At 45.4% G+C, this 282909-nt stretch overlaps 8 protein-coding genes across 26 annotated transcripts; 5 read left to right on the top strand and 3 right to left on the bottom strand.

The window, feature by feature from the left end:
• Positions 1 to 8618: 8618 nt before the first annotated feature.
• LOC102108514 (galactosylgalactosylxylosylprotein 3-beta-glucuronosyltransferase 1-like) lies at positions 8619 to 36865 on the top strand. 6 transcript variants are annotated; one of them, XM_005523901.3, is made up of 6 exons: positions 8619 to 8806; positions 27395 to 27539; positions 27857 to 28395; positions 29597 to 29893; positions 30377 to 30484; positions 33511 to 36865. In XM_005523901.3, exons 2-5 carry the CDS (start codon positions 27428 to 27430, stop codon positions 30461 to 30463), a joined length of 1035 nt encoding a protein of 344 aa, XP_005523958.1. In that variant the 5' UTR covers positions 8619 to 8806; positions 27395 to 27427; the 3' UTR covers positions 30464 to 30484; positions 33511 to 36865. The 6 variants fall into 6 exon arrangements, with proteins under 6 accessions (XP_005523958.1, XP_087907538.1, XP_087907537.1 ...); XM_088051412.1 differs by having other exon boundaries at positions 27391 to 27539; XM_088051411.1 differs by lacking the exon at positions 8619 to 8806 and adding an exon at positions 23862 to 24189 and having other exon boundaries at positions 27860 to 28395.
• A 2673-nt stretch (positions 36866 to 39538) lies between these two features.
• On the top strand, positions 39539 to 55162 carry LOC102108330 (beta-1,4-galactosyltransferase 3-like). 4 transcript variants are annotated; one of them, XM_014253299.2, is made up of 8 exons: positions 39539 to 39708; positions 41107 to 41286; positions 48048 to 48283; positions 49925 to 50115; positions 50728 to 50850; positions 53537 to 53641; positions 54571 to 54734; positions 54831 to 55162. In XM_014253299.2, the coding sequence occupies exons 1-7, from the start codon at positions 39561 to 39563 to the stop codon at positions 54710 to 54712; spliced, it is 1125 nt and encodes a 374-aa protein (XP_014108774.2). In that variant the 5' UTR covers positions 39539 to 39560; the 3' UTR covers positions 54713 to 54734; positions 54831 to 55162. The 4 variants fall into 4 exon arrangements, with proteins under 4 accessions (XP_014108774.2, XP_087908240.1, XP_005523957.1 ...); XM_088052114.1 differs by having other exon boundaries at positions 54571 to 55162; XM_014253300.2 differs by lacking the exon at positions 39539 to 39708 and adding an exon at positions 40734 to 40872 and having other exon boundaries at positions 54571 to 55162.
• Positions 55163 to 56156: 994 nt separating this feature from the next.
• On the bottom strand, positions 56157 to 84007 carry B4GALT4 (beta-1,4-galactosyltransferase 4). 5 transcript variants are annotated; one of them, XM_088052112.1, is made up of 9 exons: positions 83793 to 84007; positions 83503 to 83568; positions 82692 to 82736; positions 69882 to 70362; positions 68080 to 68312; positions 64562 to 64749; positions 59689 to 59811; positions 57217 to 57321; positions 56157 to 56789 (listed from the first exon to the last, which is right to left on the bottom strand). In XM_088052112.1, exons 4-9 carry the CDS (start codon positions 70147 to 70149, stop codon positions 56648 to 56650), a joined length of 1059 nt encoding a protein of 352 aa, XP_087908238.1. In that variant the 5' UTR covers positions 70150 to 70362; positions 82692 to 82736; positions 83503 to 83568; positions 83793 to 84007; the 3' UTR covers positions 56157 to 56647. The 5 variants fall into 5 exon arrangements, with proteins under 5 accessions (XP_087908238.1, XP_087908236.1, XP_087908235.1 ...); XM_088052110.1 differs by lacking the exon at positions 83503 to 83568; XM_088052109.1 differs by lacking the exons at positions 82692 to 82736; positions 83503 to 83568.
• A 10323-nt stretch (positions 84008 to 94330) lies between these two features.
• Positions 94331 to 113029, top strand: TMEM39A (transmembrane protein 39A). 2 transcript variants are annotated; one of them, XM_005523897.3, is made up of 9 exons: positions 94331 to 94597; positions 104725 to 104918; positions 106376 to 106598; positions 107970 to 108053; positions 109444 to 109586; positions 110048 to 110390; positions 111204 to 111391; positions 111843 to 111963; positions 112500 to 113029. In XM_005523897.3, exons 2-9 carry the CDS (start codon positions 104806 to 104808, stop codon positions 112731 to 112733), a joined length of 1449 nt encoding a protein of 482 aa, XP_005523954.1. In that variant the 5' UTR covers positions 94331 to 94597; positions 104725 to 104805; the 3' UTR covers positions 112734 to 113029. The 2 variants fall into 2 exon arrangements, with proteins under 2 accessions (XP_005523954.1, XP_087907589.1); XM_088051463.1 differs by lacking the exon at positions 94331 to 94597 and adding an exon at positions 94952 to 95038.
• Positions 113030 to 113151: 122 nt separating this feature from the next.
• On the bottom strand, positions 113152 to 128934 carry LOC102107958 (uncharacterized). The gene is made up of 20 exons (XM_014253424.2): positions 128782 to 128934; positions 128643 to 128699; positions 127125 to 127162; positions 125721 to 125861; positions 124692 to 124754; positions 123406 to 123526; positions 122920 to 123012; positions 121759 to 121919; positions 120620 to 120705; positions 120331 to 120414; positions 119447 to 119509; positions 119233 to 119310; positions 119054 to 119142; positions 118329 to 118365; positions 116995 to 117143; positions 116710 to 116772; positions 116321 to 116396; positions 115875 to 115959; positions 115625 to 115712; positions 113152 to 115118 (listed from the first exon to the last, which is right to left on the bottom strand). The coding sequence occupies exons 1-20, from the start codon at positions 128932 to 128934 to the stop codon at positions 115008 to 115010; spliced, it is 1836 nt and encodes a 611-aa protein (XP_014108899.2). The 3' UTR covers positions 113152 to 115007.
• Positions 128935 to 129006: 72 nt separating this feature from the next.
• Positions 129007 to 167782, top strand: CHD1L (chromodomain helicase DNA binding protein 1 like). 4 transcript variants are annotated; one of them, XM_088067563.1, is made up of 24 exons: positions 129007 to 129151; positions 130768 to 130880; positions 131645 to 131751; positions 133027 to 133141; positions 133490 to 133521; positions 135580 to 135661; positions 136905 to 137067; positions 137425 to 137580; positions 138666 to 138758; positions 139227 to 139323; positions 140560 to 140633; positions 141728 to 141838; positions 143422 to 143536; positions 143950 to 144103; positions 145201 to 145366; positions 146684 to 146829; positions 147192 to 147355; positions 147957 to 148165; positions 149210 to 149308; positions 151128 to 151198; positions 151455 to 151569; positions 151807 to 151915; positions 152630 to 152743; positions 167658 to 167782. In XM_088067563.1, the coding sequence occupies exons 1-23, from the start codon at positions 129055 to 129057 to the stop codon at positions 152706 to 152708; spliced, it is 2667 nt and encodes an 888-aa protein (XP_087923689.1). In that variant the 5' UTR covers positions 129007 to 129054; the 3' UTR covers positions 152709 to 152743; positions 167658 to 167782. The 4 variants fall into 4 exon arrangements, with proteins under 4 accessions (XP_087923689.1, XP_087923678.1, XP_005523953.2 ...); XM_088067552.1 differs by lacking the exons at positions 152630 to 152743; positions 167658 to 167782 and adding an exon at positions 154390 to 155122; XM_005523896.3 differs by lacking the exon at positions 167658 to 167782 and having other exon boundaries at positions 152630 to 155122.
• A 27-nt stretch (positions 167783 to 167809) lies between these two features.
• Positions 167810 to 205652, top strand: VANGL1 (VANGL planar cell polarity protein 1). 3 transcript variants are annotated; one of them, XM_014253392.2, is made up of 7 exons: positions 167810 to 167949; positions 169677 to 169803; positions 173012 to 173619; positions 192858 to 192991; positions 196265 to 196397; positions 198411 to 198645; positions 199861 to 205652. In XM_014253392.2, exons 1-7 carry the CDS (start codon positions 167867 to 167869, stop codon positions 200119 to 200121), a joined length of 1581 nt encoding a protein of 526 aa, XP_014108867.1. In that variant the 5' UTR covers positions 167810 to 167866; the 3' UTR covers positions 200122 to 205652. The 3 variants fall into 3 exon arrangements, with proteins under 3 accessions (XP_014108867.1, XP_087923714.1, XP_087923717.1); XM_088067588.1 differs by lacking the exon at positions 167810 to 167949 and adding an exon at positions 172583 to 172734 and having other exon boundaries at positions 169682 to 169803; XM_088067591.1 differs by lacking the exons at positions 167810 to 167949; positions 169677 to 169803 and adding exons at positions 170058 to 170130; positions 172583 to 172734.
• Positions 205653 to 214754: 9102 nt separating this feature from the next.
• CASQ2 (calsequestrin 2) lies at positions 214755 to 248957 on the bottom strand. The gene is made up of 11 exons (XM_005523893.3): positions 248595 to 248957; positions 234572 to 234656; positions 233029 to 233129; positions 230737 to 230848; positions 230026 to 230099; positions 229443 to 229573; positions 223425 to 223470; positions 220650 to 220704; positions 219860 to 219960; positions 219404 to 219478; positions 214755 to 215628 (listed from the first exon to the last, which is right to left on the bottom strand). Exons 1-11 carry the CDS (start codon positions 248826 to 248828, stop codon positions 215419 to 215421), a joined length of 1224 nt encoding a protein of 407 aa, XP_005523950.1. The 5' UTR covers positions 248829 to 248957; the 3' UTR covers positions 214755 to 215418.
• Between the last annotated feature and the right edge of the window lie 33952 nt (positions 248958 to 282909).

Genomic DNA, 282909 nt, shown 5'->3' with positions numbered 1-282909 from the left:
AACTGTTAGCATATGTGTGGGGAGCCCGGGAAGGGCAGCCCAAGGGGCTGCATGGCAGGATCAGCTAAGTGCTACTGGGTACCACTAGCAAGGGCAGTTTAGGGGAAGAGATGAGATGCCCGTGTTCAGCAGAGAGGACTGCTCGACTTGCATTATCATTTGAGCTTGCACACACACGAAGAAATGAGCTTAGAGCTTCAGTACCTCAGGGAACTGACCAGCATAACTATAGTTAGATAATTATACCATTAAATCTATGCTAATACTACTAAGGCTGATCATGAATTTTTTAACAAACTAGTGTTTCATTGGAAAATACCAAGTGATTTTATCAAAGATGAAACTTTTTTCAAGGACAAGGACGCTTCAAATTAAAAAAAGAAAAAAAAATAAAAAGGAGAAGACAATAAGAGTCAGAACACACAACACACACTTATTACAGTCAAATGTTTTCAGGACATTTCTCTCTAAGCAGGATTTCCAAGTAAATGTCCATCCATGAATCAGAGAGTCAAGGGACTTCAAACTGTGGATCGTCCACCCACAGCAGATACTGATCAGTAGGCTTCTAAGGAGCTCTTCCTGATCTTGCTGATTTATCTTCACTGACAAAAACCTCAAAATAATCTGATTTTTATTCTGGTACAGATCAGAAAACAATTTTTGCATCCTAAAGTCTGGTAAGGCAGGAAAAACTAGTTCACACTCTGCTCTCAGTATAATTCACCCTCAGGGAGCTGCTGTTCTAGAATAAAAGCATTTTCTTACTTTGGAGTAATTACTCTTATTCCAGAACAGATTATGCACATGAGGGAGTTAAAATAACATAGCTAGAGCAATAACTGCTATTCTATTGCCACACGACTCAACTTCCCAGAATATTCAAGTCTTAGAGGATACAAAAGTACATATGTAGTCTTTTTCTCATTGAGAGTATTAGCTCTTCTTAGGACAATGTTTCATACAGATGCCCTATTGACAAAATCAGTCTTGTCTGACAAAATTAGACCTTCAAAGACAGGTGACCCATGACTTACTCAAGGAGACATCATTGACTTTATTCCTTGTGTAACACAGGTACAAACAGACATGCATGCACACATACATGGAGCGTGTGCACATTTGTGTTCATTTCATATCCCTGACCTGATCCTTTGCTGCCTCTGAGATGGAAAGCAAAGGAATAGCAAGGAGGCCTTTCATCACAAATGAGACTGAAATAAAGAGTGGGGTACAAGGTGCATGTGGTGTCAGCACATTACATTACATCCACCCATCACTTTTCTCCCAATAGTTCTCACTGGAAGTAGCTCTGAAGACATCACAATAATGACTATTGGCAGGATTTGTGTGGGCGAGGTGCTGAGAGCCGAGCAAGCCCAAAGTCTGAATTAACGTTTGAATCTCCCACGCAGAATGTCCTCTGTGGTGCTGAGATGAGGTCAACAGATGGAGGAGGATGGAGAGGAAGGGACTTCCATATCGGTGCTCATGAGCTTGTCCCATTTCTTTGCTCAGAGTCTTTCCACCTGTTTCAGGCTGGGTGGTACTGCCTCTTGTTCTTAAAGACAACCCATCAGCAGGAGTCTAACCCATTGTCCAGAGGTCTGAAAGCTTTCTGAACCCTCTTATGTCACTGCCATGCCACACTGGTCTAGCACACTTTGCAATACTCTATCTCAGGACTGAAATAGAGTTTCATGTTGCAAAAATGATTAACTGGCCGAGCATTACAAGCACTCAGAACTGACAGCTTAGAGGTTGAGATGCCTTTAACAAAGAGCCCAGCACAGTGGCTTTTCCATTTGCTGGTGTAACACAATACAGCAATCACCAAGAGTCCCTAGTTCTTCTGCAGACACATTTGCAGCCTCTTGTCCTGTTCATGTCCTGGTTTTGCCCATGGATACAGACTTATTCATTGCTGATTGACACAGAAACAGCCTGTCTTGGCATTTGGCTCAGGCTTGGGCTTTTTTTTCTGTTCCACTCAGCACAGCTGTAATCACCTTGGCCTGAACAGTGCTCAAGAGATTTCCAGAAAGCAAAGAATGTTAAATGCACTGAATCTGTAATGTCCAAGCTATCTCCCAAGCAGAAACCTAAGCAGGATTACACTGGAGTAGCAGAGGCTCTTCTTGTTGAGGGAGAGTTTGCAGGCTTGGAGGAAAAGATACTGCAAAGAAAACTGGACACCATGTACTTCTCTGCCTTGAAAAATTCTGCTTTCTCATCAACAGATTCAGCCCTCCTAAGAGGGAAGGTTCTGCTCAGACTTGGCTACCCAGCCTCAGAAGGCTGGCATCAGTAGCTGATGTAGTCAGAGAGCCCCATACGCACTAGAAGGCCAGATGAACAAACATCTAAGTGTTCACCAGCAAAGACCAGCATGCATCTTTCTGTGATCCATAATCTACAGCAGGAGGCAGATTCTGTTCTAGCAGATGATGATCAAAAGCTTCTGTCACATTTATGAGATGACTTTGCACACTTGTGTTGGAGGAGGCATGTGGCTGACTTGGAAAATCCATAGGGATTTGTGGCTGCCTCTCATTTAAAGATCAAAAATCGCAACTAGAGCTGTTAACCAGATCGGAACATCAGCACATTAAGAGAAATTTCCTATCTGACCTCCACATGTAGGTCTTTCATATAGGACTTCACAGCTGTGACTACATGGAACTGCTGGCATGCTCAGACTTGCATTCAAGCACTAACCCAGCAAGTGGGGGACAACAAGTGCAGAAAATCCCTCCCCAGCCACTAGATGTTGCATGGATATAGCACTGTATGTTGCAGAGGGCAGTACCACCCTCACATTTGCCTCCTTCCATGGCTGGATGGATGCATGGACCCTGCCTCCCTGTGTCCAGTGCCAGGAGGGAAGGCCAGCCTCGGGGGCACATGCAACAGCAATTGTGTGTCCCCAGGACAAGCCCATACTGTGTGAGGCAGGTCCCAGCCTGGGCAGGCGGTGCTATTTGACCCTTGCGCGGACCATTCATTATTCCCCTCGTACAAAAGAAAGTCTTGTTCAATTCGATGTCGATGAAAGATGTGAGCAGAGAGAAGCTTGGAAACAGAAGCCACTTTCTCATATAGCCGAGGAGCTGGGTGACAACTGCCCTCTGTTCTCCACCCCCAGCCTCCCTCAGCCTCCCAGAAGGAACAGACAAAGGATGTGTCACAATCGGCTTTTGGAAAAAGGATTTGACGTCCCCGTCAGTAGAGCGGTTATGGAAAGCAGGGCCGTTCTCTTCCTTCTGGATGCAAGATTAATACTGGCTGTTAGGAATGGCAGTGCAGGGAGATTTGCTGTGGTCAGGGTATGTTGAGTGGCAACGTCTCCTTGTCGAGGTCGGGGTCTCCATGACAGTGCTTTCAAAACTACGCAAGCATCGATTCACTGTAATGGGATGGAGGATCCACCCATGCTTTCAACAGATACCTCACTTAAGATTTAGTTTCTTACAAAAGCAGTTACTTACCTTTAAGGTAAGCCTTATGGAGTTTAATGGAGACGAGACTGACAGGATGGCATAGAAATAATTCTTAAAGTTGACAGTTTAACAGAGAGCATCTTCCTTTTCTAAGCCATTCTATAGAGATCAACCCTCAGGATAAAGCTCTCTGCTTGATACTAAAGAATGGGTCATAAATCGATCAAAAGGTAAATCATGTTTTCCCTTTGCAAAACTTTTCCAGAGGGGAAGAATGCTGAAGTGCCATCTTTGGGGTACACAAGGAACCCCTGTCCAAACAGCTCAATGGTCGAGGGTTTCTTTAAACTTCTCCATTAGAACAACACTCCTTCTCACCTCCCTGCTCCCATCCTGTTCTCTCCCTATCACTTAGGAACATTCTCTCCTGCAGAGATAAGACCAAAGCCTGAGACTTTCTTTAGCTCTGTGTTTCTTTAGCTGGTGGGCAGGAGGATCTGAGGAAAGGCAGTCACTCAGACTCTCTCCAGCATTTCACGGACAGACCCCACACCTAGGGTTCAAGGTACAGGCAGAAGCAGACAATTTCTCCCCACACACAGAAGGAGTGTGAAGGCTCTGGCCTGCATACAGAAACCCTTACACATGCTGTGGGACTGGAAGCTGATTCCTGGGGTTGCAAGCTGTAAGCCCCTCTGCAGTAACACTGCCACAGCAGGTGGCCAAGGAAGGAGGAGAGAGTACTGGAAGCACCAAGCCAAAACCCTGTCAGGGCTGCGAGCAGAGCCCTCACAGCGGCTCCTTGCTGCACCTTTGGAGTGGTGCTGCCGAGAGAGCTGCCTCCCAGTTGCAGAATAGCAGATGTGTTTACCACACATCAATCTGTCTCTGTCTGGGTCCTTACCCGGCCCCCATCATCATCCTATTCAAGAGTCTGCAAAGTATTTAAAAATAGCATTAACACTAACAATCTCTCTTTCTTTCCTCCCAAGCTTGTAGCAGAAATAGCTTGATTAGTGTACAGCTCTGGTGCTTCAAGGGGGAGAGAAATGAAACTGCAGAGCTTTGCAGAGTGGCTTTTCAGCCTTCTTCAGGCAGCAACTGCTGGCTGCTTCGCTGAAGCACAGGTTCTTCAAAGGATGGCAGATTTTAGATCAAGGACTGCTTGTTCTGCCACACATATTCTCAGGCAGATTTACAATGAGGAGAGAGAGATAGAAGCTGCTGCAGCTTTGGACCTTGGAAGAGATGCACCTGACACCCCTCCTCACCCTCTGCCATTATTCTTTAACCACATCCAGAAGGTTGGGAAGGAAAGGAGCTGGGAAGGGGGTCTGTCCTGGGGCAGAGGTGTGAATTAGGCAGAAGACAGCTCAGCAAGCTCTCTGAAAATGCCATCAGGCTGTATGTAGCCTGACCAGGGAGGGGCTTGGCAGGCAAGACCTCTGGTGTCTCATTGCGTCCCTCAGATATGGATTTCAGGGGTGACTTTGAGGGAATAACTTGTCTTCTCCAGGGCTTATCCTCCCTCTCAGCAGAAAGGATGCCACCTTCCCAATCTACAGGGAAGGTTTTACTCATTTTAGGATTTGTGTGCAGTGTTTTGAGATTTGTGTTTACAGAGACGATGTGTGATGCCATCACCTAGCAATGCTTCACAGGCCACGTCAGGTGCGGGCATGACTCTTGACTGACCTTTTCAGTAGGTTTCCCTCCCAAATCCGCATCCCCTGTGTGCCTTTCTCCAGGGCTGCTGCCAGCTCTTCCTCACCTTTTGTTTGTGAAATACACCATGCCAGCTGGGAACCGGCAATGGCTCTCTTTGCTTCTCCCCTGCCTTGAGGGCACTGAAGAGGCAAGTTCCCAGCACAGCTGCGAACAGACGGTCACAACATCACAGCACCACACATATCCCCACAGCAGAGGACACCAGCAAAGTCCCTACTGCCCTGTAGCCAAACCCCGTGCCAAAAGGAAGGGTGGGAAGTGTGAACAGCTTTCTCCCCCAATCCTATAAGGTGCCTCAGACACACACTGTACCATGCATTGCTTCTAACAGCTGCAACAGGAGGGGTGAGTCAGGAGAGTGGGGAGCAGCTGCAGCCACTCAGCCCAGATGGAGTAAGACCTCGGGAGGCTCACAACACTGCAGCACAGCTTCTTTCTCTGCAGCAAGCGTCAGTGAACATTTTCCACAGTGTTTCCTCTCCTGTGACTTACTGCTGCAAGATTCAGGCATGTGGTCTGTGGGCCTGCCTCAAGGCTGACACAGCATCAGGCCCCTTAGGGCATGGCATTGAAAAAGCAAGAAAAGCAAATTGCAGGAATAAATTGGACACAGATTGCAACTGTAAGCTACCCTCTCCAACAGTATCTCTCCCAGGATCTCGAAGCACTTATCACTTGGGAAGGAGCTTTGCTTAGTGGCAACCTCAAGATGGAGGTTTCATGGAGTTTCACATTATGCTGTACTTTCAGTGGAGGAAGTGTGGGCAGAGATAGGGGCAGATGGCCTAGGAAAGTATAGCATGCCAGGGAAGAGCTGCCACCCAGAACACTGCAGTATGGATTGCTGCAAATGTCTGTGCTGGACAGAGCTGTGGTGGCAGTGGAAGGAGGAAAGTCTTACCAGGGCAGCAACTCCACTGCCATATGGCTAGAAACACAGACTGCCCCAGCCACTGACTTCAGGAGGGATAAAGAAGGCTGTAGCGCGCTGGATACTCCCTTCCAATAAATCTACTGTGGATGTTCTATCCAAGAAAAATGTTTCTGCACAGACCCACTTGCCCCAGAATTGAGTTTCACTGCAGAAGTGTGCAGCTTTTGCCAGCAGCCAGCTCTGACTGTGGCATGAGGGGAAGCATCTTCCTGCACTGCCAACTCTCAACACTCCCAGTCCAACCATAGGACAGACTGACTAAACTATGGCTCTGAATGTAGCAGTGAAACAGCCATGTCAAAGGCTGCAGACATAAAAAAGGAGAGCCTGGAGCACGGGTAAGTAAGGCCTAAGTGGTTTGGGCTTCCAGAGTTTCCAGCAGCCTTGGATCTGATCTCTTCCTCATGCTTTTCCACTCCAGAGAGGACCGCTGAAGTCAAAGTCCTTAACCAACCTCTCTTAGAGAGGTCCCAGGGTTAGGGTGTTCACCCAGGGATTGCCTGCAGCTCACTAACCTCTCAAGATGCCTGCGGTTAATAATCACTCAATTAACTCCTCCCCAAGTTCTTTCCCCACCCACAGGAGGATAAAGTCTCTGCCTTAGCCCAGGGAATTCTGAAAGATTCAATGCCCTGTAGGCGTAGGCAATCAATTTCTTTGGTGCAGATTTTCCTAAAATCAAGGTGCTGCAGAGCTGGAACAACCCAGCTACCTCATCCTTGGAGCAGAGTAATGTTTCTGACAGTAGAGCAAGAGGCATTCAGACTTCTGCTGAGCCATCTGTGGGGAAGCATCTCACCATTTTCTGACACCCACATGCTGGCTTTCATCCACAAGCACTCAGAACCCTTCTGGGCTGACCGTGCAACCTGGGGACCTCATGCCTCCAACACTGAGGATGGATGGATGGATGGATGGATGGATGGATGGATGGATGGATGCCTTCCTACCATTAAGGGCAGTCTAGGATGCCAGGGCAGAGTAAGAGCAGCCCTCAATACACTTGGTGAAGAGCAGCACTTCATGCCCTGCTCTAGCTGGGGGAGAGGTGCAGAAGGACACAGCAATAAGCACAGTAGTGGTGAGCATGGCCATAGTCCTTTCTGGGCACTGAACACAACTGCTCAGAATGTCCCCTTGGCAAAGGGAGAAACAAGTGAGTAAAGGCACTGGCACTAGCCTGCTGCTTTGCCTGTGTTGTGTTCGCCTGTGTTCCACTTTGTAAATGTCATTTGGGCTGTAAAATGTCACTTGATGTCTTTCTCTCCAAGGTGTTTTCAGAAATGCCTGCTCCAGAAAGAAACGTGGCCAAGACTTGCCAGCTATCCTGAGAAGACACACTTCTCTTGTTCTCTAAGAGCACTTGCCAGCCAAGGATCTCAAAATATTTTGCCCTGCTTACTGCATCCTGTGGCAGGAGCTTTACCTGAAGCCAAACGTGATCAACAAGTCCCCCCCGAGCCTGTGCTACCTTCTGTGCCTCATGGTTTGCTGAGAGCTGTTTCGCTGAAACCTCTTCAGGAGAAACTCCTGGAATATGGCAGTCACAACCCTCAGAAGGATCAGGGAGGGATAGATGTGTGCTGTGCAGCCCAACGCAAGGAGAAGTCTCCTACAGCAGGGCTGAGGTGTGACAGCCCTCACTTCTGCCCTCTGTGCATCCAGCCCCAGCTGGGAGGCTGAAAGAAAAGCTGCTTCTCACACCCTCCTTCAAGCAGCATGGAGATTTTATTATGGCCGAGAGACAGCTCATAAGGGATGCAGGAAGGGGAAAACTGAAGCGGGCTGGTCTCCTGCTCCCACTTAACCTGCTCCGAAGCAGAGGCAGACAGACAAAGCGTTGGCTGTGGCTGTTCGTGTGGCCAGAGCAAGGAATGGCCCAGCGGCTGCTGCAGTGGTAAGTGGTTGCACCAACATCACCATCATCCCTCCTCAGGGAAACTGAGGCACGCAGTGGCGACACGCGCATCAAGCAGCATCTGGGGGACCAAATCGCAGAAGCACTGCGGCCGCTGGCTTCGGGCTGTGACTCCTAGGTTGCCTTACAGACAGCCAACACGCACGGGCGGTAGCCATGGCAGGTGGCTCTTTCTTGAAGCAGCTGGAGCGGGAAATCACCCCAGCACCGGTCCGCGGCAAAGAGAGCTCCTCGGGACGGGCAAAATAAAATCCCGCCCCTCGCCTTCGGCGGGAAGAGCAGCGGCCGGCCCGGGGCAGGGAACCCTCCTCCCCCTTCGAGGGTGCCCGGCCCCGCTGCGGGCGGCGGGGGCAGCGCTGCGGCCGTGCCCGGCCCCGCTCGCCTTTCGCCCTTTTCCCGGCTCGGGTGGCCTCCTCGCCGCTCCTTCCCCCCTCGCTGGCTCCGCGCTCGCCCCTTCCCCGCTTAAGGTGGCCCCGCGGGATGCGCGGCGCGCAGGAGCCGCTGCGGGCGGCCCTCGGCGCTCCCCCCACCCCCGGCACGGGGTGGCCTTAAATCGGCTCCGCGCCGCGCGTAGCCGCATCGCCGGCGCCGTCTGAAGGCGGGCGCCGCCATCCGCCGGCAGCGCCGACGGGCCGGTCCCGGAGCCGGTGCCGGTGCTGTTCCCAGGGCGCAGGGAGGACACGCCTCCGCCCGGCGGCGGGCGATGCCCCCCCGGCAGCCCCCGGCGCGGTGCCGCCCCGCTCCCGGCTCCCCGGCGTCTCTGCCGTGACCGGCCCATCTCGCCAGGTAAGCCGGAGACCCCGCGTTCGGGCACCGGGGCTTTGGGGGTGGGAGCAGCGCCGGGGATACAGCGGTGACCTTGCGGTCGCTTGGCGCTGGAGGAGTGCTCTGCCCCGCGACCGACAGCTGTATCCCCGAACTTCGTCCTTGCTCAGAGCCCGAACCGGTTCCGCGCTTGACGGGGAGCCCCTGTCCTTGCATCTCCCCACACCTTGGTCCGGACACCTTCCAGGGGAGCCGCATCCCACTCCCAGGCTGGAATTTTCCAGCTGTGGGGAGATGCTCCCGTTCCTGGTGCCGGGAATCTCGTCACCGGGATCTCCGAGCGAGGGTACCCAAACGCGGGTCCCGGGCACGCCGCTGCTCGCGGCGAGGTTTTATTGCGCCTCTTGGTGACAAACACCGGAGAAGCCAAACTACAGAAGGGCGACAAGGGGGTTTGTGCAGGCACAGGTAGCATCACAGCTGGGAACCGACCCCAAGTGGGCGTCCCAGTGAGGGGTTCTGGAGAGGTGGACTGGGAGAGGGCAAGAGTTGGAGGTCTGGGGAAGGATTCTGCCCGTTTCTACTCCTGCCTCGCACACGGGTGTCTACCGAGGGATGCACTTGCTGGTTTTCTGGAGCAGTTTGGGGTGGATCTTGCTAGGTGAGTTGAAAAATACTTTTTTTCGGCCTCCCACTCCAGCCACTCACCCATCCAGCCTCGGGCCAGGGGAGAAGAGGGGGAAGCTCAGCAGCTAGTGCATGACAGAGAAATCCCTCAAGGTGCTGCAGATTTGGAGAGAAGCAGCCAGCTCCTCAGTAACTCCTCAGGGAAACTTGCCAAGGGGCAATTTCTGTGCAACTGGAGAGAAGGGTCGTTGGAATCAGCAGGGCAGCACCAGGCATCACCATAGCAGAACAATAATGACAAGCTATAAATACCTGTCTGATAACTTAAAGTCCACAGAGCTCAGCAAGTGAGTGGGGGAGAGTGAGCGATGCAGCCCCTGCAGGTGCTTTCAACTCAATTTTTGGACCCAGAGGAGGTTTCCTTGTGCAAAGCACATATGCAAAGAGTGTAGCACGGTACAGCAGCTTCACACATGAGTCTGATCACCCACTTCTGCTTGGGCTTAAATCTCATCAGGTGCAAAAAAGGGAAAACGGGTGGGGAGGTTCACTCCTTGTACCTTGGACAACCAGCAGAAGTGCAAGGCATTGACCTTACTAGCCTCAGGCAGGACTAGGAACAGGGGCCATATAGCACTTCCACAAGCTAGGAGACAGGTGCACAGAGACAGCAGGATAGGAACCTCGCAGAAGGGAGGCCATCATTGTTGCAAAATGTGATTCCTCAATAGCAGATTATCGGGACCTCAGTCTCAGGCAATAGAGAGGGTTACAGGGCAGGAGGAAGCCACTGGCAGAGCTGTGTGTGACAGCCTGTGTCGCATATGTTTGCAGCTGTGCACGCTGCCAATCCTCTTTTCTCCGTGCCCTGGAGCAGGATGTGGGGGCTCCATCACCTTTGGTTGGCGCCTGCTCCACGGTTTCCTGGAATCTATCTGTTGGCAGGCACACCAGGGATACAGACCGTGCGTGAGCCGTGGTAGCTGAGCGCACGCTGTGCCTGCCCGGTGTGAGACTCCGTGTCTGTGATTCCTGCCCTCCCTCCCCCTGTCCCTCCCAGGAGTGACTTTGGTGTTGCTTTCAGGGAACTTCAGTCTGCATTGAATTAAAGCTCTGCAGAGCAGTTAATGTGCAGAGGTAGATGTGCAGCTAACACGTCCTATCGGGTGTTTCAGGAATCTGGTGAGACCAAGTTAAAGCTCTTCTTTGGCATTTTCAGTGTAGTAACAATAATAGCAGTAATAATAATGATAATAGTAATAGTAATAATAATTGTAATAATAATAATAGCGAAATCATCTAGGCAACCTTGCAATCCCAAAGCAATTCAACCAGCTGACACAGAGCACAGCTGAGATGCAGTCACCTTTACAACAAAGGGCCTCAGCCTGGCTTGCAAGACACTATTACAACCACGGGATAGAAAGCAAAGCAGTTGGGCTGAGGACACTTGCTCCCACGACAAGGGTTTTAACAAAGGAAGCTCCAGCACCTTTGGGCTTTGTTACAGTGTCATCTGGGAAGACTGTTGCCTAGGGAGCTGTAGAGAGCTATACAGCAGCTAAATGTACTCAAAAGAGAAAACACTTCCACTATGTACAGCCCTTAAATTCATATTCTTCCCGTGGTTTGGGAATATTTTGGTGCCTAGTGCCTGTGTTCTCTAATGACATCTTCCCTGCACTGTGTCTGAGGTTGTACTGGACAGCTCAAGGCTGTGTCTCCTGTGTACCCAGCATTCTTTCTTCTAGCCTATGAAGCACTGGTAAAGGTGCTTTTTGGCAGGGAACTTTCCTCTGCTTCAGCAGCAGGCCAGGAGATGTCCTTAGTGTCCGAGATCAAAGTCGTACCTAGCAGGCAGCTTGCTGGCAGCAGCCTGGATTGGATTGACTCCAGCTGTACCCCTGGATGTCTTTCCTCACCTCTTCACCACGGTAATCACCTGCCAGTGACAGTGCTCTACACATCTCTGTGTTTCTCAGTGCCTTCATAACTCCAGCCTCAGCTGCCTCTCTCTCCCAGCACGCTGGTGCTGCAGGCAGTCACCTTCTGCTTTTCTCCAATGCCTCAGGAGGCAATGTCCCTGTTCTGATCATAAAAAGCCACCCCACAACTCCATCCACCTCCTGGAACTACTTCCAAGGCCTCTTCTTCCTCTCCTTAGCACTTTAGATGGTCTTTCCTGTTCACAATGCTTGGGAGCAATAAGGACGTGTGCTGCAAGCTTTCATATGCATGCCTACAAGGGATGAGATATTTGATAGGCTTCAAAGATGCCCTTTACTGAGCATGCAGAATTGCTCTGAGAAAGCTCTGCAATTATTCTGCAGGATGTACACAGGAAAGATGATACCTGTCCCCTTCCTCCTTGTATCTAATTGTTCCTAATAAAAGAAGAAGCCTAAAAAGGACGTAATAAGCCAGACTGGAATCTGGGTCCCACACACCTCCAGGGCCCTGGAGGAGTCTAAAATCACTCTGCCCTTTTTGTTCCTGGCCTTTCTGCCTAATAATATTAAGCATTACGCTTTACTGCACCGCTTCCCATCCCGAGATCTCCAAGTACCCCGCATGTGTGATTAAGAGCACTCCCTGCCCACATACAGAGCTGTTTGTCAGGATGACTACCCCCTCTTTACAAGGGAGACACGGCAGCTCATCGCGTCACAGCTGAGACAGCCCCAGATCATCTGTCTCACAGGCGAGAGGCCCCTGTGTCTCTGGGAAGCACTTGCTGGGAAGCAGCTCAGCCTAACAGGACTGCGATTTAAAACCTACCAGTACCACAAAAGGCTAATAGATACAGGGCATGGATGAGACTGTGGCTGTCAGCACCCTTGTCTCGAGTGCACACACAACTGCCTAAGGCCAGTTCTTCAAAAGGGACTCTGGTCAGACCCCACTGACTTCTCCAGGCTGGGGTATGTCTCCAAACCGCACCTCAACCCGTGGTCAACACACTTATAAAAACTTGGTCCTTTAATTTTTCATGATGTTTTAGGCTCATAATTAAAAGCTTGAAGTCTCTTTAGCTTGCTGTCATGTGACATTAGTGCTCCTGAAGGCCTTTCCTTAAAACTCAAATTTATCTACTTTGCCAATGTTCACAGAATCACAGAATCAATGGGTTGGAAGAGACCTTCAAGAACATTGAGTCCAACCCAGCCCTAACAACTCAACTAGACTATGGCACCAAGTGCCAAATCCAATCTCTTTTTTTAAACACATCCAGAGATGCTGACTCCACCAGCTCAAGTGTTCAATCAACTGCCTTGTTGGCTTCCTCCACCACACAGTATGGGGGGCTGTCTGACATCTTTCTGCCTGAGATGAAAACATTGCTCTCTGCAAAGTCCTGAGATTTATAAAACATGATCTAAGTTTCCTCATGAGATGCAGCTTCTTAGCCCTGAGACACAGAACTGGGATCCACAGCTCCAGCACAGGCACCTTGAGATTTTGTTTGCTGTTCATCCCTACTCTGATCAGGTAATCCCACTAATGCCTGGTGCACATAAATGACATTCCTTAAACTGGGGTTAGTCAGCTCAGGAAGACACATGAGGAGGGACACTGGGGTGAAAAACGAAGCAATCAACAACAAGGAAGAGGGAGAATGAAGACCTCTACAGGTCTTTTCTCAGTAGAGGAACTGGACTGCATTCTGGAAAACACGAAAGGTAGCAATTTGATGATAAAAATAAGTATTTTCTCATGCTGTGCATTGTGACATAAGGAACTCTGTGCTACAAGATGCTGCTGGTGCTGAGTATTGGATTCAGGAAGAGGAGAAATTGTGATGGATAGTAGGTTGTTCATCACTGGACAGGGCAGTCCACTCAAAATAGGTCTAAATCTTCAGGGCTGAATCTCTCACATCCTCTAGGACAGGAGTTTTTTTATACCTTCCAAAACCCACAGTGCTGATCAATGTAAGACAAAGGACAAAAGGACACAAACATTCAAGTGAAGATCACTGGGGCATATTTTAATTTTCAGGCAGAAGCAAAAAAAAAGTGTTTTCCAGCCTGTGTGCTGACACTTAGCTCTTGTAGGTTTGGGTTTTGTCAGCTAGAGTGGGTTCAGGTTAACTTCTGCTGAGATTTGAGCTGGTCCAGTGGTGCTTACACTGCCACTTCCCCTGCCCGTGTTGTGGATTTTAGCAGACTGCCAGTGACCTGGCAACTCTATGTGGTGCTGGTCTATGAATAATGCTGCATTGCAAAAGGAAATGGTTTTCTTTGGATGTTACCCCTTGTCAATGAGAGCAAGGGCATTTATTCCCAGTACAGCCAACCTCTAGCCAAGCAAAGTGCTGGGATTACTTGGAGCCGAACAAGGTTAGCAGTCGGGCAGTCTCAGCTCTGGATGAAAGATTTTAGAGCAGCAGTGTTGTCTTGTTCTGTAAGTTCACGGTGGGTCTGTGTGTGGGAGTACAGGGCACATGGGAACTGTGATTTGCTAAGCAAAGCAGGATTGCTCCTCGGCAATCCTTGTGTGGGAGAACTTGGAGGAAAAGCCAAGGGCCAGGCAGGCAGCAGTAACTTGCAGACCCTGTGTCCCCTGAGGTGACTCTCCCCTGGGGCATTGCAGGGCAGCCTGGCTTCTAAAGGCACTGTCCTTAAGGGCAGGGTTTTAGCAAGGTCCTCTGCTCCCAAGAAAAATCCCACAGTGCCTCTTGATAGAAACAGCACAGTTGATCCTTGCCTGGCAGGAGTAGAGGTTGCTGGCTCCTCTCCCCCTTCATGTCCCAGTTGTTAAAGTAGGTTAACATTCATCTTGCCCTGACCCTCCCTCATTCTGAAAGTTAAAAACAGCTGTAAAGGGGTATTTCTGCTATGACTGGCAGATTTATTTATTTTTATGGTTATGTCCATAGCTATGGATTAGGCAACAGTGCTAGGTCTCATGAAAGCCCTGACAGGGACCACAGCAATGGGACTGACATTCATTGGGGTAATACTGCACAACATACCACTTCAGACACCAGTGCTGCATGAGCCTGGGTGGCAGCGAGGGATCTTGTCCTCTCTGTTGTGCTGGGAAGCATTCCCTTCCTCACTGGTCCAGCCATTGGGTTCATTGTATCTCCCCTCCACTTTCTCCAGCACAAGTGCCAGGGTGATCTTAACTTTCTCCCTGCTGATACCTCATCCCCTGGATCCTTCTCTCCCAAGGCCCTTCCCCCAGCCCAGATTCACACAAAGGTGAAAAGGAAGGAGGAGACGATGACTTTCCTATATCTGCCAGCTTCTTTCTCCACCTCTGACGTGAATGAGGCCCTTCATGGTTTTCTCTTGAGCAAACACAGATGCTTTTGTTTTATGGGCTTGTGGGACGGGATGGAATTAATAAATCAGAGCGCCAGTGCTGTGCCGCCACATTCCTGCAATTTTAAGGCAAGATCACACACAAAAAAAAGGGCAGAAACAAAATAGGCAATCCCTTCAGAGAGCACTCAGATGACTTGACTGTGCCTCCTGTTTGCTGTCCCACTTGGTCTCTTGCTCCCTCACCCTTGTTCATTCCTCCTCCTCGCTCCTCCGACTTTCACATTCCCATTAACCTCATTTCTTCTGTTCCCTTTCCTCAGGAATCACTTTCAGTCATACCTTAGTTTCTCACCTACACCTATTTTTCTTCCCTTATCTTCCTTTCATTTATGTTTCTCTTACCCTTGTGTCTCACTAAAGTGTGACCAAGGTTTGTGCATCCAGGTGTGAAGTTCAATGTCCTGCATGCAGGAGGAATCAAGCCAAAGAATCAGGAGTGTCTCAGCTTTTTCACTGTGAACTGAAATGTCTGCTCTTACACCTGCTTCTTCAACCCCATTTCTGTTTTTCCTCCTAAGAATGTTACTGCCTGAGAGATGCAGTGAATGACTGGGAATAAAACACAAAGTCTTACTGTTCTCCTCTCAGACATGGTATTTAACAGTGTTCCTTTGAGCAAAATTAGATCCTGTCCCAGAGCTGGCAGACTCTTTCCTCCTTGAAGGATAACCAGAAATGCTTTGCCTAAAATTAATTCTTTTGAGCCAAATGACAAGTTTTAACATCTGTGCTTGGCTACCACCACCAGGTGGTAAAGAGCTAGGAGAAGATCTTTTTTTTCTCCCCTGCAATTAGCTAACTGTATGTGGGGCTTCAGGAGGACAAAGTGAACCGTGTGGTTAGTACAAACTACCAGCAAGGAGCTGAGACAGTTTTATTCACTGCACTGGTTGTTTTTTCTCTAATGAGCTTAGGCACTTGAAAGTCATTTCCCCAGAGTGCTTGTTGTGCTTATCTTACCTGTGGGGGAACTGAGGCACTGAAGCAGGTGAAATTATTTGCCCAGATCCACACACTGACGCATAGTTGAAGCCAGAAAAAGAACCAAGAAATCTTGTTTCACAGTTGACTGCTTTATCCTCTGGCCTCAGAGGAGGCCAGCAAAGACCTTTATCTTGTTTAGATGAGTGGATAGTCATTCCAAGAGGACGCTGGGGCAAGGATATCTTTCTGTACTAATACGTGTCTTAATGAGTCTTGTTGCTAAGCGGCTTCGATGATAGATCATGCATCTTCTTCACTAAGCATTGAAATAATTTTTTAATCATTAAAGCTAATACAGAATCCTTAGAAACATCCAAATCTCACAGCAGGCGCTGAAATTAGCAAGCAAACAGAAACCAAATCCTGATTTATCCCAGTGCACCTCTACAAAGCCCACAAGCAGTGTCTGCTGAAGTCAAACACGAGCCCAGCTGAGCTGTATCTCAGGGCTGGGCTGGGCAGTCAGAGGCAGGCTGGCAAATCCTGCTGCTCCACGGTCCGCGGCAAGTTTTTTTCCTCCCTCAGACATGCGTGCCAGCTCCTCGTCTCCATGGAGCAATAGGAAAGGAGGTAGGAGTGTTAACCACTGACCCCAGATAGCTGAGGCATCCCCTGGCAGATCTTTAGGAAGGAGAAATTATTTGCATTTTGTCAAGTGTTATTAAGTGGCAGATCTCAGCCTGGTCAACATTGTTCCCCCAGCCTGTTTTTGTTTTCTTTTTGCCCTTGGAACTACCTCCTCCATCCTACTCCCACCAACCTCTTACATTTTCTGTTTTGTGAACAATTAGTTATTTCAGGTGTTCTTTCCAGTCCAGTCCCCTGCTCTGCCTTAACTCACATGTCTGCACTCCAGCATGGGATACCAGCACCCCTTGATCTGTAGCAGCCCACAGGCTTCTCCATAACTCCTCCAGTAATCCTGGTGTGTTTCCCATTCTGGTTAGCAACTCTCATACTGTTTCCTATTTTCCCCAAACCTACAGTGCTCAGCAGCATGTCATCCAATTATAACAGGAGGGTTTTTTAACAGCCAAAGTGAGGTTTTTAACTTCTTTGTTAGAATAGGGCTCTTGGACCATTAAAGAAAACAGAATAAATCTCTTATTACTCGATATGCATCAGCAGTTCCATTACAAAGGAAGTCACAGGACACTGATAAGCATTTTGCTAAAATCATCACTGCTGACCTCTGTGCTGACTTTTAGGGGTGAATATAGTTTACCCCAAAGGATTCTTTGGGAAAGGATAATTTAAAATTGTTCTTACCACCTCAAAGGGCCTCTCTTGTCACCCTCTTGAGAATAAATCCAAGACTGTTCCAGTATCATGACCAGTCTCCCCACTTGTGCTCCTAATCATGTCAGCCCACTAGACAAACTCTGTACACTTCTTCCCACCTAGCAGGCTCTTCTGGAGGTGCTGCAGAGGATGCATGCGGTTCTTTTGTCAACACCAGCTCCTGTTCAGTGGTAGATAAGCTGCCATCTCAGCAAGTTTTATTCATAGTCCATCAAGCCATGCCAAGCCAAGCCACACTTGGACTGTAGCTCTCTTGAAGTCAAACCAAGTCCTGGAACTGCTAAACACTGGTGCAAAATACTCACTAAGCAAGATTTCTCCTCTTGTATACTCCGTTCTGCATTGTACTTACCAGTCTGATAAAATCTGATACCAAGTATTTCTTTCCTAACCCAAACATGGGTCCTAAACTGAACACCAGAACAAACACAAATGGCCTAGAAATTAGTTTTAGCAGCAGAAGCAAAAATCCAGTTTCTTCCTTCTTCCTTCACAAGCAGTTTTTGGATATTTAGAAACTGCTGCTGACCCTTCAAGGGTATTTTTTGCAGAGCTGGTAATGGATGGAGGTATGAATGTGTGAAGCTAGAAATACCTAACCTTGCTTGTTGACCTCCACAAATGTCCTCATAACCAGAGAGAACTTTTCTTCCCCAAGCACAAGGAGGGAGCCAGATTCATCCACAGAATCAGGAGAGATTCACATCCATCTCTCAGATTTACAGCAGCAGACCATTTCTGGTTTTAACAATAAACCACTCTTTGTCTGCCCTGATCTTCCAGGCCACCTTGGTCTGCCTTTGAAGCTCCAAGGTCTCTCAGACTGCAGAGAAGAGTTAAAAAAAAGCCTAGTTCATCTTTCCTCTCCAGCCAGAAGTATCTATTCATCAGTTATTTTGTCCAAGGCCAACTGGCAGCCCATGAATGTGGAAGGTAGGAAGGACAGCACACCCTGAGTGCAAGGTGTAAGAGCTGGGGAGACACATCTCCCAGGGTTATTGTGGTTGTATTTCTGCAAAGACGATATTCCAGTCTCAGGAAACAGATCGAGCAGGCAATCTTGCCAGCCCTGGGGGTAATATCAACCCCCTTTTGCATCCAGGCCTAGAGCAGCCTGAAGAACACAATTTCACAGAGAAGCCCAGGAGTACGGTAGAGCACAGGCTGACCTCCCTCCCTGGGGAAGGTTTATAAACTCTCCATGGAAAGATACTTTCAGACCAGGCTGCTTTCATGTGCAATTAAGGAGCATGGCAGAGAGCAATCCCTTTACAAGCAAGCCCTATGGCAAGGCCCATGCACTCTAAGAGAGAGAGCGCAGTTTGTTTCTCATGCTGTGAGCTCATTTGCCCTCAATTCCCTCACAGCCTTCCCTGCCTTCCCAACAGACTCTTCCATTTTAACTGTGCAAGGCACTGAAAAACAGAAACCAAAACCCACATATTTTTTTTTCTGGTAGGCTTGGATTGTTGTTAGAAGGGGCATTTGACTTCTGCTACTCCTCAGCTCCATCTGTTCACCCAAATGCATCTACTGCTTACTTTTTCTACAAAATAAAGCTTACTCTGATCATGATGCAGGGATATATACTAGCAGCTGCTGCCAGTGCTCAAGTTAGATATTGCTCCCCTGGCATTCCCGGAAGGTGGGAATTGCATATGGGTTTCTTGTTATCAAACACCTTGGTACATAATTTGAATGTGGCCTGCCTGTAGTCCAGAGTCAACAGCTTCCCTGTTAGCAGGACAGTCCTAGCAGGACACTGACCATCAGCTTCCTGCCCTTTTTTCTTTTGCTCTCTTCTTCCCTTTTTATTTCACATGCAGAAGGCAGAAAAAATAAACAGTCTGCTGACTCTAATTTTCATTCTAGTGTTTCTTTTAATCAAGCCCAAGCTATACAGATGATCTGTGGCATTTAAGGTACAAATCAAGCAGTGGACCATAACGTATATCAGTTGCAATAAGACAATTCTCTAGGTGCCAATTTATCCATTCTACGTTTGTTTCTAAAAGTGTCCGCGTGACACTTGGATGCTGCACAGCAAGTGGCAAATATAATGAGTGCTGATGATTTATTTGGAGGAAGAAATCAGAATTAGCATTTAGGACCATCTCAGCCAGTTATAAAGCGAGCGTATTTCACACAGCTCAGAGAGCTGCAACAGCAGAAATGTCCATCAAAGATACCGAAGTGATGTTTCTCCTCTCTAATCTCACACAACTAACACCTGCATGATGTGGCATCAGTGCTGTCCTGTGTCCTCTCCGTCTTAATCTACATGGAATGGCCACCCACAAGAGTATTCCACACAAAGTTTCTGTTTGCACGATGCTTTTATTGATCACATAACTCAGCCAGCATTCCAAAATAAAAACTCAGGGGAATTCTTGCGTTTACACTGCACTCATTCCCTACCCATCATTCTTTCCATCCAATAACAGATCAGGGCTCTGATTCTTCAGGGGGCAAGCACACAAATGTAACCATTAAAATGCCAGTATTTCCACAGATTTTGGGAAGACAGTAGACATATTTAGCTACACTGGTGTTTTAAATGGCATAACTGCTGCCCCACTCATTTGCACTGTGATTTCAGCCGCAGGTGTTTCTCCTTTGCTTTCTTTTGCCTTCCCTAGGAGTAATGGGGAAGTCCAGCAAGGAACAGCATTTCAACATCTCCTTTGAAAGCAGGAGGAAAACAAGCTGTCTAAATCAATCAAGAGTGTGCATTAGTGATAGCACGTTCCTCTGGAGGTCTGCATTTGATGTCATATTGACACATAGCTGAGATCAAAGCCTGTCTCTGTATCCCAGCTGCTACCAGAGGAACAGCATTGGCCTTTGGGCCCCATATCTTTACAAGGAGCTCGTGATAAATGTGATTTTTTTCTTCCCCCCATAACAAGCACCTGTGAAATGTAATTATCCATCAAATAATGCTTAATGCCTTTTCCTCTGAAGAAGTAATTCCTCTCCATCTTTGAAAATGTTCTGGAAGGAAATACTATGGGTTTTTCCTGTCTCCTTGTAAAAAAGCTGTAAAATGACAGCTCCCACTCCTGCTGAACAGGCATCAGCTGTTAACTCAGTAGGGAAAGCTCTGAATGAGATATAGAGAAACTTTGGAACAATCCACTATTGTTTTTGCTTCCTTAGAAGCAAAATTTTGCCTCCTTAGGAAAAAAAAAATGCTGCTTTTTTTTTGTTGTTGTTGGCTAATGCAGATATTGGGCTGATTCATGCTGATACGTTTGGAATTATTATTCTGTAATAGTCATCAGCATCTAAAAAGGACCTCATTTCTGCCAGAGCTCTGCAGCAGGGAAGACAAGCTGACATCTGAATAAGCCCCTGAGTTTCCTTTCAAGAGAGGATAACTCCAAGCTTAGAGGTATTTCAGGAGAGAGCTAGCTTTCTCAGGAGACATCTGGTACCCCCTGCTTCTCTTCAGGCCTCAGCTGCTAATCTTTCTCTAGGTATTTCTGGCACCCCTGGATTATGGCTCTGCAGTACAGGGAAACTGTGATGGGACAGAGGGCTGTGTCCCTCTGAGTCATGGCCCACCCTTGCTCAGGGGGCAGGAATGCAGTGACAAGTTGTATGGATCAATCGTGAAGGACATTTGGGTCTGGGCTGATTAAAAATAGCCTGGCTTAGACCTCCTTTTTCAGGCTCCGGAAGGCTCCCTGCAAGGACGGGCTTTGCAGCCAAGTTCAAGGTCTAGTCTGTATTCAAACTGGGTTATCTCCATTCCTGCTGATAGCCCAGATAGTGCCTGGATACCCTTGATCTACCTGGGGATAGCAGGCTGAGCCACGTGCTGTCTCTAAAGTACTGGATCCCGTGGGACCTAGCCAGCGGATTTAATTAGCCCCGTCAAAGTGTCTTTTTTGTTTTCTGTTGGTTTTTTGTTTGTTTTTTTTTTACTTGGAAGAAATCCCTGTATAAAGCATCACCCTTCTCCAGTCTTTTCTCACACACACAAGCCACATGTCTAGGACAAGGATGCTCTTTGGATAGGTCCTGTATCAAGCAGTTTATGGACCAAACTTTAAGGAATGCTCAACTTGGCTTCATGTGGGCAGTGGAGGGATGGGGTTGCACATGGTGTATTCCCAGGGGACAAGCCTGGTTTGTGGGCTGAAGTAACTGTGCTCCCATATGGTGAAGGCATCAGAGCTGGGAGGAGAGGATAAAGCCTTTCTTTGCATCTGAGGAAAAGGTGCAGGGTCTTGGGGAGGGCAGCTGTTTCATTGGGAGTGACTCACTTCCTGGGGAAGTTGTCCCCACAGGAGCCTGCGCACCAAGGGACAGAGTATTGATGGGGCTGAGCCTTGAAACTACACAGCTGCTGGTAGTTCTGCTCTTCCTGCTGTGGGGAAGGACCTGGCCATCCTTCCCTGTATTGTTTTATTATTTGTAGTTCCTTGGGTTTTGTCTCTCCAGGGGACTCGTTTAATTTTCCTTTGCCTTCTCTCCCCATGAGCAGTAGGGGAGCTCTCACCTCATTCAGATTGCAGGTGTCACTTGCCTGCAGCCCTTCAGGTCTGCGGCACAGGGACAATTAAAACTCCCAGCAGAAGAGCACTCTTCCACCTTGGGTGTAACTGCAGTCTCCTACTATTGTCTGTGCTCCTGGGAGGTCAAGATCCCAGCTGTGGGATCAGAGCCTTTCTCTTCCCTGTTCATCCCCTCCCCTATGAAGATGAGCTGAAAGAATCGAGGCTGTTCAGCTTGGAGAAGAGAATGCTCTGGTGAGACCTCAGAGCACCTTCCAATACCTCAAAAGGGCTACAAGAGAGCTGGAGAGGGACTCTTTACAATGGCATGTAGTGAAAGGATGAGGGGAAATGGGTTCAAACTGGAAGAGGGTAGGCATAGGTTAAATGTTAGAAAGACATTCTTCACTTTGAGGGTGGAGAGCTGCTGGCCCAGGTTGCCCAGCACCATTGTTGTGGATAGCCCATACCTGGATGTGTTCAAGGCCAGGCTGGATGGGACTTTGAGGAATTTGGTCTAGTGGAAGATGTCCCTGCCCACAGCAGAGGGGTTGGAACTAGATGATCTTTAAAGTCCCTTCCAATCCAAAACAGTCCATGATTGTATGATTAACGTCTCCCTTCCTAGAAAAAACTGCTTTTTTTTTCCCCCTTTGCTTTTCAGTCACCCAGTTCCAGCAGAGATTAGAGGAGAAATTAAATTGCTACTTTCTGAGCAGAAAACCAAATCTGCCTATTCCCTTCTTTTTCCCATCCCCATAAGACATACAGCTGGATGTGAACCCTCAGGCACTGTCCTTTAAATCTAGCCTACCCTTTCTGTCCTACAACAATGCCATTCCTGAAGACCTGTCTGGGGGCCAGAGGACTCTCACAACTAAGAAATGGCCTGTTTTGACTGTGTTTGCACAGTAATTACCCATGCTTATCCCAGAGCAATAACCCATTCCACCCACTTCTGTGGTTCCTTGAATCCATCCTCCCACTTTATCGTGCACATCTCAAACAGGCAGGCAGCTGCCTGGTGAGGGGAAGCGCTGCAGCATCTCGGCCTGTCTGAATTTTTAGCACTATCGTAGTTTTGGCTGAAGGCTCTGATGGGCCCAAGGGAACAAGGGGAGAGGGGACAGTGGCTTCCTGTGCATTTCAGCAAGGCAGAGACTGAGCCGTTGCTGCTCACCACAAATACCGGCGCTGCCATGAATTATGCATTCCTTGTTTAAAGAGAGGTCGTTCTCATCAATAATTGAAAGCTCCCTGCTCTGCCTTCAGCATCACATCTCCCACACCGGGAGTTAGGGAACTCATGAAATCTGCATGGACTTCCTCAAGGTGGCTAGGGGCTAGGGGAGAGAGGCAGCAAAATGCAGGGAAAACAAACCAAAAACCCTACTGACAGCTTTGGTGTGTGAAATTAAGAGTCATCTGCAGCTACCTGCAGGTTTATTCCAGCCCTGCTCCACGCACCCCTGTCTCCTCCCCTTTCCACACCTGTCTCCTCCCAGGATACACAGAACGGTAGAGCCATGCGAACGTGGCTCAAACCAAGATTAGGGAGCAGTTTCTTGAAACTTTTGGCTCCGTTACCTGAGATTAGTTTGTTTTGGGTGCTTGCCTAGAAAATAGTTACACTGGATGGTGGGATGTTCCCAACGGATAGTTTGAACTGTGAAATTTGTCCCTCTGGGAAGGTAAGGATCTTTAGAACCTGTGTCTCTGACCAAAACCATACAGTCCAGGGGCTGGAGTTAGTCCAGCATTCACAGTCTTGTAAGCCTGGCTCAGAGAGGCCAGCTGCCCTGAACCAGAGACTGGAAAATCACCTTTCTTGCAGAGCAAACTTTTTGAAAGATGTGGTTCTTATTCTGGATCAGGCAGGCAAAGGGCAGAACCAAAATCTCAGAGGAGAACTACTCTACTACTACTAAAAAACTACTAAAGCCCATGTGATCCTAACCATTTATGAGTTATCAAAAAGGATGTAAATTGAGCAGCTTCTCAACAGGGCTGTAGGAAAACTAGAGGAACTGGAACGTGTCAGCTTTATAGTCCCAAGTTAGCTGCATCTCTCCTTAACTTTCACCTTTCTCCCATTCACCCAGCATATCCTTTCAAAAACTGCAGCTCAGGGTGAAAGTCAGTGCCTAGGTCATTTTACAGCCTGGAATCCTTATCCCTCTCTCAACATCTGAGTGGTCCCACCTGTAACAAATTGTACCCTGTTGGTAATTAGTCAACAACAGATTAAGGGATTGGTCACGTGCTATGGTCTGAGCCTCAGGCAGATCTTGCTTCTCTGCAGCATCATTCTGGGGAATCCAGCTCTTCCCCGTGTGCTTCTCTCATTGTCTTCTCCTGAATCCTTTCAGAATAATGCCCCCTGTGTCAGCACAGGAGCTTAAATATAGACTGAACAGTGTTGCATCCCAGGAGCTGAGAAGTCTGACAAAGCAGTGTGAAGCCAGAGTAGTACGCAAAACTTTTTCTCACTATCATACTCAGCTTTGTGCTCTGTGTGTTTGTTTATTTTTTAATGGAGAACAGAAGATTGATGGATGAAATTAAGAAGAGGGATGTGTAATTGGAAAACAGCGCAAGAAGGCTACAGGCAGCATATTGAAGGCATCCATCAAGCATTCAGCTAATGTTGTTAAGGGTATGTAACACAAACAAGGGCTGCAGGAGACACTAGGGAAAAAAAAAAGAAAAGGAAAGAGAACAAGGAATAGGCAGGACAGGAGAAATAGCAAGTGAGGAGAAGAGCCAGCAAGAGAGTACAATCAATAATATTTGTATTGCAATCACATCCAAAGGCTCCCGTTGGGATCAGTGCTGGACTGTACAAGCACATTAAGAGATGGTCCCTGCCCTCTACAGCTTAAACCCAGGAATTACCAGATGAATGCAGGAGATGGGTTTAGATGATCACAAAATTTTCTTCTGATCTTGAATCTCATTTAATAGGATCTACTCTGAGAGGGGTTAAAGGCAGAAGGAAGGTAGCTGGTTGTGCCAAGAATACACACTGTAATGTTTGCCAGCAGGCATGCAATTAATCCAAGCCACTTAGGAGACTTTGGTTTTAATTATAAAAAGTAGGTAAAAATATGTGCAGTAAACCTCTGTAAGCCCCACTGGGGCCATCAGCAGGCTACCCAGAGGCATTGATATGTGACTGGATTTTGATGCTGTGTTTTCAAAAGGATGGACTGGTGCTTTAATGGACCACTTTGTGGGAAATATTCCGTGAGGGCTGGACATTAAGAGAATGCAATGGGCCTTTGAATTGTGTGGGTAAGGACAGAAGACAAAGGCTAAAATTATTAGTAAGCCAAGGGATTCCTGTAGTCCTGGAAACAGGGAAGAAAAGGGACTCTGAAGGCCTGAGAAAAGACAGGTGAAAGATATAAAGCAACAGAGAAGAGCACGTATGATGGATGCAGGGGGAGACAGTGAGGGAGACAAGGTAACATTTTAAAGACAAAGTATTTATTTTGATAATAGAGATTTGTTGAAATGGGGTTGAAGTCAGCTCCTCTGTGAGATTCACAAGTTACGTGGGGCTTTATGCAGGGTTTAACTTCTTCAGCCTTGCTTGCTTTGGAAAAGCAATAGAGGGAAGGTGCATGCAGAAATAAATGAGCACGGAGCACCAGGGGAGTTGCACACACAGCATCTCCACTTGTTTGTAGAATTTGGGAAGCATGAACAGGGCTGACTGGAAGAGGGAGGAGAAAGAACTAGAAAGGTAATTAGTTAAAAATTCTTCTAACTGTGATCTACTCTCCTCTATGTTCTATTGGTAAAATGGCTGCCATGGGTGCCTCCTCCTTTCTTTCCCTCCAGAAGCAACCTGAGTTTGCAGCAGTAGCAGGTCTGCTGCATAGAAACTGTGTCTGTATAATTAAGGCCTTTTATTAAAGGGAAGAAGCTCTGGCTGCCTGACTCTGGTGCAGGGACATTTATAATTGCAAGCATACCAGAGGAAGCAAGGCGCTGTGATGACCCAGACCTAGGGCCTGGGTGGGCCTAGGTATCTGCAGTTGTTAATTGCAATCCTTGGATTTATTTTGTGGCTCTGTCTGTTCTCACAGCCAGAAATGATGGGAAGCTTTACTCTGCGCTGCTACACTGGTAAGAGAAAAGATTTCCTGTGGGGAAAGCAGTCCGTGGTGTGGGTAACACCGTCCTGCCCTGTGTCTGACCTGGATCTGTAGCTTACCAAATACCTATGCCTTTGGCACTAAAGCTTGAAGGACACTCTTGTGCCTGCCCCAGACCCAGTCATCAAAAAGCAATGAAGTTAAGCAGAGCCAGCATGTTTGCTGCACAAGGCTTCTGCTCACATCACCAAAACACTCCTGTGTACCCCTGGCCACACAGCTTCCTTGGTCCACTTCTTCATCCGTTTTTTGTAGCTTGAAAGTAGTGAAATGGGCACAATGGTGTTTCCTGAGTGAGGAGGTAAGAAACATTAGATATTAACACCATTAATGGCTGGCTTGGGGAGCAATCAGTGGGAATATGTTTCCCTAAGAGACTGCTCCAGCATTAGTACCATTGGTGACTGACAAGGAATGAGCTTGTATTGCAGTAATTTCCTTAATAGGGCTTATGAACATGCACTTGCCCATCAGAGGACCTGCTGAGACATGCTAGTTTTCTGTTAGATGTGGCTGATACAGGATTGACAGTTATTGGTGGTAGGGCACTGATGAGCCCCACTATTGCATAATCCTTGTTTTTTTCAGGACACCAAGGTAAAATGTCAGAGAAACAAAGACAGATTCTACGAGGCCCCAGAGAATGACTTTAGAATAGCATCTCCTAATATCTTTCAGGAGTACCCTGTGGCTGCTGTCAGTGCAGAGCCCTTTTGGACCAGTTGTCATACTTCTTACACAACTCCCTAAGGCTGAACCCTCTGGACAGATGAGGAGCTGCTGGACCCAAATCCTGGGCAGAATTAGAACAAAATGTGCCTGTGTCCCTTTGAGGACTTTGGCTTTAGCTGACTGGCCCTCAGTACACTTAAAAATCCCTAGCAGAGCAGGAATTTAGAGCCAACCAATTTGAACCTCCTTTCAATCTTTTGTATCAGCATGATGCCATCACTCTCTTTCCTTAAAATGCCTTCAACCTGGAAGTGTGGGAGAACCTGGTAGGGCCTGATGGGTACTCCAAAGTCTGTGATTTCAGCTAAATGCTGCAATAGCCAAACACTACAAACCAGAAATAGAAAGGCATCTGGGATAATTAAACATTCAACAGGCATCACCAGCACTGTGGAATGACCAAGGCAGGGATTTCATGGAACACTTAGTAGGTGATAGCGTGCATGCCTGATTGCCTCAATGCATCCGCCTAAGGAGGATGAATTAACATTACAGAAGTGTTAAGAGGTGCTGGCTATCTAGAGGATGCCTGACATCTGACTATTTTGTCCAGTTGCATATTCAGGCACACAAATCTTGCACACAGTTCTAAAAAGTTGTATGAAAGAAGCAAATTAAACAGTTACCACAAAGCTCAGGAATAAACACAAGTCTGAAAGAGGGGGCAAGTAGCAGTCCTCTCTGTCTTCAGAACCAGCAACATGAACAACTCTAACTCAAGGACAGCAGTTTCATCATGGGATAATGGGAGGGTCTTTAGAGCAACAGAAATAGCTAAAAGCTTCTATTCAGTAGCACCAGAGTTGGCCAAGTTGGATAATAGTTTGGACCTGAAACGTTAATGGGGCACCTTGTAAACTTAGGCAACACTTTGCTGGATCAGGTCCAAACATTTGTCATGCCTTCCTGCATTTTTGGTGACTGGTATTTTTGAGGCTTTAGTCCTTTTTCTTTTCTGAAAGGTAGAGAGATGCCTGGGCATTGGAAGCTCCCTGCAGCATGCTGAGGAGACGTAACCTTCTTACCACGCTCCTGATTGCCTTGCCATGGGCTCTTCTCCTAACCTTGTGGCACCAGTACCCAACCACCCACTACCTCAGCCTGCTGAGAAGTAAGTGCAAAAGTTCTGTTCTTAGTATGCTGGTAGCTGTGATGACTTCTGCTGCAAACCCTCAGCAGAGATGCTCTCTCATGGGAAAGTTTAAACAAAGACAGACTTACCTGAAGGCCCCCTCGGGGTTTGCCAACAGCAGGAACATAAACTGTTCATAAGAGTGTGTTAAACACACACATTAGGCTGGCTTTGGAGAGAGGATGTAGCACTAACTCCAGTTAGATGTGTGCCTCCCTGGACAGAAGGCAACCTGTTAGTTATCAGTCTTCTGACATCTTCTTTCTTTTACTCTTTCTTCCTTTGTTTTGTCCCAGAAGAGACAGACGAGAACGTGACCTCTAAAGCTCTCCTTAATGGTACATCTGCCCTGAGAGAAGAAGGCTTCCCATCATGCACTCGGAAGCAGCAAAGCATAGGGGCAACGCCTAAAATCATCCAGAATTATGTGTACTCCAGGCCTCCACCATGGTCAGACACCCTGCCAACCATCTTTGTTATCACCCCTACTTACACCCGGCCAGTGCAAAAGGCTGAGCTGACCCGTCTGGCCAACACCTTCCTCCACGTACAGAACCTGCACTGGGTGGTGGTGGAGGACTCTCCACGGAGGACCAACCTTGTATCCAACCTGCTGGAGAAGGCTGGGCTCAACTTCACCCACCTCAATGTAGAGACACCCAAGAGCCTGAAGCTGGGTCTGTCCTGGATCCCATCCCACACCCCAAGGGGGACACTACAGAGGAACCTGGGGCTGCACTGGCTGAGGGACAGCTTCAGTAACACTGCACCACCAGAAGGCGTAGTCTATTTTGCTGATGATGATAACACCTACAGCCTGGAGCTCTTTGAGGAGGTAAGAGATATAAAATTACATGGGACAGAAAAGCAGGATAGAGCTGTAGAGACTCTTAAGCCCAGTTGCACTTGCGAAGACCTTGCCCACTCTTCATGCAGTGGCAGCTGGGTAGAGGGCAGATGCAAGCTGAAAGGGCAAAGAACACATTTGCCATGCTATAGGCTGCAGATGTGAACAGCCACTCACACACCATTGCACCAGCTAGAGTTCCTCTTGCCAGGGACCATAGGATGTGTACCTCAGAATTCATACCTCTCCTCAGGGAGAGCTGACCTAATTTAAATAAGCATCAAAGACAAACTTCTGGCAAGGCATAAATCTGCCTGCTGTAGAGGTGATAGAAAAGTTATCTGACTCTCTATTCACCTTTACTCCTTGGCTGCCCTTCAGTTCTCCAAGTTCCAGCCACCACAACAGGGCTGTGCCTCTGGGATCACTGAAGCTTGCCCGGACTTTTGCTGGAGACCTGGCTTTTGTGAGATGCCAAGCCTATTGTAAACTTGCAAAAAATCCAGTAAACTCTCTTGTCACCAATTTAAGCCAAACGGTACTAAGCCACTTGAAGAGCAGAATTATGCAACCAAACATATTTCTAGTTTTCAGAGTTGCTAGGTCTCTGTTAAGCTCATCCTTTCTTACTTCCTTCCAGGTCCTTTCTGACAATTTCAATAAACCCTCACACTTCTAGGCAGTAGCCATGGATGGGAAAACAAGGCAGGAGGTGGGGGGAGAAATTGGAATAGATGCGGACAAAGATGAATCAGTCAGGGAGATTACTTGCATGAGTATGAAGCTGGAATGGAGCTGATAATACAGAGGTAGAGGCCTGGTAAAAGCAGTATTTGGCATTTACAAAAATGATAAAATTCTACCATAACAAAAAGGTAAAAGTTCAAACAGGGTGAGAAAAACCAGAGGTTTTCATTCTTCTGAGGGACTGCATGTGGGCACAGAAAAGCAGTGAGTTTGTTGCTCAGAGAATAACGTGCTAAGAATTTGCCTCATGGCTGTGGAAGCTGTAGCTCTTCAAGCAGCAGCACAGGTGAACTAGAGCTTGTGTTGCTGAGAGCACTGTGACTGCGTAGGAGGTCAATGGGGGAGGACAGGTGCCAATGAAAGCAGAGGATGGTGCACTAATGGGTTGGGACAAACATGGCGGGGTTGAATTCTCACAGCACTGTCTCCTTCTGGCACACAGATGCGCTACACAAGGCGAGTCTCAGTCTGGCCAGTGGCTTTTGTCGGGGGGCTGCGATATGAATCCCCAAAAGTGAGCCCAGCAGGGAAGGTGGTGGGCTGGAAAACCGTCTTTGACCCTAATCGTCCCTTTGCTATTGACATGGCTGGGTTTGCTATCAGCATCAAGTTGATTTTGGAGAAGCCTCACGCCAGTTTCAAGCTGGAGGGAGTTAAGGGAGGCTACCAGGAAACCAGTCTGCTGAAGGATTTAGTGACTATGGATGGGCTGGAGCCCAAAGCAGCTAACTGCACAAAGGTGAGTAGTACAAGAAATCTCAAAGATACAATCTCCTTGCTTAGTCCTGGCTGCTTTTACAGCCTCCTGCCATACTCTTCCACCTTCCAGTGTGCCTGCCTTGTGCTGGCACATGTCAGTGCCAGATGACGCTGGGACAGACAGATGGACAAAGCCTGCTAAATTCTTCACAGATGTGAAGCTCAAAGAGACCTGAGGAGCAGTGCTAGGCATTCTGTGTTAATAAAGAATCTCAGATGTACAGATTGGTTCTACAAAATCCAGGAGGATTGGCAGAGGGTTGACTCTGGAATTTTGCTCTAGAGCGATCCCTCCTTGTCACTGTTTCATATGCTGGTGAAGTGTCCCAGGATCAACCCCTTTGAATCACATGCTTCAAACATCTGTGAGCCTCACTTTCCTGAGGATTCCACCCCATGGGTGCAGTACTCTCATAGTTTCCATGCTATTCATTACACCTGAACTCTTTGTGCTTCCCTCTAGGTGTTGGTCTGGCACACAAGAACTGAGAGGCCCACTCTAGTTAATGAAGGCAAGCGTGGGTTTACAGACCCCAGAGTAGAGGTGTAAGCAGAGAGCCAGCTCCAGGGTGTGAGTATCTTTGTCTTTATTGTTTTCAGCTAGGCAAATAATCTGTACCTGTTTCCTTATTTCTGCTATTATTTCCTCAAAAATTGCTTATGTGACTGCTCCAGTAATTCACCATGCCACCCTTTGGACAAAAAGTTGATTCTCATCTTTATCCACATATGTTCTTTATTTCTTGCTCATTCAAGCTTCCTTGCAGACCATATGGGAGTTTTGCCTGACAGAGAGAAAAGTGACAGCAGAATCCCCAGTTTCACTCAGTATTAATGACAAGCCAAATTTCTTGCCCCTGGACTCTTTCATCCAGCTCCAAACTCCCTCTGGTGTGGGAGTTGTCCTACAGCATGGAACAAGATCACACTCCTGCAGGCAACCTTTTGCCTCAGCAGCCCTGCCACCTGTGCAATGCTTCATGCATCCCCCTTCAGCTTTTATCCTGCATAAACAGCTGTGGTGTGGGTGCAGCAGGGAAAGGCTGATGGAATGCTTAGAGCACCTCAGAACAAGAACCAGCAAAGCACAACCTACGCAGACTCAGTTTGAGGTGCTTGGTACCAATGCTACCAGAGCTAGGAGTACATCTGCTGGTGAGGAGAGATAGTGGATGCATTAGGAAGTGCCTTTGCAGCTCACAGAACCAGGTTCAGCAGCAGAATGGGGGATTATGGCAACCACCACGGGTGACAGCAGGAATGTATCAGAGATCATTGATATGTTCTTACAAAGAGAATAATGATGAAGTGTCCAGATGCCATGCCCTCTGATCTCAATGGCAGATTCCTGCCCCAAAAATCCCAAAAGAATGAAAGCATCCCAATTTCGAAGTACCCAGCTCTTTCTGAAATGACTCATATCAGTGTCAGGACACAGGATGCTGAATGATTTAGTCCTACTTTGGAAGATATTCCAGGAGTGCTTTTAGTTTTGACCCTAATATACACCTCAGCTCAGCTCTACCAGTGGAAATAAAACTGATAGCTTTTATACAGGCAGTCATGAGTATTTCAACTCCTGCACTGATCTCCTGTGTACATCACTAGTAGCTGCACTCAGCATTGCCACAGCACCTCCTCATCTCTGAGTGACAGCCACACAAAATAATGCAAACCAATCCCAGTGCCTGCACACCCAGCAGCAGATGGAAGAGTCTGGAGACAGTTATCTAAACACAGACACCTGGTGCCACCATAGGGACCCTGGGGTAGTCTACTTGTCCCTCCTATAGGGCACAAACCCTGTACCATTTCTGACAGCTTTTTATTAATATTATAGATATCCTGGAAACCCACTAATTCTGCAAGATACCTGTGCTTAGGCGGTAGCTCCTCTTTTCACCAGTGCTTTTGTGAGATCCACTAGCAGCAACAGGCTCATTTTGCACACTCACCCATGCTGAGTCTGCAGTTGCCTAAAGCTATGATTGCCCAAATTCAGCTCATAAGGACTCACAGTCCAGTTAACTGCTCTGGAGGAATCACTTACTTTGTACAGGATGAGCAGGCCTATAAAAACTCAGACAGATTAAACCCTCCTTGCCTACTTGCAGAAGGAGGGGTTGACTGCTCCATTGGAGATGCACAGCGAAGACATGATGTTTTCACAAATGTGCCATTTATGGATGGGCACTTTTGTCCTCACATCTCTCCCTGGCCAAACAGCCATCCTCCATAAGAAATGGCACCAGCTGTGGAGAATCATGAGAATGGCTCCCTATGAGTCATTTGTTGTGGGAAAGGAAAGCAACCAGTCTAAAAGATCAAGACACTGCCACTGATTCACCAGCAGGACTTGCACCTTTATCAAAGCCATCCTCTCCAATGGTTTCAAGCAGATTGTTGGCTGGATCAGTCCGGCAGATTTTTAAGGATCTTTGCACTTGCATTAGCAGTCATTTTGACCACAATCCTTTCTGTACCACTGTCTGTCACGTGGGGCAGCTGCTCTGACACATCAGGTTGGCAGGTGGCATCTACTCTAGGAGACACATGCAAGGTAAATTGCTTGACAATCAAGGGCAATCAAGAAAAATTGTTAGATTGCATCTCTTAAAAGTTTAAATTGAGATCTTTGCTGAAGGCTACAGAGTATTGGAGGTTCTTACCTTGAAGGCTGCTGAGCTTCAAAACCTTGGTAGACATGATCTAGATAAGCCAGAGTTGAGAAAAAAAAAGAGGCAAAATTGCTCCCCTGAGGCTCTTCTGTTCTTAAACACAATAGGAAGAATGTTTCTATCTTTCCCTCCTGCCAATTAGTCCTCCTTGAGGATCAGATCAAACCAGTTAAGTCCAAGACCTCCCAGAGCCCTCCTTCCCTTTAAATCCTGCAGATGTGAGTCAGGCAGACATTGCTTGGTGTGGGATTTGGTACTCTCCTAATCTCTAATTGGACCACTTGCATGGCTGCTTGCTACAGAGCAGCCAAAAGCTATCACAGCATACATCCCTGCCAAGTGTCGTGAAACACCCTTGAAACACAGGCTTTGGCATCTGAGAACAGGAAATGGAGATTAATTTCACCTCATATTTTTTTTTGTTAAAGTCCTGAAAATTATCACAGAAGACTGGTGTTATAAAAACTACCTATTCTTATTGCTAATTTTTACTTACAGGCATCCAAAAGAGAAGAGTGTACTTAGGTTAGCATAGGACTCCTGCTGTTGTGAAATTTGGAAATAGAGAAGGTTCATCTGCATTCACAGCTTCCAGACAGACTGAATAGAGATCCTCAGATCTCATCCTCCTACTCTTCCTTTAAAAAAAATTATCAAAGAAATTAATGACTTTAAGTGCAGACAAAACAAATCTGTCAAAAACTTTCTCTAATTCATAAATAAAATCTCCCAGCTGAGACTCTAGTGCAGATAGAGCAAGCAGCTCTTCAGCCATATCCCAGCCCAAAGCCATGCACAGTGTGGTTGAGGAACCTGTTCACTGATGCCTGCAGGTGTTTTCCTAACCCAGGGGGATAACCCTGTTACACTGGATGTTGTATTTACACCTTCTTACCTCACCTTGTGTTTGTTTTGACAGAGGCAGAGGGCTGTGATTGTTCCCGAAGTTCATCAGCAACCATAGCAACTGTGCACCCTGCCCGTCCTGCCCAGAGCTCTGCTCCACTGCTGGAGGATGATAAACACCCCCAAATGTCACCACTCCAAACAGCTCCCATTGCCCAATGAGGTGGTAATAAGGAGGGACAGAGCTGAGGTGGTGCCCTGAGATTCTCCCCACCTAGGAGAGAAGTGCTTCCCTTCCCTGCTGGGCCCTGTACTTTTAACCGTTTATTAAAACTTACTAGATGTGATCTTTATTCTCTGCTGTGCCAGCACAGAGGTTGAAATCCAGGAGGGGTGCAGGTGCCTCCAAAGGTCTCTCCTGGCATATTGCAAAACCTGAGCTTCAGTACAGCCACTGCAAACTGCACTAGTTCAAGGACAGGAGTTGTCACTAAAGCACAAACATGGACTTGCTGGCCTGAGGCTGGTGTGCTCTCAAAACAGCTTTAAAGCAAAGGTGGCATGAGAATCTCTTCCTCTGAGGGTTGCACTCCGATATATACACAGCCTTCAGTGCTGGAGAGGAAGCTGTGCTGACAAACCTCATCTGGGATTTGGGAGTTCAGAAGGGATCTGGTGCCTGTCCCTCAGCTCAGATCTTGAACTGTCCTCGCTTAAGGTTGTTTTGGAAAATGCCATCTCAGATCTCCAGGCGCAGATCCCTCTGGATGAAGCTCCTCTCCTGCTCCAGGAGACGTGGCAGGTATTGTACCTCAGAGGTCATGCCTCTGTGTCTTGCTGCAGAGAGCAGAAACCAGGGGCAAAGATGGGTGGACCTGAACATGTTCAAGGCCTGAAAGCCTGCTGCAGCACCATCAGGTGCTTCAGGAGCCTCAAAGCATGTGCATGGACTTGTTTCCTAGACCTCCAGAGAGGAAGACAACTCTCTGAGAGGGAGGTGGGTGAGAAGTGCTCTGAGAAGAGGAACCCTCAGCCTGCACCCATCTGCTGTGAGACATCAAGGAATGTGGAGACATCATCGGGTAACCTATCTTGAGCACATACATGACAACTGAAATAACAAATGTGGCAAGGTTTTCCAGCTGAACTTTGAAAGGAGTGTGTGGTGCTGTGAAGAGAGAGGAGTCAGTGTCATGTGGAAGGGTTTCCCTTTCCCTCAATAAAACAGGAAGACAGCCAGGTGGGAGGCAGCCTACAAAACAGGAGGTGCAAATGAGGACCGAAGGAAGGATGCACTGGATTAAAAGCACAAGTGTTGGTACCATATGTGTGTGTGGGGAGTGGTGTCGCTGTGACTTTTCCAGGAAGATTCCTTGAATGACCCAGAAACCCCTCTGAGCAGATCTTTAAAACCTGCTTCACTCAGGCCATGAAAAACAAGGCTTAAGGCATTCCAAATACATCAAGGATTTCACAGCTGGGAAAAAGTTATAAGCAACTGAGTCAACCCTTGCCCAAGAAATTCAGGGCTAGCAGGAAACTTATTTATTTGTTGATTTATTTATACTAGAATTCTTTTCTGCCTATTCCTTGTTTAGTTTTGATTTTTAGCTTAGGTCACATGACATATTCATGAAGAAAGAATATTTTCCCTCTTGCCTCAGAACAGTAGAGCTCAGTGTTCACCAATGAATGTCATATGTTCTGTGCTCCCTGGGGTTTCTTTACAATGGTATCTTAAACTGGCAAAATAATCAGAAACACAGCAAGGGGGGCAGTACAGCAAAAGAAATTACAGTTCTTTTATGCAACAAACGTGGGTGGCACTAAGTTTCTGGCTCCCAAGCAATCACAATGAGGTAAAAACATGAGCAAAGGACTGCCTCACTCAGTAGACAGTCCCTTGGGATCTCAGGAAGCCTCCATGAAGGAGGCTCTCTGAAGGGTATCTGAGAGAGGGAGTTGGTCCATATTCCCTCAATGGAGAAGGAGCAGCCACACATCCTGCTATAGGATGGGGCCAAAGTGTGGGAGAAGCAAAGGGGATGGGATACCTCCTTTCAGAGAGAGAGAGACAGGAGAAATCAAAGAATAGGCAACAACTAGAGAAATGGAGACTGCATTTAGCGAGGATAAGGCCAGGGTCTGTCTGGATGAACACACCAGCAGTACAAGGCCACCCTACCAGCTGTCTCAGCATGAAGAAAATACTGAATAGGCTGAGAAAGCAATGTATTCTCTGGGCTGTACACAGGTCCTTACAGAACTTACAGGCACCAGACAGCACAAAGGAAGTCCAGCATCCACAGAATGCTTTTCACTCTGCATTTGTCAGAGCTTTTTGTCCTGCCCTCTGCAGAAGGTAGCAGGGCTTGCACTCCAGTGGGCTTTGCCAGCCCATCCTGCCACCAGGCAGGTGGGGTCAGTGCTTCTACCCAGCATGAATCCAAGATTAAGCCCCCTTCTTTATGGTTTCAATGAATGAGCAAGAGCGAGGGAATAAAGAAGTTGATCTATGATCCTCCACTTTCTCCTCTGAGATGGGCAAGGTTTCTGCCTGTATGAACAGGAGAGATGTGGTGATTAATTCTCTGGCCTTTAATCTCACACAGGTCCTACATAAGGTTTAGGCACTGACAGTGAGTGTTTGTAGCAAGGATCTATTCCTGTTGCAACAGTTCCTACCACACACGTTTTTAGAGAGTGATTCTCTCTACATCCTTAAAAGAAAGCAAAATTACTCTTTCTGTATGTACTACTCTGTTAGTTCAGTCTTGGTCAGAGTCGGCTCTCAAGACCAACCTATTGTACCATCTCCATTCTTGCCGCAGCCTGGCCCTGTGGAGCAGACCCTCTGTGAATCAAGAAGTTCTGTCAGTCATTACACTGTGCAGAACCAAGACCTTGTATGGACAGCATGAATGTACACAGCTGATATTCCAGGCTAGCAGACAGATTAACCTGTTCAGTACAAGTACTCTTTTCCCTGTAGAGCAGCAGCCTGAGGACAGCAAGGACTGCTGCTGGCCGAGGCGTATCAGCTAAGAGTGGGCGAGTAACAGGCACCACAGGTTAAGATGGTTGTTCACCAGCAGAGCAGCGTGGGAGAGCCCAGGACAGAAGCAGCTGTCAGGGTTACAGGCTTCAGGGAAAGTGTGTGCAGTAAGGAGGGAAGCCACAGATCAAGCCTGAAGTGTCTAAACAAGAGAAGGCATCCCAGTGCCCAGTTTTTACTAGCATATTAGTACCTGATACTCATGTTCTCTGAGATTCATCCAACTCACCAACCAATGAATATTACTAACCTTTCCTGTTGCAGAAAATACTATTGATGAACAAAAGAGAATGTTGAGAAAGTACTTTTTAATGGTTATTTATTTATATTGAATGGTACTAGAGCATTATTAAATATGATGTGAATAGTATGATATTGCACTGTCTTGTCTGCAGCCTAAGTGTTTGCTCCTTTTCCAGGAAAACACAGAAGAATCTATAATGGGAAAAGTATCTATTTTAGGTGTTCTCATTTCAAGGCTACTCATTGCACTCTTCCTCTGACCTAAATGTTACAAGAGAAAATCAAGCAAAAACATTTCAGGTCCCTGAGACCGGTGCCTGCATTATGGAGATACAGGAAATAGGAGACAGGAGAATATTGCCTAAAGTCCATAGTCTCATGGCATCTCTAGCAGTCATTTTGGGCATGGTGACCATCTCTACTGAGATTGCTCTGTAAAGGTGCTGACCGTGACTCAGTAGTGAGTGGTGGTCAAAACATAGGGCAGGCAGCCAGTTCTCCATCCCAGGGGAAGGGTGTCACAAGCTGTATTAGTGAAATGTTTGTTTGTCAGGAGTCCACTGCTGGCTATTCCATAAGCCTGGGAGAAGCTTGGATATCCAGGTCCTGTTTCTAAAGTGCTCACTAATTTACTCCATCACTGGTCAAGGTACATGACATCAGCTATCCGGGTTTTCTAGCAGCAGAGCATCCACCTCTCAGAGACATGGAAGAATTTAAAACTCTTCTGAGGAAGTCTTTCTAAAAATTTAGCATACTAGAGAACAAGCCAAATTCTTACCTCTGTAATAAAAAAAACACATTTACAAAGGTGTTGCTAGAACAATGTGAAGTTTACAAGTCAAGCTCCTGCAAAAGGCTGAGAAAGAACCACTGTGGCCAAAGTACTTGAAACTTCCACCTCACTAGAAAACACAGTACCATGGTTCAAAACCACCTCACTCCCCAGAAATGAGGGACAGCTCTGCTTGGCTGAAACCATCCACTTGTAGAAGGACTAATGCTACCTTCCTCTCTCCTTAATGGAAACCCTGGGGACTGAGAGGGCACTAGATAATGCACATTGACCAGAACTGTATGAGCACCCAGCCTGGTATCAATCACTCTGTTACAGCAGCTGTTCCTCTCCTCCTCAGGCCCTGCATTTTCAAGGCAAAGCTTCCCAAAGTCACTTTGCTGCGCTTTCAACAGGGATCTAGTGCAGCCCCCAGGAGACAGGGTATGGAGGAGAAAAGAAGAGAAAAAGACCAAGCAAGAATGAATCTTACTAAACAGAGTGAGGCACTCCTCTCAGTCTCTCATCATGTTCAGGCCTGATTGGAGGTGAAACCACACTTGGAGGGAGGAAAAGCCCCCTCCCTTGGCACAATCCAGAGGCTCTTAGACAAACTTAATTTCAAGCTCTATTGAAGATGGTTTTAGGTTTGGTTTGGGGTTTGTTTTGTATTTTGGGTTTGGTTTTGGTTGGGTTTTTTTGTATGTATTCAATTTAATTTCCCAGGGAGTGTGAAAATGAGAAAGTCAGACCTTTGACTGTGAAGCCAGCCCGGTGCCTGGTTCTTAGAGATCCAGTCTCACATTGTTTTCCTACATCACTGCCCTCAATAAATCTCTGAGCAAAGGTTGCTAAAATGCCTGCCACCTCCCTTCCATGCTTCAGTGGAGACAGTTACATTATTTTTTTTGCATTTAAGCAATCCAATTCCTTTTTAATTCAAAACACACCCTAGTTTCCACAGCTCTGTTTAAAACAGGAGCACTGTGACCTTGAAAAGGGTCAGACCTGCTGGCACCATGTAGTTCTGACCTGTACTTTGCTCTTCGGTCCCGGCTTGCATGCTTTCTGGTGAGGAAAAGGCTCATGGTTGGGTTTATGATCCACTCATTTCAGTGCTGATGGTTGAAGGGGAAGGAGAGGAACTGCAGTTGGTTTGGAAGGCTCCTGAGGGAGACACTCCTAGAGATTCAGCTCTCTGAGCCCGCACAGAAACACGTGCTGGCTGGCTTCTCTGCAAACAGCTGATCTGCCTAGCTGTATTTAGTTTTCCAGTCTGGAGAAAAAAATATACACACAGGTGAAAATACAGATTGGGGTAGGCTGTTTCCATCTGACCTTGGGCTTCTTCTGCCCAAGAACTGGCACAGGGTGGCAGTTTTTACAACTAAGCCCTTACTGCAAGGAAGATAGCAGAGCCACTGATGTGGGGCAGCTCTAATGGGTCCAGCTGCTCCCTCCTCCAAGACAGAGGGAGGCAGACATGCTTTGTCCAAATTCTTCCTACACTGAGATTTCCTACTGTGACCCAAGGAGGAACTGCAAGAGAAACATATAGCACTACTGGCCCTGAAACAATTGCCATCTGCAGCCCCAGGTCATACCATGAAAATCTTGATTCCTTTCTTTGTTTCACAGCTGATGCAGAGATTAATTCTTTCCTGTCCTTGTCATTGTACTTGCCGGAGCTATCAGCAGACAGCAAGGGTTGCTTTGTTTCATGGAGGGGAAGGCAAGTAGGGTGGGTTTGCTGTGATTGTAGAGGGAATAGCACAAGGAGAATGCAAACACTAGAGACTCATTGTGGTGTATAAAAAAGGCAACCTTTGTGGCAGCAGCATTGTGTGGATTTCAGTAAAGCAAGACTTTGCCGGGGGCAGGGGGGGGGGGGGGGGAAGAAATGTTCTCTACATTTTTTATTTAAAAACCCAATTAAGATAAAATTAAATGTGAAATGATGACAATTTGCACCCAGGCCTTAAGCAATCCACTTTAATTGAATAATGGGTTGTTCTTCACAGGAGAATGACTGAGATCAAGTTTCCCAGCGATGTATCCCATACATCTCAGTCCAACTCTGAAGCAAGAGTACTCCCAACTCCTCATAAAAGTAATGTCACTCTCTCCCCCCATCTTCTTCCCATGCCATCCCATTTGGAAGGCAAACAGCAGCACATGCTTCACAAGTCACAGAACAGGTAAGACTGGAAGGGACCACTGGTAATCATCTGGTCCAACTCTCCCTCTCAAGCAGGGTCCCCTAGAGCACATTCCTCAGGACTGTGTCCAGACAGCATTTGAATATCTCCAGGGAAAGAGACTTGCAGTCTGTCTGGGCAGTTTGTCCAGTGCTCAGTGCTGTGCCTGGTCTGGGCCAGGACACGTGGGCTGGCTGCCCAGCCAGTGGCTATGCCTTGGAGCAGGATGCTGAGCTCAGGGAGCCTGCTCCCCCCACACAGGTACAGATTTCCTTTTCATTCTCTCCCCAGTGCAAACGTGGCCAACACCAACTCTTCTTTGAAGCTGTGTAGGAATTTAATATCTGTAAAACGTATTTTCCTCTCCTGCATTTAAGCAAAAGTGGGCACATGAGAGCAAGCAGATGACTGACAGCACAATCTAAGCTCCATCTCTTTACAAAATCAGCCAGAGAAGAGAGGGGCATAAAAGCTGAATTTTTTTGGGACTGCATGGCTGTGGCAGGAGGCCGCTCACAGTGGCCAGGCTGCTGTAGTCCCTTTAGGCGCTGGCTGAGGTGTATCCATTCCACAGAATCACCTAATCAATCAGTTTGGAAAAGACCTCTGAGATTATCGAGACCAACCTATGACTGACCACCACCATGGCAACTAGCCCATGGCACTAGAGCGCCATGTCCAGTCTTTCCTTATACACCTTCAGGGACGGACACTCCACCCTGGGCAATCCATTGCAATGTCTAAATTTTCATTCATCCCTCCCTGACCAGGTTAATAAACAATTTAAAGTGAACACAGCAGTCGGATGTTGACCGAGGAGACGACACGGGGTCGTCGCAGCAGCCACCCCATCCTCCTCCCCCCTCGCCCACAGAGGCGACCGCTGAGGGAGAGGGCGAGAGGACTACATCTCCCAGCATGCCGCGCGGCAGCACGGCCCGGCCTGTGCCCGCCCTGCCCCGCCCTGCATGCTGGGAGCTGTAGTCTCGCCGGAAGGCGGGCGGGGGAGGGCGGGTGCTGCGCCTGTGCCACAGCGAGCCCGTGCCGCTGCCCCGGGGCTCTGAGCGGGGGGGCCTTGGACAGCTCGTTCTCTTCTCCAGCCCGCCTGGCACTGCTCGCACCGGGAAGGGGAGGTCTGGCTTTCGGCGTCCTGATGAAGCCCAGGTAGGGGAGCACGCTGCCGCCTCAGAAAGTTGGAGGAGAAGGAGAAGGAGGGGGAGGAGGAGGAGGAGAAGAAGGAGAAGGTCTGCACAGCGATGTAGCCCAGAACGTGGAACGGCAGCCCGTGGCACGCAGTTCAGTTCCTCACCGCCCTGATCCTGGAGCATGGGCTAAAAACTATGTTCCGCTCCCGTGTGGAAAATCATTGTTTCCTCCTGTTTGTGTTTGTCTTCCAAGCAATATTTATCCTGATCCTTTACCGAGGTGGACCTTCGAATGTGTTTCGCGGGTTTTTAGAGTCGCCTCAGGTGGTGGATTACTCGAAGCCCCATGATGTGTACACAAACCTCAGCTTGTTCACCCGGGCTCCCAGTGAGGACACCATGCCGTACTGCTCAGCGCAGTCCCCAGTCCTGGGTAGGTATGAACCCTCAAACACCATGGGAAGGTGGTTTGAAAGAACCTCTTTGGTATGTCATAACCCTGAACGTGTCATAAATGTAAGTTGTATCTTCTTCAAACTTTGAAACAGGTGTGCTGATGTACTTACACTGACAGAATTTTATTGTGTTAGCAACTCGTGTTGTTTTTATTGCTTATGTGAGGAAAAGTGCTTTAATGACCTACAAATTTCCAATATTAAGAGTTGCAATATCATTACATAGATGTCAAGACTGTAGAGCAAGAGGGAAAACAGTGCATGGTTATAATATCAAGTTAGTAATGTTTTTTTTTGTTTCTTGGAAGTCCTTTGTAAAATGACCCAACAATTCAGAAGCAGCATAATATTGACCTTTGACCATAACTCCTGGGTTCTTTGTCTTAGCCTTATATCAAGGCTGTAGTTCAATATAAATTGATTAAGTTGACTTGAAATAAGCTTAAGTAGGATGTATGAGAATGTAGTTTGGCACCTTGCTCTTCATAGTGATCTTTTAGTTTATGATTGTTGCACATCCTTTGGGCATAGAAACTTCTCTGTTAGACTTAAAAGTCTGGTCACAGGTTGATTTGTATTCACAGCAGTACCAAACCAGAGCTGATCTTTGAAGCATCTGTTGCATTACTAAAACAATTGAGAAATATTAAGTCAGTATGAAGTCAAACCTATAAAGCAGGTGTGTTGCCAATAAAGTGGTAATGCTGCTCAGGCAGTAGCGAATCCCTTTGACTCAGCCAGCCATGAATGGATTAAGTTCCATCAGCATGCACTTACAGCTGGATTGGGGCCACCAGCTTCTTAGAATACTGTGTAGTAAGTTGCTCTTGTCAGGTTTTTCCATACTGCACAGGTTCCTGCATGTCTAAATGTTGTATGCACCTAGCCTTGGACTGCTGTTCTAGGAAAGCTGATCACTGCCCACAAGGAGCAAATGGTTAACCTTGGTTCACGTGGAAGTTCTGTGGGAAGCCAGTGCTCTTGTGTCAAGTTGCTTATAGGCTGGAGAACTCTGCTAGGACCCTTTGGATGAGCCTGTTCAGACTGCAACTTTGTAATGATGCTTGTTCTTTGAGATGCTTTCTTCCTTTCCCTGTTGCTTGCAATTAAATTAAATACACACAGTATGTATGATGAAATTGTAAGATAGCTTTGGGTGTGTGTTTCAGCATTTCCCTCAGAAATGCCTCTACTAAATCCTGAAATCCTGATAGCACAGAGCCTTTTTGCACAGGTGCCAGGTGTCATGGCCTCAGTGCACTGCAGCCCATTCAGTTCCAGGAAGCTACAATTCCTTGTTTCAGGCTGAATTGTTTTATTTGAAAAAGCACAGCAGAAACGTGACTGCACCTAATTTGTCTCCACTACTGATGAAAATCCTCTGTCCTAAGGAGTTAAATGAGATGGCTTTAGTGTCAAAAAGAACCTAACAATTCCACAGCTTATCTGCAAACCATCAGATAAGTAAAAGTAGTGATGTATATGGAGAAGGCAGATGCAGAGTAAAATTATGCTAATCTGTGCTCCTAGAGCTGGGAAATCTTTTTAAGGACTCTTCTGCCCATCACTGAGTGCTGAGGAGATCGTCCTGCAGGCGGTCTTAGGAGCTAAAATGGAAACATAGTGTTAGTCATAGACAGAAACAAACGGTAAGCTGGCTGGGAGAAAAAAAAGCGGACCATGAGGCTGAGTAATTGTGTAAGCTTTGCTATATGAAAATACTGAGTTGAGCGTATGAACCATTGTTGAGGTGAAACACAAGTAATTTGGAGCACTGATAAAAATTCAGCTTAAGAAAAATAAGGTCTCTGCTACAAATTAGCTTTTACACAGTGATATATCCCTGTAAATATAGGGTGTAAATTATTACTTCTATCACTGCCTGCCAACCTCTTCTGGGTGTTTTGCTTTTTTCTTAACTGAGAAGTGTGCTATTTTGTGAGGGAGGTGTCCTTTGTTTTGTATGTGATGGGCACATATGAATTGAGATATAAATACTTTATAAATGTTTTGAATAGTTGTTATCATCATCTCTCATGAGACTGATGTTTCTTGGAAGCATTATATTGGAGAGAACAATGCCTTTTAATATTAATTTCGTAAACTCTATTAAATGAGATTTCAAATTAGTTCTTGAGGACTCGGCCTCCAGTTCAGAGCTGATAATAAGTCACTCTGCCCACTCTAAAGTGTGTTAAAGTGCCTGGAAGGATGCCAAATGGCTTAAATGGTTTCTGCATCAGGGCTTTTATGAAGTGCAGCATTTCTTCCGTTTATATATGTAGTAGATCATTTTGATAACTATTTGAATGTAAATCAGCTTGTAGCTTATCTGTCTATTTCCTGTCTCCTGAATCTGCAGCAACTTGGTTCTTCCAGGGCTGTGAAGTAAGAATTTAACTATAATTGCTAATCATCTCTGCCTAAGAGGAGCTAGATTCCTGCTGACTAGAGGTACTTTTTAAACACCTAGTGGTGTCCACTGAATGTTTTGTGACCAATAACTTGAAAAGTATTGCAGGTATTCAGTGTCTTCACTAATATTGTGAATAAATTACTCGAGTTCCCTCAAAGGTTAAAGTTTCTACACAAATTACCCATTGCCTGTTTCTTCTTCCTCTGTTTTTAGAAAAAGTGAAGTGCTTATATACCAGGTTTACACTTCATTAAACATAAAAGCTAAGTAGCTTTTAAATTCAAAATCTGTCTCACATTGCATGCATGAGGAAGAAGTTTTGTGCTAGAAGACTTGGCTTTATTTTATTAATTCTGGTTTGGTTTAAAGTGGTACCTTCCTTCATGCATGGTATTTGCTGAACAAGTTGGTATGGCCCTCAAGGACTTCAATAGCTGAAAGTTCAGTCTGTAACTCTGCTGTTTATAATTTGCTCATGCTATGGAAGGATTTTTTTCCCAGCCCTTCTTATAGCAGTTACTGCCTTTCACTCCCATCTGTCATAACCTTTTCATGAGCAGGACCATCTGTTGTATTAAGTAGCTCCTGCTACATTTTTTAATGCTGCCAGAGTTTCTTCTCTTGGATTGAAAGAGAAATAAAAAGGTGGCAGTGCTAAATGCTGAGATTTATTTTCAGATGCCATTGAGGCAGCCTTGTATTATATCATTAGAAACTGATGCTTAAATGAAAGCTGTTAGTTTGATTTTTTTATTTTTTTCCCAAGCACTGGTAGAATTGCACAAATCTGACTCTGGCAATGTTGTGTGGTGCTGCAGCGTCGAGTGCAGCATTCACCCATGCTACTGTTCCTGTTTGTTCATCTCATGTAAGTTCTGATTATTCTGGTTGGCTTTGGTAATTACAGCTGCAAACTCTAAATCTATAGCAAGGAGTTCAGAAGCCCTGGAGTTACTTTCATAAGGTGAGATAGATATGGTCGAAGTCAATAAATCCCCTGATAGGCAAATATGTTGCCTATAAAGTGAAGCAAGCAGGGAGTGTGCTGTCATTGGCACCAGCTGACAACACAGACAGGGAATTGTGAGACCTAACGCTATACACTGAAGTTTCATATCCATTCAACACCCTCTGTGTGATGGTACAGGCACAGAAAAGTCTTAGGAACCAGCCCATGGAAAAACTGCTTGGATAATTCAGGCTGTTGATTCTGTACCTTGCCTCAACAGGGATCCTGTGCTTCCTATTGTGTGTAAGATGGGTTTTTCCTGCTTTTCCAAGGTTGTGCTTTGGCGGTTTTATTTATCCCTGTTTGGTCCAGCCTGCAACTGCTCTGTTCACATTTGGGATTTAATTGGATTAGATTGCATTAGCCTTTTGTTAGTTGGACGGCAGGGAGACATGAGAGCCAGAAGGTAGCTTGTAGCCACGGAGCATAGGGCAGCCAGAGATTTTGGGGATATAAGTCACACTGATATTTTTTTTTCCTTCCCTTGGCATATTCTAGATCAAGTTTCTTAGCTGATTTGTTTGAGGTATGAGGCCAGGCAGCATGGGAGAACATGATACTTTGAAAAACCTGGAAAGTGCAAATGTCACACTACTGAATGATGTGCTTGGGTGTGGAAGGAGATAGCAGGAGTGAAGCTGTTCATATTATCTTACTCATACCCTTACATTTAAATTAAGATCTTATTTTTTCTGGAATTTAAGGGTTATTTCTACAGAATCTTACTCTGCAATACAGAGTCCCAATTGTTTTATAGAAAACAAAACCCTGCCTTTTTGGGAGAATAAAAGGGATTAATTCCCTTTCTTATATTTTTCTTAGTGCAATGATCTATAGTTGAAATCCCTGAATGTAATACTTCTTTAGCAAGCTCAAGTTGTCATCAAATCAGTGGTTAATGGTGCTTTAGTTGAAAGATCTGATAACCAGCAAGTCCGTAAATCTAAACAGCAACATAAACTACAAGTTGATAACACTGTTGGACTGATACGTGGGGGTCTTAAAGGTAGAAAAGGAGCCTGTGTGCACAGAAGTAGGAAATAACATCATGAAATCTTCACTGTGAATGTGACCTAGATTCATAGCCCACAGAATGATTTTCTGAAGAGCCACCCTTCTGTTTCAGGTACAAATATATGGCAATGTACTCTGCTTTCCTGCTGCGAGTAATGCAGTGAAAATCAAATTCTCTTGTATTTTAAATAGTTGGAGAAGGACTGAAAAGTGGTATTTAAGAGTCAGCTATTGCAAAATCTTGCTGACAAGCAAAAGTCAGGCCTTCTTTTTAAAAACAAACTTACAAACAAAAACCAATGAACAAAACCCATGCTGTGGGATTCAGACCAGACGTTTTTGACAGCATGAGAAATGGGATCAGTGGCTCTTCAGACTGACCTTCAGGAAATGCCATTTGTGTGTTCCTTGAGGAAGGAAAGGAGACATCAAATATGGGTTTGCTCTTCAGAAATGTGAAGCATACCAACTTCCTCACAGGAGCAAAATGTTCCCCGTTCAGAATGGACACTTTGAATTTTATGGCAAATTTAGCCTTGATCTAAAAAACCTGCACCCAACCCAAAACCAACCAACTGAACCTCAAAAAACCCAAACACCCAAAACCATTGAAGGGTTATTGCTTCCTTCTGTGTCAGTAAAACAGGATGTGGGTGTGGGCAGGCTCAATTTTTTTTCTGTTTGTTTTTGTTAGAATTGTAGCAGAGATTTGAACATAGGATGGACTGGAAGAAGCATATCCTGGACTCATGTGCTTATTTAGTCTTAAAACACACCTGTACCTTCTCCTGCTCAAATTACAGTTTCTAAACACCAGGTCTAAATATTTTCTCTCTCTCAGGCTTCATTATCTGATGGTTTTCGAGAGAATAATTTATTTCAGTGGTTTAAGAGGGAGTCTAACTTACAAGATACTGAAATCTGATTTAGGACAACCATAGCTTTAGTTATCAGCTTGGAAAGAAAAGAAAATCTTGTTTATAGCTATTTAAAAAGAAACAAAACCAAAAACCAACAACAACAACAAACTTGCCTTACAGACTTCTGGTGCAAAAAACCATTTTGCCTTTGGTAGCATGGCCTGCAAAGAACTTTTGAATAGAACTGTCCTTTAAAATTGCCAGTTTCTAATTATGACTTGGGTGAAAGTTTTTCCCTAGCTCATTTAAGCACTGGATGTTAATCTTGTTTTGCATCTGTGTTTTAAAAGTTCACAGTTGTAGGAAACCATTAAGACACGCTATGATTTGTGTATAAATACAAGTCTTTTTGCTAGTTCTGGAAACTTTTCTCACTGCCCAGGAGGACAGGCATTTAGATAATTGTAGAATCTGTTTATTCATATTGTAACAATGAGATTTGTGTTAAAATGGGTATTGACACTTTATATGAATTCTTTTTCACTTATTACTGTCAGTATTTTTCCATCTGAAAATGGAAGAATTCATGTAAAAATGTGTATATTTTTTAACTAGGCAAAAACTCTTGAACATATCCAGTATATTTTGTATTTAAAAATGAAGTGCTGAGTAGAGGAACAATCATATATAGTTTCTTCTGCTCTCCTGTGCCTGTTTCAGAAAATATAACATCTTTCTTCTTTCTCAGTTCTGTCATCTGCTTCTCCCAACATTTTAAAGTACTGCCTGCTTATCACAGTGTATAAAATGAAATAATATAGCAAATTCAGCCATTGTGGCATGTGATTATAACATCAAATTGAACTTGAAATGCTTTTAAAGGTGGAGCTGCCATTTCCAAAAGCATTTGTATTCATCCAGGCTTTAAACTGTTTTGGCCCTGACCTGCTGAATATCCACTTGCACATCTCTGTCCTTGAATCTCTTCTGAAAGAGGCTTAGAGAAATTTTCCAGATAGGTAGCAAAAGCAGATGTGTCTGTTCATCTTGAATAATTTTCAATGCTATTTCTTTCAGCGAATACATTTATTCAAGGATCTCATCTAAGCAACACAAGACTGCAGTAGGCAGCCAGTCCCAGGGAGAAGCAGCTGTGCAGCAGCCCAGTGAGACTTGCTGGCCGTGCCAGGGCTCAGGATGCCTGGCAGGCAGATTGTCCTCCTGGTGCTGAGCTGGGAGCCACTCGCTGTGCAGCAGGGAGAGGTGGCCAGCAGGCAGCAGTGAAATTTATCATGGGGCCACATCTGCATGGGTTTTGTTAATTCTCCTCTGGTGGGGCTGCTACCTTAAGGAGCAAACATGGGTAGCTGATCTGGTAGGTCTGAAAAAAGGTGGAGAAACATCACTGGTCTTACTTGTTTTTTCTGTCTCTCCTTACAGTTGGTCCATTAACCATCACCTTCAGGGTGCTCCCTAGTGAAAAGATGATCATGAAAAAAAATCCTTTTGTTCAGTCTGGTGGCCACTACAGGCCACCTCACTGCTTTGCCCGCTACAAATCCGCCATCCTTGTGGCCTACAGGAACCAGGAGAAGTACCTTCGCCATCTTCTCTACTATATCCATCCTTTCCTGCAGCGCCAGCAGCTAAGTTACACTATCTACCTGATTCAGCAGGTAAATCCAAGTCAAATGTGCCTGCTGGGAAGCTCAGCTACACCACTTAAGAGCTGGGTTCTCAACAAGAAATGTCACTCTTCTGATGCGGAAATAATGTTTTATGTGTGGGCTGAGAGGAGGTCAGATATGCTGTCCCATCTCCATGACTGCTAACGATTGAAATACCATACCACTTGTCAAGATCATCATTCTGCTATTAATTGGGTCTGTTGTGAGTTTTTTTCCTGGGGGTATAAATTTGTCACTAAATGGTTATGCTATTTTGAAAGTAAACCAGCGGGAGAAATGAACCCCCACACAATCACCTTGAGAAAGATTTCAAGTCAGAACTGTAACCTGAGAGAAAGATTACAATAAATGCATTAATACAGAAATACTGGCTCAAAGTGACAGAGTATAGACTGTCGCCCTTTGGGTCAGGATGGTGGTCACAGTCTGATTAAGTGATGGTTGCAGTGTCAAAAACAGTGGTCCTGTAGAAGGTCTGGTCCTCCTCTGGGTCCCCTGAGCAGTGGTGGTGTCCCAAGTCCCCAGATTGAAATTATATGAGGTCAGGTTCAGATGGTACTTCCCCCAGGCCAGGGAGTTTCCCAATGGAGTGATGTAGTCCTGTGAGGAATGGAATATTTTTGGAGTCCTTGGAGTTGTTGCTGCCAATCGAACACCAAAAATCAGCTGTTCTGCTGGTGCCATTGAGTTCATGATGGCCCCTTGGCAGAGACCCTTCAGGATAGGTGGGACTGCTGCTTCACCAGAGGGAGTTACCACAGCTGAGTCCCTGGTGTGAAAAAAAAGAAGCACCATCCTGCCTCAATTTTTTCTTATCTCTGCTTCTTTTTTCCTTATCTCGTTTAACACCCAACTGTAGCCTGAGGGATGGCTCTTTGCTGGGCAGCTGCTTCAAACGACCCATCATTAATACTTTGTCTGAAAATGATGTAGAAGAAAGTAGAATACAGAGTTTGGTTACTCCCCACAGTAGCACTTTCCTTTTGTAATCCAGGACAGTGATAATTTGTATTTTCCTCCTTTTGAGATTTGCATGTGGTTTGTTTCTAGCTTGTCAGTGTGACTACTGAGAAAAACCCTGGAGACTAAATGCTGAAGTGAACTTGATATTTTAGTCTGTATCTAATACAGACATGTGGCTTAGCCCTGCTGTGGGGCAGCCTGCCCAGGTCAAACAGCTTTTTGTACCTGAATGGTACAAAATGGACTGGTGTTGCAAAAGGTCAGTGGCAAGGGAGCAAGTTTTGGATTCATCAATTAAAACCAATAGTTTGTTGGGAGGGCGAAGAAGCTTTTTTGTTTGACCAAGATATTTTTTTTCATTTGTAAGTTTTAGTAAACAGTAGTCAGGGAAAAAGTTTTTGTGGAAATGTGCACCTGAGGATTGGCTTATAGGTGTCTTGAAAGTCAGCCTTCTTCAGGTGCCAGCAGTGTATAGCCCCTGACAGCAAAGCTGAAAATTGCTGAGAATGTTGTAAAGAGGATGGATGACATTTTCAAAGCTGGGAGCATGGAATTTGCAGCCAGTACTGATTCATTCAATTGAATACAGCTTTTTGACTAAAACAAATTTTAACTGAGTTACCCTCTTTGTTGTTCTGGTGAAGAAATGTAGGTTTTCTTTTCCAGGTAGGGACTGGTTCGTTTAACCGAGCAAAGCTGCTTAATGTTGGTGTCCGGGAAGCCATGAAGGATGAAGAGTGGGACTGCCTTGTCCTACATGATATTGATCTGGTGCCTGAGAATGATTATAACCTGTACATTTGTGATGAATATTATCCCAAGCACATGGCCAGTGCCATGGATAAGTTTCAGTACACGTAAGTGCCCCCATTTTGCTTTCTGTGGATATATTTCAGTTGGTTCACTTTCTGTTAGAAAGCATGGGTGGGAACAGTGAATGACAACTTTTATGAGGTTTTTTTGTGCGTTAGTTTTGCAGTAGTGACTTCCTAGAAAAGGATATTTTTGACCCAAGCATGCAATCTTCAATGTTTCCTTGCCTGTAGTTCCCTGTTCCACAGTTAAATCAGCCTGGCAAATGACTGGCAGGTTTCTTTTGACGTTTCTTCAAGAAAAAGTAAAGGGTGGGAAGATTGGATCATGTGGAATATGATGTGGTAGGATAGAGGTACTTTAAACTGATCCAATATATGAATTTTGAAACCAGCTTTACTTTGGTCAGTTTTGGGGGAAGGTAGTGGGAAACAATGAAGGGAATGGAACATGGTGGGAATTATACTGGGTTTACTGTTTTGGGGTTTGGCGTCGTCATGACAGTGCCTGCAACTATGCAATTAATGTATTGTGACTTGGATCACGCTGTTAGTTGTGGAGGACAGGCATTAGCCTTCAGTAGTGAACTTTAGTTTTTTGTTGGTTGGTTTTTTTAGGAGGGTGGTGTTTGTTTGCCTGTTTGTTTTCTCTTTTAGATTGCCATACAAATCCTTTTTTGGAGGTGTGTCTGCTCTGACTCCAGAACATTACATGAGGATGAATGGGTTTCCCAATACATACTGGGGCGATGGTGGTGAAAATGATGACATTGCTACAAGGTACATGCACAGGACAGGCTTGAAATGCATCTAAGCTGTCAGGTGAAGCCTAGCAGCACCCTAGAAAAGGAACCAAAGACATCATTCCTTAATGTGCTTGCAGTATCATTATAATCCCAAATGGTGTTGGTATTGGGAATTCTTAATGTCAGAAGATGCTCAGTACCAGTCACTGTGTGCTGGGAAAACAAAGCTTTCTCTTTTCTGGGGGGCAGAATGTTATTTCACATCCTTGTACCTTCAGTTCAAGGGGTTATAACCACTTGTAATTGACAAGTGCCTCCACTGATGTTGACAGCCTCAAGGGAGGAAAGGAAACCTGCAAGCTTGACGAATAAGAAGGTACTTAACTAATTCTCAGACAGCTGGGAATTTAAGTTAAGTGCATTTAGGCTGCTCCAAGTGTTACCTAATCACTGACACTTGGCATTAAGGAACACAAGGAATTCTATCTTTTGTCTGCAGTGCTGGTTGATGGAGGAGCCTGTGTACCAGTGTGAGTCAGTGACAGCAAGAGTTGATGGTTTTTCTTGTACTTTGGTTGCCATGGCAGCAGCATTCTATAGATGAGTTTAGTTCCAGGTGCTCTGCCTAATGTGAATTCTTCAAGTACAGAATCATGGCTTCTCTATTCAGCTTTGGAATTGCACCTTTATGATCCAGCACTGAGGCAGGCTCATGGGGAGTTTATAAAACTGAACTGACCATGGAAGCCTTTGTTATTTTGGTCTTGCATAATGTGACAAGTTACATGGGCTTTTTTCAAAGCAGTATTCATCTGGGAATTGAAAGCCAGATTTTTCTAACATAGAATTCCTCCTTTGCCTTTCAGAGAAAGCCAACTACAAGGTTGTATGGTTGTTTAGAGAGGCAGCATTTACGAAAGGAATAGAATGCCAGGAAAATAGATCTTTACATCAAGTACTACAATGCTGGGTCTATTCAGCTGTTCTTAGTACAGCTTAGGCATCTAATTTGGTTTTTGGTACCCAGGGTAGTCATGCCAGTTATGCATAGGAGTGCGCTTCTTTGAAGAGAATTCTGGAACGCAAGTGAATTATATAGCTCCCAAAATAGCCTTTTCTGGAAGGTAATTAGAGCCTATGTTTTCAGAGAAAACTTACACTAATGATTAGCAATGTTTTGGCCCAGAGATTCATGGAGGTCATGGACAACGCTTGTTAATGATTTATTCACATTCTGAAGTCTCAGCCTGCAGAAGTTAGGAATGAACTGGCTGTTCTTCAAGACCAGCTGGGATCAGGATTTTAGGAGGTGCTCAAGCACTTCTTACCATGTCGCAAAAAAATTAATGAATCTGGTTTTTTGACATTTCAGTGTCCAATTTTAAAAAATTCTGTGCAAAGATGAATTCTTTTTTCCTGGGATACTGCTTATTAAAAGCCAAGTTAATGAAAAAAACTGCCAGCTGCTACTTATAGTTGGCAGACTGCAGTACTCTATAATACAAGTTGTAGCAAATACCAGGATCTACCTTTTATTAGAAGAAAACACTATTCTAATTAGAACCACTCATGTGTTAACATTTTCAGCTACAGGAAGGTCTGTTGGGCTTTTCTTAACAGTAAATGAATGTATTAACGGTTCAGTTTTAGTCTCATTTGCAATGCAAAAAACTGTAACAGCAAAGCTAGTTTAGTGTTCTTGCTTTTTTGTCTCTTTATCATTGAATGTGTCATAAGCTTATATTCAGAAAGCAAGAAACTTTGTCTAAAACTCCATCTGAAATAATGGAATTATAACACTGTCAGTGAAGTGTTATAATCATCTGATGGCTCAAGCCGAACAAATATTTTCAATTCTGTAGCCTTTCAGCTTTATAACATTCCTGCTGTATCAGATCCCAATGGAACGCAGTCAAATGCTGCAAACATGCCAGTTAGATAACCTCAATTGTGCAAACATTCATTCTTATATTCACAGGAATTTTCTCTGCCTAAGGGCTGTCATGTGATAACAGAGGTTTGGTAGCCTTAGCACTATTAAAGGCATTTTTTATTGGCAAAGTAACATAGATGCTATCGGAAGTGGGTTGTGGGTTGCTTGAAAGTCACCCAAAATTCTGGGTTTAGAAGCTCTGTTCTGTAATTCTGAGTCTTCAGTTCCTCTTTTCTTATCTAACTGTCCTGCAACTGAGTTTACATATGTTTGTCTGATGCCTGTATTTATCCCTAATCTTTTATGAACCAGTCGAATCAGGCCATTTGAATGACTGGCACTTCTCAAAGAACAGAGAGGCTTAATCTGGTTTTGAAACTCAGGACTGGCTTCTTTTCAGAAGCTGCAAATTTGAGGTCTCTTTTTATTTTTTTTTTTTTTCCTTAAAGTTTAGGTGATGGACCTCTAGGCAGCAAAAGCTCTGCTCTTAAGGAGCAAGTGGAATAATGCCTATTTGTCAAGACTCGAGAGAACTGTTCTGGAATGCTCTGTATGTTGTAGTTCATTCCCTGCTTGCTCTAATCCCCTTGTGCCCTGTCAAAGTGCACTGCAGCTGGGAGCTTTCTGGGCCAAGCCTGGCCTAGAGCCCACTAGAGAAGATCATGTGTCCCTGTGCTGCTTCTGCGCTTTGTTTTTATTGCATTAGCACTGAAAATGATCTCTGACCATAAGCCTGGGAGTGGCATCTTTGTGCCTAAGCAAACACTTTTTTTATGGTGTTTTAAAGGATTCACTTAGCAGGAATGAAAATAGTCCGGACATCACCTCACCTTGGACGCTACCGAGTGATGGACTACAGTGAAGAGACAGAGATCCAGGAGCCTTGGAGGAGGTACCTGCTGGGGCTGGGGGCTACTCTGGGTCTTGTGGCAGGTTGGCTGTTGCTGTCATCTTCCCCAGCACAGGCTACATATGGCCCCATGTCACTGCTGCTTTTTCTGCTTTAGGAAGGCTTTTTAAAAGCAGACCCCAGTCAGTTTCAACTGAATCATTTGGCTCCTGTCTTCACATTTGAAGGAATGATCCTAGTTTCCTGCCTTTTCTTCCTCTTGTGAAGGACACATGGCAGCTAGGAAGCTAACGCATGAGATTTAAGGATTATACATATATATAATACAGGAAGTAAAACTTAAAGGAAAAAATAACTGCCTCTCCTGTAAATAGGGAGATTTCAGTTTGAAGAGGCACTGTATTAAAAGTTCCCAGCATTAAAAGCTTGCTGTTCAGTCTGTGTGGAGTTACAACGTGCCATTAAAATAGCGGAAAGCAATATTCTAGTTTGAAGACATGAGAAAGGTGCTATGAGAGACTTTATCAAAGACTGTTTTATATAGAAGAGCTGGAGGAGGGTGTTGGGTCAAGTGTGGTGGAGGCTTCTCATACCGACAGTGCAGATTTCTCTTTATCATCTCGAAACTCAGGTTTCCATAACCCTGTCAAAAACCTACCTACAGCAGCCTATGTACACCGTGGCTGCAAACTTCTGTGTTGCACTCTCAGGTCTCTGTAAGCTGCCAACAGCTTCGTGGCATGTGGAGACTGTAGATGCTACCTCACTGGTCTCCCTCTCTGATCAGGGTCCAGTCCAAATTGTCATCCTTGGTTGGAACACCCAGTATGAACTCACTCTAATCGGTTCAGTCTGTATGTGGGAAGAATTGTCTCAGGGCTTTTCTGCCCTCTGGAAGACTCTTTCTTCTGCAGCTTGAGCTGCAAATGTTACCTTCTTTCTTCTAACTGCAGGTATTCTTCCTCCCTCAGGCCTCCTTCCCGACACAACACCAGAAAAACATGGAAAGCTGATGGAATGAATACATTACAGTTCAGGCTCCTTTCCAGGACTAAGCATCCTCTTTATACCAAGATCACTGTGGACATTGGATATGCTCCTCCATTTTCTTAAGAGACTGAAAACAAAAGCAGAGGTTGGGTGGCACATCGGCATTTAGCCAATCCTTCCCGTTTTCCTGTGGAGTGTGCCCCACCTGAGATTAACCCTTTTGCCTTTCACTTTTCTTCAGACCGTTTCAGACTTAGAAGAGGCTCCAGGAACAGGATACGACAGATACTGAACAGTCTGTGGCTTACCTAAAAATCATCCAACTCACTGTAAAACTGACTCCTGAGCCATGTCTCTGTGACAGTAAGCTGATCCAAGCTTGTCTGGAACCTTTGTTCAGTAGCTGGATAGATCTGTCCTGCTTTGTACTTAAGTGTTAATTGGGATGCAAGCCATTCTGTCAGATTGGCCTCTGACATGTTGTATTTTGAGAACATGTTGAAGCCAGCTACAGTTCTATAAATAACTTTTGTGAATTTGAGTAAAATAAATGGAGTTATGTGTTTGGCTTAAGAGTTTTACATATAATACTGAATAAGAGTGTAATAACAAAGAGAGTGTTGCCCTGAAACCAGACAAGCCAGAGTTTAAATCCATGATAATTTTTTTCCTGACCCAAATCACCATTGTTTAAATTACTTTATTTTAGCTGCAAGGAATGCAGACTGAATGGGACCTGAGGCTGTAACCCCCTGCTCAGGGCAGAGAAATTAATCTACTACTGCAGCTGTTGCTTAGACATTAAGTATTATTCAAGGCTGAGCTGTCTTCAATATAAAATACTTCTGAGAAATTAAATACTAGTTTTCCCTCTAAGTCAAACATGTCAGCAGTGGAGCTGTGACCCTGGCAGGAATGCATTTGTACTTACCTGACTGTGAGACTGACACAGTCTGCCCAAACCCTTGCCCTTGCTGTAAACTTTCTCTGCCAACTCAGTCTGTAGCACTGCCAGCCAGATCTAGTTATTTTGAGCGTATGACACAGGGTATTTTGGCTTTTTACGTGAAGATACCAAAATGCCTTCATCACTGAAAAGCCACATCCATGCCACTATACTTACAAACATTTAGTTTCAGTCTTCTCCACAATTGGAATAATGTCCTAAAAGAAACTCCCCCAAGCCTGGTTTCGCATCAACATGTAAAGACAGTTAAATACAATGCAGTAAGTCAAGTGCTCCAACCAAGACTTGTGCACAGATTCCGCAGCACAGTGGAACAGCTGGTTGTCCATAGCCTTTCACCTGTTTCTTCAGCAAGATTCACAGATGATAATGGCCTGTGTATACAAATACATTGTACTCTGCTAACAGTGTGGCCCAGAGCATTAAAATATGTGGAAAGGAATTTCTCCCCCTCCAACACAGCTGACTACTGCCTTTTCTTCCTGATCCCTGGAGAGTAACAGGCACCCTGCTGCAGAATGAGACTGAGCACTGCCACAGGACATGTCAGCAGCCCCTCAGCAGGGGACACTGTGGTGTGAAGGACGAGACACTCTGGAGTTCGGTGGACTGCATTTATTGAGAAATTTGTAACATCTCCTTACCCATTAGCATTACTGCCCTTCCCTCATACATAAGCAGTTTTTCCTTAGGCTAGAAAAAATTAACTTTTCTCATCAAGTTTGTAGTTCTTGAAGAATTACTGTACTTTTAATGAGATCACAAATAACTTTAGAAATAGTTGCAAAATCAAATTTTTTTTCAGGGACTTTGTTCAAGTCCTTCCACTGGACCAGCCCAAACAAGGACACTTTTTCCAAAGTCCCAGCAAAAAGTGCATAGAAGAACATGAGGACCTGTCCATTGGGTCAGTCTGTAACTCCAGTCCTCACAAAAGGAAACTCTCAACCAGTCAATGACATGCTGTGCAGGAACACTTTCTCCTATGCTTCTGAAGGACTCTTCCAAGCAGGTGCTGGAAGTCAGGTGATCTAACAGCAGCCACAAAGGAGACCTGTTGGCATTTCCTATAACCTGAGTCATGCTGGCCCCTATGAGACCTTGGGCTGCACACTGAAGTCCACTGTTATGTTGATGTACAGCGCATTGTGTTCCACAGAGAGCAGTTTATAGGAACAGGAATTCAGCCCATCTGTCTTCCATGTTCTTGAGACCTGACGGAGAAGCTTCATCCTGAGGACAAAGAGGAGAAAAATCTTCATTGACATACACAGGAGAGGTGTTTTCAGCTCTTTCCCAATGGCAGTAGAATTGAAAGCAAAGCTACTGCCATTTTCTATCTACTGGGAATGCAAAATCCTTTTTCCTGTTTTCAGCACAACCACCTGTGGGGAAAAAAATCCTTTGGCTCAATCTGAAATCATGCTCAAATCATACCTATGTAAGTGTAATTTTGGAAGTTTCTAGGGAACACCACCCAGTCAGTTCTAGGAAGATCTCATGTAGAGAAAACAGCTGTGAACAGTGTTGTCACAGGGGTGTCCCCCAGAGCCTCTGGCTACCACAAAAAGCCTGTATGGCTTAGGGCAAAGAACTTGTCCCCCAGGTGCCTGGCTCAGACACCGAGCAAGACAATGCAAGGAACCTATTCTTGACCTACCTCTCTCGATTCTCCTCATTACCATGGTCACGGTTGTGGAAGATCATCGTGTACCTGGCCACATCAGCAGGCGGCCTCACCACTTTCATCTTCTGCATCTCAACCCTGCAAGAAGCAATAGGAAGTGTTGTGAAGAAGACAGCACCTATAAACCAGCTGTTAATGAAAAAAATCCAACAACTGGAGACTTCATCTCTTGCAGATGCCATGGAAGCAAATACAGAGAGTTGTAAAAGCTCATATGCATCTCTTCCACAACCCATTTTTCCAGATAAATGAGGCTTAGAGTTGCATTCCTGGAGAACAGGTCTGGAAGGAGTAACAAATACACCTATTTTGAACAGAAGCAGGTAGCTACTACAGTAGAGATGTAGAGCTTTAAGCACACATACAACACAGTACATTTATATCAGTATTGACTGGACTAATCTGTACTGCCCTGTAGCAAGTCTCCAGATGTTCAGCAACAAGTTCATCTCAACTCCTGCAATAAAACCCCTATACTTGATAGTTCTCCACTTATAAAAAAAAATTTTTAAAATGTAAAAATTTTGGTTTTCAACAGCTGGCAGACCTGCTGCAAAACTTTTGTTTACATGAAGAAAACTTCTCTGAGAACAATGCCAGAAGCACTGAGCCCTATGCACGGATTTAAATGCTTCACATCAGGCACGTAGCTGGAGCTTCTGACGTTACGCATATCTGTGGAGCACAACTTTGCCCTGACAGCAGAAAGGAAGAAACTTTATGACAAGGGAATTAAGGAATAATCCACCTCTTTGCTAATCACTCGTGAGCTGAAAGAAAAACAGGAAATCGAGATTTAAAAAAACTGAGCCCCTTACAGATTTCCATGACTTTGAAGCAGTAAATTATCAAACAAATACAACAAATGATCTTAAGTATCTGTGATAAACGCCTTAGGAGGGAGCCCAAGAGACCATCACGTTTGTTCCAGAGGCAGAACAGTAGAATGCGAGAGTCCCCGGCCCCGAATTCTGAGGGCACCGAAGGGATGCTGCCATCTGCTGACTTCCCTCGGGAAGGCTCCAAGGATCTATGCACAACAACCCCTCAGACAGCAAGCTTGCCATCACCTACCTCTGCAAACTCGGTCACCAGCCCCGCCCAAGGCCCAGCCAAGAGAAATGGCACAAGTCAAGTCCAGTTTGCAGAGCACACACTGGGTCATGACTCAGTTTCCCCCCCCAAGACCTCAAGGGCTGCAAAGCTACAAAGTGGGACGCAAAAACATCACTTGTTTCCAACCCCTTGCAAACATCATAGAGACCCTCAGTAAATCCTGCTGTCCTGCTGCTTCTCTGCTGCCCATGGGAACAGCTGAAAGAATTGTCATGCATAGGAAGCCAGGGAATAAAATAGCACCAAGCCACCCCCTTAAACTATAAAAGTCAGCTCCCAGGAGGTCACAGAGAAGATGGTGTGTCTAGGCAGAAGTAAGAAGGAAAAAAAAATCTGTGGTTAAGGGACAGAAATCCATGCCTCCAGCAGACCTTTCAGATTTCTTGAGACGGAGCTGACCAATCTGCTGAACTGACACCAAGAAACACTTTAATTTGCAAGTTCCTAACTTTCAACAAACTTAATCCTCTGTATATTTTACATAATACCACCAGGGATATAAATTTTATGTCCCCAAAATGTTTGTTTACATATTTAAGCAACTGAAAAGGATAACAACTTAAAAATGACTGAGTATAAATCAAGTTAGAAACTGATAGGCTCTCCCAGCAGAGCTTGAGGAGTTGTGGGTTCTTATCTGCTGTTTGCTGTGGCTTTTTCTCCATTTACTAACAGCAGTGCAGGATTAGAGGTTTATTCCTAAGCAAAGGGCAAAAGATCAACATAAAAGTTTGGCTGACTTCTTTGTCCCACTAAACCTCTCCAGCCAACAGGTTTTTCCTACTTTGACAGGCACATCTGCAAGATGAGTTTTCACAAGACCAAAGGGCATAGGCATATATATGCAGCCTTTCTAAAATTCAAGTTATTTGCTATTTTCACTATAATCAACACCACACAAATATAAACTAAGCCCTACTTGGAGTAAATCCAGTAGTCAATGAATGCAAAGCACCCAGTCCCACCAAAACACTCCCACGTTCTAGCAAAGCACTGGAACTCGTTACATTTCTGTGTCTCTGGCAAACCACACTCCAGACTTCAATTATAACCAATTTCCAAGTAAGAATACAAATGCTGGGTATCTGAGACCAAACCAAACCAATCAAATAACTTAACCCACATCCAGCCAACATTGCTGTGAAGAAGAGAATTAGGCATCGGACATACCTAACCCTTGCAAAGAGGAAACTCCTTACAGAACTAAGTCTTACACTTCCCATCTCCACTGCAATACTGTTCAACATTGTTTTGAATAAAGGCCCCTGGGGTGTTGTGCTCTTGGAGGCTCTTAGAATTTTTTCTTAAAACTAATTCCTCATTGTTTACCTGATTCGAAGGTCATCATCTTCTCCACCCCAACCCCAGTAGTTGTTAGAAAATCCATTCACTTTGGAAAACTGATCTCTTGTAAGAGCAGTTACACCTCCAAAATATCCCCGGTACCGTAACCTAGATGTACAAGAAGAGAGAATGAAAAATTAAGCCAAATTCTATCAACAATGAAAGCATCACCCTGATACTCCAGATCTAGACTTGTCTTTCACAGAGTTAAGGGTGCACAAATTCTTAAAAGTTGGTCCTGCTCTGTTCCTCTCTTCACAGAAAGATTGTGATATGCTTTAGGTCAGAAAAAATTACCTCTCCAACTGAGAGAACAGAGTCTTATTCAGAAGCTTCTTTCTCTTTACACAATTCCCCTTGCCAGCCAAAAAGGTACTTAATTTCAGGGACTCTGAGGTATAGAAAAGCAACAAAGCTATGCACTAATGTAGTGGAAGCTCTTCAGTAACAACAGTGAGCCACTGTTATCTTAAAGCTGAATCTGAAAAATTTGGAAAGAAATCAGCTCACAGCAAGGGGACATGTGCTACTGGCTATTGCAATAACAATTCCAATTCTAAGGTAAGGTACAGTGCAAGTTACTTAGTAACTCAATGTAATGGAGCTCAGCTCTAAAGGAGATTAATTTCTAACTTTTACCTTCCTCATCCTGAAAAACGTATCTGCTTTAAAAAGATGTTTACATATAATGTTTATTTGTCTTCTTAGGCCGTTCTGCTAATTGCTTTTTATGATGCCCTCCTCTGTCTTGGCCCTTAGCGTAACATTACAACACAGGCTCTACTACCTTGCCCCAGCTCACTCAGAGGTGATGGGCACTCAGCTGCAGATTGCATTTGTACATGTATGTGAATCTAAACAGATGAACAAATTGCCAAGGCTAGAAAGGACTCATGGCATTTGACATGCCAGACAAGGCTTATTATTAGTTCTAGTTTACCATGAATAAATTTGAGAAACACCAAAGAAGAAAATAAATAAACACAAGACCCTCAACACAACCTCCCTGAAGACTGTTTTTCCTGGCTGATTTTTACTCAGCATCACAGAGGAACTGTGAATGCTAAAGGGACCCATAGACTAATCCAACCCTTCTGCTCAAGAGCAACTTGCTAAGGAACTTGTTCAGTCTGATTCTGAGCATCTCCAAGGAATGAGACTCCAAAATCTCTCTGGGAAGCCTGTCCAGTATTTGACCATACTCATAGTAAAAAAACAAAAAAAAAAAAGGTTTTTCATATGTTTAAGTGGAATTTCCTGTATTTCAGTCTGTGCCCATTACCTCTTGCCTTTCACTGAGAAGGGTGTGGGTCCACAGTCTCTACTTCCTTCTGTCAGGTAAGGATACACATTCCTAAGATTCTCCTCTGCCCTCTCTCTGCTAAACAGTCCCAGCACTCCCAGCCTCCCTGACATGTCATATGCTGCAATTCCTTAATCATCTTCTCAGGCTCTCCTGGACTTGCTCCAGTATGTCCCGGAACTGGACACAAGACTCCAGGTATCATCTCCATGGTGCTGAGTAGAAGGAAACAATTGCCTCCCTCAACATGTTGGTAACACCCACCACAAGATGTCACTGGCCTCTGTCACAAGGGCACACTGCTGGCCCCACATCCTTTCTGGTAAAGCTGCTTTCTAGACAGATGGCCTCCAGCAGCTACTGGTGCAGAGAGTTACTTCTCTCCAGGCACATTTCCCTTTGTTTAACTCTGTTCAGATTCCTGCTGGCCACATTCTCCAGCCTGACAAAGGCCCTGCTACATAAACCAACCCTGTGAGATTTCTGTCCTATGGAAACCTGCTGAGGGTGCAATCTGCTGCACCTTCCAGGTTACTGATGAAGACTAACCAGTACCAGCCTCAGTATCAAACTCTGCTGTAAACTACTAGTGACTGACCTCCAGCTGGACTTTGCTGTACTGATCAGAACCCTTTGAGCCCAGTAGTTCTGGCAGTTTTAGCCCATCTCACTGTCCACTTACCAGTCCATACTTCATCACTTTTTCAATGGGGCCATTATGGGAGACAGTGTTGAAAGCCTTCCTAAGATAAACATTATCCACTACTACACCTTCATCCAAGCTAGTCAAATCAGAGAAGGCTATCAGGTTGGTCAGGCCTGACTTGTAAACAGATTTGTTCCCTCTCCTTTATCTCTTCCCCTGGAGGAGACAAGCCACAAGGTAGAGGAAGTTCCATCAAGTTTTAATTGCATATTACTACCTTGAGACTTCTGCTATGGATACTCCAGAGGAATGCATTAAACAAATGGAATGGACAGCAAGGAGGTCCCATATACAGCAAAAGCAGGGCAGAGCCCGCCCAGCCGTGCTTTCAGGACAACCACCAACAGGACCACATCCCATTCCAGTCACCCCAGAGTTTGGAAACTGACTTCCCATGCACACACATCCATATACACACCCCTGTATTCACCCTGTAATTCCCCTACACCACTGCAAAGACAGACACCAAAGGAGCGAGAGCTGTGGTGCACTGGGAAGAGTGGGGCCAGCATGACAAGGTGGGGATTCTCCCCCTCTACTCAGCCCTAAAGAGGCCACATCTGGAGTGCTGTGTTCAGTTCTGGTCTCCACAGTTCAAGAATAACAAGGAACTGCTGGAGAGGGTCCAGCAGAGGCCACAAAGATGATGAGGGGTCTGGAACATCTCTCTTAGGAGAAGAGGCTGCGGGAGCTGAGCCTGTTTAGTCTGGAGAAGACTGAGGATTTCATCAATGCAAAAAAATATCTGCAAGCTAGGTGCCAAGGGGATGTTGCCAGATCCTTGAATGGTTTCCACTGACAGGATGAAGAGCAATGGCCATAAACAAAAACACAAGAAGTTCCACCTCAACATGAGGAAGAACTTCTTTCCGTAAAGGGTGGCAGAGCAGTGAAACAGGCTGCCTAGGGAGGTAGTGGACTCTCCCTCTCTGGAGACATTCCAAACCCACCTGGATGAGTTCCTATGTCACCTGCTCTAGGTGACCCTGCCTTGGCAGAGGGGTTGGACTGGACGATTCCCAGAGGTCCCTTCCAACTCCACCCATTCTGTGATCCTGTAACCAGGACAGTGCTGCCCACTCAACCCTCCTCAGGCAGCACAGAACTAGCAGGGCCCAGGCATAACTTGCTCCCAGCTGGCATCACCCACAAAAATGCATCTCTGTAACAACCCCTGTAACCACCCCTTTCCTGAGGACAAGAGAACATCACCTCCTTTGGGATTTTAAAAATTGGACAGCAAATACATACAACAGGAATCGTCAGGAGGAAAAGATGTTGTGCTGGTCTCAAGGAAAAACCTTAATTAAAATAAGAGTTTTCCCAACCTTATCTTCAAAGCTTTAATATACAAGTCTTCTGTCTAAAAGAATCCTAAACTGAGCTGTAGTTTATGTAGCTAAAGATAAGGCACTGGATCGCCAAAGGCACATAGCTGCTGAGATTACTGCACACTGAATCACAATAAAATATAGTCCCCTGGAAGAAAAATAATTCCCCCCACCCCACATCAGGTAACTAATAAAACCCCAAAACCAAAAAACAGACCAAAAAAACCAACAACAACCACCACCACCTCCCCCAAAAACATCCCAAAATCAAACCAAACCATAAAAATCCCACAAAACACAAACCAACCCGCATTTCTGCCCAGGACATTTTGTGTAAATCTAGAACATGGATGGGTTCAGTTTTCTCTGCCTCATCTGAGCAACATGTCTCAGTATGCTCACCTCAGCTGCAGCAAAACACTGAGGTTACCCAACTGGGATTTCAATCTGTGGTATCAGCTCAGTTCAAGTATCATTCTTGAGCTCAGAATCTGAATTCCTCCATACATGCCTTGGAAGCAGAGCATTATTAACCCCACTTCATGGAAGTGTAAACACAGGCAGTGACACAGAAAAAGTATTAATTATCAATTCAAGTTGAATTATCAAATTCAAGCCACCAGCATTCCAGTAGAATACTCTGCAAGGCTCTGCAAGTGCTCCAAAAGCCTGTCACAAGTCTAGTACGTAAGTACTTGTTCCAGTTTTCACTAAATGGCTGGAAAGTGAGTATTATTCTGTGTTGCTATTGGCACATCCCACCTCTTTCTCATATATTTAACAAAGGAAATGCAGAAGCAAAGCAGAGCTTTACTTCAAAGTACTTTGAGACCAGCTTTTGAAAAGCCCAGTTCTAATCAATATTTAGAGTGACGTGACATTAACTGAATCTTGAAAGAAGTCAGTTCAATGAAAGCACTTTCAGTCATTAAATTCACCAAGCTCAGGAGCTTTTTCTCTCTGAGGTGGACTGAACCTGACTTTTCACTTTAAACTATTTATATCACATGAGCACTTAGGGGACTAATTTAAAAATCAGAATGATCCTGTGTTATACTGTTCAGTCAAATAATTAAAGGACAGCCCTATCCCTTGGCAAATTCCCACACCTGAGCTCTCAGTATCAGACATTACCTCTTCAACAGCAGAAGTAAGTGGAGAGTTCTGTTATAGTAAGATCAGTCCCTCAAATCACAGGATCAGAAAACTACAAATGTGTATCTAGCTTTGCCAGAAGGTCTCTGCACATCCTCTGGCACATTGCTTTCCCCTCAAAATAGCCCATAATTCAACTCCAGAAACCAGAACAATGGCAATGATAATTTGTGCAGGTGACCACAGGGCTGACCGCAGAGGTGTCTGTCCATTCCTGTACTCCAGAGAGGTGAAGTGTTACCTCCAGAAATCTGGTGTCAGGAGGAAGAGTAGATACCAGCACACAGCTCCATCAGAAGAGGAACATTATCAGTAACGTGGCATTTCCCTGTTGGTATTCTTTCCATATTCCTGGTTTCCTACCTGTATCCAGTATTGTTCCTGCCAACTACAAGGTGCTTTGGTTGTGTGTCACACATGTAAATGTTAAAGTCATTTTCTGGCACCAGATCCACATCATGGAAAATGAAACAGTCCCAGTTTGCTTCTTTTATGGCCTCTAGGTATCCTACGTTCAGCAGTTTGGCTCGATTAAATTTGGTGTTTCCAGCCTGTGGAAAAGAATGGAAAAACAACTCTGAAGAAGGTGCCACAGCTTTTGAACCAGAGCTGCTCCGGGGCATTTGTTCCATTGCAGGGTTTGCAACCACACTTGCATGGCTTTTCCAGCACCTTGGGAACAGTAACTGCACAGAGTGCAGTGGGCACAGCATCCGAGTGGCCAACAGTGCAAAGTGTTTCTCCAGACTCTATTCACCACAAACACACCCAGCCAGGGCCAGGAAAGCCTGTGCTTAGCTGGCCACCACCAGTGTGAGTGCTCCATGGCATAAATGCCCCTGGTCCTGGAGTTACCACCAGGCTCCACAACAGAAGAGGTATCAGTACAGTCTAGAAACTGGTACTCCATACAACTGTATCAGTATGGCTCATGGAAGTTCTTTTTAATAAAAGCAAAACAAAACCAAACCCCATGTTAATCCCATGTTAATTAGTCTCTAAATGTCAGAGCCCTTGCCATGAACGATTTATGCCTGTCCCCTCAGCTTGGAGGACAGCAATGCTGAAAGAGCTCCCTGTACTTCCTCAGCTCACACACAGGTGGCAGAGTGGGAACAAAAAGCAGGTCTCTTCATTTTTACCTCCTGCCTATAACCTGATGATGCTGTTGCAGGAGGCATGCTCCTAGCACAGAGCTTCACCTTTTTACTAGTCTTCATCGTTTGCTTTTGCTATAAGTTACTTAGTATTCACTTTTCAAAAACCTAATTTCACCTCTGAGGTACAAGTATATCCCTATACACCTGGCAGTTTTGTAAGCTTATCATGTCAACATTCATTTTGGAGCAATATGTGTGCTTATCCTGATATTTTCATTTTTTACCTGGCTGCACACTGTACCAGTCTGCAGAAGGCTTTCTGCTCTTGAGGACAAAGTGAGGATTTGCCTCAAGTTCCCACTTGGGAGCCAGAGGACCAACCCCTACCCTCCCAAAAACAGGTAAGACAGTAATTTTCCAGGGCAAGGAACCTGTGTACTTTAAAGAATAATATAAAAAAATGTTTTCAAGAGAAACTGCTTGGAATTCTAGGACATTTTCTAGAAGGGTCCATGGAAAATGTGAAAGAAGTTGGCCTCCCCTGGCTGAGAGAAGGTGAGCTGTTAAGGAAAAGCTGTTGTATACAAAGCATGTTTTATTGTTCTATAAAGTAACACTTCGCTTTAAAGCAGGATTTTTTCACTAAAACAACCATCTGCTCTGGAATGAAGAAGATTTATGGGATTTACGACTCCATCCCTGCAGTCTAAAAAATTCAATACAGTGCACATTCTGAGAAATTACAGTATGGATAATCAATTGCATGCATCCTCTGAAGAGAAATTTTCCAGTAAAAAATTTAGATACAATTCACCCAAAATCAGGATGTCAAATTTCTGAATGTGTTTTTTTGTGTGTGTGTGTGTGTGTTTTGTTTTTCTTAAAATGTCTTGTATATAAAAATACCCATGAGACAGTCTCCTCCTGAGGATGAAAACATAGGTTATTGAGTGAACAGAACAAATCAGATGTCTGGTAAGGTACATTTGGAGAACATCACTTGTATTGAGTATCAAACACAACTTAGTTCAGGACAGCCTCTTTCATCTGCTGAAGTTCTGTCTTCCTCATCAGTGCAAGCCACCACAGCAGCAAAATGCCAGCTGACACTGCTTTTCAGGAAGGGCAGTTTTCCATGTCAGATCACATACTGAACAAACAGAAAATTTACTCATCTTTTATCGAGGACAGAATTGATCCCCTTTGTTTCTATGGACAAGTAACACTGACCACAAGACCAGCTTATGTTGGCAAAGAAATTATTCACCCTTTAGGAATTGCAAACTCACGTTGTTTTGAGTGCAGCATTCACGTATGCACGCATTTAGAGAAGCATGACTTTAAAGATGTTAAAAGCAGCCCATAAAGAAGTCTGGAGTAAGCCCTTCAGTGGCTCAGAAAAAAAATTACAAAAGGTCCATTTAATCTGCCTCCAAAGTAGACTGTGTATTTTAACAATTAAATCCTGTTTGTCTTTCTGCAAAAGAGACTTAGAACAACAAATGACATCACAAATCGAGAGTGGAAATGGATTTGCCCCAGAAGAGTTTTGTTAGACCCACCTTCCAGTCTTTGGGCATGCCTGTCTACATGGAAAAGCTACGTGAAAGCTTCCAACCTTGACAACATGACATGACAACAGCAGTTCTCCACATATTTCAATAAATTCAAAAGATATAGCCCTTCTCCCAATAATTTATTCCTAAACACTGCTTCCTGCTAGAATGAGTCAGTAAATGTATGATTATAGTACATATTAATGCAGGAAAAAAACCCCTCATTTTTCCACTCTAGAGGCCACATGATGACTCTAAACAATGAAAGAACAGTTCATTCCAAGTAAAAATATCATGCCATGACTTTTATTGCTGTTCTGCTGAGACATTCAGCTGAGCAGAAGTGTGAGAGTGGAAGCTTTCACCTAGAAAGCACTGTCTCACACTGATTTATTGACTCTAAGCTCTTTAATCAGGAGGGCAGAGAAACCGTATTTAATTTATCACCTTTTTCTTCTGTTGTCTCAAATGACTTTCTGGAGCCAAAGCAGAACATATAAGTAAACAGTAAAAGAAAGCAAACATAACAATCAAGAAAAAGACAACAGATTACATAAGAGAAATATATCATGCTTTTAGCACATGCAATTAGAACATAGGTGCCTTGCTGAAAGACAATGTGGCACAGGTCTGCTTAAGTTTTACTGAAACAGCATTTCTGCAAAGAATGCAAATAAAGAAATTAATAAATCCTTCAGGAACAAGGTGCTCTTCCATGATGACTACTTCCCACCACACTTGCTGGGCAAATAAAGCAGCTACAAGCAGGAGCTGTCGTGCTTAGTTTGAGAAAGCAAAAGTAAAACCACATGACAGACACTACTTACTAAGCACAAGAGCCTGATGGGAGAGAAGGGCTAGAGACAAACTGGGGCCTTCTATCCAAATGTGAAGACAGAACAGGCCAGCCTAGTTACATGTGTGGATACTGCAAGAGAAGTGAGTCACATTAGCAGGGCAAAGGATGCTTACCTTGCATGAGAACCAAATTACCTGGACTGAGAAATGAACACCAGTTAAAGACACTGGCAATACTCCCCAGCCCTGAGATCCAGGAGTGCCACCAGCAGTGGCTGCAGGCACTTTTGCATCCCCCAGTAAGCAGAATTGTTGGGAGGTAGGCTTGGAGGACTGTTGTCAGACAGCAGAGGCAGCAGAAGCCTCTCCTCAGGCTGCAGGGTGCAGCCATAACCCTCACCCAAACAGCTCTGCAAAGCTGCCTCACCTGGTGAATGACATAGATGCCATAATCCAGCTGCTGCCTCTGCAGGAAGGGGTGGAGGTTCTGCAGGAGGTACAGCAGATGCTTCTCTCGGTTGCGGTGTGGGATAAGGATGGCTACATGCTGCAGGGCTGAGCACTCCACAGGGTGGTACCGGCCCTTGGCTACCTGAGGGTTCTCCTTTTGCACTTCCTCCAGTGTAACAGATGGTTTGAAGGAGAGTTTCCTGGCACCTCCTGTAAGAGAAGCACAGGAACCTTTCCTGAGTCATTTCAGGTTCTGGCTGGTCCAATCACTTAATGAGGCATTATGTAATCAGTGTAAGACACCCAGGTTCAAGCTCCAAGTGGCTTCCCTGCCCCTTCCAAGAGAAAAGTAGTATTAAAAGTGTTTTATGCAGGCAGTGGAAGGAGAGGGTGTCATGCATGCTTAAACTGACTATGAAATAGTAGCAATAAAATAAAAGTATTTTTTAAAAACCCAAGAGAAGTTCTGAGCTACTGCAGAAGGACTGGCCAGAAATGACTGCCAGGGCAAAGCAGAGGAGAAGAAAAGGGAAAGAGACATAGGACTGTGGCTGTAAGAAGTCATCGGTACCAAAAGCACAAAAAAAAGCACAGCAGGCTTAAGGTTATGAATTAGTAAGATAAAACATACCAAGGCTTTCTGTAGCCAAATTAAATTTTCATCCCTTCTCTTGCACTGAGCTATCATCCCATCTCCTCTGGACTCAGCAAGCCCATGAAAAAGTACGGTACAGGCGCCTGTGATGGCTACAGCCATTGCTGCATTTAATTATTCAAATGTGTCTTGGGGTCAGGGTGAGGGTGTGCAGGGAGACAAACTTTTTAGACTACATCAGGAAAGGAAGAATCCAGCTTCCCAAACAAATCCCTAATCAGGTTCACAATAAGGAGAAGAAAGAAGATAATGACACAATCCTGCAAAGCAGGAGCCTGGTTCTGCTAGCAGTATCAAGCCAAGAAAAAAGTAGAATAATAAAAATGCCCAAACCATGAAAACAGTCACCCATTTGAACCTTCATTATAATTAATGCTAACTCCAACAGAGTTGTGAAGTCCTTCAATTGTCAATACAGAGACACAAAAGTATATTTAATAATGAAAAGGCAAAAAAACTGAAGAAAGATGAAAACACTAGTGGTTAAGACAAAAATAATTTAATTTAAAAGAAAGCAGAAGATGCACGCGTAAATAAGGGAAAAAGAAAAACGCCTTCATTATCCCCATTGGCAGGCAGGTGTCTGGCCACATCTACGGAAGCAAGGCTTCAGCACATACAGCAGTTGTTGGGAAGACAAATGCTGCCACCATGAACATCCCTCCTTCCTCCTTTCCCTGAGCTTTTACTGCTGAGCATGATGAATGGCAGTCACAAGGTATGGGATGCCCCTGCAGTCAGCTAGGAAAAGCAGTCTGGGCTATATCCACCCCCAGCCTCCTGCCCACCCCACTGGATTTTAGGGGGCCAGGACAGACTGAGACAAAGCCTCATCAGAGTGCAAACACTGTTCAGAGTAGCCACATTACTGGTGTGTTACCAAAGCTGTTTTATCAAGAAATGCAGAGCGCAGCACCAGCTGTTCTCCCAGCCAGACCCAGCACAAGCACTGGGTGCCACAAGACACTCCCTCACCCTCCCTCACTCAGGAGTGCTTCCTGCAACTGGTTGTATTTGTTTCACAGAAAAGGCATCCAACGGGAATATGGCTAGGAAGAAATCCAAATCAGCAGCAGTACAGCGGATTAACTTGTCAGAGAGGAGAGGAGAACACCATCACTTACGCAGGTACGGAGACAGAGCTGGGCAGGGACCCTGAAATGACTTCACCATGGGAACATCTGCAGTGGATTCAATCTTCTCTTCCTTTTGACTGTGCTCCAGGCTGGTTACCTTCCTGAAAAACTCCACCATAATCTTAGCTTTAGGAAGTTCCTGTCTGGTGTCCACTAAGTAACCGAATGTGGTCCATAGCACCATCACAAATAAAGTGACAAGCACCAACACTTTGAACTTATAGAAGAGGTTTAAAACATTCAAGCCCAAGGCCATGGCTTTCCCTGATGCACAAACAGCTTCCTCTGCTCGGATGCCAAGGCAGGTCACTGCATATCCAGTGGGGATGAAATCACAGATCCCAATAAGAACAGTAGGGAAGTAAAGCTGGAGGTAGGGAGGGCTGCCGCACTTCCTGCAGTTTTGAAATTCATGGAGCCATAGTATTGTTTGCTCTTCGAATGTCACAAAATATGACTTTAACCTGGACTACAAAAAAAGAAAAAAGGAAGGAGAAAATTAGTTTCTACCACTTCCACACCTTTACAAATTTCATGAAAAAAGGTTATGACAATACACAAAAGTAACAGCAAGTATGAACAACTGGTCAGAAACAAAGAAACTGAGCTTTAGTCTTAGTTCAGCCACAAACCAGCTGCATGATTTTATGCAAATCATTTTTCCTGTTTTGTTCTTCTCGCTCAATCTTTCTTTTTTTTTTTTTTCAGATCAGAAAATGCAACCACTACCCAAAGCTGTCTGTGTACAGTGCCTGGCAATACACAGGTTTTATTACTTCTGTTCCTACAAAAATTAACAACAGCTGTAAAGCAAGAGATTCTGCTGACTATGTGTAAAGCCCGTCCAAAATAAAAACCACATGAATCTCTGAAGAAATAAACTGTTTTCTTCTGAAAGACAGTATTACTGATGCTACATTGCTCTGCACAATGCAGCATGAACCCCACAACACCTGACTGGTATCAGAAATCATTATTAATCTGCTGCCTGTCAGTACCACCTTTTGGGTCTTTGTCCAGTATTCTCCCTCTCACACACAACTGAAGGAGGAAAATCTTCCTGCTCCTTAAGGCAAAGGTTCAGTTTTTTAGAAGTGTTAGGTCTATGAGGAGCCAGTCCTTTATTCCACTTCCTGCCCTCTTTCAAGGGCTCCATTTTCATACAGCCTTTCACTGCCATCATACTATAGTTACCACTCTTCTTTTGGCTGTTGTTATCATCTCATAGCAGAGAAAGAATAAAATTTTAATAAATGAGAGCTCTGATACAGAAAACACACAAGAAAACTGCCACCTCTGAGAAGAACAAGGACTGAGGCTAAGTGAAGCAAAAGCAGTGATTAAAGACAATGCACGTGAAACAGGATAGACCAAAGAGAAGAAACACAAAAACATGGAAAATGTTATTTTATACCAGCCTCTAAAACACATGAGACCCTGGAGTGATTTCATAGGCACAAGGAGTACAGTAACTCCCCATTTCCACTAGTTTATACCTTAGGTCTTCCTGAGAATTTTGCTGATCCATGGGAATGTGTATGGGAGCCTGACCCAGGACTAACAAGATGAACTCCCAAGCTTTTAGGGTTCACTGGGAATTAATTACCAGCTGCTGCCCCTCCTGGCAGGCAGTTCATGGAAGAGCCAACCTGCTCTCCCCATTCACATGCAACACACAGCAATGCTCTAAGAAAGGGACTCAAATGAAAGAGAAAATGTCCACCCTCCCCCGTCAATTTACACCCTGCAATAGTTGCACACAGGAAAACAGTGATAAGCTCTATGAATCATCTGAGAGCAGTGTGGACCCCATGGGTAATATTAGCCTGTAATTATTAAATCAAAGACCTTAGAATTTGCTTATCTAAACTCTACCTACAAGTTTCTATGGCATGATCTAAATTGCTGCCTTTCGTGGCATCTTAGTTTCTATGCAGCATTCATCAGGCGAAGCACTTCCCTCACAGGGTGTAATTTTCTCCAAAACAAACCAAACATCTCACTGCACAAAGTATATGCACAAGGAGGGAGTTTTCTTCACCATCATCCAACCCAAGTGCACCCCAGATTAACCTGGGGTGAAAAGGACAATATAAAAGTTAAAATACTGAACTCAACGTGCAGCAACTGACTATCAAAAGGCGTTTATTATATTGAAAGCTTCTCACTTTCCCAGAAATGGACTACAATCTTTGAAAAGAGTTCAACAGTTGCTCACCACTGGTACTCAGATTAGTGCAAATGTGCTAACATAAGAAATTCTTTTGTTCATAAATAAAGTTAAAAATTAACTATCCATGGGAAAAGACATAAACACCAAAAGGCACGCAGCAGTATTCAGAAGAAGAAGTCAGAAGAAGCAGTTTCTGAAATATTTTGTTGTTTTCATTAAAATATCAGGAAGAGCATACAGATGTTAAATTGCTAAGGTACTAGGATGTTAAAGCTATGGACATAAACTATGACCTTACTGCACCAATCTTCCTACTCTCCTGAACGCCTACTCCAGATCTCACACATATCAACTTCCTTTGTCAGCTTAGCAAGATTCTCTAAGTAGTTGCTACTAAAAGTTCACATTATTTGTCCCTGACAAATATTCACACTATACTACTGTCAGTGTGAATAATTTCCCATATTAACTAAACTTACATTTCCACTGGCTTCTGTGGCAGCAACAGAATGCTGCTCCTGCTTAAAATACACTTGAGCCCTTCAACAGGGCAGCATAAATATGCACACAATCAAAACCGTAAGTCACCTTCAGCTCATCACAACACTCATGCAGAAGGACAATAATTCACGTTTCAGAAATCTGCAGTCTGATTTTGTGGTGTTATCTACAGAGAATACAGCATGTATTTCAAAATGCAGGCACATATAGGTATTTTGGTATTTTAAATGGAAAAACACAGATTAATCAATTTAACTAAGAATTCACCTTACATTATTACTTCAGAGGTTAAAATAAAAGGTTGTTTGCCTGGCTTTTTTCCCCCTGAAACATGAGAATGGCATGTGCACAAAGGCAAAGCTGATTCTACCAACAGAGGAAGAAGAACTGTGGAAGAGCTGTACCCTTATGAAAGAAAATGACAGTGAAGAGCTGTCACTTTTATGACTCCTGCCAAAGACTGAGAACTTGTGAACTTAAAGGACAATAACAGAATAAAAGGACAAACAAGCAGTTAGTCCTCAATAAGCAACTGCCTGTCAGAGAAACAAAAAATACCCTTGGCCATTGCCCCTGTGGAGGGTGGGTGTTGTGTTACTATTTCACACGAAGGACTCTTGAGTTAAAAAAGTCATCTTTCACCGGCAAGCCTAAAGTACCTTGGTTGGTAAGTCAGGCAGCTAACCTAGAGTCAAGAAGACCAGAGCTTGGCCCTTGTTAAAGGAAAAAAAAAGTCAGGCTCAGGGCCTGCTGCTAAAAAGCCATACTTGGAGAAGTAGTATAAAAGCCAGATTTATAATCCATAACATAAAATCATTATTAAGGGCACAGTCTTAATCAAATACTGACTAGAATAGTAATGCAAAATCTACTCCAGCCTTAATAGTCTTGACAGTAACAACTGTGGCAGAAGAGAAATTCAGCAGCTGAGTCCTTCTCACATCCTGACCAAACAAGTCCCCTGTCCCACTGATAAATTTTCCATCTTCCTTTTGTTCCCTATGTAGCTAATGAAGCACATCTTTTCATCTTTGATATCCCTGGATTATGGCTGATATATTGGTTGGGGGTGCTGGTGAAAAAAGGCTACCTAATCATGCATTATACCATGTGCAAACAATAATTCAATACTGAACAAATCTTCCTATAAACAATAGTATCTCAGAAGCTGGAAACATGGTTCTTTTTTCTCCTGTACTTCGTAAGTCACGGTGACCAACACTCTAACATGCGTGGGAGAACACTTGTGGTGCAACTAAAGTCTTCTCATAGCTCTGAAACCTGACTCTAGTTGTATGTGACCTTCATAAAACAGACCAAAGAAACTTTCTTAGGAAACAAAGTGCAACTTTCTTGTCAAAAAATTCTCAGTGAAGCATAACCAAACCTAGTTTAGAAAGTTACAGCTGTCTAGAAGGGTACGGTCCTTCAGACCACAAGGCCCAAACCAGCACAGTAGCAATTTCAAAATTAATTAAAAAAATTAAACAGAACAAAGCCACAGTTATGCAAATATGGCAGTCAGAATTCTAAAATCAATGGAAAAGATGAAAGGTCTCCATCCACGCACAGATATATTTGTATCTAGACATATGCTGTAACACAATTCTAAATAGCTCCCTGATCATGTTGAGGCACAAAAATAGTGCATGTTCTGCCTCCCCCAATATCACATCTGTACCAACAACTGTCCCTGTGCTCTGCAGCTCAGAAAACTCAAGTTCTATAGCCTGCTATGTGTTTTGAATCACATGCCAAACTAATTCTTTGTTGGAAGGCTCCTGGCACTGCTCATAAAAGATTTATCTGTAGGAACCCATCGAGTACACAGAGCTGTATGACTCCTCCAGGATCAAGGGTGTTCAGTTCTCATCCTTGAGCCTGATGGCACAAACATGAAACCCTAACTTGCCCTTTTCCATCCAAGTAGTCTAAAATATTAGCAAGGTTCCAGCATGGACAAGACTTCTTCTGAAGCAAACTAGGAAGATCAGAACCCCATCCCTACTCATCCAGGGTTTTCCCAGAAGAAACATACATGCACCGGAGTCTGACACACTGTGTAAGCACAGAATGAGCAAGCAACATACAAATAAACTGGTTCCCCATATAAGGCCTGCAGGGTCAGCTTGTGCATTTGCCTCCTGGTTGAAACCAGTAGCACTATCAAGCTCAGAAATGCCCAAGAATACAGGACTAAAGGCTGTTCTTTTTCATTGAAGCAGAATTCCTGGACAAGTCAGTATCAGCCAGAAAACTGAGAACTGATAGCCCTGATCCAGATATTAGTGAAGGAAAGTAACCTTATGAACAAAATTTGGTAAATAACTGGAATTGATAAAACTCATTATGTTCCAAACAGTGATTTTTCCATTATTTATTTTTAGATAAAAACTATCACTGTGATAATTATGGTAAAGCCTAGATTCACCTGATTACTTATCCAAAAAAAGTTATGCTTAACAGTATAAATAGTCAGTGAGAACATGGTGCCTAAATTTTACTTTGCATATGTTGACATTTAAAAAAATTCACCCTGTAGGGAACATCTGCAGGACAGCTCCAGAAAGATATTTTCATCTGATGAAAGGAAAATTAATTTTTAATTTACATGAGCCAACTTTCTGACTACCTGTTTCACATGGTCGAGTACAAACAGATTTCCCATGCAGGATTTTCTAGAAACCTCTGCAAGCTCCTCAAGCTCACGCACAAATTCCAAAGGCAGCAAAACAGGTTCAGCAGCAACGAGCATTCACTTCAACCTAACTCTAAAAACTGTAATAAGTTCAGGCAGGAAATGAAGCATGAAAGTATTCCCTGGGACTGCATTTAATCAGCTCTGTACTAAACAATTATTTATTATTTTATCTAGGCCAAAATCAAAAGTAGCAATGGGTTAGCTCCAGATACATCAGGAAGTGTCGCAGTCTTCTTCATGAAATCTACCAAGAAGGAAATAAAATTCCTGACAAGAGGCAAGGTAGAAAGATCACTGTACACCATCAGCTTTTCTATGCAGGACAGTGCAAGTCTCCAAGGTTTACAAGAGTCTATACCTGTTCCTTTCATAGGCACTTCCTTCTTTTCAACAGATTTGTTTCTTAGTAGGGCATTAAACCAATAGCTTTTAATATCTCTTTTATGTAACACTTTCATAATCCTATTACCCCTTCCTATTTAAAACCCACCAACTGCACTGAGAAATGGTGCTATTTCAGAAGAAAAACAAACAACAACAAAAAATAAGCCCAATCCTCAAACAAACTCCCTTTCCACTTCTCAGAATTTCAAGCCAAACGAAGAAAGCACATTAAACCACTCACTGCTGCTGCCACATCCCTCCTCCCTGTCAAATACTCACTCCAAGAACTACGGAGAGCACTTCACAAGCAGCGGAAACTTTTCAGCCAGGAAACCCCACACCATAAAGAGACCTCTGTTACCTCTCACAGGCTGTAGGAAAGAATCAGCTCAATATCTGAGGATGGGGAAAAAAAATTAAAAGGAGGGGCCAAAAAAAAAATAGAGCCAACAAATCTCACTTTTCCTCAGGCCAAAGAGGCTCTGTGGTGCTGTCCCACATGCCCCTCCCTCAGCTCATGAACTAGCCCGGGATGGCAGCCAGCCTCCCTCCTTTCCTCCCAGCACAGCAGAAACAGCACGCAAGCACTTAGGCATATCGGGACAGAAGCAATACTGCTCAGAAATAATCCCCACACCTAACCTTTCCATTAGAAACAAAGGTCCAAGCCTTTGCTCCTAAAAGCAAACCACAATCTATCAGTGCCCTTCTGGCATCTTCTCCATTTGGAGATCTCATTCTTTTTACATACCCTCCTGTGCCCACCCTCTTGTCCGTACCTGTGGAGAAGTCCCAGTGCTCCCACTACACTCCTCTGTTATCACCTAGACACACCCATTGATGACAGTCCCACCACAGACCAAAGCATCTACTTTATGCAAACAGCCTGGCTCACTGACCCTTCTCATGAAAGGCAACATCCAGGACTAGGTTGTCCCTCACTGGTGCTTTTTCTACCACTCTGACCTGTAAAACTCCTCTAGCAATCCCACAGGATCAGCTGGATGGAAACAGAGGTGCCACTTTGTCATCTCACCTATCTGAGGCTCCCTCAGACTGCCAGGGAGGCAGCATTGCAACGACCTAGTAGACACAGGGTAAGGTGGAGTGCTGTAAAGGATGGGAGAGAAAGTATAGGTGCAGCCTCATGACAAGTGTTAAACCTCTTGTAACTCAAACCTGTTTGAACTCTTTGTGCAACACATGCACTCCAAGCAGGTAGGTATTTCAAGGCTTCCTGAGTCAGTGGCACCTCCTCTGCTCCACAAAAGTCCTACCTATTTTCAGGACTGCACAAGAATTTGGAGGAAAAGCTTCCTAATTTCAGACACTCAGTAGTGCAGAAAGAACTTTTAGCACTACCGCATGTTTCAACTGGCCAATCACAAAGCCAGACTAGTCTGGGTCTCAGTTGTCATCATCTCATTTTTCACTCTGGTCCCGTCCACAAACCATAATTTCTCTGCACTAGCACAAGCTCTCATGAAAACATGGAGCTAGCTGGATTAGGAAGCAAGCAGAACTTCTAGCAACTTTCTGTAATTCTTTGTCTACTGAAAAATGTCAGAAACCCTGACATGACAACCAGCAGAAAAACAGTGGTTCAGCTTTCAGTTGACTGGGATTGGTTATTTTAGGAGAATAATAGATATTTCCAGGCAACGACAGGTAACATTCTACTACAAACTGCCTGGAACCAGGCAATTTTAAAGAGGAAACATATGAGTTAAAAAGAAACAGACCAAGGTGCACTTGTGGGGCCTGATTTACAGTAATAGCCACAACCACCTCAAATAGTCCAGTTATGTCAAGAGTACAGAGATACACAGATGTGCTGACTCCACACTCTTTATAACTTGCTAACTGCTTGATACTCAATATAAAATAACAAAGGTACTGGCAGCTCCAACTCCCTGAATTACAAACTAAAAAGGAAGATAAAAGAATACAAAACACACCAGGAAATAACTGCTGTGGTTTAACCCCAGCTGGCAACACCACACAGCCACTCCCTCAACTCCCCACCAGCAGTGGGATGGAGGAGAGAATCAAAAAACTAGAAGTAAGAAAACTTACAGGCTGAGATAAAAACAGTTTAATAAGACAGCTAAGGAAGAAAATAATAATTAGAATAACTGTGACATTAATGATAATTAGAATATATATATTGGATATGATGCAATTGCTCACCAATGCCCAGCCAGACCCCGAGCAGCTGCCCCTGACCAGCCTTCCCCTCAGCTGATACACTGAGCATGATGCCCTTTGGTATGGAATATTCTTTCAGCCATTTTGGGTCAGTTGTTCTGGCTGTGCCCCCTCTCAAATTCTTGTGCCATTCCAGCTTTTTCATTGGCAGAACATGGGAAACTGAGAAGTCAATGACTTGGGGTAAACACTACTCAGCAAAAACCAAAACATACCTGTGTTATCAGCATTACTGTCATACTAAAAAAACACACCACTGTAGCAGCTACTAGAAAGAAAATTAACCCTATCCCAGCTGAAACCAGGGCAATAGCCTGGATATTTTAGCTTACACAACTTACTGTCTCCAGGAGTATGGGCACCACAGAAGAAGCGACTGCAATTATGCAAATGAGGAAAGTCTTAGCATGTAAATAAAATAATTTCATTTCCTACAAAGATAACATCACAGCAGAAAAGCACTGAAAGAGGAACTTCCACACATTTTTAACATGCAAGACAGAGAATAGGAGTGTCTCATTATCTTGCATATCCTTAACAGGGATACCATTGTTCTTCCACTCAACATTACCCTGAACAAGGAGTGCTATCCCCACATTCCAGCCTGCTCTGGTTTATGATCAATAACAACTGTCTCCACAGGGAATGCATTAGACAAATGCAGCAGTCACTGAGTACCAGTATGTGTGAAGTCCATTGTCCTCTGACTGTGTGCTCCTGATTTTCTGGCTGCTAGAATCTTATTCTACCACACCTGAACAGAAGAAGAGGAGGTAAATATTCAGAGGTCACTTACCAACTGACAAGGCAGACTCAGCTTGAGGAAAATTAATTTGTTCTCAATTAAAAATTGAGTAGGATGGTGGAAGACAAAAAGTACACTTCCTCTCCACTTCCTTCTTCCCAGGCTCAGCTTCACTCATTAATTCCCACCTTATCCACTCACCAACCCACAACAGTGCAGGGGGACAAGGAATGCAGGCCACAGAATTGTAGAATCATCTAGTTTGGAAAACACCTCTATGATCATCAAGTCCAACTGTTAACCCAGCATTGCTAAGCCCACCACTAAACCATGTCCCTAGGCACCGAATCTACAAGTCTTGGGAATACTTCCAGGAACAGTGACTCAACCACTTCAAAGGGCAGCCTGCTCCAGGGCTTGACAATCCTTTCCATAAAGAAATGTTTCCCAATATCCAATCTAAATCTCTCCTGGTGCAACTTGAGGCTCTTTCCTCTTGTCCTGTTGATTGTTACTTGGGAGAAGAGACCGATCCTTTCAGGTAGTTCTAAAGAGAGGTCAGGTCTCTCCTGAGTCTTCTTTTCTTCAGGCTAAACAACCCCAGCTCCCTCAGCTGCTCTTCACAGGACTTGTGCTCGAGACCCTTCACCAGCTCTGCTGCCCTTGCCTGGACTGGTTTCAGCACCTCAATGTCCTTCTTGCAGTGAAGGGCCCAGAACTGGACACAGGACTCAAGGTGTGGCCTCACTAGTACCAAATACAGGGCGACAATCACTACCCTAATCCTGCTGGACACACTATTGCTGATCCAGGCCAGGATTTCACAGGCTGCAGCTTCCTTCAAGGCAGCTCTGCCTGCTACAAGATTGACTACTGTAGACTCAGGTGAGAGTTCTCCCCAGCCACAGCAAATGAGTAGGTGCTACTCCAATCCTGCAGCACAGTTTTCACTTTCCTGAGGCACAGTGAACTCTGATGCTACGCTAAGAAATGCAATCTAGCATCTCTAGGCCAAGAAACACATTTATGAATGGCCCTTCTTGTTACACAACTACAGCTGAGCCACTGACCTCACTGTAAGACACAGCACTGTCAGCCTGAGCCCAGCCAAAGTGACGGAGTGAGGGATACAGCAAATAGTTCTGGCACAGCCCATCACTCCCTAATGCTTACCATAGAAATATTTTTTTTTAAGGAATACAAGCACTTTTTAAAAACATCTTCCCATCCAAGATGAGTGGAATATCCTGAAAAAAACACATAATAAAATAGGTTTCTGTGAACACAGGAACCTCATGTGTAATGGAATGTTCAGGTCACAACTCAACTCAGCAATACCCTGTCTTTTTCTGGCAGCTGCTGCCTTGCTGGAGTGGCATCAGTCAGTATAGATGACAGATGTCAGAGGCCTTGACACTTTACAAAAACACTTCAGCACATTCCTGGTCAAATTCCTCACTCAACTCTGTCCTGCATAATAAAATAACATCTGAGAAAACTACTATATTACAATATTGCATAGTCTTACTTCGGCATCACAATACATTTTTTTAAATGAGTCAACCACAGATAGCTAAAGCAATACAGAAGCAGTATAGACCCGTGGCTACTTAATACATCTATAATTTCCAGTTAACCAGTATCTGTGAACAAAGTTGTAAAAAACAAAAAAGAAAATTAACAGCGTTGAACATGTAATATGAAAGCAACTGAGAACAGAATCTCATTATTTGTTTCTCATGAAGATGCTTCAACGTAAGAGCTACACCAAAGATGTTCCGGCCAAAGCTTCCTTAGGCATGAACAGATCTACTTGTTTATTATTTTTGCAGTCTTATCCCAGTAAGGATTAAACTTTCTCAGGGCCTACTGCAAAGACATCCATCAAAAAGCTGTACAGATGGCATGACTTTGTCTAACTATTAAATGTATGGGATTTTTTTCCATGTTAAAACACAATTTACACCTATGCCAGTTTTCCACAAATCCACAGGTGGATTTTTATGCCGTAGAAAAGCTTCAAACATACAATTTAAAAGCTCTAACTCAAACCCTTTGGAAGTGTTATGGCCTAGATTAGTATTTTGGAGCTCAAAACTAGTACAACATTGCAATAAGAATTTTTCATCAAGTGCTTGCAGAAGTGATTTGAAAAATATAGTCCTGAGAGTCAGGATATTATTAAACCTTCAGGACAAGCAGCTCAGTAAAACTTCAGGCAGAGGGAAACAGCTTATCACTCTTACACTAAGTTACTAATTTCCTTCCCCCACCTAACCTGATCCTGCTTGGGAGTCTGGAGAATTAAGAGAGATGTGATTGAGCTCATCCTGTCCTACCCTCTTAGGACTAAAGCGCTCCTGTCTCTCCAACCAAGCAGTCTACAGGCTCTCTCTCTCTTCCCAGGAAGAAGAGAGAAGGTCAAGAAGGATGATACTTAACTGAGAAACAGAGCAGGGGGAAGTGGCTCCTTTCCAACCCTTCAATTTTCACTACTGTGCAGGTCTTACCCCCTTCCCATCTCACTGATGAATAAAATTAGATACAAGAGTTCAGAAGTCAACTACAGGACTGAAGACTGAGGGGAAGCACAAGATTAGTGCTGCTAATGCCCCACCAACATCAGATCCAAATACATTGCTATTACTTGCACACGTTTTCAATCACCATTGTATCAGTTTAAAAGGATTATTTGAGTTATAATACATGATAACTTTATCCCACAATTCATTGCCTGACAAATAAATATTACCCAGCTGTTGCTCCCACGACACCAAGATGACCCAATTGTAGCTGTAAGGCATGTTACTTGCAGGCCTGCCACAGCACTTCAAACAGAAGACAAAATACTTATAAAACACCCTAAATATGTTGAAAGCCATAAAGAAAAAAAATGAAGGAAGCTCTCTCCCATAATTTTACAATATTTTCAAGGTCCCATTTATATGCAGGGCAAAACCTTCAGTCTCTGAAGCAAAAAAAAAAAAAAAACAAAAACAAAAAAAAAACCAGCTATCCCAGCTGCAGACCTGCTGGGTAACTTTTGAAGTTTGTATTTACAAAAAAAAAATAAAAAAATTGTTTTTTAACCAAATTCTTGAGTCATTTGACGAGCTACAGAATCTCCAGGCACACCTCCTTCAAACTAACAAAAGTCAAGTTTACCAAACTCATACAGGTAACTTAGACTTCAAATCATATAATAGAAAGCCAGCACTCAAGCACCCCTCAATTTCTATTTTTCTCCTACATATTATTTCAAAGAGAAGGACACGGCAACTCAAAACAAAGAGAGAAACAAAAACTCAAGCTTTGAAAAGTTGAAGTAGCAAATGTCTTATTTCTAACTGAAATGTATTTGTGCAAATGAAACACAGCTTTCACAAATACCCACATCAATCAAAAACAGGATCAATCATACCTAAAGGACGTGTTTATAAAGAAAACTCAGTCACAGTAACATTATCTTGGATGAAAGGTGATACTTCACAATGTAAAAGAAAGCATCATGAAACATTATCCAAGTTGAACAGTGAGAAAGTATAATACAAAACCCCAAAGTTGCGCTTTTAAGTATTCTAAATTTAATCATGTATGTAATTAACAACAGAAGACTTACATAATCAACACTGAGTTGGAAAAGAAAACAAATATTTAGAGAAAGAGCATCTCAAATAGCTACCAACTTTACTGACAGAAAGTGTAAATATTTAAGTTAAAGACTGCAAACTGATCCCAAAGTTTATTTCTTCTGATTCTTTTAATAGTAGCTATCTCAAAGACATCAAACTTCCACCTTTTTCTCTAAACCTTTCAGTTGAAAATGGTCTTGTAAACTGCCTCAGCTGTCCCTTGGGAACTTCTACAGCTGTTAAATGAAGGGGTAGAAAAAATGTTAAATCCACAAGAGATAAGCAAGCATTAGTAAGAAAATGAATATACCTACTCTCCTTTTTGTAACTCCTTTTTTTTTATTACTTTATTACTACCAAAGTGCCATGAAAATCTTAACATCTACAAGGTTTCAAATCTTATCAGAGCTCTATTTTAAAAGCATTTATATAATGATTCAGAAATAAAACCTACTTGAATACTCGTGCTAGTAGCCCCACTTCTGCTTCCCCTCAACACCTGCAAACACATTTCACAGAATCACAGAATTAGCTAGGTTGGAAACGACCTTTGAGATCATCAAGTCCAACCTATGACTTAACACCACCCTATCAACTAAACCATGGCACTAAGTGCCACATCCAGTCTGTTTTTAAACACAGGGATATCAACTCCACCACCTCCCCGGCAACCCATTCCAGTGCCAAATCACTCTTTCCATGGAGGATTTTTTCATAATGTCTAGCCTAACTTCCCTGGCACAGCTTAAAGACTGTGTCCTATTGTACTGTCACTGGTTTCCTGGGAGAAGAGACCGACCCCCAGCTGGCTACAACCTCTTTTCAGGTAGTTGTTTCTATCGTCACCTGGAGTATTTTCATCAAACAACTATTTCCGTGAACCTGTACAAGTTTCCTTTCAAGCTCACTGATTCACTATTCTGGCTCTTCCAAATTAACATCTGGAGCAGCAAATTAAATAATTTATATCCTGTCAGTGAGAAAATGTTTAGTGAAGAGCATCACTTGCCGGTGCTCCGGTTTCCACGTGTGAAATGGAGAAATTAACACCCGGTACTGCATTTACTGTAATACAAAACCATCCAAAGCCATACTTAAAATGCAAAAATTTTAAAAGTGCATTGCAGACGTTCCCCTGACTTATAATGCCCGAGCCCGAGTACAATAAGTACTTCTACTGAGTACGTAATTTTAGAACATGTAACTATTCCTAATTATTTCAGTAAAGCTATACTATTATGAACATTATGTCCCGGCAGACTTACTTGTACGATCACAGCCTCAAATCCTGCCTGTGATGTCCATGAGGGGTTCTCCCTGTAACTCCTGAGCTGCACAAGACGACCCAGTTTCGGCCACGGTCAGATGCTCCAAGTCCGAGGAGGTGCAATTAAACCAACCCCTTTCGCTAACGACCCCAAACCGAAGCACCGCCCGGGCATTCGTTACCCCCAGCGCCCACTTCCACACCCGGCCCCGCAATTCCACCGCTCGCCCTCAGGACGGGCAGCTCCTCACCGCGCTGCCCCGCTCTGCAGACGGAGCTCGTACTTACGGGGCCCGCGCCTCCCGCCGCTCCCGGGGCCGCAGGGACAGGGACACGCTCCAGGTGCCGCAGGGGCAGGGACACGCTCCAGGTGCCGCAGGGGCAGGGACACGCTCCCGGGGCCGCAGGGGCAGGGACACGCTCCCGGGGCCGCAGGGGCAGGGACACGCTCCCGGGGCCGCAGGGGCAGGGACACGCTCCCGCCGCGGCCCCCGGCCCGCCGCCCACCCGCTCGCGCAGGCGCCCTGGCGCCGCGCCGCCCCTCCCCGCGCTCCCCTCAGCGCCCCTCCCGCCGCGGCCGCTCCCGGGCCGTCCCGGGAATAGCGGGGCCGCCGGGCCTCGGGCGCCTGTTTGCTCTGGGCTTCCCGAGCAAAAGCGGCGGGCACGGCTCTGTCAGCGCCGCTCGGTCGGTGCCAGCGGCCCGGCACGCCCGGGGTGCTGGTGGCGGTGGCAGAATTCTGCCAGTTCTTGCCATTTACGGGAATGCTGAACCGCCTGGGATTTGTGGGGGTGTTTTTTTTTTGGAGCTGTGGGGGAGCTCCGAGGGTTTGGGCATCACATCATTTGCATGGCTGGCGCTCGTCAGAAGCTGAGTCTCACTTCCTCTCAAAACGTATCTTTTGGAAGATGTCCCTGCCCGTGGCGGGGGTGGAGCCAGGGAATCTTTAAGGTCCTTTCCGAACCATTCTGTGATTCTGCGGCTCTGTGATGTGACTTCTTTACAGTGAAAGTTAAGTGGGGCTCCGCAGGAGTTCTTAGTGATAAGAACTTAAAATGCCTGCTTCCAAAACCTAATTGCTCAGGAACGAGAATGGTTTTCTCTTCCTTAAGTGAAATCGTAACAGGGCTTTTGGTGTCGAACTCTTATCAAGAGTGCAGAAAACCTCTTCGGGTTTGTGTGCCCACATGCAGACGATGGCTGAAGGTGTTTTTCTGTTACTAGGAAGTTAATATTTGAAAAAAACCTCAAAATCAGAGGTGTTTTTACAGTACGGATTAGATCACTGTATGGATTAACCAAAGTTCATATTGCTGTACCTTAGCACCGATTGTTTAATCATGCAAACCTTTTCAACCTAACCACTCCTACCTGCCAAAAAGGCTAATTATTTTAAATTATGTGATCAAATAACAAAGCAGTTTCACTGACCATAGCGAGGAAAGCAAAATGGGAACAGTGAGGATCACCATGGTGCTACCCTGCTCTAGAGTAAGTCTGTATATGTGCCTGTCATGTATATGGAATATACCACCCAGACCTCATATAGCTGCACCCATGGGGAATCTCTTGTGAAGCAGTACAAAAGTCCTTCAAGAAAAGGGCAAAATTAATTTTCTTTTATGGAGAGAAATCACTTCCGTTGAAAGAACCAGAGAGGAGAAAGTTTCTGTTTAAAAGTGTAGGAAATCAAATAAAGGCAAAACAATAAAATCTCCAAAAATTAGATCTGAGGGAGAATGGAGGGTAGTATTACATTCCTTCTGCTTATAAATAGTAAAGAATGTGGATAATCCAAAATTAAAAGAGATGTTAGTAGTTGTCCAGTAATAGCTGTATGAATGACTGATTTTCTAGTGGCATCAGTCACACCTATTGATAGTTTTAGTCAAGTTTAATGATGTTAAGTAATTGTCAGATCCAGACGCTGCTTCCTGATTGTAAACAAATCTGCCAGCATCAGTCTCAAATATAGTCTGTTTCTGTTACTGCTGTGTGCGTCAGAATTGTAGATACAGGAGACACTCTGCTGAGAGAGTGACCCCCAGTGTTAGTCATTATTTGATCCATTGAGAGTGCATTGGCATTATCAGCTTGTCAGTCCATCCTCATACCACAGATTTAACCATGATGTATCTTAAATCCCAGGGCATGCAGCAGATCACTTGTCCCACAGACCAACAAAGAGAAGGAAGCAAACAATGAGACCTGAAATTACTGTGGTGGTAGTCTCACAGGATAGGGAAGGGAGAGATGAAATGGCAAAAGGTATGTGTGAAGATGCCAGAAATGAATTGTATTATGCAGAGGATCTGAAAGCGTTGTGTAGACTTGCAATGATCAGGAATACTGTGCTGCAGGGGTCTAAAGGATGTATGGGAAACTTGGGCTATGGCAGGGATTGCAGGGAACGAGGGAAACATTCTGAGAACAGCAATCAACTCTGTTTATGGCCCATGGAACACTGCATTTCTATAAAAGTCTCTCTGTGTGTTTTCCTCCACAAACATCCTTATCTTCCAAATTTAACATTTGTCTAACTTTGTTTAACCAGGTTTCTTTTCCCTGGACTGAATTGAATGCTTGTTACATAAAATAAAACCTTGTGGATCTCATGGGAACAGTCTTGAAAAAGGCCCCAAGTCTGGGGTCTCCTTCAATGATTTACCTTTATTCTTTTATTAAGCAAACCTTACATTTTCCCCTACCTCAAATATTCAGGTGTTAGGTCTTAGGTGTGCTCTTTAGCTGCTGATTTTAATCTCACTTGTAAACTATGACAAGGAGTGAACCTACCCAGATTATCAACCATTGTCGAGCTCCACACCACATGCCAATGTAGTACAAGATGGGTTTTCCTCAAATGTTCCAGTGACTCAAGGTTTTCAAGGTGTAAAATGGTATTTTTAAAATTGCTGAAAAGGAGCAAAGATCATTAGTTGTGGAAATAATACCATCCAATAAATAATTATCTGTAAATTTAACAGTAGGTATTTCAGTGGAATTCTCCAGTTTGGAGAAGGACACGCAGTACATGGCATGCTGAGCAACATTATTACATTGAGGTGATGAAAAGAAATTTTTTTCAGTCCAGATGCAGCAATGATATTAACATCAAACCTGATACCTCATCAACTTGCTTAGCACAACATAAAAGATTTCCCTAAGAAATCAAATCCTTCTCAGCAGGTTGTTAATTCCACTAGTTTATCTCAATACTGCGCGATAGAAATGGCAGAATTTCTGAGCAAACAGAATTGGATCGTGGGTCATTTAGGTCTGATTGTGTTAATGTTGCTATTTGTAGAGCTGCAGTAGATTTTGAAGCCCTGCAGGTTAGTTTCTTACTCACACAGACATCAATGACTTGAAATAAATTTGTTTATAACACATACTTTTAGAAGATGCTTGGAAGTCCTGTTTTCTCGGACACAAATACCAAGTCCACATTGGGCGCTCTTCCCTGCAGCATTTGAAACCAGTTTTTCTTTTCATCTCTGTTCTTCAGTCTCACAGTTTAAACACAGGGATTTTTTTATCTGATAAATTGTTCGGATGAAAGCTGATGCCAGGTGGCCCTGAAAAGTGAATACCAAAGGTGACCCTTTTTTGCATGTAGAAATAGTACAGATAGATCTTCAAAAGTCATCTCAACAATTGTTGGACATTACGGCAATTAGTTCATGCTGAATTTCGTGTCACTACAATTACACTGTTAGTGGTACACAACCTCTTCTGAGTATGTGTACACAAAACTGAAATTATGTCTTTGCTTTATCAAGGTAATGCTTTGAGATAAGCAACAGCTGTATCCCAAGGTAAATTTAAAGGATTGTTCCTGTTCAAGATCACACATGTTTATGTCCCAGAGTTTGTGGAACTATAGCCTTGGAGTGGAAGGATAGAGGGGGTGTTTGATAAAATGAAAAATTGAGGAGCCAGTAAAACAGGAAAAGGGTTTGAAACAGGAGGGAGAGTGAGTGGCAAAAAGGGTCTACGTTTTCTCACGGACAGTAGAGAACAAACACAAAGTATAGCAGAAATGAGAAGCAGGTGAAAAGGGCATTAACCTAGATAACAGAAAGGAAATGAGAGTTGAAGGAACAGATAAGAAAATCAAATATAGAGTGTAGACAGTTTTATACTGTTAGTGTTTGCTGCAGATAAACTGGTGTTACATGACTCAGTAGGAGTGTTTTATCTAAGACCCTGCAGCAGTTGCACATTCAATCAAAGAAGGGTCTTTTTGAGCCTGAGCCTCTGTACTCTGATGTACATATGTAATCCAGTGATTTATGACCAAGTCCCAAGCAAGGATAAGTTAGAAGACTGATAACTAAGGGGAATGTCACAAAAGCTAGCAAGGAAGGTCTCATCTTTCCCATTCTTCCTCATCTGATGCTTATTCCTCATTACTAGATTCCTTGGCTCAATCTGGATTACAGTTTCCTTGCAAATATGAGGAAAGCAAGGATCCAAACATTCATGCAGCTCTCTGATGAATTCAGTGATAAAAATACAACGTGCCATGGATTGCACACAAGGACCCTGGCAGAAAAATGCGAGTTATTTCTGAAATATCATTATCAAGGGTAGATGTGTATAAACTGTCACTCCCTGATTGCTCTGGCCATATTAACATTTCCATTTGAAAATGAGAAAGGAAAAGATGAGATACCTAAGTCACCATACTGTTATTGAATTCTGTAGACATAACAATTAGTACATGATATGCTAGGGAGGAGGATGTTTAAACCTTTAAAACATCCAACCAAAGTTGTTCTCAAGTCATTAGCCTAACTTTTATAAATAGCACAAAGTTACTTCTTTGAGACAAAATGCACAGCAGCTGTAAGGTTCATCTGCATTTATCCAGACTTGAACTGCTATTCAGGTTTGTGACTGAGAAGGAATTTCACCCCTGTTGAACTAGCACAGATCTGTCTCCTACCTGTGGCTTGTTGCACAGTTCCATCAGCTAAGATCTCCTGGGCATATTTCATACAAAGAGCAGGTTTCTCTTGGAGCAGGCATCTCAGGCCTTAGAGACATCTGGACTGAGGATAAGAACAATTTGTGTTCTTAAATATTTCACTGTTTTGTTTGGGTATTTTTTGCAGCTGATCTGGAACAATAGATTGCTTTGGCAGGTTTCCTAGTACAAGGTGTGTGTTACAGAGGTTCAGACACAGAAATACAGCCACAGTCTTCAGGTACAGCTGGGCTGTCACTGGTCATTTCTGTGGCTGAAGGGGAAGGATCAGCAAAGCTGAGGTGTGAGGGCAGTGAGGCAGACACAGTCTGTTCACTGAGCAGCAGCTGTGATCCAGTTTGTAGACATGGAAATTATGTGAGGATGCTGCTGAGGCAGAAGGAAGGAAAGTGAATGTATGAAGTACAGACCCTGATCTGCTGGCAGGGTGTGAAGAGGGAGAATTCTCTGCCAGAAACAAGCCAAAACACACTGATAAGACAATAAGACTTTACCAGAGCCCCTTCCAGACATTTGTTTTAAAAGTAAAACAGAGCAGCTGTCCTGGTTTTGGCCAGGATAGAGTTAATTTTCTTCCTAGTAGCTGGTACGGTGCTGTGTTTTGAATTTAGTATGAGAATAATGTTGATTATACAGTGATGTTGTTGTTGCTAAGTACTGCTTACCTTAAGTGAAGAATTTTTCAGCTTCCCATGCTCTGCCGGGAGCAGGTGCACAAGAGACTGGGAGGGACCATGGCCAGGACAGCTGTCCCAGGCTGGCCAAAGGGACATTCCATACCACAGAATGTCATGCTCAGTATACAAACTGGAAGAAGCTGGCCAGGAGTCACTGCTGGCTTCTAGGGGATAGGTTGGTCCGTGGGTGGTGAGCAAATGTATTGTGCATGACTGTAGGCTTGTTGATTTTTCTTATATTGACTTTTATTTATCTCTTTCCATTATCTCTGTTTTCATTGCAATTATTACTAGTTGCATTAATATTATATTTTACTTTATGTCAATTATTGAATTGTTCTTATCTCAACCCACAGATTTTACCTCTTTTCCAGTTCTCCTCCCCATCCCTCCGCGGGGTGGGTGGGGCAGTGGGTCTGGGTGGTACTTCGTTACCAGCTGGTGTTACGCTGTTTCAATATCCTTTTTGGTGCCCAACTTGAAGCACTGAAGGTTGAGATAAGGACAGATCTGACCAGAGCACGTTAAAACCAATTTGTTATAAGCATTCGTTGCATTGGTTTAACAATCGCTGGTCACAACATTGATTTATTTGCTCTCAGAGTCATTGCACTTGTTCTCAGGGCGGTATTATGTAGCACTTTACTTGCAGCATTTGTTCCCTGTCCTGGCTTTATCACCTTTGAGGTCTGGCCTAAGGTTATCATTTTGTTGTACTTTGTAATGCTGGCTTATGATACCATAGAATTACTGGTTGCAAGACTAATCTGGTGTGTGTACTCAGCATTGCTCACCTCTGTTCTTTGAGAGCCATCTGTTGGGAGCTACCAATAATCACACCTTTTGTCTTTCCTCCTCCAAGAGACAACCTATGGAGGAGACATTCTTCCACACCTGCCCCTTTCCTGCCAGGCTAATTACAGTAGTGTTTGAGGATTTTGAAAATTGTGAATCTCCTTGGGATGTTGAAACCAGCATGGACCTATTTCCAGGAATGTTGAATGTGTTCCAGGTCTTGTTTATAGTTAAACAACTATTTAAGAATAAGACCAAGAGAATTCCCTGAGTTTGGATAGTTACAAGTAGCAGGACGTGTGGGATAGCATGTGGCAAGTACCGAGGACAGTGGGCGCCTCCGGTGTTTTGGAACCTCCTCCCTGAACAAGCGCAGACTAAATATTTGGGAAAAGTATGCTGTTACCCTGTCAATTCCAGTCAGTCATAGGTCACTGAGATGTGCTGGGGCCTAGCCTATGCCTACTGATCCCTGTTCAACATCCTTCTGTACCTCAAGGGGACGAGACTGGATCTGATGGCAAAGCATTAGGCATTGCAGCTACTCCAACCTTGGCAACAGGGACTGCAGCTGAACCAGAGACCCAACCCATGCCATGTCAGTCACTCTGTAGACAAGAGGAAATGGACACAAAAGTCCTCTCATTTAGTAAAGGGGGACAAAGTGACACCCTCACAAGAAAAGGAGGAAGGAGCAGAAAAAAAGGTTACCGCCACTCAATCCCTATCACTGAGTTAAGGATTATGGGAAGAGATTTCATCTGTTGTCCAGTTGAATACGTTATCACCTACCTGCTAAAATGTTGTGATAATGGGACTAGCAGTCTGGAATTAGAAGGTAGGGAAGCCAAGCATTTGGGGTCACTCTCTATCGAAAGGGGCATTGTTTATTGGAAAAGGGATACAAGTCCTCAGGCTTTGGAGGTGACTCCTGTCAAGCATGAAGGAAAAGTATCCCCTCAAGGAAGATGCTATATGTCACCCAGGCAACATGGACATCATTAGATCCCAGTAGGTGTGATCAGCAAAACCACAGCCACATGTCCAGCATCTAGCAAGAAAGAAAGACAAGATTTCTTAGGTGCTGTGGGTTTTTGGAGAATGCACATTCCAAATTACAGTCCTTTCTATCAAGTGACACAGCAGAAGAGTGGTACCAAATGGGACCTGGAGCAGCAACAAATCCTTGAACAAATGAAGCAGGAGATAGTCCATGCAATATGGAATATAAAATATAAAAATAGCAATATAAAAATGCCTTGGGCCAGTCTGGACAAGGAAAGATGTTAGAAATGTGCTCTATGCTGCAGCCAGGGAGATCGACCCAGTGTGGAACCTCTGGCAGAAAGTGCCATGGGAGACTTGAGGTCAACCCCATGGCTTTTGGAGCCAGGGGTATTGAGGATCTAAGGCCTGCTACATTGCAGCTGAGAAGGAGATAATTGCGCCTTATGGAGGGGTTTGAGCTGCTTTGGAAGTGAATGGTACTGAAGCAGAACTGGTCCTGGCACCCCGGTTAGCTCTGCTGGGCTGGATGTTCAAGGGGAGGGTCTCCTCTGCACTTCAGACAACTGATGCTACGTGGAATAAGTGGGATACCACTGATTGCACAAAGAGCTTGAATAGGAAAACCCAGGCATCCAGGAATCTTGAAAGTGATAAAGAACTGCCCAGAAGGTAAAGATTTCAGAATATGGTCAGAGGAGGAGGTGACATGTGCCAAAGAGGATGCACTGTGTGACAAATTACCAGAACGTGAGAAGCAATATGCTCTGTTTATTGATGGGTCCTGCTGTGTTGTAGGAAAGCATTGGAGGTGGAAGGCAGCTGTATGGCATCCCCTATTATAAGTTGTATAAACTGCTAAAGGAGAAGGTGAGCCCAGTCAGTTTGCAGAGGTGAAACCATCCAGCTGGCTTTAGACATTGTTGAATGGGAAAAATGGCCAATATTTCATCTCTCTACTGTGTTCAGGAATGATGACAAACACCCTATGGAGGTGTTTGCAGTGATGGGAGCAGAGTAACTGGCAGTGCAGAGGTAAACCCACCTGGGCTGTTGCATTGTGGCAGGATATTGCTGCCTGGGTGGAGAACTTGACTGGGAAGGAACGTCACATAAATGCTCACGTGCCAAGTCGGGCCACTGCAGAACATCAAAACAACCGATAGGTGGCTCAGGTGGATCTGGATTGGCAACATAAAGGTGAATTATTTATAGCTCAGTGGGCCCATGACACCTCAGGCCATCAAAAAAGCGATGCAACTATAAACGGGATCATGATTAAGGGGTAGATTTGACCATGGACACTGTCACACAGGTTATCCATGAATGGGAAGCATGCTGCAATTAAGCAAGTCAAGTAGTTAAAGACCCTCTAGTATGAAGGACAGTGGTTGAAATATGAATACAAGGAGGCCTGGCAGAGTGAATGTATCACACTCCTATAAATCCACCATGGGCTTATTGGAGAGCTGGAAACATATTCTGGGCCCCACACAATCACCCGGAAAACTACCCTGGGCCTTGAAAAGCAAGTCTCATGGGGCCCTGGTAGGCCAGAAACAACTGAGTCACACAATGTGACTCTTTTCCAAAACAACCTTGTAGACAACTGGGCCAAAAACATAGTACTGAGTGGATGTAATACACCCTATTGCACACCAGCCTCCAGGAAAAATTCAGCAGTGCAATGAACAATTCAAGACTGCACTAAAAGCAATAGGTGGTGGAATCTTCAAACATTTAGCAAAAGCCACTTGGTTAGTCAGCACTAGGAAATATGTCGGTCAGGCTGGCTCTGCTCAATGAAAATTTTACATGCTGGAGAATGGGGTAAATTTCCAGCAGTGCACATAGAAATATGCTGGAGAAAAATATCTGGGTTATTCCTGCCTCAGGCAAAGGCAAAAGCAATCCATGGGATTGCTTTTGTTCAAGGACTTGGGTGCACTTGATGGGTAATGCGGAAGGATGGGGAAGTCTGGTGTGTGCCTCAAGAGGATTTGATTATGGGTGGGAATTACAGTTCATTAAACTGTTTGATGTGATTGCTATTTAAGACTGTGTGTTATCACTTACATGATGGTGATACACTTATCGGTGCATTGGGCACTTTGCAGCACCCATCTCCACTAACTGCGGAGAGGGGGATCTGAACCCAACTCCCTTTTGATTACCACATTAATAGAGAATGAACTTTGATAAATATGGACAAGTGTAATGGTGGTGTAATCAGAACTGGCTTCACTGTGCAGCAATCCAACAACACACACCGTCTTCTCTGCCTGGAAAGACAGTAGTGGCAAAGGAAGCTCAAGGTTACAGACAAAACAAACTCAACTGACATTTTATAGTGATGGACTATTAGGGAATGATATCTGTGTGTATACACCAAAGGGCAGGAAGGATGATGGGATATTTGAAAGTGTGGGAGCTGGCATGATGTAAATGGTGTAGAATAAGGGGTGGATACTGTACTGGTTTCAAATGGGAACATGGGCCTCCTTCACCTCGGCTGAGGGTGGCAATGGCAGCAGGGCTTTTCAGGTGCTGATGTTTAGCCATGGGATAAATGGATGTGCTGGCTGTAATTAAGCAGTTAATTATGATTTTATGATTTTGTGTTAGATGGCATCTCATGATGCAAAACATGGCTACACCTTGAGTCCTGTGTCCAGTTCTGGGCCCCTCACCACAAGAAAGGCTTTGAGAGGCTGGAGTGAGTTCAGAGAAGGGCAACGGAGCTGGTGAAGGGTCTGGAGCACAAGTCTGATGAGGAGCAGCCGAGGGAGCTGGGGTTTATTTAGCCTGGAGAAGAAAAAGCTCATGGGACCTTATATCACTCTCTCAGTTTCTTCTCCCAGGCAAAAAGCGACAGGACAAGAGGACCCAGTCTTAAGCTGTGCCAGAGGAGGTTTAGATTAGACTTTAGCAGGAATTTCTTCAACTAAAAGGATGATTAGACATTGGAATGGGCTGTCCAGGGAGGTGGTGGAGTCACGGTCCCAGGATGTGTTTAAGGAAAAGACTGGACGTGGCACTACTCAGTGCCAGGGTCTGATGGACACGGTCTGATTGATTGTGTGATTCGGTGTGGAGCTTTCCGTATCTATTTTACCCTGTGATTCCGGAGCAAGCAAGGACACGGATCCCCTGCCGGAGGAGCCGCAGCAGCGCGGCCGGCCCGGAGCTCTGGCTGCCACCACCAAGATGGCGGCGCGGCGCGGCCGCCGCCCCGCCCCGCGGCTCCTGCCCTCCCTGGGCCGGCCGCGGCCGCCGGGGGCCGCCGCCGCTGTCGCCGTGTGATGAGAGCATCAGCCCTCACTGCCACGTCTCCCGGGCAGCCGGCGCTGTGCAGGGCCGCGCCGGGGCGCCGAGGCCGGACCCGCCCGCCTGCCTCCTCTTCCCCTCCTTTCCCTTCCCCTGCTCCTGCCCCGTCGCGGGGCAGCGGCGAGGTGGGTCTGCCCGGCGGGAGGAGGGACGCTCCGCGGGGCTCCCGCCGCCGCTGCCGCAGCCTCGTTTCCCCCGGGCGGTCCGGGGGTCGGGGCTCGCCGCCGGGCCGCTGCCGCCGGAGGGGACCCCGCTGCCGGCTGATGTCCTGGCCGCGCCGCCTCCCGCGCTTGGATGTGTGAGTATCGGCCCCGCCGCTCCCTCGGGCAGCGCCGCGCCGGGAAAGCCACGGCGAGCCAGGCGGGCTGCGGCCGCCGGAGCTCCCCTCCGAAACCTGGTGTGTGTCTGTGTGGGAGTGAGTGCTGGGGAGGCTTCTGCCGCCTTTGTTCCGTCCTGCTGGTAAGCTACGGCGTTTGGTCCCGGGCTGCTCCTTTGAGACATTTCCTGCTGCGTTTGGGTTAAAGCAGGAGGTTCGCGCACGCTGTTGGGAGCGAGGTGCTTTGTGGTAGGAGGGTTGAGGGTTAAACGCGAGGAAGCTGGGCTGGGGTCACGGGAAGGTGTGCTGTGGGCTTTTAAAGCGCTGCCCCTGCGTAACCAGTCCTGCAAGAGCACTGTCCTGTGGAAGGTGAAGAGCTGAGGCAGTCATCTGTAAGTCCAGGCAAATCCAACCCGCCATAAGGTACCGTTTCCAAAATGGATGTGGGTGCAGATTTCTGTCGCTGTTCTTTTTTGTACCGCCGAGAAAACAGTGTATCGATCATCCTCCCTTATTTAGGGTAGCAATTGGGCACATGATTTTCCCTATTACGTGAGGCAGCTCCTTCGCTACTCCAGCATCATTTTAACATGTGAACGTACAGCAGAAACAGAGGCAGCTTTGTTTGCCATCTCTGATTGCTCTCATGCGTGCTTTCCATTGTGAGTAAGGGGCCCCTACAACTGTAAGTGAAGAAATGAGATGTCTGTGTTACAAAGGGGTGAGTTACAAAATTTTTGGAGACAAGGCATCCCTTCTGTAACCATCCCTTCTGTCTGTTAACCCACTGTAACCAGAAGAGGTTTTCTGGGAGAGGAATACAGTAGTACAGAGATGGAACTGGGATGGCTCAGCTCAGTTTCACAGGATGCTGAAGGCAGATGACATCAGCCCTTTTTAACCCACCGTCTGCTCCATGGCTCACCTCCTGGCACTCCTGCTGTTGGACTGTTTCTTACACTCATTTCTCCTTCCAGCTGCACCTCTCAGGCTCCTTCAGCCAAGGTGCTTGGACGATACTCTGCTGGTAAAATCTGGGCTCACTGGTAGGCAGTCAGTGCTGACCCCTCTGAGGGTTGGGCTGAAACTTCACCTTCTCCTTGTTGTCCCTTATCTGACTGGAAGTGTCGATGCAGCTACTCCTTGTTTCTGTTCTTGAGCTTCTTTGCCTCAGGTTTTGCTGTACAAACCAGCACATCGGGTGGTAATGTTTTCCAGGTTTGATTTATCTGGATCAACATAGAACATCAGGTGATATCACTGACACAGTGTGTACTCCTGATTTCAAGACTATAGAACAACTGTGTGCCTCCTGTACAGCTCATTCCTGGCTGTCTCTTTGAAGGCTTGCAGGCATTTGAGACTTGACTTTCAGAAGCTCTGGGTGTCCACGTTCCTACTGATGGAGGTGTCTATACTGCCTCAACCAGAGCATTCAAAATCATTAATAATTTTGAAAATGCAGGCCTTTTATTTCTTACTTTTATATTTAGTCTTTCTGATTGTAAAATGGGGATAAAACATTTTGCTTCCTACTTTGCAGAGCATGTTTTTATTCTGCTTGTAAGATGATAAATTCCTATAAAAACTTTTTGCATTATACAAATTAGCACCTTGCTGAATTATTTGTCTTTCAGAGACACTGATGGCATTTACCACAGTAAATTCTGTGGTAGCTAAGGAAATAAAACAATTCTCATCTTACTGGCCTGCCAGTGTTAGCAACATTTGTGCTGATGTAAGTGTAGGTGTACTGTTACGTAGTACTCAAAAGCAGACAGGCCTAATCACTTTCTTTGTCTATGCATTTTTCAGACATTCCTCTTTGTTATGAAATTTTATATTAAAAAATTAACTTATGTATGTAGTGTTTGAAGGGGAAGTCCCACACCTTTCTGCTGGTTTTAAAACTGAGTAGCACTGAACACAAGTCTTTCTCTGAAAGGATACATAATGCAGATTTGATTCAAACCTGGTTGTCATAAAACTTAACACTTTCTTTCTTTCTGTAGGCACCAAATCTGGATGTTTGAGAGTACGGCCAAGAGAAAATGTGCTAGCAATATTTGTTAAGGTGGCTTCCAGTTTCCATGAGCATTTAGTTCAGAAACCAGTTGGGCCACTCAGTACTCCCCAGTAGAGTTACAGTTCCTAAAGATGGATGTGGTGGAAAGCAACGAGGTGGTAGTGATTCTGAGTCTGACCTGCACAGGTCCTTTCCCTGTGCCTCAGAATAATGAAATCCTGGAAGAATTTTTCCTCTGGCGGTTAAAATTGGAACTTTAGTCCATTTATTTCTAACAGTACCACAGCTGGGTAAGTGGCGTAGCTGTTAGCAGGTGGATTTTTGAAATCAGAGGTAAATCTGTAGTAGCTGTGTGACTTGGGAAAATAGCTCATTAGCTTTCACAAACTATCCTGGAAGATTTCATGCCGTTCTTTGGGGGCTGTTGTCATTGGTAAGTTATTTACAATCTTTTCTTGACTTTTCTGGGTATTGCAGGCGAAGATGAGTCTTCTGGTGAGAAGTGGCTATTATGCAAGCTGGTCAGGAGAGCTGTCCTGGGAGACAGTGTACAGTGTCATCCATGTGTACTGGGGGGTTTGGAATTGTTGGTTTAAATCAAAATTATCAGTAGACATCTGGGGCCCAGAAATACATATAAGAGAGCATGGATGCAGATTCAGACAGCTGGATTAGTCTCAGTATAATTAATTATACAAGGGATTAATGTATCCTATTGCATTTTCTCAATCTGCTGGATTAGTTGCTCTGTAAACACTCATATGAAGTTCTGAGTCCTACCTACCAAAGTCATGGAGGTTGAATTGAAGACTTACTGCTTTGTGGGGAATGTTTATGTCACCTGAACCTGTTGTTTAAGAGGCAAATAGAGAAGAATTGATGCATTTTCATATGTGCTTTATATTTTAATGCAAATTTATGATTTATACAAATTACAATTTGCTTAAAATTCCCTGCAATATTACTACTTTTCTGCAGTGTCAGGGATGTGCAAAGTGTTGTCTTACTGATACTTTCTGCTGTGGATCCCCAGTGTGGTGACTTGGTGTAAGGCTCAAGGAAGTGGTTTTTAACTTTTGTTCTTCTTCATGCCTTCAAGCTCATTGCTACAGATGGCAGATGCCTGCCTTATTTTTAGCTATTTGAGGACAAAATAGAAAAATCCTAGTGACTCCCCATGATTTGTCATCATGGCTGATCTCCATTAAATTAAACATAGGGATTGGCAGAGGAACAAAATCAGCAGGAAAGCTGCTTCTGTTTGTTTTTAAAAAAACATGTCTAAAGCGCTAAAATAATACTGTAAAAAATATCCACTACTATGTGCAGAGACCCTTGGGAGGATAAGTACTTGCTGAACAGTTTATCCTGTTTTGGGTAAGGAAACTGAGGTCTGTATTGGTAAAACAAATTCCCTGGAAGTCAGTTGAAGAGGAAAGATTAAAAAGCAAAAGATATCCCAGCCTGTGCTCAGGCCATTGGACTGTGGATTTGTCTTCAGGGTTGGGAGGAGAATGCTTGTTTTGATGTCTTGCTTGATGGAATATTTTAAGATGGGCTCTTAAAAGCATGAGCATCTTCTATTTTTTTTTCCCTTCTTTTTCCCCCTCAATAGTGATCTGTTTTGTTGTGCATTTGCCTTGATATCTTGGAAAAAAAAATACTTCAGTGGCCATACCTAAAATTCCCTGCCTTTCCCAATTACTGGACATAGCAGGGTATAATGGAGAGTGATCTGTAGCTGTGTTTTAACAGAGCTGTGGCTATGCGTAATGTTTACTGAAGAGCTCTGGTGCAAGATGTACTTAGGAGTGAGTGCTTCTTGATAAATTGTATTAACGGCCAGCTTTGATAGCTTTGCCTGTGTTGTGTCTGCTGAAACACTGCCCTTGTGATTCACTTCCCAACTAGTGTCCCCTTCTAAACAGAACTTCAGTTTCTATCAGTAATGTGGATTTGGAGTTAAAACTTCTGTGTTGTTACATACTCTGAGAACCGCCTGACTCAATAACTCCCTCCAGCTCTTCAGTTTGGGCCTTTAGTTTGGATGAGGCTGGACTTGCTGTCCCTTTCCCCACACAATTTGGAAGCATGGGAACTCTATGACCAAAACAGACTGTGACCCAAATGGTCAGGCCTGCATTTCCCTCTGCTGCTAGAAAAGCTCAGCTTTGCAATTCTGTCTTGTTCTCACACAAGAATAAGCCAATGCTTTATTTATTCCCACATCCAGTATTTGGCTGTCAATGTTGCTGTATATATTAGAAGAAGCCAAAGAAAATGTTCATGTCTTGTTATCTGTGTAATACTTGTTGGCTTGGAGAGGAGTGTTATTGGCCACTTGGAGCTGTTGAACTTTGAGCATCTTGTGTTGTGGGTTTGTCTTGTTTTTTTTTTACTTCCTTTTGGAATATAAAATCTCTTGTCTTCATTCATAAAATTATTACAATCATTCATTAAAGTCTTCCTAAGCTGTTTGCTTTGACCTGCTGCAGCAGTTAGTTGCACAAGGTAATTATATGGTAATATAAGGTAATACTGTTTTATTACACCAGGAATTGTGGCTTTGTTCTTGTACTCACCAGAGGTTTGTTTAGAGCGCTTAGTATGTGTCGCAACTTTCCTCCGATTCACAAAAACCTGAACTCACCTATATTCTGAAGAGGACACTGTTGCCTGCATACCTCTGGAAGTGTCTTCCTTGCACCTCCTAAAGTAAGGTCTTTGAGGGGATTTTTAGGGAATCTATAGGGTTTCTCTGTTTTTAAAAATGGCTTTTTCAGTATCTTGGGTAATTTTGTTTACCTAGAGTACTAAGAACTTAAATCTATGTCCTATGCTTAAGCATGTCTGCAAAATGAGCTGACTGAGCTTACTGCACTTTGAGAAGCTTTTCCTAAAAAACTTTTCTTTCCTGTTCCCATTTTTGTATGTGGGTATTTGAAGTACTGTGGCAGCTACAAATGGCAGGCACTACCTTCCCCTTGTCTTTTAGCATAAACTTTTATTTTTCCTACTTGCCTTTCTGCTTAGCTCTAGTCTTCCTTGCTGAAAACACTTGAAATAAATTATACAGTATATATGCCATTTGTTAATTCTTGCCTTAATCTTGCTACTTTGACCCTTTGGTTTTGGCATCTGTGTAGAAGACTGATAGATGGAGCCTCTTCAGCCAGAGTTGTGCTGTATTAGAAAAGCCTACACTGACATGGTCTTGATGGTTTGGTTTTGTTTTTATGGAGGAGGTTATTAGTCACTGAGCAAAAATCAGTCTTGCTGGTGCACCACCTGACAGTGGTGATTTTCCACCCAGGTCTCCTGTTTGATCGTGTTTGGGCTGCACTTCAGGGGGGTTTCTGTCTCTCTCTGTGCCAAATCCCCATCTTAATCCATCGCGCTGTATGGCATGAAGACTTGGAAAATGTGCTGACTTTGAGACCTCCCTCCTAACCGGTTTTGCCTCCCAGCTCTGGGCCAGGTGGCGGGTGTGTGCCTTTGGATCCAGCCGGAGTTGAAAGGTTGTGTTGACTTAGCATTGGGGCAGCCCTGTGCAAGCCAAATATTTAGCTTTCCATCTGATAACCTGTCGGTTGTTTCCTCCCTCGCAGCAACCAAATGCTTATTTTATTCCCAGACCAGTTGGGGCTTTTGCAGAAGTTTTGCGTCTTTTTGGCTTCCAGTGTGGCAGATGTGAGGGTGCTGACAAGTTGGCCTTGTGACCAAGGCTTGGGTGCAGCCATCGCTGTTCCTTGGCTCTCTGGTGATTATTTTTTTGTTGTTGTTCTGTTGGGTGAATTGATTACTAGTTTTTTGTCTGTTTTCCCAGCTGTCAAAATGGGGTTTTGTTTTTGTTTTGGTGTTTTTTTATTTAAATTTAAATAAATAAGAGGTTCACACTAAAGGGAAGTAAAAATTAGTAACTAGACCCTCTAAGAGTAACTAGGACCCTCTAAGTTCAAAGGAAAACTTGTGTGATAATTTGCAAAGCTATTAGGATTGCTGGACAACTGCAAGTTTAAGGTTTGGCTGACCAGCTGCAGTGAGTTGAATTGAGGACATTAGCAACCAAGAGAGCATTTTTAGTTTCAGAAGTGAGTCGTGCTTTATGTCAGTGCTCTGCAGCCGTGTCGTGGCAGGGCTGGTTGCATTTCCCTGTGAAGAAGCACTGCACACGTGGCAGGTGTGTTTCCATAAAGCATGGATACCCTGAATGGAAGGTCTTGCTGGGAGTGTCTGTGTTGCTGTGGAGGAGGCAGACAGAGTCCCTCACCACAGAAGCCATGTGTTGCTTCACCCTCAGCTGTCACACGCTTCCTCAGCAGGAAGGAGGTTGCTTTAACTGAGATGGTGAATTGCAGTGGGAGACCTGTGGTCTTCTTGAGCCACATTGCACCAAGTGAAGATGGTCACATTTCCCTTTCTGCTCTTGCGAATAACTGGTTGTAGGACTTGTGGAGCCAAGGAGAGCCACTTGAATGTTTTCCAGCCTCTGAGAATTCTCATGTCTCAGTGCAGCAAGCTTCCTGAGAGGACTGGAGAGGCCTGGAGTTTTCTCCAATTAAAAAATGTTAACGCCATCAAAATAACTGACTGAGCTTTGTAGCGTTTCCAGCAAAGAGATGGGGAACCAGGCACACTTTCCATTCTGATGAGTCACTGACTCTCTCCTGATTTGCCTCTTGAAAGAGCTGTTTGGGCAGCTGCTGATACAGGAACACGATTCTGAGTGATGGTCCTTGGGGAGCAGCACAGGGCTGCACACTGCTTCACTTCTGAATTGGTGAATAATTCGTTTGCCTAGCTTGTTATCAGTAAAGTCTTGCGCACAGCTGTGGTTCTTGCCTGCCTTGATCCTGCCTTGTCAGGACAGCTGGGGAGGTGATGGGCAGGAGGGGTATCTTGGCACAGAAAAAAAAAAAGACCAACTGCTTTCTGTAGTCCTAAAAGTAGGAACTGGAAATGAGAGGATCTGATGTCTTCTGTTTCTGGATTTTCTTGTAACTTGTGTCACAAATGAAGGTTTTGTCTCTGTCCTGAAGCATGCTCTGTCCTCGACCCAAGAGCTGTCCATACCTACGTCCATTCCCTGTGCGTGGTCAGGAACATCTGCTGTTCTGTAGCTGCTCTCTAGATCCTGCCTGTGTGTTTTTATGATGCCCACATCTGCCTCAGAGAGGAGATCTCGGAGGCTAGGTAGTATTGGTTTTGACAATTTGAGGAGGAAGGGACTGCAAGCATGTGACTTATTTTTTGAAGGGAAATTGTAGGTGAACTGGAAATAACGGTGTGGAATCACATTAATGGACTGAAGAGTCTTGTCAGGAAAGGCTTTTATCTTTCATTACTCACTTTTTTGCATTAGTCTATAAAATAAGATCACTGATGGGGTAGGGAATTCAAACAGAGAAGGGAGCGGGGTGGACTCTTCATTAATACTTAATATGACTTGGGATATTATCTCTTGGAGTAAGGGGTTTATGGACACCTTTTTTTCTTGTTCACATATTTTTCAAAGTAGAATCATGCCTTTGTTTATTAATTGAAAGCTATAAAAAGGCTTTTCCCCATGTCTTTCTCCGCAAAAAGGAGGGCTGTTGATTGGGTCAAGGCCAAAAAAAGCAGATTTAGACTCAATCTGATCTGTAATCTCACTGCTTTGTTTAGCTTTATCTGCAGAGCTTCAATTTTGTGTGGCTAGTTTTACAAAATAAAAGCAAACATAAAAGGAATTGTTCTTAGGCAGATTTTGCTCCAACAAATGCCTACCTAATTTGATCTAACTCCAGTAAAGTTATTAAAAGCTTGGCTTGAGGAACTGCCCGGTCTATATGTTCATGAATCACTGTGAAAGGGCTTATTCAAGTGCATTTAAAATATGTGCACTGACGTTAAGGATGGCTTCTTTCCATGGGCAGTTGTTTTTACTGGTAGAAACCTGCATTTTACTGGTTTCAAAGCCAGGGGCTGGAATTGTGATTACTTCGTGTCCAAGTGTCTGTATTGGCAAGCGTGTGAGGCATACTAATGGGGTGATATTAATGAGACCTGTTATATTATTTACATGAATTATTGAATGTGGTATAAAATACCTTCCATTATTAATAGCACTAATTAGACCACCAACATATTGCATCCATTATCATAAATATCCTGTAGGTCGAATCATACCAGTTATTTCAGCTACCACAGGCCTTAGTGGTAGCTAAATTTGGCTTAAAATGGCTTTCAAGCTTGTTCTCTTTTAGCATTTTTTCCTCATTTTTTTCCTTCACTTCAGTTGCTTATCAAAAATGTCTGAATGCCCTAAGTGAATTCTGCAATGTTTGTTGCTGCTCCTGCTCATCTTACACATGCAGGAGAATTTTCGTGTTTATATTTCATTCCTGAAATATAAATATACCCAAATAAAACTCTAGAACATCCTAGAGAAAATTGTCTAAAAGCTTTAAAGTCTTGCTTGACTAGAAAGGTAAGGAAGGTTTCAATCTCTTGTGTTGTTATTGGAGGTATGAGAGTTTTAAATCTGCCAAAACACACTGTTTACCTCAAAACCAAAATTCTTCAGTGTTTGCTCACCTTTCATGCATTTTCACATTCTTTTTTTTTTTTTTTTCCCTCTCTTCTCTCTCTCCCCTGTATCTCTGCTTTTTGGTGTGTTTTTTTTGGGTTTGGTTTGATTTTTCTAAGTGACTTTTGTGTGGATATGCAGAAAGCATTCATCCTTTGAAACATCTTGATTTTTGTTGAAAGTTTGAGAATTCATTTCAATCTGACAATTGTTTATTGGAGTAGAGATGAAGGATGGGAAATTTTAATACAAAGGGTAATTCTTTGAGGGAATTTTTTAGAGAAGTACTCCTGCATACTGTGTTCATGGTGACAGTCCTGTGACTCACTGAGAAAACTTCTGGCATTTCTGCCAGCTGTGATTTCTCAGGATTTTAAAGGAGGTGATGACTGAATTATAAATAGACCATAGGTTCAATCTGTACTTTTCAAAGCTACATCTTGAGTTTTCCAGAAGGTGGGTGTGCTTTTTTGGCCCCTGGGTTGGTTCTGGCTATGATACTTTTACAAAAGGGCAGCTGATTTAGACGCCAGGCACATAGACACACCAAATTCCTTGTAGTGAGATGCTCACTTGGTGTCTTGTTCCTGTACAGCACTCCAGTTCAATCCTTCGCTTCCTTATGTCTGTGTTTCCATTGGAAACTTTCCTGACTGCCAAAATCCTTGCAGAATCACATGGGAGAGCAGTGAAATAGAAGAAAAATTGTATGGGAAGTAATAAAGTCTGTGCCAGAAACTACACCAATTTCTGATAGTCTGAGTTGCCCAGCCTCTCTCACACTGGTTCATTTTTAGGAATCCATAGATTTAAGTGTGTCATTAAAAATAAATAAATATGTACAAGTTTACTTCTGAAATATTTTTAATTTCATGTTTATGTGATTGCCCATATGTGCATTTGAAGTACATGTATACATGAGTGTTGTGCTGCACTTCTCTGCTAACTAAACCCACTTTTAAATGGCTGTATTACCTTGTTGTCATCTGGACGTTCTTAGCACAGAAGGGAACTGAACTATGCAGTTTCCTTCAAGGACACCAGTCTGTCTGTTCAGAGCTCTGCCAGAGGGGGTCCAAATTACCTACCAGCATCAGAGCCTGGCAAGTAGCATGCAGGGTGCCTAAAACAAGCTGTGAAGCTCTGGTAGCTCAACCACAACATGGAGAGGGCTCTTCCCAGCTTGCTTTTGAAATAAAGCACACTTTTGTGTTGTCTCCAGAGGTGCTCAGTGGTGCTTTCCAGCCAACAGTAAGTGCTGTCAGTCGTTGATGGCTAATGTAAGCAGCCCCTTTTTAGAATCAGTGTCAGTGGTGTTCATTCTGGGTGTGCAAGCAGACACTGACCTGCTGCCATTGAAGTGGCACAGTGTTCTAGAGTGGTGATGGCTGTTCCACAGGATTCTGAGTGTATGAAAGTGACTTCCTTCTGCATGAATTTGCTTGGCTGGAGTGTGAACTGGGTGAGTGTGACCAGCAGTTTAAAGCTAAAGTGCTGTTTCTGCCTCCTTTGCAGATTTGGGAAGGCTTTTGGATTGTTGTCTGGGTGTCAGGGCACAGCCTGCTGGAGGCACTGGAAGTGGACTGGTTCCTGGTCATGCCCGGTGGAAGGAGGGGACCCAGCCGGCAGCAGCTAAGCCGTTCAGCTTTGCCTTCTCTGCAGACTCTGGTTGGCGGGAGCTGTGGAAACGGTACTGGTTTGAGAAACAGGTGAGGACAAAGGTGGGGTTGATTGTAGAGACATCTGTGGCTGGGGCAGCACTCAAAACAAGGAGTCTTGATCTACCCTAAACCCTGTGCAAGACCATGGCTTTGTGGTGAAAGTGGGGGATTGGGAAAGGGGAACCTTGAGCCCTCCACTGTGGCATTATGAGATGGCTCATCCAAGAGGGAATAAGTCCTGCGTGACAAATCTCTTTCAGCTTCTCTTCTCAGCTCTGCTGTGGTACATGTTTCCCTCTGCAGCCCCTCTTTTGACTTGATGCATTAAAACCAGCTCCATGGAGGGGATTGTGGAAGTGGTCTCAGCCCCCCTTCACCACTCACTGTGGTCACAACAGTCAGGGGTGGAAATCACACAATGCTCCATTTGTCTTTTCTGCAGCAGTTCTCAGAGCAGTGAGTCCTAGCAAATGATGAGTCCTTGTCTTGCTCACTTGCCTTCATTGCCCTGGGGAATTAGTGTGACAGGTCAGAGCACAGCTCTGACTCCTCCTCCTACATAATAGAAAAGGCAGGGCAGGAGGATGCCCATATTCTGTTTTAGACCTGCTGGTTGCAGATGAAACTAATTCTCACAGTTGGTAAAGATGACCTGCATTTTCTGGGGAAGCTGGGGGCTGAAACAGGAGCACACACACAGTGACATTGAGATTACCACATTTGGTATAAAAACTGAAACCCAGCATTACTTCTTTCCATAGAAAAGTTGGCAGACTAGAGAAGCTGTTTGGTGCGTACTGGGGCCCTGGTATAGGTTCATTCTTACAGAGTAGAGCAATCCAAGCCATTTAGCTTTGGCCTTTACAGACTTCTCTGTCGGGGGCAGAGGAACAGATGGCACAGTTTGAGGTTCTTGAGAAGCAAGTGACTGTCAAGACTGTGGAGTCAGGACCCCAGGGTCCTGGGAGAGTGTTGCTTATCTGGTTTCAGTCAGACACAGCATAGTTCCTCCACCAGTTCAGTATGCCAGAGCTTTTAGTTGTCCTAGCCTCCTCTGAAAGCTAGAAAAGGAAGTGTGAGAACACTTGAGAGGTTGGCCTCTAGGAAGTGGCTGAACTACTCCATTCCATTTTTAGTTACTCTTTTAAAAGAGGAACTATGAACAGAAAGACAATGGGCACTTTGCAGTGCTGGAGAAGGAGGCTGGGTGCTACTGTAATATCCTGGTGATGGGTGGAAAGAGCCAATATTAAGTGCTGAGTGTAGCACAGAGTCCTGAATGATTTTTGCTCTGTATCTCTGCTCCTCAATCTGCAAGTTTACTGAAATATTGCTGGGCATGTCACAGCACTTCTGATAGATGAAGCTGTCTTCCAGAGAAAATTCTGGATAAGGGTTTTGTCTGAGCTAAGATGATGGAGCTCACCACCAGCCTCATGTCAGAAATATGAATGCAAGACTGCTGTTAGAATGTTTCCCAAGTAAGTGATGTCCATCTGCTTCAGGAATGGTAGTGCCATCAGCCTCTCAGCACCTCCGATCACAGCACTGATTACTCCAGAGCCTGTGCGTCACTGCCGGATCCCTGAACTGCCGTTGGATGGGAGCCTTCTCTTTGAATTCCTGTTCTTCATCTACCTTCTGGTAGCCCTCTTCATTCAGTACATCAACATCTACAAGACTGTCTGGTGGTACCCATACAATCACCCTGCTTCCTGCACCTCACTGGTGAGTTCCCCAGCAAGTGCCATCACTTGGGCTTTTTCATTACACAGCTTTTTTTCATGCTTCTTCAGTCCAGGAATCACCAAGCATTTGACATTAAAGGAGTGAATGAGAGTTCGCATGCACCCCCATCATTCAGGGCCATGTCATCCCCCATTTTACAGGGGAGAAAATACATGGCAGGTGAGAGAGAGGAGTCAGTAGGACTCCTTCAGGGGAAATTTCTTGCATACTTTTGTATGGTCTAGCTAGCCCCTAGGGTTTGAAACAGAGTGGAGACTCCAGGAGCTGTCTCCTGCTGTGAGTGCCCCTTGCCAGTTGAAACAACAGAGCCTGAGAGAAGGAAGATGTGCAGATTTTTGTTAGGATCCCACAGCAGGCCAGCAGCACAGCTGGGGAGGGGGTCAGATCCTCAGCTTAGGTAAAGCTCTCAACCTCCTCGGTTTCAGTGTTCTTTATTGCTGTCCCAATAAGATGCCTGTGGGCCAGCGAGCCTCAAGTGAGCAAAGCCAGCCTGTGCAGCTGGAACCATGTCCTAAAGGCTGCTTGGAAGCACGAGGTGGTCCCTCCGTTACCTGTACCGACAGGTGGTGCTGGTGTTCCAGTCACCAGCCTCCTGCTCAGCTCTGCTGTGCTGGACACAGCTGGCTCAGAAGTAAAAGCATTCTGTTTGGAGCTCCCTACCCAGCAGGATTTAACAGTCATTTGTTTATTCCCATCACAACCCTAGCATTCTTTTTTACCCAAAATGTCCTTGAAGTACCAAACAGCAGCAGTATTCAGAGTCTACTAATTCTTCTGGCCAGAATATATTGGATGGCTTCACTGAAAAGCTGTAAGAGCTGTGTGTAACTTGATGCAGCTAGAGAACTTTTTCATGACCAATGAAGATGAAGTTTCTCAGGTCAACTTGATTTCATCAGAAGCACTGATTTCCACAGACCATTTTTGAGACCAAGAAGGAAGGTGAGCTGATGTGCTCGCTCTGGTCTCTGGTTTGGCTGCCTTTCATCTAGTTGCTTGGGATTTTCTGTGGAGAACCTGCAACCTGTTCTCCATGGTAGGATTCTGGTTCTAGATGTCCCTATGACCCCAAAAATACCTGCCTGAAGGGTGGGTTTGTTTTGTTTTCTATGGAAACCTCTCCATGGGAAAGAGTGTCCCCGTGGAGGAGATCTTGCTTCTGGAGACATTGCTGTGTTACTAATGTTTATTGCTTTTCCCTCATCCCTAATAGAGAGATATGGGGATTGCTTACCTGAGGTCCTAACAGTCCTAATGTACTCTCCAGCAGCCAGCTTGCTAGTCCCACCCCATCTGGGTGGTTTCAGAATCCCTTTTTCTGGTGAAGACCTTTTTTCTTTCCTCCTTCAGAATTTTCACCTCATTGACTACCACCTGGCGGCGTTCATCACAGTGATGCTGGCACGGAGGCTGGTGTGGGCCATTATCTCTGAGGTAACATTCCCACTCTTCCCTCTCCTGCCTGTAGAACTTGCTGCAGAACATGGTCATCCGTGGCCTAAGAAAATTCTGCAGGTTGGAGGGTTTCTTCCCTCAGAAGAGTCTGGGTGTGAAGGACTAAGATTCTGAGGATGCCCTTCCACCTTGGAGTTTTCTCCTTGAGACCAGTCACGTCCTGTAGTATTGGCTAGCTCTGTTGGCTCTGCATCTAGGAGGAGATTAAATGGTCCCACTTGCTTATTTATCTCTGCAGGTACAACACTGTACCCCACTATCTCGTGCTAGAGAAGTGGCCATGGGAATTTCAAGTCAGGTAGCAAAAAGGCAAATAGGGAGGTTGGCCAAGACAAGAAGAATGAACAAGAGATCAGAGGGGGAAAGGTCAGGAGGAGGATGTCTTAACTACACTGAAGTGAAATAGGAATACTGGTAGAACTGCTTTTCCAGTCCTGGTTACTCAGTAACTCAGACTCTGGTCATGTCACCACAGATTTTGAGACCTGTTCTTTGTTTGTGGGAGCAGAACCAAGCCAAATTAGGTCTTTGCAAAAGGTCACTTTCAGGAAAATAGAAGCTTTGTCCACTGGCATGGTTAATACAAGTCTAGGCCAAGCAACTAAGCAGTGTTTAAAAATAAAATAAATAAAGGAACAGTTGTGTCCTGTTGAATAGATGAACGGAGAAGGTGGGAACTCTGAAGGTCTCTACATCTGATTCCTTCCATTTCCATTTATATTCACATACTCCATAAAACTTCCCATAGAATGAAATTTCTGCATTGAAATCTTCCATGCAGGTTCTTGTGCATCCTATGTATTTGCTCTAACCCTTAGGAATCTTATCATAGTTCAGTTTCCTTCTCTCCTCTGGAGATTGGATCAGGCTTTCTTGCTGTGGTGCCTCCTCACTACACTGCAGCATACACATCCAATAGAGCTAAATTATGGAAATACGGGTTTGGGATTGACAAGGTGCACATCTTCTCTTCCCTCAGCTGCAAACTGTGACCTTTCACAAGGCTGAGACCTGATCCTTCTAAAGAAAAGAGAGAGAGGAAATGGGTTTCAGGCCATCCTGGACTATCATCAGAGCAATAAAGGACTTAAGCAAAAATATTTTTCTACTTTGCAGCTCTGAATTTTTCTTTAAAGGCTCTATTTTAGTCATGCCCCACAACTTGTGATTTTTGAATCTTTTGCATCCTGTCAATCATTAATAAAATCAAAGGTATTTATGTTTGTAAGAGAATCAGTTTCCTGCTTCTGAGAGGAAGAGGGTGCCTCCTGGCACCCCTCTCCCTGCTCCTCCTCCACAGGCATCCCTTGTGCTCATCTTCTAGCACTGGTTGTTACAGGACTGCTGAGTGTTTCCTCTCCATTTGCAGGCCTCTCAGGTGGGTGCAACATCACTGATTCGCTACATGGTGCGCCTGGTGCTGCTCACCCTCTGTGGATGGGTGCTCTGCTGGACTCTGGTCAACCTCTTCCGCAGCCATTCTGTTCTCAACCTTCTCTTCCTGGGCTACCCGTGAGTGAAAGCACTTTGAGCCTTCTGGGCAGGGGGGGCACAGCTGCTTGGGGGTGCCATGAGCCACTGTGGGAAGGAGAGCTGTTGGCTGTAATGTCTCCTCGATTTAGGATTAAAAAGGAAGCGGGAGTGGCTGGGGGATGGTGCGAGGAGGTGGCACCGAGCTGATGAAGTCAATTACCTCAGCTGCAGTTTGTGTGAGGGGCCTTTACTGCCACTTGAAAACTGAGCCTTTGGGATTGTTGGTTCTACAAGTGGGATTTAAAAAAGCTTCTCTGCACAGGTCTTGAAGCTGCAGCCTCTGGCCTTTTAGCGGGGAGAAGAGTTGGCTGTTAGCTTCTGGGTTGAGGGTTCCTATGCACTGTCACTCTCGTCAGGGACAGTACCTGTTGAGGAGGTGCCCCCTGCTCCCTGTTGGGATGGCTGCCATTTCATCCATTGTTTTCTTTCTTTCATGGCAGGTTTGGTGTCTACGTCCCTCTGTGCTGCTTTCACCAGGACAGCAGGGCACAGCCTCTACCTGCAGACTGTGGTTACTTGGTACAGGACCAGGTGGCGGATGATGGGGCTTCGGCTGTTAGCAGCCTGGTCAAAGACTTCTTCTCGCTTCTGTGGGAATCCCTGAGAGAACAGTTCAATAATCCTACATCTATCCCCACCCACAGCTGCCCCCTTTCCCCAGATCTTATCCGCAATGAGGTGGAGTGCCTAAAAGCAGACTTCAATCGCAGGATCAAGGAAGTTCTCTTCAACTCCCTCTTCAGTGCCTACTATGTGGCATTCCTGCCACTGTGCTTTGTGAAGGTAGCTGTTGTCTGGCTCTCTCTGTGCCCCTGCCCGCCGTCTCCTTCTGAATGTTGTGTGAACTGCTGCCAGGCCAGATTCCTGGTTAATTCCCCTTTTCTCTGTCTCCCCTTTGGCAGCCCGGATAGCGGAGCATGGCTGCATCCGGAGTGCACTAGTACTGCTCCTGGTTGGCAGATAGGTATTGCCATAAATGTGATGCACCTCTAGTCCCATCACCCCACTTACTAACTCCCCTTCTCCCACCCTCTGTCCTAGGCAGATGGATAGCTGTGTTCTTCCTAGAAAAGAGAACCTGTTGTTACCTGTCTCAGATCCAGCATTGTGGCTTTTGAGTGATTGGATCAGAGGCTTTGGTGGTCAGCCTGTTAAAGCCAATTAGGATGCTTGACAAACTAAATCCAAGAGCCTCTTGTCAGTGTGGGGGTTGTATTTTTTCATCTGTCATTTCTCTTAACTTGAACAAGCTCCAGTTGGTGCAGAGAAATGGGCAGGGCTCCACAATCCATGTAGCAGTCTTGGTGCAATTGGTGCTCCTGGGGCAGTTCTGTGACAAGCAAACTGCCTTGTTACCCGCTGCTGGAGGAGGAGATGCACCAGCTGCAGCATCATTCCCTGCCCTTTCTCCTTCAGCTCGAGGAGAAGGGAGCCTTGAGTGTCTCCTAAGCTGTCACCCTCTGAAATCACCGGTCCAAAAGCGCATGCCTGTAACGTGTGGTGTGGGTCTGCTGGATGCACATGCAGTATGTTCCTTGATATTCCCCCTTCTGTTTTGTGACAGTGGTGCCAAGTTCTTGTCTGGTCTCTTCGCAGAGCACCCAGTACTATGACATGCGCTGGTCCTGCGAGCACCTCATCATGGTGTGGATCAATGCCTTTGTCATGCTCACCACGCAGCTGCTGCCTCCCAAGTACTGTGACCTGCTCCACAGGTCTGCCGCCCACCTCGGCAAGTGGCAGAAGCTAGAACATGGCTCCTACAGCAATGCTCCACAGCACATGTGAGTCTGGGGATGGGCAGGGCTTGGCATGCCTAGCAAGGGGCTGAGAAATTCTAGTGGATGAGCAAATATCAAATCTACTGGCCTTGTTCACTGAAAACAGAAATGGCTGCTCTAGAGAGATGTCTGAGCTTCTCCAGTCACTGCTGGTACCTTCCCAGAAAGAAATGCCAAGGTGCTTCTTGGCCACTAGAGAGTATCTTGAGCAGAGGCAGCGGGTGGCCCCATCCACTGCAGTGGACAAGGTTCTTGCACTGGGAACCATTTGTTTGTATTATTGGGAGTCCATTGAATGGTCTTGCAATCACCCCTCTGTGCTTTTCCAGGGGAGCTAGGACACATCATTGTGGCAGAGGCTTTGGTATTTTTCAAGATGCAGTCTGTTCCCGTGAACCCTCGTTCAGGGGGTTGGGAGCACAGATGGTAACACTCTGCCATTGTTTCCCCACAGCTGGTCAGAAAACACAATATGGCCACAGGGAGTTCTGGTGCGACGGAGCCGGTGCCTGTATAAAGCAGTTGGGCCTTACAACGTAGCAGTGCCTTCAGACGTGTCCCACGCCCGCTTTTATGCAAGTATCTCATCTCTTGCTTGGTGCCTTATGACTGTGGGAGGGAGGAGAGGCTCAAACCCAGCTGCAGCAGAGCAGACTGTGCAGGACAGAGATCAGTGTTACATGACAGGCTGGTGCTGCTGAGCAAAATACATGCTGGCAGCATTGGGGCTTTCCCATTCTGTCTTACAGTGACCTCTGGGCAAGATGGGAACCACAGCTGCCTTGTCAGTACTTTGTTATCAAGGTGACACAGCTCTCCCATCAGGCAGTGGTAGTCTCCTGAGAGGGTTCTAGTTAACACCTTTCAGGGAAATGGGAAGGTGTGTTAGCAGGCCAATAGTTTATTTCACCCTCTTCCCCTTCTTGAGCAAAATGCTCCTCCTACATGCCTTGTTTCTTACTGTTTTCCCTAAGGAGCAGCTAGCGGTGGCTGGAGTACAAGCACTACTTCTGCCCACAGTGGTCCCTGACAGCGTTATGTCCTCATTCCTCCTCAGTTCAACCCAGCAAGAAATGATAGAAATCTCTCCTTCTTAACTCTTTCCCTGCAGTTCCTCTTTCATCGTCCCTTACGGCTGCTCAACCTGCTGATTCTCATCGAAGGCAGTGTGGTCTGCTACCAGCTTTACTCCCTGCTGCGCTCAGAGAAGTGGAACCACACCCTCTCCATGGCCCTCATCCTCTTCTGCAATTATTATGTTTTATTTAAGCTCCTTCGGGACCGGATAGTATTAGGCAGGGCATACTCCTACCCACTTAACAACTATGGACTCAAGGCACACTAGGCCGGCCAGATGTGTACCCCTTCTCTTCCTTATCCCACAGGGCAGGGAGGGAACCTCAGAAAAAAAAAAATATTTTCGTACAGTTCTATTTTTTTCTTGCGACGTTTATAAATATTTAAAATATTTTATATTTTGTATACTATTGTTTTTGTGGGGCGGGAAGGGAACCAGTGGCAATTAAATGTCGCTTTATAAACAAGGTGTTATTTTATATATATATATATACATATATATAAAAAAAAAATCCATGTGTATATACCGTATATCTATACCCATACATATATCTATGTGAAGCAACAGGATTGTGTGTGTGGTCACTGTGTCTGCTTTGCTCACAGAACTACTGGTACTTAGGAACTGGCCTGCTGTAGAATTTCGATAAGCTAAGAGCCAGGGGAAAAAAGGAAACACAGGGGCCTTTCACCAGGATGAGTAAAGTTTATTTTAGTGACCTCAGTACTAGGGAAGTCTTGCACTGGGAATGTGCATTGATGAGATACATTTAGGCAAAGTAAGGAAGCAGTGTGTGAAAAGAGAGGCTGAGTTACTGTCAGTCAGTAAAAACTCAGTTCTTTCTTCTTCCCACTGTTAGGAAGATGCAGGTATTTTTAAAAAATAACTGTTTACTTTAGCCTCTCTCCTCCTAGCAACCTCCTCCCTCACTCTACTAGACTGCAGTGAAAAAAACAGTTGTGGCAGTTTCCCATAGAGGAATACAAGATAAAAAGCATTATCAACCGTACAATTAACTGTGCATGCTGGTGACAGCATGATGGTAGGAGCTGATGTTTTAACTCAGGTAATTAGGCAGGGAACAGCAATGCAATCTTCTTGCATGCAGATGCCATCTGACAATTTCAGCCATTAGTAAAGTGCTAGCTCTGGTTAAAGAGGATGTAGGTATGGGAAAGAAAAATCCCAAAATTGTACTGAGTTTGGGAGAAACTGCAATTTCTTTCTGTTTCTTCTTTCCTTCCAAGCTACATAAGAATACAGTGATCTCTGCTGTCTGTATGACAGCTGCTCCAGCACCCTGATCACAAGTCCAGGATGCCTAATAAGGTAGGAAGTGCCTCTGAGCATTCACCCCAAAATAAACATAAATGCTTAGGTTTAGTTGCTCCTAAAGGCTTTCCTAATGTTGCTGGCAGGACAAAAGTACTAGAGAATTTACAGTCTGGAGCCTTTCAAGAGAACAACACAATGGCTTACAGCTGTCTCATGCTTTATGCAATAATCTGTGTCTACCTTGATTACTTTAGGAAGTAATTTAAAGATAAGAGAAGGTTGGTTTCTTATCTAGAGCAGGCTCTTTGCTGCATGTGGCTCTGTGCAACACCCTTCTTGCATCCAGCTTCAATTTTTGCAGTAGCTCAGTAGTGCTTCCTACAAATTCCACCTGATCCAAATAGCTGGCTCAGCACCCCTTGAATGGTATTTCATAGCATTATCCAGTGGCTTCTTCCACTTGGACACCTAGGCTTATATATAATCAACCAGCAGGAGAAAAGAGGCTCTCCAAGGCTTAGCTTAAGAATTGGAGAAGAGCAAAAGAAAGCCAGACCACTGCACCAGGGCATTGGGGTGCAGTCAAGGACGGTTCATGGTGTGGCTTTTCCTCCCCTAGTGTGCCAGGCTCAAGGGAGGCAGGACTTTGGGACACACCCGGATGTGCAGCTGCTGGGCTGACCTTGAACTGTTGGCAGCGCAAGGGACAGAGGCACAGCAACACCTCCTTAGCTACATGCTTTATGGTTTGCTCCCAGTGCCTGAGTACAGGGCCAAAACAAATGCTGCCTAAATGCAGGTGGGTTTAAGATCCTCCTCATTCCAAGGGTGCTAGGCAGTGTTTGCTGCCTTTCCCCTTCAGAAACAGGACCTTTGTTCTGTCCTGGAGGAGTTCCATGAGAAGGTTATTGTACCTTGCCCTGTACAGTAGTATGAATGGCCTTCATGCAGTCCTGCAGATGCAACTTCCACCTGTGCACAGGACCCCTGCATGGGAAGAAATTGTAGAAGATGCAGTTTCCCCTCTTGGCAAAAGCCCAACTAGCTAGCACAGTGAATCTCCCTAGTATATCCATCCACCAGGCATGGAGCAGAAGTGTCTGCTCAGCCTCAGTGCCTGACTGGATCAGCAGTTTGTCCTCATTGCTCACATGGGCCTGCTATTAAGCCTTATTCTGATGATCACTGAAAACAAGTTCACTCTAATACTTGGTCAGGTCAGACTAGGAAAAAAAACCAGACTTGCTCCCCATCTTGGTTGCTCCATCATGCGAGGATGTCATAATAAATGGATGGTTTTTTGGTCTGGTCACGGAACTGCTCTAGCTTTAGGCCGATCCTCAGAAGAACAGCTTCATCCCACCATTTTGCCATGACCTGGGAGAAGGTAAGAGGCAGAAGGAGAAGGATGAATGAAAAAAAGTAGCATCATATAGCTCTTGAAAGCCTTGGAAACAATTTTTCCCCCCTCAACATCCTCAAAAGATGTTTTGTCCTTGTGCCCCAGTAAGAATGGCATCACTGTGTTTGGGATAAAGGCAGCTGTGTGACTTTCAATTGCAAGACATAGATCTCCTTTACATGAGACCTCTTTCAAGAGGAAAATATTTAAAGAAGTTACAGAAATAAGAGAGGAAAGGGTAGTGACCTATACCGGGTATTGATGCAAGTACACAGGGAGACAGAGAAATCTTTCTCAAAGATACCCAAAGAGACCTCTGTCATTTAGGAGTGAGGCAAATCGCCCCCAAATTAAAGCTTTTACCTCCAGTACCTGCTAGCTCCTCAAGTGAGCTGTGTGGAACAGCAGGGACCTGGTTGTGATGCTTCAGGACAAAGCCAGCTGGGGATTTTTTGTCCCAACATTCATAATGAGCAAATACCTGGAGGCTAATCGGAAGCCCAGCAGTAGAATATCCAATGGGGACCACAAGGCCTGGAATACCAGTGAAGTTACCAAGCTGCATGAACCTAGGGGGAAAAAGCTGTCATCAGTATTCCTAGGGACAGCAGCAAATTCATCCCTTTTTGGTGGAGGCAGCTATGATTAATCTCTCCTGCCTTACAGTCAGAGGTTCTTCTCCAGCTGTCACCAAACTTCCGTTTCTGTGGCGTAAGTAGCACTTTCCTTACCTCATGGACCGGACTGTGAAGGACATATCGCTGCTCCCAGTCAAGAGGTCAGATTCATAAATTCTTGGGGCAGTGCAAGGAACAGCTGTGGAGGAATCACAACATGGCTGAACTTGAAATGGACTTCAGGAAGTCATCTTGTCTAACCTTTTGGCTCAGGAATGGTCAGCTAGTGCAGGGTGCCCATGCCCATGTCCAAATAGCTTTTGAATATTCCCAGGGATGAAGACCCCACAAGCTCTCTGGACAACCTGATGCAGTGCCACAGATACAGCCAGTAACTCTAGAAATACACAGCACAGGCTGTATTATCTTCTAAGGTTGCAAGGCACAGCAAAGTGCACAAAAGTCACGCTCTCAAAACTGAGGAGGGAAAGTTAATGAAGTGACTGTTCTTAAAAGGCACTTCACAGCTGTTGAGGACTGGCTTTTAAGTGTGCCAATACCTGGTGTAAGGATACAGTTCACAGTGCTGAAGATCTCTTGCAAAAATCTCATGGACCGAGTTCTCTGTCGATTTGCCTGAAAGCAGAGAGAATATTGTTTGATGAGCCCTCTTAGCTCACAAAATTCATGTTTGATGCTGGCAGACTGTTCATCAGCATCTCTGCCTTTGCAAAAGAAGGCACCATTCCTGCAATTTGGAAGGAGGGTACAGGCCAGGTGGCATGTCCTCCGTGGTGCCCTACCATCCAGCATGCTTTCACAGCAGAAGGACAGCTAAAGCTGGGTGACATCTTCCCATGGGTATTGTGAGGCTAAGAGAAACCCCTACTCCACCTTTACAGTTTCACTAAATGCCTCCCTTCAGCCTTCACCCCAGTATGTTCCTTACCTTAATATAATCCAAAGCTGTGAACTGGGAAGCTAAAGCCAGGCTAGCCCGAGTTTCCAAATTCTGAAATAAAAAAAACAAAACTGATTGAGGTTCTGCTTGCAGGAAACTGAACTGTGACAGCCCAGAAGTTCTCTTCCAGGTCTGTTCTTCTGTACCTGTAGTCATCCAACAGGTAGTTTGTCATAGAAGAAGCAGGAGGACCTCAGGTTTCTCACTGACATGACATTTGTTCTGTATCAGTCAGAACAACTACTGACACTGCTCCAAGCTGCTACTACTTACCATTTCATGGAAATGATTATTGAAGTCAGGTTGCAGGAAGTCCCTCATCTCACTGAGAATGCAGATCACATGTGCCACTCGTGCTTCCTCCATCTCTGGAAGAGAGACTTCAACCACACTGGCTCCCAAACTTTGCAGGTGCTTCACGGCTGTGTACAGGTCAGGTAAAGCACAGACAGCATCCCTGAGTTCACCAGACTTCACAGAAAATCCCCAACCCCTGCAGGGTGAGAGACTCCATATGCCATTGCAGGGCAGGCATTGTGCACCATGTAGCATGCATGGCTGCAGCTGCTTCTCCTAGGGAAATGCCTTCAACCTAACTACATCTCAGTATTCCAACAGAGCAGGGGCTTGGAAACAGGTTCCTAACTAACCTGCTGTATTTCAGGCAAATTCACTTCATCCTCTAACTTCCCAATTAAGCCAAAGAGTAAAAGGACTGACAATGTTTCCCTGAGCACTTTACATGACCAGTGTTCTATCATGAATTGATTATTTAGCATCAAGAGATTCCCAGTCAAAGCCTCTTCTGAACCATAATGGTAAAGGAATCAGGGAATACTCAAGAGACCAGGTAAACAATACAGAGCCACTAAATCCTGATGCACTTTAACAAGGCTGAACACCAAGACTTTGGGAAAAGTGAATCATTTGCAGTCTGAAAAGAATTCTCTTCTTTCTGTGATGCCAGCTACTTCATAAACACCCAAGCTTGCAAGGTGCAGCTCTCCTAAGAAAACTCTATAAATGTAGAACTATGGAAGTAAGGAAGGTGAAGAAAATCCAGGCAAAGCCTGAATTCTGTGAACTATCTCAGCTCCAATGCAACTACCATACCAGGCATTGTAGAGACTTTCTCCCCTGCCCCAAGTGCTCACCAGGGTCAATTTTGCTTGGTCTAAACTCTGACAAAGGCACCCTAAGGGCACCACTTGTCTGATTTCAAGGAAATACCAGAGGACTGGATATATCACAAAGACCTAGCACTGTATTACTACTGAGCATTATGCTATGAAACAAGGCCTTCCCATAAAAGTCTTTTACCATTAAAGCTTGCAGAGTGAATCCTACCAAGCACAGATCTGTCTTTATACACACAGAGGCTGAGCACACTGGACTGCATTCTTCCATTGTAATCTGACAAGCCTACAACTGCTGAGCTTTTTAACCGTCAGCAGTCAGGGGGGCTTCCCTAATACAAAGTTACTGCTGTTTATCCAGCCAGACAACTTTAAGCAACTGCCTTTAAGGACATCAGGCAAGAGCTATTTAATGCATAAATATGACACCATAACATCAGGCACAGAGACTTACAGACTTTCCCTCTTTACCTTTCTCACAGGCAGACAGGATTTCAGCATCACATGCCTAAAAAATAAGAGGAAAGAATTTTAGTAACTGCTCTCCACTTGGTGAGCACACTCACCAGGACTTCAGTCCCTATGGTCCTTTCTTTGTTCCTGTCCCTAACAGCAGTGAACATAGTCCTGTAGGACTTAGGTCACATGCTGCAAAAGAACAGCTTGCAGGTCACAACCCTAATGAAAAGGAAAGGTCACCTTTTCCAGAGCAGAGAATATGCCTTGTCTGCACTGTGCCAGAGCCAGTAAGAGTCTTTTTTGTACCTCCAGGAAGAAATTCTAAGCACATTTATTTATGGGGCTGCATTACAATTTTCAAGAAGTACTAGCTTGCAAGCCCAATTTCTACATTGCAATAATGAAACAATATTTAGCAGCTACAGCACTGTCACCAAGTGGATATACTCCCTTTCCTCATTTGATTTTAAACTAACTGCCTTTTTTTATCAGTTCAGAAACACTGCTTCCATAGAATCAGCAGCACTCATTACCTTTCCTCGTAATCCTCCAACAGATTCCTACTCAAAAGGCTGCCTTAGGAAAGAGTAACTCCATGTTGATGTTTTCACACGTGCTGTATTATCTTTCAACTACAGGACTAAATGTGAGAAGCTCTAATGATGGCAGGCAAGAGAACAATGAATGCATTTGGTTTATTTTGCAAAGCAGCAGAAAGATAGAGATAAACCAGGCACCTTAAAAAATGTCCAGTCCACTCCGAGTTTTAAGCCTTTCAGGTCAGGAGCACACATATCAGATAGGGTTGCTTTGGGCTGTTTTAGTCCTGCAGGGAACAAAGAGTTCTTCCTTTTATTCTAGGATGCCTCTAGGAAGGGTGAGCATCTGGGCTCAGGGAGGGAGGGGGCTCACCTACCATATGGATAGAGCAGATCTGGCTCAGCAAGGATACTGTAAACAATGGCTGCATCTGCCACCGATGTACAGATAGGGCCTGTAAAAGAGACAATTATAAAAAAGTGACGAGGTAAATAGCACCTTCCTCCCCAGGTCTTTTTGAGGCAGAGATTGCCTCCCCTGTGAGAGCAGCACACAGCAAGGTCCCTGAAGTGGAACACAAGTCCTCTTACCTACGCTGACTGTGGAGTAGGAGAGTGGCAAACTGCCATGACAACTGATGCGCCCAAATGTACCTGGAGAACAAGAAATGGGACTTAGCTGGGTATGAGCAGTCACTGGGAAGAGCCACCTAGATGGGTCTGGTGCACCCAGGGTAAACAACAAACCCATGCCAGTCACTTTTATGTCTGCTGTTTCAGTGCCCAGTCTCTCATCCTTCAGTACCCTGTTCTGCTGACCCCGATCTGCCTCATCAGTGAAACACGTGAATAGTAAAATTGGTTTCCCCCCATAGAAATTATTTATTTGAGGGGAAATATGTGCAGGAACATTTTGGTATTTAAATATGTAGGAGCAGCATTTGTGCTGTGGAGGATGGAGAGGCAGGAGCAGGATTACCAACAGGATAATCTGAGTGAGACCCATGGGAGATCTCACCACTTCACTAGTGAGACTTCATGCCTAACACCAGCTGTCTTCTGCAAGTACTCATATCACCTTTCTGACCAGTTGCATTTTGTCATCATCATCATCCTCCTCAGATGAATCAAGATTTGTCGAGTTGACCACATGTGAAGGATGGAAAGAAAGTAGTGGCTGAGTATCTGGTCTCAGATGAAAGGCAGAAAGGAAAGGGTAGAACGGAAAAGCAGCACGTGTATTTTGTTTAGTATTTGACGTAAGTTAGGTTTTTTGAACATCTGTTCAGCAGAGAGTAGAGAATACTTCCATGCTGCCAGTCTAAGCCTCATGACTCTCACGGTATTATACTTCAGAGTTTCTCTGGTCAAATTTTACTTCACAGGAATTAATAAATATCTGGCTTGTTTGTGGCATTCTACCTGGAACAGCAAACAAGACAAACACACACCCCTCCATGATTAAAGGGCTCTACCTTTCAGCCCCACCACACCACAGAACGAAGCAGGAATCCTCACAGAGCCTCCTCCATCTGTGCCAATAGCCACGGGGCAGAGACCTACAAAAAACCCACACGTTGGCCTGTGATCAGAGACACATCATGTTGCCCTGTCCATTCTACCAGCAGCTGTATCCAAGACAGCACACAGAGCTCTCTGTTTAGCTAAAAGCTTCCTCCAGCTACTAAACCCAACCCCCCCCATAAAAACTAAATGGCTGAGGTACTCTGGCTCAGGACCTTCCCCCCATCTGGGACCACCTACCTGCTGCTACAGCTGCTGCTGACCCACTGGAGCTCCCACCTGTGAAGTGGTTAGCATTGTAGGGATTCCTAGGGATCTTGTGGTACCTGAAGCAGACAAAGACTGTTTAACCTTTCCTGAAGAGAACTGTGTGCATTACAGGGCAGGAAAAGATCCAGAAACATAGCTCAGGGATTCTGATCTCTTGGTAAGGAGATGCCATTTAATCTCAGAAAGTGCCATGTCCCTAGAAAACAGGATGCAAAAAAGACTTCTGCCTCAGAGTCCAATCTCCTGTGAGCATAAAGCAACCCATCCAAAAGAGGCCCAAAACAAGAGCAAAGAGGCCACTTCAGCTCTTCTGTTGGCAATGGCACCATGCCATTACTACCATAGTGCATGATGCAATTCCACAAGGTGGAGCAGTTGGTGGCCAGGAATCCTTACAGACAAGGAAGTCAGCTCTGCCCTTCATCCCCAAGCAGCAGCTCCCCATGTCTCCAGCCTGACCACAGCCCCAGCCAGCAGAGCCCTGCCAAGCCACTGGGTATCCAGCCGCCCTCCCACGGTGAGGAAAAGCTGGCATGCTGTTGCAGCCAAGGGGGAGCCCTAGTTCCACACAGCTGCACATCCACCAAGTGTGGCTCTACACAAGGCTTATCAAGGCCATGAGCACCACTGCTCTGCAACTGAGTTCTCAGCTTGGCTATAGCTGGAGAATTCACCATAGTAAAGCAAATTCAGTGAACCTGTTTTAGCTAGGAAGTAAAACCACTATGTTCTCCTGAAACGACTGTACCTTTTTCTCAATTTTCTAGGCCTTCAGCTATCACTGAGGCTGAGCATTATATAACCATTTATTTGTTTTCTGTCACAGCTTTTGTCTACCAAGCATCCTATAAACATTCACACCTCCAGGCCTGTAAGGCCTGACAAACCAAGTTCCTTACTCAGCAGATAACACTTGGAGCCTCTCCTTCCTCTGGTTTCAGGAGCCTTCAGGCTTCCACAGCTACTCTAACCCTCAAATCTATAGTACTGGGTTTTCATACCCCCAGGGTTCTGTCATGCTTCCCCTTATTTTTGTAGCCCTCCCTGTGAGTTTTGGACAGTCATAGGTATTTCTAGACTGGGAGAAGAGAGAGAAAAGGGATTTTTACCTATTAGGGTTGCATCCAGTTGTTCCAGTCCCTAGTTCATGCATGTTTGAGACCCCAATAATGATAGCCCCAGCCTCTCGCAGCTTCTTGGCCACAGTAGCATCTTCTGTTTCTGGCTGTGTCCCAAGATACACTGTTCCCACTCGGTGACGGTAAGGTACCTTAGCAAGATGACACCCAATTATTCCTTCTAAAACCCTGGCAAAGGAGCACATGCATACTTCAACATCACAACAGATCCCAGAAAATAGGAACCATGGAGGCAAGCAAGGGCTAGGGAGCATCACTCTTCGACTTGTCCTGTGTTGGTCTCTGTCAGGAGGGACACTCAACCCTTCAGTATTTGGTCCTTCTCCCGTGCAGAGAACCCAATCTGCACCATGATACAGCAGAAATATGTAGATGGTCAAAGCCTGCCTCCCTGCAGCAATGCAATTGCTATACCCAGAGGCTGAACATTACCCTGGCCCCATAGCACACAGCTCTGTGTTCCATCTTTCTATGGACAGAGCTACAGCATTTCAGATCTGCATGCTTTGAAGCCTGGCACCAAGATTAGTCGAATGCCAAAATAACAGATGGACTTATTTTCAGGGTATGTTAAGAACTCTTTTTTTCAAGGCAGCAACAGAAGAATCTGTACATAAACAGGATTCCCACCATAGAGGTATGTCTCTTCAGAGCCTACAACAGCCTCATGGCACTGCCACAAGCATTTACTGTTAGCTGTTGTTAGACTACAGGTAAAAATCTTCGTCAGTGGGGATTTTCAAAGTAACTTGTGTACTTTAAGGTAAGGAGAGAGGGATGCTTTGCCAGTGGAGCAGAGTCCGTGCCCGAGAAATACAGACAGTTACACCCACTGTACAGATGCTTTTATACATTCTCATTTCATCATAAGAGACTGTTTCCCACACCCACCCTCTACTCCCTGTGGATTAAAGAGATCAGTACAAGATATGGAACACGTCTGCTGTGTGCAATATCTCTCTTCACCTTGCAAAACTTGTTAATCCTACTCACTACAAACCCACGTACAACCCCTCATTACAAACATATTCTCAGCCTTTTGCTGAGAAGTTGGTCTTAAAACCTTGTCACAGTGAGTTGTCCAGGTTAACCACCTGCAGCAGGAACTGGCAGCTAGACAAGGAAACTCACCACTTTGAACTCTTCTTTTAGGCACACTGGGATGCCATCCAGACAAGACAGGGTACACTTATTCCTGTAACGAGCAGTGGAGGCCTCAGCCATCTGCACAGAGAAAAAGAAAAAGCATAAAGCATATGTTATATATATTTAGCTGAGCTGAAGGTCATCACCAGTATTGGAATGGATATAAAAAATGGCTTTCTTGGCCAGTCTATCAAAGTTTCCTTCTTCCACCATATGCTGGTGGGAAACTACAACTTGGAACCATCTACACTAATGGATGCCACATAAGCACAGAAATCCTATTAGAGACATGTCATCCAGCAGAAAACAGATTGCTTTAATGCTACCTCTCTTTGCAGGAAGGAAAGCAAACTTTTTTGTAGTCCTCTAAACACAGAGGAAGGAAAAATGTACTTATTTTTCTGTACTTCTAATGGATGCTACTGCCCGTGGGGTGGCAGAGGCCTCTTTCATACCAGATGCAGACATTACCTGCATTATTTGCTCCTGGTCCCATTGCACTATGGCTCTGAGTGGTGGCGTGGATTTGTCACAGTCCTCCAACATGGCAATGATGTTCTTGGCTACCTGGGATGGCGTCAGCTTCCCACTCCTGCAGGACAGGAGAAGTTGGGGGTTTGTTACAAGACCTCCCCGCACCACATCCACTCACAGGGCTTGTCTCCCATGCAGCAAGATGGCAGCTGTCACAGCTTTAATCAAGAATTAGGTAAGAATCTCTGTATGGTGATGATCTGAACACTGTTGAGACCATCAAGACAGGAGATTATTTTCCTTAAGGGGAGAATCTGCCTACACAGAATGCTCCTTAGAGGAGGGGCAAAAGCTAGGAGAGTTACCCAAATATTCCTGAACCACCAGACAGATAAACAGGGACAAACAGCTGACAGCTATACTATGAGTCCTCAAGCTCCTTAGAGCTTGGAAGCTATGAAACTCCCAGTATAATGAGCTAAGACCAAGAGGTCAGACCCTTTCATAGGCCTCCCATTACAGAGGAGGGGTTCCCAGCAGTATTGTCATAACTCACCTTTAACAAACCTTCCCTCCTTCCGGCCAAAGGCTGTATTACACCACAAACACACCATCTCTGGCTAACACAAAAGCCTTGCAGCCAGGATGCACCTGTAACACCAGACTGCAGTGTCAGCCCTTTGCTCCAATGCCACAGTCTGCAGGGAGGGGTGGCCCTTGAGGAACAAGTTCTAGGAGTGCAAGAATATTTATCCAAGGGCTCCACATCTGGCACAGGTCCCAAAAGAAACTAGGATTACCAGGCAGCCAACAGCTCACAGTACCCCAGAGTCAAGGGGGTGTTTTCAGCTCTTTCCAAGCTGGACACGTTTACTGGGTGAAAGCAGGTGTCATGCTCAGAGAAGCACAAGGAGCAGGGAACCAAGGGATTAATCAGAGACCCACAATATGCACAATTTGCATAATCCAGATCAACCTTCACCTATTTCTCACCCGTGTTTGAGCTAACAAGATATGTAGAAATCTCTTTCAGACAAGACAGACAATAAGCCAAAGAAAACTGCATTTAAATATCCTTGCAGGGCTTGTAAAGTTGTGCCAGCTCTCCCCATGACTTTCCTTTGTTATTCTACTAAAGGGAAAGAACAGCAGGAAGTGATGATAAACAATAGCACTTCACGGACAATGCTAACAAAGAGATGTCTGAGAGCTTGTGGAACAGGGGCAGCCCACAGCAGAGGACCATGAGGGACAGATTGTTTCCAGACCATAATTTCACCTACCGGTAACATTCCAGATAGTCTTTGATCCCTTTGAAGCTAAACCCATTCCTAGCAGAATCAGACCTGCAAAAGAAAGGATTAAAAGCGGCAACTGTGAGCCACCAAAGCCAGGTTTGTTTAGACCTGTAGACTTCAGCATCACTGTCCAATGCAGATTGGGCATCGCACACAACAAACCATGTGGATTGCCAGGCCCTGCATTGCAGCTCACACTCAGTCTGATTCCTCACACACAAGCCAGGCAACTATGGATGCCACAGAAATAAGGGATCAGTTTTGCCAGAATGTTTTAGTTTCTTCCTATTCCTACTGAAATACAGCAGTCATTAAACTGTTCAAATGTATTCCAGATTTGCATTTGCTACTCACCACTGCAACACTATAGCCTAGCTGAAATATACTTGTGAACCTTTCCCCAGGTCCTCTGTCAAAAATTCAATCCAGAGGCAGCCAGCAGCACATCTGGGTGTGTAGTGCAGGAGTGGGAAAAAGCACCATGCAGCACACACAAGGATACACACAAGCAAACTGCTTCAACACCAAGTCAATGGCTCTAGCACATAAGCAATAGACCATTTTTCTCATCACTAACTAAGATAATTTCTTGTGCATCATTTTCTTGAAAACCTGTGTTCCTTCTCCCCTCCAAGCAAACCTGGTGTTCTCTTTGAGATTCCCTGCAGGCTAGAAACTGCACTCCTGTAAAGTCACTTAGAGGATTCTGTTTATTGACTAGCCAAACACTAAGTACCTGCTCTAATAGTGCAACCAGAGGCCTGGTAAGGGCAGAATTTGGTCTCTCCCCAAAAGGCAAACCCCCTCAGGCTTTTCCCTTTCACATTGCTTGTAATTACTGGTGATTTATCAGTTACAAAAGGCAAGATGACTGACAGCACTATTTGTTTTGTGAAGTGGCTGGGCATGGAAACAAGAATTCAATCTAAATTGCTGACAACGACAGCTTCCCACTAACATAACAGTGCCAGCACGTGTGTTCTTCCACTTCTCTCTTACACATCACATACTGACCTTGCATCTGTCAGCTGCTTGATAACATCTGAAGGGTTTTTAGCCTCAGACTTGTCTTCTGTAACCCCCGCAGCAACCTCCGGGATAAACGTGGGATCTTCATGAATGTCAAGGGAACGCATAAGCGAGAAGTTGTTCATTCTGAATAAGAGAGAGTCACTGCTGGAGTTTTCAACCTCAACTATGACTAATTTTTCAGACTGTTCAGAAGGGACCTTACCCAAGAACATTTTGTTTTAGCAGTCTGCTTTCACAGCAGGGAGTTGCAACAGTTACAAGCTAATCTCTCTCACACATTTCCTAAAGGCAGCATCAAATCTATTCTGCCTGCTTAACAAAGCCTCCTACCTCTTGACATAAGGCCAGCCTCTGTAAACCCAAGCTGGGAAAGAAATGGTGGAAGTTTTTGATTCACTTTAATTAGACCTCTCATACACAGACCAAACAAGACAGGAATGGAGAGGAAAATAAAAGGAGAATGTAGTGTAAGCCATACAATCAACCACTAATCCTGTTAAAACAAGCACTTCTTCAGACTTTTCCAGGACCTGCTTCAACATAGTTTGTTTGCAATCAAATACAATGGGGACTGCAGCATAAATCCATAGCTTGGACCACTTAAAGCAAGGAAATCAAAACCCTGTCACAGATACCCAGGAATTATCTGCAGTATAACAGCAGTGACACTTGCCTGATTTGCTCAAAAAACTTTTGATTTGCTCAAAAAACCCACATCCCAAGTCAAATTCAGAGGTTACACAGTTCTCGGTGTCCTGGGATCTGCACAGATGACCCTCAAATGATGGGCAAACTGAAAGAAGCATGAAGAGGTTCCTGAACTCTTACCCAAGCATCTCCTAGTGCAATGTATACTTGAAATCAGTTTTTGAACAGAAACACATGTGAGATAAAGAAGAAAGGCCGACCTAAAATAGAAAACGTCATTAAAAAGAACTTACCAAAGCCTCTGACCTATACATCAGGCCTCACTTCCCCACCATTACTATTACTCTTTTAACCCCATTACTGATAAGCACAGCATATTTGCACATCCACCAGCTTTGAAAAAAAGATTGTCCTTTAACAAAAGAGCAAAGGCAAAGAGACATAAAGGCAAACAAAAGGCAAAAAGAAAAGCTGGTGAATACAGTTTCTATGCACCTGCCTCAGTGTGAAAAAAGGTTAATTTCTTCTCATAGAGACCCGATCAAATGACAGCAGTTAAAAAAATAATCTAGCAAACATCTGTGAAATAATCCTGCTCACTCTCCAATCAAATTATGCAGCTTATCTCTTCAAAAAACACAATTTCAGATAACCTACAAGAAGTGTGCAATGCAAGTACTTTAAACCTAATAAAGAAATAAAAGAAACTCGGAGTGGGTGAGAACTCTCCATGCTTACCTCATTAAGAATGGCAGTAAGCAGATCTGCCCAAAAGCCTAGGAAAAAAAGCAAAAATGTTGGTTTGCAGCAACTTCGACCTGAACACCCTCTTTCACTAGACAAGGAATGCTGAATATGCTCACAGTTGCTGCAGGCTCGGAGAACCCTAGAGAGCATGCAATCCTATGCAGTAAAGAAACAGCAAAAACACTTGTATTTTACACCACAAACATGGCCTGAAATGCTTCCCCCCACCTCTCATGTTTATATCATTATAAAAAGAGTATTCTTCTGATTCTCCTTTGTCTTTCCCTGACTCACAGAGAAAGCTTGTATCTGCAACACTGTTCAGAAGCTTCTATATAGCTCCCATCCGTTATTTTCTTCATGTTCCACAGATTATGCAAAAACTCGATGAGGCAGGAGCTTATTATTTACTATTAGGTTCTTTCCTATCTCTCAACTAGCTCCTGGAATAAAATGAATCAACTTAGCAAAGTGTGAGAAATTTAGAGACACCGTGGTAGCAGACAGCTGAAAATACTATTTCAATACCCTGGCTCCCAGTATAGCAGCATCAGCAGTCCCAAAGAGACCAGCCTTGTTCTGGCCTGTCTTAATTCCCTAACAATGGAGTTCAGAAACACATTGTGAGATGTACAAATACAGTACAAGTCTGAGGCAAGGCTCACACTGCCAGCCCCACGAAGCTGCATGTCACCTCACACATTGCATAAGAATTACAGCACCTTTTTGAAAACATATGGCTTCTAATCTACATCTAATCTAACACAGTGCAATCCCGTAGGAGACTGAGAATCTCACACCCCCCTTCCAAGGGAGATATTGGGAAAGGTAAGAAGCCCTTCACCATGCACCAGAAGCAGCCACAAAGCAAAAGATTACAAAGTATTCTGGTTATTAGATCTTGACAGAAAGCCGCTCCTAAGGTATTCTCACAAATAAACACGGCCCGTCAAGTTGTTTCGCTCCAGGCCCAGCCGGACACCAAGCTTTGTAACAGGTGACACGGCTGAAAAGAAACTTTTGTGCCTAGCTCGGTCAAAAGGAAAGGCCGAGCAACAGCAGCAGCAATCGAACCCAGCGGCTTCCTGCAGAAGCTGGTGCTTGATGGGCAGTGCCCAGGGGATGCAGGTTTTTGTCCCGAGCGGTCCCAGCGCCACAGCGGGGTCAGCCCGCAGGCTCCCAAACACGCCAGAACCCGTGGGGAGCACCCTGCTGGAACCCCCCTCACAGAGCTGAGGGACACAAGTCCTTTGACGTCCAAGGAAAGCTGCTGGCAGCTGAATTTCGAGTTTGATGACAGCTTTGGGCTCCCACACCCCAAGACACACAGCCCTCAGCCAGAGGCCGGAGCTCTCAGTGCCCGCAGCATCACACCTGGGGTCCGGATGAACCCGAGAACACGCAGAGAGACACAACCTCCCCGCTGAGCCCCGCTCCCTCCGGACCCCTCGCCCTGTTTTCCCCACGCAGCCCCGGGTTTCACTGCCCCGTCTGCCGGCCCGCACTCACCGTGTTGGCCACATGGACGAAGAGGCGCAGCCCGGCGCCGCACAGCCTGGGAGCCCACTGCGGAGAGAAGGCGAGAAGCGAGGTGAGCGCCGGCCGCGCCGCCCCGCGCCCGCCGCCCCCCGCCCGGCCCGGCGCTCACGATGTCCCGGGGCGGGCCCGGCGGCCCCGCCTGGCGCGGCCCCCGGCGGTGCAGCACGGCCGCCGCGCTGCCCGTGTCCCGCCCCCCGCAGCACAGGTAGGGGGCGGGGGCCGCGGGCAGCAGCGACAGGAGCAGCAGCAGCAGCGGCGCCATCGCGGTGCTGCCTTCCCAGCGAGCCCGCCCGCTGCCGGGGCGGTGCTGGGGCTGGCCCCGCCCGCAGCCGGCCTCAGGCGGCGGGAACGGAGCGGAGGTGCGGGTGGCTGACGTCTCGTCATGTCCCGCTTCTTCCAGGAGCTCCGCCGCGCCGGCGGCGCCCGGGCCGGGGCTCCGGACGTGCAGGAGGCGGATGTGCAGCGGTGGGGGCTGACAGGTCAGCGGGGAGCCCGGGGGAAGGGCCGGCAGGGAGCTTTAGGGGTGTGGGTGCTGTCAGAGATGGCGGGAGGCGGCGGCGGAGGGGTCCCGCGCTGCCTGGTGCTGCCCAGCTCGTAGAATGGCTTGGTTTGGAAGGGGGTCTTGAAGATTATCCAGTTCCAACCCTCCTGCCATGGGCAGGGACGCCTCCCTCTAGACCGGGTTGCCCAATGCTCCGTCTGACTTGGCCTTAAACACCTCCAGGGATAGGACATCCACAACTTCCCTGGGCAGCCTGTTCCAGTGACTCACCATCCTCACAGTAAAGATTTTTTTCCAAATATCTAATCTAATTATGCTCTCAATTTGAACACATTCCCTCTTGTCCTGTCACTGCAGACTCCTGTAAATGGTCTGGCCCCATCTTTCTGTAAGTTCCCTTAAGGTACTGAAAGGCCTCAGTTAGGTAACCCGGAAGCCTTCTCTTTGCCAGCTTGGACAACCCCAGTTCTCTCAGCTGTGGTTGTTTGGGCTCTGTACTAACAGCCCTGAGGCCAGAAATAAATAGAGATGCGAATAAAGTGGCTCCCGGGCCTGTCAAAGTGAGTTGCAGCTGCTGCAGAGATGTCACTGCTGCCAAGCTCTGTGCGAGCCTTCCCCAGCTGCTGTAGTCCCTGTCCTTGGTTTTGTGGTTAGGTGGGTGTTTAGGCCAGGGCTGAGCTCGGCTTTAACCCCCCTAGTGCCTCAGCACAGCCTCAGCTCTGTGCTTTGGGGCAGCATGAACACGGGTTGGCCTGCTCACTGGCCTTGAAATGAGCTGATGTTGAGTGTGAATTAAAGTGCTTCCCACTGTCTGGAGTGTGGTATATTAAAGGGGAAGGCCTGGGCAATCCATCCTGCCCGCCCATTTTCCTTAGCTGCTGGATGTCCTCACCTCAATTCACAGGCTGGTCTGGGTTTGTGTATCCTGTGGGCTGGTGAGTTACTTCATGCACACAGTGTACTCATTTTCCCAGGGAGGAGCGGGCAGCAATGGCACTGTACAAAGCACTTGAGTGTAAGTACAAGGAAAAGTCTTGCCAACTCCTATGTGACTTGTTTTATATTCATTTTGACATATTGTGCCCCATAATGATTGCAATGGTGGTAGTAGTCACAGTGGCCTATAGTGGAAGTCTTCCTTAGCTTTAAGTACAGAAAAGCTGGAAAACATCTTGTTGAGAAATTATTATTATACAATAATAGATGGTGACAAATATTTCTGGTACCCTAAAGTGTGTCTCTGGCTCTAGTACTTGCATATTTAAAAAAGTGACTCAAGCTGAAAATCAAGCTGTCTCTTAGGAATACAGAGTACCAGCCTAATTGTTAGATCAGGTTCCCTCTACAGTCTGTTGCAATGGCTCAGGGCATTTTTGTGTAAGTTTCTGAGTAGGCTTTAATTTAATGGAATTGCTATAACATTGGGGTCTTTGCTGTTGAGGAAGGTAAACCAGCTTCTGTTGAAGGCTGCTGTGCTTTTCCTGTAAGGCAGATGTTTGGGAAGGCCTGTTCTGGGCAGGACCTGTTTTTACTGTAAGCATGTATGCAGTGCATTGGGTGACTGTAAGTGTAACAAATCACTTTTATTCCCAGGCATTAAACTTCGTCCCTATCAACTAGAAGGTGTAAACTGGCTGGTTCAGTGCTATGAAGTCCAGCATGGCTGTATCCTGGGTGATGAGATGGGCCTTGGGAAGACTTGTCAGGTGTGTCTTCTTCTTCTGGAAAATTATCTTTGCTTAAATTCTTAGGGTTTTAGCCCAGTGTTTCTGCAGAATGAAAAAGCACCCTAATGATTCCACCCCCACCTCTTCAGAATTCCATACTCAAGTGAGAGCTCATTGTCTCTTTCAGTCCTTAACCACTTAAAACAAGTCCTGAGTTAAGTCCTGAGTAGCTCAAAATAGGTTTCAGGATTTTGTAAAAAGATGAGTTGCCATTTTATCCAAACACCTTATGCATAATTCATAGTGTGCAGAGTTGAAGGCACAGTACACAGCCAGTACAGGGAAAATAATGTCCTTGTGATGCACCTGCACCAAAGGGCTTTTTGTGTTTGTCAACACATGGATTAAAATTTATAGATCTATTTTTTTCAGAGGTTTGTTGGATTTTTTTAAAAGTTTTTCAGTGTGTTTAAGTTTTGTTGGAAAATGACTGTACTTTGGATCAGCTGATTTTATTCAATAGGTCTTAAATTACAAATAGTTTTAGAAAATGATGCGTGGTAGACTTGGTTTGTGACTGTGCAAGAAAGGCCTTTGGAAAGGGGCTTCATGTATTGAGGTCATGTTTTAGGATCTAAGCCTTTTTGTCTGTATCCCACTTGATACTCTCTTAACTCTGATTTGTGATAATGAACCTATGGAAACTGGCTGCAAAGCTCAACAAGGAGACAGCTTATGTAGGATCAGACTACTGGGTTGAACCCTTCCCTTATTATTAAAAAAGTATTTTCCTTGCCTTTTAGACCATTTCTGTACTTCTTTATTTGACAAAAAAATTATCCAACAAAGAGAGATTTCTGATACTTTGTCCTCTGTCAGTTCTGAGCAACTGGAAGGAAGAACTGGAGAGGTAAGTTTCAACAGTTGCCTGTCTTACTATATTATTCCTCAGACTTGCAATTGCAAAGTTTGCAAGTTGCAAGATTGCAAAGATTGTTTTCAAATGTGTTCACTCCAACACTTTACTTTTGTCCTTTCAAAGGGATAAAAAGTAAAAAGGGAAGCTGCTACTAAACCAACAAATCAAAACAGACTATGCAGTTAATGCATAGTTTTTACAATGCTGTGGCATTTGTGAGTCCATCCATCCTATATGTCTGTATGGCTGTCTTTCAGTCCAAATGCCTCCACTAGCTCCTTGCTTTTTATTGATTTGTAACCCTCCCTGCTCAGCCTCTCTTAGGCAAAATCTGCTGAAGACAGCCAGGAATCCTCACAATGAAAGGTAAGACCCAAGTTGGGGGGCATGCTCACATATGCACACAAAATACATCACACCTGTGCATGTAGCCCATCCTCACTGGGGTGACTGTGCTGATGGTGTATCTGCTGTGCCTGAAATATGTACATTCGTGGTCAGTAGCCCAGGGATTCATTTTAAGAGAAAGGGCTAGAAGTTAAAGGTTAGAACAGAAGTCTGTCTGTGTGGCCGTTGGCTGATGCTGTCTCTCAGCATCTGATGAAGTCACCCAGGTTACATTCTGAAGTGAGCTGGCCTGATTTAGATAGACTTTGGGTTGGAATAGTTGTGAGAAAGTGCATTCCTTCATAGATCAGCAGTGCAGCTTTCCAGAAGGAATGTTAGGTAAATAACAGTGGTGGAATCAAATGAGGAAGAATTTTATGGTCCCAACAACTGGAACTGGTTTTACCTGCTTTTTGACTGAGAGAATATATTTTTGAAGCCCTGACTTGGATTTCTTTGCTGCAGACATTTTTTGTTTTTATTTTAGTGTGGTTCAGGCCAATTCTTTGGCCTCATCTGGGCCAACTGTGTTTATTCACCTGCTTCTTATGAATTTTTTTTTGGTTCAAAATAGCAGTTAGGTCATGAGACTGATTTTCAATCAGTTTTCAACCTGCCTTGGACTCTTACACCTAGAAGAATGCAGGTTTATTTAGGACTTGTCCAAACCAGAGCCAGCAGCTGAAGTGCCAAACTGAAGTGAAAATCATGAGGGAGTGAGATTCAAAAACTGACATCCAAACACATCTCACAGGGGTGTAGGGTGTTTGGATAGGAATCCTCATTATCTGTGCAGTGTTTGATAATAGGGTCCAATGTCATAAACACATGAAAAGACTTAGCTTGGCTCACTCTTTTTGCTCTTTCTCTTAACAACAGGTTAGCTCCAAGTCTTTCCTTCATAACATATGTAGGCAGCAAGGAAGAGCGACCCAAACTGCAGGAGAATCTGAAAGAGAACTCTCACTACCATGCTCTCCTGACAACATATGAGGTACGTGATGTCTTTGTCATTTGAAAGGTGGGCTCAAGTTTTCCTCGTGTTTTTGATTCATCTGTACCACCCCATGCCTTGTCAGCCCACCAGTTTTCTCAGTTTTACTCTTCCAATTTTCTTCCTTCCTCTCCCTGGGTGGAGTGTGAGTGAGAGGGTGTGTGGAGTTAAACCATGAGATGCTGAAGGTGTCATGTAGCTGTCATGTTTTTTCCCTCAAATAGTAAGTGCCTTCATTCCACTCTGCTCCATTTCACCATAGTTTGCAAGCAGACAGAAAAATGCTTGGTTTTTTAATTGATGTATTTACTTAAATCATAAATCACAGTTCATTTTCTTTCATTGCAGATTTGCCTGAAAGATGCAGCATTTCTAAAGTCGTAAGTCTTTTAATTTCTTCAAATTTACGTCTGCATATCTGTCAACGATCTCTTAAGTGGATGTTTGTATGTGCAAGATTCTGTGTAGTTTCACAAGAGACAGGGGTGTTCTTGGCTTGTGATTAGAACTTTGCCTTTTCCAATTTTCAGTCTTTAATGTCAGCTAAAATATATGTGAAATTCCCCCAAGGACAGTTTTCAAGCCAGTTAACTCAAAGCAATATGACACATAGCGACTTACAGCAGTACATTAAGTATCAGTCCAGCAGAGGACATCCTCAAAAATTTCAGGTTGTAAAGGTACTAGTTGCAAAATTCATTGAAACTGACCTGCATTATATAACAGTGATAAAGTGCTAATACCATGTCCTGAAGTTTATTGCCTCCAGTCAGAACTGTGGAGGGCCCATGAAGCAGTATGCATTCTACAAAGACTGATTATTCAGCTGTAATTCAGCCTGTACGAGGTACTGTCATGGTCACACAGACTTCCACAGGAGTCTGCACTTGATATGGGGAGGAATTTTCCTTTTTTCTTAGCAGCAGTGCCAGTGCCTTGCAATGGTGTTGTGACAGATGCTGGGGGCAGCTATATGTAATGAATGGCTCAGTATCTTTGGAGAAGCAGAAATCCAGTGGCTCCCACTGGTACAATTTTGTGTCTGTCAGGACTAGTCGGGCCCACAATGGGCACCCTCCTGTCTTTCAGCAAAGTACCTGTCTTTGGTCACTGCTGGAAGTAGCAGACTGTGCTGCACACCATGGTAGAAACCAGGTCTAAGGAAAGGTAGCCATGACTATATTGTCCTTACAGTTTCATAGCATGTTCTGTGTTGCTACATATTATTCTGTTGATTTAAAAGTGTAGCCCAGGTTATGTAGCACCCAGGGTGAGCAAGTAGCCAGCCCTAGTATCACAGAAGCATCATCTCCAGAGTAATGTCCTACTTCTAAAGCTAACAAATAACCTCAAAGCCATGTCACTCAAATTTCCGTTTTTGCCCTTCAGTCTTCCTTCTGAAAAAAAAGTGGTTGCTAATCATTTGTACCTTGTCCTGTGTGAGAGCATTTGGAGCACTTTGTAAGGGTGGGTCAGAGTTATCAGATGTCTGCCCACTACTACTCCTTACAAGCAGTGTAACAGCACAAATGAGTTGAGCAAGAGCCATGCTCTGATGGAATAGATGAGGGATCAGACTCTGCTCTGCACATGAGCTTCTGCAATGCCTCACAGTGCAGAGTCCTTCTGCAATTCCTCTCCTGAGCTTGTAGAGTAAGAGTAATGACGTTTGATTGTTCCGGCAATGGAGAACCTCTCTGATACAGCAGAGAAGGAAATTGAGGCAAACAAAGGCTTTTTGGGAAGAATGTAGGTCACTGTGATTTCAGATGTTGTATTCCACTGCAAAAGGAGAGAAGTGTGTGGATGAGAAAAGAGGAGGTTCATGCTTTTCCTTCCCTGGAAATGACTCTGATGTGGAAGTTAAAACCTGAGTGATAAGGAAGGCACAAACACTGAGGGTTGAGAAGATGTGGAGTTTAAACCTAGTGGATCTATGGGATCACCAGTGATTCTGCAGCCTGCTTGAGGACACTCTGCATAGAGCATGAACACAGAACACAGAATAAGTTGAAGCTCCTGTCTGGTGATTTGCAAAAGCCTTGGGATCACTCTTCTGTCACTGACTCATGATAGTCGCTGGGTTTTTGCATGGGTGCTAGGGCCTAGTTTCATGTCCCTTTTTCCAAATCAGAGACCTCCTTGAATGTTCAAGTAACTCGTGTTTATGTCATTTTCCTGATAGTAATGGGGGTGGAGAGAAAAGCAAGAAATTCAAGTGAATTTTGTTAGTCTTGATTTCAGAAAAAATCCCATGTTGGCCCTTCAAAAACAGCACCTGTGAATTCCACCCCACTTTTGGTGTTTGGTTGTTGTTCATGGGGTGGGACCCCACCTCAAGTTGAGCCAAGCAGAGCGACCACTTACTTCGGTCTTTTTGTACTTACAAGAATGAATTGTCAGCTCCTAACTGAAGATGCTCTTTTTGGCTTGTTCAGCTTTAACTGGGCTGCCTTGGTTGTAGATGAAGCACACAGACTGAAAAATCAAAATTCTCTGCTTTACAAGACACTTTCTGAGGTAAAGTAATTCTTTTATCTTCTAGGGTCTTAAGACTTTTCTCTTTTCAGATTCTCTATTTGTTCGCAAAGCATTAAGCCCTGAACAATCACTCATTTCCATCAGAGCTTGTGAGCAGATTACCATATTTAGTGGCAGAGAGATAAAGGCCTTGTTGGCTTTGCATGGCAGTGGGCAATATTTAGAGCTTCCCTCTCATTCTGCTTCATGTTTGGGCTTGCCATGTTGGAGCAATTTGAAAGACTTGAAACAGTGAAAAAGCCAGACATGGTGCTGAACCACAGCTGTGCTACTGCAGAAGTCTGGCTGACCTAAGCAACAGGAGGCCATCTCCAGCTCTGCCAGGGTAAAGGAACCCTTGCCTAGCTCATGAGACCTCAAGTTTTGAACTACTGAGTTCCACTGTCCCGTTTAATTTGTTTACAGAAATTAGGAGAATTGCTCCGGTTTCCAAAGGACCCTGCCAGAGTAGCACAAATGCCTGAGTGAAGGCTGCACTTCTTGTCATGGCAGTGAAACACCGGCGTTTGGTGTGTGCTGGCATCAGCAACAATGTACTACAATACACCTTGGAAAGTAGTGGGTTTTTATTGAATTCCTGAAAGTCTTACATATTCTGAGCATATTGTCCATGATGTCTGTAATTCAGGAGCTTTGGTTATAATCACAAAAAAATAGATGTGATTCACCACATCTCCCCATCTAACCTATTTTCTGTTACCAAACTTGAGAGAAGTTTGTGTTTTTCCAAAGGTAAACATATTTCCCAAGTCTCTTTATGGGGATTACTGTAAGCAACATGGACCAGATAATGTTGCTGTGTTTGTCAGAGTTACCCAGGAAACAGAAATGGAACTTAGTCTGACGCAGTTTCATTTCACTGTCCTATTCCGACTGCATTTTCCAGTTATCCCTCCCTATTTAACATCTAGTATGCAGTATTAGACTGTAGACTGCATGGACCTCAGCATTTTAATACAGCTTTGTACTTTGTTCTTATTTTGCTTACACTGAATTCCTTGCACTGGTGCCAGCCTAGTCAATTTGGAGCTGTTTGACTGTCACACCATACCTAGTGTTGGGATGGTTTTGGCAAATCTGCAGCATTCTGCGAGCAGTTCTGTGCTGCCTCTCGTCTTTTAAGTTAAGCTTAAGAGTGGTGTGGGTGGACTTGTATACCAACTAACTTTTCAGTACCGATGCTTATTCCTAATAATTATGTTTTATTGCTGCTTTTTTTCAGTTCTCAGTAGGCTTCAGCCTACTACTCACAGGTACTCCAGTCCAGAACAGCCTTCAGGAACTGTACTCCTTACTCAGCCTTATTGAGCCTGACATCTTTCCCCAGGAACAAGTGAAAGAGTTTGTTGAGTATTACCAAGTTATTGAAAAGGAGAGTGAGCCTGGTCAGTAATAAGCAGCATTGTACTTCAGTCAGAACCAGCTTTTATCTTGACTAGGAAACATGTTGTGTCCTCTTTATTTGCTTTCTTCTAACGGTTGCAAGCTTTAAAACAAAGCCACAAAACCTAATAATTACTTTTAAGGCAAGAGCTATCTTAATGTAGCTTCTAAATGTTGCAGATACGCAGCTATGTTTTGGTTTCTCTGTTTGTAAAATGTGTCTTGAATGATTTCACTAAGAGATGTGAGATTCCTTTTACATTAATTTTGAAAGTGTACTTCTGAAGGTATTGTAGAAACTCCTTACCTTTAACACAGTATTCTCCTTTTTAATTTTATTTCTCCCTGCCTCTGCATAGCCAAAGAATTGCACAGTCTTTTGCAGCCATTTCTACTTCGGAGAGTCAAATCTGAGGTGGCTGCAGAGCTGCCAAAGAAGGTGGAAGTGGTTCTGTACCATGGAATGTCAGCTCTGCAGAAGAAGTACTACAAGGCCATTTTGAAAAAAGATCTAGGTAACTGGGCAGTTTGAAGTCTATAAATTATTTTTAAAAACAAAACTAATTCCTGTTGTACATACACGCTCTGTTGTAAAGAAGCAGAAGTTACTTTGGTCTGCATAATATGTACAGAATAAATATGCCAAATTTGGGCTGCTTAATTTTTGATTTCAACTTCTGGCAAAATAAGAGACATATATATTGGTCTGTTGCTCAGGTATTGTGAGCTAGGAAGGGTCGGTTTGAGGATCTGCTTTGAGCCAGTCTCAAAGTAATTAAAGTAATTTAAAATACTTACCACAAGGTAAGCCTGCTCCTACTGCATGTTTTTGTATTCAGACAAAAGGGTGCTACAAGAAATTTTGGATCTGTGGTTCTCTAAAAATTTTGTAATAGTAGCACAGATGCCATAAAGCAAACTTCAACCTACTGGATGCAGACAGGAGTTTTTTGGGAAGCTGCAGGGTTATGTAGACAATGCAACCGCTACCATTGTGTGGTTTGTGACTACTTATTTGTCGTAGGGAAATTAAAACTGGGGAGTTAGAGAGCCTTTGTTCTTCTAGGGCTTTCTAGAACTTTGCATAAACTTCACTTGGAAATCTGAAACTTCATCTTGTACTGTAGTCAGCATATGTGTATGCAGTTCCTTTTTGTTCCTCACAAAAATGCAACTCTCCTTAATGTCCTGGTTGCCCAGGAGATCTTGATTGTACTGTATATTTTTATTTTTTTAAATGCAAATGAACTTCACCAAATTTCTTTCACTTATTTTGATGTTTCACTCTCAGAAAAATTACAGTGACCTTTTCCACGGAGTCCAGAAAGTTCAGTGAGTCTGAAAAGGCAAGGTAGTGCTTATCACAGTCTTATTTCTAAAAGCTTGTCCAAAAAGTGTGAGGGAAATTTTTTTTTGGTCCATGAAAACAGATGTATTAGTCTTGAGATGGGAAATTCAAATCCAGATGTTATACACAGAGAGAAATACTCCAGTGCTGAAGCACTTCAGAGCAGTGCTTAGTACCAAGACATTCCCAGTCACAGCCATTAATGGAGCATGGGCTTCCCTGCTTTGTTCTTTTCTCTGCTGTTTGTTCCAGATGCATTTGAAAATGAAATGGGAAGGAAGGTTACACTCCAGAATGTCCTAATTCAGCTTCGGAAGTGTGTTGCCCACCCATACCTGTTCAACGGTAGGAAAGCACTGCTCTCTTTTGAAACGGGAAAAACACCTTTCTTGATTTACACAGCGGTTTTCTACTATTAGTGTAATGCTTAAAAGAAGCAGGAAATAAACACTCTTGTACTTGAATCAGTAACAGCTGTGAGTTTGTGATCAGTTTCAGCACATGACAGTTCATCAGTAATGACAAATAAAGTAGGAGACTGTGTGAAGTCTGAGTTTCTGACTGCAGCTTTCTATTTCTATGTCTTCTCTCATCTAAACAAAGACATCACTTTGTGATTTCACTTTCACAAAGCAGAAATGCTTTGTGAACTACTGAGGGTGTCATCTAGAGATAGAGAAGGACCATCACTTCTCAAGCAAGCACTGTATGGCTCTGCTCAGCAAATGTGACAGTGCTGACACACTGAGGTTGACCACATAATTTTTATTTCTGTGGTATTAACTCTGCTTTTGAAATGCCTTTCTGTTCCAGGTGTTGAGCCAGAACCCTTTGAGATTGGAGACCATATTGTTGAAGCCAGTGGCAAGATGTGTTTGTTGGATAAACTCCTTTCATTCTTGTACGCTGGGTATGTCATGTTGGGATGGGGTTGACATAGGGAGAAAAAGTAAACTGGGAAACAAAACTACTTTATTTAGCCATAGATTGGGCAGTTATTCATCACAACACAAACACTGACCTATTTATTGCACATTACTCACTACTTGAAAGAAGTAAAAACTGTATTTTTTTTGTAAATGGTAGAGGAACCTTGAAGATTTTTGTAGCTTCCCTTTAAGCATTTCTCAAAGCATTTGACTAACTCTCTCACATGCTCTCATATTTGCCATATTTGAGAACCTGGGACAATAACCATGTGACTTGGTATTCAGCGGATCTGCTTTGATTGTGAGTTTCCTGAGAGTGGTTTCTAATGCCTCAGTTGAGTTCCTTTGTGCTAGCATGCCTGTGTTAGCCTGGGAGGCACAATCCATGGCAAATGTGAAAAAGAGAAACCCAAAAATAAGCTGAAACTTCAGAAGTTTTGGAATTTATGTTCAGAACCCTTTGTGTTGTGCTCTGGTGAGTTCAGAACCTGGAATCCAAAGACCAAAGAACAAAGCTTTAACAGCCCTTGTGAAGTTCTGATGTGATTTTGTTATCTTTGTCCTGTTATGTAGCACCTTGTGAGTGGCTGCCTCTCCACTGAATGTCTTTGCTGCAGGACCATCCTTGTTAAAATTCTAGACTTGAAAATGTCTGTGTTCTGCTCTAGGGTGAAGTCTGATTTTAACAGAACACTGTCTAAGGCCTAGGGCTGGGAGGGAGGAGAGCTGATTTCTAACACACCTTTGTAGGTAGAGCTTGATCTTTGAGGATCATTTGCTGGAGAAGGAAATGTTCTTCTGTCACAGAGATGCTGATACTACATTTCTCCCGTATTTCAGGTGCATTGTAGTGTATGATTTGAGAGCAGTCACGTGGTGAAGAAGACCTCGTCATGCTAGGCTGAAGCTGGGGGTCCTTTTAGACAGGCTCCTCACCAGCCTATATCCAGCCAGCAGCAGAGCTGTGCCAGAGCCCTGTTACTTCTCTGTGACTCCACACTCTGGACAGATCAAATGATGATGGCAAATAAAGCTTAACTGATTACATTTAGATGTGGAGCTGAAAATGTGCTGGGGGAATGGGCCATGATTCTGGGAGGCCTTGCTGTGTAGCAGGGACTAATAATGACTGGTTAAGCTATTGTGACCCCCCCCAGCACACTGTGAAATACTGTCACAGTATGCTGAGATCACAGGGTTTCTTGTTCTTCTTGCAGTGGCCACCGTGTGTTGCTCTTTTCTCAGATGACTCAACTGCTCGATATCCTGCAGGACTACATGGACTATAGAGGTATGTTCTGCACACTTTGATAAGAGAGGGCTTATCCTAATGATTTCTGCCAGATATCGTTCCTGTGATTTTGGTTGATCTTCCTGGATGGAGAAAGGAATGTGATGAAGTTTTTTTTGGTTCTTACTAGATTGGGACCATGTTCCTGCAGCAGCTCTGTGAGTTGGAGGGACTTGAGTTCAGCTTTTTGCTGTTACCAGCTTCCTGAAATGAGCTGGCCGTTAAGTGTTGTTCTTCAAATTAGCTTCATCTTTTGTGCCTTGATGAAATGGAGCTAACAAATGGCAGGGTAGCAATGTTTCATTATATACCTGTGTTCAGTTGTGTACCTGTGCCCTGAAGTAATTGCAGTAAAGGCAGTAGGCTTGCTCTAGATTCACTTTGTCCAGTACAAAACACAAACTGAGCCACAGTTATACCAGGAAGTTAATTTTTGATTAAAACAGTTGTTGACAGTGGGGCCCCAACATGTCTGTGAGGGCAGGTTGGGTCAGACCATTCTTGGCAAGGTTAGCAATGTGTTCTTGGGACATTTTCTTTTGTTTCCATCCACGTGGCTCCATGCCTGCTGAGGATTTCCCATGAAAGAAGCTTTTGTTTGGTGTTGATGGTTTTGGATGACTAGTAATGTAGGATAAAACCAAATGTAGTGCCATATCCCATACTACTTGCTCATAGCAAAGCACACACTAAAGGCCATGGGAGTTTGGATAAGGAGGATCTGATGGTTGTTATCCTGTTTTGTGGGGCCAACAGCCAGCACAGCATAGTCTGAAATGGGACTGTGTGCTAATGTTCTTTTACTTGGGCTCTGAGTTTTCCTGTTGTGTTTCCAAGCAGTAAATTAAATGCTAAGAGTCTCTGCTTCAGATTCAGCTAAATTACTCTTTACCAACAGTCAATCTGGAAGTCAGGGTCATTACCTCAGTTTATATGAGGTTTAAATGGGAATAAATTAAGGAGTTGAAGGCAATAAAATGAGAACCAAGTCAGGAGGATTTGGCACAAAAACATTCAGAACAGCAGTGAGACAATAGAGAATGAGGTAAGAGGGTAAGGCAAAAATTCAGAAACATTCACGTTTGTTTGGAAAGGCTACAGCTACGAGCGGCTGGACGGCTCTGTTAGGGGTGAGGAGAGACACCTTGCCATCAAGAACTTTGGTCAACAGCCCATCTTTATCTTCCTGTTGAGCACCAGAGCAGGTAAGGAGAGACAAACAACCCATCTTGCTTCTGCACTCTTATTTTATTCTCTCTGGCAAGGTTTCAGGGAATTCTGAATCCTGCAGAGCCTGCTTGTGTGGGGGATTTTTGAGGGAGACAGGACACATCCTGAACTTGGGTCTCTCATCTAGGACATCTGGTTTCTGTGCGTTCCTTTTGGCAGCTGATGCCAAGATCCTTTTCGAATTGCAGCCTCTTGAGTTTATTTTATTCCAAGTTCCATAATGCCTGTCTCTGTGCCAGTTTGAGCTTAAGGAATCTCACTACCGTTTCATTTCTGCAAGCATCCGACTTTAGGCAGGAACAGACTGCCTTTAAGTAAGCTGGTGGAATTGTTTCTCAAGTTTGCTGAACATGGACATGCTCTTTAGCTGGCAGACAGACTGAAACAAGAACCTTCTACCGTCCTGAGGCTGCAGAGAACTCCATGGGACTGCCATCTGTGCTGCTTCCCCTCTTCACTCCCTGGGCAGATCTGTGTCTTCTACACGGTTTCAAACTTCCCTGTCTCTCTGTTCAAGCAAGCACAGAGCCAGGCTTCTGCTTGTCTCCAGAAGAGGAATCCACACTGCTTGGTCTCAAACATCAAACTGGAGCCAAGTCAAGTCTTCCTTTGGGCTTGTGGTTAGACTTGTCTTGATGAGCCTGCACCACAGTGCACGGAGGGGAGCACCCAGGGATAGTGAAGACCCTAAAGCTGGATGTGTCAGGAGTTTGTGTGTCTCTCCCCACAGTGCCTGAGCTCTCCCTCCCATGCCAGCCAGACTTAGGGCTGTTTTTTACTGCACACTGCTATGTCTGGCCAATACAGTACTGCTTGCATTCAGCTGGGAGCAGGTGTGCTAACAGGATTGCCATTGCTGTTATATTATGGACAGAGATTTTCACGGGTATGGCTGTCTCTACTTGCAGGGATATTCTGATTACAGGGAGGGTGTCTTGTCATGAGCTGGGGGAAATGTAAGGCAGCAGGCTGTCCCCTCTTTAACTATAGCATGTGGTCACAGTAGAGGTATTTAAAAATATAAAACTTTTTTTTGTCTTTTTATTTCATGAGAGCCCAAGTTCTAACTTCAAAACCTCTAAGTCATATAAACGCCTGGGCTCTGGTTATTGTATAGTTTGGCTTGGTGTTTTCCACTGTTTCAGTGGTATATTTACAGCTGGTTCTGTACTGCAGCCAAGTGATGACTTGGGCAGTCCCTTGTGGCTTCAGGGAAGCCAGTCTTTGCAGGGGTAATCTCTCTGCCAGCAGAAGAATTATGTCTATGTTCATCAGTCTTGACAATCAGTCCCTTTTGCATTAGTTCACTCACACCCTGTGTTTTTTGATTACATTGCATTGTACAGCTTCTTTTTTGGACTGTTGCTGGAAGCTGGAAATGGAAGATTTACCCATCTGTTTAGATCCTTATGAGACATAGATTTCGGTTTGAGAGATGGATTGGATTAGATTAGATACAATTGATCAGATCTGACAGAACTTTGCACAGCATAAATTCTCCAGCTTCTTTATTTTCTGTTGGGAAATATATTTTATGACCTTTTTCTGTTGTTTGTAGGTGGAGTTGGCATGAATCTGACGGCAGCAGATACAGTTATTTTTACTGATAGTGATTTTAACCCACAAAATGACTTGCAAGCAATAGCAAGAGCTCACCGGATTGGGCAGCACAAGTGAGAAATGTCACTACTTGTGGTTTGGTTGCTGACTCTTGGCCTCTCAGTATTACTTTCCCCTTCCATAGGTTAAAGTATGAGGATAGATTCAAGATCAAAGGGGGGCAGAGAGGATTTTGTGCCTTCATTTTCCAGCTGCAGCCTCATACAGTTTTGTCCTTGTCATGTATCCAGGGTGGGAACTTTGTAAATTTGGAGTAGGAGATGGAGGGTGGAGGTTTGCCTGCACTTTTGCAGTGAGCATTTCTCCTGTGTCAAGCAGAATTGTATCAGCATCACATTTCTGCGGATTGTTTTTGCTCATTTTGTTCTTGCCTTCTTTACCTACCAAAGGAGTGGGTGAGGGGATAGTAAATACCTTAGCACCTCAAAACAAAGTAAGTAAGGAGAATTTTCTTAAACTTTTCAAGGCCTGTAAAAATTATCCGTTTGATTGGGCGAGATACAGTTGAAGAAATAATCTACCGAAGAGCTGCCTCGAAGCTCCGGCTGACCAATGCCATCGTAGAAGGGGGGCAGTTTGCTCTGGGAGCACCCAAGCCTCAGGGAACAACAGAGTTACAGGTAAACCAGGGTTATATCCTCAATTTGGCTCCAGTAACCACCTTAGAAATGTCCCAGAATGTTTCTGTGTTTACATCACATTTGAACCTCTGCAAGCAGTTGTGCATTGACATGCCAGCTTTTGTATGTAGGAACCAAAATGACATCCCAGGTCCAGACAACATCTGATGTTTGAAGACAGTTTTTGCAATTTTGAAGTGCATTCATTGTGGAAAAACGGTGTGCTGTCTTGGAGAAGAGGGGAAGACAGGACCTTTCTTTGTCTTACTTGTTTTTTAATTATAATTAGTGGAAATTATAAAAAGTGGAAGCTGACTCATTGTTTCTTGAACTGGTCTTTCTCTGGTGCTTTTCTCTCACAAACAGAGCTGATAAGAAGTTAGGCGATAACCCAGTCAGCTTTTGGTTGTTAGTCTGGAACTCGGTCAACCTTCTTTTGGCCTCTTGGCAAGTACAGTGTCTCAGGACTCAGGGCATGATTTATAATTCTGACCTAAAAGCTGAGGTTTGTGTTGAGAACTTGGCTTCAGAACATCAAGTGAAGTGACATTTAAGGGAATGTATCCCCTGTGTGCAGCTAAACCTAGGAGAGGTTTGGATTTAGTGTATCCTTTCCCCCTCTGGCTGCCCTCCCTGCCCCATTTGTATGTATCTCAGCAATTATCGTTTCTGTGGAAGAAGTGGAACTGAGCCCATAGGAAATTCCACGCTGATATTTTTCTCCCTCTGGATTTTTATGGTATTTAGGCTTTTGTTTTAAAGGGGTTGAGGGCAAAAGCAAGCCTGTCCTTTCTGGCTATGAAGAAGGCTGCTTGAATGCAGTCAGTACAGTGCTATTTTGTCATTTAGCCCTGAAGAAAAATGACTGTTCAAGTCTGGATGAGTTATGATTGAGGGAGATATGTTGTTGGGGCTTGTCCTGTCAGGTGTTGGGAGAATGGGCCATGTTGAAGAACAAGTATTTTGACAGGCAGCCTTAAAGCTTAGGTTCTTCCACTCATACATCCTTTGCATTTAAGCCTGAGAAGTTTGAGACACTGGGATTGACATGGAATTAGAGGATAATAATACCAAACTTCCCCTTCTCTTTGTTAAAGCTGAGTGAAATCTTGAAATTTGGCCTGGATAAATTGCTCTCCTCTGAGGGAAGTACTATACAGGATGTGGAGCTGGAAAACATCCTTGGAGAGACAAAAGGAGGGCAGTGGATAATGGACACTGTGCTGCCACAAAAGGAAGAGAATGAAGAGGAGGATACAGAGAGTAAGTTAAGACTCTAAATAGCTGTGTCACTTGAGTGCTGGTAGAAAAGGCTTCCCAGGCAGGGGTGCCATTTTTCAGGTGAGAAGAAGAAAAGTAGAATTGTAATTAAGTTACTTGGATTTTGTTTGTGGCCTATCCACAGACTTTATTCCTGAATCTTTGTTGGTATTTTTATTCTTTTTTTGTGACCTTATTTGCTTGCTTGTAAGATAATGTTAACAATACTTGCCCAGTTTTGTTGGCTGAGAGTTGAATTCCTTCTTATGTTTTAATACCTTAGATAGAAATTACTGAGAAATGGGGAAATATTCATATTGTAGCTACTGCTTTTCCCACAGAGAATTATTTAGATCTACAGTTTTGGAGATATAATAGTAACTTAAGGAAAGCTGTGTAGCAGGTGTTTCATTTTTATCTCCAAATAAAAGATTATTGGCTATGGAAATCCAAAAGGTGAGATGAGAAATGCAGAGTCATGGTGTCTGTAGAACTAAAAGAAACCTACTCTGTCTTCAAAATGCTGCTTTCCAGCCCAGATGTCATCCAGTTGTGGTTAGCTTTTCATAGGTCCATAATATATGAAAAGAAATTCTAAGGATACTTCCCTCTTCCAGTGCCTTCTTTCCCAGAGAAAGACTGATTTTTTTTCTGGGTACACAGTAGCAATTAAATACAGGTTTGTGACTGAAGCTGAAATGTGGCTCTGCAGGACAGTTATCGTCCATCCAGCAGCAGTTGCCAGCAATGAGTAATTATTTGCTGAGAGTTAGCAAAGAGTGGTATTTTCTGATGGTGACTTAAAAGAGGGGCAGTGGTACCACACTGTGTAATAGGTAGAGGGAAAATAACTCACGTGGTGAGCAGCAGCCCTGCGCTGCCAGAGTTCTGTGCTTTCATTTCATTTGGGAAGTCAAAAGCAAAAATTTGCTATCCCTTTTCAAGAGCTGCCTGTAACTACGTAGCAGAGCTGAATGAATTCTCCACTGGCAGAGATGGACTGACCAAAGAGAACAGCAATGGAACCACAGTTTAAAATAATTAACTGAAATAGGAAGAAAGCTTCCTTGCAGTCTAAACATCTTAAATTATCTTAAATTAAAAGCTTTTGTCAGAGGAAGCAAATCTTGATTCTCTTGTTTCTACAGGATACTGACTGTACACCAAACCCTATACCAAAAAATTGTGAGAGTGAAGATCTTTCTCTGCTGAGGGTAGAACAATGTAACAGAAGTGCCAGATTTTTTCTTTATCTCACTGTACATTTTAGGTGTTAGTAGGTTTCAGTTCCTTTTCATGCTTTTAAATTATTTTTTAAAGATCACATGTACGTGTATGAAGGCAAAGATTATTCAAAAGAACCCAGCAGAGAAGACAAAAAAGCATTTGATCAGCTTTTGGATCTTCAGAAAGCATTGATTGAAGAGACCAGTAAGAAAGGGAGAGCTCTCCGGAACAAAGCAAACGTAAGGCAGATGTGACAAGGAACATGATACTCTTTCATTTGCTTGTGGAAAATGAAACTTGGCAGTTTTCTCTCTTTACCTACAGCTTGCAGAAGGCATGTTAAAAGATTTGGATGTCAGTGTACTCAAGTTGGCTCTGGAATCAGAGCTTGACAATTCAGCAGTTCTGCTAACAGACCTGAGATACGCTGTACAGGGCACTTCTATAAACTCAGGTCACAAAACCACGTATTATCTGACAATTGAGATCTGATGATTAGGACTTGTGGACAAGTAAACAAATGGGAAAGGAATGTAGGTGAAGTTGGGGCATGGCTTTAAGATGAGCCGTTTGTTTCTGTGATACCTCTGTCTTTCTCCAGGCCCTTCTTACAGGCCTCCGGGAGCAGTCGGCCAGGAGGAAGCACTTGCTGAGTGAAGAGGAGCTGGAGGCTCGGAGGAAGAAGCGCCAAGAAGCAGCAGCAAAGAGAGCAAGGCTCATGGAGGAAAAGAAGGCAGCAAAAGCAGAGGCAGAGCACAAGAAAAAGTATGGTTTGTGTTGCAACTACTACTTGTAAACTGATGTCTGTTGCCCTGTACTCTTGGAATGTGTCTGATTGATGGAAATAATATGTTCAAACTGCATAACGTGGGGATGTGAAGGTGGAAAATGGCTTAACTCCCTAGCAAGGGTTCTTTCCTCCTGAACAGCTTGCCTGACTTGACTTTAATTCATAGAGAATGGCCTGAATAAGAGCCCCATGTCTGACTGTGCAATCAATGAGCGTTTGGGAGAAGCTTTCTGAAATGTCACAGTTGGCCCCTATAAATTGCTCTGACATCTGTGGCTCTGGCACATCTTAACTTTCTCTTTTCTTGTTTCCCAAGTGTTCTTCCTTTTCACCACCCCAAGTAGTTCCTTGTCCTTTGTTGTGTGCTCACTTTTTCCATGCCTGCAATTGGCTTATCACATTGGCGTGTGGCTCCTAATATAAATAAGAACTTTGATAACTGTTGTTCTCACCTAAAATGGGGAGAGAGCAGAGGAAATGCAGGTCTAGGTCTCCTGTATTTCACTGCAATGATTTAACTAAGCTGTGTGCCACCACCTTTGATCTTCATTGAACATCCTCTTCTCTTGGTTTCAGGATGGCCTGGTGGGAGGCCAATCATTACACATCTACCTGCCTTCCTTCAGAGGAAAGTGGCTCTGAGGAAGAGTTTGAGGAGGATGAGTTGGGGCAGAATGTGGATTTAGATTACAAAGATGGAGACCAGAACTATATCAAGTATGTCATGGGAGATGTAACCCACCCCCAAGCAGAAGAGGAAGATGCCATCATTGTCCATTGCCTAGGTAGGACTTGGTGAACAACAGGAGTATTGTTGGGTAGGGTGAACAAGGGAGCTGAATTGTCCCTAATGGTTCAATAGTTTCTAATTCTGAAATAATATGGACTTGAGTCTGGTTTAATCTCTAATAGTGCAGAGGCAATACAGCCTCTCCATACTCCAGCATGTATAACCCACATAAGTACTACCAAGGTGCAAGGGTCTTTGTATGCCCACTCTGGATTTATGGGGAAACCTCTTCAAAGGTGCCTGTAGGGCTTGAAATTTTATATCTGTGACTAAATGATGACAATTCCTGAGAGCAGGGCCTTTCAGTTGTCCTGTGGAAGCTATAGGGATCAAACTGAGATACTGAAATTCATCTTCTTTTTCTAGTCAGCAGAGAGAGACAGACAATTCCAGAAGCTGAGGTCAGAGTTTCTTGATGGTTGTCTCTCAGCACTGACAGTACAGAGGCTCTAAGCTAGTCTCCTAATTTAAGGCCCTCTTTAAAGACATTAAAGCTGAGGGAGATAAAGTCACAGTACGGAGTTCCTCCTGAAGCAGTGCTGGAGCTGTTTTCTGTCCAGGGCTACAGCAGAACGTCATCATCTGCTTTGGCTTGTGTTATACTCTGTACAAAAGTTCATGTTTGAAGTGCAAATGCCAAGTAGATGTGAAAGACTGCAAATACCAAACACCTGGTGTGGGAAGCCCAAGGCACCAATCTGGGGACATACTACATGCATGCTCTGTGTACCTATATGTATGTATGTGAGGATACTGTCTGGTTTATGTACTTAGGGCTAGTGCTTGTTTCAGTATTCTCAGTGGACAGTAAGGAATTTTTCTGCTGAATTTTTCAAGAAACTGTGATAAGTTTGTTTTTCTCCAAGGCTGAGGTTTATCCTTTCGGGTAGTCCCTTGAATAGTGGTTGACTTAAGTTTGTATGTAGTTCCCATATCTGGTTTTGATAATCATTCATTGCCTGTGTACAGAGCAGGTGCCTTTCCTGCAGGGGTGGTCTCAACTTCACTTCTAAAAGGAATCTAACTTGTTTCATTCTAGATGACTCCGGCCGCTGGGGAAGGGGTGGTTTATTCACTGCTCTAGAGGCTCGTTCTGATCAGCCAAGAAAAATGTATGAGATGGCAGGAAAGATGAAAGGTAAGAGATTAAAATATGGCCTGAGGCCAAGATACTCAGAAGAGGTAAAACCCCACTGACACTGACACAGGAGTGAAGTGCCTGGATACGTCAATACTCTTGTGTTTTTCTCTGGATATGTGCATCCCTAGCTCTGAAAGTAGTATTTCAGCAGGTGCTTTGACTTGGCTTGTTTGGAGTGTGAGAACTCTGTCTAGAGGCTGATCACTCCAATCCATCCTGCAAGTTGTCGCTCTATTGGGAATGGCGAGAAGAACGACACAGACTCTCTTGGGAGTCGATCAGGAGAATTTTCTCTCTGGTTTATTACTTCAGGTCTTTCTTATAGACCAATACGTGAAAAGTACAGAAAAGAAAACTCTTATTGGTTAGTAAACTAACACATCACCATCATTGGTCAGTGGGGTTCACCACCCCTCGACTTTCTCTTGCAAGAAAATAAGGAACAGATAAACAGCACCTGCAAGGCTGCTTTCTGTCTCTGAGGATTGTTTTAATTCCTCCCCATGATTTCCAAGGCCACTTTCTCAGGCAAGACTGGGAAAGTTATGTGGCCTGTAATTTCTACAGGCACCGTGCTCCCTGCATCAGAGTTGGCATCCATAGCAAGTCATTAAAAAAAGGGAAAAAACTCCAAACCATCCTGCAAGTCATAAAAATAGGGAAAAAACTCCAAGCTTGTACATTATTCACAGAATGTTTTTCACTAAATAGGTGTCCTAGTTTAGGGCAAATTAGGAAGGAAAACTCCAAATGGGGATTTCCCCAGGGAAATGCCCCTCCCCACCAACTGGTCCGGGAAAAGGAAAAAAAAAAAAAAATTCCTTGGAGAGAAGTGGAAAAAGCTGTTTATTTAACAGAAATTGAGTAATATTAAATAATAAAACCTCTTGCTGTTCGATGGGATGGCAAATCTAGGAAGAAAAAGTCCTTTTCATGTGGTGTAGCTCGGCTCGCTCAGGTTCGTATCAGTCTCTCCGGCGCTGGAAAGTGCCGAGGCCCAGGCCCCGGTGGGCCACAGGCGTGAGCTCTCGGGGTTTGGCTGGGTGTTCAGTCCAGAGCAGGCTTGCACAGATCCAAGAAAATTGGGAAAAAAAACAAAGGTCCAGGGAACTCCTCTGTCTCAGCTAGCTAGAACTAACTAAAAGCCAGAGAGAAGCTCTTTCCCGCTGTCTGTCCGTGCTGCAGACACCACAGTCCAGGAGCGAGATGTGGGGGAGTGATGTTTTTCTTTAACACAAACTGCGCGCTTCTTCTTCCCCCACTCTTGCTCTCAAAGCCAGTCTTAATGGTGCAGAACTTAATATATAACATAAACCAGATGATTGGGGATACCAGTATCATAAAGTCACCCCAGGACAATAGGACAGACCACTGCATCTTCTGTCAAAGTGCTTTCAAGAAGGATGAAAGCCACCTCAGGCACCATTCAGCTGAGCCTTTGCTTCCCTCCAAGCTCTTATCTTTTCCTGAGCCTATATTAACAATTCTTGAGATACCTGCAGCTGGTTAGGAATTAATATCTTGCAATAAGATGGACATGTTATCTTTCTAATTTCCTGGGAGATGCTCTCTTCTCGTTTCAGTGTCTCTCTTTCCATTTGTTGTCTTTAGCTGGGTGTGTGTGTGTGACTGTGTGGCTCAGGGAGGAAAATATTTGTCTTGCTTCCCTGGGCAAAGGATCTCACTGCTAAAACCATCATGAGGAGATACAGTCTCAGAGAATAATACAGAATGTGACAATGAAATTCATTTGCTGCTTGTTTACTCTTCAGGACTGTTTTTTTTTATTGTTGTCCTGTTCTTTTTTTCTGGACAGACCTGGAGTTAGGAGGAACCCTACTATTCCCTATTGATGATAAAAAATCCAGGAAAAAAGGACAAGATTTGGTGAGAATAAGAAGCTCTTTCCTGTTTTGCTCTATCAATATGTTTTTGAAGCTGTGTAAAATTAACCTTATGTCTTTTCACAATAATGGCACTGAATTTCTGAACATGGCTAAGTTGCAGTTAAATATTAGAGATAATGAGTTCTTTTCTTCATTTCTTAAAGCTAAAAGTTAGTAATGCAGTTTTCCAGCACTGTCACTGTATCTCTTAGTACAGTATATAGATTCTATTTCAAATTTTTGTGTTTTCTCCTTAGCTGGCCTTGATTATAGCTCAGCACCGCGATCGGTCCAACAACTTGTCTGGCATTAAGCTGCCAGCTTTGGAAAAGGGCCTAAAAAAGATTTATTTAGCAGCCAAGAAAAGGAATGGTAAGTGTTTGTGCAGTAGAACAGCAAATCCATACATGCGTAGTTGCACCTAAAGATGATGATCAATTTCCACCTCTCTGTTGTTTTTTTCTGAAGTGAAGTGAGATCTCCGTAACAGATAGCTTGCTCAGAAGTATATCTTCTGTTCTTTGTTGGGTAGCTTGAAGTCTTTTTCTAGACTGCTTTCTGTACGTGTTTCTTCTCCTGAAGAGTGTGCGCTCTCTGTTCTCTCCTCAGCAACAGTGCATCTTCCACGGATAGGGTATGCAACAAAAGGCTTCAACTGGTACGGCACCGAGCGGCTCATCCAAAAGCACCTGGCAACTCGGGGTGTGCCCACTCTTATGTATCCTTTCAGAGTGTGTCTCGTTCTGTTCACCATCCAGTACTGAAATGATCCTGTAAATATCTTGGTAAATGCAAAGCAATGAAGTAAGGCAAGGCACAGATGCCACAGTCCAGCTAGAAAACGTGGCTTCTCTTGCTTTGCTGTCAGCATTCAGCATTTCTGACAGCATCCAGGTACTCATTCCACACCGAAGACTTAGCATTTTAGGTGATAATGACAGATGAGTGTGATTCAGCGTGCCTGTCAGAATTTGTTAGAACCAGGTGCTGGTCTTCTGTTGACAGCATGGACTACCTGTATATGCCACATCTGTGGGGGACATGACTGGAATTTCAGATTAATGGAAGTGACTCAGAAAGCGGCAAAAGTGAGAATTTAAACAAACATTAAACAAACATTACACATTAAACGTTCCGAACAGGTGATAGCCTGCTTTCTTGCCTGAACGTGATGAAAGTTGCTATGTTAGGACAGGCTTAGGAAGGCTTTCACCTTCCAGGAAAGGAAGCAGTTTACAAGGAGGCTCTGTTTTGTCCCTCCTCATGGAAGACTTGCATTTGCTATACTGTCAGCAATTCTGTGAAACCGAAAACCTGAAACAAAGACAAAAGTATTCAGAGCATTCTGGCTCTCTTCCTTGGTAAATCTGGTAGTGGACATGTTATCTAGTATTTGTTGACACTTCACAGCATTTCTTTGACTTTTTATTAGATATTACTTCTCTAGGAATAAAGGTTCCTCCTCTGCTTCACAGCCATATTCATCTTCAACAACAGTCTTAAAGCCATGAAGATGCAGTAATTTCACCAAGAACATGCACAAAAAGTGAGCATCACTCAGGCAGTCCATGTGTGTTCATGTCAGAAGCATGAATTGCACTGCCATTATTCACACCTGTACCTCTCTGCTGTGAATGGGCCCAACATTTGCATGGTGTCAGTGGCTCTGGAGTGGAATGAGACTCTCTCTGGCTTCAGAGCCCCAAGAGGAAGGATCTTGGCTCAATCCCAGATCTATTTTAGAGATGGAAAATTAAACTTTTAACTGATGGTCCACTGTTATCCCTTACATTAAGCTATTGTTAGGGCTTGGAATACAGTATTGTTTAGCTGTATTTCCCTGCCCCCTCCCTCCCTCTCAAATTTCATACCTTATCTCACTATACCTCCTTTCAATCAGCATTTTAGTGGTTACCTGGCATTCAGTCTACATGTCCACATATAACACAGCAGAAAGGAACCTCTCAGCTGTATGACAACCACACAGGATAAACTGTTTATACTCTTCTGATTTCTCAGAAATCCATTTGACTTGCATTTGTTCAAATGTAAAATTTGCCTACCTAATCATGTGGTTATAGACTAGCAAAATGCTGACCAATATCCTTGGCAAATGTGTGCAAGGCTGCCAAAATTTGACACTGACTATAAATGATACCTTTCCTTCTCCCACAACTCTTGTTTCATTACACAGCTTTTTGTTGCAACTGTGGGGCAAAACCGGTTCCTTACTACCGTCTGAAAAACTGTGTGAAAGGTTCCATGACCCTTTGATTCACTTCTTAGGGCAGAGTTTTTGATGTTGGCTTTGCTCTGCTGCAAGAGAACTTTCCTGGTTTTGACATTGTTGACACTATTTTTAGCCAACATATTTTTGGGTGTTTTTCTACAACCGAGCAATAGTAGCTCTCCTAATAAGTGCTGTGACCAGGGAGACTGTGAGGTGCCAAACTTAATTCAATTTAAATTTCATCTTCCAATAGGAAGTCACCCCACAAGCAGTGGAAAGTATGCCCCTAAATATCTCATTGCCAGCATACACCTCACTGTCTGCATTTACAGTGCCCCTGTGGCAGTGTAATAAATAATTCCAGGCCTGCCATGGCTCATCATGCTGTCTGGTGTGCTCCACATCAGGAGAAGCCCTCCTGAGCTGGGTACTCTGTTGTTCACTCTTGGTTGTAGCAGACAACTCCATGGGCTTCATTACCTCCTTTGACCCTGCTGGAGCTGACAGCAGCCAGTGCTGCACAGCACCTCTGTGGGTAAGACCTTTCTTGCAGCTATTCCCAGGAACAGCCCCCTCTGCATTTGGCAAAGTGCCTGCAGGATCAGAGTCCGACTGTGAGCGCTTGCAGAGGTGAGAGGTGGGGAGTGGATGTACCTTGTTTTCCTCACTCTCTCAAACTGGCCCTCTTCCAGCGGGCCGGCTGGTGGCACTGTTAATCAGCTGCAGCAGCTCACAGTGCTTTTCCAGCCTGGAAAAACGCTCCCTCTTTCCCAGAATTAAAACACCAATTACGCTTTTTTCTTTGGCAGCTTGACTGAACACATAATTTCAGTCTGCAGACTCAAGGCTCTGTTCCTCCACCTCTTCTTTTTCTTCATGTTTATTGCCTTTTGTTAAAAGCTTTAGTTCCCAAGTATTCCAGTGCATGCCGTCTTGTTCCTCAGCTTCACACACACCTACAGGTTCTCTGGCCACCAGTTGCACATGAGCAGAGGATTTGTCCTGTGGCTGGGCCCCCCAGAACAGACTGAAGTAGTGTGTCTGTCCCCACTATGGCCAGCTATTCCTTTTTGAGGCCTCATGCTTTCCTTTGTTTCAGCCTCTGTCTTGTGCCCCCCACCCTGCTATGACTGACTTGAGTTACAAGGGAGGGAAGGGCTGACTGTTAATGTCCCTTACCCCTTAAGGTCTACCGGGAGCTGAGAGGTACCTGTAACACAGAGGAAAGGTCTTGGTATGTAACAGATTCTAGCCCTCTAACTCGGGGGCAAGTAAAAAAATCAGGTTCTCTTCTTCTCTCATCCTTTTCAACTGTACAGGTGAAATCTACCTTATTTTTTTCCCTTTAAATATATTTAGGAAGTGCTTCTGGAGTGTGGGGACTTTGTTATGGGTTTTTTGCTTTCTTTTGTTTTTTAACAATATTCTTTAGTATTATTTGAATCTGCTGAACCCAAAGAAAAGCTCTACCTCTGTCTGCTTTGAAATGGAGGTGAGATTTCAATTGAATCCTGAATTGGATTTTGCAGAATCTCAGCCAAGCAAAGTTTTTCTAGTTTTTCTAGTGTTGCTACCCACCACCATTTTTCTTTATTTGGGCAGAAATCATGTATTTCAGATAATTAATTCCATAAAGGGTTAAACAGCTTTTATACAAGTTGCTATACAAAATAAATGCATCATGCTGTTTCTTCAGCTGCGCAGTACTGTGCGTTTTCCCTTTCTAAACAGCAACCACCCAAAAGGGAAGGAAGGAGTTATTTTGTAGTCATGTCCCTCTGGCCTCTCTCTTCTTCTAAATAAGACTTTTTGCAGCAGGAGAGCTGAAAAGTGGCACCTTGTCCTCTTCTGTCATTGTGCATTTGCTTAAACTTTCGATGTAAGCTGCTGGAGTGAGGTCAGTGGCTGAGAGCACGATCATGCACGGCTCAGATTGGCTGTATGAGGAGTTTCATCAGATAGGACCTATGAAGTGACATCCAGTCTCAGGAAATTACTTTGCACCCTGTGCTGGAGGCTCCAGCTGATGCTATATAAAAGCAGGCTGTAATTCAGAGTGACATTTATACTTGTGCTGGCTCAGCTCATGCTTGTATTTCTTGACAAAGCACTGCCTCTGATTCTCAGGGCATTATGCACACAAATTTTGTCTTTAGCGGCCTGTAACTTGAGAACGATCTTTCCCGTCTATTCAGGAAGTAGTAAAAACAATACCAAGCTCAGAAATTGATCAGGTTTTATGGACATATTCAAATATGTGATTTTGTCACTGAATTTTGTCAGAGACAAAAATTGTCTGGATATGTCACTGTGTTTTGGGGAAGGTGGAGCCTGGATTTTGAGGAAAGAAGAAGACTGGTTTCCAAGGTGATGGAGAAAAGCTACATCAAATTCAACCTCAGTATCTTAACAAAAATATAGCATGTGTGTATCTCCAAACAGAGAAGAATCTGACCCACAAAAATGATCAGTAGAAAAATATAAGGAGATTGATTTATTTAAAATAAGTCAAGCCAGCGTTGTGGAGGAAAAAGAAAAGCAAACTTCTGAGCTGGGAGATGACTTAATAGTGTAACATACATGTTGTGTGAAAACTCCCACCACTTTACAGTACATGATCCTGGAAGAGAGAATGTAGACCTTTTTTCAGGTGATTTCAGTGAATAGCAGTGTTGCTCATACACTGTGATCAGCAAATCAAAGTGTAAGACAAAATGATTCAAAACCCTAATGGGTTTGCCATAACAAAGGATAATGTCCACATTTCAGAAAGTGCCTCGTCTCCCCCTGGTTTTCTGTCCAACTCATGCTTGTCACAGTGCAAAGTCCAACCCTGAGGAATGCAGTAGATGGATTAGCAGAATTACCTATGTCTTCTCTAGAACGCAGATCTCAGTATCATTTTGAATTTCTTGCAAGTGTGTGTATTTCATGTTGGACTACACCATCCATCCATCTTGGCCCTGGTCAGATGGTACTGCATTGGTGGGGAGGCACGTAGACCATTCAGAAAATGTAATGAAGACAGGAACTGTCTGGATCCTCATGTTTCAGGCAGGAAGAGAAGGTTCCTGCTTGCACTTGTAACATTTTCCTGTGTGTTTCTTCGAAGCTAAGGATAGAAACAACCCCCTTAAGGAGCTGTATGAAATGAGAATGCTAATCATGTTGCTGCTGAAAAAAACAAATCAACAGAGAGTTAAGGAAAGACAGAAGCTGCTTTTTGTAAAATCTGAAAAAGGCTTGGGTTTTGGTGGCTTAAGCAGAAAAAAATTATTTTATTAACTTATTTGCTGAAATAAGTGCAGGTCATCTACTAGCTTTTCTCTGCTGCTTCTATTGAATTTGAGGTTGCAGCATAGACATTCACATGATAAGGATTGCTTTTTTTTTGTTTTTTCCATAGAAGAGAGACAAATTTGGAGCAAATCAAAGGTATTTATGATCTCATAAAACTATCTCAAGTCTGCTGCAGAAAGGGTTGGAGACTCTGAAATCATATCCCTTTCTTGTGTGCTACTTCATGAAACAATTTGGGCCTGGCTTCATATGAGTGTCTGAGCTCCTCACCTATCTGTGTGTGCATCTAAGATTGTGCCATAAAGCAGTGCCGGACCATATACTTGACCACTTACAAATCCTTCCTAAAACATCTCCTGGCCACTGTTCCAGCAGGAACAGGAAAAGATCAAAGCAGAGGAGAATGGAACAGTGAAAGTTTCTTGCATTACTCTGGACCAGAGACCGACTTTGTTTGGTCATATTGGACATATTGGAGTCCACTAACATGATTTAGGGAATCATCATGGGCGCATCTCACGCACCAGGAGCTGGAAATTTTTAGCTTTGAGAAGAGGTTTCAGGATAGAGTTGATGTGTGTAGATGTGTATCAATATGTGTAAATATCATTTGCAAGGGAATAAAAAAGTGGAGCCTGACTCTTCGCAGTGGGACCTAGTGAAAGGAAAAGAGGGAACAGGTGCAAACTGAGATATATGAAATTACGTTTAAACATGAGAAAAACCCCATTTTTACTATGCATGTGTTAAACACTAGAACAGGCTGCCCAGGGAGCTTGTGGACTTTTTGTCTTTGGAGATGTTCAAAACCTGCTTGGCACAGCCCCGACCAACCTGCTTTAGTTGACCCTGTTCTGAATGGGGAGACTGGACCTCTAGAGGTCCATTCCAACTGAAACAATTCTCCTGTGAACCTATGTGATCCACTCAGGTACGTTAGAGAAAACCCTAATCAACTCTAATTTTGCCTATTCAGTAGTGTACGGGAGCAGAGGACTTCACAAATTTCTGAACTACGACCCTACTACACAGGTAGCTTGACTCACACAAAACATTTCCTCATGTCTCAGAGGTTTAAACAGATGATGAGAGATAAGCATTTAACAATATCTCAGAATCTGCCCCTGAGCCCATCTTCAGTCTGTTCCTCCTTTGCCAGTATTCTGTGTAGCACCTTGACCTAGATAGGTGTGAGGGGCTTCACTGCTGGGTCTAACAGGTATCTGCAGCAGGTCTGGGCAGGGCATGGCTGCTGGTCCTCACTGAGGTTTGTATACTTCCCTAACTTAGATCTCTTAGCAATCTCCTTTCCATGGGGTACTGCAACAAGTCCTGCTGCTCTAAACCATGAAACAAATATTGAGAAATCCTCTGAATCTTCTTGAGCCGCTGCTGGAGAAACATAGTAGGAAAATAAATAGATTTAGCAGAGTTTCTTTGTTGCTTTTGAAGAAGTCTGGTTAAAGACCTTTGGTGAAGGCCTCTTTCCCTTGTTGATGTTTCCCCCCTGAGCTTCTGTAGCCTTTCAGGCAGGGCAGTATGGCACAGGTAAAACCTTGCTCCTTGTAGCAAGTCTCTCCCCTGCCCCAGATGTCTGTCCTGCGTAAGCTCAAGCCTGTTGTCTTTTGTCTCATTTTGCCCACCTCTGAGCAGGGAGGACAGGAGCCCATGCCCTTTAGCAGGCAGTGAGACTGAGGCAGGCTTTCAGCAGGGTGTCAGACGCTTTTGAGGGCAGAGACAGTCCCTGGAATGCAGCAGAGTACTCAGGCCGTGGGCAAGTTTAGACACATGTTGATGCATAATACAAGATGGAGCCTATCAGTTGATATCAGACTCTTCCAGTCAGTCACAGGGTTGGGTAAGCATGTATGCCATGCAAAATAGGAGGTAATGTAACTACCAAATCAGAGTGATATGGAAAGGTTTCTTGTCGTTCCCAGTTGACTGTTTCATTGTGAAGTCATTCTGTGGGCTATGGGTGTTGAGTAGGGGGCAAGCACCACAAATGAAACTGGCATTATTTTGGAAAAACGGAGTGAAGGCAAAGTGGAGGGGAAAAATAAAAGATGCTTTCTACAGAAACCATAGTAATGCAAAACATACACTGTCTAATAGGAATAACTTCCATTTCTTCTGCATTTGTTCCATTTGCAGCCTGGGTCATTCTTGAGCAGTTCAAAGTGCAGGACTGGAATCTAGGAGGTCTAGATTTTCTAAATACATTCCCAGTTGCTAGCTCATTGTCTGTCCTGAAAACTTAAATATTTTTAAAGGGTAAGCCAACCCAAAGGTGAAATTAAATAGGAACAACATTTACATGTAGAAAAACTGACATGTGCTAACATAGGACTCTCCTGTTTCTTTCCCACCTGCCCAGAGCAAGTGGTGCCAGGAATTTGGTGCCCAAGGCAGGCTTCAGGCAAACGAGGCCCTTCTCCCTGGGCGGCAGGAGGTCCTTCCTCATGGCAGCCTTGTGAGCAGGGGCAAAGGGCGCTGCAGGCTTTGGGTGGAGGAAGAGACCAAGCCGTCCCAAAAGCGAGGCATTAGAGTTCCTAGCAATACACTTAGCCTTGGAGGAAACGCAAGGGATACCGTAGTCTGGGATGGGATAGCTCCAAGGGACTGATCTGTCTCCTGGGGGAGAGGGTGACGGCATAGGACAGGCGAGGAGCATGGCTGGGTGGAGGAGAGCTGCAGCGCCTTGGAAGGGCTTCGGGGCTCGTGGGGTGGGCACCGGGGGCAAGGAGGGTGGCGATGGGGAAAGCAGCGGCAGGAGATGTGAAGGAGCGTGTGTACGCCCCGAGGTGCAGAGGAGGCTGAACTACAGGCAGAGGTTCAAGCGTCGGATCAGGCCTCAGGGCTGAGTAGCGGGTCCCGCCGCAGAGCCCCACCAGCCGCGGCTGCAACAGGGCCCAGGTCCGGGGGATTCAGGGGCAGGCGCCTCAGCGAGCGGCCGCTTCCCGGGCAGGGAAGCCTCGCCCGGGGGCGGTGGCTCCGGCGGGGGAGGGACGGGGTGCGGGGCGGTGCCGGGCACAGGAAGCGGAAAGCGGCAGCGGCAGCAGCGACGGCGGCCGCCGCCGGGGAAGGTGGCGGGGAGCGGCGCGGCGGCTGGAGGCTCGGGTCGGTGCCGGCAGCGGCATGGGACGGCCGCGGGAGGGAGGTGAGTCCGTCCATCTGCCCGTCCGTCCGTGCGGGGCCGGCCGCGGCGCGGGGGGCGATGTCGCTGCCCCCACCACGCCCTCCCGCCGCCGGGACCCCGGTGCTGGGGCGGCGGGAGCGGCGGTGTGGCGGCCTCCCGTTCCCGCGCCTGGCCGCAGGGTCGGTGCCCGGCCGGGCGGTGCGGCTGAGAGCCCCGCCGTGCCCGCCGCCTCCCGCTGCCCTGCCCGGCGCTCTCCGGGCTGCGCGCTGGTTGCCGTGACTGGGCGGGGGTGGAAGGCGGGCGGGGGCCTCCGTCCTGCCGGCCGGGGCTCTGCCTGCCCGCCGTGAGGCTGCTGGGGCGGCGGGTCCGCGATCTCGGCATCCCGGGATAAGCCCCTCGGTAGCGGCGGGGGCCGCTCCGGCTGCCGAACCTCGCCTTGCGAGGAAGCCGTGCGCTGTTCGTGCGAGAGGCTCCGCGCTGGTGTGAGTGCTCTGCTGATGGTGCCTTGCCTGCCCACGCCGTGTGAAACAAACTGCTCTGTGTCTGGGCTCATCCCGCTGGGCAGCACGGGAGGGGGAGCAGAAGTGACGGGAAGGAGAGCTGCTGCGAAATAACACAGGGGATTTGGTTCTTTTATTCAGAAGGTTGTCAAGGTGGTGAGCTAACTCTTACGCCAAGGGTTGAACGCTTTCAATTGCAGAGTCTGTGAAAGCATAAGTGACTTGACTTTCCGTCTGGGAAGGCGGGCGATTCTGTCACTGTTTGGAGCAGTGGAATTTTTTTTTAAACCCGGGTTTGTCAGTAGTGAACTGCCCGCAAGATCTGTGCAGCTATTAAGAGTTAAGAAATGGAGTCACGCTGGCTGGAAGTGCAAATTAGGATGCTATGAAGTATGTTCTGTGATATCATTGCCTGGGAGCTCAGCCTAACTTCAGGGAGGAGAGTTGTGGAGAAGGGAGCTTCAGCAGAGCTTTGCCACCTTTGAAAAGCTTCGTTTTGACCGTGCTTGGCTCTTTTCCCCCACTGGGGTTTGGCTGTTTAGCTGGCCACAGCTACGAGGCCAGTGTTGGCTCTGTGATTGCTACAGTTGTTAATTTTGAAAAATAAATGTGAATGGTGTCTTGTAGAAAGCCTCCTTTAAAAATGTTCCCTTATAGCTGAAATTTTGGAATAATTCCAGACTGTCCTGGAACCGGTCAGGCAAACTGCGTACAGCCACTGACCAGCAGCTCCCAGTGCTTCTGGCCTTTTGGTTTTGGTTTGTAGTGGCAATTGTTCCTGGTGGCTGTTGTATTATGGATATGTGCGCCTGGAGAGGGCTTACTGTCATTGTGAGACTGGGATACAGTACTAGGAGAGCACTCCTGCAGCTGTCCTAGCAGAAGTGCGTGTTGTGGTGTTGTAGTCTGCTTTCCTTGCACCCCCACCTCTTGCAACCAAAGCAAAGGATGGTATCAGAAATGTGGCTTTGCTGCTGCAGGGCTTGTGCTGCTGTGTTGGGGTCCTAAGAGACAGACCTGAGTGGAGAACTGTGATGTCCAGTTCTGCTGGTAGGAACAGTAAGCTCATGTTTCTCCATGTCAGTCGGAGGAAGAAAATGAACCCGTGTAAAAATTATCTTAGTACTTCTTTTAATTTCTCATTAGCCTGTATGTCAGAATTTTCTGACTTGGGTCAAATTAAAAATTAGTGGCTGTTTCCTCAGGGGTCAACACCTTTGCCCTCTCTCCTTGTAAAGACAGCATGGCATTGGACTTGTACAGATTTGAGCATGAGGGAGATGGACACCATACTGTGGAGTCCCACTGTGCTGTGTGCTGGGGATTTCCACAAGGTCTGTACATTTCTTTTTCGTTCTAAATTGAAATAGAAAATGCTGGCAGATACGCAGTGTCTTAAAGGGGGGTGTGCTCTTTCAGTAGAGAAACCTTTTGCAGTTCATACCTTTTAATGCTAACTCAGTATCTAGGTGCTGTGGCTAAAACTAAATATTGAAAATGAGGTACGGGTGCTGCCTGCTGGGATAGGCAGAGTCGGCAGTGTCTTGTGAGAATCTTTACCCCGCTTGTTTCAGTACAGTTTTAAATGTCGATATGGAAAGCTGTATTCCTGTGCACAGTCCCAGGTGCTCTGGTGTCCTGAGGCTGGCTTGTACCACGTTTCGTGGCTCTGGATTAAGAGGAGCACTGGAAGGTCTGGCAGCACATGAGTGAGGAAGCACAAGCTTTCACCAGTCTGACAGGATGGCACTGAGGTGTAGTTTGCATGATAGTCTTGAATGCTCATTGTGCTTCAGAAACTTGGACAGCACAGATGTGGCTCTTGGAGTGGGCAAAGGACATCCTCCAGAGAAGTGCTTCACAGATGGGCCCCATGTAGAGAGCTTCCAGCTGTGTAGCAGGGGGGCAGGAGGCTGGGGGTTACTGCTTGGAAACACCGCTCACTTGGGTGGAGGTTTTGCCTGGGCATTTCTCTGGTCAGTTGCTGTGTTTTCAGGCCTGTGTTGTTGCATGTTCTGATTAAACAGTGGATTGCTTCAATAAACCAAGTGGCTTTTCTTTCTGAAATATTCATGTCATGGACTAATGGCTTTTGGCTTTGGGGCTGGAAGTTCCAGGGGATCTATGAAATCTTTCTGAGGAGCCTCAGAGAAGTAGAAGAAAAGAGAACCTATTGCTAGAGGGCTTGAATTTGCTGACTAGTAAATGGGGTTTTTTTAGAATAAGGGGCTTGCAAATCAAGAGCCACCACCATAGAGTAAAAGCACTGGTTTAGTTGTATGTATTTTGAAGGCCAAGTCATTACTTTACTTTAAGTCATTACTTTTTACATTAAGTCATTACTTAATGACATGCAAAAATAAATACCAATATTTTAGAAAAACCTTGTTTCCCAAAGCTCATTGCTCGTTAAAACTGGAAGTCTTGGCTCTGCGAGTAGATTAGCATGGATGAACTTCTGTGCTTACAGATCAAGTTGCTGGATTGGGGCCTGCTCAGGAAATTCAAAAGCAAGAGGTTCCTGTGGCATTGCTCATAGGTCTTACTATGTCTGCAGTTGAATGTAGCAAGTTACTCAACTTCTTTTCCTGAAGTGAATAATGGGAATGAGCTGCAGCAGCACTGTGCAGCCAAGCCAGTGCCAGAGTTGGAAAAGCTTCCTCGCTGCTTAGCCATCTTAATTGTTTTTACTTTTGAACCCTCAGCGCTTGAGGTTCGGTGTGTTTGATTTGCAAAGCTCTTCATTTCACTAAATGAAGGCAAAAAAAAAAAAAAAAGATTTCTCAGTGCAGTAGCTCGTGGGCATCCATTACTCCACAGACAGCTGGTGCTGTTTAACAAGTGAGGCTGACGGCGTTTGGAGCTGAGTTGTGCGCACATCCTCGCGGACACTTGTGGCTGCTTGCGCTCCAGATGGCACTTCCAAATACATACAGCTTCATGAACTGACTGGTAAACCAACTCTAATTGATTGCAAGTTTTAAACAGAGCAAGATTGAAACTGTGCAAAGATTTCAAAGATGAGCTGCTCTGGAGTTATTTGCCTCAACTTCACAGGAGAAAATCCATTGGGAAAGCATGGGATGTAAAGGGGAACTGTTGTTTGCATTTGCCCTCTTTGATTTAAAGATGTAACTTGCTCTTTTAAATTTCTGTTGGGCTGGGAGCCAAACTGAGCTCCCTTGAAGACGATCACAAAGCAAACTTCATTGGAAATAGAATTGGGCTTCCAGTGTGGAAAATAGCAATTCAAAAGAACTCTTTTTGAGATTTATGAGCATATGAAAAGAGGGAGTTACAATGAGTTGTGTAGCTGCGTAGAAACTGTAATTAGAATGATCCCTGTGGTATTCAGGGTAACTATATTTCTTCACTGTCACACAGGGTGCGGCAGTCCTCCTTGCCGGCACAGGGTCCCAACATTTACTTTGGGGTGCCCTTACCATTGTTTTCCATCTAGTACATGGCTTTTTTCTGTCATCAGAAAGGCAAAGTGAGAGTGCTGGCCCTACTGGGAGCAAAGTTCTGGGTGTACAGTTTATACAGTTGTTGTGGTGGAGCAGAGGAGGCATTCCCATCTTCCCTCTAGCTGTTCGCTTGTGCTGCTATTCACCCTGATGTTGGTTTTGATGTTTTGAGCTGTGCTGTGAACTAGGTCACGGAAAGGATCCAAGACAAAAGCGTGGCAGGGGGGAGAAAAGGGATTTTTTGTTTTGTTTTCCAGCAGAGCTGTTTGCTTGCTGAGAATTGTGTTGACACAACCAAGAGTGGTGAACCGTGATGCGGAGGTGGAAGCTACTTACACCAGCTTTCTTGTCAACACAGAAATACAGTGCAACTGTACCCTCAGGCCAACAGAGCTTTGTTTCATGCAGGGCCAGAAGCTCTGCAAACAGACCATGCCTTCAGTGGAGTCCTTCGAGGTGTAATGATCTTTTGTGAAGCCGTTTCGACTGGCTACGTTGGGCTCTGAATTCACGCTTCTTTGTGAAGGGTTGAGGCCCCAAATGATGGGGCTGCTGCCTTAAGCAGAACGCTTGTTCTTGCCCAGAGGGGTAGGGTAGGAATTATCATTAACAGTTATGTAGTAGTGGAGATGTGCAAAGTATGTGCTTAGTTTGGATATGGTTGTGTTACGAAGGACACACGTACAGCTTGTCTTCTCTAGATCTCCTCAGGCTTTAGTAGTGGGCACTCTTGGGGTGGTAGCTAATCTGTGGCTGACTTCTGTCTATGCCATTGGAAGAACTCCAACCCAGAGATGTAGTTTAGTGTCTTTTGGTCCTGTCCTTACTTCTTCCACAGTATCAGAAGTTTTCTGGTGTAAGGCTGCCCTGCCTTCCTGCTATGAAACAGACCAGGAGGTGGGTAACTGGCTTGGCATGGCTATGAGGGGTGTGTGTTTGAACTGTGCTTCTCCCTCCTTGAAGTGGTGTCTATCTAGCAATCCAGGCTACCCTCTGTTGGACAAACCTAGGAAGCCTTCTTGATGGTCAAAGATGGGCATCAGGCAAAGCCAGTGGTTTTCTGCTTTTTCCAGCTGAGTTTGGGCAGATGTATTTTGTTCCTTACTGCCCTGTGAGTACCTTGACAGGAAGATCTATTTAGCCGCTGGTGTATCCTTCAGTCAGGGCATGGAGGAAGTGCAGAGTCCCTGAGTTCATCATAGAGTCATATAGGTTGGAAAATACCTCTAAGATTACTGCTTTTGATGGTGATCCAGGAGACTTGATGTTTTTTGGGGGCCGCCTTGTTGACTTTTCACAGAGCTGTGTCAAAACCGTTGCTATTGCTTACACAGAAAAGGAAAGCTGGCGTGATCCAGCCTGCCCTGCCGTTCCTGCGTCGGTCTTTTCTGCCTGGTGCCCAGCACTGCCTTGCTTCACTCACCATCAAATGGGCACTGCTTGTTCATGGTTCCTGTCCAGGCAGTCTGTGCATTTCCACAGCAGCCTCTACCTGCAGAAATGTTCCCAGAGGCCTCCAGAGAAGTATGATCCTGTGCTGCTGGGGTGAGAGGGGTCAAAAGAGGAGCTCTATTCCCAGTCCCCGTCTCAGCTCTGATTCTTTTACCTGGTATTTGGCGGAAAATTCTATTATGTGGTTAGAGGAGAAGGGTGAGAGTTTATACTTTCCTAGAGGGCTAGGAAAAATACATAACCTGTACTGATGTATGCCAGCAGCTCTCCTTGCTTTTCCTATTCCTGTAATGCAGTGATATGTATCTGTGAAGGTAATGGTTGTTCTCAAAGGGGCTCCAGTAACATCAAAAACAGTGGTTTAAGACTACAATAACTTGTCACCTTTTGTTCAGCTGAGGGTGTTTCTGATCTGTGATGCCTAATGACTGCAAAGTCCTGTGTAGCCATCTCCTCACAGTGCTTTTTGAACATAGGGGGGTCATGGCCTCACCCCCATTTGTCAGAGGAAGACAAACACAGAGAAAAGATTTTTCTGTGGTTGCCTAGCAGAACAGTAGAGGTAAAAATCAGCTTTAATGAGTCACAGCCTATTGCTGGAGGTGTAAGGTACAGGCTGTGTGCAAGTCTAGGGAGTTAATGAGTGTTAACATCACATCCTAGACAGGGGGATTTTTATTCTTGTTACAGTAATGATGCCATTTTCCAAACTGTGCTTGTGCCTTGGCGTTGTTTTACTGTTTAAATCCATCCTCATTCCTTTCCTCCTGAAACCAGGCCTTATGGTCCCATCCTTATTTTTCCTTTCTGTATTCTCTGATGCCTTAAAGCTTTCTCGAGGTAAGATATGCCCTTGGAGCTTGGGAATCCTGTACACAAAAGGTCCGCACGCCTTTCTGCTTTCCAAGAGGCCTGGAAAGCCCAAGCATTGTGCCAATACCTGCAGCTCTGGATGCACTGGGGATGCAGCTTTACTTTGTTGCAGATTGCACTGCCAGCCAAGGAGCTCTGTGGGGAAGAGGCTTCATTCTTTTGTACCACTTGCATGTGATAGAGCTCTCTGCTATGCTGAGAGAGGTTTCTGGAGGTGTTAGTGGAGGAATCTTATGGCTGGCAAGAATAGCCAAAGCAGGGTTTCTGTTGTTGTCCCTCTGTCTTTGGGGAAGGAGAGGGCTCAAAGCAGTGGTTGCCTGTTTTATTGCTAACAGCTTTGAAAACTGCTGTGAGCAGAAAATTATGGAGGGATCTGATTTAATTTTAAAGTGGTGTTTTGCCCACTGTGAAAGCACAGCATAGCTGTAGTCCTGTGTGGGCTGGAGGCAGCAGTCGCGTGGGCAGAAGGCAAGTGAGAGTGCTCCTGTGTGCCGCAGGAGTGCTGGGCTGTGCCAAGGTACCTCTGTCCATAGCTGCAGCCCTTCCCTCCTGCCTATTTGCAGGTGTTTCCCCAAACTGGTGATTAACTTCTTAACTCTCCTCCTTTCCATTTCTCTTCTCGACTCATGCAGGATGTGGATTTGGAAAGCGGGATGATGTCTACCCTTCCTTCCCACGGGGCTCAGGGTTTTTGACATGTTACTGTTGGGAATTGTTCTAATGTTGCCCTGCTCCTGTTCCAAAAAACATGACCCTCTTCTGCCCTTTACAGATGTGACTTCAGCTACTGTTCCAAATGGAAGTACACTGTAAGAATTGTTGGCCCATATAAGCTAGATGTGATCTCTAATCGACTCTCCCCAGTGTTATTAGTATGTGTATATATAGAGATGATTTTTAATAAAATTGAATTCTTTGAGGCCCAAAATAGCTTCTGGAGGCAAAGGTTAGAAAGAGAGGGAGGTATTCATAGTGCCATTGATTGTACAGTAACTAATGCCTGTATAATGGGCACAACTTGCAGTTGTGAAAACAAAGCACGTTCAGACACGGTGGGCTGATTCTCTCCAGCATTTCTCCTAGGGAAGTTGCCATCACCCCCACCTTATCCCCCTGTAAATAGGCTTATAATGCTGCTGTTCTGAATCTGGGGTTATTTGGACTGTGTGTCACACAGCAGAAGAGGTGTGGTGTCAAAGCCAAGCCTGGTCTTTTTTCTGTGGGTGAATTTCGGTATGTAAGGCTGCTGTGCCTTCTCCAAGTCACTGTCTACCAGGTGACCTAGACTGTCTCTTCCAGATTTTTGGATGAATGGGGTAAACTCTACAAAACAAATGCATTGAGTTAATTTAAAGCTCTTCAACTAGATCAGAGAGAGAGGTATCGACCAGAACAGGCTTGATGAGTGTGATATGTGGCCAAAGTGAGGGAATTCCTGCAGTAGGAATGATGTCTTGCTTTGCTTAGAGTGCACTTCCATGCCTCTTCTCCTTTCTTAGGTCGACCGTGAGAAGCCAAGCACCCTCCCTCCCCTCCCCTCTGATCAGATTCCTTCTAAGTGAAGCTCACTCAGTCTCTGAGGACCAGACCTCACCGATGACTGGGAAGCAAAGAGTACCCAGGAAAGCACTTTTACCACGGACTCCACCTCAGGAGCACCAGGAACTCATCTTCTAAATAAAATCTGTGCCCCTTCCGTGCAGACCCGATGTCTGCTGCGATGGATACAGAATCAACATATTCGGGATACTCCCACTACTCAGGTCACTCCAAAAAAGCTCACAGACAAGGGTAAGGAAATGTTTATTTTTAATTACTTACTGCTCTAAGTTAAGACACGTCCTATGGGGAAAAAACTGCAAGCCAGGATAAAATCAGTTGGCCCATGTCACTGGAGGAGATACATGTGGAAAGTTCTCATGGGGAACACAGTGAGGAGACTTGAAGCTGCTAATTCAGTGATAATCAACATGTTGAATGCATGCTGGGGTTATGTGTGGCCAAAAAATTGGGATAGTGCCATCAGAAAGGAAAGATTACCTAACTCCCCTCTTAAAGAGCGAGGGATGAGTACAGTATCTGGGACTTCCTAGATTGATAATTGCTGGTTGTCTTCTGATGCCATTTCTTTATTCAGTAATAATAAGGCTTCCTGCCTTTCCCTACCCTCCTCCAGGCTACTCTGTTAATGGTGTGTTGAGGGTTTTTTAAATAGAATTTGAGTGGTACTTGAGTCGGCAACACATCCTTCATCAGCGTTGATTGGATTAGAAGTCAAGCTTTTCTGAACTTGAATAGCAAGTCCTCTCTGTTGTGGTAGTTCAACAGCCTGAAAACCCATCTGCTGTGAAACTTCTGATTATTTGGAAACATTTTCTTTTCTTTTTTTTTTTTTCCACATCATCCTTAGTTTTGCATGTAAAATATGTGCCACTAAGTGTTTGCAACTTACTACTGAGCTGTTCCAAAATAATTTTGCAATTCGGAAGTAATTATCCTGTGTGGTTGGAAAAAGACTTCTTCCACGAAGTCTCTTTGCTCGCAGTCCAATTACTGAGTAAAACATCTCTCCTTTGCCCTTTTTTCCCTACTTTAGCATCCAACCCCAAATACAGATTGCCCTTTTAAACTTAGAATGCTGTGTGGAAAAATGCCTTCAGAGTTCCAAAAACAACATAAAAATCCAAGAGCCCTTGAACTGGAAAAAGTGTCATCCCATGAAACCCTTGGTCTTTGGTAATTCCAAGGGAGAGGCAGAGCTGGGATACTCATGAGGGTTAAGCCAATCCCTGAGCACAATGAGCATTTCCAGAGCAAAGGCTGCTTTCCTGTCCATGTGGGAATGGGGAAGAAAACATTGGTGAGCAGATTGGTAGGGCTTAATTCATCTTGAGACTTTCTCAGATGAGAAGCTGTGAGGTCTGCAAGGGTGCTTTGGAAATAAAGACTGGCCTCGTACCCTTGATGTTCTTGCTTTCTTTGTGAGAGGTTAACATGAGGTTATTAACCAGTGGAAATAAACTTCACCCATTGTCCTACAGTGTTAAGGTCAGAGATGACAAGACTCTGCTTTGCAGGAACTAAAGTTTTATTGATTAATTCCTTGTGTTAACTGGGCATGTCCCTGCAAGACACTTTCTTGTAGGTGAAGAACTGTTTAGACCAGTAAATTCCAAATGGAATTGCCAGTTGTTTGGAGAATGCAGACTTCCCTTTTAAGCACAGCACTGATGGAAGCTGTTTTAAGAGAACATGAGGTAGTGGGCATGGATCCCTGTCCTCCCCTCTGCTATCACTGGTTTGACAGACAAACAGGCTGGCAGTTTGTCTGGGCAAGGTCCCTTTCTACCTCCTCCAGAGCTTTCTTTGCAGCCTGAGTCTATCTTGATCTAGAGATGGACAAACTTGGCTGATCTAATGCTTGGGACACCTGTTGCAGGTAGAGGTGCAACACATCTCAGGCCCTGCTCCATAGAGTAACTGGTAACGTTGTCCTCCTCCTCCTCTGTTTGAAAAAGGAGCCGGGACAGACACAAATCTCCCCGAAGCAAAGATGGCAGTCGGTCTGAGAAGTCCGTCACTATCCAGACGCCTCCTGCAGAGCCACTGCTTGGGAACGACGCCTCTCGGGCAGAGGAGGGCCAGGTAAGGAGGGTGTGAAAGCAAACGTGGAGTGTGTGTTGTGGAACAGAGCATGTGGCTTACTGGCTCCTGAGTAGGAAGAAAGAATTGCTTGTATGCTGTTTAGTAAAGAATCATGGCTTACGGGTGCTCTTTATTTGTGCATACAGCTGAGGTCTCAGTCATTTCTGTCTTGTTCTAAAGGTTTATTTCTGACAGCACCAGTGCTGGTGTGACAACTCCTTGGGCACTAATTTGGCTCTCTCTTCCAGAGTGTCATCTGTCAAGCTCTATAGAAACATCTGTTTCCATCATCTCACTGTGCTTTATTCAGGTCAAGCTTTTCAACCTGTATGTGTATTTCAGTTTTTAATCGGGGTTTGCTCTGGGTAATCATGTGAAGTACATTAGAACCAGGATTCCAGTAGGGAAAGGAGTCAAGAAATGTAAAACTAGTGTGAAATAGCTGTGAAGGAGGTTGAACTCAGAGAAAGCTTGTACATAACAATGGGTTAAGGAAAAACTAGAATAATGCTGCATTTGGATTGTACCTACAACAGATCCAGTTCTCTCTCTGCTCTAGCAGGTGATATGAAGGTGCATATTCATTTTCAAAGAATGGCTGATGCTGCAAGACATAGAATACAGGATGCTTCAGTACCTCCTGGGCTGGATTTGGGGTTTGTTAATCCTTGGCTGTGGGGCTCCACTTCTGCCTTTACAAAAAATAAAAGAAAAATCAGTTTACAGTTTCCAGCCAAACTGTGTATGGTGGTACTTGTAACAGTATTCATGTAGCTACTGGTATGCTCATTTCATGTCCTGTAATTTGGTATTTTGTAATCAGATGCTTGTTTTCATGGGTCCCAACTATTATTTCAAATAGTTGTAAATAGACTGGTGAATTCCTGAGTCCTTGTTTTCATGCAGACCTCCTCAATTAAAGCCAAAGCTAAATAAGTTAATGTGTGAGCCAGACTTTTCTCTGGGGAGCAGAGTATCCTCAGTTAGGTCCAACAACTGTGTACCACTGGAGATTTAGCCTCACATTTCCTCTCCTGTGAGGAAAGGCTGAGACAGGTGGCATTGTTCAGCCTGGAGAAGGCTCTGAGGGAACCTTATTTTGTAGCCTTTCAGTATCTGAAAGGAACCTACAAGAAAGCCGGAGAGGGACTTTTTGTAAGGGCATGCAGTGATAGGACAAGGGGGAATGGCTTTAAACTGAAAGGGGGTAGGTGTAGATTGGATATTGGGAAGAAATTATTTCCTGTGAGGGTGGTGAGGCACTGTAACAAGTTGCTCAGAGAGGTTGCAGATGCCCCATCCCTGGAAATGTTCCAAGGCTGGGTTAGATGGGGCTTTGAGCAACCTGGTCTGGTGGAAAGTGTCCCTACCCGTGGCAGGAGGGTTGGAACTGGGTGATCTTTGAAGTCTCTTTCAACCCAAAGCATTCTGTGAGTCTATGGTTCCATATAAATGCACATATTTTGCATTAGGCTGTAGTCCACTTTTTCAAGGGGAAAGAGTTGTAAGGGCTAAACTGTGGCTAGGCTTGCCTGTTGTCTTCTGGGATGTAGCTTTAAGCTGCTCTGGTGTTCCTGTGTCCCTTCTCTTTTCTGTGCAATTTTGCAGCTCATCAAATGGAGGAAACTATGCAGAACTATTTCATGCATAAACATAAAATAGTTGAAATGCTTAAATTGCAGAGACGCTGTTAAAGAGGGCAATGTGGTAGGAATATGCTGTCTTTCAGGACATACTACAATGCAGATATCTCTTCTGGGGCCTCTGCTTTGGTGAGAAGTGACTCAAAAAACCCCTCATATTAATTCAAGATGCTGACTATTTGCGGTTGGTCTGTCTCAAAACGCTACTGCTCTAGGCATGGGAGGTATTCATGTCTTGGAGTGCATTAGAAGTTGAACTCCCTGGAGTTGGGAGTTGTTCAAAGTAGTTGTGCTGCTTCAGTCGACTCCTTTCCCAAAGAGTCTTTCCTCTAGCTCTTAAAAAGAAGTGAATAAAGGTCTAAAATTAGGCCTGTCTCTTTCAAATAAGTTGTTTTGGTCAGCATGTGCAGTTGAAGAAGTCTGAGGGAAGTTGTAAATCCTATTAATGACACAGGCTGCAGGAAGATATTCTCAGGAAGAAAAGCAAGAATGTGGTTCTGAGTGAGCATTGTGGCTATAAAAGGTGCCAGGTGCCAAGCAGCAGAGCCACATGCACTGCCAGTCTGGCATGCATTTGTGGGAAGAATCAGCAGCCTCCACGTGCATGAGTCACTCCAGCAGCAGATGTGAGTCAAATCCGTGCATGTCAGTATAACTCTGGCTGTGCCAGCACCTGGAATGAGCAATTGGAGGCATTGTAGCATGGGAGAACTAATGCAGACATTGTCTGATGTTAGCTAGGGAAGAAATGAGACTTTCAGAACATGTAATGTCATCTGAAACTTGCTTGCATGGTGACTGTATTTCAGGTGAGCCTCTTAGTGGCTTCTGACAATGGCCTGGATTGTAATACCAGAACTACTTGGCAGTCTAGGATCCTCTAAACTTAAAAGCCCCATACCTGAAAATATCCTCCATGATCACCTGTAATGTGTTGGTTTAACTAAAGTTTTGTTAGACTGTCAGCTACTGAGGGCAGTGCTACTGTAGAGGAGAATAAAAGACAGTGAAGTGGAGGAACTTGCTGGAGGTGTGGTTGCTTCTGTTACGGATGGAAAAATAATGTGTGAACATGTTTTTGATTGTGTAACAACAACAACTGGCTTGAAACACTGAAATGAAAATTTCCCTTCCAGGTGCTTTTGTGGTGCAGTTGCACTGCAGAATTTGTGGGCTGGAAGAATGCTAGTCCTTGCCCTGGACATGGGAACTGGTGATTACTACAGTTTCCAAGACTTATGTCATGTTACTCATTAAATGTGCTGGAAGAAGAACCTCTGGGGGTACAGTGAGTGGCACAGCAAGCTGAGCTACCTGCTCTGCACTTATGGGCTTTTAGCACCTAATGTTTATAGTCACTGGTTTGGACAAGTTGCTGTTCTTTCTAAATCTTTAATAATTGTCAGAGTTGGTTATTCACTGTGTTTAAGGTGTTGCTTTTGCTGTATATTTTTTCTGGGACTTAAGGCTGTCATAGCAATCTTTCCAGGCAAGAAAAACAGAACATCTGAAAGGAACAGCCTGATTGTTTCAATGTTATTTCAATTTATCTCTTCCTCCTTCAGGATGACAACTGGGGTGAGACCACGACAGCAATCACAGGCACCTCTGAGCACAGTATTTCCCAGGAGGACATTGCCCGGATCAGTAAGGATCTGGAAGACAGCGTTGGGTTGGACTGCAAACGTTACCTGGGCTTAACAGTGGCAGCTGTTCTCGGACTCCTAGTCTTCCTTACCCCCATTGCCTTCATTCTGTTACCCCAGATCCTGTGGCGAGATGATCTGGAGCCGTGTGGTACTGTCTGTGAGGGACTGTTCATCTCTGTGGCATTTAAACTCCTCATTCTCCTGATTGGGACCTGGGCTCTTTTTTTCCGCCAACCCAAGGCAGACCTACCAAGGGTGTTTGTGTTTCGGGCCCTTCTGCTGGTCCTCATATTCCTCTTTGTGTTTTCCTACTGGCTCTTTTACGGCGTTCGCATCTTGGACTCGAAGGACACCAACTACCAAGGGATCGTGCAGTACGCCGTGTCTCTGGTGGATGCCCTGCTCTTCATCCACTACCTGGCCATTGTGCTGCTGGAGCTGCGGCAGCTGCAGCCCATGTTCACCCTCAAGGTGGTTCGCTCCACAGATGGAGAGTCACGATACTACAGCTTGGGACACCTGAGGTAGGTGCAAGCCCTTGGAGTCCGGGGGTGTAGATAAGTGTGGCTCTGCTGTGGTGTGAAGCGTCAGCTGCGTTGGAGTATGTGTTATTGCTGGTTCCTGAATCTTCCCCCAGAAGAATTCCTAGAGTCCCTCCAAAGTTACCAAACTGAATCTGTCCCCTCTCTGAGTGTGGGAGAGGCTGTACCTGCCTCAGAGGAGTCCTGTGCATTTCAGTAAATGAAAAAAGCTGATGTCATAACTTTGGGATGGTCAATGGGCGATGCCTGATGAGATCTTTAAGATCTCTGGGCTTATTTCCCTGTCTCCTTACTGGAGGAAAATTGAGAGCTCTCCTTGTGTAGCTGGGGCTGCCTTGAGCCTTTTGATTGTGTAGGCCAGGCACTGCTTTGGGAGCAGCCCTTCAGGCCATGCAGAGCATAACTTTTCCAAGACTCCTGACAGCAGGCAAGGCCATGTGGCAGGGGCTGAAGGTTTTGTGCATGATGCTCTTTTTGCCATTAGGTGTGGATCAGTTTGCTGGGTTGGATGTGTCTGGGAGTATTTGGGAGCTGTAGGCGTGACACACACATACTGCTTCCACGCTCCTGCTGGCATTAGCGCTTCCTTCAGCAGCAGTACAAAAAAGGACAGGTGTCTGAATTGCCTTAGTTCCTGTGTCCTGCAAAGCTCTTCAGAAATCCCTTAGTTCCTGTGTCCTGTGAAGGTAGCGGCTGAGCTCTGGAGATGATTCCCCAGGCTGAATGTGCACTTAAACATCTGTTCAGTTTATCCTGTCCAGACCCCAATGGCATGTGTATCTGTGGCAGATGAAGAGATTAGCATCTGCTGGTTTAAGTGGATGTAGGAACAGACTCCTGCAGTCATTAGCTTAGTGGTGGAATTGCTTTGAAGCAGATTTAGTGGTTGAAGCTGAAGTCCTTGAGTTTTCTCCTGGATAAAGAAGAACTTGAGGCCTGTTCGGTAAAGTAAATCTGGACTCTGCTTTGTTTTCCTTCTCTGTAAAATGTGAAGGGGAGAGCTCCTCTTTTGTAATGGAAGTGCACCCATTGACTTAATTAAATGTCTCTTTCAGGATTTCAAGGAATGTACTAATATCTGTTGGTTTTCTTGTGAAATCAGGTTTTTTGAGCTTAATTGCTCTGTAGTCAGTGATCGAGCATAACCTATATGATGAGAGAGGTGGAAAGGTGACTGCCAGAGTTTCCCTGTGCCTCAATATTGTGCCTTGAGGTGTGATAAGGCAATTCAGTCATGAGTGAATTCTGCAGAGAAAGTTCTGTACGTGTCTGTATTTACCCATATATACACACACAGCAGGTTTGGTTTGAGAGTGTTTGCTTGGTGGTAGATTGTGGGTTTGTGTTCAGAGGAATTGAAATCCTACACCTGCCAAAGTCTGCACATCTGACTTGCCATTGGCGGCAAAGAATTTGATTGAGAATCAAGGCCTGAATATTTAATAGTGCATGTGTTAGAAACAGTGTTTTCTCCAATTCTTTTTTTGCAGCAGGGTTTTGAAATGTCTTGGGTGATGCTAAGGCAGCAAAGAGTTGTAAAACCTGAGATGTATGAAAACTTGTAACTTCTTGCTGGCAAGCTGATTTCGGTTTCATTTGGTGCATTGAATGCAAGCCATGCAGCACATGGATGCTTCAGCGTCTTGTGTTACAGAAGAGTCTCATCAAGCATGTCTGATAACGCTAAACTAGTGTTGCTTTTTCCTTAGTTTGACAGATGAGCATGTGTATTGACATGTGTTTTGAAACCTGTGTGTCTTTCCATATTTACTGCTACAAAGGTAAAGCTGTAGGTTTGATCAGGGGCCGAGTTGTCTCCCAGCTAAGGGAGAGTTTGTCCTCTCCGCGTGTTACTTGTGTGTAAGTGGTAAGAGCTTCTGATCTTGATCAAGAGTGTGGCTCCAATATGACAAACTGTGTAAAAAGTGAGTGTAGTTAATATATTCTTCAGCTTCTAAGGACTTAGGATTGTGAGATGCTTGTGAAACATGAAAAAAGAGAACTTGATCATCTTCACAGCATAATTTTGCAGTTTTCGTTAAGGACTTGTCATGCTTGCTGATGAAATGTAGGTTGGGGTCACAAGGGGCTGCCCTCTGCCCCTGATTCTCTGGCTGAGGCGTGGGCTGGAGTGGGAGGTCTGTTGATGGGAGAATGTGAAGACACAATGCAAGGACAGTCTGGATTTCAGGAAGGCTGGAGAAGCAGCCTTGTGGGTGTGCTGGAGAGGTGGCTCTAAGTATGATAGAGTAGGCATATATCACTTGCATCTACCTTTCGGCTCTGTTTGCCACACTGAATGCTTGCCTCATCCTAACACTTTCAGAGGGGTCTTGGAGAGGTTTTGAGCTGCCACCTGGAGGGGAAGAAGCTTGCTTTAGCAGGTATAGCAATCTGTCTCCTGAAATCAAAACCTTTTGTCTCTTTGCGCTCTCAAATATCTTAGAAGTTTTAATCACCAACAACCCATGGAGTCTGTCTTCCCTCTGCAGTCTAGTGTGCTCTGGAGAAGCTGGTGGTAAGAAGGGACTTGAGACATCTTATATCGTTCAGTGTTGCTTCTTGTAGTAGTCCTGGGGTTTTTCCTTCACAGCAAAATTGTTGATATCACCCTTTTTAATCCAAGATGGAAGCTTTCCAATTCTACATATTTTCTGGTGAGGCAGAGGGAGCTGCTATGTAAGTATGAGAGCAACAGGTTTTCTGGGGGAGAAGGGAAGAAAACAATAGCTCATCTGCCCTTCTGGCAAACCATGTTTTTTGTGAGGCAGGGTATAGACAGGATTTTCCACCCTCTTTGGCTCCAGATGCAGTAAAGAAGTTGAAAGTGCTGAGTTAGGTATTCCACTCCACCCCTGAGAGCCCTAGGTCCAGGAGGGTAAGCATATTTGGGAGCAGTTCCCCAAATTCATAGTATAATCAGCCTATTAATAGGCTAGCTTGATTTCACCCCCAGCACTTTGGCTATAACTTTTCTTCTGGGAGACTTGACTGCCAAAATTAACGTTCCCTTTGGCATTGATTCAGGAGCTTGGAAAGGAGAGGTAAAAATTAAATAGGAGTCTCAATGAGTGTGATGCCACGTCTCAGCTCACTGAGTGCTCTGCTGCTCTTGGTACAAAGAGTTGTCATGGAGGGCAAATGCTTTCTGGTTGTGTGTGTGGGTAAAGAGCAGAGAGCAGCAGAGATTCAGGAAAGTGCAGAATGCTGGTGGGCCTTTGAAAGCAACAACAAAGGTAAATAAAGATGGGGGAGCACAAAAGTAGGTAACTTTTCAGTTGAAAGGCTGATACTTTTGTGAGTGGAGGCTTGGATTTGCAGCTTTAGTTTTTCCCTGTAATTAGGGATGCTGATGACACTTGTCATCCAGAGTTCAGTACTGTCTTTATGGCTCAGAGACAGTGTAGGAAGGATCTTGCTGGAGAAATCCCTCCTTTTCTGTAGTTAGGGTGCTAACGGTATTGCCTTCCTACCCAGTGAATACTCTTTCCCACCCTAGAGCTTTGCTAGTCTAGACAGCTCAAGAAAATGAATGTCTTGTAATACACACGGTAATTACTGATCTTCCACATAGACTGAATGTTGGGCTGCAGTATAGTTAGTCTTGGTTTTCTGAGGTTAGAAATGTTTGAGAGTGGGTCCTCCTCCCTTTTGCTCATCCTTGCAGCAGGTGTATGAGGAGCAGGGCTGTGATAGTTCATCTTGTGTTGGGCCATTTAAAGGAGTAAGAGTTTCAGTCTTTTCTCTGTCATGGTTTACCCCAGCTGGCAAGTAAGTACCACACAGCCCCCCACTCACACCTCACTCTGTAGGATGGGGATGTAAATCAGAAAAAGGTAAAATCTGTGGGTTGAGATAAGAACAGTTTAATATTTTAATTAATGTAAAATATAGTACTAATTATAATGACAATGATAATAGTAATTGTAATGAAGAAGGGAGAGAGAGGGAAATAAAACCCAAGGATGGCAAGTTAAGCTCAATGACTTGCTCTCCACCCACTGACTGATGCCCAGCCTGTTCCCAGGCAGTGATTGGTGGCTCCTGGCCAGCTGTCCTCAGTTGATTCACTGAGCATGATGTTCTGTGGTATGGAATATCCCTTTGGCCAGTTTGGGTCAGCTGTCCTGGCTGTGCTCCCTCCCAGCTTCTTGTGCAACTCGTCACTGAACGGCAGAGCATGGGAAACTGAAAAGTCCTTGACTTAGAGTAAGCAGTACTTAGCAACAGCCCAAACATCAGTTTACTAGGAAGGAAAACAATGCAATCCCAGAGAAAACCAGGACACTGTCCTTTCTGGTGTGGGCTTGCCTTTATGAACCTGGTGGCTAGGAAACTGGTGGGGAAGCCTGTGTGCATCTTTGGAGTCAGGATTCAAGTTTTGCAGATGGCTGTGAGCTGGTCAGTGTTCTCTTGTCAATCTAATCAAGAGAAGCTTGCTACTCAGAAATAGCAGTTCTGTATGGTAAAAGTGTGCTTGAACGTTCCCTGTACCCCTGTTACCCATCTCTACTTGCATGGGTGTTTGCTGAAATGTGGTCTAAAAATTTAGGAAGGGAACAGCTGCTTCCTCAAAACAAGTACCTGTCTGAAAACCCTGTACGTTCCCTGCAGGAATTATCAGTACCTTACTGAGCAACGTGGTGGCTTGCACACACTCACAAAAGAAAGTAGATGCAGACATATTCTGTGGAAAGGGAACACATTCAGCCTGTCTCCCAGCTGCTTTGGGTGTTTGTTGGACCTGTTGCTTATAAAGCTGATCTCTAGGTAGTCAGTATTTACTGATTAATCTGACGAGTGCTCTCTTGTCAGACATCCCTTGGGGCCACTGGTACTTTGTTCACTACTGAGGGAGGGCTGTGGAGGGCTAAGGAGTGGCAATAGGCTTCTCCATATTCCAGCCTCCATTTGTAAGTCTTGACATCTGATCTTGTTGCTCAAATATGCCTCCCCCATATCAAGGGTGCTAATAAAGAGCACGAGGTTAGCATTTGAACTGTACAGAGTGCTCTTGCCTGGAGTTGTGTCAGTGCTTATGCTGTTTTAAAGTCTTCCTACTCCTCAGAAGGAAAACTTCCATGGAGTACAGACACCTTGGTTTCTATTTCTATCATGGTTGTAAACCATGTGTTTAAGCAGTTGGATCTGTTCCCTCAGCAAGAGCTACTGAAATCTTGCTGGTTTCTGGTGAAGGACTGAGCCCACACATACACTTGTGGGATATTTGTTTCCAGTAGGGCCGTGAGAAGGGAGTGCAGGACAAGTATTGGTGCACCACAGTGCAGTGCTGTACCTGCCGAGCTAAATCCTGCTGGAGACACTCCAGGCTTTTCTCCTTCTCCCCTGTTTGTTTGGTCTGCGTTCCCAAGGACTTGAGGAATTACACTCCTTCCTCCTTGGGTTTTCTTCAACCTCGCCATTTTCTGTAGTGATGCACACTGATGAAACAGATTGAGCTGATGAGTTTTTACCTTGTTCTGTAGCAAAACATATTATTAACAGTCCTGCTGCTTTGGTTGCAGGAACTTGCTAGAAAAGCGTGTTACACAGACTTTGCAGACCAGCTCTGTTGCCAGAGCCTCCGGCCTGTGTGAAATTAGCCTCGTTCTTGAATACATTTTGCCTGTCCTAAAATCTGTACAAGGTGTCCTGATGCCCATTTGTGAGTTTCTCCTGCCCATCACCAAATAGGATGAGCACCAGCGTTGATCAGTCTCCCCTCCCAAGAAGTTCTGAGATAGCCGGCTAAATGGGTGTTAATTGCATCTGCAAGTGTGAAGCTCCTGGGGAAACTGAGGGGTCTCTTCCAGAGCAGCTTCTTTAGCACTGAGAGGTGTCAGACTTGTGAGCCCCGACCCAGTGTCTCTCCAGCAGCACTTCACAGCACTGCCTTCACAACCACCTTTTTGCAACTCATCATCTCTGCAACTTCTTGCAACTCATCTGGGCTGCTTTTCCACCTCCCAGTCCTAAATTTGCAGAACTTTGTTCACAATGGGCAGTTGAGCATTAGCACCTTTCAAACACCCCACGCCATGAAGTAGTCATGGAATAGGGAAGAATGCTCTTGACTTGTGGATGAACTGATAATGACTTATATGGGAAGAGATTTTCAGCCACATTCTTAACCATTTTTAGTCACAGGCCATACTCCCCCTCCCCCGTGTCTGCTGTCTCACCTCTGGAGGGTGGTGCTGCAGAGATATAATTGCTCTAGCCAGCAGGGTACCTGTGGAATTGCAGAAGGGAATTTTCCAGTAGCCTCTGGGGGGGGACAAAAAAAAAAAAAAGAAAAAAAGTGCTGTTCCCTGCTGAGTAGGGAGCAGTCTCCTTTGATGTTCCAGATGAGTTATGGGAATGGTTCCTTGTTCTGTTTTACAAGGGTCTGTTTGGTGGTGCAAGGGGTATGTTGCCAGCAAAGTTCAGCTAGGACTTACGGCATGGGTCAGAGCAGTGCCTCATTAAGAGGCTGCTTGTTTGTGACAGAAGTGAACAGCAAGCTCCAGGAATGCCAGGTACTCCTCAGAGGTGAGGGGAAAGTCTAGGATGGACCATAAGTATTGACAACATGCACAACTTGTCTGGGAGTTTCTGATGCAGTAAAGTCTGTCTCTGAAGCCTTGGAGGGTGTGCTTTTCTGAAAGGAGTGTGTTTTCCTAGCCTCTTACCTTTCTGCATACAGTTTCCAGACTTTACATATGGCTTTTCATATGGAACTGCTCCTCCTTTGGATAAAGGGGAGAGAGCTGGGGGAACTGAAGTGCCCATATCTTTCTACCCTTCTCCCTTCCTTGATCGCTGATCATCCCCAGCACCCTCTGTGCACACACCATCCCTCCTCTCCTCCTCCTCACCGGGAGGAGCGTGAGCTGAGTGCACCAGACACCAGGCCAGGTACCAGTCTCATCTGTGCTCCTGCAGATGCACCAGGCAGCAAGGGCAAGCCATGCAGGCTGATTGTTATACCCTGGAGCAGTCTTGCATTTTTGGAATACTTAATACTTTAAAAGTTTACAAGCCTACTTGCAGGTGAAGTGCCCGCTGTTAATTATTAACCCGCTTGGCCAGTACAGTGTTACTTGCTCCCTGGTGAAGAGCTGCTGGGCTTCCTCTTTCTGAAAGAGATGGTGTGGAGGAAATGCCATTGGGTTCATCTGCAGGGATTTCCTTTCTTGTTGGCTTGTCTTTCAAAACCAAGACTGCCCAAAAGTCCAAGAATGGTATGCACTCCAGCCTACCCTGTACTTAGGGGGTTTGTCCTGGAATTTCTGTTCCACTGCTGTGCCCTCTGAAGTGCCTGTACCACCCACAGAGACTGATGGCCTCCCTAGGCTGCCGAACAAATTTTGTGGCCATGAAGGTACTTTTATCTTTGAATTCTGAAAAAAAAAAATCCACCCCCTCAACCTTTGACGTCTGTTTCTTGTGGTGAATGATGAAATACAAATATTCTGCAAATAAGTGAGCTGTGTGCCCTTTGGGGGAAAAGAAGAGGCACACATTTTTCTTAGGGGACAAGGAACAGTGAATTTACAGTTCTAGTGTAGCACAACAAGTAAAGTCCAATAAATATGGAAGCTTAATTCCTGACTCTACCTTGAAGAAGTAAGGAAAAGTTAATAGGGAGCTGTGTGCCAGTAATAGAATTTTAAAATTGTCTTTATTTATTAATGGCTATAAAATTGAGGGTAATATTTTCACTTATAAATTGATTGCCCCTCCAGTACGTGCTTAAATTAACTTCATAGCTTAAATTTCTTTTGTTCAGTGTAGGTCAAGTGGGGACATCAGCTGACAGTGTGGGGAGAGCTATTCCCTGGCTGACTGGAAAACAGATTCCTGGCACACAGCAGTAAGGGTCTTGGCTGTGGTTTGGAGCTTCAGGCTGCTGACTCTGGCTTGCATTCCTCTAGTCCTGGTAGAGGGTTATCTGCATCCTTGCTGGGGCTGGGTTTTCTCTCAGCTTGGAACTGCAGGTCATGTCCCTGTGGCCCCAGTGCTGTTCATAGGGTTGCTGAGTGCTGGTTTTAAAATCAGGTGGCTCTTGCTTGTGCAGAGCTTGCTGGGGTGGAGCTTTGTTGGGGATGCTGTGTGGTGGAGGGATGCTGTGCAGGGAGGACTGGGCTGTAGTTTGAGAGCTGGTACCCCTCTGTGTGCAAAGGTTTGCTAGTGGCTAACATGGATGCTTCCTCTTCAGGCCTGTCTGCATAGGCTTGCAGGAGAACATTCCCAGGCATTTTGAGAGGAATCCTAGAACAAGTTAAAGCTGCTCTATTGACTCAAAAGACAACCTCATTCAAAGTCTTGCCACATTAATCCCATCCTCACCTGGGAGTCAAATAAGAGATGGTCCTCTTTCCTGAGAGAGCATCTGACCAGGCAGCTGTAGGATCAAGAGCTGAATGCTGATGTTTCATGGCTACAGCATCTAAATGTAGAGTCCTATTACAGCCCTGGAGTTTCACTGCCAGTAGAAGCTTTGAACACTTTATTTCCTTGAAATTAAAGCTGTACTTCTTAGGTTTGACTTAAAAGAAACACCTAAATCAACAACTAACCCCTTCTCCCACCCTCAAAAAAAACTACTAACAAAAAGCCCCACCCTTAGTTTATAACTATTCATGTAGTTTGAAGAATTCCTTGGCTAAAGACTGGCCTTATTTGAAGCTTGAACAGGCTTTATATTATTTTGTGTAAATGAAGACTCTTACAAACTTCTTGCCATTCCTGCCAGTTCCTGCATATACTTTTTGTTCATCTGAGGCTCAGACTAATCAGAGGCATAGCATGCATGTATGCAGGGAAGAGGAAATGCATCACTGTTGTGGATTATGCTGCTCCCAGGAACTGGAAATGCTAATCCAGGGTCCCATATGTTGCCAACTCCTGAAGGGTTCCTGGGTGCTTGAGCAGGACACAAGCTTGATCTGGAAGCTGATGGGTGCCCTGTAGCTCAGGGCTTGGGGGTGTCTGGTATTTCATACCTTGTTTCTGCACTAAGTGCAGAACTGTCTCAACTGACCTTTGCATGCAGGGTAAGCTCATGATCTTACTCTTAACTCCTATGTTCAGAGGGTAAAGCACACCTTGGTATTGTTCTATCCCCCTGACTTGTTTGAAACTCCCTAAATCCTAAATCCAACCTCAACTGTGTAGAAACTTTTGAAAGAGGTTACACCTCCCTCAGAAATACTCTGTACACCACTCAATTACATAAATGTTTGATCATAGTTCTGCATCACTTCTTAAACTAATGCTACTGCAGAAAAAGTCCTGTCAGCAGCATGATCCTTCCTCACCCCTCCCAAAGAAATATTGTCTAGTTGCACGGCAATGCAGTGGTGGAATTGGGGAACTGGTAATTTATATCTCTATTACCCATGTAGCTTTTCAGTTTGTGTGTGTATTTTTCTGCTTGGATTATTTTGCTTAGTTTAATTTCTGCACTCTTCCTAACTACCCTTATGGTGTTTAATGGTTATAAAGGCTTGTGGTGGCTGAGGAAAGGTTTGGTGGAGCTGAGGGAAAGATGCAGAATAGAATTCTCTCATGGCCACGTACTGATATTCAACTTGCCATTGATCGGGACCCTCAGGTCCCTTTCTGTGGCACTGCTTTCCAGCATCTCATTTCCCAGTCTGTCTGTACATCCAGAATTGCCCCATGTGCAAATATGTCAATCCCACCTTCAGAATCAGTCACTTTCCCCCATTGAAGTTCACATAGTTGGTAATTGCCCAGCCCTGTCATTTGTCCTGGTCTCTCTGCAGGACCTTCCTGCTTTCAAGGGCATCATCTGTTCCTCCCAGTTTTGTATCATCTGCAGAATTGCTTAGTATCCCTTCCAGTCCCATGTCCAAGGCATTTATGAAGATGATGAAGAGCACAGGGCTGAGGATGGAGCTCTGTGGAGCCCCACTAGTGACAGGTCTCCAGTCTGATTTCACCCCGTTCACTGTAACCCTTTGTGCCTGACCCAATTGCTCTCCCATCACATGATGTGTTTCTCTAGCTGAATGCTGGACATCTTGTCCAGTAGGATCCTGTGAGAGGCAGTATCAAAAGCTTTACTGAAATCCAAAAGATTGCACCAACTGGCTTCCCTTGGTCAACTAGCTGGTTTACCTTGTCATGAAAGGAAACGAGTTTTGGTAAGCAGGACTCTCCTCTCATGAAACTATGCTGGCTGTGAGTGATGACTTTGTTGTCATCATGCTTTCAGGTGTTTTTCAATATCTCCCAGAATAATCTTCTCCATCACTTTACCAGGCACTGAAGTGACACTGACTGGCCTGTAGTACCTGGGATCCTCCTTCTTGCCCTTCTTGAAAACTGGGACAATGACTGCTCAAAAATCCTAAAGAGAAGCTTTGTGATGGTACCAGCCAGCTCTTTGAGGAGTATTGCATGAGTCCCATCAGGCCCCATAGATTCCTGCAGTCTGTGGGACTGTGGTGGGGCAGGGCTCTGTCTGCAAGTTTGCTCCTCTGCTGAGCCTTGGGGAAAGGAGAGCCTCCAGTCCTTGCTTCTCCTCCCCACTCCATCTGACCTACAGGGGACCAGCCTTGGCCCAAGCATGAGGGATTGGTCTTGAGCACCTCAGGTCATGTCTTTGAAGATTCAGAGCTGGACATGGTGCACAAATGGATGGCAGCTTACTTCTGGATTTGGTTTGTAGTTGTATTTCCAGCTGTGAGACTGGACTTCATAAATTATTATCTTGAGTCATGCAGGTCTCCTTCCAAAGGGCTCATTGGCCTCAATAATCTGCTCAGATGTGCAAATGTTAACTGTAAGATTGACTTCAGCAGTGTCCCTGACACATATCTCAAATTGGTCATGGGTCTGTCATATTGGGTGTTGACAAGTGGATCCCTTTGGACTGCTGGCAGCTGGATGTAACACCCACAGTGCCTGGGGAAGCTAACTTGTCCCTGCTTTGTCAACACCTATGTATTTCTGGGGTGCCTGTGTCTACCGTGCTGTGCAGGTTGGTGGGGAAAGCTCAGCAGCAGCTTCTTCCCATCATCTTTTCACTTAAGTTGTCCCCTTTGCATTCTTCTCTCACTGCTTTCCCTCCAAACTGCCAGTTTGCTCAATAAATGAAGCCTTTCACAGCTTTGGCTTTACTTTAGTCTGAGCAGACAATAGCTGGTGGTATGCTTGTGGTTTGTTTTGTTCTCATGAATAAGCAAGATAATATTCTCATTAGCTCCCTTGAGGATGCCACCACCACTTGGCAAAACCGTATCATGGAGGCAAATGCTTGGTGTGCTAGCAGTGCCCTTTGGAAAACCCGTTTCTGAGCTCTAGCTCCTGGACCCAGTAGCTGCTGCTGCTCTCCAGGTCCAGTTAAACTGCTAGTGGCTCCTGAGGCTGCTGGCTTGGGCTTGAGGCATGGCTGTCTGGCCAAGTGTTGTTTTGGTTCACTGCAGGTGTCTGGGACACGGCAGATACACGGCATGGCACGGGCAGCTTCTTTGCCTCTCATGTTTCTTGTCTGTGTTGCAGCAGGCCCTGGAGCAATGAGGTGCTGGTGGCAAGTGTTCTCTTTCTGTTTGATGAGAAGGTAGTGCCTTTGCCTGTTTAAATGTATTGTATGGCATCAAAGGGAAGTGGGTGTCTAGCTCAAGAGCTGTTGGGGCATCTGCTTGTGGTTATTGGTGTCTGAGGAACTGGCTGAAATGCACCCCAGGCTGTGAGTGCCTCAAAGCTGCTGTTGTGCCCTGGCTAATCCGTGAGCTATACCATTTGGATTTAGTGGTTCTGCTAGGTATCTGCATGGTGAGTAACTGCTTGACAACACCTCCCCACACACGCTGCTCCCCTTGGAGAGGTGGTCTTGGCTTAAGGAAGTGGGCAGTTTGCTTTGGATCCTGCTCTCCAGGCATCTGGCTTCCTCAGCATTCTGAGGGAGAAGTTTGTTGCATCACATGTTCAGGCTTTCACAAGCTGCTCTTTCAGATGCAGCTCCTGAAGCTCCTCTTGTACACTGACCCGTCCCCATGAATGGGCTGAGGCAACTGGGGCTCCCAGTTAAACTCCCTTTGCTATTCTGTGAGGGGCTGGAAGGCAACTTTTCCAGTTACCTAGGCTGACCTGCTGCAATAAAGCCTTCTAGAATTGTATACAGGGAACCTGGCAAGATGCTTGGTCTCAGTAAGGGATTAAATCTTGGTTTTTTTTGAAGAGAGTCCTTTGCCTTCCATAGGAAGCTCTTCTGGTGCTCCAGAACCTCCATTGTTTCTAAAACTCTTGTTAGACTTTTACAGCTTATTTTCTGTCTGTTGACTATGATGTTGTAGGTAACAAGTGTCCTTACGATCTTTGTGTCCCTTGGCACTACATACCATGAAATGAGATGTTCACGGTATTATTGAGGAAGAGAAGGGTGTTGCTGTCACAGCATCTGACCTCAACACAGTGATTGTCCTTTCCTGGAAAATCATGCTATTGGACCTTTTGGACCACTCCTTGAGTGAGTGGACTGTGCTCTCCTCCTCTTCCTCCTCACTACATATTGCCAGTAGTGTTCTGGGGTTTTTTCCTAGTCTGTTATGCTGCCACCTTCAGCTGTTGGAAATGGAAGGAAGGGCAGTGCAGCTGTTGGGAAGGCATCCATCACGTTTTGAGGTTCTACCAATAAAGGTGACTGGGGAAAACATTCAGGCTGTGTGCTGGTACCCCTAAAGACCAGTTAACTTCCTGAGGTATCAGGCTTGGAAATTTGTCAGAAGGAGAATTGCAGTGGGAGCATGTCATTGGGTTTTACTGGGGTTTTACAGCCACTCACTAAAACTTCGTGCTCTGTACTTATGTAGCAGCATCCTTTTAATGCTGGCCTGGGAGTGCTTTTATAGGATTCCTCAGGAAGGCTTAAGTAAGTAGCTTGTTTGGTTTGTATGAAGTAAAGGAGTTGATTTCCCCCCAGCCCCCAAGTTTGGTCGTACCCTCCTGTAAAATTCTGGTTTTTAAAAATACTCACAGCTTTCCTTCAAAATGAAAACACTGAATGTAACAGCAAAGTTAGTAGTAGACCTGCAGGGATCTTTTTCTTTTTCACCTGTACTGGAGGGTTTTGACTAGGCTGTGTTTGAGGAAAACAAACAAAAAACCTAACCTGAAAATTAACTATACTCCTTTCTCTCTCTCATTCAGAAAATTTCTATTTTGAAATCCCTTCTACATCAGCAGTGAACTATTGTGTTGCTCAGCTGGTGTATTGATTCTGATTTTTGTCTTGCAAAAGATGAGACAATTTCTGTTGGAGAGCAATGTGTCTTGGACTGCACAGGGCAGAAAAGGGGAGATCTGCGGTATGAAACTGGGCTGGTGCTCTCCTTAAATTTACAGCAGTCATGTGTTGTTCAGATGTCCAGTGTTGGATATAGATGGGGACACACTTTAAATTACTGTCCTTTTCTTTCCATGTTGTTTAAAAAGGCTGTGAGGGGAGAAAAAAGATGGAGATGGGTCACTGCAAAACTGGGGCAGACCTTGTGTGTACTTGGGTTCCATATAAATTATGCCATTAACGGATGGATGTTGGCTTCCTTGGGGGCAGCAGCTGTGCTGCCATCATGCTGACAACCTGCTACTATGATGAGGTTTTCTTCCCTTCCCTGACAAAGGTTTGACCTTGCAAATTCTTTTCCCTGCCTCACCAAATGTCAGAAGTTGGGTATCTAAAACAAACTCGCTGTGGACCAGTTGCCCAGCGCCTGTACAAGTGAGGGCGAGGATTGTGCTTGACTGCCTTAGCCAAGTGGAGAACTCACTTGTTGTTGTCTGACAAGAAAATGTGGTTTTCCTTTTCCTAGGAGCTGCAGTCCTATTCTCTCTCTCTGACTGTACCAAACTGAAATGCTCTTGTAGTTATGACAATCAAAAGGCATTTTTCTGCTCTGTTTGTTTGGCCACGGCTGCTGGAGAAGTTCCTTGTTCTGGCATCTCTGCTGAGATCTGACTTGGGCTCTGTTTACTGGAGAAGACAAGGCATTTGTGCTTCTGCCAGCACTGCAAAGTGCTTCTGAATGACCTTGGTCTTCTTGGGAGCCTTGCTCCAAGGTGTTGCTTGGGAAGGACAGAGGGGGAAGGACCAAATCCCTTGTGTCTTGCCAGCTCGTGGCCTCTGGTGTTTCAGTGCTGCCCAGGGTCATCTGTCTGGACAGCCTGTGCTGGCCTCACCTGTAGCTATGACAGAGCAGGGAGGCAGGTCTGCTCTGCATAGAGGATGGTAGCAATCCCTTCTGTAACCATCTTCAGCAGGGATGTTGGTGTGGGAAGCATTTTGACTTCAATTGTCTTTTTCCAGTTTTATTTCTAGTTCTGGTGGCTTTGCTGTGGGAAAACAACATGGTGAAGGGTCAGGAACTTGAGCCCTAGTTCTGTGCCCTGGCAAAAGTGTATGAGAAGGGAAAAAGGGGAGTTTTCATCGGAGGAAGATGTGATTGTACGGCAGGGGAAGGCAGAGCAGTCCTCTGAGCCTGTTGGGTGTGAGCTGACAGCACTGATTGAGAGTACAAAGCGCTGTGGATGAGCAGCTCAGTGTGCCCCAGGAGACTTCAGTATCTCTTGCAGTAGGCAAGCTCGATGCAATTGTAGGCTGGAGACATCTGGCGAGGCAAAGCTCTTCTTGGCTCTTCTTGGAAGGCTGTGTTGTGGAATCTTTTCTTAGCTTTTCTTTGAGGTGCCAAACTTCCCAATTGGCTGTGGCAAGCATTTTATGTGCCCAGAGACCTTGGCTTGTTTTGATACTGTGTCTGTTTTGAAGAATGTTAAAAAAAATGTTTGGAGGAGAGGAGTCTGTGCTGGGAACCATTTGATTAAATAACCCCAGGCTTCCTGGGTCCTCATTATTAGCATGTAATTAGCACAGCAGTCATCAAACCTCTTGACTATCCTGTGTATTTTAGGTGCATGTGGCTCACTCTAAACCCTGATGCTGCAAGATCTGCATCCATAGCAAGACTGCTCTAGTAGCAAACAGCTCAGCTCTTTCTGGATGTGTACATAGATCTGTTGCAAAAGTGTGGGGCACTCCTCTGCCCTCGATGATTCTCAGTGTCTGCTGATGTTATACTACCATGTATAGTACTATTACAGTCTACATTTATAGCTTAGCCGGAAAGTCACCATGTGAGTGACAAGTGCATAGAGGCGTGGCTTCAATTTTTAATCTTTTTTCTCTCCTTATTTTTTATTTTCACCAACCCTCTCCCACCACTTCATAAAACTCAAACAAACTCCTTTTCCTAGAAACCACCAGTGTCCAAAGCAAGTATTCTGATGATATAAACAGGCTTCTTTCCTTGTGTTTTGCTTCAGTATAGTACTGGCCTGTTTTCCTAGAAATCCACTAAGAAAAGCCAATTTCAGTATTGGTGTAGTTGTGTCACAGAAGGCAAATACAAAGTCAAAATGGCCTCTGAGGTGCAGTGAATGGCAAGACTGCAAATACCCAAATCTTGTGTAGCAGCAAGTACTCAGGCAAAACTGCTCCTGACGTACCCCGTTGAGGGAAGAAAAATAGTCGCTACTTTTGTGTCACATAGTCCCCTCCTCCACTTCCTTGGATGCCCTTAAAAGTTAATTCATTACTGTTAGTAAAGGGCTCTGCACTTCTCTGCTGCCAAATGCCACTGAGGTACCCTGTGCTTCTGCTGGGTCTGCTTGTTTGCTTTCCCTCTTGGCAGCGTGCTGTGACATGGCCTTCTGCAGGGGAATAAAAATAATAATTAGAAAAAAGCAACCCTCCAACTGCACAAAACACAAAGCAACAAAGTGCGGAGTCTCGCCGACACTGCGTGCAAGGAAAACTCTGTTTCCAGTGGGCTGCTGGATTGTGCAAGAGGTTTTCCTCTCGTGCCATAAGTTTTGAATCTGAACTGTTGCATGGAAATGCTTTTTGTGTCCCAATTTTTAGAACTAGATGATCTTTAAGGTCCCTTCCAACCCAAGCCTTTTTATGATGATTTCCGTGTTTCTGTGCTACGCTTTTTCTGCGTTCTGGTAGTTTGCTGCGATGCCTGAAATATACTGGGCTGCCAGCCTCTCTCGATGGGACGTGGGAACGATCCTCACTCTGACCTCTTCCATACGGGCCATCGAGTATCGAAACTTTCTGTTTTCTTCCTGCCCCTCCCCATTCTTTCAAAGCGCTGAACAAAAGGAAAGCCTCGGCCCAGCTCGCTGAAATGCGGCTGAATGAATGCCGTGACCGGCATGGTCGAGCCGGGGCCTGCGGGGAGGCCGCGGCTTCCCATTCCTTCTGGAGCTGCCCTGCTGCTCCTGCGGCCCCCGCGCCTTGCTCGCAGGGCAGCACAGGGTCTGCCCTGCAGTGGGGAGCCCGAAAAGCTGGGGATGCTGTCGGGACCCAGCTCTCGGTGTTTACTTTGCTGCTCTGGGCTCTGCCCCTCTCTTGCACAAGAGCCGGGCTTGGGGTGCTGTACCTGGTCAGGGCGCGGGTTCCTGATGACTGTCCTGTGTGGGGCAGGGTGAGGCTTCCCCTTGATGTGGGTGAGGAGCTTGAGCAACACGGCCCAGGAGGCTCTGATTCAGCCTTTTCCTTGCTCTTGCAAATTACTGTGACCCTTTTAATTTACTTGTCTGCGGCTTCTAATTTTATTTATTTATTTTTTTTCCTGCAACAGAGAATTTGAAGGGTTGTAGTTGTCTTCCTAACTTGCCATGCTTAGAAGGGACTACATGGGAGACAGACATGGGCTGGTAGAAATTCAGGAAACTGATTTTTATTACACTTCTCTTCCCAGACCCCTCCATGTGTCTGGGGTATCTCATGTGTGGGATTGAGCCTATACTGGATTTGCGTCAGCAACAAATACCTGGGCTTTAATTTTCAGGGTAATAATCATTGCTTACTGCAATGTAAAAGCTTGGTTGTGTTTGGATTTTGAGTGCATGTGCCAATGAATTGCTGGGGAAGGTTATTTAATGAGGGGATGGAAGGGATGTTAGGTGGGGAAAGCCGGCATCCTGATGATAATGCTGTCGGTGGGGTCCAGGGAAAATGTATATGTATAAAAATAAATTATTCTCTGCTGTGATGCATTGTGTTTTGTCCTAAAAGAGCTGGTTGGTCAGTGGTGTTCCCAAACATATCCCACTGCTGGGGTGGACGTTCCAGTGCTGTTTGAAATGAGTATAGTGTATTAACAGAGAATAACTCTGTTCGTTTTTATCTTCCTGTTTTGAGTTGGTCCTGGTTTTCCAAACATTGTGTTTTGTGATGAAACTCTGTGGAGTTTTATCTTCCTGGGAAGCAGAGATGGAAAAACTTGATCATGTTTGAATGTAGTCAGAAGGGGGAACTATGTGCTGCTGCCACATGATTACTTTTATGAAATTTTGTTTATAGGCTGCAGCAAATTCACAATAGAAATCAGAAGCATGGCAGGGAGAAATAAAATGGCTTTCACCTGTTCTATGTCAGCATCTGCATGTGTCAGTGGGTCAGTCTGTACTACTTAATCAAAGGAAAATTGTTTCCTTGGTTAACTAGTGGCTCTTTATCACAAATCAGTAGCTGAGTGCTTAAGTGGAGTTGCTTTTACCAAATGAAAGGTGAGGAATTATGAAAAAGTGGTACCTGAAAGCATCTTTAAGAAGCTCTAGCTGGATGCAAAAGACCCCTCCAAACAATCCTAAGGTATTTGCTTCAAAGTCTAAATCCATGATATGAAAGGTAGACAGCAAATGAATGGTGATGTACCATAATACTGAGTGTTGAAGCTACTCAGTGAACAAGTCTGGGTGTGTTCTTCTTTCTCAGAATCTCTTGAATGGGCTGGCATCTGTGCTTAATTCACTGATCAGTGAGAGTGTGTACAGCAGCCATGGAGTGAGGATGGTGGGGAGTGTGTGTGTGTCTGTGTTATTTTTTAACTTAACGTTAACTTTTTAACTATAATTACTTGGGTGTGATGCAGAATTTTAATATTAGCACAAAGCACAGGAAAATTTAAATTGCTCCTCCAGGAATGCATGCAGAATCTGTGGTAGCTGAGCACTGAATTTAGGGCTTAATTTATTAATGTCTTCTTTTCCCACGTTATCCTTCTTGTAATGTTTTCTTCCTACGTAGTAACATGTGTGAGAATGTTGCTTTCCTTTGGAGAGGCCTTGTTGGTAAGTGTGACCTTTCCAGTTAACTGGCAACAAATGTGTTGGCAGTTACACTTTCATTTTGAAGGCACAAAAATTATTTTTAGCGTGGCTCCTTGGCAAATTCCAGCTGGCTCAATGGGTGATCTTTGTGATTTGCTGAGAGTGCCACTGCCAGTCGGGTGCCACACCAAGGCAGAGAGCCAGAGCAGCATGGAGAGAGAGAGAGAGCTGTGTCCTATTCCCGCTTTTTTAAGCACCAGAGCTCAGGCTTGTTTTGAAATGCTGCCCTATTTGTTGGTAACAGCACCTACAGACATCTCTGTCCGTTGTCAAAATGATCGCAAAGGAAGATACCTCTGGGTTGAGCCTTTCCTGCTGCTGGCGTGTGTGTTTGTTTTGCTCCCATGTGTCATCCTTTTATGTAAAGGCATCCCTTCAAAGGGATGGAGGGAGTGCCACTGCTCCTCATTCTGTCCCTAGCCAGGGATTTTAACAAGCAGCACTGAGGTAATGCTGGCAGCCGTACTCCTCAGGCAGTGATCTTATCCTGCCGTGAAAGCTGAAGAGATCGCACTCATGTCAGTGCTGGGATGGAGAAGGTGTGAGGAGCTGCGAGGTGCGGCTGGAAATGACGAAGAAGGACAAGCATCCATCCTGAGCTGGTCCCTCCATCCAGGCTGGCCAGCTACGTCAAAACCCGTGTGGTGCTCTGGTCTTCAGCCTGAGCAAGGTCTTTGCAGCACAGCAATTGTACTGCTGAGGGAGGCTGAGCTCTTGTTCTGTAATTTCCCGTGCTGCAGGCAGCCTAGTGCTTCACTTTGTGCTGCCCTTGTTTAGGGATTTCCTGACATCCTCCTATTGAGCTGAGGGCAGAAACACTTATCTTGCATCTCAAATGAAATTTCAGGTCCTAGAGAGTAATTAATATTCAGTGTATTGCACGGTCCTGTAGGCGTGGCAACTCAGCTCTGAGTGATATTGCTATCCTTCCTTCCTTTTTTTTTTTTTTTTTTTTTTTAATTTATGGAAACAAGAGAGCTTGTTTCGATCTGAGGGGATTTGTCTTACTTTGTTTTTTCTTATTTCCCCAGCATCCAACGAGCTGCACTGGTGGTTCTGGAAAATTACTACCGAGATTTCTCAGTCTACAACCCAGCCTTGTTAACAGCCTCCAAATCCCGAGCAGCCAAGCACATGGCTGGCCTGAAAGTCTACAATGTTGATGGTGGGTGAGGTAAAATGTAGTTTCTGAGACTGGGTGGGATGGGGAAGGGCTGGGTTTGCTTTATGCTTTGTTATGCACACATTCTCACCTTTTTGCTTTGCCAAATCCTTGTCTCTTGCTGGAAATCTTCCTAGCAGTGCTGAGTTCGCTGGTTCCAGGTGACTTTACAGATGTGTTTAGCCCACAATAAGGCTTTTGTCTTTGCCAGGTGAAATGGCCACGTTTTGTGTCAGACTTTGTTGTGTGGCTTGACACTCTTCAGCACCCCTGCTTGTTTCAGGAAGCCTCTGCTTTTTGTCACCCTTGGGTCATCTCCTTAGTTGTGATAGTACAATAAACACAACTTTTAACTTAAATGAGTTCCCCAGTCGTTTATTGTGCTGCTTTCACATGCATCCTTCAGGAAAGTGAAGGAGCCACGCATAAGCAGCAGTTGCTGATGAAACTGATGCTCATCAGCCTGCAGCCTCGGCACTAAATGAGCTATGCCTGGCTCACCCATGGCCATGGAAATTCAAACACAGATAACGATCCCCATTGAGATTTGCTGTTCTACAGTTTTCAAGCTTTGGAGCTTTAGAAGAGCAGATGGATGGACAGATACGAGGATGCTCAAAGTAGTGAAAACTGGACTTAATAATTTGACGCTCTTAAACCCTATCAGTGAAAGCCAGGATTGCTAAGCGGGATGTGCCCAGCAGCCTTTATAGAGGTGCACATTCCTTTGGAAGAATCCAAGCTGAGTAGCAAAGCTTTTATGGTGAAGGATGGCTGAAGTTGTGTGACAGAATGTGGTAGTGGCAAGTTCTGTCCATGAATTTGTTAGTATGGAAAGGCTTTGAGGGATGGGAAGAGGAGGCTGAAGGGACTTAGCTGCATGCATGGTGTGGAGACTGAAATATGAAGAATATCTGTCGTATGGAAAAACACGAGACATGATTGTTTTGCTTTCAACAAAGTTTCAGTCCCTTATGAGTGTGGAATATTTTGTTTTCATTTTCCTTGTTTGTTTGTTTGTTTCATTTTTGGTGAGTTTCAAAGACCTTATCCTAAAGGCTTCTCCAATCTCATGCAGCACTCCTGAGTCCATAACATTAACTGGAGGTTTAGATCCTTACAGTGAGATATTTCCATCCTGACAGAGAAAGGGGAAAGTGGAGGAAGAGGAAGGACAGATTGACCATCATGTGTCCTTTGCTGCCTGGAGTGATGCTCTTGACTGAGTTGTGTTGGAGAGGGGAAGCAATCAGTCACGCAAACAGAAATGCTCTGTGTTTTTCTAGAGGTGAAATAATTCATTCCAGCTGCTTGCTGTCAGTGAGGCCTGGTGTAGGGAAGGTGAGGGCTTCCTGATCCCACAGGTGTCTGCACACTATTCAGACCCCACAGCCTGCCAGGCTGGCTGCAGGGCGTGCCATTCTGATTACTGGCTTGTCTTCTCCTGCACTGCAGTATCTCTTCAGGAGCTGATGTGTTCTCTTTTCCTGCAGCATCTGCTGGGACAGTGGGACTCCCAGGCTCAGAGAAAAGACTGTCAGTCTGGTAGTGTGAGTGGCTCAGAAGCTGCTAGCTCATGAGGCTTTCTTAAAAGAGAGGGAACCAGAAGCAAGCTGCAGATGTGGCTGGAAGGCCTTTGCAAGTGTCAAGCTTGTGAGCCTGCCAGGGTCTGGAAACTCCTGCTTTCCGTTCTGGGGCAGTACCGGTTGCCTGGGCTGTTCTGTGTGCAATGCAGCTGCCTTTGTGGACATGGAAATCTCAGGCTTAGAGGCATGTCCTTAAGACATCCATCTTACAAAGCAGAGTGTAGTTCTGGCTGCAGCTTACCCTGGCAGCCTGACAGTCTCTTATACCCTTCTTGTAAAGAGACAGTAATGCTATTAAGGCAACCTAATTTGTTGACAGCTTTTGTATTTGATACTGCAGCAGCCAGGAAAGAAAAACATATTGCTGTAATCTCTCTTATGCAGAGTGGGGAGGTTCACCTTCAAAACCAGGATTTTCATTGCCAGGCATACTCAACAAGGCAAATTACAGATGTAACCCAAATTTGGGAGCTAGTATCTCCCTTGAGTCATATCCTCCATTTCAGGGCTGTCAAACAAAGTCCAAAATGTTGAGACTCTTAAGAAGCTATTTGTGTGAGTGCTTGTTCTTCCCACTGCTGAGTTTCAGGCTTCTGTCTTGGAATCTGGTTTAGGCTTTTTAGGAAAAAAAATTAAAAAGAGTTGCCCTTGCTTGAGCAGAACAAGAATTTTGAGCATGTCTGTGCAATTGATTTGCCTTAACCACTGCCAGCTGAGAGTGTGGGCTTTGAGAGCAGTTTGGCACAAATCAGCTCTTGGTGGCTTGGAGGCAGTCCTAGACTATCGCTTCTCTCTGGGTAGACCCACTTCTGCCCTCTATCTGGATAGAAAAGTTTGTAAACTCTTCTGGGGCAACCTTTTTCCTGTCCCTACCTGAACAGCCAGAGCTGAGGGCTTCATGGGAAAGTTGCAGAGAACTTAGTGCTGTGTTTTAAGGTCACTAGTTGAGGTCTTGTGGCAGACAGCTCTGTGGACTGCGTGTTACAGAGCAGATTGCGGCTTCCCTATTCCTGTGGCTGTGCAGGATCTGTTAACAGCAGCAGAAGTTCTAATGGCTGGTGCTGCTCAGAGTGCCATGAGAAACTACCACACATATAGAACCCATCTCACCCTGTTGTGGGACTGCTTCTCTTACAGCATCTGCCCTTGTGGTAAACCCTGTGCTTTGTCTAAAGGTGACCCTGCTGTCCCCTACGTCCTGTTTCCCCTTCCTGCAAATTACTGTCTGGAGTTTGGCTTTCATTTACCATCTCCATGTCTCATTATGTTCTTGTGTTTGTCTCTCTCCTCTTTCCAACTTCTCACTTTTTGTGCTCTCACACTGTCTTGATGCTGAAATGTGATATGCTCCAGCTGCCCTTGCCTTCAAACTGAAAGCATATATAATGGGGGGTAAGTTGCATCCTTGGCATGTTCACCTCACTCTGCCTTTGTGTATGTTGTGTGAGACCCTCCATCCCAACTAACTTCCCTTGTCCATGTGCCAGAACGCCCTCTCTAAGCCTGTGCTGCCTTGCAGGGTTTCTGCCAGAGCTCCCGAGGACCGGGGAAGGGTTTACAGCGTTGGCTGGGAAGGCTGGAGCCCCAGAGCACGTGTGACAGCTGCTGTGGGGCGCTGGTCTGTCCCAGCCCCAGCCCTGTGACACTAACACCGCCTTTGTCTCCTTTGTGCCCATCCTTGCCCCCGCAGGCCCGGGGAACAATGCGTCGGGGCAGTCCCGGGCCATGATCGCAGCCGCCGCCCGGCGCAGGGACTCCAGTCACAACGAGCTCTACTACGAGGAGGCCGACCACGAGCGCCGCGTCAAGAAACGCCGGGCGAGGTAAAGCCACCCTGTCCCGGGTGAGAGCTGTGAGGCTCGGCCACGTGGGGCTTGCTGGGCCTGAAGGGTGCCCCTGACCCACCGTGAAGGGCTGGCTGTAAATCTGTCGCAGGGAGGAGGCTCATGAAGCCCAGATACATAAGGGGTGGTGACAGCTTGCAACTGGAATTATGGGAAGAACGTGCGTGCAGCTGAGCTAGTGTATACAAGGCACATAAGCTAATGCAGTGCCCTGGATTAGGGAGCAGTCCAGTGCTTGACAAGTCTGCAGTTACTTGCTCTAGGAAATCCCATTATTTTCGCCCATGCCCAGGCTTGTCATTGAAGTAATCCAGGGACAGAATCAGTGGAGTGCTTGGTGTTGCCCATTCATAGGTGAGGAGAATTTGACTTGCAGGCTAGTCAAAGTGACAGTTTGACTTGCTTTCAATGAATTGAGGAGGAAAGACTTGACCACAAGCAGTTACATTTTGTTTTGGAAAATAGGGATGTCTTCTGCCAGTCATGCTTAGGCTGCAGAATTGATGCTTTGTTGAGGTGACCTGAGACAGTGCCTCTGTTTGCTCAGGAGCCTAATTTATCTAATCTAAAAGCCTAATTGCAGTCCGTAGTTAGCATACCTAACAGTTTGAGGCAAGTTGCTTAGGGCAGGCTTCCCTGAACTGAGCTGTGTTTGGAAGGAATGTGTCATAACTGGAAGGAGCTGGCTTGTTTTGAGTTTTCTTTTGGCAGTTTGTTTCACTGGGGAAATGCTGGCACTACGTCCCCTCCTTGCCTGCTTCAGTCTGACCTATGCTCTATAGCCTCTGTCTTTCAGCCCTCTTCCAGCCTTGGAGAAATAGGAACTTAAACTTGCCCTTCTGTGAAGTGTAGCATCCAAACGTGGGCTTACCTCCCGTGCTTGCTGAGTTTGGTTAGAACATCTGCTTAGTCAGAGGGGAAACCATCAGTCACTAGGTAAGGCCAGATGTTTCAGGCCAGGAGTTTAAAACTGCTTTCCACCCCCCACTTCCCCCATGTCAAATTAAACAAAATGGGCAGGGTTCAGGGCTTCTCATGCTGTTCCTCATGTACAGCCTGAATGCAGTATGCTATACCTCTGCTTGTGGTGAGGCAGCTGCCCCTGGCTTTAAGATGCATTGGATATTGAGATCATTGTGGACAGTCATTGGTGACTTGAGAGGAGAATTAAGTATAAAACAAGTCCTGTCTGAGGGGATCGAAGAGTTCTGTTGGGTGGCTCTTCCATTGCTGTTTTTTCCTCACTAGCTGCAGTGTAGCCCCTCACTTGCAAGTTAGCCCAGTACTGTGTGTCGTAAGACATCTGTTCCCCTTTTATGGTGTGGTCTTGGTGTTTGCTCACCTGTACCAACACAGGAATGGTTTGCAGAGGATGCCTTTAGCTACAGTGTTAGGAGTGAGGAATGGAGGAGTGTTTTCACCCTTGCTGTTCAGTGGAGGGTGCAGCGCAGTCATTGGGCAGCATGAGCTCTGCACCCAGCTGGTGGAAATGGGAGCAGGCTGCAGCTTGTGAGCACGGAGTGTCTCCGAGCAGGTTGAGTCCTGGGTCACACTGGGTGTGTCAGCCTCCCCCTGAGTGCTTGCCTGTCCTGTGCCTCGTGCTGCAGTCCTGTGTGCTGGGACCGATGTTGGTCACACACGGTTTAATTCGGACACACGTGTTAAACCCAAGGGCAGCTGTGGCTTGTTTGAGTTAAGTAGCTGATGTTTATGCTGTGCTGGCAGAACCAAGTGTGGTGCTCAGGGCTTGTCATTCTTGATCCTGGTTTATGGCCCTCAGTTGCTGGGTGTCTTGGGCAAGGAAGGAAGAGCTGCTTTCTACCCCTTAGACTGTCAGTAGAGAAGATTCTGTGTAAATTGGTGGCAGGCAGTGACTTGATGGCAGATGGGAATAGGAGGCTTGTAAATCCTGACTCCCAGGCTCTGCCTTAACCACAGACCCATCCTACTTCTCGTTTTGACTCTTGCTGTCTTGATTTTTTTTTGCTGCAGGCTTGTGGTTGCAGTAGAAGAGGCTTTCACTCACATCAAACGCCTCCAGGCAGAGGAACAGCAGAAAGCTCCAGGAGAGATGATGGACCCCCGAGAAGCAGCCCAGGCCATCTTCCCCTCCATGGCAAGAGCTCTGCAGAAGTACCTTCGCACCACCCGCCAGCAGCAGTACCACAGCATGGAGAGCATCTTGCAACACTTGTCCTTCTGCATCACCAACAACATGACACCAAAGGTAATGAATGCTTTCTCTAATGCGGCTGCAGGAGGGAAGGAGAAGGGGATGGCACAGCTGTGTGTGCAAGCAGAACAGGAAGTTGTCAAGGGAGGTGAGTGAAGGCTTTCGTAGCTGGTCCCTGTGAATTGACCAGTGCGGTGTAGCTTGCATCAGGGTCTTGAAGGGAAGTAATACTTCCTCTGCAGCATCTTCTTTTTATTTTTTTCTGAAAGTGCCTATGAGGTATTTGTTCTTGAATCCAGTTCAGCAAAGGGAATGCTTAATAAATGTTTGAAAGGGTGGCTTTGAGTCACAGGAGTTTTCCCAGCTGGCTTATGGCAGCAGGATGATTCAGGTGGCAATCTGCAAAGGACCTTTTTGGTTTTCTGCCCCCTCTGCCTTGCTGCATTTTGGACTGCTAATTATTGCCTAAATCTCTGCCTTTCTGACAGTGTTTCTAATTCATGAGCTGCTTGATCAAACACAGTTTGCTGCTCCATGCCATGACTGTGACTGTTGGCTTGCAGACACAGCAAGGGACTGAATGATAAGGGAAACAGGTCACACAATTCCCCTCCCACTTTCTACCTTCCCTTCTAAGAACACCCCACAGTCCTAGGGAAGGGTTATTCTTGGACATTCACCCAGGACTTACTGCAGTAAGAAATGCTGTCAAGAGATGGGTCTTAGCACCCTCTCACTGTGAGCCACCTGGGACCTTGCCCGGGTATGTAAGGGGATTTCTGCTGCCATTAAGATTGCAGAGGGACTTTAAAATACAAGCAAGGTCAAATAGCGTTTTGCATTGTGTTTTCAGTTTTGCACCCTCAGGCTGAAAACATGGAGACATCTGTTTATCACCTTAGCTTGGCCTGAAGGAGAGAGCCAGCTCTTCTGTCTGGGAGTGTAGTTTTGGGATTGGTTATGGGGCTGGTAGGGGAGAAATGACCTCTGCTCTACTGAACTGCTGCCAGATGGCTGTGCTGATGGCAGAAGTCAGGGCTATAACTTTGCAAACTTGCTGGGATGGACTGAAAGAGGATCTCCTGAGGTTTATGTCTGCTCCTGGGTCTGAAAAGCTGAGAGGGACTGGGGAGAAGACGTCTTCTGAAGTGTGAAAACTGAAACAATTTGCAGCATGGCAAGCCCGTGCTCGTGGAGCTGTATTTGGGGATGGGAAGAGATCAGGGCGAGTTGTGGGGCTGGTGCTAACGTGTGTCCCGCTCTTGGCAGGCATTCCTGGAGCGTTACCTCAACCCAGGCCCAACCCTCCAGTATGACAGGGATCGCTGGTTCTCCAAGCAGTGGACGCTGGTCAGCGAAGAAGCGGTCACAAGCGGGTTACAAGACGGCATCGTGTTTGTCCTCAAGTGCTTGGACTTCAGCCTTGTTGTTAATGTGAAAAAAATCCCCTTCATCAAACTCTCAGAAGAGTTCATAGACCCTAAATCTCATAAATTTGTCCTCCGCTTACAGTCTGAGACTTCAGTCTAAGGGATTTTGAGGGTGGGTTGTTGGGAGATTTTTTTTTTTTCAATATTGTGCTTTTGGGTTTGATTTCCCCAATGCTGACTGAAACTGGCAGATGATGGACCAGTAATATTTGACCATCTGCACTTTATTTGGAAAGGGGAGGGGGGAGTTGGGATTTCTTATCTAGAAAGAAGTATCTTAAGAGGCAACAGGGCGACTTGGCTCAGTTAGCTCAGCCTTGGAGACAGAACAGATTTTTTTCTTTGCCCCTCTTTTCAGGCATCCTGTAAATCCCACGCTCTCTATCTGTGCACAGCTGCAGTGTCAGAGTTGTTGTTGGAGCTCTGCCTTATACCGTGCATGCCTGTGCCCTTGTGTCTCTGCTTTTGCCGCCTGTGGCTGCTCCTGAGGGTTCATTGCTCACCTGTCCCTCAGAGAAATCTCCTGGCACACAGGGTGCCACAGTCCCTGCTCACTTAGGGAGGAGGAGATATCAAAGGGTGGGGGTGTGAGGGGACTCCTTTGTTCTTCTTCTCCTCCTGTCCATGTGCCTCTTCTGTCAGTGCTGGACCTGTATGGGCATAATGGGATGGTTTAATCCTCTGTGAAATTGCTTGTCTTGAACTGGATCAGCCCATTTACAGCTCTTCAATTTCTTTTTTTTTTCTCCTTAATCAGTGCTTATTAGTGAAGTTGTTCTTCATGTCAGAGCTCCCTGATATCTTTCCCTTGCTTCCCTTTGTCCTGGCTTCCCTCTGTCCTGCTTGTCAGCATCTTTCTCAGGCGCGCCCAAGGCTTCCTGTTTCTGTCTCCTCTGTCTGGCTTTCTGAATGTGTTTCTCCAAACACTGCTGCTTCCTTTTGCACCTGCAAGGGCTGTGTATTTGCACTGGGACAGGGTCAGTAAGTAGCTGGCTCCTCCTCAGATAAATCACAGACCCTCCCTACGTCTGACAGCCTCTTAGAGGGGGCACAGGCAGGAATGTGCCCCTCCCTCTCTATCCAGCTTCAAGTGCGTCTGGAGAAAAGACGGGCAAAAACGCTTCCCTCTTTCAGGAGAGGAGCCAGGGAAAGGCTGACCTCTGCCCCATTCACTTGATTTGGAGAACTGTTGTGCTCTGGAAACACTGCAGTGACTCCTTCCCCACCGTACGCCTTCAGCTATAGCTAAGAAATACCAAACAATGCCTGAATGTTGAAAATCTGCCTGCCTTTCTTGGCCTTGCTGTACTGTGGGAGTTTCTGCTCAGCGTTGGGGTCTGCTTCTGAGAGATGCAGTTTTGTTTGTGAGGCTGCCTTTGCCCACCAGTGCAGCTTTCAGGTGTGAATTTAGTCACCTGAGTTTGGAAGGTTCTCTTTTAACAGTGAGACTAAATGAGGCTCTGAAGTCTGATTGCCAGCACAGATCATGGAGTGACTGGAGCCAGCTGCAAGGCTGGCAGCAACCTGAAGGTCCCTTGAGATCTATGTGAATGTAAATGATCAATTCATTCTGCTCAGTCTTTTGCCATGCAAATGTTCCTTATCGGGCAGGATCTGGCCTGCCCTCCATATGGATGTCTTAACGAAGAAGGCCCTAGTTCCAGCAGTGTGTAAGTCAGTGCCTTTCATTGCCAGCCTGCACAGCCTTCTGAGGAGGGCTGTGACAGCCCCTCCTGTCCCTTTTGGCCTTTTCCAGCCCTTCCCATGAGAGGTGTGGGCTGGCTGATGCCCACCACAAGCTGGTGGGAGGGAGCAGCCACCTTAAACAGGGATGCTGGGGACAGGTTAGGAGGGTCCGTGCTCTTCCAGCCTCAGCAGCGGTGGAGATGCGTGTCTGACAGCACCTGTGGATAATCCTCTTGGGATCAAGGGAGCACCCTGGTTAGTGAGGGTCCAAAGTGATGATTCCCCATCCAAGTGACACCTGCAGTTTCCTGCACTTTTCTTACAGGCGTGTGGTAGTCTCCTGGATCCTTTTTAGTCCATGTAATGTGCCAGACATGGTTGTAAAGAAACTGGATGGCACGGCACATGATGGGATTATGTCCTTTGCCCTTAAAGGATGGGAAGCAGGTAGTGTTTTTCCTTCTCTAAGCTCAGTGTTGGGGTTTTTTGGCAGATCAGGCCTTCTGGTAATCTGTAAGGGGACTCCTTTATTGACTGTTGCCTTGGCAGTGTTTTACTTTGAAAAAATAGGTTGGTTTATTCCTTTAAAAGAAAAAAAAAAGAGTAAAGAAAGGAGAACATGTAAGTATCTTACACTTGGCTCTCCTGAAGATGCCTGCACCTGGCTTTTATGATGTGCATAACCAGCAGTGTGGGAGAGACTGGGAGTAGCTTGGGAGAGTGTGGAGCACTTAATACCTGTGTGGAGGCTACTGCCTGTGGCTGACTTGGATAATTTCTGTGAAGCCAGAACAAGAACCACCTTGCCAGGGGCTTGGGTGTGCCATGTGTGTGAGAGCACCTTGTCACAGGCACATCTGCAAAACTTTTTTACTTTCCCAGGATTTCCTTCCCCTTTCCTTTTCCCTGTCCCATGAGGAGGGGTTGTCTGACAGTATCTGCTCAGGAAACTCATGTCTTAATTTTGTTAAATCCTTTAACACATGGAGAACCAGACGGAAGGAGCGTGTGCTCAGTCTGGGTCTGCTTCTTCATCTTTGTGCTGTGGTTCAACACTGCCTTTTCTGCCTGCTGCCACAAAGGACACTGTCAGCAGGGGCCAACTCCTACATTAAATGTTCTTCCCTATATCAGCAGCATGAATGCTTTGCCTGATGAAATCTGAAGGAGAGGACTCTCCCAAATGGTCTCTTTAGAGATGTAGCCTGCTTAGGGGTGAGGACAGACTGAAAGGGGGAACCATGCTTCCTGAATATTCCCTGTTCTGGTATTTTTAGTGACATTTTTCAGGATCTCTCTCTTGCTTCCCTTCTCCATGCAAAATCAGGGGACCACTATCATACCTACCTCACTGGAGTGCTGTGAGGCTAAACTCAACTTGCTTTCAAGTGCTTTGAGATCCACAGTTGGACTTGTGGCATCTGTAGGAATTCAAACTCTATAAAAAATACTGAGCGGTGAGTGTGGACTGGTTTGTTTCACTCCGTTTATAGCCAGCTAATGAGTAAGAATGGAGTCATAGGGAATGAAGCTCTGATCCAATTCCTGCAGCCCTTACTTTTACCGAGCTTGCCAAGAGCTGAGCATAAATACAACTTGTAGGGTTTGCCAGCCAAGTGCAGGCTGTTCCTCTGAATGCCTCTCCTATCCTGCACTGTCTCCTTGCACGTATTTTCCTTCCTCTCTCCCAGTCTGGATGTTTGTACCTGGTTGGGAATCGTGGGGGGTTTATTAGAATTCAAGTAGTTTTTTAAGACAACCCTGTTGGTGATGGAGTGGTCAGTGTCCCCCTTGGAGATGATCCTTGCACTGGACATCCTTCACTGGAAGCTGAACCATTTGATAGGGTGCTGTGCCCAGCCAGGAGTGGCGGTGCCCCACTCCTCTCTTCCATGTTGGCATGTTTCCTGTAGCTCAAGAATGCTGCTCAGATACTTTAAAGGCTTTGGGTTTTTTGCTCTCAGATTTATTACAGCCTAAATCCAAAGCCATGCTGAGATCTTGCAAAACCAGATGCAGCTGAGACTTTCAAGTGTTCTAGAGCAGATGGAAATGGCTTCGGGTTTCCATGAAGGCTGGCTTTCTCTTTCCTGGCTATAAATTGAAAGATGTGAATTTCTTACAGCTTCCAGGCGTGTAGGGGCAGATACTACTCTCAACACTTTGCCAGTCTTGTAACTGGGCATGGGCAGGTGGTAGTGTCACATCTGTTGGCCTCTCACTGCCATGTGGCTTCAGCCGTGCGTGCAGACTCTGTGAGGCTGCCCTGGGTCTCAGTGTCCTTTCCCACTCCTGGAAGCTGAGCAGGCAGCACTCATGGAAACGTAAGCATTGTAGCACTCCCTTCCTCAGCGTATCGGCAGGACTGGGAGGTGCTGAGGCTGCGCTTGGAAGCTTGGAGGCAATGCTCAGCAAGGCTCAAGTTTGGAGATCTGAACAAATCCCAGCCCTTATGAAGCCTCCAAACCTTTTCCTTTGGGATGAGGTTCTCTGTGCAGCACCATGGGAATCTGCTGATGCCGAATACAGCCAAAAGTTGTAGGGAAGAAATATCTGGAGCTGGTCCTGCCCCACATAAATAGCTTTGAAAGATCTCATTTGAGATGTGCTCACTTCCAACACTTGCTGCTGAAGAAACCGAGAAGATCCATAACTTGCTAAACATGGAAACCTATTGAAGCCAATTTCATCTTGCTCACCAAAACTTGTACTTCTGTCCTTTTCAAAGGATAAACAAAAGTCTTGCAGTCTTCTGCAACAGTGCTGTAGTCTGGTCATGAGCTGGCTCCTCACTTGGGCCCAGCGCTGCCCAGCCATGTGAGAGCTGCTCATGAGGTTTGCGTGCAGGTGTTTTCTCATTCAGCTTGTGTGTGTCTGTGTGCTTTTCCCCCTCTAGTGTGCACATTATACGTGTTTAAAGCCTCAAGCCAGACTTGGTGGCTCAGTGTTTCAGCTGTCCTTAAGAAGGAAGTGCTCTTGGAATTGAGCTGGTTTTAGAAAACAAACAAACAAAAAAAAAAAAAAAAAGGAAAGAAAAAGGAAACCCTCCAAATTTCTGTTCTGAAAGAGATGGCTTTGGGCCATGACCTCTCCTCGAGGAGTGTGCATCCTCCTGCACACGTTCAGGCTGCTGCCTCCCATCGATGACCAAAAGTTGCCCTTCCCGGCAGCTGTGAGTGGTGCGGATCGCTTTGGGCCAGTCCCGAGCAGGGTTCCCGCCGAGCCAGCGGCACAGCTGGCATTACCTGCCCGTCTGCATCCCCCTAGCAGACTGCATCTTTTATCCCTGGTGCACACGGAGCCCTGTGGGCAGCAGGCAGCCGGCCCTGCCCTGGGTGTGCTCTGCCCAGGGAGGGAGGGGCCCTCCCTTCCCTCTGGCTGCTTCCCGGACACCTCTCACCAGCTCTGACGATGCTTGGGGGTATCTCCTGTGTGCACAGTGGGGAGATGCTGTGTCCACTACCTGAACAGGCATAACTGTGAAGGAATCTTACACTCTTCTGTGCCTGTTTCTTTGAATCAGCATTATTGTGTCTTGGGGAAGGGGGTGGGAGCAAAATGCCCTTCCCCTACCCTCTTTTATCACTGTGTAATACTTTTTCTACACACACTGTGTATAGTAAGAAGGGTTTTGCCAAGGTTTTCTAATTAATAGACACTAACCAGCATTTCTTTCTTTTTTTCTCTTCTTTGCACATGTGACTTTAACTGCAGTGGTACATGGTCTTTCTGTTTTTTTCTAATTGTGAACTTAAGTAAGCAAATTCCTGGTGTCTGTGACATTAATGCACTGTGGGTTTAGCCTTGTAAATTGTTCTGTTCCAAGCTGGGTTCTCTTAAGTTATAGCTGGATGGGGTTTTGTTGTTTTTTAAACTGAAACATAAAACCGTTTTACACTTTGCATATTTTGTACAGTAAAATTCTGGAAATAAACTGAAACCAGATTTGATTGTCTCACTTCTTTTTCTTACCCTTTCAGACAAAAAAGCTCTTCTGGCCTTCATGCATTCCTTAGCTGTGGGCAGGAGGGGCCCAACAAACCTGTGGTTTAGGGTTTTTTTGAGGTTGTCTTTTTGTCACCCTCATTCTTGGCCTTTCTGGTCTGCCCTGCCACAATATAATGTAAACTCATTTATCACTCCCGAAGGAAGACTGGTAAGTAACTGCTTTGAACACCTGAAATCTCAAATGATGGGGAGCAAATGCAGCTGGGGAAGTTGGGGTGGGGGGGGATTTGACTGGAGTGGGAACAGGTTTTTCTGCCTCCTGTGTTCTCATGGTTTGCACACAAATTAAGAAGTGCAGGATTCACTGCTGAGTGCCTTATTTGGCTCTGGTGGGGAGGAGGAGTGGCAAGAGGCAGAAAAGCCAGTGCTCCTTGTTTGTGTGAATGCAAGCCTGTGCTCTGCTAAAAAAAGGTGTGGGGATCTCACCTCAACAGCATCTCTGGGTGTGGCTTCCCCACCATCAGTTTCCATCTCCAGCACACCAAGAGCTCAGAAAGATCAAGCAGCTGTGCCCAAGGAAATGTGGGAGCAGCTTTTTTGCTAGGTGTTCTTTGGTGCCCACTTTTCAGGCCATCCCAGCCCAGATCTCCTTGGTGGCTTCAGCTGCTGGAAAAATCCACAGGATGCTGCTTTTCAGTGAAAAAGAGTGCAGCAGTCGTGAAGATAAGCAGCACAGACAGAAATGCCTGTAGAGAGAGACAACCACATGGGTAAATCTCTGTTTGTGGGGAGACAGATGTATTTGGGCTAGAAAGAGCTGAACTAAGGCCCAGGAGGAAGCAGGAAGGGTGGGATGGGGGTGTGCTCTGTCCTGCCTCCTGCCCTCCCTTGATCTCTGCTTTTCATCTGTCCCACTCATCCTGCTGGGGCTTTGGCAGTGCCCAGCCCTGCACTGTTTGCAGGTCAGCTCCCAGAGATGGCCAGGGAAAGGGAAGCACTGCTGCTGCCCTGCAGAGCCTGGAGTGGGGGTGCAGCCATTGCTGGTCCCCTCCTGCCCATCAGAGGAAAACCTGGCTAGTTGGACTGGAGCTGTGGAGGGAAAGGCTCTGTGGGAGTCGGCCACAGGTGTGTCATGGGAAGGTGTAAGCAGCAGGAATTTGGCATAAACAAGATACTGGGCTTGTCAGCCTCGTTCCAGGCTCTTAGCCTTGAGAGGTGTGTCTTTACATGTGAGTAATGCTCTGTTTCATTTCTGGGATTGTGCTGATATCAAATCAACACCTGACTGCTGCCAATTGTGGCACTTTCTGTCCTGCTGTGGGCTGTGGAAGCTGATGGAAGGAACAGGCTTTGCTAGAGGGACTAGTTCCCTTGGCCGTCACCCAGAGCTCACATATCTGAATCATAAAGGGCTGAGGTATGTAGCTCAGCAGAAACTAGAGCTGAGGGAGCTGGTCTGGTTTGGTCAAGTCTTTGCACTGAAGTTGCACAGACTTTTGAGGTTTGATGGAGCCTCAGGTGCAACGCTGGGTTACGTATTATAGGCCCAAACCTGACAGAAAGGGGATGGAGGTTTTTACTGGAAAAAAAACAACCACTTGGAGAGACCTGGTATCCTGAACCAGGGGTAAGCACCTTTTGTCTGAAGGACATACTGGACTTGAGGAAGAGATACCTCTCCTGCAGCACCCTTCTTGGCCATACAAACATGAGACGCTGTCTGCCCTGAAACAGCACAGCACCAACCACTGCTATGGGTATTTTGTGGCTGAGCTGTTGCTTAATTCGTATGAAGATTGATTGGCTCTGGTAGGTGATGGGACCAGGCCTCACAGAAAAGAAAACATCATCTGTGGGGAATGAAGTAGGAATCTGTGGGGCAAAGGGGCTATATGCAGTCAGGGTGTAACAAATGGGGTAGGAAAGGGATTTATTACCTTCAGCAACTGGCTCCAGAGCCTTGCTTGAGGCCGTAGCGGGAGCTTACCATGTGATACTGTTAGCTAAATTAATAGTTCAGTGAGACATCTGGCCGTGGAGGTCAGTGGGCCTTCAGACCCCAAAACATCTCCTGGAGCAATGAACTGGCTCTGCTGTGTCAGCCTGCCCCAGCTCTCAGCTCCTGGGAAGTGCAGGAGGGGTTGAACTCAAAGGCTTCCAAAGGGTCCTGGAGCTCGAGACAGGTGGGGTAGGTGCAAGGGAAGGGCATCTCTCAGCAGAACATGGTGTCTCACAGCAGCTTCCAGGAAGGGAAAGTGTATTGGGAGTTGGCCAAGCAGAGTGCTTTGATTTGTCTTTCAGCAGCACTCCTGAGTTTATGTTGGATTGGGAAGGGGATGGGTTTAGGTTACAGTCCTTTCCGGTACTGACAGATAATCCACTGGGGCAAGGACATCCATTCTCTTTTCATGTGTGCATCCATGGACTCCTGGGTCAGGAGGTGCTGAGAGAAAAGAGAGCACTGAGCACATGTCTGCAAAAGTAGGGATGGTGTAGTGGGGTGATGGCATAGATCTTTAGCTGTGCATAAGGTTTCCCGAGTTGCTTTGAAAAGCTGTAACAAGTTTTACCGCCCTGCTGTGTGAGCTTGTGTGCTAGTCTGACATGGTGCTAGGAAAGTGGGGAGTACTTCAAACGGGAAGGAACCTATTTTCTTGTTTTCCACCATCTCCCTGTCCATCTCCATAATGAACTTGTAAAAGGTTGTGGGTTATTTGGGATTTTTTTTCCCTGAACTACTGCTCACATCGTAGTCTGCATTCAGGTTGGGGTGCTCTGCAAAACTGCCAGCCTACTCCAAAGCTCTGAGCTGATCTTCCCTTCCTCCAGAATCTGGGGACCTGAAGACATCTGTACATGACTTGAGGCTTGCTCTGGTTCCAGCTCAGTAAATGTGACCAGCCTGGGCACCCCAGGAGCCCTCCTGCAGTGGCACCGCTCCTTGTTGGCCTCCTGAAGCCTGTGGTGCTGCCCACAGGAGAAGGAGGGCAGGTGTTTGCTGCAGAGACCACAGCCAGGACAGAGGGAACAATCAGTCTTTGGTCTATGTGTGGGCAGTACTATATACAACTTAGGAAGGAGGAAGATGAATTTTACCTTGTGGATGTGCATTTGACGAAGCTCAATGCATCCATCTTGCTTATGTATAAAAATATGGAGCAAGAAGCAAAGCCTCAAGAGAGACAGTAGCACAAGGCAATGTGAAGTCAGGGGAAGAGACCTTAGAGATTAGGGTGTGGGTTTTCCCTCCAGCATCCTTAGGAACATGAAGGGACAGAGGTTTAAAAAAACTGAGACACCACCAATTGCTCTAGGCATGAAGCTACACTGTAAATTGAAACATTTTAAGTCTCTTCCAAAGGCAGCAGTTAGGCTTACAAATGTTTAAACATTTGGTCTTGGTTGTCTTTTTTTCCTTTTTGTTATTTTTCTTATTATTTAAAAAGGTAACACAAATGAAAAGTGGACGTCTGGGAAGAAAGGAGATGTGTTTGACAAAACACATTTGATTCAGCCTTTTTAAAAGTTTTAAGAGACATTCAGATTGGTGTGGCTCTTTGGACTTCTCTTCAGCACAAGTCAGATGCTGTGGGCATGCTTTAGAAGAAGGAACAAGAAGGAACTGATTATATCTGGGACACAGATGTGAAACAGATCTGCAAACCTTTTAGCTTCTATTTTGTGAAAGCTCATTCTTGAGTACTCATAATACCAGATCCTACAGCTGATTATAATTTTGCTTTGTAAGTGGTTGTGAGAAACTGGTTTAGTAATTCAGTAACTAGACTGTGGGAAGCTGTGCAAATTCCTTCAGCAACTTCATTTTGTGGGGTCTAAAATGTTCCTCAAACATTTAGCTACTTTTGTTGTTCAATAACTTCTCTCTTTGTCACCAGCAGGAGCAGGACTTTGAATGTTGAATTGAATTTTAAAGCAAAACTCAAAATCTGACACCAGACAAATGTCAGGGCTGCTGTTTGGTCAAACATCACTTTATTTTTCAACTGTGTTACTGAGGGAGGGACCTGATTGAAGCTGGGCTTTCTCCAAATCCAAAAGCATGTGAGGTTGCCCATGGCTATGTAAGTGATTTACCACCCATGACCAAGGGAGGGCTCAGTCAGGACAGCACTGGGAGTCCCTGGCAGGGAGGTGGGGAGGTGGTTCTCTGCCTGCTGTTGATCGTGGGATACCCCCTCCAGCAAACTCAGCTCGTTTAACGCTCAAGGTCTATTCCTTGTATGTGAAGCCATGACACTTCTGCTCAGATGATGTGGTGGTGTGATTGCTGGTGGCACTGGGTATTACTGGTCTCTTCCCACAGAGACAGCAGTCAGGGCTTGGTTGCAGGATGGTGGTTCCTCCTCTAGATTTTGGGGCAGTGGGAAAAGAGTTCCACCAAAAAATTCTTCTGTCCAGGCTGGTGAAATGACTTTTCCCTGAGCATGTCTCACCTGTACCCCTCAAAATAAAAGTCAGTGACAGCCTTGTCTGGACATCTTCCTCCTCAGAAAGGAAATGTCCCTCCTCCTGTTCACAGGTGTGGGGATCCAGCACAGGCAGTTCGTGGCAGTGGTGTGAAGGAGGCTGCTGTCTCCCTGGGCTGGGGAAGGGGCAGTAGGGGCAGGGAAGGGCTCAGTCCTTCAGTGACCCTCAGTACCATATGCTGCGGGGGTGGTTGAGAAGAAGAGGAAGATGGGCTACATAGAAATGGAGAGAGAAAATAAATTATTGGAGCCAGTGACGGTCAGAAGAGTATTAAGTCAAGAGGCATGAAAAGAAGGTGAAAAAGCTGTTTGCTTGTTTTCCATAGCATTAGGGACAATGCCCTTAGAGTGCTTTGCTGATCCCCTTTATCACAAGGGGTTTGGCAAGAGGAAGCGCAAGGGGGGGAGTGAGGCACCGGAAGGATCTTTGCTTCCATCCCAAAGGCAGTTTGTAATCTGATTCCTGAAATGGGTCTTCAAGCTGCAAGGAAGCACTGTAGCTTTTTTTTTTTTTCCTTTAAATAGCTTAGCACCTTTTAAATCTGGCAGAGTGTTCTGGGAGCTGGGCCAAGGCCCTGCCCCACGGTCCCCGTTGTCATTAGATGTCGTCTTCTGCCAAAGAGGTGTGAGAGTCATCCCACGGCTGTCCCCAGGGGTACTGACCATCCAAGGCCTGCTTTGCTAGAGGTCAGTGGTACAAGGGAGTGGGGAGAAGACAGGGGATGCTGCAGTGCAGTGGGTCTCAGGTAGGACACAGTCCTGCTGGCACAGCCTCATTACTGAGGCCAGTTATCCTTCCTGCTGTGCTTTGCTGTTTCCAGTTTCTAGCAGCTGGTCTTGCACTGCATGGCATGGATGTGCCTGGGGTGTGAAAGCAGCCAGAAGGCAGTGAGCTCTTTGCCTCAGAGGGCCGGGGTGCTTCTTGCCTGTTTGCCCATCCTCCTCTTCAGCCCCCCAAGTCCAGGCAGGCATTGGTGTGCAACTGGCTGTGTGTGGGACTTCCTCAAAGCCAAAGTTTTGCTGCATTGGAGAGGAATCCAGATGCAGTCTTGTCCTCTTTTCACAAGACTGTAAGTCAGTGGCAGCTGGGAAGTGATATGTTCCTGTCTAATTAATTATTTTCCTGGGAATAAAAGACAATGTTCTCTGTTTGGTCTCTGTAATGAATCCGTCATTTCTTTAGGTATGATATGCAGACAAACGTGGAGAAGCAGCCGGTGTCCTCAGCTCTGTGATCACATTGGTGTCTGGCTGAGCAGCTTCATTCTGGGCTGAGAAGCAGCTGAGATCTCTGGTTTTACTATGGGACTGTTCCTTTCCCATGGGAGACAGGAGACTCATCACTCCTCAGAAACATCACAAAAACTGCTGACCCTGAAAACACGGAGTAATCTGCCAATTCCAGAGTGTCTCCCTTGTCCTTTCCTCCTGCAGCTGTTTCCCAAAGAGTTGACATAAACTCAGAGCACTTTTGAGTTCACAGAGCCTCTACAGCAGTGACTACTGCAAAGGCAGAAACTTTCTCCTCCATTCTGCAGTATGAGAGCTGCAGTTGCTCCTAATGGATTTCCTTCTCCCTTGGTTGTTTCCCATGAGCAGTGCAGGATGGGCTGTGGTACAGCACCCCAAACAAACCCCTCGGCTGTGCCCTCCAGCCCTGTGTCTGGGGCCTGGGAGGAGGCGCTGCATAACTTGGTGTTCTTGCCACATATTGCATGTGGGGTCCTCTCTATCACTGGGGACAGATAAGACCAGGTCTTCGAGTACTTTGGGTATTAACTTGACAGTAGTGGGTTAATGGTCAGACTCAATGATCTTAGGGGGTCTTTTCCAACCAAAATGATTGGATGATTCTGTGAAGAAACTGATCAGCTTGAAGCACTCATGTTTGGATGAGGGCAAAATACAATCCCTGTCTTTAATTGTATAAAGACCTCCCCAATATATCTAGTTAACATGCTGGAGAAAAAGAACTATTTGTTAAGAGAGATGTGCTTGTTGAGCACTCAGTGCTGCCCACATACACAAATTTATATTTTTTTTAATAAAGGGTTATTTTGTAGGCTCCTCATCCGAATGTGCTGTTTCTTCTCAGTCAATAGTAGGCAGGGTTAGGCTGACTGCTCCTCAGGGCCACCAGTGCCTTTCAAGTGCCAGGTGTTCCTACTTGTGACAGAGGAGCTAAGGAGCACCTCAGAGGGGAGGACTGGGGTCCTGTGTGTCATCCCCATACCATTGTCTTACCTGTCCCTGCAAGCAAAACACTCAAATTCAAGCTGCCATCTCCTTCACAAGGGGCACTGCATCATTCCGCAGTTTGGTTATTAGGATCTTGGGGTAGACAAGGTGTTACAGATAAATGGGAGAGGCTTTGCTGCCCACCCATCCTCACTGCTGTCATCCTTCCTCTGTGGCAAAGCTTTCCTAACTTTTTATGCGATTGTCCCAAAAGATGACGATAAACAGTTCCTGTTTGTGGGCAAAAACAATGATGAGAACTGTTATGGTGGACTGAGGGAAGAGAGAAAGGGCAGCCCCATCCCTGGCACCATGAAGGAGTGGCAGCTGTAGAATTAGCTCTTTCTTGCATAACTCAAGGGAAACTTTCCATAAACCACTGGCACCACTCTGCAGTATGAGTTCAGTCTCTACACTTCTACATTGTTTCTTTCTTTTCCCCCTAGAGGTCTGTTGTTTTGAAGTGTTTAAGTGCCTGTGAAACACCTGTGTGCTTGAACATGGTGCTGTCAGCAGGGTCTGCCTGCTCTGCTGGGGTAATCTGTGCCTCTCAGAGCATCTAGAGAGGGGCACTTGAGAACAGAGGGGCATCCACAGTGGGAGAGGATCACACAGAAAGCACTCAAGCAATTGGCACATCTGGAGATTGTGCCAGTTTGGAAAGGCACAAGAGGAATTTTTCATTATTCTTCACGTTTGGAGTGACTGATGAGGAGGCACATGGCCAGTGCAGGCTGCACCTTATGCAGGGTGAAAGTGTGCATGTGTTGCTCCTGGGGGTAGCCCAAAGGTAAAGATAAGCTAGTTCTTTCCTCAGGTCAGTAGTTGTCCCTTAATCAGATGCCAGGAGACTACCAGGGGAGTACTTCTGCCTCTTCTTGTTCCTTACCACTGTAGGTGAATGAGACTTTGAGTCCTCCTCGCTCCCTCTCTGAGCTGGGGTCCTCCAGCAAACCCCTTGAGGAAAAAGCAGAAGGAGAGTGCTGGGCACCCTGTTGGCCAGCAAAGAGTAGGATGTGAGTGGAAGAGAGGAGGAGACCTCCATGCTGAGAACACTCTGAATTTCAAAACTTTCCAAAGTTGTTCATCATCCCAGAGCAACCAGTTGATTGTTCTCCCTGAACAGACTTGGCTCATCTTCCAGGCAATCATAAGGAAGCATGGCAGAACAAATGGTTGACTGGGGACTTTGCTGCCTTGTCTATTCTTCTAACAGGCTGTATCTGCTTACTTGGCCTATAGTCATCTACCATGTTGCACAGTATTCATTCAAGTGCATAGAGACAGAGAGAAATCCAGCTAGGTGTTGTTCATGCTGGCATTTTCCACCAAGGGGATATGGTACACATGGGAACATATCAATACTTCAGCTATTTTATAGCAGTAGTTTCAAATTTCTATTTCAGCTAATGTAGAGAGAGTCAAAGAAACTGATAAACAGACAGGAAAAAAATACCTATAAAATCTTGCTTTGCAATTAATCTGATAAAGGAAATATATATAGTGTAAGCCTTGTTTTTCATCGGGCTGATTCACATTTGCATAACTCAGACTCCTCTGTCCCTCGCACTGTTACTTCCCCTCACATCACCTACCTCTGTCCCAGGCCAGTATAAGGAACAATGTTTTTCATTTATAGCAAGAGAGGAGATGTGTACACTACCTATGCTAGCATCTCAGAACAACTGGAGAACATCTTTATAAATCTATTTATAAAGATAAAACCATCTCCAAACTCTCCATTCATTGCACTATTGCCAAAGATAAGCTAAGACAACTGAAATCTGCCAGCATGGGAAAGCAGGGAGGCCTAATGCTGCCACAGTGACCTGCACATGGGTGGTGCTACACTTGCCAGGACCATGGTACAGACCCTTGCCTTTGTGAGTGATCCTCTTGACTGCAAACTGGCCAAACCCTGAGCTCCTTCTCAGCCTGCAGTCAAAAGAGGCCTCTCACATGGGATATCTGAGTCTCCAAGCAGGGAGAAACTAAATACTCGAAAGGCAAACAGCTTGGATCCGTCTGCTGCTCACACCCCAGTGCACCTCATCCACTATCTAATATGGATGTGTTCCCTCCCAACATCTCGATCATGGGAAAAGATGCTACACGGGCTTTGAGTGAAGAGTCAGCAAAAGCTGGAAGTTCATGGGGAATAGGAATGCTTCATATACCCTTATGGATATTTCCATTGGCTTGGCTCAGTGCCATGACCTTCAGACTCAGTGGTTTGGACTCACATTGGGCTCAGAGCTGGGCCAGCCTGTCCAGCAGTTCAGGAACTCATGAGCTTTGTGTCTTGTATCAGGCCCCCTGCACTGACTCCAGCTGTGGCCTGAGCTTTGGAGAAGAAAGAAGTTCAGACAGGGGACCCGGTGTTTGGTTTTGTATTGCACTGCCGGACAAGAATATCCTGTCATTATGTGGAATCAATGAAAACTTTAATAGCATCCCTAAAACCTCCCTCCCCTCCCAAAGCATTTTTCTGGCTCTTAGCATGTTAGGGAGTAGCTACAGACTCCCGCAGCAGAACTTGCAGGATTGAGTGGTCTTGGCAGAGTAGCTGCAAAGGGCATTGTGTTTAATAAAAGGGCTAAACTTTACAGTTAGGGTTTTCCCTATGTCTTGAAGTGAGATTTGGTCTTTGGATGTTAAGTGCTGGGCTGATGAACACGGAAAGTACAAACTGGCTCCCTGCGTCCCTGTGGCAGCAAGCAGGCAGGCACTTTTCTCCTGCCCTGGGACACTCGGGGCAGATTCCCTGCAGATTCCTGCTGTCCTTACTAAGGAGGCATGATTTGCAGCGGTGCTGGGTGCCTGCAGGTGCTGCCCTCCGCAGGGGCAGTCCCGGTGGCTCAGCACCGCTGGGAATCAGGCGAGGGGGTCCCGGCACGGGCGAGGGCAGGGGGAGCGGGGCAGGGGGGAAAGAGGAGCGGCGGTGCTTGCTGATGCTCAAACATAGGTCTTCCAATGGAGGGACCTGCCGCAGGGCAAGGGCTCTCGGGCCCCACAAGTCAAACTGCATAGAGTCACAGTTAGTCATCGTCATCGTCATCATCGTCATCGTCGTCGTCGTCATCGTCATCGTCATCATCGTCATCATCATCGTCATCATCATCATCTTCATCGTCGTCATCATCTTCGGTATTTATCTTCCCGGAAAGCACGTCCTCTATCCAGTCCTCCAGCTCCTCGGCTGTGGGCAGGTCATCATCATCTCTGATGTCCATCCAGACGCTGTCAGCCTGCAGGGACAGGTGATGAGGGGTTAGCTGCCCTCAGGGACACAGGGAGGAGGCGGGGTACACGGCTGTTGGGGGGTGAGCATTGGAGCACGGCTGGGCATCAGCTCCCTCTTTCTACAGCCTTGGGCGTCTCTCTGCCAATGCACTGGGATCAGCACTTCCCCCAGGAGCGCTGCTGTGGCTGACCAGGGCAGTGGGACTGGTCAGCAGGTTTACAGGGGTGTGTGGTGCCGTGTGCCCTGATGAGATGTGTGCCTGCTGCCTACACCTGTGAGCAGGAGCATTGCCCACCTGATGCATTCCTCGCTCTATCTGGACTGCTCTGTAGACTGCAAGGCTGCATAAAGAGATGTCAAAGAGACCTCTGCCAGCACCTGCTGCATCACCCTGGCTTGCAGACATCACAGTGTTTCCCTCCTTCCGTCCAGAGCCCTTCTGGGACCTCTTCCTTGGAGCCTTCACAACCCCCTGACAGCACTCTTCCTCCCCAGCCTCTTTTACAATCACCTCTTCCTCAGGACCTTGCTCTGAACTCTCCATGTGTGATAATAATTCCTGCTCTTGGAAGACCCTTCCCTTAGATCACCTCATGCATGCTCCCATGCATGGCTGAGATGCACAACATGCATCTCAGCTGAAGAGTGGTGAGAAACACCAATGCCCTGGGCTGCAGGTGCCCGTGCTCTTTCCCTCTGGCTGTCTGCATTACTTCCATTAACCAAAGGGGATGGGAGAATTCAGTAAGAAGACAAAGACAAATATGTGACTATTACCCAGGGACAGCAGGCTTATTTGGTCTCTGAGGTCTAGAAATGCAAGTTTTCCTCTGCTTTGCTATAGGTTCCTTGGGTAAATGCCTGGATAAGACCCTTCCCATTCACTGTCTCCCCTCCATAAAACAGGATCAGACTCCTCTTTTGCAGAGGCACTGTGAGGTTATCTCATTCAGCATTTGAGGCTGCAGAATCATCTTTGCATACCAGAAGATTACCAGCTTTTGCAAGTGCATACAACTTCTTTCCCTGTCTGTGGTACCTAATTCTCTTTGATTTATGGCTTGCTAAAAAACCAGGCCAATTTCTGCTCAAGGAAAGCTGTGTCTCCCATACAATATTTTCCTCCTAAATCACCAAAACTGTAATAAAAAAGAATCCTGGAGAGGCATGCAGCTCTTGCTTCACTCAAATGTTCATGTCCCTAACCTCAGGACTGTTTGTGCAGCAAAAAGTGACACTTCTAAATAATGGGAAGGGGAGTGGCTCCATTTCACATCAAGAAGGTGCTGTGCAAATAAAGCAGTGATATTTTGCAGGGCATCGTGGCCCTAGTCCTGAGCCACCACAGTCATCACAATGTGATGAGCCAGCTGGGGCTGCTGGGAGCTCTGGTGTTTGCATTGGCAGGTTTTTACAGAAGTGATGGGGTCACGAGGGTTATGTCCACTGAAGCCAACGGCAGTGTTTATTTTCACTCTGTTGTGTAAGTCCCACTTTGTACCTGTGTAACTTGGCTCAATGCAGTGATGTAACACTGAAATAACAAAATGAGCTCAATGTTTGTTTAAGATACCACCCGCCAACCTAGAACTTTCTTAAATCTCTCTTGAGAAATAAAAAAAGGACTTAAGAGGAATGAAATGAAACCTGCAAATACTGTAATCAAAAACCTGAAACATTTACTGTATCAAAGCCAGACAATGTATGAGTTTTTACAGGTCTCTAAGTGGCTGCTGAATAATAAGGCATATGTTCTTATCTAATTCTGCTTTCTATATGATTCTCATGCCGCTGACAATCCTACTCCCATGAATTTCCACTGATTACACTGTTTAATGTAGCTTTGATATGACTTAAACTAGGCCAGTCACAGTAAATATAAGGGAATGAAGGGAGATACTGTATTGAGGGCTTGTATTAAGGGCATAAGACTGGAAGACTTGGGTTCTCTTTCCGGCTTGTCTATTAATTTCTCCCATGAACTTAGGTGACAGGTGCTATTTTGGCCCTTTTTCCTTTTATCTGTCCCTTTACAATTCTAATGCTAAGAAGCGTTAATTCACTGGGTCTTCACTCTCTAGGTGTCTGCTCCATGGTCTGGTGGAGTACTGCTCTATTACAGGCAAAAAGCTCACATGCAACCAGGGCTGAAACTACTCTGTGACTCCCAAGTCAGCCTCTCGACCCCCTCAGTGGGATGAGCAAGATCCAGGGGCTCTGCTTTCTTCACAATTCCATTGCTTTGCCTTCCCCACCACGTCTCCCATGTTGTAGCCTAGCAGCATCTGTTACAGCAGGAGGCACAACCATCCAGTTGCACAACCCTTGCTGTCCCTTTTTACTGAGGTGATACAGGAGAGAGGATATGGAGGCTGGAAGCAAGGTCAGTGTTGAGCCAAATCAGAACCCAGCCCCATGCACTTGTCTCAATTTTAAGTTCCCTCCTGTTCTCTTCTGAAGAAACATGAAGTTCACTTATGACTCAAATTTCAAACATGAAGTCAAGCACCAATTTACAAACACTTCTGCAGTGGAGAGATTTCTGCTTCCAGAGACACTTACATATCCACACAAGTTCATTTTACAGAGATTAAAACAAACAACCAGCACTTAAACATTAAAAATAAACTAAGGTAATAGGTGAGCCAGGCAGGAGTATGCTGCATTACAGGCTCTCTGATCACCTGGACTGTTATTGTCAGAAAGAGGAAAGAATGGCTTCTCTCTGTGTCAGGGCTGTGAAGCATGTTACATTGCACTCAGCAGCTCTTCTGAGATCTCTCCTGGGAAGGGTCAGACTGGTCCCTCTCCCACCTGCCTTAAAAGCCCACAGTGTGCAGGCAACATGAGATCAGCCCCAAGGCTTTCTGGCCTGAAGGCAACCGCAGTGAAAACAGTAGCTGCTGAAAGTTGTCCCAGTAGCGCAGCTGTGGCTGCTCTGGGTACTGCTGCTCCCTCAGCTGTGCCAAAGCAGCACCTGCATCTGCAGGTCTCCCTCTGCAGCTGCTGCCTGTGGGATGGTGTGGAAACCTTCACTGCCACCAGATGTGGGGCAGGCAGATCTCCTCTTCCCACCCAAATCCCTCCAGCATTACCTAAACAACAATGGCTGAAGGGGAGGAAGGCCTGGAAGAACCCCAGCGTACCCTCCTTGCCACAGCAGGATCCCTTGATTACCAGTTTATGCTGTACTTCTGTTAAAGCTGTGTATTTATTTAGCTTTTTTCAAGCTGTGCAGTTTCTCCTTGTCATCTGTTTGGGATAATTTTCCCTCCTACACTCAAGCTGTGCCCTTTGGCTTCTGTAGGGAAAAAAACCTCTCCTTTTTCTCCTCTTCCCCTCCCCTAAGCATGGCTTTCTTTACCCCCTACACACACTTTTTCTCCACAAAGTCACACAAGCTGTTGGAGCAGAAAATGGACAGAGGTAGGTGCTGTGAGTCGGGGTGGAAATGCAAGACCTTGAAACCAAAACTGGGCAAAGCCCTGAATTCCAGGCCACAGAGGCTGATGTTGTCCTCAGCAAATGTGGTTTGTGTGTGATTTGGCAGCAAACACACTCAGACTAAAGCCCTCAAGCCCAACCTTGAAGGTGTTCGAAACCCTGAGGCAGGTGTTACAAAGCACTGGTGAGTTCTTCATGTTTTTTCCCCAGGGGAAAAGCCTGTTCTACCTGTACTTAACAGTGGAAATCCCACTGGTTCCAGTGTACCTCAGGACCCAACCTTTCCAGCACCCTAATTTTAGGATCACTGGATTTTCTGGGCACATGCTACTCACGTCTGTGACGTTCACCACCCCGATCTGTGGTCTGAACAGGTCAATCTTGAAGGTCTTCTCCCAGTAAGTGATGAGCTGCAGGAGTGAGACACAAGACTCAGACAGGGGTGTTTTCCATTGCATTAGCTCAGTCAGCTGGGCTGTGGAGCTAGGAATGTGCATCCATGTGTGCACAGGAGAGAGGAGAGGCCGAATGCAAGCTTGGGCTGCCAGACTTGGCAAATCAAAGTGCCGATTCCGGAGGTGTTCCCAAGACAACACCTTCTTGGGAGGCAGACCCAAACATGCAGCTTTCAAGGGGATGGCCTGAGGTCCAGTTTCCCATCCTTCCCTGTCCCAGATTCCCTGGGGTAATTCCTGCACCCTTGTGTGCACATGCACACCCCCACACACCCCCTCATGCCCATCCCAACCATGAATTAAATCCAAGACAGGCAAAGAGCCTCTGCCACTCACCAGAGGAAAGTCATCAGGGTCAATCCAGACAATGCTCAGGTCAGGATTATCAGTGTTGTCCCTGGCAACCTGCTTCAGGATTTCCAGGAACTCAAAACCATCTGAAATGATATATGAACTGCTGCAACTCTCCTGCAAATGCACAGGCACTTTTTGCTTGTGGGGTTTCCAGCTTCCCTGGCTCCCCTATGCATGCAGGAGTTGTTTATAGCTCTCATTAAAATGCTGTCTCCCAGCGCTTTCTTTTGATAATAAGGCTTTTAATTTCAAGCATCCTCCTCGGGTATTGAAATTAGTTACACATGACTTAAGCCCCATAATCCTTCCGTGGAGTAGAACAATGTCACTATTTTCTTGTGGTGAGGGAGGAACTGAGCCCCCAAGAGGCCAAAGCTTTCTGATTTGCTGATGGCTCTGGGAAGCACGGATGCCACAGCTTTTCAGGAGCTGGTGGCTTCAGGTTTCCGGCATGCCTATTCCACACCCAGCCCTCAGCACTCTCCCAGAGCCACACAGCAAGATGGACGCAGAGTTAGGGAGCGAATCCTGTTACTGGGGTGGAAGGCATGACTTTTTTCCCAGGCAATCATCCATTTTTATCCAAAATTTGAGTCCTGGCTAGCATACCTGCTAGCATTAACACCCAGAAGCATCCTGGCACCCACTCCAGTAGGCTGGGCTCCCCATCCTGGCCAGGGTGCTAGGCTCCCTGGGCTCCACAGTCAAAGCACATGAAAATATGCTTTGTTGAAGGATGGAGAGCTACACAAGGAAGAAAACAGCCTCCTACCTGGGTCATCTTCTTCAGCAAAGGCTACGATGTGGATACCCTCCATGTCATCCTCCTGGAAACAACACAACTATTACTGATGGGCCAAGGAGGGAGGATAGTGTCTGGGTGGTTGCTGGAGATAAGGAGCAGTGGGATGCCTTCAGAAAGGTCAGTTACAAAGGGAGGCTTGACTGGAGCCCCACTGAGAAACCAAAAATGGGAGCTCAGGTGAGGCTGACTCATGAAGGTATTTAGTGCTAAAGGGGGTAGTTTGGGTTGTGCTGCTGAAACTCTTCAGATAGAAATGAGGTGGGCACCATGATGGCAATGGCAAGGGAGCTTCTGATGATGTTAGGCAAAAGCTTCTCTGCAGAAAAGGTCAAGGGCTCTAGCACAAGAATAGAGGTTCCCCCTTCATGCCTCCCCCCCCTACCCTCATAAATTTTCAGCTCCCAAGGTACGGTTTGCAAGGAAACAAATATCTGCCACCATGCTCAGCCCCAAAACATGCTCCTTTGGGGCTCACAATTGCATCACAATATGAGAGGCAAGGTGGCTCATTTGGGCCCCTTTTTGGGGTCTCTGCTTTAGGTGAGGGTCTCTGTGAGCAGTGAGGAAATTGAGTGGGGGCTCATTTCAGGGCTCCAATGAGTGGAGAATAGAAATTACAGCCTGGTGGATTACTTTTCTCCATGAAACACGAGCAATGATATTGGCAAAGGCCAATGGATCTGCTGGCCGGTTCATCATCTGCCTGCTATGAATGTCATCTCTGAATTATCCCATGGATCGGTTTCGCCTTCCTCACCCGCTGTCGGTCCCAGTTTCCATTTCAATTGGTTTTAATGCAAGAAAAAATTCCCATCTAAATGCTAATTTCTTTTCCCTTCTGAGCCCAGAGGTGACAAAGCCACCATCAAATACTGAAAGGGAAAAAAAACCCTGAAAGATTAAGTGGAAAACATTATCTTTAAAAACAATAGCGGATGCTCAGCCTTTGTGAACATCTTCAGGGAATACATTTTCACCAGGACATTCTAGGCAGATTTACTTGGGATTCAGACCACTTATAGTTGGCAAAATTTATACTGTTGCTTTTTCTTCATATTTTTCAGCAGCACTGTCAGATAGCAAAATTAAAAGTATATATCTATATGCTGTATATAATTACATGTATATACCTATATAAAGCAGCTCTGTTCTGGCCTACAAGGCAGCACACAAAACTGGACTAAGTCCAGTGAAAGCAGTGAGGATGTTGTGAACTTTCAGTGAGATCAGAATCCAGCCCCCTGTCCTCTGCAGTTATGACCCCACTGCACATAGCAGAGGCAAGTTCTGTATTCCCAGGCTGCTGGTTGAGCAAGCATCCCACCACTGGGAATTCACACTTCTTGTGAGGCCTTTTTAGAATATGGTCAGTATGAAAGTGAAACCACTGCATGTGAAATTTGGGTCTCACTGAAGCCCCATTAAAAACCTTGGAGGGGCTTTGGTGGATCTTGGAAGCTGAGTTCTACACAGAATCTTTATTTTTAAAAAAATGAAAAGCTATTGTGCCTAAGGGACTCATAACTCCTGGTTCAGTTTTATTACCTCTTGCCTTGCTGTATTCAAGACTCTCAAGGTTTTTGCCACTTTGGAGTGCCATGGCATTTCATGTTACACAGCCAAGACAGGGACATCTGAATGCTGTTATAAATGTGTCTTCCAAAATCCTTTTGGAAGAATGACTGCATCTTCTTTAGTATCTGTAAAGCACCTGTTCAGCTTTGTTTTTCAGCATTCATCTGGCACTTGAGAGCCCCTGACTAGCTTTTAACACAATATTCACTCACAGTGAAGGGATAATTTGTTATACACAATTTTTCTTTCATTTTCACCCTTCTCTTCTTTCCCAGCCCTACAGACCACGAGAGTCGTCTGTGTGTGACAGGGGCCAAAATGCAGGTTATTTCTTCACAGTTGCCGATTTGCATCTTGCTTGCACTGTGAGGAGTGCAGTCAATGCACGATCTGCTTTGAAATCTGTATAATTAACTGTACTGCCTGCCTTCACTTCCATTTTGTATTGTACAACTGCTTTGGTACTTTTACAAGGACATGTAGTGACAGGATTGGGGAGAATGGCTTTAAACTGAGAGAGGGTAGATTTAGGCTGTATGTTGGGAAGCAATTCTTTACTCTGAGGGTAGTGAGGCACTAGAACAGGTTGTCCAGAGCAGTTGTGGATGCCCCAGTCCCTAGAAGTGTGCAGGGTCAGGTTGGATGGGGCTTTGAGCAACCTGGTCTAGTGGAAGGTGTCCCTGCCATGGCAGGGGCTCGGAACCAGATGATCTTTAAGGTTCCTTTGAACTCAAAGCAGTCTATGATTCTGTGAGTTTCCATGAGACATCTGCACAATCTCCATAGCTCACCCAGCAAGCAGGCCACAGAAATCACCCCACCAGCAGCACTGATGTCCCTTAGCTGAGATGGAGCATCCTTGGGCAGGATCACTGCACAGGCCCCACACCTGCCTGGCACACTGCTTAGCTTTCCCTCTTCCTTCAGTGAAGCAAGCAGGAGCCAGCCCAGCTCTCCATCGCTGCTCTGTGAAGCATTTGAGCACCCTGTTTGAACTGAGGCACTAGGCATCGAAGCCAAGGCTTTCCCTTTTTCCCAGGAGAGAGAGAGGAGCTTTGCAAGGAAGGAAAGGTAATGCTTTGCCCAGCCAGAGACCAGAGCTCTTGAGCAGCAGTTTCTTGTTGGAAGCTGGCAGGGGACACAATTGTTCCCACCACATGTGCTTACCCACGTCTCAAACATGTCCTCTGGGCGCAGCTTCCTCAAGGTGGCCCTGAAAGGAAGACAGAAATGCTCTTTGAGGACATATCCAGCATTGCCACACATGTCAGCATCACAGGAAAGGTCACCGTGGCACGTTTGGCTGGTGGCTGGAGTCAGCCACCACATTTTGAATGCAAGAATGCAGGTCAATTTATGCCTTTATTTGTGCTGATAAAACCCTGTCCATGGCCCCACTGGAGTCACTGCAGCCACTATTTCTGCTTGAGAAGATGAGATGCCTCTCTGTGCTGGGATGTGCTGATGAATTAGTCTCACACATGGCAGACTGTTCTGTCTGTGCTGAGAGCATGAGACAACATTCACTTTTGTTCTGGTGTCCCTGGGACATTCCTAATGGGCTCTGTCCCCCCTTTCTCCTGGTTTCACCCCAGCATAATTTCAGAACAGAAATCCTTCCCACCTCTGCTGAAGCAAAGAAGACAGAATAAACTCTGGGAAGAAAATTTGGACCCTAACAACCACTGACAAGTAAATTTAAACCCTATGACTGGTCAAAACAAATTTTTTGAGAAGTAGTTCATAAAGGAAAAAAGATTCATAGCAAATATTTTCAGGCATATCTGTAGCAGGAAGCCCATCAGAGAGCCTGGAAGGCTGAGAGTTGACTGGGGTGTTAGAGGGCCACCCAAGGAACACAAAGCCATAACAGACAAGCACAAATAATCCTTTGCACATCTGCTTGCTGTGGTACTAGCTGTTTGGGGAGGATCCCCCAGCAGAGCAGGTCTTCCTGGCTGACCTGCCCCAGGAGCTGCTGCAAAGAGAAGTGTCAGTCTATGAGGTTTTAGAACAGATTGGTAGAAGTGGCAGCGTGTTGCCGGAACCAGGTGGAATAAGTGAGATGTGTAACCTGTCACTTCAGTTTGCCTCACAAACAAAGCCATGGAAACAAGGGAACATTTTTTAGAGGTTGCTAAAGGACCTGAGGAGCCACAGAAGTGAGTTCCAGTTAGATCAGAGGAGGGGAATCTCCTGTGGATTAATAACATTGAAGGGTGGAAATGAATGGTCAGTTTTCCTGACAGAGGGAATTAAACAATTAAGATTCATAGCATGTTCTTTGGCATGATCATATGCATAATATATCCTCACATAATCTGAAAAGATGGGAAATAGTAATATGGCAGTATTTGCTTATCATATCCAATATTTTTGGCAACCAACAAAGGCCTGACTATGAGTTGATACAGAGGATCTCCTGAGACTTGAGTGTCTGCTTGATAGACAGACATATAGCAAGTAACATGCTTGCAGAAAACCAGCCCTGACTGTACAGGTGCAGCAATTGGTTCTAAATTAGTTGTAATTAATTGTTGCCTCTCAGCAAAGGGGCCCAGGTGTCAGAAATGGAGAAAGAATCAGCTCCAAAGGAAAAAGGCCAAAAGAAGGTTTGCAAACAGTTGGGTAGTGGCCAAGGAGTAAAACATACCATTGTGGCAGTGGACAGCTACTATGTGAGCCTCCACAGTGGAGTTATGTGTAGTTCTGGTCATCCCATCCCAGAAATTACATGGACAACTGAAAATGGCACTTGGAAACATGGGAACGGTGAGTGAAGGTATGGAATGACCCCTGTTTGATGGAGATTAAATAGATAAGAATTCTTTATCCTGTAAAAGAGGTGACTGAAGAGGGATTCAGCAGGTATTCTAAAAAGTTTGGAATGGTAAAGAAAACGTGAATAGCTTAGAACATGGCCAAGGTTCTAATAAGGTCAAGGTTTCAGATTTGACTCCTACACAGGCCATTCACTTAAAAGTTGGACTTGATGATTCTTGTGGGTCCCTTCCAAATCAGAATATTCTGTGTTTCTCTCCCTACAGATTACCTTAAGTATTAATTGTTGTTCCCCTTAAGACAAGAGTTAGTAGGTGCCCAGAGAAATTATTAGGTAGCAGGTATAAGCTAAGCAAGTAACAATGGTCTTTTGATACAATGCATATTTCAGCTCCTGAACTCATTACAATTTGGTACATTCAGCATCAAAACAGAAATAAGGTAAAAACAGCTATAGAAATTGAAGAAATAGCCACTAAACACAAGACCAGGGATATAATTTTTGAACTAGCAAGTCCTTTCATTGTTGGTGGTCCAAAACTAGAGATTAAATCAGGTGAATGCACATTATGTATTTAGGCATACTTGTACTTGGCTTTTAAGACACTTTCCCTAGCTGTTCTCTGGGGGAAGTTCCTGGAGAAAGGAAACTTAGTGGGAAGGATCTGGCCACACCTACACGTACTGATCTCTGTTTACTCTGGATACTTTCCTGTGTTGGAGGAGTGAGGCAAGTGGGGTTTGGGTAAGTGAGAGCAGAATTTAGCCCCCATGCTGCTACACCACATTGCAGAGAAGTGGAGGTTCCAACCCCAGCATTTTGCATGTGAAAGAGGCATCAGCCCAGAGGACTGCACCATGTAATTTGTATTTGTGCAACTGAGAGTGAAATCTGGGCTGAGACCTTGGAGTGGCAGTGACCACCATGCCCAGATGGACACCCATCTGTGCAGCCATGGATGAGTAACGCCACGGTGCTGAGCACGGGCTTCCTGACCTTCTGTGGAGAGGAAGAACTTTCCCACCACAGCCTGCAGCTGTGCAGGGAAGCCTCAGCTGGGAGGCTGTGCATGAGCTCCTCCTGGGCACCTGCTTCAGCTCCTGTCTTGAGGCTGCAATGAAAGCTCAGCAAATCCCAGTTTCTGTGCAGGACTGGAGAAAGTGGTAGTGAGCCCTGCCTGAGCAAAGTAGTGGGAAAGCTGGTTTTGGAAGGGCTGTTTAGGGCATGTCAAAGCATCTGGGTACAGCTGACCAGTGGTAGCTTTTCCTGGTGATGTGACGGGGCTCCTTCAGTGGGATGGAGAGATGGCAGTGGGGCTTTGCATATCCTAGGAGGGATAGTCCATGCCTATGAAGAGAGAAAGTCTGCTGTGTGAGGGGGAGGGAGCAGCTGGTCCTCTATACCTTCCTGCAGGAAATATCCTGCTGAGCTGTCTATAGGGAGCCAGCACATGGCAGCTGTTGAGGTTACTTCATTTTAATCTACAGATCATCTCCATGTCCAACAAATTCCAGCCTGTGGCTTTAGGGCCTTTAGTGGTGGCAAGGCAGGATGAAGCACTTCTGCTCTGAGAAGCTCAGCATGAACTACTGGGAACATATCACTGTCACTCCAGGCTTCTTCCCATGCCATGGCAGCCTTGGGATTTCAGACATATGGTCTTATGGACTCTTTAATTATTTTCTGAGCTTTGGCACTTGCAAAATACATGACCCACCGCCTTGCTTCTACCAAGCACCACAAAACTTCTTGAAATATTCAAGATTTGGGGGAATTCTATTGCAATTTTGTGCTGGTAAAGAGTTTGCTTTGTTAGGATAGCATTTAGATGGCTGTGCTTAATCAGCCTTCTGATGCTGCTGCTTGACAGAAAGAACTTGGGGAAAAGAAAATGGGAAGGACTAAAGCTAGGAACCCTAGAAGGTCAGCAAAGTGAATTGTGGGTACACAGAAGATAGAGGAGCCCTTCATATTTCAGAAAAAGCAAAGAACTGTTTCTGGTGAGTCTTAGATTCTGGAGATGATCTCCTGTCTGTGTGAACACAGACCTCCAGGTGAGCCTGATTGGAGATCACCCCTCTATATAGATGGCCCTGCTTTCCTCAAACACATCTGGTCCCTTGACTGTCTGCTGAGAAATGCAGTTGTAGGAGCAGCAGGTAGCCTGAGTCACTCTCCTGAGGGGTGTTTCTAAGGGTATAAAAATACAGCACCTCTGGCCAGCTGTGCCCCCATACTTAACCTTGTGCTTTTACACTGGATCAGCCTCTCCGGTGACTTCCAGACTATTTTTGTAGCTGAGTCCCTAAACAACTGTGCGATTGTCATGGAGTTACTTTACCTTTAAGAAAGTTTAAGTTGCTGGGAACTGCCTGGAGTCTTTTCCCCTGACCAATTATCGGTCATTGCTGAGAATTGACAGCAGTTTAGGCCATTGAAAAGTGGGATCAACTTGTGAACCCTACCTTAAAGTGTAAAACCAGAGCTCTCTTGGTTCTCTTTGTCTTCCTGGCTGGGAAGGGTGGCGGAGCTCCAGGCCTCCCGTTCCCTGCCCAGGCCATGCGGCCGGGCGGGGACTGGGCTGGGCCCAGCGTCTCCCGGCCGGGAGATGCGGGCCCTGCGGAAAATGTTTTCTCCAGGCTCCGGCCGGGCCGGGCCGAGCCGATCTCTGGCTCGGCTGCAGGTTTTTTGCTGTAACTAAATTCACTAGAAACTGCTGAGTGAAGAAGGAGAGAGGCTCTGGACCTGCAGCGGGCTGGGCACGGCGTCTACACTCTCCAGAGCAGCCATGAGGAACTTTCCATCGCAGACGGCTCCAGCTCCTGCACCGGCCGAGGCCACAGAACTACCTACAACAGCCTGGGCAAGATTTTAACTCTTTCATTTCCCAGATGAGACTTGCGTATTAATCTTTTTATCCAGACAGAGAAAAAGAGAGTGATCAACATGAAAAGAGACTTTATAAACTACCAGGGACAGGAAAGAAAAGAAGCTTCAGAAAAGGTAGAGAATTAAGAAGATGCTTTAATTAAGCTGAAATATCTTTCTGTTAAAACTATGGAAATGGACAATAAGGTCTTGAAAACACTCCTTTAATTCATGACAGTAAATAGGGAGGAATAGAGTGTTCAAAGTGTAAATTTTGAGTAAAAAAGTAGAGTAATTATGGTACAGTGAAGTGCTGGAAGATTTGAAGCCTTGAGAGGCAATGAGAAAACTGTTTTCTAGTGAAGCTCACAGAAACAGATGAAGAAGACTTTTTGCCTTTGAATAACTTATCCTTAAAAATCCCATCCCTAGACTCATGGCCCATACACACTTGAGAGTGATGTGAAAATGGGAGGAGTGGGCTCTAATAACAGCAGCTCTGGGCAGCTAACATTAGAGCAATGGAAAACTATAACAAAAATAGTTTTTCTTGTGAGAAACTCCATAAATTAACAGGAAGAAACTTCTGATTCTCTATAAAGACTGGTGAAAAGACTGTAGCAAGAATTGGGACTGTTTTAACCATCAAAGTTCCAAAGTTTTTGTCTCTTTTGTCATGTGAACAAGGGAATAGTGGGTAGACAGGGGATGAAAAGGTTTTTCTGGAAATTTATTCTGGTGTTCTTATTGTAGTTTGTCAATAAACTTTCTTTTTTTTTTCCCTTTTAAGTTTTATGCCTGTTTTGCTCTTGTTCTAATCCATATCTCACAGCAAGAAATAAGTAATTTTCTTAGTTATTGGTTTAAAACCACGACAGCGATAAACCTGACTGCAAAAAGCACGAGCATCCACAGCTCCTGCTGAGCTGATCAAACACTGTGGGTGCTCAGCATTGTTCCCACACAAGGTTCAACACAGCCATAACAGCTGTGGCTTCTTCTCTGTGCCTACATTCAGCAGGAGCCTCTTAGTCCCTTGTGGTTCCTCTGAGTGTGGTCTGAGCTCAGAGACTGCCTCCAGACATATCTGACATCAGGGGAGGGATACACCCATTAGTAAAGCTGTTTTCGGGAAGGAGGGGATTGGGCAGCATTTGGATTTGGCTTGAGAAAGGTCATCTTCTGTACAGACCTAAATGAAAAGCATGGACAATTTGGGCAAGGATTTCACTCTCCACTGCTTTCCAGCCTCAGTGCTTTTTTGAGTTAGGACTAACCAGGGAGGAAGAAGAGCAGGAGGAGGGAAACTGTGTTATCACAGCTCCACTGTGGTGAACTATGACTGCTGTGCAGATACTTACACCTCTGGGACTAGGAAAAAACCAGCAATTTCACAGTTTCAAACCTGGGTCATAAAATCATCAAAAGTAGTCATCATCCTAATTTTTTTGAGAGCGATGCCCTAGAGAGGCAAAGTCACAATGACAGACACCTAACCCACTTCCCTTCCCAGGAGCATCCTGTGTGCTACATACCTTCTGTGCTCTCTCACAAAATCAACCAGCTCCTCTTCGGAGTAGGGCTTATCGGGGATGTGAACAGGCTCATCCATAAAGGGTTCATAGAAGTCCACCTCGTTCATCTTTAGGCCTAGCTTCTTGGCAACCTGTTGCAGTGCAGAAGTCACAGGTGAGAGAGCCTGATGTGCCTCTTTGCCTATCCAGAGTCTTTGCTGGTGGCAGAGCTGGGATCAAGGTGCTTGCTCTCTCTCTCTGAGCATGCACTCCTAGGGGTGGCCCACAAAACATCTTTGTTTAAAAACTCACTGCTGCCCCCTACACTACTGGTGTCAAGCAGTGGGGCAGAGCAAAGCCACAGCCCAGGGCCTGCAGACCTGGAGGGGCTGGGTTCCAAACCCACATCAGGACCTGCCTCCATGCTGCAGCTCCTTTTGTCTTGTGACATGGCCAAAATATCAATGCAGACACCAACACCACAAAATCCAGGAATGCTGAAAATGAGAAGCTGAAACCAGACAATAAATCTGGGAACATCCTGAGCTCTCAGAAAACTGATGGTGGCGTATGTGAGCTACCATGAAGATGTGTGGATGCTTACCCCTTTGTCAAAGGTGGCAAAGAACTTGACATAGGGCTGGAATTGTTCAGCAGCTTCTTCAAATGCCTTGTAATCTGGAAGGAGAAAAGGGGAATGAAGAAGATATTTCACAGACAGCTGGCCACACTTGGATCAGCCCAGAAGGTACTGGGGAAGGACAAATACAAATTAGTAGTTTCACATCGCTCAGGGCATGGGACCAGCCTCTTCCCAGTGTTGGGGGTCAGCATGGAGGAACAGACCAATGCCAGGCTGCCCCAAAGGGCCCTGCTTACTGCTGCTGTTTGTTTGCCACAGTACTTTTTAATCCGTGTCCCCCTTTCCCTTCCCTCCTTCCGTCTTTGATCCTTTGCGCTCATTGCTCACAAGAAGGGGCGCTTTGCTCCTTTTAGTTGCTCTCTCAGTGCAACTGTAACCTCAGCTGATTTTTGGGTGAGGTTAACTCACTTTACTGCTGGAGCCTCTGGATTATGGCCGTCCTCTCTTGCCATCAGACACCTTGCAGAAGGGTCAGCGATGTTAGGGTAGGACCCGGCTCATGCAATGCCAGCAGAATCTTGCCTGCAAATGCACTCATCCTCCAGCAATTTTCACTCTGTCACAGGCTGCCACATACCACAACACCCTTCATGTTCATGCAGAACAACAAGTGCCCGGCCCCTGGAGCTCCCAGGCAGGCTGCAAGGCCCAAGAGGAACACGTTTATCTTACGTTCTGAGTCTTCTCCCTTGAAGTAGCCGATGAGTTTGATTTCGTCGTCGATCTGGTCAAAGGCCTGAAGCTCCAGCTTGCTGTTTATGACCTCCACAGGGTCTTCTAGCAACTGCCATGACAAATGCATGTGGTAACACAGTGATTTGCAGCACCAACCTATGCCTGGCAGGGTATGCCACAAGCAGCCTAAGCAGGGAGAAGGAGGTCACCCAGTTTCTCTGCTGTTGGAAACCTCTGCCTTAGCATGAGGAGCAGATGAGAAGCAGGTCATCTTCAAAGGGAGGTGTTAGTATGTTCACTGCAGAGGTGGAAGCATTGAGAGGGAGGCTGATAGAGGACGGAGTAACCCAAATGAATGCTGAAGGACCTACTGTGATGGGGGATAAGGAGTAGCAATTGCCCTGGCTTTAAGGAGGCCAAGAAGAAAGAAGAGCAGTTGAAAGGTGCCGGTATAATCATCTTGAAAATCTATGAATGATACTTGTGTATCTAAATCTATATATAGTTTTTTTCAAGTGTCATTTGCTGGAAGAGGTCATTGCAAAGACCTTGCTTTTGAAAAATGTAAAAACCAGCATGCTAGAGTGGTTTTGAGCAGTAGAAAGTCTGGATATGAATTTTCCTGGCTGATCCTCCTCCTATGCAAAATAGTTTAAACCTGTTCTTTGGTCCTACACACATCACAGTGTTAATGAGGAAGTTGGAAGACCTGTCTGTCACTTTAGACTGTCATTGATCCAAACTTTGTTGCCCTTTTCTTAACTAGTCACTGCTGGTGAGAAGGTTCAGTCTGATTATTTTGCCCAGCAATAGTAGTATAAATCAAGTGTGCTTTCACTTGAAGAACAAAAAAAAAAAGCAGGCAAGCCACAGCCTACAGAGGAATAGAGAACCTCTGGGTTTATTTTTGTTTTCAGATCAGGCTGACAAGGCACCACAGACATGTCCAGTTTTATTTCCTTGCTTTGCCAGGTGTTTTCCTTCCTGAGTGGAAAACACAAAACCAGAAATCCTTGTTCTCTTTTTTCACAGAACATGATTTTTCAGTGACACACCAGATGGCCTAGCAAGCAAAACCTCATGAAATACCTTACAGCATCCTTGAGAGCGATGTTACAATGTGAGGCTGTGCCTCTGTTGGGCCTGCAGCAGCATGTGCAGTTTCCTGCTGCCATAGTGGCCTGAGTCATGGAACCTGGGATCCCACTGCTGCAGGGTCACGGCAAAGCTCTGCCCTGTTTGTAGCCCTTATGGGTGGGGCAGATGCCCATTTCTGTCCCTGAAGCCACTTGCATGCGTTGTGGTCACAATACCCAATGCATGCAGCCACAGACATCGTCAAGGGAGAGCTGAGGTCCTAAGGATCTCTTTAATTCCCTGACCTCTCCTCACCAGCAGTCCTGAACCACAGGTGACTGTGTAGGCAACCTGCCACCCTGGGAAACAAACCCTGCCAGCTCTGCTGCTCACCTTACCTCCCTTATCTGCATTACTGCATGGCCACTTACAAAGAAAGCAAGCCTCACTTCAAAGGAAAGCCAAGCTGCTGCAAAATGTTTTCATTTATAAAGTGAAGACCATGGTTCTGGTCTGTTGCCTCTCCTAGGAATAAAATGCAAATAAAGTGCAACATGTAGGTGTGGGATTCAGCATCCCTTTTGCATTTAGGCACAAAGGTGATTACATCATTGTGCCCATGCACAAAATGACCCAAGAATGTTTAGTTCTAGGACCCTGATCTCCTCTCACTTGTGGCAGTGCAATTTGGCATGTTCACTGAAGAGATGCTATGTTGCTTGTGTCTAGAAATGGGCAAATAGTTTGCAACATAAGCCTTTTTCAATGTACTGAGCTCTTTTTAGTTGCTCTATGAGAATCCTACTTCTTGGATATTCCTATTTTGAAAACAGCTCTTAAAAAAAAAAAAAAGAAAAAGTGTGAAAGATTTTGCAAATGGCAGTGTTTGCACATGAGCTTGCTAACTGATGTGGGTGAACAGCAGTCAATTATATGGATCCTAGCTGACTTCCACTCAAATACTCTGTAAACAGGAAAGAGGGGAGGTTGCCTCTAAGATATAAAGTGATTAGTGGCATATAAGGGTACCACCTTTCCTGGGAACTCATGGTCAGATAGGTGTTGGGGAAGATGTCAAATGCCATCTCTACCAGTGAATAGCAAACAGGGATGAAATTTCAAACAAAGGTACATTTGGGTTTTTTGCAAACTAAGTATTTGAAGGGTCTTCTCCAAGAGGTTTTATCAAGCTCTGAGCTTATCTGTGCTTACATCCAAGAGGAATTCCACCAGGACATCTGCAGACAGTTCCCCATCAAACTCAACCAACCGCTCGTCCTTAAAGACATAGAGACTTCCCTCTTCAACCAAGCCTGAAAGAAGAAGAGGGGAAATAAATAAGTGGTTAACATGTTGTTGAGAGCATGTTTAGTGCAGAGTGTCTTGCTTGTTAGCCCAGCAATTCCTCCTGGGAAAATGCAGTTGCCTGTTTGCTGTGATGGTCTAGTTAGAAGATAACAACCTGAATAGTCCCCTGACTGATGTTTCATGACACAGGGGACAGACTTCAGTCAGAACTGGTGCCAACTTCTTCCCAAATGTTGAACTCCTCATTCAGGTCACAGTTTGGTCTCAGCTGGAAAAATTCTGCACCAGAACTTGTTTTTGCTTGGCTGTCTATCTTGCAGTAAATACTGGCCTGTAACTGACAGCTCAGATTTTGACAACCTGTGACTATATAGAAAAGGGATTTTGATTGTGGTTGTGCTCACTGTCCAGAGAAGGCTGAAAAATGTGAACGTCACCAGTGACCTGAAAGTGAGCTTCCAACTCTCTGAGGCTTAGCTGGCCTTGGCAAAAGGGTTAGAAACCAATGACAGAGATACTACAGACCGCAGAGTGACAGATTTCAATGCTATGTCACTGGACTGAGGACTGAGTGCCACAGAACCTTGTTGAAGGCTCCAAAATCAATAGCACTATCCTCCTGCAATGCAGTATGGCAGGGTACCACTGGCCAAGGAGGTTTGTAGTTGGCTCCTTCTTGGAGATGAAGAAGCTCTTGTCTTCAGTTTAGCTCCCATTAGCACTCACAGCCTCTAATTTAGGGAAGAGAATTATAGTCTAGTATGCTTAAACCTTAGGTTTAGTGGTATATTTGTGTACCGTTGTACTAATGTGTCAGAGTGTTTCCGTATTGCTTTGCGGGCTAAAATATGAAGGGACTGCCAGCCCCTGGAAGGCAGCTGTGTCCAGGGGAGGGCAGTGGAGCAGCCTTCTACCTTCAGAGCAGATTTCCTTTTTCCTTGTTCTGGGGAACAAGTCAGAATGATTGGCACCTGACTGCCAAGCAAGGCTGTGGCTGCCCCAATTGTTGATGGGGGTCATTTTGTCATGGGGCTGATGATTTGGGGGACTGAGTGTTTTCCCCATATGTTCTAGTTCTGCACTGATGTGCTGGTCCTGTCCCTGCGTAGGAAGAGCAGGAAGTTACTCCACAGCATCTATTTACTATTTTTGTGCAGAAAGCTGTGAACTTACACCCTTTCATCATTACAGCATGAATTGCCTTTCTTTTTTGCTTGGTTTGATTTGTTTTGGCAAACAGACCCTTTTTCTGGAAGGGTCTTGGCTTGTCTCTCTCATCCTCACTCCCACCCTGATCTTGCCTCTGTTGGGAGGGCGGGTGGTCAGTGTGCAAGTGCCACCATCATCCTGGTAACAAGGATTTGGCTGTCCTCTATGGGGCTGCCTGTTGGACATCACTCCCACAGTCTCTCCAAGCTATTCCAGAGATGTCAGACCTGGGGCTCACCTAACTTCTTGGCAAGCTTGGCATCCTTCTTGGAGTCCACCATCCCAAAGCCAATGCTCCTGGGCTCCAGGACCTGAGCTGCCAGCTGTGGGAGGAAGCAGAGAGCCCAACATTAGTAGTGTTAACACCACAGGATAGCTAAAGGGCATCAGGCCCTGCTAGCATGACATGACAGACACAAGTGACCCATATTCTGCTGCTGAACAGCACCGATGGGTGGGATGTGTCACATGCTGCCTCTCTGCTGAGATAACCCAGAGGTCACAAGGGTTGGGTTTCTTCCCATTGTGCTCCAGCAGGGAGTTTGCTGGCACTACCATGTGCTGTTTACTGCTGTTTGACACCAGCCTCAGGAGAGGGCTCCTGAGTGAACTGGGGACCTCAAAGCAGGGAGAATGGCTGGAAGAAAGTCCTGTGCCACCAACACAAAGCACAACCTGTTTCTTCTGTGGTGCCTTGGTGGCCTCCTGCAGAGGGGTGTGATGTGGGTGCCATGGACATTTTAACTCCAGAAGTGCATGGTGCCAGGCAGCAGTGAGTGCAGGACTCCATAGCATCATGTTTTCTTCATGCATGTGATGGGGTGGCCAAAGCAGGCTCCTTTTCCTATTAAGTGCTTGAAGTCATGCCTCCTGTCCAGGCTTCAGTAAGCCCCCAGATCCTGGTCCCCTGTTTTTTACTAAGGAGATGCATCTAAGCCCAGGCATGCTTGTGTTCATCTTCTCACAGCTTTGCAAAACCATTGCACCCTGTTCCCACCATCTTTGACGAAGGGGCCTCTTGAAGATATTGAGTTCCTGCCTGTTTTGTGAAAATAGATATGTGAGGAAAGGAGAGACGCTCTGCAAGGGCCCTGTGGTGAGAGCGACCCCGGGTGAGACCCTGTGAATTCCAAACTGGTTCCTAGAGAGGCAGTGACCCTGGTTAAATGAATCCACTTACGCACTGTGTGACTGACAGCCCCACCACAAGCATACTAGAGACCCTACAAGGGAGTAATGATGCCCTGAGAACCACCAAGCAGCTGTAAGAGCCTCCTCCCTCTCCCTTCCTGCTGCACAAATGCCTCTGATGCTGATGGTCTTCTTGCTGTTCCTCCTCCCAGCCCTGCCGGATGGCGGGGGATGATGGAGATGAGGAGTCATGAGCCTCTGGGGCAGGAATGTCCCTATTAGGGCACAGCTGTCAGTGCTTGACAGCAGAAGGCTGGAGGAGGGCAGAAGAAAGCCATGGCCAGAGAGATGGTGGGTTGATTTATGAGGAAGCTCCCCCCTGCCCCAGCTCATTTTGGCTTCTTCCCCCAGACTCAAAGCCAGTTTGAATGTCACCCAGCAGCGCTGCCAGCATGGCCACGTGGCCCCTTGGCTCCCCTGCTATAAATAGCTTCTGCCTGTGCCAGGCCTCTGTGAGAGTGAGCGGTGATTAGAGGCATTGGGGAGCAAAAGTGGTGGGGCAGCCATCTCACCTGTACAACAGGGTGTCATGGGGCCAGCCAGCTCCCTGTGCTGTCAGCACACAGACTGCTCCTGAAATTCAGGGGGATGGTGGCAGGCACCCTGGTGATCAGGGACCTTGCTTGAGCAAAAGGGAGAGATGGAGAATGTAGGTGTTTTCTCCCTTCCACCAATCACACATCTTCAGACCTGTCCCAGAGCTCTCCAGGAGGAAAAACATTCCACCAACCACCACAGCATTGCTGCAACCTTGATGGCCCTGCAGCCACCTGTCCTGTCTTTAGGGGCAAATGCCACCATGGGAGGCAAAAGGGGTGCCTGTGTTACACAGAAAACAGGGGTGTCATTGCTCTTTCCTTGCTCTTTGCCAGTGCTTTGAAATGAAGGGAAGGCTGAACATTCAGGGCTTGTGCTTGCAATGGACACTGTCTGAAAGGGACAGATCATGGGTTTGTGTTTGTATATCCATTGATTAGGCTGATAAGGCACTGATCTGGTTTGGCATCCCATCTGGTGGCTCAGGCCACCTCAGAGCACCTGAGAGCAGCTGGAGCCCCATATTTGCAATGAGAGATGGACATCTCTTGTGAGCTCTCTAGACATCTGCAAGTGAGTGGTGGTAAGAGAAGAGATTTTGTTTCCCATTATGGAGATCTTCCCTGACTGGACAAAAGGATGGAGCCTGTAGGATTATCAACTTTTTGGGACATTGTCAGCATGTCCCTGCTTGTTGGTAGTTGTGTACACCAGCAAGAGGTTCCTGAGAATCTTACCACTTGAGTCTTTGGCTGCTCTGTGACCTGAGAAAAACACAGCATGGTCAAGGGAACTTGTTCAGTCATGTCCAGTCCAGTCCAGTCCATACTTGATTTAGTTACTTACAGTTATGTCAGCCATGTGCCAAAGTCAGGGTAGTTTAAACCCAGTAGTTCTTGACTCCTGCACACAGGAGATGGTTAGAGTTTCTTGCAGGTGTTTGAAGGTCAGAAATATGCAGAAAAGCTGAAACACCTGCTCCAGACAAGTGGCTGGATGTGAGCAGGGATGTGTGCAAGAGAGGAGGCATTGATCAGGAGTCATGTATGTCAGCATGCAGCACACATAAGATAAATCTTTGGAGGGGTGTGGGTTCAGCTCTGTAGCTCTGAGCATGGAAGCTTGCTAGAAAAGAGAAAAAGTGTCAAGAAAATGTGGGTGATGTGATGGAAGACTCTTTGTCTGATTCTATGGGAGTGCTCAATAGTCAAAAATGGTCCCAGTAATGCTGGAGATGTGCCTGTTGGTGAGGCAGGGCTTGCGTGACTGTGTCCAAACGAAACTGTTTCCTGGAGTGTATGTATGGTGGGTGTCAGTGTTTGAGGGTGTTCCTCTGAAGAGGCTCATCCCCAGAGATGTGCAACAGTTTGGGAATATAGGAGAGTGCTTGTGTATGGTGTGTGAGTGTGCCTGAGGGGAAGCAGCTGGGAGCTCAGTGGGCAGCCTGCCTCCTCTGAGGGGATCTTCATGCCAATGAGACAAGAGGAGAACAGTACAGCCTGAGCTCCTCTCTACAGCAGGGTCTCACAACAGGGAGGTCTTTGTGCAACATGAGACTTTTGGGAGCCCTTCCCACTATGGCAGAGCCTGGGGGCAGGAGACTTTGCAGGGTGTTTATGGTGGCTTTTGCAAGTGCAAGCTACACAGGGGCTGGGCATTGCTTCTGTTCTTGCTTTCCCTGCTTTCCACTGCAGCAGGTGAGTCTAACCCATGCATAGGTGACAATATATTCCCACACCTACATTTGAACCCCAAAAGGCAGCAAAATATGGAGTATGCCAGAGGCACAGCAGTTTGGCCAACTGCCCCCTACTCATTACAGTATCAAGCATTTATATATCCCCTTACAGTATTTTTTGATTCCATAATGCTAGTGGGATTTGAATGCAGATAATGTTTCCAATCTTGACAATCCTCTTGGCTCAGGACCTTAGGACAGAGGCATCTGTAATCTAAGAGCACAGCCCCTCCTCCCGCCTTTAAATTCATATTGCTTGAAGTCTTGGCCAGCCAGAGCCCTTGCCTTTGTGTCAGCCTCTATCTCTATAGCATGTAATTTAGCTTCAACAGCTGCCTGGAGACATGGAGGGTAGAAACTGCCTTGGAAGAACTGGACATAACAGATCATGTAGTCCCTGAGGTAGAGCAGGAGCTTTGGGCTGTCAGAGTTGGCTGGGAGCATGAGCAAAGAGCCCAGTAGGTTATAAGTTCATGTCCCATGCACATTTTGCAGACTTATTCTCATGTACATGAAGTCTTGGCAATGCATACTTTCTACCCAGAGGATCCCAAGCTGTGCCCTGTGCAGCACTGGGAAAAGGAGGTGTGAGTTCGGCAGCATTCCTCCTTTCTGCCATATCCCTCAGGTAATAACCATGCTCGAATTTGGGTGAGCATGAGGGGGTGAATGGCCCTCTGGGATGTGTGAGAGGTCCACCCCAAAGTGAAGTTTGAGTACTACCAAGTATGCAAGAATCCTCTCATCCTGGATGGTGTCAACAGTTACAAGCACTCCAAAGAGTGGATATGGAAAGGCACAACTCCCTGCCCAACGTCTCAGCTTCACACCCACTATACCCATCTGAGCCTAGGCATGATGCTGGGAAGTTCTAGGAGATTTAAGAAGTCCCATTCTGAAATCCTGGGTTATACAACAGCAGAAATGTCACTGTCTGCCTGACCATTCTCCTATTTCAGCTGCAGGCAGCACTGATTGTGCCAAACCTTGCATTTGGTGTCAGTTTTGCTGCTAAACGACAGACAAAATCCTTCAGAGAGAGTTAAAAATGGGGGTGGGAGGGGTGTCTGGTCATGGTCAATTTTCATTGTGAAGTGACTTTATGGCATTCTGGCCTGGATTTTCTTCCCACTTCTCTAGCACCTGCCCAGAGCTCCCACAGACAATAAAACTCATCTTCCCCAGCTGCTCAGGCTGGGAGGAAGGGGGCTGGAGGCATTTGGGTGTGTCTGAAAGCAATCATGAGTATACTTCTCTTAACCGTGGGGAGCTTTCTGTTTTGCTATTTAGCCGTGGAGGAAGAACAAAACTCCAGCAATGCACGGAGAGGAGCAACAGGAGATGATGAGGAAAAGTGCCTCAAGCAATCTGCACTCCTCTGCTGCTTCTCTCCTACTCTCTTTAATGCTGATGGTCAGAACCTGGTTGATGAAGTGATGATTGTATATCCCACAACGTTAGGTTTTTATTTTCAGAAGCAGCAGGAGGAGATGGCAACTGTCTTAGTCTATTCCCCCAGATGTCCTTATGCAGGACTCCCACCTGCACACTATAACTGGCTACTTTGAGACACTGGGCAGTTTCTTGGAGAACAGAAGCTGTTCTTTCTCTTTCCTAATGCTGTCCCCACTAGCACTCCCTTGCATACCACACTAGTAATGTCTTAGGCTCTTCCATAGTTCAGGCTGTCCTGAAACACTGTGGTGATCAAAGAGCAAAGCTCAGAAGCCTGCTGAGCAGCTGCCACTAGAAAAGTCACCTTGCTGGCAGTGGGGACTGAAGGAGAGTATGTTGGTCCCACCTTACTACATTTCCACCACCTGAGCTGCTTGGAGAAGCTGAACCTCCCCTCCTAGGGATCACTGCTCCTTGGACTAAAAGGCGAGTCCCCAAATATGGAACACGCAAAGGTCACTCCCTCAGAGCTGGCTTTCACAGGTAATGCTTCAAAAATGCTGCCCTGGAGCTTTAATTGTTGCGCAGCCGCTCAGCGGGGTCAGACATACGGCAGCGTGCTCTTTGGCTGCCTCCCTAAAGGTTTCACATAGCTAGGGCTGTATTTTTATCTGCTCCTGGCATCCCTAATTTTAGCCAGTTGCAAGCCAAAGCACAGCCTCCCCAGCCATGAGCTAACTGAAGCTGGTGCCCATGCCACAGAGCACCCATGGGTGCAGGGGCCACCTGCCACTGCTCCCAGCCAGTCCCTGCTGGCACTACATCGCAGATGTTTTGACAACTCAGCTGTGCAACTTGCGTGTCGAGGGCAGACAGGGACTTGTGTGTGTGCACTGCTCCAGGGGTCTAGGACTGGGCAGGGGCCACAGTGCTAAGCTGCCCTTTCCAAAACAGACTGACTAGTGTTGTTTGGGGGCTGTCCTTGAAACAAGTGAGGCCGTCGCTTCCTGGTTCTCTTTCTGGCCTCAGAAAAGCTGTTTTGAAACAGAAGGCTGGATGCTGCTGTGAAGCCTATGCAGGGCAGAAAGCTGGGTGCTTTTAGTGGGTGCTGGAGGAGGAAGCCATGCTTAGTATTAAGCCAGCTCACCTACACGTGCCCATGTCATTCCTATGCCTCTGGCTCTCAGGAACAAGCCAGATTTCCCCAGTTTCTGACCCAAGCCAGGACCTCTGAAATCTTGGAGAGTCCAGGATGCTGCAGACAAGAGCTGGGAGCTCCCATCCTGCATCCACAGGAAGGATCAGGGAGGCAGGGCCCTGGAGGAACAGGGTGGTCCTTGAGACAAGAAAGACCTTTTCCCCAAGGACTGAGCAGAGAGAAATAAGAACCGGGAAAAGCTTTAAATATACACAGCCCTCCTTGCACTGGGTTCGAGGTGTCAGAGGTCTGCTAGCTGATGGCAGTGTCTCCTGCCAGGGCTGGACAGGGTTCCCAGAAAAAGAACATATCATGTACAGCAGCTGGCCTTCACCAGAGCTGTGTCAGAGAGCATGCAGGAATGAGCACCATCAGCACTGCTCAGGAGGGAGCGTTGACTCTCCGGGGTGCCGGGGAGGAGCGACTGCCTGGGAATTGAGTTCTTGGTTGCTGCTTGCTCTATTTCCTTGGGCAAGTTTTTGTCCTCATGTATGTAGGTAAATCCCAATGTGCAAAGGGGAAAAAAAAAAAAGAAATGAGAACTTGGACCTTGCTAAGTCACTTCTTTCCTAGGCCATGGATATAGTGCCTGGTTGCCTGTTATTTAGGGACAGAGGCTGCAAAAGGACATCTTTGGTCATCAAACTCAGAATCGTGTCATTCAATCACTGTCACAAAGCAGTCAGTGTCCATTTAAAACTCATTGGACTCTTTTCCCCTTCCTCTGATGATCAGGGACTTTGTAGTTCACAGACTTGTTTTATTCATAGCCCATTTGTCCTTAGGCTTTGTGCTTAAATAGCTCTTCTCCCTCCCGGGTGTTTAAAAAGAATTATCATATCCCCTTTACATTCCCCTTTACAAATGAAGCTCAGGCACGAAGGAAGGACAGTCATGAGCTTTGATTAGTTTGGTTTCAGATGAAGGGCACTGGCAGGCAGGCTCTGGAGTAAGGTCAGGGTGGGCAAGCATGGCGTAGTCATCCCTATCCAGTCTGCTTCACAGAGCAACAGCTGCCCCAGCCTGTGGTCAGCTCCTGAGAAAAGTCAGGGTCCAGGGCAGAGAACTTGAAATGGCAACTACAAACACCACACGTGTCCACTGAATAGGTGAGTGTAAGCTCAAGCTAGCCCTTCTTGGGCCCCTCACTCAGGATAAGGCCAGGAAAAAAAATTCTTCATTGTGAGCCTGGTGAGACACTGGCACAGGTTGCCCAGAGAAAACTTGGATGCCCCATCCCTGTAAGTGTTCAAGGCCAGGCTGTGAGGGGCCTTTGAGCAACCTGGTGTGATGACACATCCTGAAGAGGAAGTCATACCTCATCTAGTGGAAAGTGTCCCTGCCCATGGCAGGAGGGTTGGAACTAGGTAATCTCTAAAGTCCCTTCAAATCCAAACCATTCTGCATTTGTGTGAAAGGCATCTCATTATACAAAAGTGAGACCTCACCTCCTGAGAACCAGCCCAGCAAAAAGACACTGGGAACCCTTGCTGGTACTTTTAGGGGAACCTGACTAGCATGGCAGGATGGCAAGGCCAAAGAAGATGGACTTTTCCACATCTTTCCTCAATTGCATTTCTGAAGGGAGGAGTGACTCAGAAATTTCTGAGTCTCCATGCAGCTCAAGGTCTTGCATAGAAATGGCCTCAAATTGCACCAGGAGAGGTTTAGATTGGATATTAGGGAAAAATCCTTCATTGAAAGGGTGGTCAAATCCTGGGACAGCTGCTCTGGGAAGTGGTGGAGTCACCATCCCTGGAAGTATTTAAAAGACATGGAAGTATTTAAAAGTATTAAAAAGGATGTGGCACTCAGAGATGTGTTTTAGTGGTGGGCTCTGCTGGGTTAATGGTTGGACTTGATGATTTTAGAGGTGTTTTCCAATCTAAATTATTCCATGATTCTATGACACCTACAGAAGTTGTCTGCAACAGCTGGACTGTGATAAGAGCTCCACACTTCAGGGCCAAGAAAGGCCACAAAACCTGAGCAGACTTGGCCTTGTACTCTTCCAGCAAAGCAAGCCCAAGCTCACAGGAGTCTGCCATGTCTCCAGGAGACATTTGCATTCTTTAGATCCTGGAATTACAGCTGGTTTCTGCTCATGTCAGAAGAATTCATGTCAGTACAATCCTCTTCCCAGTCATAATTTAGCAGATGAGAAAGGTGCCTTTCAAAGCACAGTTATGGCTGTGAAAGTGGGGTCTTAGGAGAGATGCTGCTTATGCAGTGAGTCCAGAGTCACTACTGGGAACTGACAGAAGGACTTCAAAGAAAGAAACATGGCAATAATAGGTAATTCAGCCTTGGAAATTATTTTTGTCACACTTATACAGAAAGATCAAGGCGCACAGTTGTCCCTAGATGTCAATGTGCCCATCTGTGAAACAGGGAGCTTTCTGTAACCTGTTTTTGTGACTGGCATATCAGTGAGTGAAATCCCCCTGGATGCTACTGCTAAAAATCAGTACTCTGCTGGCTGTAGATGAGTTGAGACCTACTTACCTGGCCTCAAAGGGGAAGTAATTAATGCACACTTTTTCCTTTTCCTTCCTCCCTTCCTTAATTTTTACATTAACTTATCTGTAGTGGAAGCCACTTCTTTTGTAGACATAGAAGCCAAAATACATCTTTTATTACAGGCCCTTGCACTATAAGCTTCTGCACATACCTATCCAGCCAGATGTCCCTCATCTCTCACCTTGAGGCTTGTTCTGTAGGGATCCAGAAAACTGAGAATTTCTTTGACACTCATTGAACATGTCTTGTATATCCATATTTATACTCATACCTCGACACCAAATTATGTTGAGGCACTTTCCCATAAGCATGGCCATTTTCAAAGAAAATATCTGAAATCTGAGTTTGTGAAACAAACAGAAAAGGGTGTTTAAAGAAAGGGCTTGGGTTCATATTTCTATTTTTAACAATATTTTATATCTTTTTTAAGATTTTATAGTTATATACCTAGAGATGGGGATAAAGTAGAATCTTGTCTTCTGGTTCCTATGGATTTTTGGAATAAAGTATACAGAACTAAGCTGGTAAAACTTTATTCTGTGTTACATGAGAAGCAGAGATTATTACATGGCTCTGAACTCCTTTGGGAATGTCTGCTCTCAAGAGAGTTCAAGACTGTATGAGTGAAACTACCTCCAAACCAGCTGACCTTGTACTACTTTTTCCATCCTGAGCTGGAAGCTGGAGTAGTTTCAGCACTTAGAAATAAATGAATTAGAAGGTAGAGCTTACACACAGTTTAATCCTTTCCTTTTACTGGACTCAAAATCCTTCTTTCCCTTTCACACCACAGGGAGATACAGGCTGTGTTTCCATGTGTTATAGAACTGGCCAAATACGTTCAGGAGTTTAGCTTTCTTCTGCCATTTATCGCTAGAGGCTGGACTGATCCTAGGCCTCATCTGGAGAGGGGAGTCCCACATCCCTCTACTCAGACTGGTTTGTGCTAGGGCTGTTCTCCATGAATTTTCAGTCCAGGGGCACCGTTGCATTGAAGGGACTAAAATATCTGGGCTTGATGAGTCTCTCTTTTTAAAGGCTATTACACATGCACACAGATGGCAAGGAAAGAATGGCAGGGGAGCTGGAACTAGGGAGTTTCAGCAGAAAGAGGATACCAGAGTGCATTGCAGGCAGCCTGCTATGATAGTGAGAACACCTCAGCTCCTGGAGAGAGTGCAAAAGGAAAGCCCCTAAAACCAATGCTCTTTTATTCCTGATACATGATTCTTAGAGACAGGGGCTAGCCCACTGGAAGGCCAGACTCCCTATTTAGGAGATTCAGAGATGAGAAGGGAGAAGGTTTTAGAAGTGATGGTATGAGACAGGATGAAATATGGTAGAGGAGATAGAGAGGAGGAAAAGCAGAGCAGGTATTTCTCAGCTTCACTACTTCAATCTTTTCCCCTCTTAATTCTTCTTCATTAAATGTGAGACCCTTTGTGACAAATAGGTTTTCTTTAACTTTTCTGTTAAAAAATTATTGTGATTGCTTGGCTGTTTTGTCCTCTTCCCTGTGCTCGCCTCATGGAGAGTGCAGAGTTCTTGAAAACATCACCACAGGGTAGAAATGGCTACTCTTATCTTTGGGACTGCTTGGATCAAGCTCTGCATTGCCCTGTACAGAGGCTTTTCCCTACTCAAGGTACAGGTGCTTTCCAGTAGCCAGTGGTGCAGAGTGCAGTTGTAGGAGAAAGGCACACAAAGGAAAGGAACCTTTTAACCTGAGCTGCGAAACAGCCTGTGCTCATGATATCCCTGTCCTGGGTTGTCTTCCCTAACTCTTTCCCATCCTAGTCAGAAAGCAGTAGGCATCTCCAAGCATTCCTTTGGCTATTTTTGCTGACAGACTAAGTCAACAGCCCCCATCTTTCCAATCTGGACCTGAGGGACTGGCACTGCCACCCCTGGAGCTGTTGTCATGAGCAAACAATGGTCCAAAGAAGCTGCTTTTGCTCCCAGAGGGGTTCAGCTGTCCCTGGACCCTGTTGTCACCAGGTGGCACCCAGCAGTGTAGGTGGTAAGAGCTATTAGGACCACTTCATAATGATCATCTTCGTCATTCCCCTTCTAAACTGGAAAGTGACCCTGGGCTGCGTGGGATTTTGTTGATCCAGTACACCTGGATACAGGGAGCTGAGCACCCCATGTGCTGTGCCAAATGCAATATCAGCTTGATGACATCATCCCTTTTCTGGTGATCGTGGGTGTGCACCCTCAGCTTTCAACAGTGTCATTCAGTCCTACATGCTACTCTTCTTTCTTGGGAAGGAAATTTTTCCTATCATATCACCTCTTGGTCAGCTGGTCATAGTTATGGTTTAGTAAAGTCCTTAAATTAAGTGCTTAACTTTACTTATGTGCTGTCAGGTTGTCAGTTTGATTTCCTAAATAATGAGAACCTTGTGATTCTCTTCTCTCTATCCTATTTATCAGCTGCCTTCCCTAATAAGTTTTCTAGCTATTGGCCCTTTTCAACCAAATTTTCCAGAGTCAGTGATCTCAAACATAATAAAGCTATTGCAAGTTTTGTGAAGAGCAAAGACTTGGAAGGGAAAAGGCTGAAGTGCCCTGAAAGAAGGAAATGTTGCTACGTGAACTGAACCCCCATGGAATTTCAAAGGACCCAGTTAAGAGAGAGCCTCACATGCTCTTCACTCCTGGGAGAGGCCCCGGTCAGAGCTTGTTACTGATGAGCTACACATTTCAAGGAAGCCATGGTGGATCTCTCTTGCTCTTTTCTTTGGTGTCCAAGGTAATTCTTCATGTCTTTCATCTTTGGAATTGTACATTTCTTACAAGGCACATGTGAGAGAACCAGAAAGATTGGACTATTTGTGGTTTCTTCTGGACATAAATTCATTAAGTCCATGTGCCCACCCATGCATGTCCATGAGACAATCTGATGTAACAACCCTTAATCACCAGCTCAGACATTTGCTTTGCTCCTAACCTGCCTGTGTATTGGATAAAGGCTCACTTTTTTTCCTAAGGATGGAGACCGATGACATTGCATGGAAGGGGGTAAAGACACAATGTATTGCCAGGCTGTGAAAGCAGCATGTCTCAATGTGAAACAGCAGGAAAACTGTCAGTAAATTAAGATGGAAAAACATGAGGTGCTCTAGAAAGGAGCATTTTATCACAGGCAGCACCCTGTGCTGGGAATCTCCCAAGCCAGCTGGCAGGGAACACTTAGGGCTGGAGTATTTAATTCTTAGATACCTCATTTCAGGTGTGAAGGACCTTCAGCACTCAAAGTCCTGATCCCTCTACTGAAATTAGATATGTAAACCTTCCTGAGTGAACTTTTCTCAGGTTTGGCTGGAAGGGGAGACCTGTCACTGCTCCTGTACCTGCAGAGCAGCTCACTACTCTAAGACTTGCTCAAATGACAAGAGAACTGGGTTCAGCTGCTGACTGCTTCCAGGAATACTGATGCCAGGCAGTTCACCTCACAGGCAAATCACTGTCAAGGAGCCACTGCAAACATTTCTTTCCTTCTCCCTGTGCTGGTGAACATGCAGTGAAGTCCAGCAGCTGAATGAGCTCTGTCAGGGAAAATTAAGAGTGATCCCCTATGGCACAACACATTATGGCTTGAACTGAGGGAGTTGAATGCTCTCACTAGAAGGAGCAGATTACAACCTGGCTTGCCCACTCCTTTCATGAGTGCTTCCATGGCTGAGTTACTACAGAAATTTGGAACAGTAGCACCGTGCTGGCCTGTGTCCTATGAGAATAGGACATATCTTCTCTGTTGCATTCTGAGACCCTCTCCCCTTCTGATTCCCTCTGGGTGACAGAAGCAAAAAAGTGCTCAGTCTGCAGATTTCTCTGGCGCTTGGGTTGTCAGATTGCTGCTGCTGCAGTTCCCAGTCCAGGGGAAGGACTGTTCTGAAATTGTGATACATGCACTGAATCAGCACTGCAAGTGCTTTGGAAATTTTGAGGTCAAAGCCACAAGTGCCAGTTGATGTGTGGCACTATTAGCTGGAAGCTGAGCACTAGGGGACTAAGGCACTACTTATGTAAAGTCTGCTGCAGCTCTAACCCTCGGTCTTTTGCCCAAGGTCACATAAGAAGTCCACAGCAGACAGCAATTGGAAACTAAATAAATCACCAGAATCCTAAGCTAGTGTACTCACAGCTGAATCCAATCCTGAAAAATAAAAGCTTAAAGCCAGATTGCATTGCAGTTGTTGCACCCTTCATATGGGTCATTGTTAGCATGGGTAATGGTGTCATGAGGACTCAAACTGATGGTAGACATCCAACTATAGAGTCATGGAAATATAGAATGGCCTGTCTGGAAGGAATCTTAAAGATAATCTAGTTCCAAGCCACTGCCATGGACAGGGACACCTTCCACCATGCCAAGTTGCCCAGTACTCCATTCAACGTGGCCTTGAACATTTCCAGGGATGGGACTTGCTTCTCTCAGGTTTCTATAAATATGTATCTAGTAACTATCAAGCAAAAAATAGCTATCCTATTAAACAACAATGTGATTATACTACCAACAACACTCATTTCAGATGGAGTTCAAGCATTACTTAATTTTCTTTTCTAACATTCTTTCAAATGTTATTTGATCACTCACCTGCATAAAGTAACCACTGCCTGACAGGTAAGTAAAATCTGGTTAGTTTTTGGATCTTTCTTTTTGGCAGTCAACAGGCTTGTTGAGGAGGTCAGCAGACCTTGAACTTGACAGTGGACTTTTTTTGGGTCCTAGCCCTCAGCAAGCATATTTTCTTATTCACATTTCCTACACTCTCAGGGGTGCAATGCATTTTCTTTCTGTATCTGATAAATAAAGCTAAAGTGTTTCTTCTGCAATTCTAAATTCACTTTCTTTTCAAATATATCTTTTTGTTAAGAGTGAATATTTGCAAGCCCCTGGTAAAAAACATGCACCTAACAATCGAGGCTTGCAGCTGTATGATTCCCTAGAATATAGCTACACTACAAGAAAGAATGCTAGAAATCTAAATTGTGACTTTTACCATGATTTATTTTACTGAGGATTAATGAATCATTAGTTCACGAAAGAATTAACTTCTTAAAGAGAGAAAAAACACTCTTTTTCTAGCACAGGAGTGAATGGTTGCATTAACAGGCAGCTATAGACTAATTCAAAGCAGGCAACCAAGTGTCAGAAAAGCAAAAAGGGATTGAACACTGCACCAACAGAGAGCTTTTGAGATGGGGACCTAGGACACCCGTTTGCTGCACAGCTTGATAAGGTTTCTTGGCTGACTGCTCCTAGTGGGATAAAAAATGGGACTCTGTCCAGAATACAAGTGGGATACTGGCTTGCACAGAATGAGAAAGGATCAAAAGATTTCAAGTTATGGACTCAGGTGCTGAGATTTGGGAAAGGTCAGCCGAGCTGAGCTCATGTTTCTGAGGTTTGCAAGGTTACTTGCAATTGCCTGAGTTTCTGACAGACAATCCAGAAAAACTATTTCTCAGCAAACTGAGAAGAGCACAAAAGAGGCTTTTTCCTGGGCTTTGCAGAATTCAGGAAGGGGCTAACTGAAATCCAACTAAACAAACTTTTGGATGCCCAACCTCCCCTGCATGAGACCATTTGAGTCTCCTGTCTTGCAGCTCCTCTCCATAACTCTAAGCAGTGCTGTGGCACTGACCCCGACTGGGACATGCAGCGGCACTTACCTCCAGGACCATCTCTGTCATCTGGAACTGCTTCTGGGAGACCTTGTCAGAGCTCACAGGCTCATGGAAGAGCAGGCAGAGCATGTCATACTTCTTCAGTGCCTGCTTGTAATTCTTCTCGTTCAGGTCGATCACTCGGTCTTTCCCATCATAAGTAGGGAAGTTCAGTCCTTCTTCTGCCTTGCAGCAGAAAAGCAGGTAAAAACCTGCCAGGATCCAGCAAATTGCCTTCATAGGGGCACCCTTGGAGTGCAGCAAAGGGTGCGTAAATGTGCCCCTCTCTCTTAATTTGAGAAGAGAGGGAGACCAAAGACTCCAGGTGAAGTTTGAACTAAGTTTCTCTGAGTTTCTATCTGCTGCTTTCCTAGTGTTGAGCCCAAACACTGCAAGGCTGGTGGCGAGCAGCAAACTTTCCTGTCCTGTACTCACAACAAAGAGAGAGACAGACGGGAGAAGCTGTCAGGCCAAGCCCTGGATACCTTACATAGCTGTGTCCAGCTCCCGTGTCATTAGGAACTCCATTTTTAGGAAGCAGTTGTTTCAGGCTAAAAATAAACCCTGCAATGAATAAAAAGGACAGATATGACACCATTGAGGGACTTGCTGGCACTCTGCATCATCTGAGAGAGAGGGAGTGGGCAAGAGGGAGGGAGTGGAAGATGTGAGTCCTGGGAATATGCAGGCAGGGTTTGAGAAGGTACAGACTTCACTTGTACAGAGAACCAAGGCACAGACTGTCCTACTAGGAATTGACAAAAATAGAAGGTATTTACTGCAATTTATAAAAAGGGTATCTCTCTTTACATCCCTTTGGGCATCACAGTGATTAGGCTTTTGATAACAGATCTCAGCTTAAACAGTCTCAGAGCCTCATCTGCATCACTAGATGAAATGTCCTGTTTCCTCATCAGCAAAGGACGTGAATACTCCTGGGACTTCTTCCTCCTGCCTGGAGCACCATTTGGAGCTGCTAGCTGACATTCAAGGTGCTTTTTGAAGCACATTCTCTGCTTGTGGGGCAGCAGGAGAATTGCTGGCCCTTAGACCTGTAATCCAAAAGCAGAGGGAAGCTTATGTTGCAGCCTCCCATTTTCACAGCAGTTCCCAAGCTGCATACATTGCTGGTGAGTGGTTGAACCTTACCATGCTAAGGGGGCTGACAGGTGGGAGGCATGTACCCAAGCCAGTGCCTTGGGGCAGGAGGCAGGGCTCTCCTCAAGAGGACGGTGAGATGGCACCTTAACCTCCAGCCATCCTTTCTGTCACCTGCCTGTTGGACTGGAGCATGTTTTTCACAAAACCCTCTTGCATTTTCCAGCAAGCTGTCCTGCATATTCCTCCTTCTTCATATCCCAGGGATGGTGGCCAGGTCCTCCCGCTCTGGGACCACAGCACCAGCTGCCGCTTTGCTGTATCACCTGCACAGTGCTGCTGGGGGAGAGCGGTTCAGAGGCACAGTCCCTCAGCTCTTCCTGTCCTCTGACCACAGTGTCACCTCTGACCCATGACTGGCAGCAACAGGCAGGTGGAGGCAGGCCAGCTGGCCACAAGCCAGCCCCGGGGCTGGCATGGATCCACTGGAAAAGGCCTGCTGAGGGGCTGGAAGAGATGAGCTTGACAGGGGGCATGGCTCCCTTCTCCCTGCCAAAGTGATGTGCAGACAAGTGGCCTTATCAGGTCTTTTCCTTGCATGCTGCTCCATCACAGCTTTGCTTCATCCACATCAGGGAAGAGACAGTATCTCTTCTTAATGCAGTTGTGTCCATTTAATTGTGTGTCTGGGATTATTTCAACATTTGGGGCAAAAGGTGAACATTACTTAACAATTACAGAATCATAGACTCATTTGTGTTGTAAAAGACTCTTAAGATCATTGAGTCCAGCCATTAATTAAACACTGCCAAGTACACCACTAAACCATGTCCCTAAGCATCACATCTACATGTCTTTTAAATACTCCCATAGATGGTGACTAGAACACTTTCCTGGGCAAATTAAACACATCTCCTGGGTGACTTAAGAACACACATCCTTTCACTTCTATGTCAGCTTTCACTACCCACCTGAACAGCCAACAACATACTGACTGAAACCCTCTTGGTAATAGTTTCCAAATCTGTCTTATTTCCAAAGCTTTTTCAGAAGTTCAACATTTGCTGGCAAATTGAAGTCCTAATGACAAAGCCTGAGGAATCTGGGTAAAAGCCAAAGCAAGACAGCCTTCAAAATATACCTCTTAGAGGCCGCCTTCAGGGGCAGTCATTTTTAGAGGGAGAAGTAAGTCTGAATAAGTCTGATTGCTTTTAGTGGGAGACACAAGACTTGTGTCACAGTGGGTGGCAATTGCTGGTTAGGTTTATGCTGAGTGTTTAGGATGTAAAACACAAAACCAAGCTTGTGGGATGATTAGGCATACATTAGGCTGGTTGCTTGCCTTTGAAGGACCCCCATGGATCTGGGGTGCAGGAGCAGGCTTCACTGGTGTCACAATTTGTTTTAAAGCAGGAGCACATTAGACAGGGTGTGAAAATGAAACGTTTGCAGCTACTTCAAATATTGGTTTATGAGGCTTCTGACCTCCTTTATTCTTGTAGATCTTCAGCAATTGCTCTACTTTGATATTTCTCAAGCTATTTTTCATGCGCTTTTTTTTTCTAGTCTGAATAACTTTTTAATCTGCCTAAATTAGATACAATCCAATTTTCATTTTCTCCTCTTTTTTTTCTGTCAAAAAAAGGAACAAAAATGCTTCTTATTCACAAAAATTGTTGCTTTGTTAGCCCCACATGAATCTCATTTATAGGCTTGTGGCATGAGTAGCAAATATTTTTGATTGTTAGGCTTCACCTCTGCATCAAAGGGAACTCTTCCAGCAGACCAGCCCTGGGTGTGATGGTCACCAGAGAGTCCATCTCTTTGTGTCTCCACTCAGAACCTCAGTGGGGCTGCTAGGGCTAAATCTAGTGGATATTTTCTGTGGTCTTCTAGCTCTAGCTGTATCTATATGAAGTTCAAGATACCTTGTTCACCAAGGCAGAAGTAATGGTGAATTCCTCAATGGTGAACTGCCTCGATCACCTGAAATTCTTAATTTTAATGAACTTCAGTCAAAGCAGATGTTCTCCTTGCAGCCCTGCCAATACAGACCTGAAATCCCGGATTCATGTTCAGAACAGCAGTTAAATACTTGAATCTGAGAAGAGCTGCTTTGTTTTTTTCCCTGGGGAATAGCAGAGCTGAGACTGAAGCAGATGTTCCCACAACCTGACAAAGGCCATATGTATTGTGCCTTTCTCTTCATCATCTCTCTTGGTGCTAACAGCAGCACACTCCAATGTGCTCATCTCAACCCCAGAAGCAAAACTCCTTGGAATTTCAAGTGTGTCCATTCACTCTCAGATAATGTTTTAAATTTGGAATTTTGGGCCAGGCTCACAAAAAGTACAGTGTGCAGACCCCATGCATTTGGGGAATCTGAGTTTTGTTGAAGGCCCACTTCAACAGGACACTGGTATAAGTTTTCTCTGTGTGTCAAATCCTCTTTCATACAGTAAGAGCAGTAGAAGTTCTCCAAGGGAGGGAAGAATGAGAGGAACAAAGAAATTTCACAGGCTTCTCTGGAAACTTCAGATTTTGCACACCTCTGTTCACTGCAAATACTTTTTGCTATCTACCTGTATAGTCTAGTGTCTTCCTGATCCCATTTAACTGCCTGTGGTTTCAACACATGTATTTCTGTGGGCAGTGTCACACGAGGGAATGATATGGTGTGAACTAAATTCTGGGACACTTGCCTTTCAGCTCAGGTATCTCATTTCCTGGCATAGCTGGCATCTGTTAGTCTCTGATAGACGCTGACTGCAAGGTTCAACCTACCAGCTCTGATTACTTAACCATTGACTCCTTCATCCATTGTGTTGCTGCATCTCTTAGCCCTGCCTCAAGAAACCAGTACAATGCTTTCCTCCAGCTAACTATCCCAGAGATGTTTTCCTGAAAGCTTTCTGAGGAATGAGCTGGTAGAGCTCAATACCTGTCCACTCTGACAGGTGCTCATGTTGTTCAAACAACCTTTAGAACTGGTCCAAAACTTGAGGCAAAGAGATAATTAAGAGGAAACGCTGTTGGTTTATTCACTACTGTCAGCTTTCTGGGTTCATCCATCAAGCAAAATCCTAGCTCCAGGGATTTAGTTTGCAAAACCACCCTTGACATTCATTGAAGTAGGATTTTACTGTATTTCTTCCAATTTTGTGAGGATAGATAGTCAGTAACAGAGCTCAAAACAGTACAACCTCATCCCTTCAATTCAGGCTTGCAGAAATGCAGGGTGAGGACGTAGGATAAATAAAAATCTCCTTCTTCTTGATTTTTTTTTCTACTTTTTTCCTACTTCCTTCCTATAAATTAGGGATATATGCTTGCTGTTCCTCCCTCCTGGCCACTGCAGCTGCACTCCATGGTGCTGTTCTCACCTTCACTGTCCTTTCTATCTCACACGGTAAAAGACGTCCCCAGCCACTGCTGATCCAAATGCTTCAGTGAGCCTTTTTTCCAGGGTTTCAGGATTTAGGGTTCTGCTTTAGTTAATCTCTTTTCAAGCTTCTAAGACCTTGTATGTTTTGCAAGATAGGAGTATTCAGAAAATATGCCTTTTGCCACCAGCTAGCCAAGCAAGGTCATAGCTTGCACCAGGGTGGGAGGCTCAGAGGCAAGCTGAACCTTCCTGAAGAGACCAAGGGGAACAATGTCATCCTGAGAAAAGCTCTGCAGTGTAAAGAAACCTAGTTCTCTCTCCCTTGCCTTTGACCCTGAAAGGTGATAAGTCCTTAATAGTGCATTACATTGCCTGTCATGCCAGTGATGGCAGGCAAGTACAAGGCAGAGGAGCTGTATCATTGGCACTACCTATTTTACCTACTACAAACTGCCAGAGATCATTATAGTACCTGACTTCTATATATAGTACTTTGACTGTGGTGTCTTGAGACCTACTATGTGATAAGAAGATGCTATAAACCCTTTCTGACTCATGGACACTGGTTTTGGTGAGGAAAAACAAATACAGTACAGACAAAAGCACTTCTATGAAAGTCTATAGAGGGATGTAAAGGGAAGGTAAAGGAGATAATCCAGGTGTCCTAACTCATTCTCAGACACACAAGCATTTAAAAAAAATCTTGTGTTTTTTAGGCATTGTGGCTCTGTGCCACCTTAGGGGGATCATTGAACCTCTCTGCCTTTGGGACCTTGCCTGGCACCTGTGACCTGTACGTGTCAAAAAGTAATTTAGAAGGTCAAAACTGGGACGGTCCCAGAAGGACTGGGATAGTTCCCTCTTAATGGGCTAATAATCCCTACACAGGAAGAAAGGATTTAACTAAGACATTACTGTGGCCAAATGGAAATGTGCCCATTGGCATGTATGGAAATGGGAAGGGAAAGAGAAAGAAATTAATTGAAAATGAAAAGCATTAAGAGAAATTCTGTAAGGAGACAAGGCTGCTGCTTCATGCAGAGGTCTGACAAGGGACATCTGAGGGCAACCTGTTGTGGTGGTTGGGGAACCCATCAGGTGGGCTGGAAAAGGTGGTAGATAGTTTGCAACAGGACACAGAGGCAGTGACCTGCCTACCAGGTCACTACCCGGCTCCCAGCTGGGCTGGGAGCTCTGCCAGCCTGTGGGAGCAGTTTTGTATTTGCCCACATGCAACTCACCCTGGAAAGGGTGGAGGGGCTCTCTGGAGGGCTTCCTGCATGTAGCACTGGGATGGGAGAATTTTGTGCATGTGACAGCCATAGGCTGGTTAGTAAAATCTTTGCTTTGCTGGTAATCACAATGAGTTGGGGCCCTCAATCTGTGACTCAGAACTATTCCAGTCATGCTGCGTAAAACAGCCCATGCAGAGCCCTGGCCACAGTGCTGCCTGCAGTGGGCTCCTGCCCATCTTCTCCTCTGCAGGACCTGGGAACAAGAAGGGGTCTGGCATGCATCTGGTGCTGAGACCTCCAACCTTTGCTTGATGTCTAAACTCCTAAAATATGCTAGTGTCAGTCCAGATCCCTGCACAGCAATTTAAAGCTGAGTGATGAGAGGTTTTGGGTTTTTTTTCCCCAGATACCTGTAATGCACCCTACTTCAGAAAAAACACCACACTATTTCACTGCCACTCTGCTCTGTTTAATGCCACTTTCTTCTGCTGAGATATCACAACTGATGAATTAAAGCAGTTGCCCCTGAGACAGTGGCATAATCTCCCCTTGAGGGGAAAAGTGTGAATAGGTGCTTCACGAGGGACAGAAAGTGGCTGTGGGTAGGAGATGGATGTTCAAGTTTTCCACAGTCACAGGCTTCCCACAGGGCCTTGCAGAAACCTTTCTATGCCTCAGTTCTCCATGTGAACTATGCCAGCAGGGTCCAGGGATGATATGATGCTGCAAGGTGCTAAGACATCAGACTCATAGGGATTAGTGCTTTAAGCACTATTAGGCTGGGCCAGGTCTGGGCTCCTAAAGGTTTTGGCATCATGGAGAGCTGGAGAAGGAGATGCAACTGCTCCTGACCATATTTTCAGGAGAGCTGTCTCAGAAACCAGGCCAGGCATGTTCTTGTGAGAGGTGCTGAGAATCTCTGTGAAAGCTCAGTGATCCACAGCCAAGCCATGAGCCAGGCTGAAAGTTTGGCCCAAAAATGGTGTATGGCCCAAGAACTGGGGTATGAATGGTGCAGATTGAGCTCTGGACCTCAGCAATTACAAATAATATCATAATAATTTAGTCATTATTAATAAAGTGAAAGAAATAAAACACATGATCTGATGCAGTATGTTCCCTTTTGAAAAACCTTAGGGCACAAACAGCCTGGCCATTTCCATCAGTCCCCTGCCTTTTTCTTGAAGGAGATGGGATCACTGGACTCTTGCCCAGCCTTGGCCATGATCGGTATGTCCGAGCATGTGTCCATGTGTCTGTCTGCACGCACCATGCATGCATGCATTAACCACTGGCACTGCTCCCACCCAGCTCTGCGGGGCCAGACTCTAAAAGAGTCCCACACAGAGCACACCCATTTGGGCTGGACAGGTTTGGGGTGACACCTGCACCTCAGGTTTCTCCTACCCATGAGAGCATCAGCATATTTAATAACATCTTGATGATTGGAGGGGTGTTTAATTTAGTGGCATTGCGCCTGCTGCTGCTGCCAGAGCTGTTCCCAGCAGATTTTCACCTGTTTCAGTGGAGCGGCTGCTCAGCTCTCCTCTGCTCCTGGCCTCTTGTGCTGCCCCTCAGAACCTTCCTTCTCCTCTGCCTGGACAATGACGCCTGTTGGGGCACAGGTGACAGGCTGGGAAGTGGTGGGATGAGCTCACTGTGCCACCAGGAACCTCATTCCTTTGGAATGATGAGTCAGACAAGCTTAGCACACTCCTTAATTTTGTAAGGAGATAGAGAGGATTTGCTGCTATTGAATTTCTACTCCATTTTTACCTTCTTCTTCTCCTCTAACTGGGTTTTATACTGTCTGGGATGGTCCTGAGTCTCTCTAAAAAGTTAATTCATCAGGCACTTGCATTTCTAGGGTGAATAAGTTTCAGACAGTCCAGATGTCTTCCAGTAAGTCCATTATGCATGCTCTAGGCATGCTTTTTTTTTTTTGTGCCAGGCACATTTTGCAAATTTTTCAAATTCTTCTATGTAAATAAGTTCTACTGGCAGCAAACCCACCATGGATATTGGTATATAGCTGGAGTACAGTTACACAGTGTTCCCAAGAATTCAGAAGTAATGACTCAAATATCCTCTTCCCTTGCACCATTAACCCAACCTAGAAATATGGAGATCAGAAAAGTGTCTTGCTTGTGACATCTTTCTCTGACAACTTCAGGGTGCCTCTGCTCAAGCTTTTACCTGCAGTCACAGAAGAGAGAAAAGCTTCTCTATTAAAGCATGTCCCGCCGAAAATGAAAGTGGAAATGTTTGGGTAATAGCATGAAACATGTCATGAAGAGACACAGAAGGATGTGAAAAACACAAACTGTAGGATGATATAGTGAAAGTTTAGCAAAAACTTGGAGACTTTTCCTTCCCTCCTTGGGATGGATGAAAACTGCTGCTGAAGCTGATGGTGGGAAGAGGCATGATCACAGAGTTTGAGTTGGAAAGGATCTTAAAGGTCATCTGGTTCCAATCCTCTGCCATGAGCAGGGACACCTTCCACTAGACCAGGTGGCTCAGAGCCCCATCCAGCTTGGCTTTGAGCACTTGCAGGGATGGGGCATCTAGAATTTCTCTGGGCAACCTGTGCCAGTACCTCACTACCCTCAGAGTAAAGAATTTCTTTCTAATATGTAATTTAAACCTTCTCTCCTTCAGTTTAAAACCACTACTCCTTGTCCTATCACTATACGCCCTTGTAAAAAATCTCTGCCTCATTGAAAAAAATACCTCTGCCATACTGAAAATGGTACCCACTACCCACAATTCATGTAGTTAGCAGAAACATTTGGGCAGCAAAAACATTTTGTAGCTTCTTCTAAATCTTTTTGCCCTCTCCTTAGAAATGGCCGCCCACTGTTGAAGAATCATTGGCTTGCCTTGATGAAGATTCTCTTCATCCTGTGACAGAGCATTGGCTGTGTCTGCTGTGGGAGGCTGGGAAGCAGAGGCTGGGAAGCAGAGGCTCCGCCTGGCAGGCTGGATGCTCAGAGGAACCCTGCTAGAAGGAAGATACCTCAGCAGCAGCCTCCTGCACCAGCTCTGTCCCGAGAAAGAAAGAAAGAAAGAAAGCCCAACATCCCCAAAAACATGCAGCCAATGCTTTCCTGGAGGAAAAAGCAGTACCTGTGTCTCTCCAAGCCTGGGGCTAGCAAGGTGTTATTCCAGAATATGGTTTGGCTTTTCTTTTTAACCTGAGGTTTCTGGTTAAGTACCACCTGGCAACACCCCTGAGCTGCAGCCTGGGTCATGGTTTCCATAAAGGGCTGCTGGGTTCACTCGTATTTATAACGCTTACCCCTGGCATGGCATGTCAGCTTGCAGAGGTCAGCTCTTCCCTGAGAGCAGGGAGTCATTCCACAGGCTGTGCTCCTGTTTCCATCCCCGCCTGCCAAGGGGCCTCCCACCCCCTGGCAGATGGGATCTGGGGTTGGCTGACTGAGGGGCATGGCAGAACAGTCTGAGGGGTAAAGGGCATGAGGAAAGAGGGTGCATAGGAGATACAGTGCCTGGTTTCTAGTGTAAACTCTAGGAGGTAGGTGTGTGGCTTTCTCTAGTGCTCCAGGGAAAGTCACAACCACTACATTCCTGTGGGAGACTGGCTGTCTGCAGGCAGGTGAAGAGTTTTCTTCTTCGGGTGCATTTTAGTAGGTACTGTGGGTAAGGAGGATCACAAAATACTAAGGCATGGCTCCAGCTTGGTCCCTTCTTCTCTGGGTTCATCAAAGATGACTTCAGACTGACTCTTAGAGCTGCCAGCTGTACCACATGGTACACTCCAAATGGAGTTGTACCAGACAGAAGATCAGACCACCAGATACCAGCCTCTGGCCAACATTCAGACATTCCTCGTGGCTTGGCAGCAAGCCATGACATTGCTCCCAACAGGTCCCTTGCTTGGTACCACGGTCCTAGTGAATGCTGAAGATCTCTGACTGAGGGGTATTTTGATGGGCAGGAGACAAAAGCCAGCTTGGAGGATGTGACAAGTTTTAGAAGTCAGGCTGTATGCTGATGGTTTTCTTCATCCTCTTGTGTCTCAGAGCACGTGCGTGGGGTGAGGAACCAGCACTGCCAGCTCGGCTCTTCCGCCTCTCGGGAGCCTCACGTCACAGCTGTGTGTAGCACCCGCACTCTGACGGCTGCAACTAAGCTTCTACAAAGCTCCCTGGATTAGCAGGTGTGGATATACAGGGCAGGGATGCAGTAATTTGAGCTGGGGTAGTTAGTGCAGTCAGGCAAATGTCACATGTAAAAAGAGGACCTAAAATGATCTAGCACAGCAGTTTGTGCTCAGTTCTTACTGGCCAGTAGCAGAAACCAAGATAGCTTTTAGTAAATACAACTGATACCTTTTCATCCTTGGTCAATGTACTTTTCTTGTTGGTTTTATTTTTCTTCTTCTTTTTTTTTTTTTTCCCCTATGTGCTTTTTTTTCTTTCTTTCTTTCCATTTCAATCCTGTACAGAGGGAAAGATTTCCAGGAGGATTACAGAGCCTTCATCATGCTCTCTGGGATGTTTTGACAAAAATACAAATACCTGCCTCAGCATAAAGTGGTGTTCTCTGGAGTACTTGTATTACTATTTTGCCAGAGTTAAAGCCTGCAGATTTAAGAACACAATGCCCTTTTAAAGACCAGTTTCAAGCTGCAGTCATTTCAGGATCATTATTTCATATGCAAGTAGCAGATTTTTGGGGTTTAAAAAGCCAATTAGATACTTAAGGCTAGTCCTGTGAAGATGTGAAACTTGGATGCTTTTTCCTGCTCCTAGAGTTTGTTCTGATTGCTGTTTGTCCAGACCAGACCCATCCAGAGGAGAAATTTAGGCAGCTAAATGAATCAGAACAGGGCCTGAGTTGCTGATGCATTTAAAACTTTTCAAATAATGAAGACCCCGAGTATTTAAGGCTTAAGTTAGTCCTTTTGACTTCCATGTGTTATGATTGTGTACAGAATTATGTGGCTGAACAGCATCATTTATCCTGACAGTGTCAACCCAAATAACTGCACAAGCTGAAAAGGGGAAGGCTACCCAGTAATCATCTCAGGCAGGCTTTCAATGACATTAATTGAGGTGCTAATTGAAAAATCCCAGCTAAAAACCTCCAGTGGGAGAAAGAACAGGTCCTGCAACATAAAGGACTTTAAAAGTGTGTTTTAACTGGACAGAATGGTTTGGAGTGAAAGCATGTTTTTTGATGTTTTGAGCTGCAATATTTTAATTTTTATCAAAAATTCCCTTTCTGTACCTAAACTGTGTCTCAGATGAGAACTGGGAGACCACTGCTTGAGGGTCAAGCCCTAACACATGCACATACACACACACACATACACACATTTACTGAAAGCATTTTGAAGGAAACATGGGGAGCCTGATACTCAGGAAGAGGTTGCAGGAGCGGCCAAACCTGCCCAGAGTTATCCAGCCCTGAGCAATTTCACTTATCAAACTCTAGTGAACCAAACACTATGACCAGCTGCTGTCTTACAGCTATCCAGTGACAGTAGCTTGGCTTTATTTTGGCCTGTAAATTACTGTACACAGGTGGGGAATTTATTAGCATAAGTAAAATTAGGAAGCGGCACTCCATCTATCTCCCCACTGACACTGACAGGCTGTGAGATGTTGACCTTCTCTGAAGTGTTAGTCTGTATGGCCCTGAACCTAGTGAAAACACTTAGGCCTGTGCTTAATATTGCATCCCATTAGGTCTGCCCTTGCACTAGAAGTTAAATATGTGGGTCACTGTTTTCCTGGATCAGAGCCCAACTCCTGAAGGTCCTTCAAGATTTAGCTAGATAAAGCTTCTTAAATGATATGATATAATTAATGCAATGGGATTCTCTTCTCTTTTGGTGGCTAATTTGTGATGGGGAGGCTGGGCTATGCAGAAGCACACAGCCAGCCATCAACAGTTCCTCACAAACTACCAACTGACAAACACATTAATAAATTTTAATTATCAAAGTCTCTGGGAGATCAGCCTTTTTGTAGCTGATCAAAACTGTCCCTCCTTGCAGACCCAGCATCCACATACCGAGGTCGAGATTAAGAGCCAAACTGAAGCTCAAAAGTGACTTTGCTTTAGCTAGAAGCTGTCAGAAGACTGAAAGCAGCTACTGCAGGATGATCAGGTTTTCAGACTGAGCTGGTGGCTCTTGAGTCTTCTTTGTGGTGGGATATAGCCCCTTGTATCCCATGTATGGTGGTGTGCCTGCCATGGCAGGAGACAGGGACTGATCTTTCCATCTCCTCTGACACACGCAAAGAAGGCAGCCATGACCTAGAACCATAGAATCACATAATGTTTTGGGTTGGAAGGTACCTTAAATATCATCTAGTTCTAGGGATCTGAGAAGCATCTTGCTCATATTTCTACAGCATGGCAACTTCAGGGTACCTCTGCTCAAGCTTTTACCTGCAGTCACAGAAGAGAGAAAAGCTTCTCTATTAAAGCATGTCCTGCCGAAAATGAAAGTGGAAATGTTTGGGTAATAGCATGAAACATGTCATGAAGAGACACAGAAGGATGTGAAAAACACAAACTGTAGGATGATATACTGAAAGTTTAGCAAAAACTTGGAGACTTCGCCTCCCTTCTTAGGCATGGCTAAAAACTGCTGCTGAAGCTGGTGGTGGGAAGAGGCATGTCACAGGATCACAGAGTCATAGAGCAGTTTGAGTTGGAAAGGATCTTAAAGGTCATTTGGTTCCAGACCCCTGCCATGAGCAGGGGTGGCTCAGAGCTCCATTCAGGCTGGTTTTGAGCATTTCCAGAAACGGGTCATCTAGAGCTTCTCTGGCCAACCTCTTCCAGTGTCGTGTTTTTGAGACCTTCAACTTCTCCTCAGCTTTAGATACTTGTTTTCCCTCTCTTCCTTTGCGGCCGCCGCCGCTCCCGCCGTGGGTCCCCTGCCCGCGGCCTCCGCCTCACGGGGAACCGCCAGGTGGCGCTGCCGCCCCGCGTGAGGCGCCGCGCGCCGCGCCCGCCTTGTCCTGACGGCCGCGCGTGGGGCTTGGGCGACGTCCCGTGTGGGGGAGGCCGGGCCGGGACACGGGGTCTGACCGAGGGACCAGGGACAGCCCGAGGGACCAGGGGCAGCCCACCGCGGGACAGCAGGGCAACAACCCGCGCCTGATGGCTCATGTGCCGTGCCGTGGCCTGCCTGGCCCGCTCAGTGCTTCCTGACCCCTCCGCAGCCCCGTTCAGAGAGCGGGTCCGCTTCTCGAAGCGCGTTCGCCGTGTTTCGCTGATGGTGCCAGCACTGTGCGCTATTGGCCAAGAGGTCCAGGAGTATCCTGGGGTGCTTTAGGAAGAGCAATGCCAGCATCTCGGGGGATTGATCCTATCTCTCTGCTCAGCCCTGGCGAGGCTGCATGTGCAGTGCTGTGTCCAGTCCTGGGCTCCTCAGGACAAGAAGACATGGACCAGTGGAAAGTTGATTACATGATTAAGGGACTGGGACCATCTGCCTTGTAAAGAATGTCTGAGGGAGCTGCACCTGTTCAGCCTCAAAAAAAGAAGGCAGAGAGAATCTTATCAATATATTCAAATATCAGACAGGAGGATACCAAAAGGATGGAGCCAAACTCCTGTCGGTAGTGCCCGGCAACAGGACAAAGGGCAACAGGCAGAAACTGTAACACAGGGAGCTCGGCCTGAAAATGAGGAAGAACGTCATTACTGTACAGGTTACTGAGCACTGGGACAGATTGCCCAGAGAGGATGTGGAATCTCCTTCCATGGAAATATTCAAGAACCGTCTGGACATGATCCTATCCAGTGTGTTCCCCATCCTGCTTGAGTGGGGAGGTTGCATCAGATGATTTACAGAGATCCCTTCCAGCCCTACATATTATGAAATCCTGTGTTTTAGCCATGACCTATACAGAGGTCTGGGCTTCAGAGTGGTCCCGTGGACAGTGTTTGTGCAGCTGACAGTTGTCTGCAATGTGAGAAGGATTGGCGGGGAGTCACAGGACTTCGGAGGTAACTGCTAGAGTGAAATTTAGGTCTTGGCTTTCCACTTTAAATTCTGAAGCTCCTCCTGGCCCACGGAGCTGCAGAGGGCAGCTTAAACCACAACCTATGGCAGGGTTTTAAAGGGTCAGAAACCAAAATGTAAAAAAGCTCACCCCTTCCCAACCAAATACACACATTTATGTCTATTTATGTAAATTATATCTTATGATTTAAAAATGGTCATGTAACTGTGATTTTTGAACAGGTAAAGATGGGTCTGCTGTGTTTTAGGGGTGTGATAAACCCTTCACCCAAAGCTGAATCCAGCATCAAGACACACCCCCACCTTCCCCACGTTGGGATGATTTTTGTACGTTCTTCCAGCACTGATGGAAACAAAGCTACATGGCCAGTTGCGCTCAGGTTTAGCCTTGTCTGCTGGGGCCCCTTTTCACACCAATTCAGACAGCCTGGCATCACTCCCCCTCTTTGTACACCGGAGAGAGGGGCAGGTCGGGGCACACAGCACAGCGAGGAGCGGCGGGGTCTCCAGGCAGCGCTCGGCGAGCGCTGCCGGGCACAGATGGTGTTATTTCCCCCCGAGGGCCTCGGGGTGCCCGCAGCGATGCTGGTGCGCGGCTGAGCTGGGCGCTGGGATTTGCATGTGCCCTTTGCACGCCAGGCACCGGCTATTTAAATGACAATGGGGCTAGGGGCAGGTTAGGTATATATATAGACAGAGAGATATTTCTCTGTCTGCATGGGCTGCTGCTGGCAGCTGCAGTCCAGCAGCCATCCTTGCCTCCCCTATCAATATCCTTTCCCTTGAGCTGGAAGGACTAAGGGATAATTTAGTCTTTATGCTAGTTTGGACTTTGTCTGATTACCAGCTGAGCCTGATTACACAGGCCTTGCTGTCCCTTCTGGGAAAAAGTCCAGACAGCACAGAGGGGCCACTGCTCCTCCTGCCAGTTTTGCCACTGCCAATCCCTCTGATTTTATTTTGGATCGCAGGACGGGTGGCTTGTTCTCACTGCTGTCCTCCCTGTGCACCCACTGTCAGGGACCAAAGGACCTAGTTTTTCTTGAGGACCATAAATCACATTCAGACACAGGGCTTGAATACAAACATGTAGAGCCAGCTGGTGGGGAACTGAGCTCTTGTGACTACTGATGGAGCTGAATCCTGCAGCAAGGAGCAAAGTGGGGCTGATCTTCAGGAGAGCCTCCTACCCACCCCAATTTCCCTTTTCTTTCAGTTTGGCGCCTCAGTATGTGTCAGTGGGTGCCTTGGATATATGTGTAACTGGGAGCAAGAGTGAGCTGTCAGGTAGAAACCAGTCCAAGCAGCAAAGCTGAAGATCTGTTCCAGCTTAGCATCCCAGCTCCAGCTATGTCACTGAGAACAGAGTAAGTGTCAGGCCAGGCAGCATTGAAATACTGGGAACTGACAGCAGCCAGCAGTTGCAGTCCAGCAGCCAGTCCATCCTCCCCCACCACTTGCCACTTAGGAGCACTTGGATCAGCCAGACACAAGATTCAGATCTCCATCCATATCTATAGTTCTACAGAGTTCAGAGGAAGTGAAGTTTTGGCTTTGGACTTATGCAATTTTCAAAGCTGATGAACAGATGGTGTTTTACTTGCTGTCTCCAGCCCCTTTGTATTAGCTGTGATCCAAGTCTAAACACCATAGACAAATTAGGATGGTCATGTTCCCACATTCACTTGGAGAGGAATTATGTGGGGAGATGGAGGGACATAATGCAAAAAGTCCTAGAGCCAGGACCAGTTTAAAAACACCTCTGCACAGCTGGAGCAGTGTGTGTTGCACAGAGGAGTTACCACAACCTCTGAAGCTCAATGAAAACACTTGACCCTTGACTTGAACTGAGACCTCTGGTTATTGATCTCAGGAAAACTTTAGAGAGAGGGCAGTTGCATTCTGCCTGCAGCAGCTCTGGCTCCTGAATGGCTCCTCCTGTTTTTAGGAGCTGTCACATTGAGTTCTCCCTTCTGCCTCTCTCCATTCATACATTGTGGGTGACTAGGACTCTACAAGAGTTTGACTCCATCATTTCTGGGGCTCCATTTGAAATAAATATAGGCTGCTCTTGTATTGCCTGGTAGCTTCTCTTCACCAGAGTACAAGGCCTAAAACCTATTCTCATAGGTTATGTGTTCCAGGCCTCTCACTATCTCAATTGATTCTTCCCCATTTTTCAACATCCCTCTGAAACCTGGAAGGTCCAAACAGAACAGAATATCTAGGCACAGTCTCGCCAACACTTAGGAGAAAATTAGGATAATTTCTCTCAATCTACTGGCCACCTTCCTCCTGATGTAGTCTGGAATGTAGATGGCATTATTTGCAATGACAACACTCTCCTTGGCCTCCACTTGTAATCCCCTGGTCCTTTTCAGCTGGGTATAAACAAGTATATCTTCACTGACAGATCATACAGGCCCAAGGAGCCTGGTAGCATTAGTCACGGGTCTAGGTGGTATTTGGGATTTCATCACCTAAGTCCCATTGGTGGTAGCACCCTGGCCATTTTTCTGTGTCCTGTTCCATGAATCTGGGACAATATGAGAGCTTGGGGAACAGCAGGGTGCATCCAGCTGCTGAGAGCTGATGCAAGTGTCAGAGGATGAAGCTCAAGCAGTGGTTTGTCTGGTGGCACCAGGGATGCTGACCTCTCCCGTGGCACTGCAGGCTCAGGTAGCACAGTGCTGTCCTGTGTTCTGAGGCACAGATGGTCTGAAAGAAACTCTTTTGTACATGGTGGAGCAAAACATCACAAGCAATGTTGTGACAACTCTATTGGACCCAAGAGCTGTCTGTCAGCATCCTGTTTCCAAGCATGACTAGCAGCAGCTGTGTAGGGAAAAGGTATAGCTACCAGGAGGATCACTGTCAGGCCTACCTTTGTAGCTTTGGGACATTTTGGAAATATCCACAGAGAGGAGTTTGATCAATCTTTCCATGACACAGCCTGAATGAAGCTGGGTGACTCACAGCCCAAGACATTTGCTGATTTTGCAGTGGTACTCTGAGCCCCTTTTCATTGTACACAGGCTCTTGTGCCCTCATAGGTAATATAAAGGTGGAACATCTCCAAGTTATTGAAATGTTCTGAATTAATAGTTCATTTTCAAGCAGCTTCTTGCTTAGGCTTTATTTAACGTGAAGCAAAATGTTTTAATTGATCTGAAACTCACTTCTTTGTAATTTCAAATTCCAGACTGCTTTTCTGGTTTGGGTTGAACACGAGAGTTGAATTTTTAAAATTGCCTCTGCAGAAGGGACAGAGGAAAACTATGGAACTTCTATACTCCTAGACTTCATTTGACCCTTCTGTTAAGTTTGGGGGAGGGGGGGGTGGATTTGTTGTTGTAATGGTCTTGGTGAAAGCATTGCCATTTTTTGCTAAGAAGAGTGCAAGCTGCTGAGCTGTGTCATGTTTGCCAAGCCCAGACTTCAAGTGTTTTGCTTTGAAGAGTTTGGGGGCCTGTGTTCCTTGGTTGACTAACTGGGATTTTAGGAATATAATCTATTTTTGATAAATGATGCCATGTAGACATGCTAATGGGCAAAATGTCAGCCTCCAGATAACAGTATTGTTCTTAGAGCCTGCTGAAAATGGTGGTTGGTGCTTTGGTCTATCCTGCTAACCATTGCTTGCCTAAAGTGCAATTAAAGCTGATGTGAAGTCCAGTCCTGGGCCAGGAGCACTGGGAAGGGTTCTACAGAGATCTAGGGATTTCTCCTGGACATTGCTTTGTTCCAAGTGATGTGTTCTGGCCCTGGCTCCTTTTGCCATGCTATTTGTGCTGCCATCACTGAGGAGAGTTTTGCTACACCTGCACACCTGGTGTGGGTCATTCCAGGTTCATTTCCTGTGCTCTGCACCATGCTGAAGTGGTGGTGCTTCAGGACACGAGCTGTGCTTCAGCTACTGAGAGCAGTTGTGCCTGAGGTGCTGTGCCATGGGGCTCAGTGCGGGCCCTCCACCTTCATGGTGCAGCTCATGTGCAACCTGGACCCACTGCCTGCAAGCCTTTAGCTTGCTCTGTGCCAGTCTGTGGTTGGGTAGCAGGGGGCTGCATTTGGGCTCTGCCCCTGGCTGTTGTTATTTATGGAAACTGGGCAACTGTTCATGGAAAAAAGCTGGCAGAGGGTGCCTTGCCAACCTCTCTTCTGCTGGCAGTAACCTGCAGAGCACGTGTGTGTGTGCAGTGGTGTTCAAAGGAGGTGTGCGGCTATGGAAACCTGCCTCTGCATGCCCAGAGAGCGTGTGAGAGCCTGCGAACAGAGGTACTAATGCTCCTCTGCCTTGGCTCCCCTGTGATCTTCTGCAAACAGCCCTGCGGGGAGAACCACTTCATTTTCTGCTCTGCATTCCCTATGCTCACAATACCTGGGGAAAAAATGACAGCTCTCTTTTCTTGAGACTACATGTCAAATGCCCGGGGCTGTAATGAAATATAGATCTACCTGATGCTGGACATAATACACGGGTGTTTCATTCTACACTTGAGGAAAGAGCCTGCCATGTCTCCAGCTCACTGCAGCCTACTGCAGCTGGAGAAGAGCCATTCTCTAACTTCACTCACTTTGCTACCAGACACCTAAAGTAATAATATGGTGCTCTTTAGGGTGTTGCAGGGCTCCTTGGGAAATATGATCAACTATCATGATCAAAGATCAGTCGGGGGCTTTAACCAAAGACCCTATGTGGGGAATTGGCTCCTGACTACTCATTTCACGAGTGCTTGTTTCAGAACCACCTCAGTGTCTGTCATGCTTCTGATCTGGGAGGTCCTTGTTGAGCAGCTGCAGACATCTGGCACATCCTCCTTTCAGGCTTCACCCATTTAATGCTGAGTAGGACAGGTGAACACAAGCTGAGCCAGAGCTGACCTGGACAGGAACGAAGAGGCAGGGAGACCTGAGTTGCCCAGAAATGCTTTCTGCACTGCAGTGATGGTCACCACCCAAAACGGGGAGCAGAGGAAACTCTATCTGAACCTGCCATGCTCAGAGACCCATTCTGCTGCAGCTCCAAGCATGGTTTGAGCCCAGTGTGTGGCTGCAGTACAGCAGCTTAATGAGTTGCCACATGTCAGCCACACTGCGGTAGCCATCTGTGTGTGATGGATGTGTGGCATGCAGTGGGGTGCTGAGGAAGCTACCTCACCTCCCCATCTTTGCTATTTCAAGTGGCTTTGAGTTTGTCACAGGCTGCAGGCATTGATCTCTGCTCAGCTGCCATGGAGTGGTGAGCCACCAGGCTGCAGAGCTTGGAGCTGCTTGCCCTTTTCCAAAGTGAGGAGTCAAGCTTTGCTGAAAGGAGACGTTTCCTCACATACTGCCCATGAAGACATTCACTGTGACAGGAGATCACTGAGGCCAATGACTATGCCCAATTCAAAAAAAGCATCAAATATTTATTTAAGTGGGCCTTCCAAGTGATCTATCAGTAAATATGCAAAAATATGCAAGAGCCATGAGGAAAATGGAAGAACCCAGCTTTGAAGTGTTACAGCCTACCCTGGCCACAGTGTTCATGAGATATTTTCAATGGACAAGTAGTCTGTCATAGAGGACAGCAGGTTTTTGAGCACCTTTTCCAAATGAGGCAGCCCTGGCCCATGTCAGGAGACTGAGCTACATGAACCTTGTCCTTAGTCTGGCAAGGTCAGCCTGAAACCTTTTACATAGCTCATATCAGACCAAGACAAAACAATGCTCCCAGCTCCGGTGTTTGGCTGATTTAATGACAATCTTTCTTTTAAAACAACCTCAACACCACTTTGGTGAAGGTTATTTTTTAAATTGGGTGGCTGGAAAAAAAAAAAAAAAGCAATGACCTATAAGTACTTCTATTAAAAAAATAATTTTTAAATAGTTGGTGAGGAGTCATCTTTGGTAAATGCCTAGTAGCTGGCTCGACATGGGTCTTCTGTCTGCCTTTGTGTGCGGGTACATATGGTCTCAGTGGATATGTGTGGAGTGGAAGCAGTCCTGTTCTGTAGGTCCCCTGTGCTCAGGTTTGTGTTTGTGTACTGGGAGCGTTAATGAGAACAGACTGCCTTTCTTTCCCTTCGTTCCCCAATCCCATCTGTTCAAACAAAAGGCTGAAAGGGAGAGAGAGCTGAGACCCTGCTGGTCAAGAGGGGATGGATAATAACACATATCCTTGGGCTACATTTCAGCACATGCAACCCTTTCAAGCTGTGCTAAAGCTTTTATTCAGGCAAGAGAAAGAACAACCAATATAAAATAAGGATTTTTTTTTTCTTCTTTTTAGAAAAGCTGCATCAGGCCTGAAGGATGCTACATTCCGTTCTTTCCCTCTAACGTTTTATAATGCTGGATTATCAAAAAAAAGGGTCTAAACCCATACTGATTATATATTTGTGTGTGTACAGACAGAGCATGATATTGGGCTAGAGCGAGTGACATATGCAGAGGGGCCAGGGATGGCTTAGAAAGTCAATTTTCACTCTGTTTGCACATGGTAACAGTTCCAGATTCGTGTAATTAACTATACATCAAAAGGGTGTGAAGGAAGATATATTCCTCTCCACCTTGGGGATTTGATAGGTACTTTGCAATTCATGGTTAACCCCCCATTCACATATTTGTCATTATGGTCGTGCCAAACAACTCATCTGAAGATCAAAACAGCTTTCTTGGGGACTGTTACAGCGAGAGCAGCACAGGAGATGGCACCTCGAATCCCAGAGCGGGTACCGAGTGGCAGAGAGGGATGCAGCCCTGGATGGCGGCACTGGTGTTCAGCCCTCTGCCAGCCGTTCCAGGGACGTCATAATGGTTTACGGGAGAAAAATGGTCTCAAATGCCATTAGTTTAATGCTTCATAATGTCGTTGTGTCTGTTTTAAATGCAATCACTGAGCTCAGGGGACACCCAGGCTAAAATAAAAAAAGAGGAAAAGCATTTCCAGAAATGTAACGATGGGAAAGGAGGCAGGGAAATCTTTGGTGAGTGAAGAAATGAGATTCACTGGTTCTTTTCCACTGAGCAGGTAGCACATGAGTAATTGGTATAGGACGGCTAAAGGGATATTCATCATGAGAACTGATTGCACCCAGGTTGTAATAAATACACCAAAGTAACATAATCAGTCTGAAGGCAGAAGAGAGTTTTCCAAAACACAAGATCTGATTCTGGCCAAGATTTTCAGAAAAAGTAATTTCAAGTGAGATTTCTAGTGCTATGTTACTGTCTTTGCCTCGTTTTCAGAAGTGGCGCACAACGGATCCCATCGAATGCATCCATCATCCCCTACCCATCCAGCAAGTTTATTGATGTGCATGTGGGTGCCTAACTCCAGGGTGCACTGTCTCAAAGAGAGGGAGCCAGAAAAAATGAAACATATCAAAACCGGTGAACAAGCTGAATCTGTTCACACTAATAGAAATGCAAATAAATAAATTGGGAAAACAATGAGTACAAACAGTGGTTGTGCTCATGAAAGCTTTAGAAATCTTTCTAAGTGTCTCATATCTTATTACAATCACACAGGTGGAGCTGTTTCCTTAGGGATGAAATCCTTCCTTGGTTAACATCTCCCACTCCCAGTGAGGCAGGTATATGTTCCTTTCAGACAGGAGCTGTTCAGTTTCAGTAGTCATCAGTTATTCTTCTCCAGGGAGGTATTAAACAAGGTGAAGGGATCATAGGACCATCTAGCACTGCTCCTTTGTGTCCCTTTTCTTTGGAATCCTAGCAATTGGGAGTGACCTGGTCCTAGGCACTGATGCTGGCAGCTAATCTAATGTAGAAAATTTACACAAGCAGCACATCCCCTCTCATCTCTACACCTCTTCTCACACGGCATCCATCTCACATGTAGGCTGCACACTGTGGCTGCCCTCATGTCTATCATTAGAAAGCAGACCCTTGAGCCTGGCCTAACTGTGCACCATTGATGTATTGCAGGACAGGCCTCTGCTGAATTCATCCATCAAGCAACCACAAGAAGTGATTTCTGCGGATTAATGTGCTGGTGGGTGCATGCAGAGGTTGAAAGAGGAAAGGTTCATGGTAGTAGCTGGCTTACTGAAAAGACAGAGAAATGAATGTGGCAGAAATAGGGTCCTTAGCATTGCAGATAGGTATGGATCAATAGGTTGTTGCTTTCAGCTCTTGTATTTGCTTTCTGCTACAGCTCTTGGTAGAAAATAAGAAAAAGGAGTTTTTGACAATGCTTTCTACAAGGCCGGTTTTAAGAGTCTGTTCCCAGAGTCTTAAAACCCAGCTGAATGTAACTGTGGAGGCTGAGATTAGCCATGGTGGATGTCTCTGGTGGTTTGGGTTGAGGGAGCTGAGTTTAATCTTGGAAAGAGGTTAGAGAAAAAGAAACAGATGTATCTGTAGTTTAAAATTGACTAGCAGTGCCTTTCTTTGAGAAGATATAAAGTTTCTGTGGAGCAGAGATTAGAAATTTGGCTTGAAAGGAGCTCCACTGCAGGGGATATGACTTCTGTCATACCCTGAAAAACTGTCCCAGTTTGGCCAGATTGAGTCTCCAAAGAAAACCAGAGTAAATCTCACTGGCACTTGTCAATAGGGTTTTGTCAGAGTTTAACAGCTGAGCTGCCTGTCCATCCTTGGCATGTATGACCACAGTGCCTGACCCATCCCTTTGGAGCACAGCTCTGAGCTGCGTTTTCCTTGGAATGTGCTTAACAGTGTGGGACTGCCTTGATGATGACCAGAAATTGTGGTCTGCACACCACAAGTGCAGACTGTGGGAATACAGCTGAGAGGCGCACACAGAAAAGTTTCTTTTGCATTTCACTAATGGTGAAGAGTGTAGCCAGATGGACTTAGAGCATCAGGAATCACTGAGTAAGGAGAAAAGTCAATGAAGTAGCTGTTTGCTGTCATAGATGAAATAGATAAAATTCTTCCATTAGTTCCTGATGTGAAACAAATAAACTAAGGGGAATGTTTTTCACTGCAGGCCATCAGAGACATTTTTTGTTATCCTCAAATATATTCTCTGGATGTGATGTATCAGCAGGCTCCTGGCACAAGGCTTTAGAAAAACTGAATGTTTGCTGGCAAGGGTGTTCAACACCCTTTCTAGGAAACATCCTTTCCTTCTGACATTCAAGTCGTGTTTCATATCTTACCCTGCTTCCTAGGAAATTAACAGCAAGATTGGTAATATTAGGATACTTAGGTCTGCAGAGGTGGTATTTGGATATGGGAAAGTTCATATGAATAGCATGATGGGTGACTTGGAGTAGCTTTGGAAAAAGCTGGAGATACCAGATGAACTAGCAAAACTGTCCATTTCTTATGATGGAAATGGTGTGCCTGAAAGAGAAGTTAATACAGCAAGGTAGGCAAGAAAAATATGTTCAAAGAGTTACATCAAAGGTGTTCAGGAACTGAAAAAATCAAAGAGAGGAGCCAAAGAAGTTTCATGCTGGCATCAGAAGGTCAGTGGCACCAAGGAAGCTGATGAAGCTTGTCAAATATCTAGGGATAAGTAACAGAAATACTACAGTTACCATGAGTGAAATAGTAAGGTTACTGCAAATGAAACATGAACAAAAATACTAGTTTGTGTGAAACCACAAGAAGCAAAAAATAGGGGGGCTATTAAGCTGGTCTGTATTGAGCATCAAGGGTATGACTTCATCAATCAAACTGTAGACACTGAGGAAGATGCTGTTTATGTCAGGCCTGGACAGGGCCCCAGCACAGACAATTCCTCAGCAGGTTCCAACTCTGATAAACAGGAGGATGGCTGCAAGGTTGCAGCACATTGAATGTGCCATTGTTCTTCCCATTATCCCAAAAGGAAGGCAGGCTAGTAACCATGAGATGCTCAAAATTAGAATTCAGAGATGTTGTGTGCCAGCTGTGCCTAGGGTTTATGGAAGCTGAAGTGAACAAGACTGTGAAGCAAAATCTGCTCCCAGAGATTCTGCTGACTCTGAAAAAGTATAAAGAACCCATTCCAAAATCAGGTCATTGTCAGCCAGCAAGAGGATTCCAAATGCATGGAAGAAATTTTTCCTGGATGCAATATAGCTGATACCAAAATATCTGTACTCCACAATCTTTCAGACTGGGTACTAAACTACTTACTGAGGATGGACACAGAGACACAGACCCAAATTAAATTCAGACATATGATTAGCACTGCTACAGTTCAGACTAGTACCTCAACAATGTGGGTTGTCACATGCTCAGCAGAAAACTGAAGAACAAGAAAAATCCTGACAAGAACACTGGGAATCAGAGTCCCTACTGACTTTAACATAGAAAAAGCCAAGACAAAAAAAAGTAATATGTGATTCACAGACCCAGGAGCTGCTATTATGCATCTTTATAATCAGAGGTAAAGTAGCAAACAGTGAGTTTAGACCTGCTACTGTGGAAGACAGGTAAATACATCCAGTGAAGAAAAAAGGAGCAGCGTCTCATAACAGGACTGCAAATGAATTTGGAATGATGCACTCTGTTGTGGAAAGGCCTCAGACAAAGACAGCAGGATCACGAGGAGACAGTTGGAGTTACATGACCACAACAAACAGGCTTGCTGCTGCTTGCCAGCCATGCCATTGCTCTCTCAAAGGAGACATTAAGATGCAATAGAATCAGCATTGTTGAGTCAGCTAATCCAGAGTTTCACTGGATATTTTTGCTTTTTGTAGGTATTTTTTCAAAGTTTTGTGCTGCAGGGATGTCAAGCAGGGATCCCATTATATGGTGAAGCACATCAGTAACTGTCTTTTGTGACAATCAGCTGTGGTGCAGCACACGTGGAGACTAAGGTCATCCTGTAGCTGTCCCTCCAGGAGAAAATGATGGTAACCTCCTTGTTTCTGAGTGCTTGCTGGAGGGTGCACCCTTTTACTCACACTCCATAATTAAAGACAGTTTCTGCTCTCATAAAGCAGTGGCCAGCAATAAAACAAGGCTAACCTAGAGCTCTGGATCAAAACAGCCTGGGATGTTGATCTGTTTGAAAGCTGGCTCCTAGTTTGGTGGATGAATCTAATGCCTTAACAAACTGGCTGACTGCAGATGGGCATACACAGGCTGCTCAGTTCCCTTTTTTATCTCTTTCAGATGTCACTGCTAGGAATAGTGATTAAATCCCCATGAGACTACTCTCAATCAGTAAGAGCAGGTCTTGTTTCTCCAGAGGTGCGTACCAGAGTGGCTCAGTCACCTCATGGCACTGAGAGAGCACCTGTGTTAGCCAGGGATTTAGATATTTCTTGTGGTGGGATGAAGCTACATGAGACTGGTCAGCTTCACAGACAGGGTGGGACTGGACAGGTTGCAAATTCTCCTGTTGTGTGGGTCAGGTCCTTATACTGCTGACAGAGCATTTGCAGTCTAAACACGTAAAGGGTGGAAAAGGAAAGCATATGTTGTCTCCCAGGAGGATGTGAGACACAGAGAAATACCAGACTGGCTGTGAGATTCAGAGATTTAGAGAAATGGCTTTGCTGGTGTCAGTCAAGCCAGAAGCTGCAACTCTTAGAGAAACTCAAGGAGCCACCATGCAAAAAAGAAGGAGCCAATCTGGTGTGGACACTTCTCTGCGTGTGACAGTAGTATAACTTCCACATGACAGAAATTCCCCTGCCGAAGATGCTATTGTTTTGAACACAATTATCTTTCACAAGGTTCTTCCAATCCACCTAATCATCTTTATCTTAATGTGCTTTTCCTTTTACATTGTAACGTAAAATCCATTTCCTTTCAATTTATTTCAGATCTATCTGCATCCAGATTACTGTAACTTGGACGCATGGTAATTAAATGTGGTTTGTCTGACTAGACAGACAGTGAATGCTATTACAGCTTGTTTATGCTAGCAAGGAATGCAGGTTTCTCTGTGCCATCCCACCAGCATGGTTTTAACCCTACCCTAGAGAACCTGTGTGCTAGACCATGTGCAAGCTTCGCCATGCATTTGGTCCTTGGTTCATGGAGTGAAATTGGTGATTAATGCTCCTTGGGTTTCAGATTCTGAAATTTCAAAATATTTGTCTCAAAAGGATCTGCCTCAATAGTTCATCCTCTGTCAGCTCTCACCTGAATCTTTCTTTCTGGTGGGGGCGTTTATGAGGCTGCTGACAATATCTGCATGTTTAAAAAAGGATACAAGGGTTCTACCCTTTGGCTCTACAATGCAGCCTTGTGCTAGAACCCCTGTGTGACTGACATGATTTGACCCTGGCCTTGGCCCCATATAACACTGTATTCTGGGAACTTGTTAAATATGTACTCTGAATCTCATTTCATGTTGTACTTTCACCTTTTGGATTCTACTGAGAAGCAAATTGTGTGGTAGCAAGAGTTTTGGATGTCTTAAAATGATACAGAGGAGGTATTATGAGTGTCTGTAATTCAAGTGTGCACTGTAAATGCACCACTGAGAGGTGCTTTAAGAATGATTCAAGAAAAGGTCAAGTGAGGTAAATTCACCTTCACAGAGTAATCATCTTTATCTTAATGTGCACAATATTTTAATTAATCTTTATCTGGTTAAAATCTCAGATACTGCTACAAGGCAGAGTAGGAAAGTTTTGTGCTAATTTACTTTGCACATTGTTGGAAGATACTTCATGGGTCAAGAAAGCTGGGAGGTCTCCCTTAGAAATCTGTGGCACTGATGAACCTTGTGTGGGGAACACTGAACTGGGAGAGACAAGTGGGCTGCTCTACATTTTTAAAAGACACTTCCTTTGAAAGCAATGCTTTCTCTCATAGAGCCTGAACTAGAGAGTGTAGCCTTTGAGACAGGCATATGATTACATACCGCAAAGAGACTTTGGCATTTAGAGATAACTTCTGAATCTCTGGATCCTTTTTGTGTTCTGTGTCCCCCATCAAGAAAATGGCATAAGTGCCCCCAAATCACTTTTGAAGACTCCATTCCTAGCTGGTCAGGAAGACCTGGCTCATACTGGAGGTGGCCTCTAGCCACAAGATTTAAGCTGGTCTATACTGGGATTTTCTGAATGACTACATACGGAGTCTGAGCCCGGTTGTTTGTCTGAGATACCTTTGATCATCTAAAAAAGCCCCAGTGGGATGAGCTTAGAAGATGATTGTCCATTCCTCTCATAGTTCACGTAAACCACTATTTTCACTCCTCCTCTCTTTGTTATCATTTTAACTTCCCCTTAATTTTCCTTGTTTCTTCCTCATTTTTGAGGCTTGAATGTAAAGTATGTCAAAATTTACTAGGTTTTGTTGGCCACAATGGCTGAATCTGAACTCTTCAAGTCTCTCAGCAGTCCTTTCTTCTTTCAAGCACTTTGCTAGATCCTTATTTAAGGTCTCCAGAGCTTAGATCTTCTTGGGGCAATTTGAGTTGTGACCCTTTCTAATAGGACCAACCTGTTCAGAAGGCAGTCCTGTCAAAGTAAAGTCTGAAAAATATATCAGGACAAGGAGGCTGGGGCCAAATTCAAGGCAGGCCCCATCCTACATTTGACCATCCTATCATACTATGATTATCTTTAGGATCCTTCTTTAGATTGTTACTCTAGTGACAATCATAAGTAACTCCTTTGAGATCATGGAACTGCTGTAAGCTTACCTTTATGTGTTTGACATCAAACTTCAACCCTTTGACTGTCAGGAAAACCACATTTGTTATGCTTACTGCCCCAGAGAATAAGTCCTCCTCCCTCCCTCCCTATCTAAAAGTTCATATTTATCTTGTCACATTGGCCCACTGATGACTCACCTTACAGACAGCTTTTGTGTTCAGGTCCAAAGAGACCAAGGCTTGAAAGATGTTGGCATCTGTCAAAGATCTATTTCCTTCAGATCATGAAGATGTAGACTGAGCCAAACTGAAAAACCATCTATCCCAGCATCCCACTGCAAATGGGAGCCAAAGCAGATGCCTGGGGAATATTACAACAGCAGAGGTATATATGATATTTCCTCCTAAGGTCTGCTGCTCTTCAGCCATTTGTGGTTTGAGGACAGCCTGAGTTGGGAGGCAGTTCTACACATTTAAAAATCCTCAGCAGATTTCTATTTTGTGAGCTTCTGTCCTTGAACTTGTATAAATTTTTTGCTTTCACAACATCCTGAGGAAGGAGTTCCACAGCTTTACTGCACATGATGTGACAAGACACCTCCTTTTGTTTGTTTTGAGCCTGGCATCCAACAGTTTCATTTGACACCTCCTGGTATCAAATTATATTGGATGAGACAGGGAACAACTGATCCCTCTCCACCATCCCCTTGTTAACTGGGATATGATGTCTTTCTGTAAAATCACTGCTGGCTCAGTCCTTTTCACTTAGTCATTTGCTGTATGGAAGCTATTCCATGCTTTGTGTTACCATTGCTGCCATTCTCAGATGCTTTTGGACTTTTACTTTGTTCTTACTGAGACTGAACCAGAGCTGCACATGGAATTCAAGATACAGACTTACTTTGGTTTTATGCAATGGCATAATGATGCTCTCTGCCTTGCTCTCTACCTGTTCTGTTCTATTCTCTCAATGGTGATAATAATATCTTACATTTCATTTTCTTTTTCCATGACACAAAGACCCAAGCTGATGTTATCATGAAGCAATATATCATAGCTACAAGATCTTGCTTCTGTGCTTGGTTTAGGACTGATCAGTTATATGTGGAGTTAGATATGTTCTTCCCTGCATGCATCACCTTATCACTTTGTTTTGATTGAATTTCTTGTGCTATTTTATCAGTCTCACACAGTCCTTCTGCAATTTTTCATGGTCAGTCCTTGTCTTTATTATCTTGAATAACAAAAGTCCAATACAGCTTTGTGGCTCTGTCCTATAGGGATCATTTCTGGGATAGTCTTGAAGCCTGTCTTAAATCTTGAAATTGCTTAAATGGTCAGAAGACCAATGGTATTTGGAATATTGAGTCTAATATGTGGGAAAGAGTTGTCTTTGAATGCTGTGACTGCACACAGTGGAATTCTGCTTTCTCCTGCTCTGTTCTGCATTTCTCTTTCTTTCTTTCTTTCTTTCTTTCTTTCTTTCTTTCTTTCTTTCTTTCTTTCTTTCTTTCTTTCCTTCCTTTCTTTCTTTCTTTCTTTCTTTCTTCCTTTCTTTCTTTCTTTCTTTCTTTCCTTCCCTTCTTACTTTCTTTCTTTCTTTCTTTCTTTCTATCTTTCTTTCTTTCTTTCTTTCTTTCTTTCTTTCTTTCTTTCTTTCTTTCTTTCTTTCTTTCTTTTCTTTCTTTCTTTCTTTCTTTTCTTTCTTTCTTTCTTTCTTTCTTTCTTTCTTTCTTTCTTTCTTTCTTTCTTTCTTTCTTTCCTTCTTTTCTTTCTTTCTTTCTTTCTTTCTTTCTTTCTTTCTTTCTCTCTTTCTTTCTTTCTTTCTTTCTTCTTCTTTCTTTCTTTCTTTCTTTCTTTTTCTTTCTTTCTTTCTTTCTTTCTTTCTTCTTTCTTTCTTTCTTTCTTTCTTTCTTTCTTTCTTTCTTTCTTTCTTTCTTTCTTTCTTTCTTTCTTTCTTTCTTTCTTTCTTTCTTTCTTTCTTTCTTTCTTTCTTTCTTTCTTTCTTTCTTTCTTTCTTTCTTTCTTTCTTCTTTCTTCCTTCCTTTCTCTCTTTCTTTTCTTTCTTTCTTTCTTTCTTTCTTTCTTTCTTTCTTTCTTTCTTTCTTTCTTTCTTTCTTTCTTTCTTTCTTTCTTTCTTTCTTTCTTTCTTTCTTTCTTTCTTTCTTTCTTTCTTTCTTTCTTTCTTCTTCTTTCTTTCTTTCTTTCTTTCTTTCTTTCTTTCTTTCTTTCTTTCTTTCTCTTTCTTTTTCTTTCTTTCTTTCTTTCTTTCTTTCTTTCTTTCTTTCTTTCTTCTTTTCTTTTTTCTTTCCTCTCTTTCTTTCTCTCTTTTTCTTTCTTTTTTTTTCTTTTTTTCTTTCTTCCTTTTTCTTTCTTTCTTTCTTTCTTTCTTTCTTTCTTTCTTTCTTTCTTTCTTTTTTTTTTTCTTTCTTTCTTTCTTTCTTTCTTTCTTTCTTTCTTTCTTTCTTTCTTTCTTTCTTTCTTTCTTTCTTTCTTTCTTTGTCTTTCTTTCTTTCTTTCTTTCTTTCTTCTTTCTTTCTTTCTTTTTCTTTCTTTCTTTCTTTCTTTCTTTCTTTCTTTCTTTCTTTCTTTCTTTCTTTCTTTCTTTCTTTCTTTCTTTTCTTTCTTTCTTTCTTTTCTTTCTTTCTTTTCTTTCTTTCTTTCTTTCTTTCTTTCTTTTCTTTCTTTCTTTCTTTCTTTCTTTCTTTCTTTCTTTCTTTCTTTCTTTCTTTCTTTCTTTCTTTCTTTCTTTCTTTCTTTCTTTCTTTCTTTCTTTCTTTCTTTCTTTCTTTCTTTCTTTCTTTCTTTCTGTTTTTACCTTGCCTGTGAGCCCTTCCTGAGCTCTAGCCCTAGGGTTTGCAAATCATTCTGCCACATCTATGCACAGAATCGTTTTGAGCAAGGAAACAGAGAATTTTTCTGGAGGATAGTTCTATGACAAACCCCTTGTCTTTTGCTCCTTTAAAAAATGTTACTGTGCCAGTCCATCCCTCTGGCCATGACTAAAGTTGTGGTGATCTCTCCTGAGTAGTTTTGAATGTCTAGTTAACAACTCCTTCCAGTTTCTTTCCTGCCTGGTTCCTGTCTGTTCCTGGACTGAACTCACTTTTAACCCCCAAGCAAGCTGCTCCTTCTGACTTTGCCGGAGCATCTTCTCCCCATCCACCCATACCAGCAGCTCTACCCAGCCACACATATCCTTCTTCTTCCTCACACTTCCTACTGCCATCTTTTCCTGTGTTTACTGCCTGCCTTTTCAGATGACTTTTGTTCCTCGTTGTGCTCTGGTGTAGACCCCAGGCTCATATGTACACCCCACCACCTTCATGGGAAATCCTTCATGTTATGCCCATTTGCTGATTGATGAGGCCCCTCCACCTATGTGACCTGGCTTCTTCTGCCATTCATTCACTCCATTATGCTTTTGCTTTGATTTAAGCACTTCTAATGTCACCTTTTTTCATGCCTTCTTCCAAATCTCCTCTGAATTCTCCACAGATTTCTTCTCTGATCATCTTCTCGTTTTAGTGAGGAACAGCAGAACAACTGTTACCTGTTGCTTTCCAAGTGACTTTGTGCCCAGCCACTGTGAGAGCAATCATTGCATACATCAATGTGTGTGTACACTCATATCTAGAAAAGTTTGGGAGAAAAAAAAAAAAAAAAACAGCAAAAACAAGCTGGGGGTGGGGTGTGATAGTTGGGGGTCCTTTATTAATTTGCTAAAATGCCTTAAGCAAATAAATGGGTTTGAGAAGTGAGACACCTGCCCTGAGCTGGAGCACCAAGCAGCTCCCTGTGAGAGCAAGGATTGGCTACACTGTAGGGCAGGGGCTGGTGGGGTGGCAGAGGAGCAGAACAACCTCTGCACAGTTGTGCCACTTTCAGAGACCTTGAGTGGCAGGGTGGCTGTGGGAAGGCCAGAAGGAGCAACTGGAGGGAGGGGCACAGGAGCTGCTGCGAGAGCTGGGCTGTGAGGACTTGGTGGAGAGTGGTGGTGGGCAGAGGAGCTTGCTCTGAAAGGACAGAGGAGGTGACATCAAAGAGCATAGCCGTAAGCTGAGAAAATCAGCAACTTTGTGCCTGCACTTGTGTCTGAAAGTGGACAGGGTCTGAGCTCTCTTTCATTTTGAGGCTGAGTTATTCCAGCCCAGTGACTCAATTTATTTCTGTCTCTGCTCCTGACATTTCTCTTTCAGGTGGCTGCTGCATGGTTTTGGGTGGGGCTGTGGGCTGGGGCGACTCATGTTTTCAAGCTCTTATCGGCATCAGTATGATGTTCTGCTTTTCTTTTCTGTCATACGGCATCCCGCTCCCCTCCCCTTCCTCCCCTCCCTCTGCCGGCTCCCAGAGGAGGCGACAGACGGTCCTGTAATTTGGTTCCATTCGCTCGACTGGAGCAACACCTGCCCCCCTCTCTGGGGACAGGAGGGTCTCATCCCAAACCGTGCAAGGAGCCAAAGATGAATCTGAAGCTCACATGCAAATAGAGCCCAGGATAAAACAACACGGCCATTCTGGGCAGGAAAGGCAAAATCCGTCACCAGGGGAAGAGGCAGGGAAAACGAAATCGGCTCTGAAGAAATAAATAAGAAGCGCCAGGAGATTGCCTTTTCCTTTTGGGTTGGCTGCTATTGTGGTTATTGATCTGTCCCACCCTGGAGAATAAACTGAGAGTACAGAAAAATAATGGCTGATATTAGAACACATTTATTCACCCTAAAAGAACTGGGTTAATTGGGTTACATGATGGCTAGATGGATAGATATGTGAAGAGATAGATAGAATGTCTCTGCTATTTCTTCACAGCTATATAATAGAAAAAAAACATTTCTTTGTTGAGTTTCATATACAACATCCTCTTCAGCACCCCACCCCCATGTCTCTCTCAAATACACACATACTCCCTTTACTAGAAATACAGCAAAGATATCAAATCACATCCAAGACCCTCAGAATTTATCTGCTGTAGGTATCAGTGGTCATATCCTACCTGACTCACACATTTTTTACACAAACAATATGACATGACTTTGTGGCTGGGGAGTAATGTGATCCTGAATGCACAGTACCATGCACTTTGCTGGACAGTGATGGTTAATGCTAGAAATTCTTCCTTTTGTTTGTGAATATGTAATAGAAGCATAAATTCAAGTGTGTATTTTGGAATATTTTATGCTCTAGATCTTTGAATCTCTTAGGAAACTGTATGATACTCAAATACAGTTCCCCCTTAGCTGTACAGTCCTGTCAAAACCATTATGTTTATTTGGAGGAGTTACTTTTGGCTTGCTGTCTGTCCTCGTTTGCTGTATCAGGGTCAGGATCTGTTTCCAGGGTTCAGATGAATGCATTAGCTGCCCTGCTTCCTAATGATACCATTTGAGTGTGTATTGCACCATGTCCCTGTGAGTCCATATAGGCCTGAAAATGTGTCTTAATAGGTGTTATAACCCAATGTTAGCATGCATTGGATGTCCCTTGTACTGGGATATTCTAGGTTTATCCATTAGAACTACTTGATCTCTGTGAATGCTGGAGGTTGCCATTCAATGTTTTATATGTTTTATATAATGTTTTAAATGTTTTATATATTGTATTGAGTTCAGGCATAAAGTCCCTCTTTTAGAGTCAGCTAAAGGTCCAGTGCTCTGCCTTCTCTGAGTGCACTTTCTTTCGTGGTTTGTGGGATGAGCTCCTCTTCAGCTGTGAAAGAAAGGTATCTGAATGTAGCTAAAATACCAGGAAATATTAACTGTGTCTCTTCCTTGCCAATTGTTGTAATGGCTGAGTGTGATATAAACTTCCATTCAGCAATTCCAACCCCGTCCCTTCTATAGTATTGTCATTCAAGGTCATTCATTCCTTTATTGCTGAGGGAGCATAGACACAGACAAACTTTGATCATATAATTAGACTTTATTGCTATCTAACCCAGACTTGCAATGAGATGGAGTTAAATTTGTTTACCCATTCTTCATAAATCCAGACTTCTGAGCACTTAGCTATGCAGCCTTTTTTTTTTTTTTTTTTTGCATAGGCCTTGTAGCTTGTGCATACTACTCAGCTCCTTAAGAATTAAAAAAAAGGTATGGAATGTGGGAGCAAAACCTACATTCTATTTTCAACACTCATCAACTGCTAGATGAGAATGAGTTTCCTTCTTAGTGCCAGCAGGAGAAATAGAAGTAGTTGGGGTGATGTTATGGTGGGGACAGGATTTAAACAGGGTAGTGAGTGTATGGAAGTGAGACAGGACTTGTAGGAAGAAGCAATTTCTTCCATCAGATAAAACTTGGGAAGAAAAGGACATCTCTTCAGGTCAAGTGCCCTGACCTCTTTGCTGGTTAAACTTGAGATCTGACCCTTTGGATACCACCAAAAGCAAAGCCCTTGTTGCTCTGTGTCTGAGTGCAGACAGGCTCTCTTGTCTCAGGGGTGGTAAAAATGGAATAGCCCACAAGATTTTCTGACTTTCTGAGCCTGTTCCCACATACCTCCACACTGTGTTGTTGTTTGCTCACAACACAGGAGTCTTTCTGGCTTATCACTTGGGCACAGGATCACATGGCTGGGAACCTGAGACTTGAGCACTGTCTCAACCTGTGCCTCTGACACTTGTGTGAGACCCCCCAGAAGGGGAAGTGAGGCCAGGGGGAATGTGGGGTTCACCCCTACAACTGCCAGTGACTGCAGCCATTGTACTTTACAGTCAGATGCTGCAGAGCACTCTCTTCCCCTAAGACATGCATTCCCAATGGTCAAGAGGGAAATAATATGTTTATCTTTTTATTAACAAAGTCCTCCCAAATGCTGGTAGCATGAAGGCTTTTTGGATGGCAGGATTTATAATATCACTCAGGCAACTACATCAAACTCAACACAGTGCCCTGATATTGAACCTAAGAAACAAACCTGTCCTAAAGGAAGCCAGCTCCAAAGTTGGTGGACTTATTTCAGCCCTGAAATGCAGGATTTGAAACCTGTGCATTGAACTACCAAACCAGTGTGTGCTCCCTTGGGACATGGCAAGCGTATAGTTGCAGGAAATGGAATTAACAGTC

The sequence above is a fragment of the Pseudopodoces humilis genome, chromosome 2, assembly GCF_049639895.1.
Source record: "Pseudopodoces humilis isolate 2021_Gansu_Grassland_sample_001 chromosome 2, ASM4963989v1, whole genome shotgun sequence".
Classification (NCBI taxonomy): domain Eukaryota; kingdom Metazoa; phylum Chordata; class Aves; order Passeriformes; family Paridae; genus Pseudopodoces; species Pseudopodoces humilis.
Note: the sequence above shows the minus strand (reverse complement) of the source record. Positions and strands in the feature narration are given on the sequence as shown.

Excerpts from the sequence above, each read along its gene's own strand:
- LOC102108514 (XM_088051410.1), top strand. Across the intron at positions 27,540-27,856 it reads CTACCTCAGCCTGCTGAGAA|AAGAGACAGACGAGAACGTG; the intron begins GTAAGTGCAAAA and ends GTTTTGTCCCAG. Across the intron at positions 28,396-29,596 it reads GCCTGGAGCTCTTTGAGGAG|ATGCGCTACACAAGGCGAGT; the intron begins GTAAGAGATATA and ends TCTGGCACACAG.
- LOC102108330 (XM_014253299.2), top strand. The coding sequence starts at position 39,561 with ATGTATCCCATACATCTCAGTCCAACTCTGAAGCAAGAGTACTCCCAA. Across the intron at positions 48,284-49,924 it reads CTATCTACCTGATTCAGCAG|GTAGGGACTGGTTCGTTTAA; the intron begins GTAAATCCAAGT and ends TTTCTTTTCCAG. Across the intron at positions 53,642-54,570 it reads ATCCAGGAGCCTTGGAGGAG|GCCTCCTTCCCGACACAACA; the intron begins GTACCTGCTGGG and ends TTCCTCCCTCAG.
- B4GALT4 (XM_088052112.1), bottom strand. The coding sequence starts at position 70,149 with ATGGCCTTGGGCTTGAATGTTTTAAACCTCTTCTATAAGTTCAAAGTG. Across the intron at positions 57,322-59,688 it reads GATGATGACCTTCGAATCAG|GGTTGAGATGCAGAAGATGA; the intron begins GTAAACAATGAG and ends TGCTTCTTGCAG. Across the intron at positions 56,790-57,216 it reads AATGAGGAGAATCGAGAGAG|GATGAAGCTTCTCCGTCAGG; the intron begins GTAGGTCAAGAA and ends CTTTGTCCTCAG.
- TMEM39A (XM_005523897.3), top strand. The coding sequence starts at position 104,806 with ATGCCCGGTGGAAGGAGGGGACCCAGCCGGCAGCAGCTAAGCCGTTCA. Across the intron at positions 108,054-109,443 it reads TGTGGGCCATTATCTCTGAG|GCCTCTCAGGTGGGTGCAAC; the intron begins GTAACATTCCCA and ends CTCCATTTGCAG. Across the intron at positions 110,391-111,203 it reads TGCCACTGTGCTTTGTGAAG|AGCACCCAGTACTATGACAT; the intron begins GTAGCTGTTGTC and ends GTCTCTTCGCAG.
- LOC102107958 (XM_014253424.2), bottom strand. The coding sequence starts at position 128,934 with ATGGCGCCGCTGCTGCTGCTGCTCCTGTCGCTGCTGCCCGCGGCCCCC. Across the intron at positions 124,755-125,720 it reads AAGCAGCTGACAGATGCAAG|GTCTGATTCTGCTAGGAATG; the intron begins GTCAGTATGTGA and ends TTTCTTTTGCAG. Across the intron at positions 118,366-119,053 it reads TGGACTGGACATTTTTTAAG|GCATGTGATGCTGAAATCCT; the intron begins GTGCCTGGTTTA and ends CTTATTTTTTAG.
- CHD1L (XM_088067552.1), top strand. The coding sequence starts at position 129,055 with ATGTCCCGCTTCTTCCAGGAGCTCCGCCGCGCCGGCGGCGCCCGGGCC. Across the intron at positions 135,662-136,904 it reads TTTACAAGACACTTTCTGAG|TTCTCAGTAGGCTTCAGCCT; the intron begins GTAAAGTAATTC and ends GCTTTTTTTCAG. Across the intron at positions 137,581-138,665 it reads CATTTTGAAAAAAGATCTAG|ATGCATTTGAAAATGAAATG; the intron begins GTAACTGGGCAG and ends TGTTTGTTCCAG.
- VANGL1 (XM_014253392.2), top strand. The coding sequence starts at position 167,867 with ATGTCTGCTGCGATGGATACAGAATCAACATATTCGGGATACTCCCAC. Across the intron at positions 167,950-169,676 it reads AAAAAAGCTCACAGACAAGG|GAGCCGGGACAGACACAAAT; the intron begins GTAAGGAAATGT and ends TGTTTGAAAAAG. Across the intron at positions 169,804-173,011 it reads CTCGGGCAGAGGAGGGCCAG|GATGACAACTGGGGTGAGAC; the intron begins GTAAGGAGGGTG and ends TTCCTCCTTCAG.
- CASQ2 (XM_005523893.3), bottom strand. The coding sequence starts at position 248,828 with ATGAAGGCAATTTGCTGGATCCTGGCAGGTTTTTACCTGCTTTTCTGC. Across the intron at positions 229,574-230,025 it reads TTGCCACCTTTGACAAAGGG|GTTGCCAAGAAGCTAGGCCT; the intron begins GTAAGCATCCAC and ends GCACTGCAACAG. Across the intron at positions 215,629-219,403 it reads GGGTGGTGAACGTCACAGAC|GCTGACAGCGTCTGGATGGA; the intron begins GTGAGTAGCATG and ends CTGTCCCTGCAG.